At 37.8% G+C, this 271,472-nt stretch overlaps 2 protein-coding genes and 4 pseudogenes across 2 annotated transcripts; 2 read left to right on the forward strand and 4 right to left on the reverse strand.

The window, feature by feature from the left end:
- Window positions 1-66,238: 66,238 nt before the first annotated feature.
- LOC149263000 (uncharacterized) lies at window positions 66,239-91,749 on the reverse strand (annotated as a pseudogene).
- A 93-nt stretch (window positions 91,750-91,842) lies between these two features.
- On the reverse strand, window positions 91,843-177,496 carry LOC149263001 (potassium channel AKT1-like; annotated as a pseudogene).
- Window positions 177,497-185,992: 8,496 nt separating this feature from the next.
- On the reverse strand, window positions 185,993-186,906 carry LOC149263002 (zinc finger A20 and AN1 domain-containing stress-associated protein 6-like; annotated as a pseudogene).
- A 4,860-nt stretch (window positions 186,907-191,766) lies between these two features.
- Window positions 191,767-195,637, forward strand: LOC149263003 (uncharacterized). The gene is made up of 2 exons (XM_089385142.1): window positions 191,767-193,114; window positions 195,450-195,637. Exons 1-2 carry the CDS (start codon window positions 191,767-191,769, stop codon window positions 195,635-195,637), a joined length of 1,536 nt encoding a protein of 511 aa, XP_089241268.1.
- Window positions 195,638-204,533: 8,896 nt separating this feature from the next.
- On the reverse strand, window positions 204,534-209,544 carry LOC149263004 (zinc finger A20 and AN1 domain-containing stress-associated protein 6-like; annotated as a pseudogene).
- A 3,620-nt stretch (window positions 209,545-213,164) lies between these two features.
- LOC149263005 (protein RETICULATA-RELATED 3, chloroplastic-like) lies at window positions 213,165-215,206 on the forward strand. The gene has a single exon (XM_089425578.1). It carries the CDS (start codon window positions 213,424-213,426, stop codon window positions 214,573-214,575), a length of 1,152 nt encoding a protein of 383 aa, XP_089281704.1. The 5' UTR covers window positions 213,165-213,423; the 3' UTR covers window positions 214,576-215,206.
- Window positions 215,207-271,472: the final 56,266 nt, after the last annotated feature.

Genomic DNA, 271,472 nt, shown 5'->3' on the forward strand with positions numbered 1-271,472 from the left:
CAGGATGACCATAGGCTAGGATGAATACTTATATGACTATGAAGAAAGATTCTAGCTCAGTTACAAAAGGGCCATGTGCACACTTGACCCTGAGTCACTAAAGCTGGTCCTGCTTAGAGGAGTAAGGTACGATCTTTTCGTTACCTTACATATGATACTAGGAGGATATGTCTACCAATTACCCTATGAGGATATTAATACTGTCTTTAGAAACCATTCTAGGGCAACCAGGAAAAAGGGTAGGGGTAATCAACCTATGGCTAGTACATCATCCTCCAACTTATACATCAAGGGTGAAATTGGAAATATGCTGGAAGATTTCAAAAGTGATATGCTACAAACCCTTGCCTTGCAATTGGAAACCATGAACATCAAAAGGAAGCAAGAGGAAGCAGAGAGAGCCTTGGCTATCTTTTGTCCTAGATGCACCAGGAGGCATCCTAGGAACGAATGTCCATTGAATTGTATTAATATTTGCTTAGTCTGCGAAGAAAACCACTCCACAGACAAGTGCCCTTCTTTACTTGGACTCAAAGTTGTATATCAAGGGGCTGAAGGGGTCACTGAGTAGCTTTGCTACATCAACCAAAGGAGACCTCCTGTGCCTAGACAATACCAGTAGGGTATGCAAGGGTCAGCCCATGCATATTATAACCCCAACCAAGCCACGGCTATACCTTCATTGGGACCCCCTACTCATCCTTCCTGGTCTACACTCCCTCCTTGGTCTTATGCATCTCAGTATCAATCCCAGCCATCTAGCCAGTCATTTCAACCTTATGTTCAGCCACAACACCAGTGGAATACCCCATTTGAGGGGTGGAGGCCCCAATTCAACAATGTTACAGCCCCATTGCCTCCACCACCTACCCAGTCACAACTCCTGCACTCTACTCCACCTAAGAAACCCCAGAGGCCTACCTAGCCAAATCCGAACCCAAACAATAGGCAGGCTCAATAAGCATACAGTGGAGATACACCATACCCATCTTATGTTGTACAAATCCAAGAGATCAACCTATGATCTAGGAAAATTCTTCTTGATAACCAACCTCCCTCTCCACATAGGGAGGTTGAGGAAGAAAGAGAGGAAAGCCACCTTAAAGTAAATCCACCCTTCCCTGAGAGATTAACCCAACCACTCCAGCCTACCCCAGAAGAAACTGAACTTTTGGGAGAATTGAAAAATCTATGTGTAAAGATCCACCTTCTCCAGGCCATCAAAGATGTTCCCATTTCCAACAAGTTGATTAAGGAGAAGTTCTTCAAGCATCCAGGAAGAATAAAAAGGGATGCCCCTACCATTAATGTCATTGGGCAGTTGTCTGACTTAATGTTGGGGCAGGTAATATGTCCAAAATATTTAGACCCTGGAAGCCCTTTGGTATATGTGCACATCAATGGCACTATTGTCCCGCACAATCTGATTGATCTTTGGGCTGCCATTAATGTGATGACCAAGGACATCATGCTCAAGCTCAACCTCCAAGGGTCATTGAGAAAGACCACAACAGTTTTTCAACTTGTAGACCGTTCCACAATCACCCCTGAGGGAATTGTGGATGATGTGATGATCTCCATTGATTCCTGGGAATACCTTGCAGATTTCCTAGTTCTCCAGCCTAAGGCTAAGCTTACAGGTTACCCTCTCATCCTTGGGAGGCCATGGTTGGCCACAGCTAATGCTTACATTAGCTGCAAAGCTGGGAATATGACCATCAAGAATGGGCATATGTCTAAACAATTAGTCCTATACCCTCCTGCTTAACCTACCCTAGAGCATGATTTACCTTTATGGTTGGAGGAGGAGGAAGACAATGAGGCTTATGCCCAACTTTATGCTTTTGAAACAACCATAGGAGGAGGACAGCAAGATGAGGATGACTTAATTGAACACCTGCTCCAAAGCCCAACTCCTAGTTCACTACCATTAGAAGAAGAAGTAAGGGAAACCTAGAACAATCATCCAATTGACTCATGCTTTTCCAATCCCAACACACTCTGTGTCAAAACCATAGAATTTGGCCCAGAGAAAACTTTGCAAATTAATCCATCTCTTTCTTCTTTAGAAGAGGAAAAGCTATGCAACATGTTGAGAGAGAACCTAGAATCCTTCTCTTGGAGTTATAAGGAAATGAAGGGAGTACACCCCTCAATATGTACTCACCACATATACATCAAAGAAGGTTGCAAGCCAGTCAGGAAACCACAAAGGAGGATGAATCCAGCTCTTAAAGATATAGTCAAAGAAGAACTGCAAAAACTCCTAGATGCAGGATTCATTTACCCTATCTCAGACAGTGAGTGGGTCTCTCCTTTAGTGTTAGTTCCCAGGAAAAATGGTCAGTGGAGGATTTGTGTTGATTATAGGGAATTAAACAAATCCACAAAGAAGGATCATTTTCCCCTACCCTTAATTGACCAAGTGCTAGATGGCCTAGCAGGGAAGAAGTTCTTTTCTTTCCTAGATGGATTCAGTGGGTACAACCAAATCAAAATCTGCCCAGAAGACCAGGATAAGACCACATTCACCTGTCCTTGGGGTACTTTTGCCTATATGGTCCTTCCTTTTGGCCTATGCAATGCTCCTACCACTTTCCAGAGAGTAGTCTTGAGTATTTTTGCTGAATTAGTACATGATGCTATGGAAATCTATATGGGTGAATTTACACCTTATGGCTGTGATTTTCAAGAAGCCCTGACTAACCTAGGCAAAGTATTAAACAAATGCATTGAAATGAATCTGTCTCTCAGTCCAGAAAAAATATGAATTATTAATGGTTGAAGGGACTGTGCTAGGTCATTTAATATCTCAGCAAGGATTGTAGGTTGACCCAAACAAAATAGAAATCATCCAAAGGGTCCCACCCCCACAAAATTAGAGAGATGTCAGGATTTTCTTAGGGTTAGCTGGATACTACCGGAGGTTCATAAAGGACTTCAACAAGTTGGCCTCTCCTTTGTTTGGGTTGTTGGCCAAAGTTTCTGAGTTTATATGGTCAAAAAGCTGTCAAGAGGCCTTAGACATTCTAAAGGGTAGGTTAACAACTACACCAATCCTTAGAGGCCCAAACTGGGCCCTCCCTTTTCATATTCATGCTGATGCCTCACACAAAGCCATAGGAGCAACCTTAGGTCAGGGAGAGGAGAAAATGCCCTATGCCATCTATTTTATCACTCAAAACCTGTCAAAGGCTGAGCTAAACTATATTGTGACTAAAAAGGGACTCCTGGCTATTGTGAATTCATTAAACAAGTTTAGGCATTACATTACAGGCTATCAAACCTTTGTGCATACTAATCATGTTGCAATCAAATATTTAATGAACAAACCAGATGTGAATGCTAGAATTATAAGATGGTTTCTTTTATTACAGCAGTTTGATCTAACTATTGTTAATAAGCCTGGTAAGGAAAATGTTGTTGTTGAATTTCTATCTAGGTTGAATCTGCCTGCAAGTGAAGAAGAAATGGTGGATGACCAATTTCCAGATAAGAATTTGTTTGTTCTTTCAGTTCTCTCCCCATGGTTTGCTGAAATAGCAAACTATTTGGTATCAGCATAGTTCCCACCAAACTTTCCCTCCAATGAAAAGAGAAAGATAGTCAGGAAGAGCGCCCCCTTCACCTGGATTGGGGGTAATCTTTTCAAACTTGGCCCAGATCAAATCTTGAGAAGGAATGTAAGGGAAGAGGAAGCCTTTGACATCCTTCTGGCCTATCATGATGGGCCTTGTGGAGGTCACTTTGCAGCAAAGAGGACAACATTCAAACTATTGCAAGCAAGTTATTATTGGACTACCCTTCATCAGGATGTGAAAAATTACATTAGTCAGTGTGATCTGTGCCAGAGGATGGGAAAGCCTACTCCAAGAGATGAAATTCCCCTACAACCTCAAGTGACTTTCGAGCCATTTGACAAATGGGGCAAGGACTTCATTGGGCCTATCAACCCTCCTTCCAAGCAAAAACAGCACGTTCTTCATGCATTGCCTCCTCATCGCCTGATCCGCAACAAACCTTCACAATCACTGTCTGATTCACTGTTTTCCCCAACTGTTGCCTCGGGTGCAATCCACCACTTACTCTATGAACTTTAAGTCCCCACCATCCATCGACCTCGCCTGATCTGACAGCTATCACGTCACCCGATCACTTTAGGCTCTTTAAACCCCCACCATCGATTTGCCTCGCCTAATCCGACGGTTATCGCTTCACCTAATCGCCAACTAGCTTGGCCGATCTCCACCATTAATCAACCCCGCTTGATCCAACGAATATCGTGCAATCTCACGCGGATTGTTACACAACCTTTATCTGCCTGAGAGCATGCAATAAAAGTGGTTTTCTTATGCTACGTGTCGCATAGTTAGGTTGATCGCGTGAAATTTCAAAATACATCTTACAGCCTGAAGGGCACGCGAGAAAATACTTACCTCCTTAGAAACCCACTCCATCATTTCCGCACGTTTCTTTTCCCCGTGATACAATCTCCACCGTCCATTTCTTGACTTCATCCAGGTGATAAGATCTCAGTCGTTCATCACTCCTATTAACCTCGTCTGTCCATCTCTTGACTTAATCTCCACGATTAGATCTCAGCCATTCATCTCATGTTAACCTCATTCTTCCACAAATTCACTTAATTCCTCGCGATACAATCTCCATCGTTCATCGCTTCATTAACCATGTTCATCCATTTATTCGCTTAAAACCCCGCAATACGATCTTTGTCGTTCATCGCTTCATTAACCTTGTTCATCCATTTATTTGCTTAAGACCCCGTGATACAATCTCCATCATTCATCACTTCATTAACTTGGTTCATCCATTATTTGATTAAGACCCCACGATCAGATCTCCACCGTCCATCTTCTGCTCATTGATCGATCCAACGGTCCCTATGCACTATTGCATCCTCACGTCCTCCTTTCATTGATTTCGTCCTCCGACTGCTCTTCCGCTTGAAAGATGAGCTAGTTTAGTTCTTTGCTTACACCTTAGTCTAGTTTTGATGCTCTTTACTTTTGCAACTTAGATAATTAGCATTATATTAGTGTTAATTTAGTAATTCTGCTTAGCATAGCTGTTTGGATGGTTAGTTAGGTTATGGTATGGTTTAGCATTCCATGTTATTTTCTTCAATACTGCAGTAGAAGTAGCTCTCCCTTAGGATAGATTTGCTCTTGTTCCATCAAAGAGTTAAACTTCTTCTGACCCTATAGAAGTCTAGCTTGGAACCCCTGGGATCTCTTGCCATATAAACAGTGACAACAGGTAGTACCTTCACTTCTACTTATGCATATAGCACTGTCACCTCCAATTTTGTACGAACCCCGGGTTGATAAGTAAAGTTGGTAGCTCTGGGAGTTGTAGAATTATTGTTGGAATACCTAGGCTCATCACTTTTTGGCACCATTGCCGGGGAGGTGTCTAAGTAGAAGTAAAAACTGCTTTCTTCTATTTCTAGTCTCCAAATTTTTTTTCTTCTACTTCTAGTCTTTAATTTTCTTCCATTAGTTTATTTCTGCAAAAGTAATCTAGATTCCTTTCTTTCATTTGTCATTATTTGCTTTCCTTTCCATTCTACAAGTACTTTCTAGCTTTAAAGAAAATATTACAAAACCAACCCAAAAACATTTCCTTTCATGTCTCGTAGGAATAGGGACAATTCAGGGAAATTCTTGTCAAATACCCCCACTGCATCCAACAGTCAACCTTCTCTCTTCTTCGGTGACTGTGAAGTGGAAGAACCTTTAGGTGAGAAACCTTACATATTTGAAGAACCTACAAGGGAATAAGAAGAGGAAGAACCCATTCCTACTGAACCAATGGCTGAAAACCTAAATGACAGAGGAAATAGAGAGAGAATTGAGAGTGCCTTCCCCATCAGGGAGACCAATGGGGACACTAAGATGAAGAATATAAGCCCCTCTGCTCTACCTCATTTCCATGGCCTGACCATAGAGGACCCTGACACTTTCCTATTTGAGTTTGTTGTTATATGCTAAACCTATGACTATACAGATGATGAGAAAAAAGTTAAAATTGTTTCCATCTACCCTTAAGGATGCAGCATTTTATTGGTTCATGGGTTTACCTGGAGATAGCATCACAACTTGGGCTCAGATGCAACAAACTTTCAACGACAAATATAGGGACTACTGTAGGTCAGAGGACACTAAAGAAGATATTTTCAGGATGACCATAGGCCAGTATGAATCCTTAGAAGACTATGAAGAAAGATTCCAACTCAGTTACAAAAGGACCAGGTGCACACTTGACCTTGAGCCACTAAAGTTGGTCCTGCTTAGAGGAGTAAGGGAGGATTTCCTGGATACGTTACATATGATAGAAGGAGGAGATGTCTACCAATTACCCTATGAAGATATTAAGACTGTCTTTAGAAACCATTCTAGGGAAACCAGGAAAAAGGGTAGGGGTAGTCAACCTATGGCCAGTACATCATCCTCCAACTAATCCATCAAGGGTGAAATTGGAAATATGTTGTAAGCAGAGAGAGCCTTGGCCATCTTTTGTCCTAGATGCACTAGGAGGCATCCTAGGAACGAAATTCCATTGAACTGTATTAAGATTTTCTCATTCTGTGAAGAAAACCACTCCACAAACAAGTGCCCTTCTTTACCTAGACTCAAAGTTGTATATCAAGGGGCTAAAGGGGTCACTGAGCTGCTTTGCTACATCAACCAAAGGAGACCTCCTGGGCCTAGATCATACCAACAGGGTATGCAAGGGCCAACCCATGCATACTACAACCCCAACCAAGCCATGGCTATACCTTCTTGGGGACCCCCTGCTCATCCTTCTTGGTCTACACCCCCTCCTTGGTCCTATGCATCTCAGTATCAATCCCAGCTAGCCAACCAATCATTTCAACCTTATGTTCAGCCACAACATTAGTGGAATACACCACACCAAGGGTGGAGGCCCCAATTCAACGACGTTCCAGCCCTATTGCCTCCACCACCTACCCAGTCACAACTCCTGCACTCTACTCCACCTAAGCAACCCCATATGCCTACCCAGCCAAATCTGAACCGAAACAATAGGCAAGCTCAACAAGCATACAGTGGAGAGACATCATACCCAGCTTATGTTGTATAAATCCAGGAGATCAACCTAATATCTGGGAGAATTCTCCTTGATAACCAACCTCCCTCTCCACATAGGGGTGTTGAGGAAGAAAGAGAGGAAATCTACCTTAAAGTAAATCCACCCTTTCCTGAGAGATTAACCCAACCACTCTAGCCTACCCTAGAAGAAATTGAACTTCTGGGAGAATTGAAAAATATATGTGTAAAGATCCCCCTTCTCCGAGCCATCAAATATGTTCCCATTTACAACAAGTTGATTAAGGACAAGTGCTTCAAGCATCCAGGAAGAAGAAAAATGGATGCCCCTACCATTAATTTCATTGGGCAGTTGTCTGACTTAATGTTGGGGCAGGTAATATGTCCAAAATATTTAGACCCTGTAAGCCCTATAGTAGATGTGCACATCAATGGCACTATTGTCCCGCACACTCTGATTGATCTTGGGGCTGCCATTAATGTGATGACCAAGGACATCATGCTCAATCTCAACCTCCAAGGGTCATGGAGAAAGACCACAACAGTTTTGTAACTTGCAGACTGTTCCACAGTCACCCCTGAGGGAATTGTGAAGGATGTGATGATCTCCATTGATTCCTAGGAATACCCTATAGATTTCCTAGTTCTCCAGCCTAAGGCTAAGCTTACTGGTTACCCTCTCTTCCTTAGGAGGTGATGGTTGTCTACAGCTGATGCTTACATTAGCTGTAGAGCTAGGAATATGACCATCAAGAATGGGCATATGTCCAAACAATTAGTCCTATACCCTCCTACTCAACCTAGCCTAGAGCATGATTTACCTTTATGGTTGGAGGAGTAGGAAGATGATGAGGTTTATGCCCAAATTTATGCTTTTGAAACAACCATAGATGGAGGACAGCAAGATGAGGATGACTTAATTGAACACTTGCTCCAAAGCCCAACTCCTAGTTCACTACCATTAGAAGAAGAAGTAAGGGAAACCTAGAAAAATCATCCAATTGACTCATGCTTGGCCAATTCCAATCCACTCCGTGTAAAAACCATAGAATTTGGCCCAAAGAAAACTTTGCAAATTAATCCATCTCTTTCTGCTTTAGAAGAGGAAAACTTATGCAACATGTTGAGAGAGAACCTAGAAGCCTTCGCTTGGAGTTATAAGGAAATGAAGGGAGTACACCCCTCAGTGTGTACGCACCACATATACATCAAAGAAGGTTGCAAGCCAGTCAGGCAACCACAAAGGAGGATGAATCTAGCTCTTAAAGACATAGTCAAAGAAGAACTGCAAAAACTGCTAGATGCAGGATTTATTTACCCTATCTTAGACAGTGAGTGGGTCTCTCCTTTAGTGTTAGTTACCAAGAAAAATTTTAAGTGGAGGATTTGTGTTGATTATATGGAATTAAACAAATCCACAAAGAAGGATCATTTTCCCCTACCCTTCATTGACCAAGTGCTAGATGGCCTGGCAGGGAAGAAGTTCTTTTCTTTCCTAGATGGATTCAGTGGGTACAACCAAATCCAAATCTGCTCACAAGACTAGGATAATACCACATTCACGTGTCCTTAGGGTACTTTTGCCTATATGGTCCTTCATTTTGGCTTATGCAATGCTCCTGCCACTTTCCAGAGAGCAGACTTGAGTATTTTTGTTGAATTAGTACATGATGTTGTGGAAATCTATATGGATGACTTTACACCTTATGGCTGTGATTTTCAAGAAGCCCTGACTAACCTAGGAAAAGTATTACACAAATTCATCGAAATGAATCTATCTCTCAGTCCAGACAAATGTGAATTCTTAATGGCTAAAGAGACTGTGCTAGGTCATTCAATATCTCAGGAAGGACTGCAAGTGGACCCAAACAAAATAGAAATCATCCAAAGGGTCCCACCTCCACAAAAGTAGAGAGATGTCAAGAGTTTCTTAGGGTTAGCTGGATACTACCGGAGTTTCATAAATGACTTCAACAAGTTGGCCTCTCCTTTGTTCGGTTTGTTGGCCAAAGATTCTGAGTTTATATGCTCAAAAAGTTGTCAAGAGGCCTTAGACATTCTAAAGGGTAAGTAACAACTGCACCAATCCTTAGAGGCCCAAACTGGCCCTCCCTTTTCATATCATGCTGATGCCTCACACAAAGCCATAGGAGGAGCCTTAGGTCGGGAAGAGGAGAAATTTCCCTATGCCATCTATTTTATCAGTAAGAACCTGTCAAAGGCTGAGATAAACTATACTGTGACCGAAAATGAACTCCTAGCTATTGTGCATTTATTAAACAAGTTTAGGCATTAAATTACAGGCTATCAAAACTTTGTGCATACTGATCATGTTGCAATCAGATATTTAATGAATAAACCTGATGTGAATGCTAGAATTATAAGATGGTTTCTTTTATTATAGTAGTTTGATCTAACTATTGTTGATAAACCTAGTAAGGAAAATGTTGTTGCTGACTTTCTATCTAGGATTAATCTGCCTATGGGTGAAGAAGAAATGGTGGATGACCAGTTGCTAGATGAGCATTTGTTTTCTATTTCAGTTCTCTCTTCATGGTTTGCTGATATAGCAAACTATTTGGTATCAGCACAGTTCCCACCAAACTTGCCCTCCATAGAAAAGAGCAAGATATTCAGGAAGAGTGCCCCCTTCACCTGGATTCGGGCAATCTGTTCAAACTTGGCCCAAATCGAATCTTAAGAAGGTGTATAAGGGAAGAGGAAGTCTTTGACATCCTTCTGACCTATCATGATGGGCCTTGTGGAGGTCACTTTGCAGCAAAGAGGACAACATTCAAAGTGTTACAAGCAGGCTATTATTGGCCTACCCTTCATCGGGATGTGAAAAAGTACATTAGTCAGTGTGATCGGTGTTAGAGGATGGGAAAGCCTACTCCAAGATATGAAATGCCCCTACAACCTCAAGTGACATTCGAGCCATTTGACAAGTGGGGCATGGACTTCATTGGGCCTATCAACCCTCCTTCCAAGAAAAAACAGCACATCATTCTGTGCACTGATTATTTGACTAAGTGGGATGAAACCAAGTCAATTAAGGCAGCAACAGAAGAGAAGGTGTCTGAGTTCCTAAGAGAGAATGTATTCTACAAATTTGGGTACCCTAGAGAGCTAGTCACAGACCAAGGCAGCCAGTTTACCTCCAGCATGATTGAAGAACTGCTCATCCATCACAGAATCAAGAATAGGACCTCCACTCCCTATCATCCACAAGTTAATGGGCAAGTGGAGGTGACCAATAGGGCACTGGAGAACATCTTAACCAAGGTAGTGAGCAGCAGCAAAAAGGACTGGGCAGAGAGACTAGTTGAGGCCACCTAGGCCTATAATACCACATGGAAGACCACCACTGGATTTACACCCTATGAGCTGGTCTATGGGAAAAAGGCTTTGTTGTCCATTGAGTTTGAATATAACACATTGAGGATGGCAACCCAACTAGATTTGGATCTCAGCCATGCACAGAAAGAAAGATTGTTACATTTGAATGGCTTGGATGAATTCAGAATGCAGGCCCTCCTACATACAGAGATAGTTCAGCTTCAGAGGAAGATCTGGCATGAAAAGCACATCAAGGAGAAGCAATTTCAAGAGGGAGACTGGGCATTGTTATATGATTCCAAGTTTAAAGACTTCAAGGGAAAGCTAAGGACAAGATGGCTCGGACCTTATGTGGTGGAAAGATGCCATGACAATGGTTCAGTGCAAATCAGAACTATTAATGAAGAAGCCATTCCATTGCTAGTTAATGGACATCAATTTAAAATGTACAAGAGGCCTTTGTCAAAACAAGAGTTCATTGACAGTATCAATAAGATAGTGATGATGGTAGAGCAAGTTCCAGCTCCTCCCTCATCAGGTCACTGAAAAAGGAAAAAAGAATAAGGATTCAGGTGAAAACCTCCATGAGGCACCTGAGTCCCATCTTTGGGTTGAAAACCTCATGAGGCAGCCCAAGGATGAGAAAAAAATGAAAAAGAGTAAGAAGATCCCTAGGTAAAAACCTTCCTTGAGGCGCCCAGGGCAGATATCTAGGGTGAAAACCTCTCTGAGGCAGCCTAGGTATTTTTTTTTTTAAATATAATAATAAAAAAAGAAAAAACATAATTGTTATTTGCAGGTGGGTGAAAAAGACAAGCAAGGAGCAAAGAGAAGATCCAAAGGGAACCCTGCCTCACATATATTCATCTCCTACACTCCTTACCATGCATCCCTCCATCAATTCTATTGTTTTTCACTTCATTGCTTCAATTCAGGTGAAGATTGTGTTTTCTAATAGAATCACCTCAACCATTACCATCATCCCTTCATCCACATACACTCCTACTCCGTCTGTCCATTCATTACAGCATCCTCATAGCACCATCCAGCAACATCATCAAGAAATTCTAAGGGAGACACCAAACATTGCCAAGTGGTAATCCAGGAGCTCCACAGCAGCAGCAGCAGCAGATCCAAGAGCTCCATAGCAGCAACAACAACATCAGATCTTCAGTCACAAACACCTATAAAAGCTAATAAACCATCAGCAGACAGCAGAGGAGGAAGAAGAATGACCATTAGCAACACCTTTGATCTTTGACAACTACATTATGGCATCAAGACCATAGGTAAGTATCCCACTCACTCACTCATATGCATCATTTGATCAAAAGTCATAAAGGTTAAGAGGTAGTTGGTTTATAATTGAAAAGGTGGCAAAAAGGAAATTATTTAATAGGTCAAAAGAGAATGCAAGAGTCCATAGATACATTATTGTTATGGCAACCATTTGAGAATGATTGAAGAATTAGGATTTGGGGTAGAAACACCAGTTCACCAAAGACTCAACATACCCTATTTCTTGATGCAATCACTCATAGACTCCAGCAACAAAGTAAAGGAAGGGAATTCCCAACAGTTGGCTCACCATGGTTTAATCAGGATCCTCATTGAGGATGCCCTCCAAAACCTCAGGATCCCTATAAAATGGTTAGTCTTCAGAGACTTACTAGCAGAGGATGACATCAAAACCCTCATCTATGATGTTAGTCCTTCTGTCAGTGAGGAGGAGGCAAAACAAGAAGAAGATACAGAGCTAGATGGGATGAGATGGATGAAGAAGAAACTAATACATAGGAACATGCTAAAACACAAGGAGGAGGATGTTGAAACAAAGGAAGAAACTGATGAAGATGAGAAAGAACAGCAAGAGGAAGAAGGCATTGAAACAGAGGAGAAAGAATAGCAAGAATCCATCCAGTGTAGGATGCCAGCTAAATCCTATGCTCTTTACCTCAGAGAATAATGGCTACAATTTTATATTAAAACACTAGCACAAAGGGGCACCATGCCATTTCAAGACTGCAGACAGTTTATTTATCTTTGTGATCAAAGTGCACTAGAGGATAGGGCCAAAATGGTTGAGTGTTACTTGCACAACATGGCCCTCACAGACATGAATATCTGGGATCCTAATGCAGAGCTAGTAGATCTACAATTAATGGCTTTGGCATCATCGATGAACCATGAGAAGTCAAGGGCTGCAGAGATGAAAAGAATATTGGCCAGAGAGCAAAATAAACCGCTTTTTATCAGAGCTGAACAATCAAATCCCATGGCCCTAATCAGCACCCATAATCTAATTGCAAATGATCCTCAGCTGGCACTTAGATATCTTGCTTCCCAAGAGCAAGCAATTCCACATTTCGAGGATATGTTTAGGTTGCTAAGATGATAATATACATGCCTGCTAAAGGAGATGGAACACATTGCCACACAACTTTAAGATCAGAGAATATCACTCCCCTTAAAGGTTGAGAAAATCACTCAACAGAACACTTATGTATGAGTAATCAATGCAAAGGATGAAGGTCAATTGGATAGGCCTAAAACTCAGTCCACCACCACTCCTAGGGATGCTAGAAGGCAGAAAATAAGAAGAGGAAAATAGGCAATGGGAGGAAGTAGAAAGGAAAGCAGGGTTCTATGAACAAGAAAAAGAGACCACAACAGAAGCATGGGATGTTATAGACGCTACCAGAGCCATGAAGGACATGGACACTGACTAAGTTGCTCAGAGGATGAGCAACACTTTCAGTAGGGGGGTGATGATGAGCCTCATCATTGAGTAATTATATGGGCCTTAATTGGCCTTAATTCACCTCCTAGCTTAGTCAAACCAACTATTCTCACAACTTATTGCATACTTTTGATTATATTTTGTTTATGAAATGAGTTAGAGTTGGATATTTGGCTTTGTGGTCTAATGTGCATGTAATGTAGGAATAAAGGATAAAAGCAAGGAAAAATGCAGGTATAAAGGATAAAACCAAAGAACTATGGCAAATACCTTGGTAAAGACTAGAATGGGACAAGGGAGAGTAACTATAGGAGGTAAATCCTCCTCATTTACTACCCCTCCATTCGAATATTCCACCATTATCTCGGAATGCACGTTTCTATTTCCCATGATACGAACTTCGCCATCCATCTCTTGACTTCACCCGCATGATCAAATCTCAGCCGTTCATCACTCCTGTTAGCCTCATTCGTCCATCCATTCACTTAATCCCTCACGATATGATCTCCATCGTTCATCCTATTCAATAACCCCGTTCATCCATTTATTCACTTAAGCCTTCGCGATAAGATCTCTACCGTTCATCCTGTTAGTTAACCCAGTTCACCCATCTATCTATGTAACCTCCTGGGATCTGATATTCACCGTTCATTCGCCTTTCACCCGATTGATCCAATGGTTCTTATGCATTGTTGCTCCCTCACGTCCTCTCACTGATTTCGTCCTCTGACTACTCTTCTACTTGAAAGCCGAGTTAGTTTAGTTCTTTTCTTACACCTTAGTCTAGTTTTGATGCTCTTTACTTCTACAACTTAGATAATTAGCATTAGGTTAGTGTTGATTTAGAAATTTTGTTTAGGCATAGCTATTTAACTGGTTAGCTAGGGTATGGTGTGATTTAGCATTACATGTTGATTTCTTCATTACTGCAATAGAGTAGCTCTCCCTTAGGATAGATTTGCTCTTCTTCCATCAAAATCAAGCTTCTTCTGACCCTATAGAAGTATGGCTTGGAACCCCTGGGGTCTCTTGCCAGATGAGCAGTGACAACAGGTAGTATCTTCACTTTTACTTGTGCATATAGCACTATCACCTCCAAGTTTGTACGAACCCCGGGTTGATAAGTAAAGTTGGTAGCCCTGGGAGTTGCAGCATTATTGTTGTAATACCTAGGCTCATCAATGGAATAAACTTCATCTTCTTCCTCTTCCTCCAACCATAAAGGTAAGTCATGCTCTAGAGAAGGTTGAGAAGGAGGGTATAGGACTAACTACTTGGACATATGCCCATTCTTGATGGTCATATTCCCAGCTCTGCAGCTAATGTAAGCATCGACAGTGGCCAACCATGGTCTCCCAAGGATGAGAGGGTAACCAGTAAGCTTAGCCTTAGGCTGGAGAACTAGGAAATCTGCAGGGTACTCCCAAGAGTCAATGGAGACCATCACATCCTCCACAATCCCCTCAGGGGTTACTGTGGAATGGTCTACAAGTTGCAGAACTGTTGTGGTCTTCCTCAATGAACCTTGGAGGTTGAGCTTGAGCATGGTGTCCTTAGTCATCACATTAATGGCAGCCCTAAGATCGATCAGAGTGTGTGGGACAATGGTGCCATTGATGTGCACATCTACTACAGGGCTTCGAGGGTCCAAATATTTTGGACAGATTACCTACCCCAGCATTAAGTCAGACAGTTGCCCAATGACATTAATGGTAGGGGCATCCCTTCTTCGCCTCCATGGATGCTTGAAGCACTTCTCCTTAATCAACTTATTGTAAATAGGAACATCTTTTATTGCTTGGAGAAGTGGAATCTTTACACAGATTTTTCAATTCTCCCAGAAGTTCAGTCTCTCCTAGGGTAGGCTAGAGTGGTTGGGCTAATCTCTCAGGAAAGGGTGGATTTACTTTAAGATTGTTTTCCTCTCTTTCTTACTCAACCTCCCTCGGTGAAGGTGGAGGTTGGTTATCCGGGAGAACTCTCCCATATCTTAGGTTAATCTCCTGGATTTCCACAGCATAAGTTAGATATGATGTCTCTCCATTGTATACTTGTTGAGCCTGCCTATTGTTCGGGTTCAGATTTGGCTGGGCAGGCATCTGGGGTTGCTTGGGTGGAGAAGAGATTAGCAGTTGTGGTTGGGCAGGTGGTGGAGGAAATAGAGATAGAGCATTGTTGTACTAGGGCCTCCACCCCTGGGGCGATGCATTCTACTGAGGTTGTGGCGAAGCATAAGGTTTAAATGGCTGGGTGGTTGGGAGTGATACTGAGATGCAAAGGACCAAGGAGTGTAGACCAGGAAGGATGAGCAGGGGGTCCCCAAGAAGGTATGGTTGTGGTTTGGTTGGAGTTGTAATATGCATGGGACAACCCTTGCATGCCCTACCGGTATGGGCTAGGCCCATGAGGTCTCCTTTGGTTAATGTAGCAGAGCTTCTCAGTGACCCCTTTAGCTTCTTGATATACAGCTTTGAGCCCAAGAAAACAAGGGCACTTGTTTGTGGAGTGGTTTTCTTCACATACTGAGAAAATTTCAATAGAGTTCATTGGAAATTCATTCCTAAGATTCCTCCTGGTGCATCTAGGACAAAAAATGGCCAAGTCTCTCTCTGCTTCCTCCTACTTCCTCTTAATGTGTATTGTCTCCATTTGCAATTCAAGGGTTTGCAGCATCTCACTTTTGAAATCTCCCAGCATGTTTCCAATTTCACCCTTGATGGATGAGTTGGAAGACAATGTACTGACCATAGGTTGACTACCCCTACCCTTTTTCCTAGGTGCCATAGAATGGTTTCTAAAGACAGTCTTGATATCCTCATAGGGTAATTGGTAGATATCTCCTCCTACTAAAAAATGTAAGGTATCCAGAATATCTTCCCTTACTCCCCTATGCAAGACCAGCTTTAGTGACTCAGGGTCAAGTGTGCACTTGGCCCTTTTGTAACTAAGCTGGAATCTTTCTTCGTAATCCTCTAGGGATTCATCATTGCCTATGGTCATCCTGAAAATTTCTTCTTTAGTATCCTTTGACCAACAGTAGTCCCGATATTTTTTGTTAAAGTCTTGATACATCTGAGACCAAGTTGTGATTCTATCTCCAAGTAAACCGATGAACCAGCGCAAGTCTGCATCCTTGAGGGTAGATGGAAATAGTTTTAACTTTTTCTCGTCATCTGTATAGTCATAGGTTCGGCATATAATAGCAAACTCAAATAGGAAAGTGTTTGGGTCCTCTATGGTCAGGCCATGGAAATGAGGTAGAGGAGAGGGGCTTATATTTTTCATCTTAGTGTCCCCATTTGTTTCCCTGATGGGAAAGGCACCCTCAACTCTCTCTCTATTCCCTCTGTCATCTTTGTTTCCAACCATTGGTTCAATAGGAATGGGTTCTTCTTCTTCTTCTTTCCTGTAGGTTCTTCAAATATGTCAAGTTACTCACCTAAGGGTTCCTCCAGTTCACAGCCACCGAAGAAGAGGGAAGGTTGGTTGCTTGATGCAATGGGGGTATTTGGCAAAAATTTCCCTAGGTTGTCCCTATTCCTACGAGGCATGAAAGGAAATATTTTTGGTTTTGTTTTGTATTTTTTTCAAACTTGGAAAGTACTTGCAGAATTGAAATTGTTGATTGAATTAAAATTACTGAAGAAATGAAAAAGCTACTTGTTGAATTGAAATCTTTCTTCTAAAATGGAAAGGAAAGCAGAAAATGCAAAATGGAAGAGAGGAAACAACTAGATTATTTTTGCAGAAATAAACTAATGGCAGAATATTGAAGACAAGAAATAGAAGAAAAGAAAGCGGTCATCACATTCTACTCAGACACCTCCCCAGCAATGGCGCAAAAAAGTGATGAGCACCAGTATTTCGGCAAGGATGTTGCAACTCCTGGGCTACCATCTTTACTTTATCAACCCAGGGTTCGTACAAACTTGGAGGTGACAGTGTTGTATACACAAGTAAAAGTGATGGTTCTGCCTATTTTCATTGTTCAGCTGGAAAGATACCACTAGGGTTCCAAGCCAGACTTCTACGGAGTCAGGAGAAGCTTGATTCTTTGATGGAAGAAAGGTAAATCTACTCTAAGAGATAATTACTCTACTGCAATAATGGAGAAGGTCGACATGTAATGCTAAATCACACCATTTCCTGATTAGCCTCTAAGAATTATGCTTGGAAGAAATGGGAAATCAACATGAAACAAATTCTACTATCTTAGTCATAGAAGTAAGAAGCATCAAACATCACTAATGTGCAAGTAAAGAGATTGAACTAAATATGTTTTTTCTTTTTTTGTCTTTTTATGCAAAATCAAGTATGCAAACCAATTGCTTTTGTGGATGTGGAAGGTGAATTAAGGATGTTTGAGGATGGATGGAAGGGCTATGAGATGGTTGGATGGTGTGGAGGACCCCTGGAAGGCTTTTGGTGACTTCCTATAGGTTTTCCATCAATTCGGCCTCAAAACAGGCCATTTCAAGAAAACCTACAAGATGTACTAGAAACCTACAGGATCCCCTGTAAACCTATAGGATACATCCGAGAGAAAAATGTGAGTTCTTGGAGGTGATATAAGGCCTAGGAAAGGTGTGTGATGGGTCGAATGGAGTGGGAGAAGGTCTAGGATCACTCAGAAGTCAATATCCAAGATAGGAGATGGTTGGATTCACTCAATGTGATTGGAAGAATTTCTATGAAAAATGATGAAAAACTAGTGAAGGTGATGATGAAAAAAGGGATGGCTAAGGTGGAAGGTGGTTTCTGGCTATGAAATCTTAGTCTCCTCCTGAAGCACCTGATCTGCATAAAACATGTATATCTTCCAAACAGCTATGCAAACAAGAAACATTTTCATAAACTAGAAAAGAAGAATTAATGAATTAACTGCCTACACTATGCATGAGGAAAGTTTTTGAAAGGAATGAAAGCATGGATGAGATCTACTAAAAAAATAAAGATGAAAAGGATGACAATGGAAATCTACCTTGCAGAACTAACCAAATACTAATTTAAAGACAGCAAACTCCAAAGCTCATAAAAGAACTAGAAATCCTGTGTTTTTGGGGTTGCTTAAGGGTCCCTTCCTCAAGTCAAGATCCCATAGGGAGGAAGTGAGGCCGAGACACCTGCTAAAAACCTTGTGGTGATCCTTTTTATCCCTGCTAACCTCCTACTTGAAGTAAGGCACAAATGGAAGCAAACTAATAAACAACAGATCTAATCTACACTACTTGTAATGGAAATGCATCTAAAAAGAAAATTAACAATGAAGCTATGAAACTACACTAAACATACATATACAAGAAAGAGGACCCTTGGCTACTAGGGTTGGGCCCTAACCCAAGAGCTTCAGCCCTCTGAGTTAACTCAATGCTAGGTCAAAACAAAACTCATTCTTATTACCAAAACAATAAATTACATCAATAGAACTTTCACAAGTATTGCAACTCGAAAATAGCTTAGAGTTTTACAATAAAAGTTTGAATCCTACTGAGGTCCTAGGCCTCCCTACTTATCCAGCTGAAGTCCCCAACGACTTCCTTAAAATTAGGGAGGCTCGGGTCCCAAACTTGATATAAACTGGTGCTTTGTCTCTCACTTGCTTGATTGCCTTCTGATCCTCATGATTTGGTTGTTTGCACTCCGAGCTGATGTGATGAATGGAGGAGTAGTAAATGAGGAGGATTTACCTCCTACAATCCCTTTCCCTTGTCCCATTCGAGTTTTGACCTTAGCATTTGCCAAAATTCCTTTATTTTCTCCTTTAATCCTGCATTCAATGCATATTAGTCCACTAAGCATAATATCCAACTCTAACTCATCTCATAAACAAAATATAATCAAAAACATGTAATAAGTTATGAGAAAAGTTGGTTTGACTAAGCTAGGAGGTGAATTAAGGTCCATATAATTACCCAATGATGAGGCTCATCATTTCCTTGTCATAAAGCACACCTCAACATCAACCCTAATGCATGAATATGGTGACTCCTTTAGGCTCAAAGCAGCAGCATGAGGGCACTATCAATCTCCAAAATCCAACCCAGACCTTATGGGAGGTAGTAAATTTATAGGAGTGTGGTAGTTTATGAATTCTTATCTAATTACCAATCTAGGCTTGAGATCCACTTAAGAGGGGAGGATGAGTGCAAGGGATAAGATATAAGGTCTCCAAGATAGGATCGGATAGGAATTCGAGCTTTCTATTCGTGGTAAATAGTTAAAACTGCCTTGGAAGCTTCTGGAAGAGGAAACTTCAGAAACGTTTTTTTATTTTTCCAAAATTTCTAGAATGAGCGCACTTGTAGAAGGGAGCAACAAGCGCTAACTAATGTTGGCTAACATGTATGCAACATACACTAAACATATGTGGATAAATAGGCAAGGTGCGTTGGGGCTAAAAATAGTATTTTTGAGCTAATTATCTGAGAAACTCAGACTCTTTGGAGAAGTGATGCTTAGGGAATTGTGAAGGGATTATGACAAAGATTTCTAGAATGTTGATTGATCTAGTTTACATGCCTATTGAATAGATATGACAAAATGGCCTGTAACAGATTGCCCCCTAAAGTACAAAGTTAGAAGCAATGACCGAGGATTGAAGTGCTTTTCCTTTTGACAAGTCTAGGTCAAGAACAATTGGTCGAGATCATCATCTGTTACAATACATTTTCATCATGATATCACTGTTGAGGGAGGCATACCCATACTCAACATATAAGCCATATTACATGTAAAATGATAAAAAGTTTCGTCCACTGATGACAAAGTGTGGACCCATGCTTGGATGATCTTCTATATGATCATAACCATCATAATTTTTTATTTTGTATGAAACTTGAAACGTAACCCGAATGGATGAAACTAGATCTGGGGTCTTCTATCTCGTTCACTTGATTACTTGATGTACGAGTGTAACCACATGAATAAATGAGTTGAAGTCGAACATGGTAGACATCATCTATTTACCAACCAATTGTGTAAGTCATTAATAGATGCGAGAGAAACCATAAATGATGTTAATGGCTCTCAAGGTACTATAGTACAATCTATGAGGTGTGAATGAATGAGATGAAGTCAAACACCATGTTATCACTCAGGTTGTTCCCTTTGACTCCCAAGGGAATACGGCCGAGGTAACCACTAACCAATCTTTGGACTACAGGTTCTAGCCCACCTGCAATCAGAGAGGGCTCTCTCTTAATGATTTAGCTTTGTTGATGATGATTTTAGGCTAGTTATTGATTTCAAGGGGTTTTGTTTAAGTTTTGGTGGGAAGGATGATGCTTCCAAGTAGAGAGGTAGGTATAGTATGAAAGTTTCAAACCATTGGGCATGGAGTCAAGGAATAGGACTGCTGGTGCATTTTCTTGGTCACAAGAGGAATATGGAGAAAGATAGCAGCACATGAAACAACATTCAAGCTAAATGGAGATGGATTGAAGGCTAAGGAATGAGAGGCAATTAAGAATCTCTCGTTCAGCTTAACAGAGGGAAGATGAATGAGCTCTATCTAGGAGCAGTGAAGAATCCCTAGATAACTGTCAAACATGGGTGAATTAGGGGAAATATGAGCCAAAGGGAATTCATATTCATTGCCAACTCAGATGAAAACATAAAGAAACAGCAGAAATTGATCATAGAGTGTAGTTAAACATAGTCTAAGGTTTCATTTTTCCTGCTATTTTAGATGGTGACATATGTATGATATGAGCATATATCAATGGAAAATAGAGGTAGGAAACACTTATTGAATCATGTTGCAGCACAAGAATTCCATAGTCACTCTTCAGAACATTAATAACACAGCAAATAGTCAGCTCTGCATTAACTGTGATTTGAGAGCTTCACCGCCTTCTTTGACTTTTCTTGGGGCCTTTAATGTTCACCTGCTTTGGTATTGCTGATCTGATACTCTTTGATTTGATCATGGCTTCCTCCGTTCTCTGATACTCTTTGAAACGGTCTAATCGCCCCTTTCTGAACCTGCGTGAAGAAATTCCTGTCAAATTGTGAATTTCGGGCCTATTGGTAGTTGAGCCATGAGAGGGCTTCCATTTTGGTCAATTTTCCTTAGCGATGCGTGCGCATCGAAAACTTCCTCGGTTTTTCATTCTGAGCATCCCTTGCTGCAGATTTCACGCTTCGCGCCCTTTTTGGTGATGACGTCAGCATGATGTCAGCGGTGGGTCCCAGTACGGTGGTGACGTGGCAGGGTGACGTCAGCAGGGTGACGTGGCAGTACGGCAGGGTGACGTGGTGGTGACACGGTGGCAGGGCATGGATGCGGGCGGATGAAGTGGCAATGACGTGGCATAGTAGCGGGGACGCAGGCTGATGACGTCACAAGGATGTGGTGCTGATGTCAGGGGCGGGGGAGTGGTTTCCGGTTTCCCCGCACCGCTTTTCAGCATAGGCGGTATTGGGGAAGGGGCCTCCGAACACGCCGGGAGGCCGACACGTGGCGGGGGTACGGCAGGGAAACCGCCCATCCCCCGGACGTTAACCTCCGGCAGATCGGGGCGCAGGAATAACCGCCCACCGTTGATCTCGGGTGCTGGCCATCGGACGGCTGGCAGTAAAGGTGAGGTGATAGGGGGTTTAGGGATGGGATCCGCCCGGCATATTTAAATAAAAAAGCGCCGAGGGGGTCAAAAAACTTGGTTAATGCGGAGTGTGGGGGTTTTATGCGCGTGAAAGGTAGGATAGTAGGGTTTTAAGGGTAAAGGGGTGGATATAGGTTATTAGCCTACCAGAGGTTTAGGCCAATCCCAGAGTTATGACACGGATGGGTTCATAATAGTCCCAGGTGGACTATTATATCCCAGAACTGTATGTACATAGCTATAATGCTATAGGGTGGGATATGTAATATTTTTGGGATTTTATATAGTTTTGTAGCAATTAGGGATGGGGAAGTAGCTAGGGAGCTATATAAATAGAATTAGAAGTTAATATGGGATTGATGAAGAAAGTGCTAAGTATGGAAATCTTAGGCTCTAAAGGGGAAATAGGACTTGTAGAAGAAATATGAGATCCATAAGTAAAGCAGATCTTTACTTAGGCAAGTGTTATGAAAAATGATGAATTTAAGAGATATCAAGCAGATCTTGACCTCTTTAGGGGAAGTTAGTGAATGATTTGGGGAAAGTAAGAATGGGAAAGTTAGACATGCCTCGCTTGAGCTGCTCCAGGGAAAATTGCCTCATGCTTGTGATCACAACGGATATAACACTTGAAAACATAAAATGGATCACAATTCCACATTCTGCCACCACAAAACTACCTACCCGGCCTAATTACCTAGCATTTTCTCTTCTTTTTGTTTGGGTGCACTTGAACTAGCAAACCCAGCTTTTCAACTTTTCTTCTGGCTGTCCTCCTATCTAAATCTAGCCTTATATCTTCCAAGGGCCCAGATTAAGCAGTTGGGCTCCTTCATTTCTCTACATACCTAACAATCTGCCAAGATTAAACAGTTTGGACAGACATTTATTCTCTATCTCTAAAACAAGCAATTTAAACCTAGGGAAGCCAAGATTAAGCTGTTTGGCCTTCCCTTAATTGAGAAATCTTTCAAAAATGGAACTTTTGCAGCATGGAAAAGATGAACATTTTTGGCACTTCCACTGTCAATCATGAAATATGAAACCTATTGCAATAGGAGGCTAACACACCACACAGAATCTTCTGGTCGAAGGCCAATGATGAAGACATGTCGTCGAAAGCGAGGAAACTTATCATTGATGTATGCAAGCTCCAAGGTACCAAAGGGAGTTTAATTTAAATTCCTAGAAAATGAGTTGATGTCAATAGGAAGTAACCTGTCACAAGAGGGCCTCGATGTATCCCTCATCAACAACACAAAACGAGTATCAATATTTGAGATGGAATAGTGATGTAAAATTGGTTCATGAATGAGAGACGTAAATGAAGGCTTAGGATCATTGTAGCATACAACAACTGAATGACTTCTCTTGAACATATCAACGACACTTAATGGAATTAGCAGCATTGACCCAAAACCAAATGCGGAGGCTTTTAACATGGTATGATGAACCAAAAGGGCAAGAATATTTCCCAACCCAACAAACACAGAGATGAAGTGGAAGGGTGTCATGTTCAAGAGTGACTCACTGCCATTAATAGGTTAAGTACCTTGTTTGCCCAATTTCCCCAACTATTTTTGGTCAGTACCTCTTTATTTTTTACAAGATTGACGAGGATAACATATGCTTGATCTATAAGTTCATCCTTCGAATGAATCCCTCTAAGTATTTTTAACAAACCCTAAGAAGGAGTGGTTTGGTCCCGTCATGTTTGATGAGTCCAACATTGTTTGATGCTTTAACGAGTCCAATGAAGGTATAACTTAGCTCCTTTTTCATGTTTAAAGAGTTTGAAAAAGAGGCGAAAAAGAAAACTCCAAAGGTTCCTTTTGATAAAATTGTCTCTTGAGTCCGAAAAGGCGGAAAATGATACTCAGGAGAACCTCTTAGCCATGTTCAATTAAGGTATTCCTTTTTTGTAAATAGTTTATCCCAGTCTGGAAAAGGGTTAAACTTATATTGAGTAGATGTCTTTTCATTTACTTTAACGAGTTTGAAAAGAAAATTGCTCGGCAATGTTTTCATTTTTAGGGAGTCTGAAAAGAACTGAAAGAGAAATCCAAGGGGTTCCTTTTTTGTGAGTTTGTAGAGCCCAAAAAAGCAATAAAAGTATGCTGCTTTTTCAAAATGATTTGTTTTCCGCTCAAAAAATGTCATTAAATCCTTCAAACAACTTTAATCCTACTTAGAACATCACAAAAGATTAAAAATACATGATACGTGGTAAAATTAGGTCAAATTTAGTACAAAATAATAAAATAATAATAAAAATGACCATAAATAGGAAAAAAGTAAATTCATTTTTACCATTTTAATTTTACCTCTTTGTTGAGTGATCTCTGAATGTTTTTCCCCCAAACTTCAGCAAAAGATTGTGGCCAATCCGGTGGACCATTTTGAGTGTCGTCAGTTCCAGGTAGGAGATCTTGTCTTTGTCTTTCTTTTCATGGTTTCCATTTTTTATTTCATGTAATCTTTTGGAGTGTTAAGTGTATTTCAGCTTTAATTTTGCGCCCTAGCTCTAGTGCACCCTCTCTATATCGAAAAGTGTGTTGGGCCAAATAAATAAAATCTGGGAAGAACACTTCAATACACCTCCCAAGAAAGGGAATGAATGTTGTAGCACTCCATCCTCTTAAGATGGAGTGTGTTTGGCATGTTTCAAAAAAGGGTTTTATGACTTTCACTTACATTTCTCACAAATTTTTGCATGAGATTTGTTCTAAATATTCTTCTCATTATGCTGTAGATATCTATCAGAGAAAAAATGGCTTTGATTTGGAGAGAAAGAGAACATGAGTCCTATGACATGGATGGTGTCAATGATCCAAAAATAATGCAATCTTTAAGAATTGTGGACTTCTCAAGTTCTTTTGGCTTCATTGAATGACAGCCCAGATGGAATCATTGGAGTATCTTTTCAGAGCATGTGACATTTATGCACAATGTTTAAGGCTTAGTGCACATACCCTTATCATAGAGGTGGAGGATATTTATTTTTTGACAGGTTTGGTTAGGAGAGGAGCTCATATCTCATTATCTGGCCCAAGAAGGGGCGGTGAGACTGATAAATATTACATTGCTACACATTGTAGGTCTCATTCCCAACCAACAAAACATGGGAAAATCGAGATAATGGATGTGGTTTGAATGCCACTCGGTACAACCCTCTTTATCATAGCTAGATTGGCTAGCAGTGCTACTCTACATTTGGCTAGCAGGACCCAAATGCAATATGCATTGGAATGCATAGAACCAACCGTGTTTAATTGGAGTGAGGGTGTTAGCAAACTTGAAGGAACAACTCAATAAAGAAAAGGATGGATGGTTGAAGAATTTTTGATATGGTTCCATATTGATATCATTTTCCTTGGAGAGGATTCCACTACTTCGTCCTTAACATATTGCGCTTGAGCTTCCGGATCCCAGGGTTCCACACATGAGATGATGGGTAGATCTCATGTCTCAACATGTGGGTCCTTCTTCCATGAGTTTCACTCTCGTTTTCTTCTGATTGCTATGGATGTAGTTCACCATGATCGATGAATACCGATATGCTAGGGTGGACTTTCAAGGAGACCCAGAGCTCGCGCTACCTGAAGGCGGGAATGTGGTGACATAGGCAAAACAAAATCATTTTGAATGTTTTTTTTTTTTTTAGTTTTTACAATTTTTTTGTTATTTTTCATGTATCCAAGACTAACTATTAATTTCACATGCAAATGTTGGATTTGTTCGACCAGTCGGATCATCCTATCTCCAGCAACGTGGAGAACCACTACTTGCACAGATTAGAGCACAAGTATGTTGAAAGTGTAACTAGGTTTGGTCTTCATAATGATATGTAATTATGGTTTTATGTAATGAGATGTAAAGAAGAAAAGCAAGTTATTATATTGACTTGCTTTATGGGTTTCATGAGCAATGGTTTTTATATTTGAGTCAAGACTCCCATTGAGAGTCTTTAGGGATGTATTTTTCATCTACCATAAAATGTTAGAGTCATTGTCATGTAATGAAGTCATGTTACACTTTGTAAAATGACAATCTTGTCTATGTAAAGTATCTTCCCAGAACTTGTCGCCTATCCTCTTAAAGTCGGCCTACAACGATGAAGGAACATGCTAGAAGAAATTGGCCTAACCTCCAACAGTCATGTTAGCCTAAAGGATATGTGTGGAGGTGTATAAATAGTCACATTCAACCTCCATTAGAAGTAAGTAACTCGACAAGCTTTCGGTCAAAGAGAAGTGCGAAGAAAGGGTAAAGAAGAAGTGCAAAGAAAGAGCTGCAAAGAGAAGTGCGAAGGAAGGACAAGAAATATTTCTTCTGGGTATAACGAAGGATACATTCTTCTGGGAAATATGAAGGATTTTCTTTTGGGAAGTACAAATGAATTGTTTCTTCTAGAAGTGCGAAGATAAGGCTTCTTCTGGAAGTGCGAAGATAAGGATTCTTCTGGGCAGTGTGAAGATAAGGAAACGAAGGAGTTTCTTTTAGGGCAGTGCGAAGATAAGGAAACGAAGGAGTTTCTTTTAGGGCAGTGCGAAGAAGGGTTTCTTCTGGGGCAACAAAGGGAATGATTCTTCTCAGAGGCCGATATAGAAATCTAGAGACCGAGTTTCTCTATAGGAGACCGTTGAAGACCTAGAGACCGAGATTCTCTCGAGGAAGTCAAGAAAAGGCAGCGTGAAGGATAGAGAGCGAGTTTCTCTAGGAGCCAAGGAGAGCAGTTCAAGATCAATAAGAAAGGCAAGGAAGGGGGAAAGAACATTAAGGTTAGTGACAAGGTTCTTGGGAGGATACTAGAGTCAAGGGTCTGTGTCATGGTTTTGGTACTTATCAATTGAAGATCTAGAAGAAGATTTTTGATTAGGTTTTCCTCTAAAGAGGTGAGTGGTTTTGGCCCTGGCTGAGAAGCCTACATACTGTGTCACTTTTCTTTTATTGTGAATATTGGTAACTGTCTTGATGAAGAGAACACAATAATAACATAATGAATAAAATATTATAAGCTAAGAAGTAAAAGTGTATCACAATCCATTATCAAGCAAAGAAATTGTTAACTTTGAATGCCCTAGATTTCTCAACAAAGTAGCTGCAGAAGCGGAGGAGGATATGCAAGATCTCAACATAACTAAGACCCTTGTAGATTTCAAGCGTCACGTTGAGGGATTGACCCATAGCATACTAGAAACCAAGGTCAATCAGATCCCTATGAGACTGCAATAGTACACCATTGAAGTGTCATACCGCATTAGTCATTTGTTGTGCAAAGTTTCCCGTGCGGTTGTTTGTTACCGTGATCACCACCAGTAATAGTCGACTAGGAGGCCATAGAGCCATATTTTGATTATATTTTGATGTGATATTTTGTGTGGCCATATGTGTCTCGGGCGAAGTTTTTGTAAAACCAACCTTATATAGATATATATATATATATATATCTATATATATATATATATATATATATCAATCGATGTTTCCTATTTACTCTATTCTTATTCAATATGTGATGTGAATTGAAATGTTTACATATGCTCCAAATATCTATCTAAAACATAATTTGTCAATGCATCAGTTAATGTATTTAGACTTCTAGGAATGTGTTGATACTAAATATGATCACAATTTCTTTCTAGAAGGTGAACCCTTAAAAACATGCGAGGCATAGTTGGACTTCAGACTAAGTAAACGTTATTCATATGTTGTACTACGAGTTGTGAATCAACTCTAATGATCAAATGGCGAATTCCACATGAAATAGCGTCAAAAAAAAATTCAATGACTGTGTTATATTCAACGATTTTATTGGTAAAGCGACTGATACAAATCCCTTGTAAGCTCACTAACTCACCATTCAGAGCATAAATAGCTCACCTTGCGGAGGAAAGATTCTGAGTGCTACGACTAGTGCCATCAACATAACTAACATATGGTGAAAGGGACGGAAATATCTACAAATAAAATGTAATCCAAGATTAATAGAGACAACAAGAAAATTCAAAGGAAAACGCATTGCAAACACACTAACACACCTATACACTATGTACATAGTGACTACACAAAGATGATCTAAGCATAATATTTTTTGAGGTGCCATCCATTCCTGGGATGCACTAAGGGGATTCCATCAAAATCAAAGAGCTTGTAAGCCCCTCTTGCAGGAACACGTATAACTATGTACAAGCCTAACCAAATTGGTTCAAACTTCCTAACTCCTAACTTATCGGCTTCTTGATCGTACATAAGTACTAGATCACCTTCCTAGAAGGCACAAGGTATAACACCCTTCTCATATTGTTCTTTGATGAATTTATTATGGGCCTCATTGGCCATTGCGACACCACGTCGGGTTTAATCTAAACGGGCTAAATGCAATAGACTCTCTTCTTACGCGGAAGTTGCGGGGAGGAGTTCAACAACAAGCTTCAAAGATGGAATCTTGCATTCGATAGGAAGGATTACCTCTAGACGATACACCAATTAAAAAAGCGTGAATCTAGTGGCAGTCCGGACAGAGGTTCGATATGCCCACATATCTGCATAAATGATGAGGTGTCAATCCAATTTGTGGATCCCTATCATGCGGTGTAGCATTATTTTCAAAACTTTTTTAATAGCTTCTACTTGCCCATTTTCAAGTGGGTAATAAGGAGTTGATATATCATGTTGAAGGACCAACTTGGCAGTAAGCTCAAACATCATTTGATTTCAAAAATGTTTCCCATGGTTTATAACAATGGCTTGTGGTACACCAAACCTAGTAATGACATGATTAAAAAGAAAAAGGGCAATTGTTTCGTTGATGTTATTATATGTAGGCATCTCTTTGGCCCATTTGGTAAAATAATCTACCACCACAATGATGTAGCCATCCCCCCGACTGGGTGAGGGTTACATGTCATAAATTAAATGCCCCATTTTGCAAAAGGTTCGACGGTAATAACATGATGTAGAGGAGTAAGTGGAGCATGGGTTTTACAATCATAGATCGGGAAAGCATGACACTTTTGGACTGCAATGATGTAATATTGAAACATAGTTGGCCAAAAGTAACCAGCACACAAAATATTTTGGGTGGTGGCATAACCAGAAATATGTCAACCACATGCGTCAACATGGAATTCATTCAGAGCTTGCTCGGCCTCCTCGTAAGTGATGCATCGTCCGAAGATGGTATTGATATCACGACGATAAAGTGTGTCACCAATTATAATGTAATTTTTAGCCTAGTATCAAATACGTTGTTGATAATAGCGAGAGGTATTGGGCCATAAAGTCTGGGTCTAGAGATATATGATAATATCTCCATACCAAATATTAGATGAATCTATTAGAAACAACGAATCATCAAGAATAGAATCGTTAGATGTAGACTCATTTTTGGATGAGGGAAGGTTGTAGATCAGTTCGACAAAGACTAGGGATTTATCAGATTTGGATTTGATGAATACCAAATCAAACTCCTAGAGAATAATAGTCCATTTAGAGTACTTTCCCCCCAAAAATTTTCATGACAGAAAATACGTCATGGGGTTGTAATCAGAAACTGCCATAGTCTTCCGAAGTAGAATTTAGTGGAAAAACCTTTGGACAACTTGAACAACTGCCAAAACTAACTTTTCAACTTGAGTATATTTGATTTTGGTGTCATTCAAATTTCGACTCAAATAATAAATGGGATGTTCATTCCCAGCATCATCTTCTTGAACCAATGCCATAACAATGGTAGTAACAACAACAATGAGTGACAGGAAATAATCACATTGATAATCGAGGGTATATAACAATGATGCTTGAACCAGAACACATTCCAAAACATCAAACACCTTTTGGGCAATATCTTCCCAATGGAAGGGAAACCCTTTCTTCAAGAATCAATTAAATCCTTTGGTCAATTCATCATAGTTGGGAAAACATCTTCATAGAAAGTTAGCCTTCCCTTGGAGGCATTGTAACTGAACAAGCGAGGAAGGAGCAAGCAGATTGATGATCACCTGTACTTTAAGCGGATCAATACGAAATCCTTGTTTTGACACAATGAAGTCGATAAGTCTACCGGATTGGACACAAATCACACATTCGTGTCGAATTAACCTGATGTTATAGTGTAAAAAACCTAATAAAATGGCCCTAAGATGCATCAGATGCTCCTCGTGATGTTTTTAATTGGAAATTAAGTCATTTAAATATGTTTTTACAATGTACTTAATATAATGGAAGACACGATTCATAGCCCTCTAGAAAGTTGCACCAGCATTTTTCAAACCAAAAGGGAGCTTACGATAGGCAAATGTGCCCCATGGATAAATAAATGTAGTTTTATGTTAGTCCTTTGGGAGAATGTTTATTTTGTTGTAGCCAGAAAAACCATCCATAAACGAAAAAACTTCACTCTTGGCACAATTATCTACAATCTGGTCGATAAATGAAGTAGGATAATTATCCTTAGGCCAAGCATTGTTGATATCTTTATAATCGACACAAAAATGAATCGTGCCTTGTTTTTTCATGATAGGAACAATGTTCGAGACCCAATCACTAAGAGGAACTAGGTAAATGAAACCATCACGCGTAAGTTTTTCAACCTCCTCTTTAATAGCAGTTGTTTTCTTAAGATGAACCGGACGCAAGCATTGTTAAATGGGCTTAGCATCTGGATACGTTTTGAGTTCATGTACAATGATATTGGGATCAATACGTGGCATCTCTTCATATGACTAAGAAAAAACATATCGAAATTATTGGAAAAGGGCTTTATAGATATTGACCTCATCGAGAATGTTAGAAATACTGGGGGGGGTGGGGGGGGTATCAGTATTTCTTTTCAATTGTTACTTTTACCAGTTAGATCACTTATATTTAGAACACAAAATGAACGAAAAGAATAAATGCTTTTATTAATTTCTTCTTTACAATAAATCAAGTACAATATATGTAGGGCTTTAACCCTAGATGAAGACACTAATCTTCAATCTCCTAAGCTCCAGCCTATATTTTCCAAGCACCGACTTGGACTTCCAAGGCTCCAACCTTGTCAATTTTGAGGCACCAACCTCAAGGGCTCCAATCCTATATCTAGTTCAAGCTCTGACCTAGTTTCTTGAGGACTTCGATCCTCTAGGGCTCCAACCCTATCCTCTAAGGCACCAGCCTTCTCTTTTTGAGGCTCCAACCTCTTGGGCTCCAACCCTTGCTTTACTTTGTTAAGATATATTTGGTTACACTTCACGGCTCCCAATGTCTTCTTCAACGAGCCCTATCAATCTTCAGTTATGCCTTCCCTTAGTCTCCACATCACATCATCAATAACAACCTTGTTCTTTACATGAACATGTCTCTAATGTTCTTCATGGTACCCAAAATAAGAATCTCCAAGTCACCTCATGATGATATCATGGTCTCCAATGATCTCCACAAATATTTGGTGTGACTTCAATGAGAAACCCTAGTTTTGCACCTTTTCGAAGCCTCTTCAAGGGTTTTTTCAAGATCTTCTCACAAAGGCCTAACAAGGCATTTCTCCACAATATTCAAGATGTCTTCAAGGTACTCCAAAATGTCTTCAAGATCCTTTACTATGTTGCACTAGGTCTGCTCCAGAACCTAATCTTCACGATCTTCAAGGAATGTCTTCAAACCCAAAGCATTGTTCAACTTCTTCTTATGTTCAAACAATGGTTTGTGCTTGACTTCACTTGAGCCACTAGACTTCATTGTTGCTTTGATCAATGAACAATTCAAGCCACTATCCCAATTATTCATCACATTGAGATCTTCACTATCCAATACACTGTTTGAGGTATTGTACCACAGTCATAGTCAAAGGAGACAATAATGTGATGTGACTGCCTTCAAGGGAGATCTAAACTGCAAGGTTTAAGCTAGTGATGATAATACAGTCACATGAAAAACTGCAATCCACTGAAGAAGAGGTTCCAGCATCAATTCTGAGCCACTATCCTAGAATACCGCTTACTGTCCATATTTTCAGATGAAACAAAGGATATGAGCTTCTAAATGAGGTTGTTGTACCAATTTGGATCGCTAGAGAGAGGTTGTTGCACCGACTACAGTCAAGGTATGTCACTATTTGATCAAAGAAGAGAATCCACCATAATCTGAGGAGAAAGGTCTACTACACAAGGACCTGAGCTATATTGTTTCAGCATTGTTTAGAGCAAGTAATATGATGACAAATCAGCAATGCATCTGAACCACTAAAGGATCTTGATGTGTCAACATTTTACAATCCGAGTCACTAAAAAATCATGTTGCACCAAACTGAGCTGCTAAAATAAGGTTGTTGCACCAACCACAGTCAAAGTATGCCACTGTCCACACTGTCCTGTAGATTCAAACCCAAAATAGAGAATCATTGCCCTATTTCCTTCAACTTTCGTGCACCTTCTCCTTTTTTCGCAAGTTCCTATTATTCCTATGATTCTGGCTAAAAAGGATGATTGAGAATGAAGTCAGATCACTGTATTTATAGTGGTTTTTTTTCCAATAAAAGTGAAGGGACACGCCTTCATAAAGTGAGCTAACACGGATGACAAGTGTAGGTCGGCTAGCCTAGAATTTCATATTTTTTACCTTAAAAATTCATTATCTCATCAACCTATGGGAGTTTCAGGGCAAGTAAAGGTTCATTAGAAATAGGAAACAATCCTCTTTAAGATGGTATAAGATCCATTTTTAAAGGATGCCTCCAAGGTGTCCAAAATAATTTTTGTTTGTGACTGTTCTTTAAATTTTTAGTGCAGGAGGTGATTAGGACAACAAGGTCATTAGGGCTTCTTCATTGTTATGACTCCACATTCTTCATCATAGTGTATCATCAATATTATCCATGTTATAATGATAGTGTAACATCCATGTCATGTCATATGTAGCTTCCATCATTTTCATCAAGAGTGCTTAAAGGCAATCTTCCAACCACCATCCATATCATTAAATGAGATTTTCCAACAATGTCATCAAGACCTTCATCAAGTGCCATCACGTATGACATCATCAAGTGTGTTCATTCATGTATAGTCCTTCAATAGTGCAGTATCCATCAACAGTAAGGACATTTATCAATATGTATGTAAGACAAGAATTTTTCCTAATTGGCATGACATCTTCATTAGTGGGATGTTCTCTTATCATTTTTATTAATAACATCCTTAGCATGAGGTATTGACAAGAATATTTGTCATCTCAATCAATACCATATTGACATCAATGACAACCTTGATTAACAATCTCCCCCTTTGTCATTGATGGCAACATTTTTTCCCTTCCAACATTCTCTCCCCCTTTGACATCAATGGAAAATGGGGTGCCCAAGTACTCACCCTAACAAGCTGGTTCTCTTCATCGTATTTTCTTCATCAATAATAGTTCTTCATAGGTATGTTCCTCCCCCTGTCATGGTGCCCTTATTTAATGTTTCTCTTTGCAACTCCCTTTGTCATTGTGCCTCTCTTTAATGGAATTTCTTCCCCTAAGCCTTTGCATGCTTTCACGGAAATGGATGAGTTAGATGATGTTTTCATTTCTTCATATGATCAACCAATTCCCCCTACCTGCATAAACTCCTTTAGCTCTTCTTTTTGCTCAAGACAAGAAATATTTTTTCCTTGTGATCAAGTGGAAAACATATTCAACAATGGTCCATCGAGTGAGTAAAGGATCATGTTCTTCAATGGAGATGATCTTTCAATATTTTCCATGTGTGACTCATCAAAGGTTTCATAGTGCCCTTTCACAGATAGCTTCTGCAAGAATGATCACAAGCTCCCCCTAACTATATGCATGGTCTTCCTTTTGGCAGAGTCTCATCATCAAACACTTGGGATATCACATCCTGATGTCTTCGTCAAATAAACAACATGTGCTGTTGACTAGAGTGTCTAAGAGACTTTCAGATCCAATTTGCTTCTTTCTCCATATTTGTGTAACTTTATTTTCTAGCTTGGTTGTCATGATTCTAGCTTTTCTAGGGACTCAGGTCAAGTTACAATCACGTGCCTATGTCCAATGTTATGGAAATTGAAGCACTCCATCTTGTTTATGAATGAGTAATCATGAATTCTTCTTTCAAAATTGCTTCTAGGAGATTGACAAGGACCATTATATTTGTCTTTGTGATATGCCCTACAATATTTTTCCATGCGCCCAAAATTTGTACAAGAATAACAATAATCAAGAAATTTACTTTGGTACCTGGGATGAAGATTTCCTTGATGTACTTCTGAAGTCTTTTTTCCTTGAGATTATTTGATGATATTCATTTCCTTTTGTATTCTTGACACCATTTACAAGTCTCCTTGGAGTAGGATTTGTTCCATAGTTGTATTGACTCTTCTCCTTGCCTTTGTTGGAACTGTGAGCATCAACATTTCTTCCAAGCTTCCTCACATCCTTGTTGTTTGAAGCATTAGGATTTGCATCATTCTTGCTTGAGGATTTGCTTGCATAGCCAGGACCTGATTTATCAAGGGGAGACCTTTGATGACTTAGGATGTCATCTAGGGTTTGAGAACTTTTCAAGTTCTTATTCAGCAAGTCAACTTCCTTTTTAAGAAAGACAATTTCTTCCTTCATTTTCTTGCATTCTTCATCCTTCTTTGATAGTATGATCTCCATTTCTTCCTTCATCTTGGTTGCTTCACATGATTGGGCCTTAAGAGAAGTGATTTTTTATCTTAACTTGGTGATGTCATCATCCTTTTCTTCTAGTTGGCATGTCATGGTGTTTCTCTCCTTTTCTGCTTCATCAACTTGTCCTTCTATGAATGCCAAAGCTTCCATCACCTTCTCAACTCCTTGTGCTTGTTTCCTTGCTTCTTCTAGTTGAGATCTAAGGGAGGAGACCTCTTCCTTGTATTGACCAATCTCTGCTTCAAGTTTGTTTAAAATCTTGAGTCTTTGTTCAAGGTGGCTTGACAAAGTTTCTTCCCTTTTCTTTGCCTTATCCAATTTATTTGTCATGGATATGACTTCTTCAAGATGATTTCTTTTTTTTTATGAAATTCCTCCTTAAGTTTGGTGAGCTCCTCATCTCTTTCTTGTACTTGAAGCTTGAAAAGGTAAACTTCCTTCCTTTTCTTGTCTTGGTCACCATCTTGCGCTTTCTTCTTAAGTTCCTCATTTTCCTTTTTCAAACTGTTAATCTCTTCCATGGCAGCTATAATTTTAGTCAGGAGATCTTCTTCAAAGTCTTCTTTGCTTTCTTCTTCTTCTAGGTCTTCTTTGGCCTTGATGTCATCATTCTTATTTTCAACTTCCTTGATGGGTTCTAGATTTCCTTCTTGATTTCCATCATCTTCTTAACTAGAAGTCATGATTAATTCTCCTTTTGAGTGAAGTTCATGAAGTTTGTCCCATATATCTTTTACTGATGAACATTTTTCCAAATTGGCCTTTATAGAATTTGGTATCCCATTCAAAATTTTCTTCATTGCTCTTGTATTGTACTCCTGTATTCATCATCCATCATGCTACCAGTAATCACTGATTCCCATACTCCAACGCCTTGAGACATTAAGAAATTTCTCATTCTTACCTTCCATACATCAAAGTTTCCATTGAACAATAGAACCTTCCCAATTTGATTGCCTTCAGTTTTCATGATTGAGGAAGAGACATCTTTAGGAGGATTGGAGGCTTTCTTCCTTGGCTTTTCCATTTGTGTTCTAAGGATCAACCTTCAAGCTATCAGGCTTTGAGTGAAGGTACTGTCTCTAATCCCAATTGTTGGAAATACTAAGGGGGGGTGAATCGGTATTTCTTTTCAATTGTTACTTTTACTAGTTAGATCACTTATATTTAGAACACAAAATGAACAATAAGAATAAATGCTTTTATTAATTTCTTCTTTACAATAAATCAAGTAAAATATATGAAGGGCTCCAACCCTAGATGAAGACAACGATCTTAATTCTCCCAAGCTCCAACCTGTATTTGCCCGGCACCGACTTGGACTTCCAAGGCTCCAACCTTGTCAATTTGGAGGCACCAACCTCAAGGGCTCTGGCCCTATATCTAGTTCAAGCTCTGACCTTGTTTCTCGAGGACTCGAATCCTCTAGGGCTCTAATCCTATCCTCCAAGGCACCAACCTTGTCTTTTTTAGGCTCCAACCTCTTGGGCTCCAACCCTTGCTTTATTTCGTTAAGATATATTTGGTTATACTTCACGACTCCAAATATCTTCTTCAACGAGCCCTGTCAACCTTCATCTATGCCTTCCCTTAGTCTCCCCATCACATCATCAATTACAACCTTGTTCTTCACATGAAGGTGTCTCCGATGTTCTTCATGGTACCAAAAACAAGAATCTCCAAATCACCTCATGATGATATCATGGTCTCCAATGATCTCCACAAATCTTCAATGTGACTTCAATGAGCAACCCTAGTTCTGCACCTGCTCTAAGCCTCTTCAAGGAATTTTTCAATATCTTCTCACAAAGGCCCAACAAGGTATTTCTCCACAATCTTCAAGATGTCTTCAATGTACTCCAAAATGTCTATAAGATCCTTTACTATGTTTCACTAGGTCTACTCCAGAACCTAATCTTCATGATATACAAGGAATGTCTTCAAAGCCAAAGCATTGTTCAACTTCTTCTTATGTTCGAACACTGATTTGTGCTTGACATGTTCTTGACTTCACTTAAGCCACTAAACTTCATTGTTGCTTTGATTAATGAACAATTCAAGCCATTGTCTCGATTATTCATCACACTGAAATCTTCACTATCCAATACACTTTTTAAGGTATTATACCACAGTCACAGTCAAAGGAGACAATATTGTGTTGTGACTGCATTCAAGGGAGATCCGAACTACAAGGTTTAACCTAGTGATGATAACACAATCACATGAAAAACTACAAGCCACTGAAGAAGAGGTTCCAGCATCAATTCTAAGCCACTATCCTATAATACCGCTTACTGTCTAGATTTTCAGATGAAACAAAGGATCTGAGCTTCTAAATGAGGTTGTTGTACCAATCCGGATCACTAGAGAGAGGTTGTTGCACCGATTATAGTCAAGATATGTCAATGTTTGATCAAAGAAGAGAATCCACCACATTCTGAGGAGAAAGGTCTACTAGACAGGGATCTGAGCTATATTGTTTTAGTACTGATGGGAGCAAGTAATCTGATGACACATTAGCAATGCATCTGAACCATTGAAGGAGCTTTCTGTGTCAACATTTTACAATCCAAGTCACTGAAAACGTATGCTGCACCAAACCAAGCTGCTGAAAGAAGGTTGTTGCACCAACCACAATCAAAGTATGCCATTGTCCACGTTGTCCTATAGATTCAGAGCCAAAACAAAGAATCGTTGTCCTATTTCCTTCAACTTTTGTGCTCCTTCTCCTTTTTTCATGAGTTCCTATTATTCCTATGATTCTGGCCGTGAAGGATGATTGAGAATGAAGTTCGATCACTGTATATATAGTGGTTTTTTGGCAATAAAAGTGAAGGGACACGTCTTCATAAAGTGGGCCAACCTGGATGACAAGTGTAGTCGCCTAGCCTGCAATTTCATATTTTTTACCTTAAAAATTCATTATCCCATCAACTACTGGGAGTTTCGGGCAAGGTAAAGGCTCATTAGAAAGAGGAAAAAATCCTCTTTAAGATGGTCTAGGATCCATTTTGAAAGGATGCCTCCAAGGTGTCCAAAATATTTTTTCTTTGTGATTGTTATTGAAATTGTTAGTGCAGGACGTGATTAGGACAGCAAGGTTATTAGGGCTTCTTCATTGTTATGACTCCACATTCTTCATCATAGTGTGTCATCAATATTATCCATGTTATCATGATAGTGTAACATCCATGTCATGTCATATGTAGCTTCCATCCTTTTCATCAAGAGCGCTTCAAGGCAGTCTTCCAACCACCATCCATATCATTAAATGAGATCTTCCAACAATGTCATCATATGCCATCAAGTGATCTCCAAATCCTTCATGTCATGTCTCCAATCATTGTCCATGTCATCAAATGGTCCTCTATGTCATCATATAGTCTCCAACCATGTCATCAAGACCTTCATCAAGTTCCATCACGTATGACATCATCAAGTGTGGCCATTCATGTATAGTCCTTCAATAGTGCAGTATCCATCAAGGGTAAGTACGTCTATCAATAGGTATCTAAGACAAGAATTTTTCCTAAGTGGCATGACATCTTCATTAATGACATGTGCTCTTAGCATTTTATTAATAACATCCTTAGCATGAGGTATTGACAAGAATATTTGTCATCTCTATCAATACCATATTGACATCAATGACAACCTTGATTAACAGACAAAACAAGATGTACCAATATGTACATTCTCGATAATTTCATGTTTAATCGAAATATCAAGAGGAACGTGCTCTTCAATATTTGATAAATTCTTCTCTGAATTGATGTCATACATAGATAGGGAATTCGTAGATATATCAACGATATTGGATGAATAAATATCTCCAAGATTATCCTCATAGGTCTCAGGTAAGGAGGAACGATGATGATTATCATCCCACGGCGCATCATCTGACATCATGATTTCCATGATGCTTTCATTAGTAGAGAATGTACTCGAGAAAGGATCAGAAGATGAACCATAATATCAGGAATGATTGACCCAATCTATCGAGGAGGAGAAAGCAGAATGTGTCGAACAGGCTGAATAGATAGCTTCATATTCGATCTCAACAGGGCTAAGCAGCATGTAGTCACCAAATGTATCAACATTAGAGGCATCTGGTACTATCCAAGGATCGATTGGAATAGTACTAGAAGAAATCACATTGATGAAGGCAACCAGATTAGGAATATCGGGAGGAGCAAGGGAAAAATTTTGCCATTGAAGAAGAATCTTTAAGCAATCCTACTCCGACATGTTGGTAAGGTGGTGGGGATTTTCCCAGAATAGTGATGCTTCCAGTAGTCTGATAATTATTGGAAAAAAAGGTAAGTGTGATAGCCACGATGCCCCTTGGTGAGGGAAATAAATCATTCTAAAGTAGGTCGAAACAATAGCAGTCATGGAATAAATCCATGTGCATCCAAGTAAAAGGTTATAATCCAAAGGTCCGTCTATAACTTCGACTTCTACTGACACTGTTTTGCCATCTAACTCTAGTTGCAACTTATTAAAAATTTCGTAAGTCTTGAAGCATCTTCCATCAATGGCTTTGAGAGTAGTTGGTGACTAATTAAGTGAAGGAGAACCAATAGCCTTCCAATAGGAAAGTGACATGATACAGGTTGAAGCACTTTCGTCCATAATTGTTCGATGGATAGTCTTACTTTGAACAACAACCTGGATCATAAATTCCAGTTTGCTGGAAGTTTGGGTGTATGATTCTCATGATCAAAGACCATAAGATTCAAATCTGAAGGATCAATGCCTCCATTTGCGGAAAGTAAACATCTCTTCAGGGTAGGAAAATTCTACAAAACCTCGAGAGTTGACATAGTAGAAGGGGCTTCAGCTAAGTCTTCGACTATATTATAATTCTGCATAGCTCTTGCATGTGAATTGAATGCAGATTTGTGCTTAACGCCCTTGGAGGGTTGAATAGTTAATTTAGTGGGAACCAAATTTGGAGAAGGATCTGAAGTAGATGAGGCAGAACTGGTAGGTTGATCAAGAGCCTTACTAGCCGAGGGATTCATATTATTGTAGTCTTTATTTCTCGTAGCCACCATGATTTCATTTTTCAGTTTGGTGGAAGATATCATCATAACTGAGGAAGAGGAAGCTAGTTCTGTGAAACCATGTTTGTCTCCTAATTATGGAAGGGATCGGTTAACATAGCAGGCGCGACAGATGACAACTTGAGGAATTGATTAACTTCAGCCTAATGTGGACAATCCCAAGTAAAATGTTCATCATTATAGATTAAGCAAGGATAACGAGGTTTCCATTTATTGTTAGGAGACTGGTTATTCTGTTTATCCTGCAAAGAATTGTATTTCTTCTTCTTTCCTTTTCCTCTTCCTTTACTTCTGGGTTGCTGCAATTTTCCTTTCATAGATTGAATGACATTAATATCATAATTAGTCACAGAAGTAACAAAGGAGGGGTTTTGAGTAGCCGCAACAGGAGATGAACCAGATAGTTTATTCATTATTTGCTCGCTAGCATAACCAATCACACCATCAACGACATCAAATTCTTTAATAGGAGGTGTTGGAACAGTGTGTTGAGGTCTTAGAGCATTGGGTGTTTTATCATAGAGCGTGTCGGTTTGTGTATAAACGAGATCAAGATATTGGGCACGAACAATTACTTGCTCTTTAGTTACGACTCTGCCTTTAGAAACAACTTCAGTTATTGGTGATAACAACAATTTAGTGAACCATTCAACCAATAATTGATTAGGAACATAATTTTTAACCAATCGTTATTGGCGTCTCCACTCATGAATATGATATAATATATGGGTGGAGTTAAATTGTTTGAAAGAGATCAAAATTTTGGTTCTGGTTTGTAACGAATAGGAAATTGAAAGTGAGTTATAAATGTATTTACTAAGGCACTAAAGTTGTTGAAAGAAGATCGTGGCAATTTGATATACCACTTAGCTACCATACTAGTGAGAGTTCTCTCGAAAAGTCTTAACTGTATAGAATCATCAATTAATGAGTTCAATGAACACCATAAATAATATGTCATAACATGGGTACATGGGTCTTCTCCATGATTGCCATTAAATTTGGGAATGTCACTTTGTAACTTCGTAGGAATGACCATCCACCAAGGAGCATGATAAATGAGATCATTTGTAAACCAGGTTAGATCTAGAAGCTCAAGAGTTTCAAAAAATGACAACTTCCTATTAAATTCTTCTTGGGAAGGTTGACCTTGAGGAGGAAGGTTAACCTGTGGTGGAGGATACCTTGGGTATGATGGAATAGGCTGGGCCACAAGTATTTTCATTCCCGGATATGGAGGATTTTGATAACCAGGATATGTATAACCAAGTTGTCCAAGATAAGTATAACCTTGATAAGATTGGAATGGTTGTGTTTGAAGTTGTTGACCTTGATAAGGCATTTGTTGCATAGGATTTTGACCAACAGGCACTTGCGAGATACCTTGGTACGATTGTCCATAAGGATTTTGTAACGTCCCTACAGTAGGTTGACTATTTTATGCCTATGTAATGCCATATATAGGTTTTTGTACCTGCATTTGATGTGTGGACCGACCAAGTGGTGGATTTTGTGAGGTAACCTAAATATGTTAGGTAGCTGGGATTTGAGACATACTAGATACTGGTGGAACAGGTTGCATTTGAGATGCATCCTAGGTAGGTTAACTTACTTGAGATACAACTTGGGGCAGATTGAGGTATAGGTTGACAAGTAGGAACTTGAGGTGTAGTTGGAACAGGTTGAGAAGTCAGTAATTGAGTTAAGGTCAAACTAGGTTGTACAGGAAACGTAGGGTGCCAAGGATCGACAACCATTCCTGGAAAGGGAGGACCAATAGGATGTTGACTTGAATAGGTATGAGAACCAACTTGTTGCATTTGATTTAGAAATGGGTACATTTCATCAACAGATTGCCCCCTTGGTGGGGGATAGTGAGTATATGGAGGTAACTTCCCCCCAGGAGGAGGGTACCCGGTATAAGGTGGAGGAGGTTGTTGTAAATGTCCCATTCCACTAACATGTGGACCATATTGTTGCTCCAAATATGGTTGGGGCACAATGGATGCAACAGGTTGTGAGGCACTCATTACAGGAGCTCCAAATGGTATTCTAGATGAGGATGGAGAAGTAGAAGTTCATGGAGTAGTCATTGTGCCAAATAAGGTTCTAGATAAGGATTGATAACCAAGTGGCATAGATGGACCACCATACAAACGTATTTCTAGTGAAGTCACAAACATGGAGATACATGTAACTTTGATTGACTCACTTATTATAGCAGATATAGGTTGAGAAACCATTGTTGACTCAGTCATGGTTAAAATTCCCAAAGAATTTGACAGAGGGCAACTCAATGGTGGGCTGAAACCAAGGGTATTGGGTGAAGGAGATGGTATTTGAGTATGAGGAGTAGGAAAAGGATGGGCTTGATAAAGATGAGTCCCTCTTAAATGGATAGGAGAGGAGGGTCGAGACTCTTCTTGAGGAATATCCTCAATACTCAAAATACTAGGTGGAAGTTGTTCACCGTCAGGACCGAGATATACAGGTTGTTGTGGTTTGGTTGAAGGCAGAGGAAGAGAAAGAGAAGGCCTTGAAGTAATAGGTTGAGTTAACTGAGGCTCCTCAGGTTGTATAACCTCAGGATGTAATGTTTCTGAATCCAAAAATTCAGGTTCAATGACCTCAGGTAGTAAAGTCTCAAGGTTTTTGGTTTCAACTATGTTGGACCAACCGTTAAAGATGTGATATCGAGCTCAATGCTTATAGGAAGAGAAGATTTTGGTTGATTCACTTTAGATGTAGCACCAGAAGTGGATGCTTCCAAAGCACTAGTTTTGCTAGTTTGGGTTTTTTTGTTCTTTTGACGACATCCGGGTGTTTCCTCGGGAGGTAAAGGAGGCAATCTTTTCATCCCACACAATAAAAGGGTTTGATGGGGTTGTTCTTTCACGATGATTTAGTAAATTTTAGAAATTAACAACAAAAAATAAATCAAAAAGGGGTAACTAGGAAAAAGGGTTTACCAAGCAACTATGAACTGCAATATACCACCTTGGAAAACCAAGGATTTATGTACGGGTAGACAATCTCCCTGAATGTTGTGTTTGGTGTATCACAGTGTACAAAACTCAGTTACCTAAGGTGGGATAGAAACCTAGTGGGGACTTCCAAAATATACCCAGAGGCATGTGGAAGTGCAGTCCGTAGTAGTGTTGTCTAATGCGTAATTTTTCAATGAGAGCATTACCATATACTTATCATGTGTGGAGCACCATTCAATATACCCAAAGGAACGTGGAGAATGATATGACACACTTACGTACGTGGAACGAGATATCACCCTAGGAATGTAACACTGACAAAAAATGACAACTCCTACATTTAAATACGTAGAAACACGTCTCTAACCTAGACCTCTAGATGTTTGTGTTAATGTTTCAAATGCTCCTTAAGATTGATTCAATAAATTTTAAATTTTATCTTGAATTAGATTTCAGTTTCAAGGCTCACCACGAGTTCACCTGAATTCCCTACAATAAAATCTAGCATGATAATATGAACTCTTTACTTTTCGATGAAAAAATAACTATGAGAAGGAAGAGATTCAAACAAAAATGCAGAAAACAACACTTCCTAATCAAAAAATTTCAAATGCAACTGCTCCAATTTTCTAATTTCATTCAAAACCCTAAATGCAATGCAAAATATGAAAAATGATGATATTTTTCTTTTCTTTCCTCTTAGTTCGCAAATGCAATGAAAAAACTAAGATGCGGCAAGACCACTGATGAAATAAATCACACATAATATTACTATAATATCAAATTCTCCAAGCCAATCAATGATCAAGCAAAAAATCCACCAAAGACCTAATTGATAAGAAAAAGAAAAAAACCAAAGAAATTCTTATCAAAGGCTAATAAAACCAAAAACAAACATTGATGGCTTTTCAGAGGTAAAGACAAACTCAAAGACACAAAGAAAACGTTATGAACTCAAGAAGAATGAGGATCAAGGCCAAGGAATGAAATTTTTTCCATCCTACAGGATAAGCGCAGTGCAGAATAGAAACCAATGCATTGCAACGCAGGTACAGAGAAGGAACAGGTACATTGAAGCACTCTCTATCAGAACAGGGAGTGCACTGAGGCAGTTTTGGTCAAAACACAACACAAGAAACCCAACCTAGCTCAAAAAAACATTTTCCTAAGGTCAATCAATGTTTGAGTTAGTCAATCAAGGTCGCTTTAAAAGGTGAAAAATATGTTAGATCAAGGAAACCACTAAGGGAAGAATCAATCCCCAGTATGGTCGCCAAATTGTTATACAAAATTTTCATGGCTCTGGACAAAGGTGAATTCCCTAGATCTAGTGGCCTAATCTAGAACAATAAACGACAAAAAGATTCAAGTTTTCCTTAGAGAAACTAGGAAATGGGAAATAAGCCTACCTGGAATCTAAAGCAAGTCTTCCTTTCCTCCTTGCTTGTAAGCTCCAATTCTAGCTCCAAGTGTTATAATTAGAACCTACACACACGACTAAAACAAGCAAAGAAACCACAATCCACGTAGCATAATCTAAAATCTATATTCAATGAATCAACATGGCATTGAAATATATGAGTGAAAACATAACACAACAAATATAGGAAAATAATATACTTTTTGTATTAACAAATATAGGAGAGAGTTTACAACCATAAATAGAAGTTGACTTTGTAGATGTCTCTTCAAGTTGACTTGTCCTTCCTTGTCACAAAGCACACCTCAACATCAACCCTGATGAACGAATATGGTGACTCCTTTAGGCTCAAAGCAGCAGCATGAGGGCACTATCAATCTCCAAAAGCCAACCCAGACCTTATGGGAGGTAGTAAATTTATAAGAGGAGTGTGGTAGTTTAGGAATTCTTATCCAATTACCAATCTAGGCTTGAGATCCACTTAAGAGGGGAGGATGATCTCAAGGGATAAGAGATAAGGTCTCCAAGATAGGATTAGATAGGAATTTTAGCTCTCTATCCATGGTAAATAGTTAAAACTACCTTGGAAGCTTCTGGAATAGGAAGCTTTGGAAATATTTTTTTATTTTTCCCGAATTTCTAGCATAAGTGTATCTATAGAAGGGAGAAACAAGTGCTAACCAATGCTAGCTAACAAGTATACAACATGCGTTGAACACAGGTGGATTAACAGGAAAGGTACACTAGGGATAAAAAACAATGTTTTTGAGGTAATTATCCTAGAAACTTAGAATATTTTGAGAAGTGATGCTTAGGGCCTTGTGAAGGGATTATAAAAAATTGTTCCATGATGTTGATTGATCCGGTTCGTAAGCCTATTGAAAATATGTGACAAAGTGGCTTGTAACACCTATGTTAAGACTTCCCTACATTCTATGTATTGCTGCTAGTTAATCTACTTTTAGTTTTTTTGTTTTCTTGCCTGTAGCAAAATAGGGCCTACGAGTCAATGGAACATGGCGACACTTAATTACAACAAATATTTCTTGACCCTTCTCCAGGACTGGAGTATGGGATGGTTGGGTGCACTAGTGTTCTTTTATGTCTTCTTCATCCGTGGTTTGCCTAAACTCTGAGACATGGAGCATCTCTATTATAACCTCCTAGACTTATAAGAAAGTCTTCCAAATAGTCCTTTGCACAAACTTTTATCAATCTCTCTTCATGTCTGTTGAATGCTCTTTATTTTCGGTTGCTTCTTAAAACACAAGAAGAGTGATGCATTGAAAGAGTAGTGAATGAACAAAGAAAAAACAAATATACAAGGAAAATAGAGGGAATGTTTACTTAAAAGTACAAATTGTTCATAGTGGAAATTTCTCCAATATTTTTTGTTTCTTGTTACTGCTCCATTAGTCGGCCAACTTGTATACTTTTTATTAGAGTGGCAGGCTGGAAATTGATATGCATGCATTCCAAGGAGTTGCAGTACCCTTTTAACAAAATTGTATGATTTACTACTTTGTATAAAGTAGTGTGCAATTCCCTTAATGATCAAGGTATAATCTTGTGCACATTTTAAGTTTGTTGTGCCTTAATTCAAATCCATCTCTAGTAACTTTTGGAGGGCATACACTGCCACTCAATTGTTTGTATTCATGCCAAGGACCCATTTGCATATGAACTTATTAGGTTTAGTGATGAAAATTAGGATTACTAGTAGTGTGGCTTGTCACTCTAGACAATACACATGGATATATCATTAGGCAAGGAAATCATTAAATTTAAATGTATAAATTTCATTAAAACGTGTGCAAGTCACATTATATGGTGAAATAATGAAACGAACATGCCATTTTAGTGACATCCGAATATATAGTAATAAAAATAAAAATAACAATAATGATAATGGCATCAAATCAAGATAATACACTGATATCCCCACTTAAGCTTGAAGTGAGGGTAAAGAAGAGACATCATTATTACCCCCATTTAATGAGAACGTTATTTATCTTAAGAAGAATATATAATTTGCCAAAATTGTTCTTTATCAACAATATCGTTATCGTTGTTATAGTCGTTTAATATTATTTTTCCTCTATTATTGATATTCAGATTCATTATTGGGTCATCAAACAAACACAGAGATAGTTTATAAGCACATAAAGCAGCGCTAAAAATATCCCTCACATATTTGTAACTTGCAATGATGGTACATGTTAGAAAGCCAAGTTGCAACTTGCAATGATTTTACATGTCAAAAAGCCATATTTCTTATCTCATATGCCTTTTGAAATCTCCACTCTTGTTTCATTAAAACTTTAGTTTGTTAATATACAAAATCCATGGATTAAGATTTTCTTATCTACCTTTCTTAAAACTTTTAATTTATGATCTCATCTTGCAACATTGATGTACAAAATAAGAAAAACTTAGTTTGTAAATTTCTTATTCATATGTAGAAAGAAATAACTTACCAAGTCTTGCAATCAAACATACATGATTTATGTGTTGAGTAGGCACCATCCATAGCCTTGGGTCTAGCAATATTAGATTCTTTCAACTTTAATCTCATTGCTTTTCGTGTTGTCATTTTTTTTTCAGTACTAGAGAATTTTGATTCTATTACTAATCATAGTGACACCCAATAAAGAAGTCGAACTTATTGTAAGAAAATTAAACTCTATTTTTACTTCCTAACTTTTATATCCCTCTTACTTGGCCTTTCAAATCTTCATTATTTCCTAGAACTTATTGTCATGGTAAATATGACTTGCTTATAACTGCATGGTTTATGTGAAGTGAAAATTTGTCTTTTGTTGGTAAAAATTTGAATACAGAAAGTAAAAAAGGGATTAGTTCTTCTTATTTTTATGTGATTATTTACATGCTTATCCAAATGGTATAGGGATAATAAATGCTATTGTATTTATTCAAAACTATATATGTTATTTCTTCTACCTCTTCAAAGTTCTAGGTTTTTTTTCAATCCAATGAAATTTAATACCCTTGGTACTTAACAATGTTCTTGTAGAGTGTGTTTGAAGGTGACTCGTGAAAATCCAAGTGGAAAAAATGCAGTTGTTTTTTTTTCTGTGAATAGTGCAAACATGAATGTGAGTGATCTTCTGTAATCCATCTTTAAATTAAACACAACTTTTTAGGTTATTTATTAATTTAGAATATGTGGAACCCCAAGAATCTGTAGTTTTTTCTAAACAAACATGTTTAAGAAAAATCTAGCAGGTGTTGAATAGTGAATTCAATGCATGTCTTTTGGTTTTCAGATCCCAAAAAGTTTCTTGTTATGAGAGGCATTGAATCAGGAAACTATTTTTCAATGAGCTCTTATTTTTGTGGTCAGGCTTATGAGAAAGTATGCTTGTTTTTAATTTTCAAGTGTAAGTATGTTGTTTCCCATTGTTTCAGACAATACTATGGGACATGTTGGCTATGATTTATTTGAATTTCACCTCTTGATTGTTTCGGGAAATAATAAACTATTAATGAATGTAATATTTTCAATTTTCTTTGTGTAATGATTGTTTCCCCATTTTTTGTGACACAAGTTTCTACAAAGTTGGAGTCCCTCCTTAGGGTTTGAAATGACCTTGAAGGGGGATTTTCATGGAGTCTTCTTAGGCATTTTGATAAAGATCAACAAATGTCGTTGACTCAGGGGTCAAGCATAGCTATAGATGGAAGATTGCAATACAAAGTTGGTTGTTGCTCATATTGTTATGGATGAATGCTTTGTACCTATAGTAGATCCAAGGACAAACATAGGCATGGTCTCACATGTTGTGTTTATCTATTAGTGAGCTCTTTATTAAATTTATCTCTAACATTATGCTTGCTAGTAATTTACAAATTATTAATATCAATGGTTTCAATTCATCATCTTAGGATCACAAACTCAGAACTTATGCTTTCCAATAAGCTACATTCTAGCATTGTAACATTGATACTATAATGCCTAACATTATAATGCCTATTATGTAGCTTTTTGGTATTCATATAATGCCTAACATTAGTCTCACCTCCCACGTTTATTTCACTCGGTTCAGTAAAGGTGCCATGAAAACAAACAAGCCTATTAGACATATTTGTGAGTGGCAATACATTTTTTATGTTACTTGCACTCATAGTTTGCACGAGGATGCAGTAGCATTTCTTGACCACACTGGAATATTTGGACCCAATTTCTTATAAGATGGTCTTGCTTGGCTTAATGTTTTTCTCTGTTTTTCTTTATATAACAAAATTATTTTTTTATGGATCAAATTTCAATTGATTGAACTATAAAGACTTCTACATTGTGGTATTAGAAAAAAAATGAATTTATTTATGTTGCACCGATCAGGTATTCGGGTTGTCTAGAATTTGAAGGTTTAATTCAATCATTTTTTGCTACTAGTTATGTTAAATTATGTGAACAAGATCATATGCTTTGCTTCATGTATACATGCAATAAGAGTTATACTTAGAATAGGCACAATGTTGAATATTTGGTGGTTGACCGTATACACATTTTACAAAATATATGGTAGATGCTTAGCAGAGATGCCTCTTATTGGAAATCGCCATCATTTTCGACACCAAGGAATGTGCCACCCCTTGGTGAATTCAATTGAGCGGGTATACTATAATCATTGCTTAGAGGATATATCTATTATTCTTATGGCTGACACGTTTGATTCAACATTTGAAGTCAATTCTCTGATAACATAGCAGGAAATTTGCATTATCAGAGATTAGGAAAGTTAGCATAACACTTATGCTATAAATGCATATAACCTTATCAATTATATGATTAGGTTATGAGTGTATCAAAGCTCTGAATGTTATGTGAAATTTCTTATTACTTTTTACATTGGCTCTTTTAAACTCAAAAATTAATACAATTGGCTTGCATATGTCATTTGCCACAATTGATCTATTTTCATGTGTAAAATGGTGTGTACTTGTGAACCCTTAATCACAAATGGTTATATTTGGTTAAATTGTTGTAACAATAGAGTGCTCGTTTATTTTTGCCTGCAGGGGATTTGAAAAACTTGGTGGGTGGCCTGTCATACCCCTGTTTTTGTTGTCAAACCAAGATCATGTAATCCAAGAATTCGACTTTTCTCAATGCAAACAATGTATATTTAGCCCATGGATACAATTGATTATTTGGAGAGGTTTCACAAAATAGCTTTGGGGTATTTTTATAGATCAAAATGTCCTATATTTTATGGGATAAATTGCTCTTATTGTATTTAGATGATTATAATATAATGATAATATGCAAATTAAGCCCTCTTACTAGGAATTATTTGCATTATTTGTCAAAATATCTAACATATGTACACACCAAACAACTACAAGAAGTTTAGCCTTATTGTATTTTATTAGAGCTGCAACAATGCTTGCTTGTATTTAAAAAGAAAGCGAGTAGACTTATTCCATTTACTCTAATAAAATCAAATACCTTTCTTTATATTAAAATGAGAAAATACATTATGATAGATGTGAGAGAGGAGAGTCTCATAAGTTGTCATTAGGAACTTGCGCCATCTTCTTTCTTTTCGGTACTTTGACCTTTCTTGCAACAACCTTTGAGGTAAAATCTCATGAGGCATAATTGAAACTTAACAATGTGTAACTTGTCCCTGTTTTGCTCTTTTAGTGATTTCAATTTAGAATTGGCATGCTTGTGTTGGGCCTTTTCTGCATGTTTGCAATTTTTCTCATCCACTATATATGGAATTGAGGAATTCTTGTTAAGTAAATCGTCATGGACTTTTGGGAGAAATCTTATTTTTCTTTGTTCATATGTTTCATTCACCGATCCATCCTTGTGAATGGATCATGGATATCTTGTCAATCCTGTCTTAGTTTTGATGCAATCATGTGGATTATAAAGGACTATTTCTTTCTCAAATTGTATGGATCCTTGGTCCAACCTTTTCCCATGGGTACATGCTTTGGGCCTTGCTTCTTTTGAGTTAATCATCTACTTTGTCTTTAGTAGTTGTATATATTTAGCCCCTTTATGGGGGAGTTTTTCTTACTAGGGTTAAACTTATTCTAACCACTATCTACTTATGCTTTTAGCATCTCATTGCATTATTATCACTGCTTCCCAAACTAATTGCCTATTTCATTCATCAATTTTTTTTATTTTCTTTTCAATTATGTGATGCTACTTTCAACCTTTGATGCAGATACCTTAGAATTTACCTTACTTTTTTTGAATTTACTTATCCATTATGAATTATTTTATACCCATATTATAATTACTTAAATAAGCCTAGGCCATAGTGAAGCAAATCACACTATGGCTGAGTGTGATAACTTTACTAGTTATAATTACTTATTATAATAAGCCTGAGCCATAATGAAGCATATCACACTCATTTGGGGGAAGATGGGTTGGCATGGACGGGGTGATTCTTTGTGTTTTGCATTTTTGGGTGTCAAATGGTCTCTTTAACACTGAGGAACTTACTATGATTCAACGAGAAACTATTTTTTGTTAGTGTAAGGTCTTAGTTTCTGCTTTGGCATTCAATGAATTGTTATGACATATCATTCATACTCCCACACAATAGGTATTGTATTAGGGTCCAGGAAACAATAGATTTATTATGATAAATAAGACTTTGCCTTGATTATATGCTATTACTTTGCCATTATGTAGGTTTTTGTGGTAAGTGATAGGTGGCCTTTATTGGGACCATGATACCATTGTAACATTTTCAGTCATATTGTTTTCATTGAAGAGGTCTTATGACAACGCTCCAAAATGCATCATTACTTTAAAGGATTTTAGAGGTGTTTTCAAGAGTCTTAGAGATAGGATTTGATAATGAATTAAATGTATTTTCATTTTCAGAGTCTTTGCACGTTGAACTTTAGATATTATGAATATTATGAAATTTCTCTTGAAGTGATAAACATGGATATGATTCAATTAACCTTTATCAATACAACAATACTTGTATTATGTTAATATGGATTTCGATAGATAATCAAACAATTGGCCAATTGACAAGCACTATGGGGTTAAAGTGCTCAATGCTCACCTTAGTAGTTATATTTTATGCTTTGTTATGCCTTTACTTGTTTAGCAGGTTTTATTTTTATTTGTATTTTTGTGAAATATAACTCCCATCTAGGTGTCACTTGTAATATGTCATTCGATTTTTCCTTTATTGGTTATGAAATTTCCATTTATCTAAGAGATGATTTTAACTATAAGAGGATCTCCCTTCTTGCAAGAAAACACATATCTTCTCTTCAAGTACCTAGATAATTAATATATTGTGTTGTGTCCATGAGCCAGTTCATGGTGTCTTTCTCATTAACACATTGACATAAGAGCCTTACAATGAGAAGCCATATCTAGCAATTACAACGTTCTAAGTGTCTTCACCATGGTAGTTGTCTCTTAGTCACCTTTTTTGTATCAGATCATGGTTGATTATGTAAAGGTTATAAAAAGTGTAAATTGCAATTTTTGCCTCATCAAAATGATTTGAAGGAATTTTTTTGTTCTACATGATTAGAAATATTGTTCACATACCTATTCTGCATTTTTTTTGTACCCTTCTAATTATTGAAAAGTTGTTTCCTTGTTCTAAAACAGTTATGTTTTGCATCTATTGGATGGTTGTTTATGCCAATTGAGTCAATGAAACCTACAAGAATTTACAAAGTTTTATAATTTAATTAAAGTTTTAGAATTTAGAATTCATAAAGTTTCAAGTTCTAATTCTTTGAATGGTGCTAGCCCAATGGAAGATCACCTACTTTACAAGTAGGTGGTTGGTGGTTTGATTCCATCATGCTCAAATTTTCATAGGGAATGGTGATGATCATTATTTGTCCCTATATATGTATCAATAATGAAGGTCATTAAAGGGTCATCATCAAAAGTCATTTTTTTTGTATATGAAATGGTGACCTGTTATTAAACATCGCCATATATATATATATATATATATATATATATATATATATATATATATATATATATATATATATATATATATATATATATATATATATATATATATATATACACGCATCTGTAAAGTCCAAGAACTGCTTTATCTTGACATCCTTTTTGTCCATATTTACCTCCTTTTTCTATCGCTATCATCCAAATAAATGCAATAAACATAAGGTTTTGATAAGGTAAACATTCATATGTCCTCTTTTTCATATTTTGTCAATATGCCTTATTGTTTTATTAAAGTTTACATGCAGCTACAGAATTGACTTGATTCTGCAGCTAATCCACAGATCTGCAACTACTTCCATTGTTGACAGGGTTTGAGTGTGCCAACTCAGCAAAGGAGTATATGGGTAGATAGGGAATGATCCTCTCATGGATTTCTTCCTATTTACTCGAGCTAATTCACCAGGAGATCCACACCATAACACGGTCAACCATGGTGGTCAACAACAGGACAGTGCGCTAGAACAGAGTCTGAGTTTCAAGAGATTTCATCGATTTGCTTTTTCAATAGAAAATCGACAAATAAGTGATATGATTTAGTTTTGATAAGGATTGTAGAAAAGTCCTGTAGGCTTGAATTTCTCATATTGTTGATCAGAACTCTATAAAAACAATGGCAGCTTTGTGTAACGGGTCCACCACCATATGTAATTTTGAGCATCTTGTAGAACACTTTTTCGCTTAATGCACAGATTTTGTTTCATACATTTTATGTGTTGTTGATTTAAGGCGACTGACTGCCTCGTGGAGGGCCCCTGCACGCAGATCAGGTCTTTGATTCTCTGCAATTATTGGGACCATGATACCATTGTAACTCAGCCATTTCGTTTGCTTAAATGCCTAGCATAACTAAGTAAATTTGTTTCATTCATAGCTTAGTTATTTCATAGCTCAGTAATCTCATTTCTGTTTTGCTTTTGCATTGAAATAAAGTTGCAGTAGATAAGAGTGACAGTCTTTCTCAGCATCTGAATTCAAGCACATTTCATTTTTCAAGTTGATAGAATATGATTTTCGTTATGTCATTTCATGCTTTCATAGTTAGCTTTGTTTAGCTACAGCATAAAAATCCAAAAACAATTGATAAGTTGAAAAGAAGATTAACATAACATATTTATTGAAAAGAGTTAAAATCATTATTCAATCATTCTAAAAGCTCAATTCAATTAGAACTAATTCTAGAAATATCATTTAGAGTAATCAATTAACAAATCTTAGAAATAACATCCTAGTATAGATAATAACATCATCTCAACATTGATTCTAGAGTTTGACATTAATTTAGATAACAATAACATAATCACCTTAACAACATAAATGACTTCTAGCACATACAGTGCACTTGCACTTCATTAGTTTACCTGCCCTGGTCGATAATTTATGCTTACAATTTAAGAACATTAAATTGACTAAACAACATCAATAGTGAAGGTCATGAAAGGTTCATCATCATAAATCATTGTTGTTCATATGAAATGGTGATAGTCATTATCCGTCATTATAATCATTATTCGTGATAGACCTTGAATGTCACCACAACATCTATACTTTTGGTGACGTTCAATTTTGGTGATGGAAGTTATTTTAACCATCAACAATGAGCTTATGGTGACATTTTTCGACCCTCAACAAAATATGAAAAAGTGACGGTCAACGAACTTCACCATATATGTGCACCAATATTGAGAGCCATGAAAGATCCATCACCATAAATCAATGTTGTTCAAAAGAAATGGTGACGGTCATTATCCGTCGTTATAATCATTATTCATGATAGATCTTAAATGTTACCGCAACACCTATATTTTTGGCAACGCCACCTTTGGTGACATTCAATTTTTGGAAACATATCCATTTTGACTATCACCATTGAGCTTCTGGTGACATTTTTCAACCCTCGCCAATTACTCTTTTTGTTGTAGTGTCTCCCTTCAGCTACAATTCAGCTAACCTTCTTTTCTGCGCTTGTTAATCCTTTCTTCCTGAGGAATCACATGTGATTTTTCAAGTTCACTCCTGACAGCGTGACTACTTGACAACACAAAACACAAATCTCAGTGTGACTACCTGTCAGCTTGACAACGCAAAACAAAAATCCTAGCATAACTACCTACCATCTTGACAACGAAAAAAAAAACTTAATTTTTATAAATTATTTGATGCAAACAATATTATATGACAATTCTACCCTACTTATAAATTATTTGGTGAAGAAAAAAAATTATAAATTATTTGATGTAAACAATATCTTAAATTTTTGGTAGAGTATTCTAGCGGGCTTGAGAGAACCATGTTGAAGGAACTATGAAATATGACTACCATAACTTTCAGAGTTGGTAAGATGCAAATAAGATTAGGAGATGGGTGGGTTACCATATGAAAATCTTAAATTCACACCCTAAACAAAGAAAAAAACATCCTTCTAAACTAGATTATGACGAGCCATACTTGTCATTTAGGTATCCACTGCAAAGGAAACATATCTAAAATTACCTAATAGTGGAAGAGGTGGAGATCATCATGAATTGATAGATGAGTAAGAATATACAACACGTTAGAATGCCCTTTTCGATGATCTTTTACTTTTACTAGAACAATATTCACAAGTTATGTCAACTATTCTCACTCACTAACAAATATCAATCCTTTTTTGGGTAAAGAAGTATATTTACAAGTTAATTACCTATTTAGTGTGATAGTAGAAGAATAACATTTAGTTTACTAAAAAAGGTGAGTGGGTTTAATGGATAGATATTGGTTCCAAGTTTAATAGATAACAATAATAAAATTTATAGCATTTTCAATTGCATGGAAAAATGAAACTTAAGTTTACTAAAGAAAGTGAGTGAGCCTAATGGATAGGTATTGCTTTCAAGATAAATAGATAGTAGTAGTAGAGCAACAAGTGCATTCAATTGTGTAATAATGGTTATTGGTTTTTATTAGAAGTTCAATTGTATGAGTTCATAAGGAGCAACAACATCATTGCCCCCTTCAACATTTTTATTGTTGGGGGCATGGGCTTTACAAATTTTAAAAGTAACATTAGGAGTTTAATTTCCACCATTACATGGAAGAAATCATGTAGCAAGGATTCTAAGATTTCTTATAGGATTTTTCAAATCTCAAGGGGAGAGGTTGAGGATGGGAGTCAATTGTGGAGGGAATAAATTGTGCCATGAGCCATAAAAAATCGATCGACTCTCGCACATTCCTGGAAGTAGCATTCCTCTTTTGAGAAGATCATCCTTCTATTCAACATTGAAGTTTTCCCCGGCTTAGGTTCAACATAGCTTGGGGAAAAAAATATCTAAAATTTCAATGTATATAAATCTTGTATTATACCTACTCATAAATATAAATTAAATGTATTTCAATATTTTTTAAATTTTACATATAGCTCAATTCATTTCATTATGATTATATTAATATTATATTTTATTATATATAATATTATGAAAAATAATCTAAATGTTATAGAATATATATTATATTCATTTTTATATTATATACTATTTCTTTTTAGGTTATAAATCAAATCAATTCAATATGTAATATAAAATTAATACATAAAATAATATACTAAATTTATTATATTAAATTATTTGATTTTTATATAGTATCTTAATTACATGTTATTATATAATTTAATTGTATAATTTAAATAATATAAATTTTAATTAGTACTATATTATATAATTAAGAATGGAGTTGTCTATAATGCGACTTTTTGGAGATTCCGGTGACGGAATCCGGCTGAAGAAATTGAGGTTAAATCTTGATTTGTTGCAGTTAAAATGGTTTTTTAACTGCATATTTGGATTCAGCACCCTGAAAAACCCCTGGGACGCTTTGATTGTGCAGAAACTAGCTATCAAACTTGCGATTCCAATAAATTGCTGCCGGATTTTGACTGGAAAAACCCACCGGAAAGGCTTCCAAAAAGTCTCATTATAGACAACTGCATTAAGAATTTATGAATTTATATTTATAATTTATTTTAAGTTATTTAAGCACAAAGGACAAATGCATTAGTTGTTTCAATAATAATGATTTCTCCTTGAAAAGCACAATTAAAAATTTATGAATTTATATTTATAATTTATTTAAGTTACTTAAGTACAAAGGACAAATGCATTAGTTGTTCAATGATAATGATTTTTCCTTGAAAAACACAATTAAAAATTTATGAATTTATATTTATAATTTATTTTAAGTTATTTAAGTACAAAGGACAAATGCATTAGTTGTTCAATAGTGATGATTTTTTCTTGAAAAGCTCATTTTTATTATAACACGTAGTCTAACAAGGCAGAGGAGTTGCCCGTAAAGTTATGGAAATTCCAGCTATATTTAGAGAAAATCCTGCAAGGATTTTTGCAAATCCAAGTTATAGTTTTGAAACTTCAAAATTTTCGCTGTCCTAGACGTTTTTTATGATGCTGAATCCATTTCCACCATCAAAAACATGATTCAAACACTGCCTTTACAAGATTTTCTTAATTTTTTTTGTCCGGATTCCGACCACTTTTGGTCGTCCGGACAATTCCTCCGCCTCGTTAGACGACTCCTTATTATAATGTCTCAAGCATGGTATTGTTTTCACTGTGTATTAGTTTGTCTTTGTCCAAAAATTTATGCCCCTTATCCATAGTTTAACATTGGGAAATATTTTTTTGTTGTTTTTTATTATTATTTAATTCTATTTATTTGTAAGGTGATTGGTTGAGGTCTTACTATGGGTTGTTTAGTAACTTCCTTTCTTTTTTTTTACAGAAACAGGTAGTGGATATATTAGAAACTTGGCCTTAATGCCAAAGAGCGGATTACAAAAGGTGAGTCTAAATCCAAAAATGTTGAACAACCTTGCAAGACCGTGACAATTATGTTTAGCTCACATCTCTTTTTCGCTGCTACTATGCGGTCAATATCAAAGGTTTTCCCAAAATTTTGGATACAAACAAACTGATTTAACAGTAGGCAATAAAACATGACAACTTTCTAAATTAGGGTATTGGTTCCCATATTTCTTGTCCGCCTCTGAGCAGGGCACCAGCCGTAAGAAGCGCTGCTTTGTTAGCTTCAGTGTCCGCCTCCTTATTATTGGCTCTCAACATGTGATAGAAATTCAAATTCTGGAAAGAGTCTCCAAGTTCTGTACTTTTGTGAATCAGCCTTGCTAACCTTAGGTCCATTAGCTTAGAATGAGTCACCACAGTGTTAATGATAACCTAAGAGTCTCTAATAACATTAGCCTCCCTAATGTTCAGCACTTTCAAAATCTTGAGTCCTTGAAAAAGAGCTGAAGCCTCAGCTTGAATGCTAGAAGTGATGCCCAAACCCCAGGTGAAACTGTGGATCCTAAAACCAGCTAGATTCAATATGACTCCTCCAACACCAGCTCTTCCAGGATTTTCGTTTGCAGCCCCATCAAAAAATAGAAAGTGCCTCTGATGGTTTGCAATCCATACCTGGAACTATTTTTCTATAGCCCTTATTTGCCATGCTTTTGGGAGGGAGATACTCTTTGCCATTTTTTAGAACTGAAGATCGTGAGAAGAACCCCAATTTTTATCTTGCTGGCTGAGACTTAAATCATCTTTATGGTCTCTCAGGCACTCTTTTAACTGGCATTTAATTTTAACTACCACTAGCTTGACATCATGTTCGTAGTTTCTGAAAATCCTTTTGTTTCGCTCAAGCCAAATCTGCCATTAGATAATTTTAGGGAGAATAAACCAAGCAGCTCTAATAATTTTGTTTTTTGGAGGAGGACCAGGGTACCTTTTCAACCATTTGACAAAAAAATCAAATATGAAGGAAGGCAACGCGAAGCTAGAACTCAAAGTTTCCAGCAGCTCGGTCCAGATCTGCAATGTGAAGGAACATTCAAGCATTAGATGAGAAATGCTTTCCTGGTTTACCTTAGAAAGTCTGCACCTTGAAGGGTCGTGGAAGCCTCGCTTCTGAAGATTATCGGCTGTCAAGATTTTGGAACGGCATAACAGCCAATTTAAGAAGTCGATTTTTGGGAGAGAGTGATAATGCCATATCCCTTTCCATGGCTCTAGATTCGTGGCCACATGGGGGCGTTCACACAGCTTGGCGTATCCCTGAGCAACGGAATAACCACTAGCCTGCACACCCCAACCTCTTGAATCCCTACTTTGCATCCGTGTTGGAGCCAAACCGTGAAGCTTAGAGAGCAGAACCTTGCGTTCCATAGACAAATCTGGGGGCGTTTCAAGTTTCTAGCCAGCCCAGTGTGAATCCTGCCAGACTGAAATGTCCCGCAGGGAACGCAATCCAACATCGTTCATCCAGCTGTGCAACGCTTGAAGAGAGCGATAGTCTCCCAGTGGCTCATTGTTCATAATTCTGTATGTCCAAAGGTTGATCCTTTTTCCATTGCCGAGAACCCAGTAGGCATGAGTATTTATAATAGGACAGCATTTGATACAGAGCTTCGGAAAGGGCATATTCAGCAGTGGCAGAGGATGATCTAGACAGCGGGAGTGCTTGCCATTAAAGTATTTTTTCCAAAGAGATAATTGTGCCCAGCCAGGGTTAGGAGCAATAATTCTCCAGATGAGCTTAGCTCCCATAGCGATATTTTGATATCCAAGATTTTTGAAGTTCAAGCCTCCTTCCAAGAGCGGTTTGGAGATGGAATCCCAGCTGACTAACAGGATCTTTTTCTCATTTTGCTTACCCCCATTCCAAAAAAAAAATCGAATGATCTCCTCCATTTTTCTGAGAATGCCAGAGGGAGCGAGAAGAACAAAAAACTGAAATAAGGGAAGACTGTTAAGGACTGATTTAATGAGGACAGACTTACCAGCAATGTTGAGCCAGGGAAAGCCCCAGGCAAGCAACTTGTTCTTGAATTAGTAACTTCCATTTTTATTAGTTACTAATTTTTTTTTATTTCTTTTCTTTTTCATTTAAATTTTTTATTTTGATTCTTTTCTTTTTTCTATTATTCCAACTTTTTTTTCTTTCAATTTAAGATGACATATTGTTATATTAAAAACATATTTCAATAAATTTAATTATAAAAAAATTATATACATTAATAAAAATTAAAACACATAAATATATATATAAAGTAAACACACACACACACACATATATATATGTTAAAGTGTATATAAGTTAATATAAACAATATTTAATTATAAAAAAATATATACATTAATAAAAAATAAAACACATAAATATATATATAAAGTAAACACACACACACACACACACATATATATTAAAGTGTATATAATTTAATATAAACAATATTAGTTAATAGCGTTTCTTAATTTTCGGTGATGACATCCCCGAATGCGGGTGTCTCTCCAGTTCGTTAATGCGATGGGACAGGAGTGGCGCGAGAAGGGACGCCACCTGCTCGCCCTGTACAGCAAAGATTATAGCTAGTCGACGGATGAACCTCGACATTTGGGTATTGCAGCGTTTAATGGCTTCATCGCGGGCGACTCTGATACTCCTAGCCTGTCTTCCGATATTTTTTTCACCTCCGCACGCTCTGGACTGCACTGGACCTCGGCTCTCTTGAATGCCATAGTAATGGTGGGTGCAATTCGAGGCAGGACTGAGGGTGATAAATCTAGGCTTAGCCATGGGATCGCTCTGGAGCCTCTATTGTTTTGTTGGCCTGGTTATGGCCTGTATGATGTTGGTTCTAACTGTTTGAAAGGGGTGACTAAGCTGGGTTTTTGCTTTGGTAGTCCTGCGAAGCTGACTCCGTCAGTTCCCTGGGTTCTCTCTAAGGCATCGGGCCCTCGTTTGGATGATCGTTTGAATTGCCCGTGTTCTGCTTCTGTGGTTGCTCAGTCTTGTTCTCACAGCGCCATTGTTGCTTTCGATATGCCCCATCTCCACCATAGAATGAGATGCCGTAGGGGCACCCCTCGGCGGGCGCCCTCTAGCCCGTCCTCCAATTCTACCTCCCTCTCCAGCGATTTCATAACAGGCCATTACCCTCACACTCGTAGTGGGAGAGGGCGTCTTCATCTACCCAGCCATTACCTTGAGCCTCGTCCTCCAGACTCCACGTCCTCTCCCACATTCAGCTCTGTGATTTTCACCTTCAATTGCTCCCTAAATCGTCCTAAGATTATTGCTCATGTTTCGGTGTTCTTTCACGAGGAAGCCGAGGAGGTGGGAGAGTCAAGCTCTCATCAGGAGGGTCCTGGTTCGGTCTATGCGCCGAATCCGCATTCTGTGCAGGCTCCAGAGGTTCCAGCACGCAATGCTATTGACGTGGTGATGGAGCAGGCGGCTCCTGGCCCTTCTAAGAATGAAGCTGCTTGTGCTCGGGACCTGCCTAACTTTGGCTGGTGTAGAATCGTGGAAGAGCCTCCAGATGCTTAGTTCATTCTCTGCTGCCTTTGTTTCAGGTCATGCGGCCCATAATAGAGGGCAAATTTTTGTTACTGCTGATAAGTGGGTTCTTCTCTACAAGCTATGGTTCAAAATGCAAGTTTTTTTTTTTGGAATCTCTGTAAGCTTTGTAATGTCAAGAAGGTCATCACTGGTTCCCCTGCGTGGGATTGGATTACAGGGTCTCGTCTAAGTTCTATGTCTTGGGCAGTTTTTCTGTTTCTATCTGCCTCTCCTTCTGGGCAGTTGTTTTAGACTTCGGTCAAGATGTAATTTTACCCCTTTATTGTGAATAGAGTAGTTTTATTTAGAAAAAAAAAAAAAATTGGTGATGACATTCAACAATAGAGTGTTTATTAGTTTAATAAAGCTATATTTAAGCTAAACGACAGGTACTAGCTACTATGTAGCCCTTGTTATTCTAGTGTCCGACAGTATAACAGAATCAGTATTGCACTCACTTGCAATTAGTTAAGTCAAATATATGTCATTTATTTTAATTTAATAAAGTTGAACTATATAGATTTTTTTATTATTATCTACAATTTTTTTATTAGTATTTATCTCTACTGCGAAAATTTGAACATCTTATTGCACAATACATCCTAAATTGTGATTTTGTAATCATTACTTTTTATTAATGCAATTTACTCATTCTTGTCATATCAATACCTTTTTATAAACTGATAATTATATTAAAATGTATGTGTTTTTATAAACTAATAATTATATTAAAAGAATTTTTTATTGAATATTAATTCAAATATATATATATCATTTTTTGGGGTTAAAATTTAAATTCAAATTTTAATAAAATAAAACATATGCATTTTTATAAACTAAAAAATAAATTAGTATTATTATTAATTTTTTTAAATATAAATTTAAATTTTAAAAATAAAATATATGTATTTTTATAAACTAATAATTATATTTAAAAAAATATTGAATATTTTAGTTCAAATTTTAAGAAATAAAATATATAACTTTTTGACTTCGATAGACAACCTTGATTTGTACAACTACTATAGTTCAAATGTAAATGCAAGTATAACATATTATAGTTTTTTAAAATTGTGTTGGCATAAGCATTTTAATCAAGGCCTTGCTCTTTATTTGCACAAATCAAGATTTTATCAATCAGTAAAACTCAAATTGATGGAATTCTAAACCTTAACACTAATTTGAATTCAATATTTTTACTTTAATTTAGTTATATTTAAACTAAGCGGCAGGACTAGCTACTATGTAGCACTTGTTTATAGTCACATCAATACAATTTTTTTATTAATTTTATTTTTTTACAACTTTTCAATTGAATTTAACCATGGTTACATAGATTGTGGTGCAAAAAGTGAATTACAAATTCATAAATAGTATTTTATTGTTTTAACTATTATTTTATTATTTTCTTAGGAGGTCCATATTATACCTCGAAATTCCCCTAATGATTACATCATTGAACCAAGATTGTGAACTTAGAGATGCAAGCATAAGATATGTAGGATTAAAGCCCTAATCTATCATTCCAACTACTGAGAAATCATTCCAACTTCTAAATTCAATTAACAGTTAAATTACATGCATATAAGAAAGGATTGAATGTCGCTAAACACACACTAGTACTAAAGGAAAGGTGTTAAAGCATAAAGTGATGTAAAGGTATTAAATATAAACTAAGTTAACCTAAACTAAACTATGAAAGTGAAGGGGAAGAACATAAAGCAAATGTTGGAAAGTAAAGGCAAGAACATAAAACATTGTAAAGGCATTAAAGATAAGTAAAGCAATCTAAAAAGGAAATTCTAGACTCAACGAACTAGTACACCTGCAAATTAAACACACTACAATTTAAACTAGTAAGTTGTTGAAGAGATGCACAAAAAATCAGGGACAAACAACATTCGTTGATGGAAAGATTAAAATTATTTCCAAACGTGGTGGCACATAAGCTTGTTTCCTTAATGAATCACTAAAATGATAATTAGCTACCTATCCCCAACACATTACAGAATAAATCATCAACCACCTATCTCGATTCTTTATTCAATGTTTTTATTTATACGAGAGGAGCATTGGGGTGGATCAAAACCAATTCCCCCAAATCTCATATTTTTTTAACTATGAGATAGAAACAAATTAACAAATGATAACACCCAAGATAAATTGGGTCAATTTCTCCTAATAATACAAATATAAGATACAACGAATCATTTCTATAATTTAAGGTGGTTGAGATTCGTTCCTCTTGCTGTCTTGAGAACTGATTTGGTGTTTTCCTCAAATATGGGCATTGATTTTGAATCTCGATGAATTTGAGCATTTTTTGCAAATTGACTTTAAATAAATGAGCATATTTCTCAATCGATATTGAATTTTGGAAAGTGGTTGAATAATTATTCAATTTTCCATACAAGGAATAAAACCCATTTTTCGAATTTTTAGATTCATCCTCATTGCCTCGAAAATATTACCTGATGTTGCCTATTTAGAAACTTTGACCTATAGTGTTTTTGTAACCCTAGAGACTCACACGTGCAACCTACGCTCAATCTAAACAACATAGAATTATTTTGACAACTTAGCTTTTGAAACCCATGTGGTTGAATTTATTCTTATTCTAGAAGGGTGCAAATATACTAAACACAATCAGATACTAGAAGTGAACTGTAGGAACAAGAAATAGGCTAAACCATTCATGATTAGGGAAATCAACTTAAAATATATTTAATTCATTAGATACTTAGGAATTAATAAAAATAAGAAAATTTTACCTTGAAATGTGTGTCAATGGGTTTTGGTTCAAAAGGGTGAAAATGTATGATAAGACAGTGTTGATGGTGTTGGACCCGCCAACATTCGAGGGGTCTCCCTAATATGTGGTCCTAATTAGACCTGACACCATTTGGGATAGGAAACCCATCCAGAATATGGCTTGGTTTACGGTTTCTTAATTTTTTACCTTGGCTCTTACTGTTAGCAAGAGAAAGTAATGCAAATGTGCCTTCGAAAAGCAAGTGAGTGCACCTAGTGAGTGTTCCATTGTAAGTGTAGCAAGGTTCTTCTACTGCTGAGGGAGAAAAGAAAGTGAGCCTCTAAGAGAGAGGTAATAGTACCACCCTAGTAGAGACACATGTAAACAAGAAGGATTTGTCTACCATCTAGTGGAATAGTCCATAAATATGCGACGGTAAATAAAACCAATCAACTAAAGTGATCTGTCTAATATCCAGTGGAATAGTCCACAAGGAGTTGGCAACAGTAGTAACCATTACAACACATTCTCAATATGATAAGTACTAAAATAACTGAATTAGTTCAAATACTTTAGCACAGGTGAAAGCAAACATGAACTACAAACATCCACACAATAGTCTTACAAATATTAATAATCCATGAATGAAGAGTGTGTTGGCCATGAGTCTTCTTATATTAAGTAAATGTTCCAAGACACATGTATATAATGAACACCACTAGCTCCAATAGTGGAGCATTGAATCCACTCCTTACTCCCCAAAAGAACTAGCTTGTATCTCTAATGCCTTATGGGAGGAGCCAAGGTGAAAAGTCCTTTGCTCATACAATGAGGGTGTATATATAACCAATGAGGTGATGTTTCACCTTCCTTGTGACTCTTTGGCTACCCTCATGATTGTTTGAATTCCTATGAATTTTTTATTTTATATAAATCTAAATATTCTGAATGTGTCCTTTGGACTTCCACTTTACAAAACATTTTGAATAGATAATTGTATAATCCACAATGACGATGTGGCATATGAAAACTCATGACATGACATGACACCGTTGACATGGATTGCTTGATGACATGGCAATTTCAAGCCACTTATGTTGTTTCTTGCTACATGTCTTCTCGAGGATGCTCTTCTATCCACCTCCTTATGGCTTAGAGTTAAGGAGTCTTCAATGATATCGAGTCTTCAGTTGTGATCACAAACTGGTGTCCCTCTGCTTTCTCTTGGTTGATCAGCTTGTATAATCAGCTACGAAGATGTCCTTTGGAATGTTTCCCTTCTTCATCTCCTTCATCATCATCTTGTCATGGTATGGTAAGGTACCTGCATCTGCAATTCACTCATGACGAGATGACATCAATTCGATAAACCCCTAGTCTAAGATGATACATGTTGATCCACTAACTAAGCCAGAACCGGGTTGCAGGCTGGGAGAGAGGCTTAGTGACTACACAATTGCACAACTCAGGAGCTCAGGGGTGAAGCTTAAGCCTTGAGACTAAGCAATGTGCAGTTCAGACTGGACTAAGGAAGAAAATTGCACAGTCTGGGAGGTCGATGTGACAGGCTGAGGGGATGGGCATTGGTTTATCCTATTGAGCAGTTCCAGAAGGAAAAGGAGGTTGAGTAACTATGAAATTGCATAACTCAGGAGCTAAAGGGCTAATCTTGAGCTCAGAGACTATGTAATGTACATTTGAGACCAGCGTGGAGGGCTAGAATGCACAATTTTGGGGGACAAGGTCTGGGCTTAAGCACTGGAACTGCGCAGTGCACAGTCCTGGGAGGCAGGAACTACACATTTCACAGTGGCAAGGGACAAGGTTGTAGCTTGAGGGTTGGAATTGTGCAATGCTCAATTGGGGAAGGATGGATGAAGCTAGGTTGCTGGGAAATTTCTGAAAATTGGCTAAGTGTGGGATTAGTGAACTGATGTGATCAGTGACATGACTTGATTATGACCACACACTTAGAACACTTGATGACAAAACAACATAGATCATTTGTGAAACATGAACCACACATTTCCCTCATTGTGACAACTTTGTGATGGCTTACAACAAGTGCAACACCAAATATACACTTTGTGACGACCGTGAGGACACTTGTGCAACAATGCTACAACTTTGGGAATGAGTGCAACGGATGTTTACATGGTTAAATCAACTCATTTTCACAAAGATAATCCCTTGGAACCACAAAAACAAGCTCATACACATTATGTGACAGCTAACATGCGAAAATACGACATTTTTCCTTTCTTGCAAAAGGGACCAAAACACTTAAAGAAAACACATGGAATGGACTTCAATGTTTGCGATGACAATATGCAAGACCAAGGTAGGCTCCGAAATTTCATGCATGCAAAAATTTTGGAGGGTGTTGTAGCAGCGACAATAGTTGGGAAATATGTGTTATAAATGTGGGTTATTAAGGGTAAAAGGTCAAATGAGGCATCAAAAAATGTGACAAAATGTGAGCCGACCATCTCCCCCACATTGACATATTTGCATGTCATTGTGCAAAAGAAATGTCTCCTCAAAAAGCCCACAATACTTGCTAAAATGTTCAATTTGTCATCCTACCTTGTTCATATTATTCTCCTTTTTTTATCTTCTTCGCCTACATCTTCATAACCAGAATTATATATTTCTTTAGAGTCAATAGAGGCATGTAACGCTAATACAACCTAGATTCAATGAAATTAACTTCCTCGTCCACAAGGTAACTACCACCATTCTGGTTTTTAAGGAGATGAGCATCCATGTAGCCCTCTTCCTGAAAAGTCTTATCAAGCTCCTACATTTCCACACATAGAAGATTCATTTCTTCCAAAATAAGCAAAGGACTCCACTTGGTAAAAAAAAAATGTATTTGGATCGATGTGCATGCAAGAATTAGAAATATCCTATTTAGTTTCCTCAATGAAGCATAACAAGTAGCATTTAAAGAATGACATGCACTATCATCATTCACGCTTTGTCCACCACATCATATATCTTAGGCCAAATTGATCAATATATCAGAAAAATAGAGTCATGCAATATTATGAATCCAAATTCAAATTGCAGTGCAGTAGAAATTGAATGATATAACGTTGTCATTTCCCTTAACAAAAGCATATGTTAGTGCAAACACAAAACTTACTTTGAACTATAGGCTCATACAACACTAACATTTATTTTCCATTTTCTTTGACTTTTATTTCTTGGTTTCAAAATTAACATTGTTGGACACTGCTCCACCCTGCAATCCTACTCACTTATTTTTCTTTTTATGAGAATATTTCTTTGGCACCCTATCATAAACACCTTGACTATCCAAAGAGTCATTTCTAGCCTCATAAGATAAGACTTTCTTCCTCTTTGCACTTGGGGTTTTTTTTGCATAAACATTTCTCTTCTTACACGAAATCCTACCTACTAATTTTCATCTAAAGGATCAACATCCTTCACTTTATCTCCCATGGAGTCCAAAAAATAAACTTCACCCATGTCCTCACCGCCAAAGAACTAGTCAGAAAAATATCCCAACATATTATCCATGTATCTAACATCGTGAATTTGTAACTTCATGAAACTTTTATTCTCAACATCTTGATCACACACTTCCTTTGTCATTGTTTTATCCATTTGTGATTATGTTTTTACACCTTCAATTTGGAGGGGCATTGTAGAAATAGATTGGTAAAGTGGAACTTCCTAAGACACCAAGGATTTTAAATACAAATACCTTACGTTCCTCCACATTATTGGAATCATCGATGTGAGACCATCGATCATATCAACAACATTCTCCACAATCTCATTCCTTATTTGAAAAATCCCGACAACTTTAATAAAGCAACAAGTATCATTCCCAACGTAGAGAAAAGTCGAACTACAGGCTGACTCGATCTATCCCCTCCATTGTGTAGAGTCAAATACACAAGGATGGGATGCTTTTTATTATTAAAAAAAATTATTTCCCAAACAATTTAGGGAATAGAGGAATCACATATTTATTGGTCAGGAACAAATCAAAAGAGCCATAATATTTCTCTTAGCTTTCATCCAAATGAAAGAGGGGTTAAGGTATTTGGATTTTATAAGAATTGCTCCTTTCATGGCTTAATCTAGAGGGGAATTGGGCTTCATTGTTTTTGTTCTTTGTACTATCCATGGAAATTAATGCAGAGAAATTTAATTGATGGAAAAATTGAAATCAAAACTTACCATTATTGTATCTTAGATACCTTATAGATGGATGTGAATCTGCCTCTGCCTTCAATCCCTTCAACGTAGCCAAAACAATTATTTGTTTTAAACCTTCACTGATAGCTATGGAAGCACTCAACATTGAACCTTTTGATGTTTCACCCTGCCATTAAGTATATTGAATAAAAATCCAATATTTTTTTCATTTCTTGACCAGATATAGCGTCTACAAATTCAAATCTATGTGATCCCATAGGCATATGTAGAGATTTGTAGTAAGCAAAAACAAAATGTCTCTTAACCACTCGCAACATATCCATCCTTAATATAAAGTCCCACAAAATTCTTCTCATTGGTATAACTAGTAAATGTCAGAGCACAAGCATTATTGGATACACTAGAAGAGTTCTTTTTTTTTGTAAATCCAACTCAAGTGTGTCATATGTAGATGCAAAAACAATTGTGTTGGAAACTATAAACTTCTTATGGACTGTGAATTGCTTCATAAATAGTGGTGTTAATTATAGACCCCCAATATATCCTTGCCAAATGAATTCATTTACATCCTCTTGATTTATAGATTTACTCAATTTAACAAGAAATTTACTAATCAGAGAAACATTTTTCAAGTTCTCCCTTCCTATGCCCATTCAATATGTGCAGACTATAAAAATTTGCTAGCAAAGCACAACTTTTTCATTAATGAGCAGAGAAAATCCAAACAAATGAAACAAACTTCAATATCAAAAGCATCATTCAGAGAATTCATTTTGTTATCCTACATAGCTACTTGTAGAAGTTCCACAGTTTCAACATCCTACTTCATAGAAGAGAAGTCTTTGGCATCCTCCTTAAGACACTATGGTGTGAAATTCAGCCAGCAAAGATCAAGAATCATTTTTTTTTGTTGACATGTTCGCTGCTCATACTATAGTTGTAAGATAGATAAGAAATAGTTAAGATACTAGGCATTGTATAATAGTGGTGAATGAAATTATGTAAGGAGAAGAATAAAATGACAAGCATATGAGACGTTTCATACAATTTCCTTTCTCCTTGATAAATTAAAAGAACTAAAAGTTATTTTAGCTTGAAATTGTTTGGTCACTAATACTCATGAATATGACTGCTAGATTTAAGCATATTGAGGCTATAAGGATCAAATTTGGATTGTATAAAGGAAAAAATATTTGAAACTCAGGCTATGATTAGAGAAGGTTAGAGTTGATGGAGTAAATGTTGATGTTGGCAGAGATTTATTGTTGTTGTATGGAACTAAAGCAAGTGAAGCTTGAGTTGTATACACGCTTAGAAATTCTATAAATGTTGAAACCAAAGGATTGTAAGATAGTGTTGGAGATTGGATACCCTTTTTTATCGCCAAGCTGCTGCAAGCTAATGTTAGAATCATGAAGCAAGTAATCTTTGACATAAAACCACATCTAGCACAATTCTATCTATGTGAATAAATTTTGTTGAAGTTGAACATAGAAAGAAATCATTGGATTACCAACCATTAATGGATGTCGTTAACCAATGTGAGACAAATCACAATTGATGTTAATGAGTGTCAAGATATAAGAGTGTATTCTGAAAGGTACGAGTAAATGTGTTAAATTCAAGTCACCTGCAGGATCTGGAAATCAATAGACATTGAGGTATTCCCCTGTTGTTAGAGAAGAAATTTGTTGTTGATGTATGCAAACTCCAAGGAACTCAAAAGGATCTATGATATTGGTCCCTCTTAAGGTGTTGGAGTCGATGGGACAAGATCTGTTGGAAGGTAGGCCTTAAGGAATCCTGCATCAACCAAATTGAGCATAAAACCAAAAATATTTTAAAGAACCATTAGAACCAACATGAAATCACAAAATTTATTGTGTGTCTTACTTGCTAGGAATCCTTCAAGTAAGAATTGGATTTAATTGTGTCAGTTTCCTAGTTTTCACAACTAGACTTATTTTTATCTTTACTATTTTATTCATTTGTTTACTACACTATCCTACCCTACTTGAAAAAAACCATTCTCCCTCAAGTGCAGGAGTATTTATATAAAGCAACACGATGTTATTTTTTGCACCACTATACACTAGATAGTTATGCAACATGAACTCTAGAGTTTCTAATGATATGTAGAAAGGAGGTACTTTACCTTGGTGTTTAACATGAGGTGTAGAACTCATTTTTTGGTGTGATACAATAGTTGCTTCTACCCTTGTATTGGATAGATCTTCATTTGCAAGAGCTTTGAGAAGGTTTTCTATTTTCTAAGGAAACTTAATCACTTCTTAAACTAGTAGAGATATCTATATTTTATGCAAGTCATCTATGATATTATAAGACATTTTGATTGGACTAACAAGATTATTTGTCTTGATTTGAATTGATCCAAAATTCTCTTGTTGTGTATTTATTTGTAATGATGTTTCTCCTTGATTCCTCATATATGTATGTTGAATTAGGAACTTTGATTTTTCTTTATTCAACTGAGCTGTAGCTTGAAGAATATTCTCTTGTTCCATGAGCTCTTGAATTTCTTCAATAAGTTCTTCCTCCAATCAAGATATTTTAACATCTTTCATCTTCGTGGATTCTAAGGTAGTCAAATTCTCATCTATAAGAATTTGAAGTGAGTCCATGTATTCCTCCTCTTGTATTTCTTCTTCTTCCATCACAAAGGTTCTTGGAATTTGAAATCTGGGAAACCTTTGTCCCCTTGGAGCAAATTTATTAACATTCCGACCTAGATTAGACCTTTCTTTAAAATCATATGTTGGGCCTCCAACATTCTACTGATGTCATGGCCTCTACTCATCTCCTATTCTTAGTTGTATTATTTCATTTTGCATTTGCTTAACCATTCTATTTAGTTGAGAATTCACTAATTGACCTTTGAAGAAGATGATTCTTCCAACGCAAGGATATTTTGTACATTAGGAGGGATTCCATGAAAACTCCCCTTACAACCGTTGTACATGTTCACTTTGCACCGGTTTCTTCATTTATGTTTTCTTCAAATAAGACATGTCTATTTGTACTTTTCCAAGAATAATATCTAAATAAACATTACTTTCTAACATACGTTCTTCCATATCTTGCACTTTTCTCATGGCTTCTTGCAATGTATTGATATGCATAAATTTTATAGCATACTTGATATCTGCAGGCTTCACATTTTTATAGCAACCAAACAAAGTTGGGTCAATAGGTTGAGTTTCTTGATGTATCTATTGTGGGATATTAAATAATATAAGAATAAAATTTCTAATATTTTCATTATTTTCTAAATGGATCTGATGAATTGAGTAAGCAAGGTATGGTATACAACAGGCTAGGTATATCATCCTATGAAAGCTTCTTCAATATCATCAAAGGAAGTAATTGATAGTAGACATGGAAATATAGCATTCATAGGCAAGTCATTTTAGAGTTTGAAGAATACTCTAACCATAACATCTTCATGTACAATTCCTTGGATATCACAAATGGTCAGGAATTGCTCCATATAACTTATTAAGGTTCATGGCACCATCCCCATTAAATACAGGTAGAAATCCCAAGGGTATAGTAGGAAGGGGATGTTGTTCACCTTGTAAAGCAAGAAGACTCACCCTTATTGTCACATACCTGGTGCTTTAATGCTCAAATAAGAATACAAGTTATCAATTTTTTTGTCTCCTTCACAAGCTTAACAATCAGCTCCAATACCACTTTGTCACATACCCCTACTAAATTTATCCTAACCACACTTACAAAAAAAATTATTTTCATCTCTCAAACATTTTGTCAAACCCTTTACATATAAACCTTTCTTCAAATACTTTCTATGCCACCAATTAAGTAATATTTTTCTTCTATACATTTTTTCAAACATTTTGTATAAATAAAATAAGAAACACTGCTTTGATTCCACTTATAACATACGAGCTTAAATATACGACTCAATCATGCAACTTTTGATTTCTGTCTTTGAGGTATTTTATCAAATATTTAACATTTTTCTTCAAATGCTTCACATGAAAATAATCATAGATCAGATGTAGCAATACTATCATACAATAATGCTGACACACAACAATATTATCCCTATCCACAAAACAGCATTTTCGTTGGGGCATTTTATCAAACAGTTTGTATGCAATGAATCATTAAAATTTAGGCATTTCTTCAAACACTTTACATGCAAACTGATATAAAAACTTCCTCAAGGAATATATCCTAAATTACAGTAGTCCAAGTTCTAAAAATTGGATCAGATGATCAGTGGGATTTCTCCTTAATATGCTCCAAGTTTCGCCTCTTGAACTTCCCATATGAAAAGTTATAGTAAAAATTCCAACATGACCTATTTGATGCATGATTTTAGGAGCATCTAGGAAGCTTGACTTCCTTTTATCATATCTCCTAAAATATTGTGACCCAAGATCTAAAAGTTGTATCAAATGATAAACGAGATTTCCCCTCACTATGATCTAAGTTTTAGCTTATGGAACCTCCTAGAGGAAAATTTATAGCAAAATTTCCAACATGATTTGTTTGATGCATGATTGTAGGAGCCTCCAAGAAGCTCAACTTCCTCTAATCATATCTCCTAAAATGTTGTGACCCCAAATCTGAAAGTTTGACCATATTATTAGTGAGATTTCCCCTCACTATGAACCATGTTTTAGCTTCTAGAATCTCCTAGAAGAAAATTTATAGGAGAAATTCCAACATATCCTATTTAAATATGCATATAGGAATCCCAACTTCCTCTGATCATATTTCCTAAAATTTCACAACCCAAGATCTAAAATTTGGATAAAATGATCAGCGGGATTTCCCCTCGTTATATTCCAAGTTTCATCTTTTGAAACCTCCCAAGAGAAAAGTTATAGAATAAATTCTAACATGGCATATTTGAGCATGATTTTAAGAGCATCCAGGAAGCTCAAATTCCTCTCATCATATCTCCTAAAATGTTGTGACCCAAGATTTGAAAGTTGGATCAAATTATCAACATAATTTCCACTCACTATGATCCAAGTTTTAGCTTTTGGAACCTCCAAAAAGAAAAGCTATAGCAGATATGTAGAAATGACCTGTTTGATGGATGATGATTTTAGGAGCATTTAGGAAACTCAATTTCCTCTAATCATATATCCTAAAATATCATGACCTAAGATCTAAAAGTTGGACCATATGATCAACAAGATTTCCCCTCACCATGGTCCAAGTTTCAGCTTCTAGAACCTCTTAGAGGAATATTTATAGCATAATTTCAAAAATGACACGTTTAAATATTCATTTACAAAGACCAACTTCCTCTGATCATATTTCCTAAAATTTTGTGACCTAAGATCTAAAACTTTGACCAGAGGATCAATAGGATTTCCCCTCACTATGGTCCAAGTTTTAGATTTTGTAACCTCCTAAAAGAAAATTTATAACAATAATTCCAATATGGCCTGTTTGAAGGAGAATTTAGGAAGCCTATCTTCCTCAACCAATGTTGTTACAAAATTTAATACATATAAAAAGTTACAACCAAATAGTATAATAGCTACATACATGATAAATTTGTTGAAGGATAAATGCATATACATATAAACTTGTTGAAAAGAGCAATTAATTAATCATATAAGAGATACTTATCTTTGTTCAAGTCTTTTTCAATCTAGAACTAAAGAAGGTTGAGCCACTCTCCACCCAACCATAAGCTCAACTATGTTGCAGTCTTTCTCATAGTTGGCCAACCCTAAGCCAAAACTTGATTCCTTGAGGGAAAAACTAAACTCGAGGATTTAGAACATATTTTTTAGACTATATTTAATACAAAAGTGAAGTCCACTGTCCTCCACACATAAGAAATAATCACAGTGTTCATCATTTCCATTCCTTGACCAAGCCCATAAACATTCACAAATGACAATGCAACTCTACATGGCACAAGGGAGTCCTTCTCTAATCTTTATAGTCCCTTGACCCTCTAATATTTATATTCCCTCGACCCACACTTCTTCAGTGTTCTCTGTGACATACACAAACAAGACAAATCCTAGTCCTCATAGCCATCTAACCCAAGGAAAAAGGACTACAACACATTCAATTCCCATTACACAAGTTGTCACCAATTCTAATGTTAATTCGAATTTTCTAAATGAGAGTGGGAAAAACTAAGTATATGAGGAGAATAATGAATAAAAAATGGAAAAAAGAAAAAGTTGCTCAATGAATTTTCTCTTTCATTTTTATAAACACGCCTTGACCCTTCATCTTCCCAACCATCACATTATGGGAATTATTGATTCAAGGTATGTATTTTCCTCTAAAGGCATAATAATCTATTGGTTGTCCCCCCTTTATTCAATTATAACATATTTTATTAATAAAATAAAACATTATATTTCATAATAAAGTTTGACATCATAACATCAATGTTATTACCCCAACATTATATGTTCTTGATGGGGTAATGAAAGGGGTGTCACTCTTCTTCTCCTCGGATTACCGGCCTCTTGCCTTTGATTTCTTTGATTGTCGGCTTTGTATCTTTGATTTATTTAATTATCAACCTCTCATCTTTCTTTATGGTCGGACATTTTTTTTCTTTTCGGTTGGAAAGAAAAGATAGCTTTCTTCATTCTCAGAGGTACTAGTCTTTTCAGAAACCTTTTTCTTTATACTCCTTTTTAGCGTCCTTTTTGGACTTTGTGAATCCTGCGACTTCATATTTATCTTTCATTGAAGTTTCCTTTTTGGATTTCGTGGTACAGATGATTCCCATTGGGATATAACTTTCCACAATCATTCGAGCTCTACTCATGTTTGTGCAGTGTCCAAGACCAAATTCTATAATTGATGCAATATAATCCTTTGGTATTCTAGTCTAACGAGAAGGTGATGTTGGACTGGAGGAGGATGTTTATCGATTAGGAAAAGAATATTGAAATTATGATCCCCATATGGTCACAAAGAATGTTGATGTTTTTTTCTAGTATGGAAAAAGGTCAACATCATAAGGTTTATTTCCATAATCCATTCACATTTTAAAGAGGTGGTTCTCCTCTATTTAAACACACTCATAAATAAAACTTGAATATAAAATATTAAACATTCAAGTCATGCACCTACGAGTGTACTAGGTGTTATTCAAAAAGAAAAATAAAATAATAAAATAAATTAAACTCTGATAATTTCATTCCACATTTTCATCCATAAACATATTTGAGGAAACATATATGAAGATAAATCAATAGATGGAAATAGATAGCATTGGTCCACACATCCAAAGTACTATAAAATGATGTCATGCATTTGGAATCACGAGATCATAGGCAAGCATCCAAGATATTCCTACTTCTTATTTGGAAATTAAAGTTTCAAAACCATGAATGAAATTATTTCGCAAAATAAGCTCTCTGTAAGAGTAAAAAAATAATATATGAACTTGAAGCTTCAAAATAGAGTTAAGTTTTTAGAGCACAATCACAAAATCCTATTACTTAATCGTTAAAATAAACTACATTCAACTCCTAATGTTATCGGGATTGGGCTCCTATGGACTAATAGAATGATAAAAGGTACATGCAAGAAAAAAAAAAGGAGGAAACACATTCATGGATTGGCTTTAGAAAACATGCAACAGTTAAATAAAATGGGGTTAACCCAAGACTGAGAAAATAGAAGGGAATTGCTTTAGAAGAAAAACAACACTCAAAAAATTGCAGAAGGACCAAATATGGAATGAATAATCCCCTATTGTTGAAGAAGCATCTGGTTTATATGGTTGCAGGAAAGATTGTTATCCCAAATTCTTAGGTAGTTATTAAGGATTAATGATTTTTTGTGATGATTGGTGTAGCCAGTCTTTAGTATATTCTTTCATCGGAGGAACTGTGATGTCTTGATTTACCCACAAATTGACTTTATTCACAAAAGTAGACAATTTATTATTAACAAATTGTTAATCAACCTTGAGATATTTCTTTGGATATTCAACAAATGAACAAATCCTATGGGATAAGTTCCTCATATGTAATGAAATTTCCCATATTTCTTCAATAATTTCTAGCCACTTATTAATATTAGTTGTGACATATGATTTGACATTGTTAAGTAGTTGTGATTCTTTCATAATTGTTTGGGGTTTCTAAAGGGTAATGATTGAAATCCTTTTTGCTTGAATAGCTAATGGGGTCATGACTAGTGGAGTAGGAATTAAAGCTTCTTCAAGTTAATTCATCCTTTTCCTGAGCTTTAAATTTTCTATTCCTTTTTCTGTAATGAAGTGTGCGAGGGCCTCACCTATAGATGTAGCTTTAGGAGACATGTGGTTCAACTCTAGAAACATCAATTCCGAACTTCCATTGGCTAGTAACCTAATTATTTTGAACCTTAACTTTTTCAAACCACAATTTATTAGTTGATTTGTCAACTTGGGTGTTTTGTATAGTCAAGGACTAGTCCTCAAAAGTTATCAGTTCTTCAACAACAAATTATTCTATCATTTTCAAGGTTGCAACCATACATGCCGTAACCCAATCAGGCATTGTAGTGTTGTCAACTTCTATTTCATCGGGTCCTTCTGCAATGCGAGACTTTTTCTTTGTAAAACTCTTTCTCTTGGATGAACTAGTAATATGTGACTTTTCTAAATTCACGCAGGGAGGTGGCTCCTCTCCATCTCCTCCACTAGAGCGCCTATCATAACTCTCTCTCCTATAATATATACAAGATATCTCTTCTTGTGACTAGAAGAGGAAATCAAGCAATCTTGTTTTGTTGAAGTTGGTTGAGCACTCAAAAAAAATTTACCTCTTTTTTTATTTTTTCCCTCCCATGTTGGTGTTGGTTTCCATAATTACTTATGTAGTAGGGGTGGATACTTACTGTTCTTTGGATGGTCCAGTGTGACTTTCTCCACTTTCTTCAAAAATCCTTGTAAATAAATTCCCATATCTGACCACATCCAGATGTTTTGAAAATATACCTTCAGATTCAAATCCCTAGATAAGTTATACTTTGTTCAAATTTAAAATATTTTGTAACTCAAATAAGTATGTTAGATGAGAAAAAAATCTTATAGTAATCTCCCCAGTGGTAAATGGTAAATAAATGAATTGATTTTTCTTTATTCTTTCAAATATAATTAACCATGGGTGGTATCTGTTGGTAGATTTCAACAAGAAAATATCTAATGAGCACAAACTTAGGTAGTAAGAAGGGTTTATATTGAAATTCATTAATTTTTGTGGTCTTCCCTTTCCTTGTGTATTCCCTTCCCCATAAGAAAGTCTATGCTTCGGTAGAAGTCCTCCAAGGCTCTCACTGAGTCAACATATAGTTGGATTCTTTAAAAATTACATATCTAATTTTACAAAAATGACATAGAGCCTAATGCTACCATAGTATAGGATACCATAATTGTATTGGCTCCACATCTAGATTTAAAATACTTTTATGTGGTAGTTCATGAAAAGTATGGCATGAGACAAGATTCATTACTAGATAAACAGTCTGTTAAATCAACAACTAGGGCCAAACTCCATGTGGGTCAGCTTATTTGTGGCAGGTGATATTTTTATTGGATCCCTCTCGTCGAGAGGTATAGGATTGATCTAAAGATCATCCGATTCCGATAAGTATTTATGGAGATATGAATTTATTTTGATTATGAAATTATTATCAAGTCGACCAACAACTTGAGTAGGCTCCTAAGCCCAATAGTTGTGTCTATTCATCATCTATGTTTTTAGTATAAATATGGGGGACTTTAAATCATTTAAGACATATAGATCTTCATGTGTAGTCTCCTCCTCTCCACGTCTGGGTTTCTGGTGAAGGAAAGAGACACCATGAGTGATATGCTGGTCTTCAAGTGATGCCCTAGCTGCTGTACGTTGCCCTAAGCCGCAGTCAACGTGAGAATCTGCTCCAGGAAGAGCCGCAGTCATAACGCTAGTCATGAAGACCTACATGCAGATTATGAACACATCTACACGCTAGTTAGATTATGAAATACGTTGGTCATGAAGACTCACTCGCAAGCAATGACTATGTATACGCAGGCTATATGCAGAAAATGGCAATATATATAGACATTGTAATGGAGATATATACACGTTGTAATAGGACATGGCAGCCATGGGAGATATGTGTCACGGTTCACGCTATCATTGAAGGTCTATGTTCACGCTGTCATCGTAGGTCAATGTTCACGTTGTACATGTTGACGTTATGAACTATATGCACAACGTGGACAGTGTTGTCACCTTATACGCAGCCTTATATGCATACGCAATTATGCATGCATAGTCCCTATACGTTGAAGATATCCATGTAGTTTATCGTTCATAAAAACACTTCTTACGCTGACCATATACATATACGCATAGCATGGAAATGCCGCTGTCATGAAGTCACAGTCAAGACATAGACAACTGCAGTCAAGGTGAGGGTAGTCGCAGTGATAAGGAAGAGCTGCTGGGAGCTGCTGGTGGACACAGTAAGTTAACGAGGCCGCTGGAACAAATTGTTGTAGCCATAATCTATGCATATAAATCTCGGTGGTATCCTTGTGATAGTTTAGATGCAATAAACAACATAACTCAGATTGCACAATGAAAATTACGTTGGGTATCAGCTTAGTCTCACAGATGTATATGTTACTGCCTCGGCATAACTTCAATGATGTTTCAGTACTGATCAAGAGCTTCTCGGAATACCTGTAAAAGAAGACATACAGTGGCAATGGTCATCACAGTATTCAGATCTAGTATTCTTGATATGGACAGGTATCTCAGAGGTGCAGCAAGGATGATAATCCCAACAGCATGATGATAAATGAGACAACATGATGATGGGCATATTAGTAATGGGCAGCATGATGTTGAATGAGATCATGGGCAGCATGATGTTGAATGAGATCATGGGCAGCATGATGTATGAGATCATGGGCAGCATGATAGATGAGATCATGGACAACATGATGTATGGGCAGCACAGTGATCATGAGCAGCATGATGATGCAGGATGCAGCATGATGGTGCTACACGGTAAGGTGCAACAAATGAATGAAATGGATAGAAGCCATCACCTAGGAGAATTAGTTGAAGCAGAATGTCTTCAACTGATCTCATGTATCATCGTTATAGGAGATGATCTATGCTCAGATCTAGATAAGTCAAAGTGTTGACTTCTGATGTAAATATACTCTCTCTCTCTCTCTCTCTTTCTCTGCTAAACTTTGAAGAACATAAAAGAAGAATTGATCAAGGGTTTCCCCACACATTGTGGGGTTTGTCCCTAGCTAGCGCCACATCTTGTGTCCTCTTGTCTTGGCATGTCTTCTGCGATTTATGTTCTATCTGCAGTTTACTTTATGCTAATGTGATTGCTAATATGGAAAAGAAATTAAATAAATTGCTCTAGCATAGAACATACCTAAAATTAACACAGTCATGAAAAATCAGAGTCTTAAATGGATTTTAATAATTGAAAGGAAATCTAATTAGAGATGACCTACACCCACTTGTAGATGACATCTCTCTTGAAGCAATAATACAATATACATAAAACTAACCTAGGAACAATTGATGTTGTTTCTTGTCCCATTAGTCACATGAATAGCCAGGAGAAATCTATGAATGGCTCCACAAATATAAAGATATAAATAAAATAAAGGTTGGGAGGGATTGTTGTTGAATGTGGCAAGAATTCTTGAATGATATTCATCTCGCTTTGCTAAGAATCAAGAAAAGTGTCAGGTTCAGATAACATGAGATGCTTCGTAGGGTCTAGTAATTTAAATATTTTCCTAAAGACCTAGGGAGTCAAAGGAGTTGGATTATTTTTTATTTCAAGATTTATAGTCCCAGTCTTCGAGTCAAAATATCTTTGCACAGAAATAAACCACTTCTCTAAAGTTGAACAATTCATAAACATTTGCAGCATTCACCATCCCCATGGTCCAAATTTTGTTTTTTTTCTCCTTTATTCTAGGGTGAGATTCAAATACCAATTGTATGCAGTGGACTAGTGAAATGTCTTTTCTAGATGGACTATTGAATTAGAAGTATCCCCACAAAACACTTCTTTCTTTTCATCATCATTTATTCAATTTACTTAGATATGTATGAGAGACCAGTGAAGGTTTAATGGAGCTCAGTTGTTAAATCCTCGTTCTTTGGTACAATTAATAGGATGTTATTTTCTTTCATGTCACTTTCATTGGGCCATGTGAAACAATAATGAGAAGTTAATGCTTATGGCCACTCTCTACATGAGGTGATGAGGAGTAATTCACATAATAAAATATCAAGGACCTAAAGAGGAATTCACATAGTACCATATCAAACACTTCCTTTACCTTAAGCATTGGACTTCCTTTAATGGGCTCTTAATTAACCTAAAAATCAGAAAATGGTGGTTTTACTTAAAGGGTTGATGTACACTCTGTGCAGTTACCTCTTAATGTGTCACTTATGGAGAATCAAGCATAGGAATCAGTGTATGTGAAGGAATGGGTGTGTGGAAGGTTGCAATGTGTGAAGGATAAGGATATGTAGAGCTAAGATGTGTGGAAGTCTGATTGTGCAGAGCACATATGCATGAAATCATTTCGTACATTAGAATTTGGCTAAGTATTGAGTGTGGAGAAGATGTGTGCAAAGGAAAACTGGTGCATAGAGATAAATTGTGTGGGTTTTATCCACAGAAACCCATAAGAAAAAAAACCAATTATGTAACTTGGTTATAATGTACAAAATTTGGATCAACAACTATGTTCACCACTTTGAATTAGCATCTAAAAAATCTACCTGAGTAAATATGAGCTATAAAACAAAATTACAATTTAAAGTAGAGCATTCCAAATTTAAACTAAAATAAATATGAAATGTATACCAAAAGAGTTTAAATAAGGCATATAAATATTTACCAATCATAAAATCTATATCGTAAAAACAAAGATGTACATACACAGTAAACTCACAAAAAGCATACAACATGAACTAGCACAACGGGGCCCTCCAATCTTGGCACATGTAATAAGAAGAATCAACAATCTAACTGAAGCTTTATATTGACATTTCAAAGGTTTAGAATCACTACAACAAATCCCTATGATTAGCTCCCTTTTTTTCTTCCAAGGATTGTTTTAGTGTATGTTTCTCCAGATTTTTTAAAAAATTGGTGCTATTTATCGGGATGGCGCAATTTTTGGCTTTGCTTTCATTGGCCAAAACATTTGGGTGCTAATTCTGGAAATAATAGATCTATAAATAATAACGTAAATAGCGCTGAAAATAGTGTCGGAAACTAGCGCCAGAAGTAGCATTGTAAATAGCGCTGGAAATGACGCCATCAATTTTCCCATAAAATAGTGCTAGTGATAGCGCCGATTTAGCTCCTTTTTTCACCTACATTACCTTCTTGGTTAGCTCCCTTTTTAGCCCTAGAATTAGCGTCGGATGTGCCTAAATAGTTAATTAATTGAGGTGTTGGGGGTTAAGTGGATAGGGGCTTTGAGGATTATGGGATTTAGGGATTTACGGTACAGGGATTAAGGGTTAAGGGATTACGGGTTAGGGTTTAAGGGATTAAGGGTCAAGAGCTAAGGGATTTGATGCAGGTTAGGTAGTTTAATGGTTAATGGCTAGGTTGTTTTAGGTTTGGATGGTCTGTTGAAGCTTGTTGTTATAGGATTACATTTTAGTTCCTTTACTGATTTGGATTAATTAAGGTTTTGGGAGTTGTTGTTGTTACACAGACAGTTGCTTAAGCACATGTTTCCTTTCCTAATCAGACCGGATCTAGGAAATCCAATTATTCGTCCAATTAATACATACCTCACCCTGCCATAATATTGCATGATTATACCGTTCTAACACCATTACATTTTACAATTAAACCGATGTAACTGTCGTCATTAGTAACAATACTCCATCATTGTTACTTTTTTTCTTTATTATTTGTGTTATTACATATGTAGATCAGCACAATCATTCGGAAACTCCTTTTGATTTAAAAGTTTTGAATTGGTAATAAGGAGGAGTAACCACCTGTAATTCCAACACCTTGACATTCTCCCCTGAGAAAGCATATGTGTGCACTGAAGCAGCTCTGTAATAGGTTCATAACATTGTTGAGTAGTGTGCTTGTGAGCAACTATGGGTGGAGTAGTGGTCAGACACGAACCTGACTCTGTTAATGTGTTGTTACAACATCCAAAAGCATTGGAATTTTTTCAAAGGGCTAGATGGCTGAGTTATTTTGAAAAAGTATAGGGTTTCAATGAATAGGTCGCTTTAGAATTTGCCCAAGCCTCAGTTGAACAACACTTTGTGGTTGGGGGATTCATAATTGTTGTTATAGAAGAAGTTATCACAAAAGTAATAGGGTTGCCTAGGACAGGAGAATGGTGGTTCTCAAGGAAATTGTCCAGTCCTAAATTTAAGGCCATATTCTTACAAGAGGGAGAAGAATTGATGCCCAAGCACGGGGATTTTGATAGAACATATCTTCCTCACCCTTGGGAAGATGTAGCCCTCTTCATCCAAAAATTAATTATCTATGAGGGTCGTTTTGGGATTATTTTCAATTATCACTTTCAATTCTTGGCACACCTGAGGATAGGGTAGTTGACTAATTTACCATACTACTTATTGAAGTCATTACAACACATGGCATAGGTTGTGAAAGGGGAAAAACATCCATAAACTTGTGTTACTAAGCATGCACTCATTAAATTATTCATCATGTATTCATTACAAAGACAAGGGAGATTGTGGCATGCTTTGATAGTGAGTCTAGCTTGTGCTGGTGCAAATGAAGAGAATGAAGGGAGTGCTAAAGCAACACGAGTGTTGAAGTAGCACCCAGTGTTGAAGCAGCACCTAGTGTTGAAGAAACACCCAGTGCTGAAGCAACACCCAGTGCTGAAGCATCCCCTAGTGCTAAAACAACACCAATCACTGAAGTGGCACCTAGCGATGAAACAACACTTATGTTGAAACTGCTACACCTTCCAAGAGAAAGACAGCCACAGGCTCTAAGTGGAGTAGGGATGATACACCTCCTATGAATGATTGACGGAACACTAAGAGGTGGAGTTCCATTAGAACGACCCCTAGTCCATCCTCACGAGGAAAGGGGTGTGGATAGAAGAACTTGTGGTGGTTTCTAATGACTCATCAGAGGAAGGCTGAGGTGGGTACCTGGTTGCAGAGGAAGTGCATGAGGAAGAAAATACTAGAAAAACAATTGTGCCTGAAACTGGAGTTGAGGAAGTGAAGACTCCTGAAGGGACCAGGCCATGAGTATCAATGAAGGTAATCAAAAGGAAAGTGTAAAAGCCAATTGGTAGAAGAATCCTTGGGAAAAGGGTGCGAGTAGTTGTTACACCAAAAGAGACTCAAAAAGTTATTGCTACAGCTAAGGGGGAATGTGTTGATATAGTTGGACCTAATTGGTTGGAGGAGCAATAGGACAAAGAAAAGCAGGATAAGTTTGTATAGGAGGGCCCCTCTACATCTGAAATCTCGGTTGTTACACCAAAGCCTGAACAAGAACTAGAGAAATAACAGGAGACAGAATGACCATTAACATAAGAGAAGCCAGAAGAACAAGAGGCTATTACCTCACCAGGTAAGACAAAAATTGACCCTCTCATTCAAATTGAAAATCTGAGAAAGGAAAATGAGGAGTTAAAGAAAAAAATTACCTTGGTTAAAGAAAAACTTCATTTTAAGAATGAAATTAGATTATATATGTTAGAAGAGGTTGTAGAAATGGCATCATCTATTGTCTTAGAAAAACTTTGTAAGGGCTACCAACAAATTCTTGAGGAGGATAAAATCATGGAGAATGTTACTGTTTCAGTTAGAGTACAAGTGGGAAATAGGACAAAGAATTTCAACCTGCTATTCCACAAGAAGCTACCAATGATGTTGTTGTTACAAAAGAACTAGTAGTCGAAGTAGAGTAGGAACAAGAAAAACAGTTTGTTAATCCATAAGAACATGTTTATGATGTTTTTGTTACACAAGAACAAGCAGTTGAAACAAAGCAGACTGAAAATAAAAATATTTTTGTACCACAAGAACCTATCTATGATGTTGTTGTTACACAAGAACCAGTAGTCGAAGCAGAGTAGGAAGAAGAAAAATAATCTGCTAATCCATAAGAACATGTTTATGATGCTGTTGTTACACAAGAACCAACAATTGAAATAGAGCAGATTGAAAATAAAAATACTATTGTACCACAAGAACCTATCGATGATGTTGTTGTTACACAAGAACTAGTAGTTGAGATAGAGAAACAAGAGGAGAAAATGGATCAGAAGGAGGATGTTGAAACAACATCTGAAACAACTCACGTTAAATTTGAAGATTTGATGAGGGTACTAGAGTAGTGAGAGAAATTAGTGCTCTTTCCCAAAGATGAAGTCATCTTCCTAAAGCATAACGAGGAAATGGTCAATAAGCTTAAGAAGGAGTGGGTTAAAAAATTAAGAATTGCAGAATTTGTGAAAATTCAGAAGGAGAGAAATCAACCAATGAAACAGATGAAGGAATTGCAAGGAGAGGTTAAGTTGTTTTTTTTTTTAACACGATTGAATGTTGATTATATTGCAAAAAAAAAAGAGAAGCAAACTCCTATTACATTCAATGGGAATTGGATTCAAATAGAAAGATGAAAATGGGAACGCGTTCCCTATTTCTAAACTTGAGTCCAATTTTCCATGAATTCCTTTGACTAGCTTGGCATATTTCTGTACATACTGTCCTAGAAGTAGAATGAACTTGCAATACATATAAAATTAAATGCTTTTTCAATACTGGTTGACTGACTGCTCCTGCTGAGAGTGATGCTTCTTGCTTTGTTGGGTGGAGTTTTCCCCTTGCTGGCTCTAAGTGATTGACTTGATATAGGCTATGGCTTCCTCAAGATTCTTGCATTTGTTTTTGAGCTCTATTATTTCGGCTTTCTACTTATCTATGTCTCTCTATTTATAGATGTTCTCTATTTTCATTTCCGACCTGAGATCCTTGAGAGCTTCATTGAACCTACCTATCATGAACTTATTTGCCCTGCATGTTGGGCAACCGTCATTTTTTGCAACTCTTTCTATAGGATTGCACTCCATTTTGATCCTCTGACTTGCTATATCTTTTGTAATTTTTCTATTCCTCTTGTATGTGCTCTTGTTGATCTTACTGTTGTTTTTGATATACCTTCTGTTGAGATTCTTTTGCTCTGTTGCGTTGTCCTCGAAATGGGGATTTGACCTGTTGCAGCCTGTTACCACACAATAGAGTCTGATACAAAGCAGCGCCCAATCTGGCAAAGAGAAGATGTTCTAAACTTGAATTGGGGAGATACTTTTATGCCTATTTGAAGGGATGTCCACCGAGATTTTTCTGGAAGCTGGATGGATGATGGTGAAAAAACTATGAGAAGGCAGATGGATCTGAAGGATGTGATGAAGATTTCGAGAAGAGGGAGACACACTGCTAAAATGACACAAAGGAATGGAGACACATGGCAGAATGCTATATCGATTCAAGGGCGGGATACACAGGGAATTATTGGGACCGATATGCTTGTTGGGGGAAACGAGAATGCACTTGATATTACAGTGTTTGGAGATGGTTGAGAGACTAACTATGAGCTCACAGAGGGACGATGGATGACACAGGTGGATGAAAATGCCTAATGAAGAGAATGTTGCGCTGATGGCTTGACATAGAGAACTGAAAAACATATAACTCAGAGCTTTTGCTATTCACTAGAGAATTACATAGGCTAGCATTTAAATTATTAAGCCTTTTAATGGACACGGGGATACAAGTCCTGTTGCAATGATTGCATATGGTCGTTCGATTGCGATTTATGAACACATATTTTTCTTGAAACTTGACACTGATATGATAGAAGTCAGCTCGATTCAGGCAGAGAATATTTCTATCTTCCTTGGCCTGTGAACTTTGGATGATATTAGATTTTATTTGAATTTGATGATTATACTCCTGTAGATACCCATTGAGTGCTTTTGCTAACAAATCTACCTTTTGATCTTCTGATGTACTCTCGCTATTGTTTTGATTTTCCTCATGCTTTTTTCCATTTTTTTGCTCTTTCTTCATGAGGAATGTAATGGATTATGGAATGGAACTGCAATATATTTCGTTGTTTTCCTTGATGCTTCCTGCTTCTCTTTCTGTGGCCTTATTGGCGAGGTTATCAACCTCTTTATTATGTTATCTCAGGACATGGTGGAAGCTGAGTCTTCCTACTCCTTTTAGATTCAATCTTATCCTTTTCTATATTCTATTCATTACCGAATTAATGGGATTTTTATTGTTGATCATTGCTTTAGTAACAATTGCAGAGTCTCCTATTATCATAGGATCTCGGATTGCTTTTTTTTTTAATATCCTTGAGCCTAATGGAAGACTATAGGTTTCTGCTTTGTTATTTTTGGTTTCCCCTAAGCCCCATTCATAGGTGGTGATCTCTTTCCCATCTGGGTCACTTATCACCCCTCCTGCTCTGGATTTCCCTGGATTGTTTTTCAATGCTCCATCGAAAAAAAGACTGAATCTATTTTGTTTTTTTCTCCACTCTTCAAGCTCTTTTTCACTCATCATTAGTTTCCAATTTCTTGCTATAGGAGCTTTCTTTGGTCCCATTTTCCAAGTGTTTTCCAATATAGATTTTTCGATCCAATCTCTCTCCTCCTGCTGTAGATTGTTGTGATCCACTGTTGACATCCCTTTAGTGTTTAAAATTTTTGAGACTAAACCCCATGTTTTTGATAATAAAAAATTCTTGTTCTTAGCTTTTGGTCTTTGAAGTTACTTTTATTTCTAGTTAGCCAAATCTGCGAACACAATACTGTTGGGAGGCATTTCCAGAGCCTGATTATTGTAGCTTTGTTTTTTGTAGAGTAAGGGTAATTCTTCTCCCATGCTTTATAAAACTCTGAGAAAGTGTTTGTGAAGTTTAAATTAATTTCCAGGGGGCTTGTAATCTGCTTCCAACATTCTCTGGCTATCATGCATTCCAAGAAGAGATGTTGAATGGACTCTTCCTCTATCAAGCACATGGAGCACCTAGATGGACCTTGGATTCCTTTTTTTTTAATTTTTCAGTAGTTAGTATTTTTCATTTGAGAAGAGTCCATATAAATGCTTTGATTTTAGGGAGACATTCAGTTTTCCAAACCACTTTCCAGAGGCTCCACTCCTAATGGTTTTGTTGTTCTTGAAGTGCTTTTTACCATGTTTTAACCATGTATCCTCCTCCACTAGGATCCCAAACATAATCGTCCCTAGATGCTTATGGGTGTTGCCCCTTTGAGATGATGCTTTAATTTATCCCATTGTCCTTTTAAGTTTAAGGGGATTGTTGTGAATTGCCACTCATGCCAAGTTTGTTGATCCCATGCTGAAATCGAATGAAGAGTGTTCAACCCTCTTTCTGCCATCCATCTTTGTATACCAAGGAAGTCCCGTTGAAGCTTTAGGGGCTCTTTTCCCATTATTTTGTCATCCCATATTGACACCGATTTCCCATTTCTCGGGGTTTTAGATATATGATTCCTGATTGAGGGGATTATTTTCTTTACAAGTTTCCAAACTTACGTGCAAGGCCTCACAAGAATGATGTCTGTCAATAACATTGTTCTGGTTTGGTTCAAGTATTTTGTGGTGAGGACTTTTTTCCACCAACTTTCCCTTCCGGTTATCATTCTCCATATTATTTTCATCCCTAAAGCAGCGTTCATTAAACATGGTAAACGTATGGATAGTCCTCCCTGTTCATATGGTAGTGTGACTTGGTCCCACTTTACTAGGCTGAGCTTTTTGTTCTCTTGCTTTCCTCCCTGCCAGAGAAAGCTTCTTATGATTATTTCCATTTGCTTGTGTGCGCTTGCCGGAGACAAAATAATCGCATACTGATATATTGGGAGAGCTGAAAGTAGTGCCAAGGAGAGGTTAAGTTGTTACAACAAGAAAAGGAGCTCATTTATGAGATCATTAACGGCTTATTGTGTAGTAGGCATCCTTCTCCTTATCCTTTATATTTGCAAGAAAAACATTATCTCTTCCAATTAACAGCCCTGAAGGAAAAGCGACCATATAAGACAAAGGAGATACATGACTTCCTAGATGTTAGGTAAAATTGACTCGGGGTTTGAGTCAAGATTGACCTAGTTAAATAGTAGTGGTTTTAGGCACATGGTATAGTGTACCCATGGTATTATGATCTGTGGTATTGCATGTAATGGAGCCTATAAAAGGTTGGGAATACTTCATTGTAATGTAGGCCTGGAGGTGAGTGGCGAAGGCCCAATTAGCCGGATTGGCGAGGGTTTTGGCCAATGCTAATAAGATCTCATTGGGTTGGGTTTTTCCCCGGATTTGGGGTTTTCCTGGATAAATATTATGTGTATAATATTTATGTGTATTGTTGTTGGTTATTTTATTATTCCTCTCTGTAAATCTCAGTAATAATTTATCTCTCTACAGTAAATTTCTAACAATTGGTATCAAAGCTAAGTTGTCTTCAAAAGGATGTTTTTTGTTTCCAATGGTTTGTATTGGCTTGGTAGATAGAGAGATAATTGAGTTTTGCTTGCAGATCTGGATCAAAAGCCATAGATTGTGAAACAAAGTTGCACACTATTGGGTCATGGGAGATTCAATGGATGAGGAGGATATGTTCACGTGAATTAATTAATTGATGAACCATGTACCTGAAAAGAATGCCTAGATAACTAGCGATTACAGCAGCTAGTGACCCATGTAATTCGATAGATGGGTTCTTTTTATATGGACAGTGATGTCATATGTACAAAGATAACAACAAGGGTAAAAAAAGATAATGGAGTGAAATATTTAATTTGCATGTAAATGGGCATACTGTTGTAAGACCTTGTAAGGCATGCGTACCCCTGGGTAGTTACCGGTAAAGTTTGGGTTAGACCTAGGTAATAGGGGGATGTCGGGTTAACAAATCCCTGGTAAAAACTTTGAAGGGGGTAAGGTCTGGAGTGAGTGGGATTGTCTCACTTAGCAGGTTTTGGCTGGATTTAGTCAAGGAACCCCATGTCAAGTTTAAGAGGGAAATTGTTAGGTAAAATTGACTCGGGGTTTGAGTCAAGGTTGACCTAGTTAAATAGTAATGGTTTTAGGCACATGGTATAGTGTACCCATGGTATTATGGTATGTGGTATTGCATGTAATGGAGCTTATAAAAGGTTGGGAATACTTCATTGTAATGTAGACCTGGAGGTGAGTAGCGAAGGCTCACTTGGTCGGATTGGCCAAGGTTTTGGCCAATTCTAATGAGATCTCATTGGGTTGGGTTTTTCCTGGATAAACATTATGTGTATAATATTTATGTGTATTGTTGTTGGTTATTTTATTATTCCTCTCTGTAAATCTCGATAAATCTCAGTAATAATTTATCTCTCTACGGTAAATTTATAACACTGGAAACATTTCAAAGTGTTAATTTCTCAGAACAACATTTGTTGTGCGAGTTGTAACTGCATGATTTTGCTTTCTTGGGGAAAAATCATTCAATCTGACACCCTATTTGGGAGATCTACAACTCAGGGATTTTGTTTATTTTATGCAAAATCAGATAGGTTGGAGAGCTACCCATGATACTGTAACAACTGAAGAATGGGTAGAACCGTTTATTAGAGAAAAAATTGGTTCAACTAAAATTGTTGCATAGAAATACAATAAAATATGGTAGTTTCCATCCACTAAGACATTGTTAATGGACCACCAAGAATCAAGTCTACAGAGATGCGAGATAAATATAAAAGGAATGAGAAGTGATGCCTTAGAAGGAAACAAGTTGAGATGGGATCTTTCCCGATAAGAATTGAAGAAGGGAGACCCCTATTGTTATCAAAATTTTGAGTAGCAACTTTCCAGAGTTCATCAGTATGTTGACTGCGTTAGGAGGAGTGGTGCAGGCTGGATAGGACTTAGATTGAAGTTCCCTCTTGTTTGGTTACCCAACTATCGGTATCAACATCCATATAGTATTAATGATAAGTTTTGGGAGGTAGAATTGGTTTTTTTTCGAGGATACAGGGTCAAAGGTGAAGACATGGTAGGAAAATACAACCTCACACAACTTCACTCTCAACATGTCAGGCATCAGTGACATGAGTCTGCATGAGGACATGTAGAATCTTAAGCTTGGGGGAGATGTTAGGTCACGGAATTGTCATCTTTTTCCTACTTATTTTCCTATTTATTTTATCCTTTTTTTACCAACAGGACCATATCTTATTATTGTAACAACCCTTATTCACCTAAGTATGTCATTTTTCACTTGTCACTTTCTTAGTCCAATTCTACTTATAATTTGAAATTAGAACTACTTTCTTAGGCTTCTTTTTATCATAAAACTAATATATGTGTTGCTTCAAGTTTGGATGGTTTGTTGAAGCTTTTTGTTACAAGATTACATTTCAATTCCTTTATCGATTTGGATTAATTAAGGTTCTGGGAGATGTTGTTGTTACACAGGCAGTTTCTTAAGCACGTGTTGCCTTTCCTAGTTAGACTGGATCTAGGAGCGCGCCAAAGTCCAAAGAAATAACTCATCATTTGGATATATTTGTGGAGCATCCAAATCATTTGGTTGAGATCTTTTGTAACTCTATTTGTAATTAAATTGTTATAGTTTTATCCCTTCCATGGAAATCGTTGTGTAATTGTTAAGATGTCGTTTTATTTTAATATCACATGAGAATCGAAAGATTCTCATAATGATCTTCTCATTGTAATTAAGATATAAAAAAGAGAAGATTGTTTTCCCATGAGGACTAGAGCGAAGAATTAGATTATAGGATTGGAAAGGGAAAACACCAGAGATCTGTAATCCTGGTACTTTTATTAATGCAAATCTCAAATTTGTAGTTCATTAATTTCTTCTAAGTATTTTGTGTTCTTTTTAGTACAACAACCCTTATTGAGGAGGAAGGGTCATCCTTCTTAGCAAGGATCACTAGTTAGTTAGAGTGGAATACATAATTGCATACATATTTCTCAATTATTTGATTGTTGTTATTATTGTTGTTATAGTTAATTATGTGTGTAAATTAATTAATTGCATTAAGCTTTGGATGGTGTGACAACTTAAGTCCTAGACCCATCCCTCAGTTTAGTGTGGCAATGAATTATTTTCTTTGTTGTTACAATTTGGGTTGCACTTCCTTTTATCTATGCAGATTGAATGAGTGATGGTTTTCAGGAGTGTTGTGAGAGTGTTCGAATGACAGATTGCATAAATATTTCTCAGTTATGTGATTGTTGTTACTGATTTTGTTACAGTTAATTCTGTGTGTAGTTTAATTAATTACAATAAGCTTTGGATTGTGTGACAATTTAAGTCCTGGACCATTCCCTTAGTTTAGTGTGGCAGTGAATTATTTGCTTTGTTGTTACAATTTGGATTACACTTCCTTTAATGTGTGCATATTGAATGAGTGATGGTTTTCAGGAGTGTTATAAGTGGTTGAATGACATATTGCATAAATATTTCTCATTTATGTGATTATTGTTACTGTTGATGTTATAGTTAATTCTATGTGTAATTTAATTAAACATGGTAAGCTTTAGATGGTGTGATAGCTTAAGCCTTGAATCGGTCCCTCAGTTTAGTGTGGCAGTGAATTATTTTGTTGTTACAGTTTGGATTTCACTTCCTTTTATGTGTGCAAATTGAATGAGTGATGGTTTTTAGGATTGTTGTGAGAGTGGTTGAATGACATAGTAGCTTATTCTACAGTATTTCTTCACATTGAATCTGTGTGGAGTGTGTAACATCTTTGTTGATTGCTAAGAGTGTGTGTGAAATGAATTTGGGTTGAGATTATTTTATCTATTCATCATCTGCCTTAGCATAGACTTTGTGCAACAGTCTTCTAAAAAATAAAGCCTACCTGGATCGATAATTAAATGTAAGTGCGAGAAGACCAACATTAAAATGCAAACAATATAAAAATAATGAAGTTAACAAAGTTTCTTATTCAAATCATTGTGAGATACGACCATTAATATTTTATTAAATTTTATGTCTTAATGAACATATGTTGATACAAAATCCTAAGTTTTTCTGCCAACAATTCATACCATATCTTCAACACTTTAATGATATTGCAATAGGTAATTTGTATTGGCACAAATAATACTGAAGCATTTCAAAGTTTAGGCTATAATAATCATCATTTTTTAAACATGGATTACAAATAATTCTGAAAATTTAGAAGTCTTGTTTATTAACATCATTGTCTGCAACAATGTCATCCAATGTGTCATTGTCAATGTCCATATGATCTTTCAAGTAGTTAATATTGTCATCATCCTTGTCTTGAATTGAATCATCTTCATCATCATTGAAATCTAATTGTAGACCATCCATATTGCTACCAAATGTATTTGGATCATCATTTTCTGTAATGTCCATATTGTTATCTTATGTAACATCATGTAACTTTGTATTAATGTTGTCTTCTTATGCCTGAACATAACCATCTTTAGCATCATCATGGATGTCAATTTATTCGATGTTATCTAATCCCTCTCTCCCATTTTGTTGACCATCATTGTTTTTCTCAGTATCCACTAATGCATCATCAAATACATGCTTTAATATTGGATCATGATATATGAAAAATATCCATTTTGGGTCCAGAATATCTGTATAGAAAAATACCTGCACATGAAGGAGTACATACATATATTAGACGTATGTTATAATAATTTTATCGATTAATGAACACATGTATATATTCACAATAGACAATGTATTAATAGATTATTGATCACTAGCACTTCTAATTCATTGAGTTAAAGAAATGGCTGCTCACAATGAATTGGTAGAACATAAGGCTCCTTATCCTCTGGTAGGAACTTTGAGGAATATATAGAAAACAACCCACTATGGATATCACGTCTTCCTGTCCTCTCAAATGCTTCATACCATCTACACTTAAAAATACAACATTTAAAAGAGCGGTAATCCAACTCAATAATTTCTTGTATTTTCCCAACATATTATAGATTCCCTTCAATAATATTCTTATCTTTTGAGCTTGATCGACTAGATTGCTTGAAGTCAGCCATGATGCCACAATCGAAGGATTGTATCTTTACATCTACAAGCTCTACATGATAATGTCAACCATATGCCCACATTTTTGGATATTTCCTTGCCTATGAAAGACCGTTTATTTCAGTTAAACCAAATATAATGACGAATCTTAAAATAGTTAATAGTGTCAAAATTGTAAGGAAACAACATTCTGTAAAATTCCAACTGTACCTTTCTTTCACATCCTCTAGACATGTTGATTTCATCTACTGTTATGTTTGAATCTATACATGCATCTTCTATTTGATTTTGAATTTGTTTAGTAACCCATTCTGGAGTGCAATATTTAGCACATTCCCCTTGCAGATCAATAAGAAATGGGGTATTCCTTGGGTTCAATCTCTTAAATTGTATCCTTGCTTCTAACACTTCTTCTCTCTTTTTATCATAAAAATCAATCCATTTGTTCATAAATTCCATGTGGTACATAATGAACATATCGAGTATAGCACTTTAGTTTGCACCTATTACATGTCAAGATGCTTATTTCAAACTCCAAAGCCCATGTTGTTAATTTGAAAAATAAATTACAAAGTAATTAAAGATCTCAATAAAAACAACCACAATTATCATGAGTTTACTTACTAATTTCTATTTGAACACCATTATATTGTGGTTTTTCTCCATCAATAATATCTAATGCTCATTCTTCATCCCAGAAGCATGACCCATCTTCGAAATCCTTACCAAGGAATTCACATAGGAAGAAAAATGCTTCATTCAATACATACCCTTCAACCATGCAACCCTCTGGATGTGCCTTTTGTCGAACATATATTTTTAGAGTTTTCATATACCTCTCAAAGAAAAACATCCACCTCGTCAATATGACACCCACTAATTCAATGTCATCGACTAGGTGTATAAGTAAATGGATTTGTAGGTCCATGAAACTTGTAGGGAGCTCCTTTCCAAATGCACATATGATTTCTGCAATTTCCTTCTTCCATTTTGGCACTTCACATTCATGGATTTCCTTGGATGTCACCCTCCTAATATAAGAATACTAAATTAGTATGAACCATTAGGAAAAAAATAAAATGCAATACAATGTCCCTATGTCTCTCAAACATGAACATTCCATAACACATACCTTGCAAATGCTGACAATCGACTTATGACATTCATCAAGTCAATGGTATGATATGGATCCCCCTTAATTGCCAATGGCATGATATGTTATCAAACACATTTATCAAATATCATCATTAGTTATTTTTGTCACATAATAAAATATCATAATATATTTAGTACCTAATCAATTTTACCAATAAATGTTAAATGATGATATATAATACCTTCATAAAATTATGAAAATAATGTGTTTTAAATCTTGTGATATGTCCATCAACTATAAAATATTTATTTAATGATGACACATAGACAGTGGGTGTTATTGAATGTATGACATTTTTTTATAACTAAAACGGTTATGCTTTATTTATAGAGAGAATCAGGTTGGGCTACACCAAACAACCAAAATACATTCTTCGGAAAGTTAATTTATCATCCCAATTTGCAACGTACATCCTATATTTGCCAATCTGCCCACTTCCTTGTTTAAACCCCTGAGAATATGGTAAAATTGAATCGAGGGAATTTCTCTCAGAATTCTCTTTAGTCTTGTTAGCAGCTTGTTTAGCACCGGATCCTTTAGCTCTTTCTCACTAATGAGCGCTTTTATCAGCACTTCCAAGTCTCCAAAGACTAAGATTTCTCTTGGATTTTCCTCTCTCGCCATTTGACAATCTTTCAATAAGCCGAGAATTTCTGCTTGGTTGTTGGTTCTCTGACCAAGCCCCCAGCTGAAACTATCTTCTTTGTTCCAATTCAGTGAAAAAATCACCCCGCCCGCTCCTGACTTTCTTGGGTTGCCTTTTGAAGCACCATCGAAGAAGATTGTGCACTTGCCCTGGGATCTCCACCAATGTTGAAAGTTGTCCTCTGATGTATGACATTTTTTAACATATGATTTGGTGGTAGAAAAACCTTGTTGTTTGCATAAATAAATTTATGAAGATATTTATAATATCGCCCTTGAAATTGTTATGCACATCTTGGACATGCAAATATCCCCTTTGTTTGAAGCCTTGTAATTCAATAAGGTTAATAACATCAAAATAATAGTACAAAACTAAGTATGAAACTTGGGATGACAATAAATTATGAGTGTAAATATGTTATGAAACCAACTCACAAAAAGATAGAAAAGATAGATGAACGCCTTAGAAATAAGCCTCTTCGAGGGGCAACCTCCTTTACATTACACAAATGAACAATTCTTGGATGATACAAATGAAAATACCTCCTTTCTATATATAGGAGTCTAAGGGGTCATAATATAATCAGAGCCGACATAACAATAATAAGGTAAGGGCACAATAATAACAATAGTGCGCTTCTATGGGGCACAATAGTAACAATATGGGCACTACATGGGTACAACAAAATAATAATGGGGTTGTACTAATAAAAATAAGGGGTTACACTAGTAGTATAGGGGCCTAACATGCCCCTCTCCTTCAAAAAATGTTGTCCTCAACGCTTGAGTAGTTCTTGATGCTTCTATATAAAATTCTTGTCCTCCCATGTGGAATCTTCAGCGGCTAAGTTCTTCCACTTGATGAGATACTCTGAAATTGATTGATTTCGTAGCTGTTGGGTTCTCATTTCTGTGACTACTCCAGGTTCCAATATGATTTTTCCTTCCTCTTCAATTTCTGGCAATATTGTTTGAATTGGGATCTTTTGAAACTTTTGAATAAGTGGCCATACTTCTTCGTCCTTCTTCCATTCATCCCTTGCTTCGTTTATCCAATTTGGTTGGATAATAGAAATAACACAAAACAATGCTTCCACATCCTCATCCTTTCTTGAGAGTGAATCTGCAACAAAATTTTGCTTCCATTTTCTATAAACGATGTCAAAGTCATAACCCAACATATTTGTGACACATTTTTTTTGTTCTTCTAAAGATAATAGTTGTTCCAAAAAGTATTTAAGACTATCATGATCCATTTTTACCTTGAAGTGTCTTCCCATTCGATAAGGTCGCCATTTTTTAAGTGCATGTAGTATTGCCAACATTTCCTTTTCATAAATAGCTTGCTTGAGATGTAGCAGTAAAAATACCCAATCACCTACATCAAAACATTTTTCACTATGATGTTGATCTACCTGTTGTTTCATTTGATTCTGCACCAAAGTGGCGTTATCCTTGAAAAGTTGGAGAACTTGTTGTTGATGCTCGATGTGATCTTTCACTGCTTGAACCTTTTTCTTCTTGATATGTCCTTCTATCTTGAGAGTTTGAGGAGTGGTAATTTCTTCCAATGTTGTACAAGATATGGTCGGATTCATTTCTTGATGCTCGATGTGATCATTCACTTCTTGAACATTTTTCTTCTTGATATGTCCTTCTATCTTGATAATTTGAGTGGTAATTCTGACCAATGAATTACAAGATATGGTTGGATTCATTTCTTCTTTCTCGATGTGATATTTCACTTCTTGCACCTTTTTCTTCTTGATATGTCCTTCTATCTTGAGAGTTTGAGGAGTGGTAATTCTTGCCAATGCTTTACAAGATATGGTCTGATTCATTTCTTCTTTCTTTGGGGTTAGGTCTTGGCGTATATCCTCTTCTTTTGATGTTTCTTGATCCTTTTCTTCCTCCTCTTCATACTCTATGTAAAATAATTTCTTCTCAGCATACTTATGACCTTTAGTGCATTTGCTATCACAATTGTAACAAAGCCCTTTTTCTCTTTTTTCTTCCAATTGTTGTGGTGTAACCCTTGTAGGTTGTGGAAGGCTAGGAGAAACAACACTTCCATCCTTATAGTTGTGAGGGGTAGACTTCCTTGCTGGCATAATTTTACTTTCCAATATGTAACAAAGCTCTTTTACTCTTTCCAATTGTTTTGGTGTTGCTCTAAAGAAGGTGTTGCTCTTTGTATCCTCATAATGTGCTATCATTTCCTCCGTGAAAATTGACCACGTAACAAGTTGTTTACGAGAACAAAGTCCTTTATACCATAAAAATTGATCCGGTTCTAAATATGAAGATGCAATACATACCTTTTGTAACAGTGGTACACCATGTAGATCAAAATATTGCTCCATCTAAAGTATCCAATTTACCGGATCCTTGCAATCAAACTTCCTCATATCACCTTTTCTTGATTTTAGGAGCTCGATCTTGAAATGAATATAACTCTGTAATTTCGATTCTTCCAGTTCTGAAATTGCGACTTGCAATAGTCCTCTATGTCCTCTTTCCAATGCCACCAGTCTGATCGAATTTAGATTATCCAAGAAAGTGTTATGCACAATCTCCCAAGATAACCTGATTATATACCTTTTCAGAAGAGCGAACTTGTATGAGGTGCCACATGTCACTGTTTTGACCTTCGGGTCTAAAAAACATATACAGGAAACTACAGTCCGTCCTCTTTCTGTAACTTCTTACGAAATTTCAATCTAATGCTCAAAACAAAAGTTATGATGATTTTCCCAAGGTCGCCTATTTGGAATGTAATTCAAGAGTCTGCAAAAAGACCAACTTCCTCTGATCATATCTCCGCAAATATAGCGTGAAAATCTCTTAAATTTGGACCTGAGGTTCAACGCGATTTCGTCTCAAATGGGTTTTTTTTTTTCTTCTGAAATGTCGCAGAAAAAAGTTATAGCGAAAATGCCACGATGACCTATTTGGAGCAGCGAAACCCTAGAATCCAAAGCTCTGATACCAAATGTTATGAAACCAACTCACAAAAAGATAGAAAAGATAGATGAACACCTTAGAAATAAGCCTCTTCTAGGGGGCAACCTCCTTTACATTACACAAATGAACAATTCTTGGATGATACAAATGAAAATACCTCCTTTCTATATATAGGAGTCTAAGGGGTCATAATATAATCAGAGCTGACATAACAATAATAGTGTAAGGGCCCAATAATAACAATAGTGTGCTTCTATGGGGCACAATAGTAACAATATGGGCACTACATGGGTACATCAAAATAATAAGGGGGTTGTACTAATAACAATAAGGGGTTACACTAGTAGTATAGGGGCCTAACAAAATAGGTAAAAAAAAATTATCTTACCAAAACAACAACCAAGTCATGGGAAATCATGAATAGTCCAACATAGCACACCATACAACATGAAGTACATATTTGATGGAGGACGTGATATGTCATACATTCTTATTCCTTTCCGTAGTAGTTGCATCACATCAATAAAAGGCGCAAGATAAACATACATGTTTTTAACTTGATGTTTTCCTAGAAAAATGAGAGTCAACACAAGGTGCTCTTTTCTAACACTCATTCATGGGGGAATACTGTATACTATCAATTTGACTAACCAAACACTATAATGAGCCAATGAAAGAGAATGGGCACACTCTATAAATTGCAAGACCAAACCTTATACTACGGGGTTCATCTTTGAATTTTTTTGGCCATTTTTCCTCTGTGTTTCAATGCTTTGGAGTCGGTCAGAATTCACATGAATCCATATTTACTCATATTCTTTGCATGTCAATCCATCAATTGTGCAAGTGACTTGCAATGAAACATTCATTGAAGTTTAGGTATAATTGACATATGACGTAAAACATTCTTCCAAACTGTAGGACCTTGTACATCTGTACGATATCTCTTCTCTTTGCATACAGGGCATTCTACCTTGTATTGATATTCATCTTTGTATAAAATGCAATCATTTTTACATGAATGAATTTGCTTATATTGAATCCCCAACTCAACCAACAATTGATGTGCCTCTCTTCAAGTTGATGGTAACACATTCTCTTCAAGAAATATTTTAGTTTTTACTACCCTATAATATTGCGAAAGATGAGATCAATTGAATATTTGACTTATGATGAACATGTTTGATATTTCAATATTCTATATTATGACTCTTCATATATAATATAGGGTTTTAAAATCTGCTTGAAGAAATATAAACGAAGCTTATGAATGTTTACGAATTATGTAGACCAATTGAAAATGCATTGTAAGAAATAGATTTAAACTCGCTTCAATTGGGTGGTGAATCCTTTGTCAGACCAACCAAATAGTGACTTAATTTTTAATAATATTAATTTGCATGTCAGTTTTGAGGTTCTACTTGCACCTGATTTTAACACAAGTGTCTTTGTTGCTTGCTTTATGGAGCCTCTCAGCAAGTTATTATCATCAATATTACGTTGGTGGTAATTACCATTGTTGCCATCGTTATTGTCAACCATATGAACATTATTGTCATCATTGTTTGCATTCCTAAAGAAACCTGTAAGCATTTCATTCAATCCTTCTTCATGCATTGCATTTTCACTTTCATGCTCATCACCATTAAGGCGTTAGCTGGTAGCATATTGCAGTCATCAGTGTATGTGAATCTCATCAATTATTCAAATTTCTCAGGTGGTAGAGTTCTCTTTAAATATGATCTTTTTGCCTTGCTATGGTCTAAAGGATGGTTTGGATCATCCCATCCAAATCTTAATAGCCCAGTTGGATCAGCTTGGGTATTAGTAATCATTCTTTCATCATCATATTTTACCTAGTGACAAATGCAACCATTATTTAGTGATTGGAAAGAATTGGATAGAACATAAATGTATCAATTTCAAATAAATATAATCAAATATTGCTTAACAAATCCCATCCCATGTACTATAGTCTTGACCAACCTCTTCTTCAGTGGAATTATTTGTTGTGTCTGAAGTATCCATTGTCATATCCTCTTCCACCCATTGTGTTCTTCATGATTTAACAATCTTAGGTCCACGCCCATGTACATATGTTTTTTTTCTTTTGCTAGTTGAACACTTAAACTGTGCACTTATTCCAATCTCTATCTGAAATATTAACAACGTGCATTAATTTATTTCAAGGTTGGATAATACACTTTAAATTCTAATAATATTGTGAAAAAGGATGAATGTATCATGAAATTCTTACTAAGTTAAGTCAAAATTTGATAATTATCTTATGTCCTGCAACATTTGTTGTGTCCTTGTTTAATATGACACGATCTATTGCCATGGCCTCATCTTTCCCCTATAATACATAACATAGTCAATGATGTTTAGTACACCAATTATATCATTTCAACCAAAATGCTATCCAACACAAAAACTAACTTATATTTGACATATTGATATCTTGTTTTGGATTTGAAAATAACATATTTTATATAACTTTATCTTGTATATGTTGTAGCATTTGTGAATTCATAAACACCATCCTCTTTTGGTTGAGGTTTCTTTGTCTTCTTACCTTTGTTGTATCTGCAAGTTTCCTATCTGATTCTATGGCCACCCACTTTCCTTTCGTTGATATAGTAGGTCTACATCGTCCACGTCCTTTGTCCACGCCCCCTCTAAATCCTGCATGTAATACATAATAATGGCATTAATCACATAACATGTATGCATTTTGTTGTTGCTCCATCTAATTTGCTAAATGCACAATCAATTTAAGCTCAGTTGGTTCTCATTGCACCTTTCTAACTAAAATGCCACTATTTTCAATATATACCCTTTTTGTTAATTTATATCCCAATATGGTGACATCACACAATTCTTATAAATCTTAAATGAGGATTATGAAAACTAATGGACTACTTTCTTTTCATATTTTCATTTAACTTAATCCAAACCCTTTATCCATAATTTTAAACCACTAAATATTTGTATTTTTGTATATTTAAATTTTAAAAATCCCTTGACCTTATATGTTAGAGAATATACTATTTTCATATTTTGATTTTTAAGTCTTCTAAAAGAACTCAATATATAATATAATACTTTGTATAATTTAGCTTCTGGATGAGATATATTTTCAATCCCATCATCCACCCTATAAAGGAGTAAAGAGTGAGTGGCGGGAGCAAAAATGTTTGTGTCACATGTATACATAATCACTAAGCAGCACAACCTTTAAAGGTGAAGACGTGTGTATGTGACTATAACTAGTGGATCATTACATTATGAGTCATTGGTTATTAAAATAAAATTAGAAAGTTTGAAATCACACCAAATTCATTAGTGGGATAGGAAAATATGGCATAAAACACCCTTCATTCCAGGGTCAAAACACCATTTACAAGGCTTTACATCAACCAACATTTCAACTTATCCCATGTGCATGTGCACATTGCACATCCAATATTGGTATTCAACTAGCACAGCCACATTAAAAAATGTGGTTGATAAACACCAATAGGCGTATATTAAGCACATTTTTTAATATTTATATCAACAACATTTATTATTATTATTATAGTTATCCCATGTGTCTATACGCATTGCATATCCAATAATGGTATTCAATTAAACCTCATAAAAAATGACAATAACATGGAAGCCTCCCACATCGACATTGCAAAGTGCAAAGATGAAAATGAATACAAATTAGACCAAATCAAGAAATTTAAAAAAAAAATCCCGCCAATCTATAATTGGCGGGCATAATTGTGTATCATGACTATTCAACCAAAACAATGTAGTACATTCACCATATATCCATTCTAATACTCGCTAATTGCAAATCGAGGGAAATTTTAAGTTCTATGTGGAGTTGGAGAAGACCACAATTGGAGCAATGTGTTGAGGCTATCATAGCAAATAACTAATCGATTTGATCTCGGTTGATGGTGGGCAGAGATATTGACAGACCTCTCCTCCCCGATTGTGGATTTTAATAAAAAAATTGTTTTGCGGGTCTAATTTGGCCTCTAGCAGTCATGAAATCAATTTGTGCATCTCATTCACCCCCTACCAGAGACGAAAATCAAACCCTTATCCATCCATTTTACACTAATGTTGTTTAAAACAATTAGAGGGAAAGGAGAAAAACATAGGGAGCAAAGGGAAGGGATTTTCGATAGTGTGGAGGAAAAAAATTGCTCTAGGACACCAAAAAATGTCAAGCAACAATAAAGCGAAACAAGCAAAGGGATATGATTTTTGCGAGAAGGAGGTATTTCATACTCAATTTATAGATTTGCACATGTTTCCATTGCTGGTTTGAATTTTATTTCTTAGTTTTTAGTTTCTAAATTATAAAAGAAGAAATTAGGGTTTATTTTTTATTTCTAATTTTAAAAATGATAAAAAAATGTATTGTACATATATAGGGACATGACTGTGATAAACTGAAAGAGGTAATGGCTTCTCTATTGAGGGTAGAAACAATGAATAAAGTAAAAGGTATGGACGTTTCTATGCTTACCAAATACTTGGAAGAACATACTAAGGCACTAAAATAGACCAACTAAAGCAACCTTGTCAAAAGGAATCGATTGATTCCCCATCAACTCCTAGATCAAGAAAAAGATCTAGGAAAAAATCAATCACAATAACTTCTAAGAATGTGGAACAAGGAACAGAGATGTTCAATGTCCCACCCACTCCTGGGACACAAATTTCTTCGACCACTAGTACACGTACTTATGCATCTTGCATTGGTAAATATGAAACTGAGGTAGAATATGATGTTGTCTCTGGGAAATCAGAATGATAGATGTCGGGAAAGTGTTCAATCATAGGTTTAAGGAATCATGCCTTCAATGCTTCAAAGAACATCTACATCTTCCATTATTGAAGATACCCATGCACCTTCAAAAGGTAGTCATCCATGACATGCAGACTAAATTTGGGATAGGTTGGTCAGATAAAGAAAGTAAAGAAACAAATGACTCAAAACTGCAAGAGATTTCGTTGCAACCAAACGAAAAATATAAAACAAATTCCTCCCAAGCTAAGGGCCAAAATAAGTCCAATTGATGTAAGTGTGAAAGTATGGAAAGAGCTCGTGAAAGCATATGATAGAGCAGATGCACGAAGGAAGTCCAGCGAGGAGAGCATACAAGTATTTAAATTTGGTCATAATACTATTTCAAATTCATTAAATTATTTTTTATTTTACTTGTGCATAATTACATTGAATTAGTGTATGTTTTGGGACAAGGCCTCAAAGGCCGGGCTTGTCAAATATCATGCCACACGTCACAGTGGCCAAATAGGTTTAGAAGTCTAAATATGCAAATTTATAAGTATATTTAATATCTAAAAATATATTTTTTATTTAATTTTGTAAAAAAAAGAGTAAATGATTGGATATTAATTACTTTAACTTGTCCATCTTCCATGTTTTCACAGGAGTAACAATATGGCCATTATCCATCATAATTGGAATTCGATATGATACAAGACAAAAAGTGGTATGATTTTTTTATTTGGATGGAGAATAAGGTATCAATAGTTGACTTTCAATAACTTACTTGGATATTGTTATGTTAATATTTCAATTTGCATTTCTTGTGTTGAGTTGTTTATTTATTTGTAGCTTGAGTTCTTTTGTGCTCCCATCAGTCATAGCACCCTTATAAATCACCAACCTTTCACTATGATCAAGTCCTTATAAATCAATATCCAATCATGGCTTTATTAAGTCCTTTGCCAAAAATCGTAGGCAAAAGGAGGGATGCAAGATCGTGTAATACATAACCCGTAGACAACAAAACAGATTACATGGGATTGATTATAGATGCTTGGGCTGAGAGCATAGTACATGGGATTGATTATGGACCCATGATACATTTATTAAGGAGCATGGGATGATTGTCTTGGAAAGCAAGAAGCCTTGTGATGAAGAACACTTGACACATGCAACCCATGTTTAGAGAGTGCACCTCCTGAGGATTGGTCTCTTGACGTGTATACCTTGGAGGGAGAGAACTTCACTTGGAGACCTTATCTTGTGCTTTAAATTAAATTGCTTGTGTAATTAGTCCACTTTACCAATGTTGGTCATGGAGAGTTCTTAATGCTTGTGTGAGGAAATAGAGGAAGAACTAGAGTTTGTGATGTAAACCCTAGAGAAGAAATGAAGATGAATGCTAGCACTAGGGATGCTCTTGAGTCTTAGCACTTTCCTTAGAAATTATTTTCCATATGGTAGGATGAAATTGAGGTCTAAAACATTTGTTTTGTAGTGATACATATATTGAATGAATTAAGCATATATGTAGGGACATGGCTATTAGAATAGGAACATTTATGATGTAGGCTTTTGTTGGAGCCTATTTGAAATTTGAAGGCCTAGTTTGAAAGAAAGGACCTGAAACTCTATAGGACACTTCTTTTTCTAGTCCTATGGGGAGTATGGTTAACACTCAACTTGGTGATTTTTCAAAACAAAATTATTCCTACATTCTAGTCTACAACAGAAGTCTGCTCACTATTCCAGCTCTTCCAGACCTTATTAATCCTAAAACAATCAGACAACTGGGGCAAGTGATGATAGACCTATAAATGCAATGTGAACTAGTTTTTGGAGAAATTAATGAATAAATTAAACTAACCTACTTATTTTTTATTACATCCTTTAAAATTGACATTGTAATATGAAGAGAAGAACATAAAGAAATTTGAGGTTTAAAGCATAGGGCTAAACAAAATCCTATGCATTAGATCTATAGCAGAGAGCATGAAATGAAAGAAAATACGATGCAGAGTTTGAGGAGTGCTTCATTAAGTTTTCTCAACCATTCACACAACATTGATAAATTTGTTAATGAAAGAAACCAATAGCTTTATTACACAGGTCTCAAAAGAAGGATAACACAAATGCAAGTTACTAAGAAACACCTCTTTGGTTTCCCACTTTCAAGATTTGACAAGCAAGCTAAAATGGCTTATTGTTACAACATCCATTGTTACAGCATCTGCTATGGCATCTGTTGTTACAAAATTTGTTGCTACAACATCCATTGTTACAACATTTACTTCTCAATCCATTGTTACCTATGCTTGTGCTTCTCAATTTGTTTTCTTGATCCTGCAAGTGCTGGTGTAGTGTTGGGTGGCAGAAACACCTCTTTGGCTACCCATTTTCAAGCTTTGACAAGCAAGACGAAATGGATTTTTACCCCCTCAATTATTACAACATATGTTGTCACAACATATGTTGTTACAACATATGTTGTTACAACATCCGTTGTAACGGTCACTGTTTCAGTAGTTTCAATAGTAGCAAGTCTTATAGCATCAACTTTTATAGCAGTTTCAGAATTTTCAATAGTAATGAGTGTTACAACATCAGTTGTTACAGCATTTCAACATATTTAACAATGACATGTTGTTATGGCATTTTTTGTTATAACATCTGTTGTTACAGCATCCACTGTTACAGCATCTGCTTCTCAATCTGTTGTTACCTATGTTTGTGCTTCTCAATTTGTTTTCTTGATCCCCCATGTTATATCTTAGTATATAGTCAGCGACTAAAGAACTGAACCAAAGCATCAATGAGAGGAATTGAGAGGAATTTAAAGAGGAATTTAAAGGGATAACATTCTCCCTGAACATTTAATCATCTAATAATAGCAGAGACATATAAATGAACCTCTATAATCAACACAAATATATCTAAGTATAGTATAGAAACAACAATCTAAAGATTTATGGGCAATAAATTAAATGGATTGTTCAATTTCTAACTCAGTTGTGAACATAACTTTGCATAGGGACGTTAGGGAGGTTGATTCTCAATATATCCCTTCCCAGAGTCCCATATTATTCTCAAATATGCGTAGAAACATACTATGAAATTACAAGAAGAAATCACAAGTACACGATTGTTGTCATAAATGAAAACCAAAAGCCTTTGATTATATCCAAGTTGAAAGCATTACAACAATATTACAAAAACTTTCTCCATGTATCAACCCTTTCTTATTCAAAATAAGGTATATATAGAGTGATTTACAAAATATCCTATCTCTTAAAAGATTTACATTCAAATTATTCTTTATCCAAAGCTTTGGATAATTTTAAACAGCTTTCAACCAATATTGTGAACACCAACATCGGGATGAATCAACAAGGGTCTAGAAAACCGAAAAATCATAAAAATTGGGAAAATATCGCTAAAAATTGGAAAACATTAGTAAAATTAAGATACCATCAAAATATTGGTAAAAATCGACACACATTGTCTAGGCCAAAAAATCGTGATTTCGAGATAAAATCAGATGTTATCGAGATGTTTGCAACATTTCTTTTAACTAAAATATAAACTGCTCCAGAAATGTTTACAACCGTTCTTGATTTCTACATTTAGGTTCAACGTATTTAAAACTTCTTTGTTCTTGTTGCTCAAAATGCTTAATAGTTGTGATTTGTTGCTAATATGTTGCATTGATAAGTTGAATTTATTGAACAAACTTGACAACTGCTCCCATTCTTCATATTCTGGGTAACTAAGATCCATCATCTATTTGTATGATTCATTTGCATCAGTATACTTCTCATAAGAAGGTTTTACTATGAACAAGTGTTTGATTTCGTTGCAGATGAAAAGGTCATCAGCTAACATTTGTATATTCTGACTATAATCTCTCCCTTGATTCCAGCAAACTTTTTCCTATCCCTTGCCTCTCCCTTCAACAATATTTCATATTGGTCTTCAATTACCATATGGCCATATGAATTCTTAAAAGATGGAAGACCTCTCTCTTGCAGAATATAAAATTTTATGTAGAATTTATTGATTTTCACTAGAAAATTTTCACACTTTTCCTTTGTCTTCAACATCAGAGTTTTCTTCATGAGAACTTTTCTAGTCTGAATAATTGATTTTTTTCTATCTACAATTCCTAGTTCTTCAAGTTCTTCTTTGGACCTTGTCTTTAGAGATTTTATTATCTGACTTGATTGTCCAAGTTTATTTCCCAATTGTATTTTGATGTCATTAATAGCTTCTTTGGCTCTTTCAATCAACTCCTCTTGTTCTACAATAATCTCCATGGACTGCCAAATATCAAACACCGATGACATAATTCCTATCCAATTGTTTTCTTTGGCTTGTGATAAACATTGAATATTGTTAGAATCGCTCAAATATTGTTCTAATTGCTTTTGAAAATCTTCATTTTTCTTTATTTCCTTAACTAAAGCATTGTTAATTCATTTTTGTTCATCTCAACACTATCCATTTTTTCTTTCAATCTGCTAATATCAACATCCTTTAGTTTAAGAGGAGATAATGCTTGTGCTAGAATTTACGTGGGCCCTGTTTTTGTTGTTGGAATTACTACACTGTCAATTTGGGCCTTCTCCTTTAACAAATCTTCCATCCTTTCTTCCATTTTCCGAATCTGCAGGTTCTATTCAATTAGATAGGATAACATAATTTCCTCCTTCTCTAATTTCTCAATTTCTTGTGTTTTGGGATGCTCTATTGTGGACAACTTCAACCGTCTTCTAAGTGCTTTAATATCTTCATTTTTCTTCTTAACAATCTCTTGAGCTACATCCACATTTTTAGGATCCAAACCTAATTTAGTTACAAGGTCTTCCACTGATTTTCTCCTAACATCCTTTGCCAGAGAAGAAGTCTTTTTCATTTTAAGTTACAATAGCATTATTCAAAGAATTTTTCGATTTTGATACATTTGAAGTAGAACTTGTGAGAGAGGATTAGATCATCTCACTAGTTTGTCTATGCAAATAAATCTAATCTATAGGATGTATCTGATTAGTATTGAAAGATAAAACAAAAGTCTTATAATCTCCAACAGCTCTAGGAGCAGAAAATTTAGGTTCAAGAAATGCTAACTTAAATTCACCTTTTTCAGTATCAAGAGTTGAAAGCAACCTATTTTTACTGGAAGAAGTTTTCTTCCAGAACTTGGTATAAGTTACTACCTTCAAAGCCTCATTCTTTTTCTTCATTTCCAAAAACTCAGAAAAGATGTTTTGGTTAGAAGAAGAAGAAGAAGGAGAAGATTGTTTTGTCCCTGGATCCAATTCTTGCATTCTGAAAATAGGCTCACCTGAAACAATAGTTTCTAGTGAAAAAATGTCAGATGAGACTGTTTCTGATACTGCTCCCTCCATATTTTTTGTCTTCTTTCTCTTATATGCTCTGAATTGTTCCATTTATAATTTGGATAAGCTTTTATTTGTCCTCTTAGGTTCTTTTTCTTTCATTGGAGGTGTAACAAAAAAAAATTGTCCTACTGACTACTCCACAATTTGTTCTTTTGTCACTTCTTGCAAATTGTTTTCCTCCCAAGTGTCCTTATTAGCAAAATTCTCTATCTCAAGCTTGGACACATGAAAATAATAAGGTGGGGATTTCTGATGAACTTTGATGGCTGAATTTCTCCCAATGAGGTCATGTGGCCAAGTTGTTGACACCTAATCCTCTGTGATTGGGTGAATTTGGAATGTGAACAGTCATCAAGAAGATGAACTGATCAGTCAAATTCATGTATATAACAATAGCTACCTAATGAAATAAATGAATCAGTTTTTCTGCCAAGTCTGGAGTTACTCCTGGCCTGACATGGTATTAGAGCCAGCTCCTTGTTTTAGCTATTATGCTCCTTGTAACTCCTCTGTCCTGACCTCTGCCTCTGCTTTATTCCCTTTTGTTTTAAAATAATCTGCCTCTACCACTGCACTCTGTCCATAACGCTTGTCTCTGACCTGCATAGGTCTGGCCTGACATCTGAAATTGAATAGTCAAGAGGCGCTCCACATCAAGCCTCGAACACGTCCCGAGCTTGTTTCGATACCATTCATGAAAACCCCAGCACATGCCACCACACTCTTCCTGCAAGGCCAACTGCTCTCGCTCTCTTTAATTCTCTGAATAACATCTCTTATCAACTCAGGGGGCATATTCGCCCACAAACTGCACTGATGTTCACAAACTGCACTGCCGGCCTCGTTGAAACCCTGGTTCTGCACTACAGGCGAATTCGTGTCTCGGAGCCTGTTTCAAATAAATACTGTTGACCGATACTTGTGAATGGTATCGAATGTGGCTAAAGACTGGTATGAACTAACATGGTTGCTCTACAGTTTGAAAGTTGTTTTTGTTATTGCTAGTGGTTTCATGTCTATCAGAAGCTCGAGCTTTGGAGAATGCCAGCTTTGGAACGGTGGTTTGAAGAGTCGTTTGGAAGGAAGCGGTATTCCGGGGTTTCTTTCCAGTACGTGCATACACTTGCACCCCTTGTGGGCTCTTTCCTTTGTGGCTTGGCTCTAAACTAGAGCGCTGGGCTACGGTTGGGTTGAGCGGGATTTGTTATGTTATGCAGATTTGATGCTTAATGCACAAATATGACTCTTCCTCCCTCATAGCTTGGTGCTTCATGTGTTGGCCGTTATCTCTGCTATGATGATTCGGTGATATATGTTACAGTAAGGCAGCGTTTAAATTTTCATGTGATATATATATATATATGCGGTGATATATGCAGCGCTCAATTTTTATGTATGCGGTGATATATGCAGCGCTCAATTTTTATGTATGCGGTGATATATGTTACATTTTCATGTGATATATATATGCGGTGATATATGCAGCGCTCAATTTTTATGTGACATATATATGCTGTGATATATGGTACGGTGATAGCAGTGCTCATATTTTACAGTGGCAGCGTTTAACACAAGCGCTCAAATTGTTCATGCAGTGATATATATGTGGTGATATATGTTACAGTGGTAGCATGTTATCACCATTCATTTCAATAGTCAATAATATATAAATGGCGTAGCAGAATCAGAATCATTCTTTTAGCAGCAAAAGTTTTTTTTCTCCACAAAAGCACATTCTTTTTGCCATTAGAAGTATTATTCTATCAGCAGAAGTTATTTTTTTTTCACAGAATGCATTCAATCATCTCTATGGTAGGAATAGTTCTCACTGGCAAGGAGAACTATCCTGAATGGTCCCGGATGATAAAACACACCCTCATCTTCAATGAGTTTTGGAAAGGAGTCTGTGTCGGAGAAGGAGAAAATGACCCAGTGCAGCCTACATCAGACAAAGAGCTCGTCATTTGGGAAAACAAGAACAGCAAAGCCTATGCATTAATCACAGCATCTGTAAATGAAGAAGTAAGTCGCCATATTTCATCATATTCAACTGCCTTTGAAGCTTTACAAAAGCTGAAAGAACTCTATGACTCACATTCTGCACTTGAAGTTGTTCAGCTCATGATTAAACTCTTCACTCTTGAACTGAAAAATAATGATCCTCTTGCTCTTGCATCTGAAGTAAAGTCTATAACGCATGATATTAAATCCACTAAGGTTGAGCTGGATATCCCTCTTATTGCTTTTCTCAAGGCACTCTATCCTACTTACTCCAATTATCTTGAGTCTCTACAAGCAAATGGAAATCTTAAAGATATAACTTTTGATTCTCTTGTGAAAAAGTTTGCTGAAAGAGAGAAAGATTTGGAAAGAAGACAGTCCCTGAATCTTCTGAAGAGACTGTTTGCTTTGCTCATAAAGAAAAGCATCATGCTCAAGATTCTACAAGAGGAAGAGGTGGACGAAGAGGAAGAGGAAGATACTTCAGAGGCAGGGGGGGCAGACATTCTCAAGCAGAAAAAGCAGATCTGCATTGCATTCGCTGCAAACGAAATGGATCACATGATGCTTCTACATGCAAGCTACCATGGGACAAAATTGAGCAGAAAAGAAACCAGCAGAAAGGTAAAACTGATGATACAGACAAAGGTAAAGCACCTGAATCCGCTCACTATATTGAGGCACAATGTAACATTGGAGTAAATGAAGATTTGTTTAATGCTTCACTTGCTTCTTCGAAAAATGATTGGTTGCTTGATTCAGGAGCAATCTGTCATATGACTCATAGGAAATATTTTTTTTGAAGATTTCACTGACAATGTTGATGGAGCAGTATACTTTGCAGATCAGTCAAAAATCAAGCCATCAGGGCTTGGCACAATCAGGCTTAAACTGCCTGGTCTTCCAGACTTTCTTCTGGATCATGTTCTATATCTCCCACAGCTCAAGAGAAACTTGTTGTCCTTGGTCCACATCCGCCAGCAAGGTCACTCCATTCATATGTTTGATGGCAAGCTTGAGGTAAGAAAAGCATCTGACCACTCACTTGTCATGAGGGGAATAGAAGAAGAAAGGCTTCTCAAACTGCAAGGAACCTCTGCTCATGCACAACATTTCTCATATATTTCTCATCATGAAGAAGGTACACTTCCATCAAGTTTATTATGGCATGCTAGATTTGGACATTTAAACTATGACAGTCTCCGCTTATTGAAGAAAAATGGTGTTGCTGGTTTGCCTACAATTCCTAGGAAACATAAGCAATGTGATGCTTGCATTCTAGGAAAGCATAGCAAACAGTCTTTTCATGATTCACATTCAAGAGCACATAGGAAGCTTGAACTCATTCATTCAGATTTATGTGGTCCAATGCCTGTTCCTTCTGCAAATGGAAATAAAAATATCATGACATTTATTGATGATTACACCAGAATGTGTTGGGTTTATTTATTGAAGAACAAATCTGATGCTTTTCAAACATTCAAGAATTTTCATAAATGGATTGAAAATGATGCACAATCTCATATTGGGTCTATTCGCACTGATAATGGAAAAGAATATACATCAAATGAATTTGAACACTATCTTCGCCAACATGGGATTAAACATCAAACAACTATGCCTTATAATCCCCAACAGAATGGTGTCGCTGAAAGAATGAATAGAACAATCTTGAATATGGTACGATCCATGCTCTTTTTCAAAAATGTAAAGATAATGTTTTGGGCTGATGTTGTTCTATGTGCTGCATATATAAAGAATAGATGTCCATCTAATGCTATATGAAACAAGACTCCTTATGAATTGTGGTATGGACATGTTCCTTCAGTAAAACATCTCAGGATCTTTGGTTCCACCTGTTATGCTTTGATACCAAAGGTACATAGAAACAAACTTGGTGCTAGAAGTCGTAAGTGTATCTTCCTGGGGTATTCAAACACCTCTAAAGCATACCGCCTCTATGATGAAGTAAATAAAAAGTTTGTTGTATCTAGAGATGTCATTTTTCTGGAATCATCCAAATCTGACAATGTTGTTGAGCGGCAACTTGATCGCTTGGATAGATTCGCAAAAACAAAATCATTTCAAGAATTTGATAATCAAATTCCACATCTTGAAGGCAGGATTCCTATACTAGATCAACATGTGGAATCTTCTTCTGAAGAACAATCTCCCCTGCATGAAACTCCAACAACGGATGATGCTTTAAGTGATGTAATTGATAGAATTGGGAGACTCAATCTTGATTCAGTCCCAACTAAATCAACAGAGCAGCCTGGACCATATCAGAAAGGTCCCCCAAAGTGGCTGACAAAGACACTTGAAAGTGTTCATCCTGATGAAATTGGAAAAACAGGAACCAGAAATTCAAACCAACAAAATGGAGGTGATGTAGATGACTCTAATTCACCTGTTGATATGGATGTTACTTATGATTGTGAATTGAACTTGTCTACAGATTTTGAACCAACTTCCTTCAAAGAAGCTGCTTCTCATGATGAATGGAAAGAAGCGATGAAAAAGGAGTATGATGCCCTCATAAAGAATGGCACTTGGAAGCTGGTTGATCCTCCATTTGGAACCAAACCAATTGGCTGCAAGTGGGTCTACAAGAACAAATACAAAGCTGATGGCTCACTTGACAAGCACAAAGCTAGGCTTGTGGCAAAAGGCTTTGCACAAAAGGAAGGGGTCGATTATGAGGAAACTTTTGTCCCCACAGCAAAATAGGCCACCATCCGGACACTCTTTGCACTAGCTGCTCAGAACGGTTGGAAAGTCCATCAAATGGATGTAAAAACTGCATTCTTGAATGGAGATCTAAAAGAGAATGTTTTTATGTCCCAACCTGAAGGATTTGTTGTGAAAGGACATGAACATAAAGTATGCAAACTTGTGAAGTCCTTGTATGGCCTCAAACAAGCACCACGAGCCTGGTATGAAAAACTAACTGAGCATCTTCTGAAACTCAACTTCAATCATTTTGATCTTGAGGATGCAACTTTATTTGTCAAGAAAGTTGGCAAAACAGTTGTATATCTTGTGGTATATGTAGATGATCTTTTAATGGCAGGGAACAATGAAAGCTATATTGCATCCATAAAGAAAGAATTAGGAAAAAGTTTTGAAATGACTGATTTGGGCTATGTCCATTACTATCTTGGCATTGAAGTAACCCAACATTCAAAATCCATATTTCTTTCTCAAAAGAAATACATTGGAGATTTTTTAAACAGATTTTGCATGACAGAGTGCAATCCTATTTCTACTCCAATGGAACAAAACTTAAATCTCACATCTATTGAAGGAAAGGAATTTGAGGATGCAACAAGGTATAGACAGCTTGTAGGAAGTCTCATCTACCTCACTACTACCAGACCAGACATTTCATTTACTATTGGAATCCTCTCCAGGTTCATGCAAAAGCCTTGTGAGGGACATTGGTCTGCTGCAAAAAGAGTTCTAAGGTACTTGAAGGGAACTCAAGACCTTGGAATCAAGTATACACAGGTGGACGACTTCAGCTTGATTGGATACTCTGATTCAGACTTCGATGGAGACAAAGAAACTGGAGTATCTACTTCAGGATATGCTATGAGTCTTGGATCAGGAGCTGTCTCTTGGAGATCACGCAAACAATCAGTTCCAGCAGATTCCACAACAGAAGCAGAATATGTGGCAGCAGCTGAAGCAATGAAAGAAATTGTGTGGCTCAGGAAAATTCTTGAATATTTGCAGGTAAAACAAGTACAATCAACTCCACTCATGATTGACAACACCTCTGCAATAAAGTTGGCCAAGAACCCAAAGTTCCATGATCGTACAAAGCACATCAATAATAAATATCATCTGATCCGACATCATGTTGAGGCCAAAACAATCCATCTCCGTCATTGTTCCACAAATGAGAAAATTGCAGACATCTTCACCAAAGCGCTTGGAAGAGAAAAGCTTGAAAGATTCAGAACGATGCTTGGACTCACCAACATCCCTTCAGATTAAGGGGGGGAATGTTGACACCTAATCCTCTATGATTGGGTGAATTTGGAATGTGAACAGTCATCAAGAAGATGAACTGATCAGTCACATTCATGTATATAACAATAGCTACCTAATGAAATAAATGAATCAATTTTTCTGCCAAGTTTGGAGTTACTCCTGGCCTGACACAAGTAAACCCCAATTTAAACTTCATTTATGCCAATAATTGTTCCACCTCTTTGTTTGTTGACCTATGATTCACTATAAATTTCCTTACCATTGCCTTCAGTTTAAACAAGGTTTGTTTCCTTCTATGTAAAAAATACACTTAATCTACATTGAGGCTTTGTATGATGAATCCAATCGTAAAAATACGCATAGGAAAAAAACTGGCAACTGATAGGGTGGAAGTTCACACCCATACAATCTAATTTTTGTATAATGTTGGTACAAATAACAGTCACCAAGTCTTGTTTGTTCACTAAGTTGCATAATAATTTTGATTTCAAGTGAAATTTTGGGAGGACTATCACTAATCAATAGGTTGTAGCATATGTGAAGAAATTTTTTCACAAAACCAGCGAAGGAAAATTCCTTAGAATTCCTTCTGACCAAGTATGCCCAATGAATCACAAACCATTAATTCCCGTGAAGATCCTGCTTTTGTAATTGTAATGGGAATTTGTTTGGCTGATAATACAAAAACATATAAACAAGGACTAATTGATATTTAAAATCTTTTTCAGCTCAAAATTTTAGAAATTAGTCATGAATGGCCTCAAATAAAAACTGTCTAAAATTGAAACATATTTCTGGTTTTTTATCTGGAAACAAAGTTGACGGAAAATCTAGAACTACTTCATCCACTTTATCAGCACTATGATGCCCTAAAATACAACGTAAAATGGATATGATTTGCCTTCAAAATTATGGAAACATTGATGAAGGGTAAGGCAAACTATGAGTGGGAATACCAGTCCCTTCTGGCCATCTAAGGAGAGAATATGTTCTAGGATTTGCATGGGATGAGTGAAAACTGTCATTTGGATGTTGATTGATCCATTTTCTAGGCCATTTGATTGGATGTGACAAAATGACCTATAACAGGGTGGGTGGTAAAACAATGCCCACTAGCCATTTCATGTGTATAGAATTTAAGTTCCAAATAAATGTCATTGTTTGATGATATATTTCACATGTTGCGTTATGTAATGGTTGGTAATACTTCTAAATTGTTCTTTTTGATGTTTCATTGATGATTTGACTTACATGATGCATTTATAAATATGTAGTGCAACTATTTGATCTAAGCATTCTATGGTCCAATGAGGATGTTTGGCATAATTTAATTTAGTTGTATACCTTTTAAAATCTTAAGTAGAGGTTAAGCATGTTCTTTACTAGCTATTATAAGATTTTAATAGTTGTTGGCCTAAACCTCAATGAGTTGTAGTATGGAATAATAAATAAGTTAGAATTGTTCATTAAACAAAACAAAAATTAAAGGAAGAAGGTATTGTGCCCATTTGTTTTAAGGAGGTTATTGGGTATGCATCGTACCTCCATTATGCTGTGTGATAGTGAGTACCTTTATTGTGATTCTAAAAAAGTACATCTGATGCGCCTCCCAATTAGGTAAAACATAAGGCTCATCTAACATTTACTAGGCACATGAAAGTTGTATTAGACCTTCCGCTTTGCACTTTATAACATTTTTAACTTAAATGAGTTCGTAGGAAGGTTAAAGAGATTTATCATTCTTTACGTGCTTAATGTGGTTATGATACAGGATATTAAAAATTTTGGGATGGATCATGAGGATACCCATTCAGATAAATTTATGCGACCTGTCCCCTACTACAAGATGATCAAACTCAACTGCCTTGGAGCACTAAATACTCCTCCCTGTATCTTTGAGGTCATTTAGGAGCATGATCCTATTTTTTAGGAGTTTTGGAGGGAAATCAAACTTCCTTTCAATAATGTTTCCCCTCACTCATCTTATATAAATAGAGGGGTCAAGTAGCCCATTAGGAAGCTAGCAAATAGTTGAAGTTAGTGGAAGCATTAGCAGTAGAAAGCTTTATGAGTTTCAATTCTGTAACTTTTGATGTACAAGCAATTTACAACTCAATGAAAGACATATTTGGTTCTTAGATTATTTTCCTTTCAGGATCTGAGCTTCCTTGGGTTAGGTCCCACCCCAAGTTCTCAAGACCCCTTCTATATTATTATCTTGTATTCATTTGTCCATTTCTACAAATTATTTCTTAGTATTGTTTTATGCAGGGTTAATTAGTTGGATTGTTTATAGTCTTTTCTTGCATATTATTTTGAACACTAGATGGTAGACTTAGCAGTGATTATCTTGTTTAGTTAGCATCTATTTTCATGCATTTGAAGTTACTTTAGTTGTTGATATTTATTTGTTGTCTATCATTATTGTTTATTGCAACTATAAAGTTCCCTATTTTTGCAAAGCCAAAGGAGATTTTACAACCCCCCATTTGTCGAATAAATCATTCTACCATTGACATATTGACATGGACATGAGTAATTTATCATTCCTTAGCCTTCATTAGTTTCCCTTTCAAACCACATCCTTAGCATGTTTCACTCCTCATTGGATTGTTTTATATAGAAAAACATGGACTCTTGTAGCTTGCATTTTGCTTCCCAAACTCATCCAAATTTCCATCCAACTCATGTTTTACCTTCATTAATATGGTATAACATCCCTAGAACCCTGAATATGGAATTAAGAAGCAAAGAGACCAATTAGATTCTTTGACCTAGTTTGTTGTAGAACTTTTCTTTCACTTGCCGAATTAGGGTTTGTTATTTACCTACTTTATTCAGTTGTGAGTTTTCTTCCATTGCACAGTAGAATAAACATGGTTTATTTCATCATATTTAATATGGTTTACCTTCTTTTCTTGTAGATAACTTAGGTTTGATTATTTCCTTTCATTTCCTATCATTCTAAATTTTTCCTATAGCATAAAGTAATTAGTATGGTCTTTGAGTAACTAGATCTCATCTCACTGTTTTCACCCATATAAATTCAGCAAAGGAAAGGATAAGTGCATATTGCACACGGTGTGCCAACTGCCCTTAAGTTTGTATCAACCTTGGGTTGACAATTAAATTTGGGACCCTTGGGAGTTGCAGCATTGTTGCTGCAATACTAAGGGCCATCATTTTTTGGCGCCATTATCGAGGAGGTGTCAAAGAAGGTACTATCTTCTTCCCTAGTTAACCTAATATTTCTTTCACATCACTTTATGTAAAAACAACAAAATTTGAATTAAGCATTCCTCATTTTAAAAAGACAAAAAAATTGCATTGCATTTTCACTCCATAAATTTTGAAAGACAAAAAAACTATTATTTTATTTCATGTCTCGAAGAGTTAGGGAAACATAGGAAATTTCTTATCAAAAATCCCCACTTCCACAAGCATCCAACCTCTTTTTGTTGATTACGAGCCTCATACCTTATCCACTATGGATACTAATAAATTTTTAGGTGAGAAAGTGAGGATCTCTCAGGAATTCATAGAAGAAGAAATACACACAAGTGATGCAAGCCCAAAATTTGAGCCTGCTTACCCACAGTGCCCAGACTGCTCCTGCAAAAGGCACTTCCTTCAATCCTAGTTTAATCCTCTCTATTGGGATCTAAATTCCCTGTAAAAAAAAAACAAATTTTAGTGATAATTTCCAAAAAGGTTAGTCCCTCTACGTGAGTGGACTATATTATATTTCTAAGTGGGAGGAGTCGGAGGGATAGCAAAATCTACGCGAGTTGGAATTTATATATGTGTGTGTGTGTGTGTGTGTGACTTCACTTCAATGCTTCCCTATGTGGTTTCATTATAATTAACACGTAATCGATGCCACATAAGCCTAGTTCAAATAACCCGACGCAATAGCAACGAATGGTTGTGAGGACCATTGGGGTAAGCCCACTGGACAGGGTCCATAATCAACAGCTAAACCCACTCCCTATAGATCCTAATGCAAACCATCAACGCGCTCGTTAAAAGCTATCGGGGTAAGTCTCCGGGCGAAACCTGCTCTGCCATGTGAGCTCATTCAATTCTACCTAGCACATAGCCTTGGGAACTTTCAATATCATTTTCGGGTTAGGCATCGGTCGGGTGGGCTCCACCCACTCTGATCCAACCCAACATTGTAATTTTATATGCCATATAAATCCTCTAGTTGTTCAATCTTCGTGTGGTCCCCACTTGTCGCATCTACCCAATGTGCAGTCAGTCGGCACTATGTTATATTCTCTTCTTAAACCTTTGGGAAAGACCACAGTCCATGTGAACCTGATCCTTGATGCCCACTCTCTTTCCTTCTCTGATCCTTTATTTTTCTGGCTTAAATTATCCGACTCGACACCTGTCAAGTGATGGAAAACCTTAGCGTTTGTCTCTTGGCGTCATCATCTAACGGACTGTGTCGATGCCTAATACCCGATCCTTTGTAAGTTGTCACTTTAGCCACTGGGAAACCTTATTCCAGCGTGAAACTATCATTTAACATCTCTGACATTGTCAAGTGACAAATTCTTCTCAACTCAATCAATAAAATGATCCAATATCGACCATCCTCTATGCTCAATTCCTCTTTGGCTTGTTTTTGTGGCTTCCTATTATTCATCCTTCCCAATGCTAACTTGGTCCATGTTTCTCGTAAACATGAAACCTCCTATCCCTCCTGAGCTTTACCTTTGAACGAATTCATACAATGAATCCCCCTCTTGATCTTGTCATCATTAAACTTAAAATTGTCAGGGTTACATTCTTGTATTCTACAGACGTTAACATATATATATATATATATATATATATATATATATATATATATATATGTGTGTGTGTGTGTGTGTGTGTGCAGCATTGCAGAAGAACTGGGTTTTTGGGGAAAATCTCACTCGAAGCACTCAAACAGAGTGATCCTTCAAATAAAATAAATAAAAAGGGCCCTCTCGGCCTGATCAACAATAAAGCCCATTTTTTCCTCAATCCAGTTCTTAATATCCAACAAGCCTCTCACTTGCCTCTCCACCCACACACATGAACTCCTCCCATAATTTTACATAATACAATACAAGAGGATATTGAACTAATTCAGTTCATATCCATAAATTTCTCACCTAAACCCCTAATCTAGGACTTCTAGATCCACTATATCCTCAATAAATCTAACTAATTCTCAGCCTCTCTAACTCTTCCACATTCTCTCGAGATCTCCATTTGAGAAGATATTTTATTACATTATTCCTCACTTATCCGATTATATACAATTTATTCTTAAAACATAAGAAAATAATAATATCACACAATTTGGGAACCAACTCCCTTGGTAAACAAACCCCCTAGTCTAGTCAAAAGGAATTTTGACTTGGATGTCGAATGCTCCTACATCAGACTCCCAAGGTCAAAAATAATCATGGTCTCCTGACCATGTTCTTCAATGTACTACTGAAATTCCTCTTGGATCAAAAACTTTAGTTTGTAACCGATCTCTCTCTCGGCTATGTTGATGTTTCTTTGCTATTCTTTCCTCTGGTTCTCCAAGCTTCCAAACCTTGTGCTGTTGTTGTCCACTTTCTCTACTGATGCAAATTTCCTCTGTCAGTTTCCTCTCCTTGTAGTTTACTCTCCTCTGTCTGATTTACCTTCCTCTTCTAGATTGTCCCCTCATCAGTACACACACTTCATCAATGACCTTATCAACCTCTGTCTTTGGTTGATCTCCATTGTTGCTATTCTTGTCCTCAGATTTCTACACATCCTCATCTATTATAAGAGTTACAAAACTCTTACCAAACAACTGCTCATATATTTTCTACGCATACTTGATAAGTGTGTTCCTTTCCAAGTTATCATCCTCTTCTAGCCATTACATAAATTCATTTTCAACTTCCTTCTTTCTTGCTTCATCATGTATGAGGTCTTCTTTGAAACAGTTCTCATTGACTTCCTATGTTGTTGCTATATTCTTTAATTGTTGCATGTCATCCTCTATCATCCTATGTTGTTCACATTTCAGTAATAGTTCTTGATGAAATTCAAATTGAATTTGGATTGCAACCTATTCCTTCAGCAATCCTCATCTTCTAGCCACTTCAAGTGTTCAAAGTTAACTTCATGTATACCTTCCTCCAATAGGTTTTCATTCATTTTCATTGTTGTTGCACTATCCTCTTTCATAAAAGAGACTAAAGGTTGTTTTGATCCATATTTCATTTCTACAACATCTCCATCATCATCTCTACATAAGTGTGCATAAATATCCTCTATTCTATCCATTTCATCAATGAGCTTTAATTCTTCATCCACCTGAATGAACATATCATCATTTTGTTTGTCAAAACTTGCATACACACACCAATTTTCAGTCTTAAAAACATGTGATTCTTCTTCTTTTGGTGCCTTAGCTATCCCAATTCAAGTTTTTGTGAAGGGACTTCATATTCCAACAAAATGTTGATGAACTCCTCCTCTATATGGTTGTCTTCTTCAACATTATGGAACTAATTTTGTTTCAAAATTTTAGCTGTAAATGTGCTCTGGTTTCTCTGCCCATGCTCCACACATGCACTATTCTCTGTATTCACAGGTCCCCTTCTTTCACTTTCCAAGAAGTCTTCTTGATTCTGCCTTCTCATAGCTTCCACTAAGTTATCTCTTTGAACTGGATGCCTTTGTCCATCTTCTTCTCCTTCACCTGCACTCTTCCATCTATGCATTATTACTTTTCCTTTCCTCCAAATATATCTAAATCCTTCAAAAACTAGTAAATATACAAACATCCAAAATAAAAAGTTCCAATCCATCATGCTTCTAATTTTTTCCTTACACCATTGGAATACTTCCTCTTGAATCCTTTCATGTATTCCAATTTCTGTGGTAGTCATTTGAGACTATTCATCCACCTATTGTCTCCTACCAGCATTCCTCAATCTCTTTGGTACTTCCATTAATTATTTTCTTACTCCACCCGTAATATCATCATTAAAATTAAAAACATGAGAATGCTTGGTCTCAAGGAATGCTTCTAGCATCTCTCCATCATCACCAGTATTCTCTTCAAGGATGGGTCCTCTTTATGGTTCACAAATACTTTCTTTGACTTCACACTCAGCGTCTCTGAGTACCTCTTCCTCCTCTACCTTTTGCATTATCTTTTTAGCATACAGTTCTTTGACAAGCCACTTTACCTTTTTCCTCACATAAATTCCTTTCTTCAACTCTTTTATCATTCTTCTCATTCTTTCTCATAACTGCTTCTTTAAGTTGTTGAGTTCTGCCTTTATCTCGACTAGCTATTTTCTCTTTCTTCTGCACTCATTCATTGTATTGTAGCCTTTGTTCTTACAACCTTGTCCTTTATGTTGTGGTTTCCTTCTGAGCTTGCTCTTCAGTTATCTTCCATTGTCTTCATCAGTATTTCCTCTGTGAGCTTCTCCATGCCCACTGTGAGCTGCAACCAACCTCTGCAGTAGCAAGCTTCTCCTCTTCTTGCCACATGATACCTCACCAAGCTTCCTCTCCTTTAAGCTTAGTATTTTGGCACCTTCTGCGGTTCACATCCTTGGAACCACTAGAGCTTTCTTGCTCTTAAGCTACTGCAAATCCCTACTCATTGTCCTCTGCCTCTTCTTCTTTCCTTTGAGACTTCATTGTTTCTTTGTTGTAATCGGCTATCACACTGCTCGGCCACCATCTTCTTTACAAGAGCCATGCTTGTTCTCTTCTCCTTTGTCTCTTTTTTTGTCACTATATAGCTACTTTCTTCCTATCATGCTTCTCTTCCTTTCTATACTGGACCTATACCAATTTATCCTTCGAAATTCATCAACCAATCTGCTATAACTAAATCACCTACAACAATCTAATTTTTTCTCATTCTAAAATACAAACAAACTTTCTTATATATATATATATATATATATATATATATAAATCCTTTACCAAGACCTCTTTTCACATCCACTTCTCTATGCATCTTCAACATCATTTTTATTTTGTCCTCGACATCCTCTACAATATCTCCAGCTTCCCTACATTGTCTTGCGCTATGTCTTTCTAGTTCCACACTTCCTATGCATTTTGCATTCTTCTTAAGCTTCTTGTTTGTTTCCTATGTGGGTTCTTCTTGCTCTTGCATCCTCTTCTTTTGACTTCTATATTTAAATATTTTCGGATCTTTTCTGACTTTGATACCACTTGATGTAAGCCCAAAATTTGAGCCTGCTTACCCACAGTGCCTAGACTGCTCATGTTAAAGGCGTTTCCTTCAATCCCATTTTAATCCTATCTATCGGGATCTAAATTCCCTATAAAAAAAAGACAAATTTTAGTGAGAATTGCCAAAAGGGTTAGTCCCTCTATGCGAGTGGTCTGTATTATATTTATAAGTGGGAGGATCTAGAGGAATATCCTACTCTATGCGAGTTGGCAGTTATATATGTGTGTGTGTTTGTGTGCTAGACCTTTGTGGTCCACCTTAACCCCAAACTCCGCTTCAATGCATCCCTATGTGGTTTCATTATAATTGATGCGTAGTCAATGCCACATAAGCCTGGCTCAAAGAGCTTGGCGCTATAGCAATGAACGCTTGCAAGGACCGTCAGGGTAAGTCCATCAAGCGGGCTCCACTGTCAGTAGTCAAATCCACTCCCAATAGATCCCTACACAAACCATCAACGCGCTCACTGAGAGTTGCAGGGGTAAGCCTCCAGGAGGAACCCACCTTGCCACGTGAGTCCGTTCAATTCTGCCTGACGCATAGCCTTGGGAACTTCCAATATCATTGTCAAGTTAGGCATCGGCCAGGTGGGCTCCACATGCTCTGATCTAACCCAGTATTGCAACTTTATATGCCATACAAATTCTTCGATTGTTCAATCTTCCGGTGATCACCACTTTCCACATCTACCTGACGTGCAGTCAGCTGGAACTTTGTTATATGCTCTTCTTGAACCTCCGGACAGGACCACAGACCATGTGAGCTTGGTCCTAGATGTATTCTCTCTTTCCTTATATGCTCCTCGATCCTTCCGGCTTAAATTCTCCAGCCTGTGAAGTGACGGTAAACCTTAGCTTCTATCTCATGGCACTGTCATTTGATGAACTCTTTCGATGCCAAATACTCAATGCTTTGCAATGCTACCACTATAACCCCTGGTAAACCTTATTATTACCTGACATTGTCATTTAATGTCTCTTGCGCTATCAAGTGACGAATTTTCATCAACTCAATCAATAAAATGATTAAGTATCAATCATTACTATATGCTTGATTCCTCTTCGGTTTGTTTTTGTGGCTTCCTCTGATTCATCCTTCCTAATGCTAACTTGGCTTAGGTTTCTCGTAAACCTGAAATCTCCTATCCCTCCTGAGCTTGACCTTTGAATTGATTCATACAATGAATCCCTCTCTCAATCCTATCATCATTAAACTTGAAATTATCGGGGTTACAGTCTTTTATTGTACATATGTTAACATATATATATTAAAATATGAAAGATTGCAGAAGAATTGGGTTTTTGGGGGAAATATAAAGTGCTCCTATCCCTCCTTAGCTTGACCTTTGAACGGATTCGTACAATGAATCCCCCTCTCGATCCTATCATCATTAAAATTGAAATTGTCGGGGTTACAACCTTGTATTATACATATATTATCACACACACACACACACACACATATATATATATATATATATATATATATATATATATATATATATATATATATATATATATATATATATATATATATATATATATATATATATATATATACTATATATATAGGCAAGATTGCAAAAGAATTGGGTTTTTGGGGAAAATCTCACTCAAAACACTCGAATAGAGTGATCCTTCACATAAAATAAATACAAAAGGCCCTCTTGGCCTGATCAATAATAAAGCCCATTTTGGCCTCAAGCCAGTTCTTGATTTCCAACAAGTCTCTCGCTTGCCTCTCCACCCACGCATACAAACTCCTCCCATAATTTTGAATAATAAAATACAAAAGGATCCTAAACTAATTCAGTTCATATCCATAAATTTCTCACCTAAACCCCTAATAAAGGACTTCTATATCCACTACATCCTCAATAAATCTAACTAATTCTCAAACCTCTCTAAATCTTTCACATTCTCTCAAAATATCCATTGGAGAAGAGATTTGATTACATTAGTGCTCACTTATCCAATTATATACAATTTATTCTTAAAACATAAGAAAATAATAATATCACTCAATCGGAGAACCAACTCCCTTGGTAAACAAACCCTGTAGTCTAGTCAAAAGGAATTTTGACTTGGATGTTGAATGCTCCTACATCAAGAACCCACTAACATCATAGCTGAAAATAGGCAACCTGAAGAATTCATATTTCCCATTAGAGAAACAGATGGAGAAGACAAGATGAAAAACATCAATGCATCTACCCTTCCACACTTCTATGAGTTGACTACTAAGATCCTTACACTTTTATGTTTGAGTTTGTTGTAGTTTGCAGAATTTATGAGTACACAACTAATGAGCAGACGCTCACACTATTCCCTTACACTCTTAAGGATGCAACCCTTAGTTGGTTCATGAGCTTAGAAGGGGATAACATCACTTCATGGACACAAATGTAGCAAGCTTTCAACATTAAGTACGAGGGTTATTTAGAGCAAGAGACACCAAAGACAAGATATTTAGAATGATTCAAGGATTATACGAGTCTCTGGAATATTTTAGAGCAAACAAAGGCTTGATAAATCCCTGTTCCTCCTCTGCAGTTACTCATAATGAGATAGGAGGTATGCTAAAGGACCTAAAAACCAAGATCTTACACACCTCTGTTATGCAAATGGATACACTACAAATCAAGAGGAAACAAGAAGAAGAAAAAAGGGCATTAATTATATTTTTCGCTAGATGCACTAAAAGGCATCCTAGGAATGAGTGTCCTTTAGATGTCACAGAAACATGTTCTATATGTGAATAAAATCACTGTACTTAAAAATTTCCACCTTTTCCAAGTTTGAAAGTTGTATACAAAGGGGCACAAGGGAGTATGGAGCAACTCTGCTTTGTTAATTAAAATAGGCCACAAGTCCCCAGGAAATTTCAACAAGGCATGAACTACCCCTCTCCTTTCAATACAAACTATAATGCACATTTTCAACCTTGGTGTCCTCCTAACACTTCACCCCAGTCTATGCCCACTCCATGGCCTTATCACCCCTAAAATGTTATTCCTCCTGTTCAACTATATCCAAACCAACCTCCTAAATGGGGTAAATCATCTTCAGGATTGAGACCTTGGGCAGCCCAACCACCCGCCTTGATGCCTCCTCTTCCTCAACCACAAGTACCCCAAAATAATCCTCCAAAACAATATCATATTCCTCCCCAATCAAACCCAAATCCTAGCAATAAGCAGGCTCAACCCATCTAAAGTGGAGAAACTGCCTATCCAACTTATGTTGTAGAGATTCAAGAGATCAACCTTAGTTATGATAAGGTCCTTCTGGATGCTCACCCACCTTCTCCAATAGAAAATATAGAAGAAGAGAAGGAATATCCCACACCTTAAGTCACCCAAACTAAGCCTCCCTATCCTAAAAGGTTGACCACTCATAAAGCACACACCTTAGAAGAAGTTGAAATTTTGGGAGAATTGAAAAATTTGTGTCAATATCCCTCTCCTTCAAGCCATCAAGGATGTTCCTATCTACAATAATTTCATCAAAGACGAATATCTTAGAAGGCCAAGGAGGAGAAAAAGATATGCCCCTACTATCAATTTCATAGGGAAACTAGTTGATCTTATGCTTGGGAGAGTCATCATCCCAAAGTACTTAGATCATGGGAGCCCGATAGTAGATGTCCACATTAATTATATTGTATTTCCTAACACTCTCATCAATTTTGGAGTTGCAATAAATGTCATGAATAAGGAGACCATGATCAAACTCAACCTCCAGGTATCTCTAAGGAAGACCATCATAGCGCTACAACTTGTTGATATATCTACAATAGCATCGGGAGGTATCATTGAAGATGTTACAGTCTCCATTGATTCTAGGGAGTATCCCACATAGTTCCTTGTCCTTCAGCCCCAAACCAAGTTTATTGGATACCATCTTATCTTAGGAATACCTTGGTTGGGCATTGTTGATGCCTACATCAGCTAGAGGGTTGGAAATATGACTATCTCTAATGGGCAATAAAAAAACTACTTTTATTATATCCACTTGCTTAACCCCTAATTGAGCATGATTTTCCTATTTGGGTAGAGGAAGAAAAAGACCTTTTAATATCATCACCCTACCCTATATGTACATTAGAAACCACCATTGAGTACACACAATTTGATGAAGCTAATCTGATTGATAAATTTCTACAAAATAAATACTCTGCTACTATGAATGTTGATGGGTTGAAAGATGAATCTATAGGATAGATTAGTTGTTCTCAAGGGAGTTCATGGGCAGATTTGATAATTGCTAGTGTTGAGCAAAATAAAGTGAAAACCATAGAAATCATTCCTTCCAAAAACTTGAAAAATAGCCCCCCTCTTTCAGTGAGAAGAATGCGGTGAGAAATTCTCAATTTGATTTTACCTTGATTAAATTGAGAAAATTCAAATTTCCACATCAACAGGCAACTTGGATGATGTTAACTTGTGTGACATGGCTTGTGTCACCCAGTTTACTCAGTAATTCGAGTTGGAGGAGTTAGAGTTCAGTTAAGCATTTGTGATTGCCAATTTGTAGCAATCAAGGTCAATTATCTAAGGTTGTTTTTAGTTAAACTAGTTCCAACTTTTGGAGGAACTAGTGGAAGGTCATTTATGTAATGGAACTTCAGTCAAACTCAATCATCATCCAATTAAATGATCAATTAGCCCAAAATAGCTAGTGCATGTAGATAATTTGAGTTATCCAGTTGAGGTGGATATTCCAAGGTAATGTAACATCAGTTATAGACTAGTATTGAGTGTACATGTGTTGCATGCATTCAGATGATCTGCATAAAGGAACTGTGCAATTCAATGAAGGGAAATTCCTAACTAATAGGGGGGGAATTCCTCAAGGAACAACGCAAGGAAATAAGAGCTCAAACTGAGGGAAAATTTAACTAAGTCTGGCTCAGAGGCCTTCAGTGAGCAGAGAGATAGTTTGTGCATTTGCAGGGTGAGCTCAACTGAGAAAAGCAATTGTAATACATTTATATTTCATTTGATTAATGCAAGAGGCATTGGGGTTTTTAGTAGATTTCTTTCCTCATATTAAAATACTTGTTGCATGTGTGTTATTCCTTCTTGCATGTCTGAAATTTTTGTTCCAAATTATGAAATAATGTCCACAGAGCAGCGATGTAGATCTGTGTCTTGTGATTTTGATTAAAACTCCATAAGCAGTTGCAAATTTATGGCCTAAATTCTACATGGTATCAAACTTGGATTCACATTAGAGCAGGAAATTCAAAGTTGTATCTCATACGTTTGAATTTGAAGATCAGTGTAGTAGGATTTCTTCAAGGCTGAGAAGATGGCCTTCAATGGACTAAGGCTAGAGGATGCCTTGGAAGGCACCCCTAAGTTTGTTGCATGGAAGGCTCACATGGAGGCAGTATTGGATGACAATGGGTTGCTAGAATACATCAAGACAAATGTTTCAAAACCTCAAGCATGTGATTCCCAGAACCTTGCTTAGTAGAAGAAAGATGTAGCCAAGAGGAGGAGAATGATCTTGGAGGCAGTACGAGATCATATTGTCTCGACTATCCATGGAAAAGAAACTTTATTCACATTGTGGAAAGCACTGGCAGAATTGTTCAAGAATGGTAGTGATCACAGGAAGCTAATGCTCAAGGATAAAATTTGAAGTATCAATATGCAAAAGAATGACACAATTCCGCAATATATGAGAAAGTTTACACAGTGTCGTGATGAACTTGGCAGGGTCAGTGTTAATGTCCCTGAAGAAGACTTGGTAACCTTAGCCCTTATGGGCATTCCCAAGAGCTGGCATAACTATCAATATTTAGTGAATGGGAGGGAGAAACTATCGAGTTGGGAGCACTTATGGTCTGACTTGATACAGGAGGAAATAAGGTGGAACACCAGAGATGGGACTTCATTCAAGAGAAAGGATGAAGAAAAAATTGTACTAGTTAGAAAGTAAAAGGCACGAAAAGAAGAAATCTCGATCCAAACTCGAATCCAGTCAAGGGGGCAAGAAGAAAGATCTGTCAAAAATTAAATGCTTCCATTGTCATGAATTTGGGCACTATACCACGAAGTGTCCACACGAGAAGGCAAGAAAGAAGACCTCGGGAGGAGAAACAGGTGAAGCTTTGGCTTCACAGTTCGAGCTTGACTTTACTCTCATTGCATGCATGGCCAACATAATGATGGGGAGTGTGTGGTACTTGCACTCAGGTGCATCGTTCCACATGATGGGCAATAGAGATTTTTTCAGTGACCTGGAGGAGAAATATTTTCAAATTCACATTGAGATGGGGGATGTCGGAAGGTATAACGTGACTGGGATTGGTACACTCACCTTTCAGAGGGAGTCAGGCTCGCCCCTCAGGCTCAAGGATGTCATGTTCATTCCGGGCCTAAAGAAAAATATCATCTATGTTGTAGTTTTGGAAGACCATGGTTATGGTGTAATCTTCAACAAAGGAAAGGTATTTCTGAGACACATAGCCACGGGAAAAGTGAAGCAGATCGAGGTTCGTGTGAATAAAATGTACAATCTAGATGTGAAGGATTATGTTGCATTGAGCACACAGGCAGAGAAGGTGCAAAGCCATGATGTCGGTGAACTTTGGAATATAAGACTTGGCCATTTGCATCATGGTGCTTTGAATATCATGCGACAGATAACCACAAGCCTCCCAAAAGGAGCACTTGAGCAACATGATGTATGTAAAGGATTTACTTTGGGTAATTACACAAAATCCACATTCCATGATTGGGACAACAAAGCATATGCAGTCCTTGAAAGGATCCACTCTGATGTTCGTGGACCTTTCTCGACAGCCTCCACTACCAAGCACAAATATTTTGTCATTTTTATTGATGACTTCTCACATTAGTGTTGGATCTTATTCATGCGGAGAAGGATAAGACATTCTCCAAGTTCATAGAATTTAAGGCACTGGTTGAGAAAGAAACAAGCAAGAAGGTGAAGGCTCTCATGAGCGATAATGGAGGTGAGTATGTGTCAAATTAAATAAAAAAATTATGTGCAAAAGAAGGCATTTGACGAGAGTTGACAACACTCCAAAACACACAGGAGAATGGGGTGTTTAAGAGGAAGAACTGTAGCATTATGGGAGCAGCGAGGGCAATGTTTCATGATCACGACTTACCTCTGCATTTATGGGCCGAGGCATGCAACATAACAGTCTATTTGGAAAACCGGAGTCCTCATCAGATTTTTTTCATGATTACACTAGAGGAGGCGGATGTGTCGCACTCTAGGATTTTTGGAGCCTCTGTTTACTGCCATGTCTCCGAAGAATCAAGGAAGAAGCTAGAGCTGACAACAAAATTGGTAGTATTTTTAGGTTACACAGAAACTCCCCACAACTACCATGTGTACTTCCATCCCTAATAATGACATTTGTGCGAAGGGATGTAAAATTTGATGAAGACAAAGCCATGTGATGTTCTCTTGAGAGGGAGCTTCATATCCCACCAAAACATGAGATTTTAGCTCCAAAGGAGGAACCCCAAGAAGTTGTGGAGCAGCAACAAGTTGAGGAGCAGAGAGTGGAGACAACGACTCAAGCAAAACCATCCAGAGAAGGCAGGAAAAGCACCAGGGAAGCTGAGAGACTTGTGCAGGATGCGAGGGATGATGTGGGTGCTCCTTCAAATCAGCGCAGGCAAAGAAGGTCACCAGATTAGTACACTGGCTACATGGCTCTAATGACTAATCTTGTGGAGATTAAGCCATCCTATTTTGAGGAAGCAGTAGAGAAACCTATATGGGTTGATGCAATGGTGGAGGAATATGAATCCATTGTAAAAAATAGTGTTTGGGAAGTGGTCCCAAGACCAACAGATAAATCAGTTGTGGGTTCGAGATGGATCTTCAAGGTAAAGCATGCAGTAGATGGAAGCATAGAAAAGTACAAGGCCAAATTTTTGGTCAAGGTAAAGTTGAGGGGATTGAATATGAGGAGACATTTTCTCCTGTAGCAAGGTACTCATCCATCAGATGAATTCTTTCTCTGGCTGCACAAATGGGGTGGAAGATCCACTAGATTGAGGTGAAAACATCATTCCTCAATGGAATTATTGAGGAGGAGGTGTACATCAAGAAACCAGGAGGCTTCGAGACTTTTGATTGGGAGTCTCATGTGTGCAAACTCAAGCGAGTGTTGTACAGTCTCAAGCAAGCACCCCATGCTTAGTACACCAAGATCTATGGTTATCTCACCAGTTTGGGCTTCACCAAAAGTGAAGCAGATGCAAACCTCTATCATATCTTGGTAGGAGGTAAATTGTTGATTATTGTCTTATATGTTGATGACTTGATTTTAACTGGTGATGAGAAACTGATCAAATCTTGCAAGGATGACCTTGCAAGAGAGTTTGAAATGAAGTACATGGGTCTCATGCAATAATTCCTCAGATTGGAAGAATGGTAAGGTGATGGGGAATTATTTGTCTCTCAGGGAAAGTATGGCAATGAGATACTTCAAAGTTTCTGCATGGACAATTGCAAACCGATGGAGACACATCTAGCTACCAACTACAGGAAGGATGATGCCACTTCAGGTAAGGAAGTGGATGCTACTGTTTACCGGTAGTTGGTGGGTTCACTAATGTATCTACTAAACACATGACCGTATATGTGTTGTGTAGTCAACCAACTGAGCCAAGCTATGGTTAGGACTACCAAATTATTTTTTAGGGTAGCTATGCATGTTATGCAATACCTTAGAGGCACTACCCAATTTGGACTATGGTAAAGATGGATAGAGGGAGTGAAGCTATGTGGCTTCACAGATGTAGATTGGGTGGGGAGTCCATTAGAATGAAAGACTACATCAGGTGGAATTTTCAGTGTTGGATCTGTAGTTGTTTCCTATTACAATAGGAAGCAAAGATTTGTGGCACTCAGCTCGGCAGAACCAGAATACATGGTTGTTAGTCAAGCAACATGTGAGGTGATATGGATGAGAAAGATACTTATTGGATTGTTTGGTCAAATTATGGATGCAACTGTGATAAACAAAGTTGCATCAAGCTCTCTAAAAATCATATTTTTCACGTTCGATCCAAGAATATAGATATCTGGTATCACCATTTACGAGACTGTGTGTAGAGGTGGATAATTTTGTTGCAGTACATTCTGACAGAGGAACAAGATGCTGACATTTTGACAAAGGCCTTGTCAAGAGGGAAGTTCGAATTCCACAGGTGCAGGATAGGGGTGGTTGATAATCCCTTTCTTGTTGAGAGGGAGTGTTGAAAAATGCAACAATAAATTCTCAATTTGATTTTGCCTTGATTAAATTGAGAAAAATCGAATTTCCACATCAACAAACAACTTGGATGATGTTAACTTCTGTGACATGGCTTGTGTCACCCAATTTACTTAGTAAATTCGAGTTGGAGGATTTAGATTTCAGTTAAGCATGTGTGATTTCTAATTTGTAGAAATCAAGGTCAGTTATCTAAGGTTATTTTCAGTTAAACTAGTTCCAACTTTTGGAGGAACAAGTGGAAGGTCAATTAAGCAATGGAACTTCAGTCAATCTCAGTGATCATCCTGTTAACTAATAAATCACCCAAAATAGATAGTGCATGCAGAGAATTCGAGTTACCCAGTTGAAGTGGAGATTCCAATGCAATGTAACATCAATTGTAGACTAGTCTTGAGTGTATAAGTGTTGCATGTAGTCAAATGATTAGCCTAAAGGAATTGTGTAATTCAATTGAGGGAGTTTCCTAAATAATAGGGGAAAATTCCTCAAGGAACAGCGCAAGCTAATAGGAGCTCAATCTGAGGGAAATTTTGACTAAGTCTGCGTCAGAGGCCTTCAGTGAGCAGAGAGATAGGTTGTGCACTTGTAGGGTGAGCTCAGTTGAGCAAAGCATTTGTAATACATCTCTATTCCATTTGATTAATGCAAGAGGCATTAGTGTTTTTAGTATATTACTTTCCCCAGATAAAATACTTGTTGCATGTGTGTTATTCCTTCTTTCATGTCTGAAATTCTTTTTTCTAAATTGTGAAATAATATTTGCAGAGTAGTAGTGTAGATCTGTGTCTTATGATTTTGATTAAAAATTCATGAGCAGTTGCAAATCTACCACCTAATTTCTACATTCAACTGATCAAGAGGACCAACTACTCTCTGTCTTGAAACAACATGCTAATGCATTTGCATGGGATTATAAAGGAATGAGGGGAGTTCACCCTTTTGTATGCACTCATCATATATACATTAAATAAGGTCATAAACTTGTTCACCAACCACAGAGGCAAATGAACCCTACATTAAAAGACATTGTAAAAGATGAATTGTGGAAATCGTTGGATGCAGGATTCATCTAACCAAACTCGGATAGTTAATGGGTGTCTCCCTTAATCATTGTCCCTAAAAGGAATGGAAAAATGAAAATCTTTGTTGATTACAGGGAACTTAATAAAGACACTAGAAACGACCATTTTCCTTTGCCTTTTATTGATCAAGTTCTTGATGTTCTTGAAAGGAAAAAGTTATTCTCCTTTCTGGATGGGTTTAGAGGGTACAATTGAATCCAGATTAGTCATGAGGATTAGGATAAGACCATGCATGTCCATGGGGAACCATTGCTTATAGGTCTCTTCATTTGATTTTTGCAATGCCCTTGCTACCTTCCAAAGGATTGTGTTGAGTATTTTCTTTGACCTTGTGCATGATTTAGTGAAAATCTACATGGATTTTTTTACACCCTATGGGGATGATTTCGAGTAGGCTCTTTTTAATCTATGCAAATTTTTGCATAGGTACAAAGAAATGAACATCTCCCTAAGCCATGAAAATCACATATTTTTTTATGAATTAATGGATTATTTTAGGGCACTTTCTCTCTTCAAAAGGAATCCAAGTGGATCCTAACAAAATAGCCATCATAAAAAGGGTTCTTGTTCCTAAAAAATAGAAAGATGTTAGAAGTTTTCTAGGTCTTTCTAGGTATTATCGAATATTCATCAAAGATTTTAGCAAGATCCCTTCCCCTCTATTCTCATTACTAACAAAATATGCAGAGTTTTGCTAGATATATTTATGTTAGAAGGCATTTAAGGAAATTAAAGAAAGACTAATGACTGCACTTATTCTCATAGATGAGTTTTCCCTTCTATATAAATACAGATGCATCAGATAAAGTAGTCAGGGCAAGGTAAAATTCCCTATGCCATTTATTTTATTATCAAGAATTTGTCCAAGATTGAGCATAACTATACAGTTACTGAGAAAGAACTCCTTGTTCTTGTACATTCCTTAAACAAATTTAAGCTTTACATTAGTCGTTATCATGTCTTTGCATATATTGATCATGTAGTAATCAAATACTTAATGGAAAAACCAGATGTCAATGCTCGCATAATCAATTGGTTACTCTTGTTGCAACAATTTGATCTAACTATTGTTGATAAACCTATAAAAGAATATGTTGTTACATAATTTCTTTCAAGACTAACTTTGTCTATAGATGATGAAGGAATGGTGGATTGCCAACTCTCTGACAATCATCTCTTTGCAATATCACTATTATCCTCGTATTTTGTTGACATCACCAAATTTCTAGTTGTTGTCCAATTGCCACCTCACTTATCTTCAAAGGAGAAAAGAAAAATTATTAGGGAAAGTACCTCTTACACTTAGATTGGGGTTAACGTCTTCAAGTTGGGGCCTAATTAGATCTTGAGAAGATGTGTGAGGGAAGATGAAGTTTATGACATTCTCTCAGTTTGTCATGACAGACCCTGTAGGGGCCATTTTTCTACTAGGTGGACAACTTACAAGATCCGGCAAGCAGGATACTATTGGTTGACTGTTCAAAAATATACCCAGAGATACACGATATAATGTGGTGAATGCCAAAGGATGGGGAAACCCACTCAAAAGGATGAAATTTCGTTACAACCTCAAGTGTCTTTTTAGCCATTTGAGAAGTGGGTCATATACTTCATTGGTCCTATTGACCGTCCATCCAGATAAATGAGATATATTATTATGTGCAGTGACTATCTAACTAAATGGGCTGAGGTGAAATCAGGGAAGGCGTCAACCGAGTAGAAAGTAGTTGAGTTTCTAAGATAAAACATCTTCTACAAGTTTAGTTTTCCAAGAGAATTGGTGACCAACCAAATCTCCCAATTCACCTCTAATATTATCAAGGGGATCATGAAGTAACATCACATATGACACTAGAATTTTACTCCATATCACCCTCTAGCTCAAAAAAATATGACCCTGAGCAGCTACATGATCTCCTGTAGATTGGTATAAGATCACCTGTTCAACAATAACGACACTAGATCACTTATAGAACCATCAAAGCAACCTCAAAAAGCACCAAAAGGTGAGGCACTAGGTATGAGAATCTCCTAACCTCACCCTTTTATCTTAACCATGGATTATAAATTTTTATAAGTGCAAAATGTGATTGGCTATATAGCCAGACAAAATATAGAAAGTCTAAGTCAAATATGACAGGAAACTTCACTTTTCCTCCAAGTCATCCACACGTGTGAAGACAAGTAAGACAATATATATATATATATATATATATATATATATATATATATATTTGAAAGTAAGTTGTTACTGATGGCAAGATAAGTGGAGTACAATGACATTGAAGGATGTCAAGAAGTGGGTGGGGTCCAACTCAGCCATGCACGCTCAGTCTCCTCTCATCACCAACTAACAACAACTCCACTTAACTCGAGAGCACTCCAAGCTTTCCACTCCACATTTTGCATGCAATAGTGTCTAAAAAAATCTCAATGAGGCATGCCACCACTACAAGAGTAAATTACATATATCAGGCTTAAAACTACCTGATACACGCACTACTACATGATGCATAAGAATTGCTAATTATAAATAATTTTCACCCAAAATGCCCATAGAAGCCTCATATAAGTTAAGAAACAAGGGTCTCCTCAAAGAAAACGTAAGTATAATTCCCCTGCTCACACTTGGTATAAATTTTGATACTCAAATTGCTTCAATTTATTATTCAACGAAGTTTAAACAAAGGAGCAATAGGATAATTTTGTTTTCTTCAAGAGTTCAAAATGGAAAAATGATTTAAGACATCAAATGATGAGTTTCATGAGGTGATAAGTAGATAAATTGTTTTTAAATTTTTTGAAGATTACACATTTCTCTAAGCTACAGGATCCCCTGTTGCCACAGGAAAACCCTAATTGTTGTAGCAACATAGGAACAAGCATTCCCTTGTAAAAAAATTATTGTCCATATTTGTGAAGAATTGTCCCATACAATGGGAAGGGGATTCAATGGGAGAGAACCCACAAATACAACTTGGATTCATCAGAATCCTAAGGTCAGGGATATCTTTGAAAACTATCAATGGTTAGGGTTCTTTGAGAAATTGACAAGGTATGATGATGAAATTTCCATAGAATTTGCCTTAAACCTACAACACCCCGAGGGCCATGAAGTAGTCTCTGCACTTAAAGGAATGATCATATACATTGATAAGGACTTGATCAATAAAGTCACTACCCTTCCAAAGGTAATTTAATGGAGTAAATAAGAGAGACATGCAACCATCATTGCAAAAAGAGGATTTGTCCTCCATGATGAACAACCATATGAAGATAAAAATGGGATAAGGAAAAACCTACACACCCTTGGGATCAAATAGCATATCATATACTTAAATATATTTCTTGTGAAGGAAGTTTAAGCATATTCTATGCTTATCAGTTTAGGCTCATGTATCAACTAAAATTCCAAGTTCACCTGCTTATCCATGAGAGGCTTAGTATCCCCCATTTTCTCCTCTAATCCATGAAAATGATGAGTACAAAAGTGAAGGAGGTGAAACAATATTATTGTAGAAATTCCTTGTAGATTCAAACTGCTTATGTAATTTTCTAAAATAAAGACTTGAATCTACTCTACTCATTAGCGGAAACATTTAATCGATCGTGAAATCACGAAGCATACAAGAGAAAGAATTCAATCAGCACATTACACAATGATTTCCTAGGGAAAGCCGCAACTAAAAACACCTGTTATCTGTATATTGCATTAGTCAAAAAATATGAGAAGATTACAATGCTTTTCTCAGGCCCGAGCAACCTTTGCACTATCTCTATCTGTCTCACAACTTCCTAGACAAACCTAAGCCAATACTTAACCAATTTTCTGCTTTTCCAAGTCCCTATTTCCATGCGTTGTTTCCTTGGGAACCAGCACCTATTAATTAGGGAAAATCCTCAATTGGAATTGTGCAATCCTCATTGGCCTTCCTCTGACTACATGCACCATCTGTACAATTTGGATGATTATACAACTGATAGTACACTTCCCTTGAACTCCAATCTCAACTAGCTAACTCTCAAATCTGACATGAATGAGTTATTTATGAGTGAATCATCAGTTAACTGGTTGAACATGGGATGCAACACCCCACTGTCTGACCTCCCACTAGTTCCTCCATCAGTTGGAACTAGTTTAACTGACTTTAACTCAGTTAAACTGAATTAATTAATTACAATTCAAAATAAACTCAATCATGGCTTCTATAAAGTAGGATACACTCTACATGACTAAAGTTAGACCCTCAACTCGAATTAACTGAACCAACTAAGTCAAATTAACTTAGTTAACTTGTACAAGTTGTCTTGTGATGTGGAATTACAATTTTATTCCTAATTTAATTCAAGGGAAAATTAAATCAAATTTTTTCTTGATGCATTTTCAACACTCCCTCTCATGAGAAAGGGATTATCATATACCCCAATCCCGCCTTTGTGGAACTCAAATTTGCCTCTTGATAGTTCCTTAGTCAAGATGTCTTCACCATGTTCCTTTGTATGAATGTAATCCAACAACATGATTCTCATCTATACCTAATATCTATGATGGTGATACTAGATGTCAATATGCTTGGACCTATCATGAAAAACTGGATTCTCAGAGATTTTGATATAACTCTGATTGTTACAGTAAATCACTGTAGTATCCATTTGTTGACCAAATAACCCAGTAAGGATCTTCCTCATTAAAATAGCCTCACAAACTTCCTAACTAGTAGCCATGTACTCTGCTTCTACTGAACAAAGTGCAACTGATCTCTGCTTCCCGTTGTACCAAGAAAATGTTGTTGAGCCAATACTGAAGATTCCCCTTGATGTGCTCTTCTTGTCTGATGGAATCCCTATCCAAACTGCATTTGTAAATCCTTGAAGCTTCACTGCCTCTGTCCATTTGTACCAAATACCAAACTAAGTGGTTCCTCTGAGGTATCTCAACACATGTTTAGTTGCCTACCAATAGTGTTTGGTTGGCTTAACCAGTGCTTGACTAAGTTGGTTAATTGCAAAGCACATGTCTTGTCATGTGTTCACAAAATACATAAGTGAACCCACAAGCTTCCTATAAATAGTAGTTGCCACTACTTCACTTGAAGTAGCATATTCCTTTCTCCAATTCCCTGCTAGATATGTCTCCATGGGTTTGTTGCTCTCCATGTGGAGCTTATGCAGTATATCGTTGGCATACTTTCCCTGACAGACAAATAGTTCCCGATCTCCTTTCCATACTTCCATAACAAGAAAATAATGCATGAGCTCCAGGTCCTTCATCTCGAATTCTCTTGCAAGATCCTCTTTGAAAGATTTTACCACCTTCTCATCACCTGTTAGACTTAAATCATCAACATATAATAATATAATCAAACGTTTACCTTCAACCACAGTATGGTAAAGGTTTGCATCTGCTTCACTTTTGGTGAAGCCCAACCTCGTGAAATAGTTATCGATCCTAGTGTACCAAGAACATGGTGCTTGTTTCAATCAATACAACGCTCGCTTGAGTATGCACACATGCAACTCTCTATTGAAGGTCTTGAATCCATCCAACTGCTCAATGTAAACCTATTCCTCAATCACTCCATTAAGGAAGGTTGTCTTCACATCCATCTAATTTATCTTCCATCCCATTTGCACTGAAAGTGATAGAATAGATCTGATTAAAGAGTACATTGCTACTGGGGAAAAGGTCTCCTCGTAATCAATTCTCTCCACCTAAGAGAACCCCTTGGCCACAAATCTGGCAATGTGTTTCTTGACACTCCCATCTGTTGCTTGCTTCACCTTGTGGATCCACATGAAACCTACAACTAACTTGTTCTTTGGCCTTGGGACAACTTACCAAGCACTATTCCTGATAATGGAGTCATACTCCTCTACCATGGCATCCACCCATACTGGTTGTTGCACTGCTTCCTCGAATGAGGATGGCTCAGTCATTACACTCACTCTCATCAAAGCCATGTAGCCAATGTACTGATCTGGTGACCTCCTCTGCATGTGTTGTGATGTAGGTGCTCCCACATTCACCCTAGCATCAAGCATCAATCTGTCAGCCTCTCTGGTGCACTTCCTTCCATCTTTGGATGTCTCTGCATGAGTGGGTGCCTCCAATTTATGCTCCTCTGCATGTGGCTGCTCCACATCATCCTGAGGTTCTTCCTTTGGAGCTAAAATCTCCTCATCTTCATGTAATTGAAGCTCCCTCTCAAAGGAACATCTTGTTGAGCCCTGAAACTACATCTCTTCTACACACTTTCCTAGACTTTTTCCCCTCACCAATGCCTCATAAGCTATCAAAGATCATTACATATTGATTCTGAGAAGTGCATTTAAGTGGTTTTCTAACTATATTTTTGTATTTTCTATTTGACTTAGATTTTTCTCATCAGCTGCAGAATGCAGCCACTTTCCGCAGCTGACTTGAGATTCCGCAGCGATTTTTTTTTATCTCTAGGTTATAGGTGTCGACAAGAAAAACAAGGCACATGGGCAGTTCAAAAATGATCTGGACATGGACCAGGTCCTATTGGTTCAGCTAAATTCGTAGATGAAAGCCTTGGTCAAACAATGGTCAAACGAGGAGTTCTACGGCAAACAAGTCTCTGTTTTCAACACCTAAAGGGTCTGAGACTGTTCCTAGATCCATGGATTCATTTTGACAGTTGTAGACTACCTCCACGACGCAGATTCAATAGCCACCTTTTGGTAGATTGAATGATCATGGCAACCAACACGCTAAGCTCACGGGTGCTGTCTTTTTACGTGTCCTCTACTGAAGGTGTTTCATAGGAAAAACAGTTATGTAATTTCCTTTATAAATAATGTGTTTGCAAACGCATGTAGCTAGTTTTTGATGTAGTCTTGCTGTTAGTTCATGTACTGTGCCATGACATTGGTCCTATTGTTGTAACGAAAGGATCCTTCCTCTGTTTTGAAATATAACAAGACTTTATTTTATATGACTGTGTGAGCGTAATTTCGGACTGACAGCGTGTTAACCAAGGTTGTGCAGAGGGCCCCTGCTGGCTGAGGTTTTGTTTCTTTATTTCTGTAAAGTTTTTATGTGTTGTTATCTTATTTCCATTGTAGATATTTCATAGTTTGTTCACCTTTGTATATTTCATATTTTAGTTATGGTGTTAATGTTTCATTCCTGTAAATGATTTTCCAAGCATTGTATATTTTTGCTAACACTGATCAGTGTGTTTCAGGATAGGCTAGGCTCGGGCATTTTCATAAAATTCTTGCAATAAATAGTGACATGAGATTGGCCTCTCTGCTGACTTTGTTTTTCTTAGCTTTTCAATTTCAGTTATGCTTTGATTTCAATCTTATTCATTTGCTGTTGTTAGTTAGTTTAGATATCAAATTCTTCATGTCATTTAACGTTATCTCCAGAGCCATGGCTTAACCCCGAAAAGCTACTTGGCGAGCTATCAGATTATGAGTGAGGTGATTTGATTTTACTTTCATTTCTGCAATTAGATATCAGGTTCTTCATGACATTTGACGTTATCTCCAGAGCCATGGCTTAACCCCGAAAAGCTACTTGGCGAGCTATCGGATTATGAGTGAAGTGATTTGATTTTACTTTTATTTTTTTAATTAGATATCAGGTTCTTCATGTTATTGACATTATCTCCAGAGCCATGGCTTAACCCCGAAAAGCTACTTGGCGAGCTATCAGACTATAAGTGAAGTGACTTGATTTTATTTTCATTTGCAAGTAGGTAATTTAGATATCAATTCCTCATGTTATTGACGTTATCTCCAGAGCCATGGCTTAACCCCGAAAAGCTACTTGGCGAGCTATCGGACTATAAGTGAAGTGAATTGGTTTTACTTTTATTAGTTTGCAGTTTTTGATTTGTTTAAGTGCAATAGCTTAACTTTTATTTCTGTATTTAGATGAGCAGCAGAGATAGTGATTTCATGATCAGTAGTTCATCATTTGTTTGATTTGAATAGCTGCATATTTACATTCTTGTTCAAGTACTAATTTCATCACTAGTATGTTTTGAGATCCTCTGAAGTGTTAAGTTCTGGAAGTCATCATAAAGGACATAATTGCCTTAAAATCTATATTCATACTTGCCTTCTAAAGTATTCTTAAAACTTAGGAATAGGATTTCCATTCGCATTAGGAGACAAACAAAGATAAAACCCCCAAAAACAAAATAAAATTGAAAACAATAAAAAGTAAGAAAGAGGTTGTCTTGCACATATAGTGCGCCACACTTCATCAGTTTACGACTCCCGGATTGATAATTAATGTAGCAATTTAGGACATACTAAATTGACTAAACATTTTGGTGCCATTTTCGGGGAATTGTAACTAGGTAGCCGATCTCTTACAAAAAAAAAAAAAGGGAAAAATTGATAACTTCTTGAAGTATGCTTTCCTCTTGCACCTAGTGTGATCTGGAGGATCAGAAAAGAGAATTATTAGTTCAATAATTTCTTGATTATGCTCTCTTCTTGCACCTACTGTGACCTGGAAGATCAGAAAGAGAATTATTAGCCCGAAAAAAAAAAAAAATAAATAAATAAATAAATGACATGCATAGAACAAGAGATTCTAGGGGAACGCTTATAGCTAGGGCCAAAAGTTCGATTTTCACAACTCCAGCTACTTCAAGGCATAGAAAAGATACACCTCCATCCCCAACTCATACTCCCAACCTTAGGATTCCTGGAATTCAAGGGGCAGCAGCCGAATTAGGAGATTCTCCCACACTATCTACTAAATCTGATCTAGGAGAAGAACCTTTCTTCACTTCTACAGGGGAACATATTGTAATCAAAGAAGTAGAATCACTTGAAGAAGAAGGGAAGGGAGAAACTCTCTCTCATTGGCCATTAATAGAAGAGCCAGAAGACTCTAAGGAAACTATCATGACAGAGGAAGTAGTAGATGGATTTGGAGGGGGGAAGAGGTAGAGGAAGAGGAAATAATGGAGGCGGTAGAGGTAACAATGGGGGAAATAGGGAAGGAGATAACTCATTTGGATTCCCTATAGCCAATGAGGAAACTCATACAACAATGAAAAACATTTCACCATCTGTCCTCCCAAACTTTTATGGGTTGCGAAGTGAGGATCCTGAAACATTTCTATTTGAGTTTGAAGTCTTGTGCCGAACCTATGACTATATGGAAGACTCTCAAAAACTCAAACTGTTTCCTTCAACATTGAAAGGAGCTGCTTTGAAATGGTTCATGGGATTAGTCACTCAATCTATTAGGACTTGGAATGATATGAAACAAACATTTTTGGATAGATACCTAGATTATTGTATGCCCACCAATCATAAGGATGAGGTATTCAAGATGATGCAAAAAGAAGATGAAAACTTGGAGGATTTACTTGAAAGATTTCAATACAACTTAAAGAGAGAAAAAATGAGTAATTTAGACGAGGAAACCTTGAAAGCCCTTCTATTGAAAGCCATTAGAGATGAATGGATAGATATTTTAAACATGATGGGGAAGGGAGACATTTCTCAACTTCCACTTCGTGACATAGCAGAACTATGTGTCCATCTCTCAAGGGGAAAATCTAAAACTGGAAAAGGGCCGAGAGATCCTTCTCTTATTAGAGCAAACAAATCTGCAACTGGATCAGTAAGTAGGGTAGAGATTGGCAATATGCTTGATGAGTTCAAAACTGATATTCTAGGGAGCCTTAGTGAACAACTAGACACCCTTAAAATACAAAACAAGCAGAAAGCAGAAGCTGATGCCTTGGCCATCTTTTGTCCAAAATGTAGAAAGAAACATGCTCTAAGGGAATGCCCCTTGGATGAAAAAGTTGTAGAAACATGTATGATTTGCTCAGAAATTCATGAGACCAAGGATTGTCCTTCAATTCCTAGGCTCAAAGCTGTCTTTCAGGGAGATCCAAATTCAGTAGAGTCCCTTTGTTTTGTTTCAAGAATACCATGGCAGGGGCAACAAAATTAAAGATTTAACAATCCTATGAACTTTCAGCTCCCGCCAAATTGGAATTCTTGGCAACAACCTTGGCCCCAACCTCAAAATCCATACCAATCATGGGCACAATGGATGCAAAATCCTTATGGGAGATTTGCTCAATTCTATCAATACCCTCCATCTTTTCAAAATCAACAAAATCCACAACTTCCAAATCAAAACCCACAACTTTCATTTCCATTTCCACAACAACAACCTTCTCAACAAAATCCAAATTCTCAACTCTTGCTTCCATTTCAACAAAAGACAAATCAACTACCAGCCCAGCCATTGCCAAATCCCAACAACAAAAATCCTCAGAATCCTTACATGGTAGAAGGACAACAATTTCCTACCTATATGATTGTTCCTCTTAATGATGTTCAACTCAGATTTGGTAGAGTTTTAGAAAAACCTTCTATAGACGTTCAAGAGCAAGGTACCTCTGAGGAGAATTCTCTTAAAGTCAACAAAGGTTCTGAGGAAGCATCTCCTCAAAACCCAATCATTCAAAAAGAAAAAGAAAAAGAGTCAACCCCCACAACTCCTATAGTTGAGCAACCTGCATCTTCATCCACGCCTCCTTTCCTTGAAAGATTACAAATTGACAAAGGGGTGGAAAAACAAATCTTGTTGCCTGACTATGATTTTCTAGATGAATTAAAGAATGTCTGTATCAAGATTCCCTTGCTACAAGCCATTAGATAGATTCCTATTCTAGCCAAAACAATAGAGGAGTTGAGTCTCAAAAAACCAGGAAGGAAACCAAGAGATACAAGAAAAATCCACCTAGTAGGAAAAATTGCAGATATCATGATGGGAAAAATTATCATGCAGAAATTTGTGGATCCAGGTAGTCCAATTGTCAAGACACATATAAATGGGATAGAAATTCCAAACACTTTGATTGACTTAGGGGCTGCTATAAACATTATGAGTAGACAGACTATGGAACAGCTTAAACTTCCTAATCTTCTTTTTACACCCACCTTACTGCAACTTGCAAATAGATCAATAATCAAACCAAGTGGTGTACTGGAAGATATTTCAGTCTCCTTAGATTCTTGGGAATATCCAGTAGATTTCATGATTTTGACTCCCAAGAGTAATTTAGGATGGCATCCACTCATCTTAGGAAGACCTTGGCTAGCCACAGCTGATGCTTACATTAGTTGTAGATCTGAGGATATGTATATTTCTGATGGTAGTTTGACAAAGAAATTCAATTTGTATCCTCCAGAAAAAGCAATTACAGAAGTAGGAGACAATGAATGGGTCGACGATGAAGATATTATACAACCTATCTTTACTATCTCTGAAATTAGTGAAGATAGTCAAATTTTGAACACATTAGAAAATTTTGAAACATCTTCAGAATATGACCACACACGATTTCAGATAGATTCTGATATTGAATATTTATCATCAAGACAAATGTCTCTTTACTCTATGGAAGAGTTTGGTAGTTCTACCATTGAAATTTTTCCAGGAAAAACACTGAATATCAACAAAAATTTGGAAAAATCACAATAGGAAGAGCTAACCAAAATCTTGCAAAAACATTCTGCTACATTTGCATGGGAGTATATTGATATGAAAGGTATTGACCCTAAGACTTGCATCCATCATATCTATATCAAGGAAAATAGTAGACCAATCAGACAACCTCAGAGAAGGATGAATCCAAATCCTAGGGAGACTCCAAAAACTACTCAATGTAAACTTCATTTACCCAATTTCAAATAGCTGATGGGTTTCTCCTTTCGTTATAGTACCCAAAAAGAATGGTAAATGGAGGGTACGCATTGATTACAAGGAATTGAATAAAGCAACTTTGAAGGATCACTTTCCTTTGCCCTTTATCTATCAAGTATTAGATACATTAGCAGGCAAAAAGTACTTTTCATTTCTGGATGGTTTTAGTGGTTATAATCAAATTCAGGTAGCACCTGAAGATCAGGATAAGACCACATTTACCTGTCCATGGGGAACTTTTGCTTATCGAGTGCTTCCTTTTGGATTATGTAATGCACCTGCAACATTCCAAAGAGCAGTACTAGGAATTTTCTCTGATATAATCCATGATTGTGTAGAAGTATATATGGATGATTTTACAGTTTATGGTGATTCGTTTGAAGAGGCATTAGAAAATTTGGAAAAAGTCCTTATAAGATGTAAAGAAACAAACCTTTCATTAAGCCATGAAAAATGCTTTATGATGTTTACTGAAGGTATTGTTTTAGGACATCATATTTCAGGGGATGGGATTAAAGTTGATAGATCAAAAGTTGAAGTCCTCTCCAAGTTACCTATTCCAAATTGTCAAAAATATGTTAGAAGTTTTCTAGGATTTACTGGATATTATAGAAGATTTATAGAAAACTTCACCAAAATAACATCTCCACTCTTCAAACTGCTTACAAAATACTGTGAATTCAAATGGGGTCCTGATTGCCAATCAACATTTGAAACTTTGAAAACAAGAATATCTGAAGCGCATATCTTGAGAGGACCAAATTGGAAACTTCCTTTCCATATTTCTACAGATGCTTCAGATACAGCTCTAGGGGCTGTATTGGGACAAAAAGATTTAGTTCCTTATGCCATTTACTATACCAATAAAAATTTAACTCCCACTTAGTTGAACTATACTGTGACTGAAAAAGAGTTCTTAGCTGTTGTCCATGCAATCAATAAGTTCAGACATTATATAACAGGCTATGAAACTTTTATTCATACTGATCATTTTGCAATTAGATATCTAATGAACAAACCCATTACTAATGGCAGAGTTAGAAGGTGGCTCCTACTTTTACAGGAATTCAATATTACTGTGTTAGATAGACCAGGGAAACAAAACACAGTAGCTGATTTCTTGTCTAGGATTCAGAATACTAAAGAAGATTCTCCTGTAGAGGACAAGTTTCATGATGAATATTTATTTGCAGTAACTACTAAGACTCCTTGGTATGCAGATATAGCTAACTATTTAGTTACACGGAAACTACCTCCACATTTATTTCCTGGTGAAAGAAGAAAGATTATTCAGGAGAGTTCAAAATATTCATGGATTTCTAACGAATTGTTTAAAACAGGGCCAGATCTTGTGATCAGAAGATGTGTTAGGGAAGATGAGATGCCTGATATTCTCAAAGCATGTCATGATGAACCATGCGGTGGACACTTTGCTGACAAAATGACAGCCTATAAAATCCTCTCTTTAGGATATTATTGGCCATCCCTCTTCAAAGATGCAAAACAATATGTCAAAAGATGTGACAGCTGCCAAAGAGTAGGGAAACCTACCCTCTCAAATGAAATGCCATTACAACCACAGGTACTCATCGAACCCTTTGAAAAATGGGCTTTAGACTTCATTGGACCTATTAACCCACCATCTAAACAAAGAAAGTATATATTGGTATGTACTGATTATGTCACTAAATGGGTAGAAGCCAAAGCATTATTTTCTGCTACTGAGCATTCAATTGTTAGTTTTCTTTATGAGGATATTTTTACTCGCTTTGGTGTTCCAAGAGAAATTGTGACAGATCAGGGAGGTCAATTCACATCCAAACTGGTGGAGAAGCTGATGGAAGAGTACAAGGTCAAGCACAGAAAATCTACTCCTTACCATCCGCAAGCAAATAGTCAAGTGGGGTCTACAAACAAAGTTATTGAAGGCATCATTACCAAGACTGTTCATCTAAACAGAAGAGATTGGGAAGAAAGGCTTCCTAAAGCCTTATGGGCCTACAGAACTACATGGAGGAAAACAACAGGACATTCTCCCTATGAACTTTTTTATGGGAAAGAAGTTATGCTCCCCATTGAGTTCCAAGTTAGAACCTTCAAGATGGCAGTTCAGTTGGGAATGGATCTATCAGAAGCCCAAAAGCATAGAATGGAGCAGTTGAATGAACTAGATGAGATCAGATAAGAAGCAATCCTAAGAACTGATCTAGTTCAATATCAAAGAGCTAAGTGGCATGACAAATACATCAAGGAGAAAAAGTTTCAAGAAGGAGATTGGGCATTGCTATTTGATTCCAAGTTCAAAGATTTCAAAGGTAAATTTCAGACTCATTGGCTTGGGCCATATGAGATTGACAAAGTCTTTAGCAATGGAGCGGTAAGAATCAAAACCATTGATGAATATCAAACTCCTCTTATTGTGAATGGTCACAGATTAAAGATCTATCATAAGCCACTCTCAAAGGAGGAATTTGTCAAAATCTTTCAAGATAATTCTGCAATAAGGCTGGTGAAGAAGAATCCTTCTTCTCCACCAGCCTAGTCTTTGTTCTTTTCTGTTTTTTAAAAAATAAAAATAAAATAAATAAATAAATAAAATTGTATAAGCCTGAAAACCAATCACTGATTGGCAGTCTTATACAGAAAATACAGGGCGAAAATCAGAAACTTCTGACGCCCTATATTTTCCAAAAAAAAATCCCTCTCATTTCATTCATAGTTATTTCACTTCATTTCATTTCGCTTCACTTCACTTCATTTCATTCCATTTCATCATCACATTCCACCAATAAAAGTCCTTTCATGACCAGTTTTCATATATCATTCACTCAGTCATCATTCATTTCCATCCATCTCCATTCAGTCATATGTTCACTGTGTCAGTTTCCGCAGCTGAATTCTGTTTTCGCAGCTAAAAATTGATTCCGCAGCTGATTGTTGATTCCGCAGCTAACACTCTGTTATTCAGCACTGACAGTCAGATGTTAGCCAAATAATGATGAGAACCAAATGCAGGTATGACAAAGGAAAATATTTTGAAGATATAAAGCACCTAAAGCACCAACAGGAAGCAGCCAATCAAAGGTCAGTGGACGGAAGTGGTAAGATTCTAAGGTAAGCAAAATTCATTTCAAATAGCATTTTAAAGCACATTCTATATAGTTATGAAACCACCGGCTCCATTATGTGTAATGATTCACATTGATAGCTTTCATAACCTCTCCATGGCCTTTACATAATTCCACCACGAACTTTGCATTAATTTTTAACGGCCTCATGATCCGCCTCCGAATTTAACTCGTGTTTAGTTGTACGTTGGCATTCCACCTGTTGAACCGGGTAATTATGAGGACATAATCTATTTGATCACGGCTCTTTCCTGCTGCACAAATCCGCAGTCATTTTGAGAACATGCTAACGCCTATTCCGCAACCTTCTAGTTCAAAGTTCTGTCAGGCTCACTCTATTTCCGTACTATCCCATTGAATTTTCGTTTGTTATTTCTGGCCTGTTTACATAAGCCTCCACTCCGTGAACTCATTTTCATTACCTGTTCTCTACTCTTCTGTTTACAACTACTGGTTTTTCTCCACAATCCTTCTCCATCTCCCGCTAACACAGCCGTTTCACCTCCGTCAATCCATTACTCACAGTCCATCACTCACAAATGTATTTTAAGGCAGGAGAAAGGAATGGGCCTTCTGGTAAGAATAGAGCCGGACGGGTCTAAATTCATGGAGGGTTATCCACAATTGAAAAGCATATTAAGGAAGGCACGGTGGCTGCAGTTCATCCAGAAATTCAAAGGTCACAATAAAGAAGTCACGAAGACATTGTCAAGGTCTTTTAATGGCATGGAAGTTGAGGTTGGAGATCTTAAATTTTCAGTCACAGAGGCATCTATCGCAGCAGCAACGGAACTCCCACAAGAGGGGGAACGGTGGTTCAAAAACAAAGATTTTGATGAGAGGGCCTGGAGGATTATCTTGCGCAATCCAGGTATGGATATAACCATTTTCAAACGTGGAATCCATGTCTCTGCTCTAGAGGAAAAGTGGACTAGTTTATTATTGATAATCCAGAAGTTTATTACATGTGAAGGACGGTTTGGGTCCATGTACATGTACCACATCCGGTTGCTAATTAATTTTCTAGAAAATCAAACCATCAATTTGCCTTACTTTATGTTGAATAGCCTGAAAAAGATGTCCATAACTATACAAAAGAATCTGGATGACATAAAACCCACATTTACCATCACGACCTTGTAAAAATTTTGATTGAAAAACAGTTGAAGGAAAGAAAGGATACTTGGGAACAGTTTTTGATTGGAAACTTCTTTAAGGATCCACCTGAAACACCTGAGAGTAGCTCAGCAAAGAAAAGTAGGAGAAGGAAACGAGTGTGAACATTCAGGATACTCCTACTAACATAGCTGAAGAAACTAATAAGGAAGAGAAGCTGTCTGAAAGTAGGAAGGAAAGAACTGAGGTTAGAAAGCAAGGAAAACTAAAGGGGAAAATAAATATTGAAGTTGTCTATCAAACCCTAGAACCTTCCTCATAAGAGGATCAAATACTTTTTGAAAGACTAATTTACCTTAAGGAACAAGCAGCTACAGCAAAGAGAAAAGGGAAAGAAAAACATAGTATAGAGAAAGGAGACACCAGCCCACAGAATCTAAGGAGGAGCTCCAGACTTAAAGGAAAACTGAAGAAAGTACAAACTAAAGAGGCCCACTTCGTGGACTTAAGAGAGGAAACACAGGAACATAGCCCACAACATACTCCTATTTCTCAGCCAAATTTTGAGATCAGTCCTTCTCAGCCAGATTTTGGGGTCAGCCCAATAAAGGCTACACCTAAGATAGATCCAACCCAGCAAGAAATGTATGATTTTATTGAGTTGTTGGAGAAGACTGCCACAAATCAAGGCACTATCTACCCAACCTAATACAGCCCAGGAAGCTCTAATCCAATCACTAAAACAGGAAGCTTTTGAACTGGAAGTCCTGAATAGACACATCAAAAGAGAAAATGAAACATTGAAAGAACAGAGCAGGTTGGATAAAATTATTCACGACAACACCATGTTGCATCTTGGGTTGTGGCAGAAGAAAAATAGGAAATTGAAGAAAAAGAGCAAGAGGTTGAGCAGAACTCTTATCAATCTCAAATTCAGGTGCCTAATGAGAAAGCCTAGAATGACAGTGGTACCAAGAAAGAAGAAAAGAAGGTTGGATGTGTTAGCAGAGGTCTTAGAACACATGAACTGAAGGGAGGATGGTCACAGTTTTGGTTGCATGAGGACATGCAACACCTTCACAGTGGGGGTATGTTGAACCCTGAAACTACATCTCTTCTACACACTTTCCTAGACTTTTTCCCCTCACCAGTGACTCATAAACTATCAAAGATCATTATATATTGATTCTGAGAAGTGCATTTAAGTGGTTTTCTAACTATATTTTTGTGTTTGCTATTTGACTTAGATTTTGCTCATCAGCTGCGGAATGCAGCCACTTTCCACAGCTGACTCGAGATTCCGCAGCTATTTTTGTTGATCTCTAGGTTACAGGTGTCGGCAAGCAAAACAAGGCACGTGGGCAGTTCAAAAATGATCTAGACATGGACCAGGTCCTATTGGTTCAACCAAACTCGTAGAGGAAAGCCTTGGTCAAACGAGGAGTTCTACGGCAAACAGGTCTCTGTTTTCAACACGTGAAGGGTCCGAGACCGTTCCTAGATCCATGGATTCATTTTGACAGTTGTAGACTACCTCCACGACGCAGATCCAACAGCCACCTTTTGGTAGATTGAATGATCATGGAAACCAACACGGTAAGCTCACGGGTGTTGTCTTTTTACGTGTCCTCTGCTGAAGGTGTTTCACAAGAAAAACAGTTATGTAATTTCCTTTATAAATAATGCATTTGTAAACGCATGTAGCTAGTTTTTGATGTAGTCTTGCTATTAGTTCATGTACTGTGTTGTGACATTGGTCCTGTTGTTGTAACGAGAGGATCCTTCCTCTATTTTGCAATATAACAAGACTCTGTTTTATATGACTATGTGAGCGTAATTTCGGACTGACAGCGTGTTAACCAAGGCCGTGCAGAGGGCCCGTGCTGGCTGAGGTTTTGTTTCTTTATTTCTGTAAAGTTTTTATGTGTTGTTGCCTTATTTCCATTGTAGATATTTCATAGTTTGTTCACCTGTGTATATTTCATATTTTAGTTATGGTGTTAATGTTTCATTCCTGTACATGATTTTCCAAACATTGTATATTTTTGCTAACACTGATCAGTGTGTTTCAAGATAGGCTAGGCTCGGGCATTTTCATACAATTCTTGCAATAAATAGTGACATGAGATTGGCCTCTCTGCTGACTTTGTTTTTCTTAGCTTTTCAATTTCAGTTATGCTTTGATTTCAATCTTATTCATTTGTTGTTGTTAGTTAGTTTAGATATCAAATTCTTCGTGTCATTTAACGTTATCTCCAGAGCCATGGCTTAACCCCAAAAAGCTACTTAGCGAGCTATCGGATTATGAGTGAGGTGATTTGATTTTACTTTCATTTCTACAATTAGATATCAGGTCCTTCATGACATTTGACGTTATCTCTAGAGCCATGGCTTAACGCCGAAAAGCTACTTGGCGAGCTATCGGATTATGAGTGAAGTGAAGTGATTTGATTTTACTTTTATTTTTTTAATTAGATATCAGGTTCTTCATGTTATTGACGTTATCTCCAGAGCCATGGCTTAACCTCGAAAAGCTACTTGGTGAGCTATCGGACTATAAGTGAAGTGACTTGATTTTATTTTCATTTGCAAGTAGGTAATTTAGATATCAATTCCTCATGTTATTGACGTTATCTCCAGAGCCATGGCTTAACCCCAAAAAGCTACTTGGCGAGCTATCGGACTATAAGTGAAGTGAATTGGTTTTACTTTTATTAGTCTGCAGTTTTTGATTTGTTTGAGTGCAATAGCTTAACTTTTATTTCTGTATTTAGATGAGCAGCAGAAATAGTGATTTCATGATCAGTAGTTCATCATTTGTTTGATTTGAATAGCTACATATTTACATTCTTGTTCAAGTACTAACTTCATCTCTAGTATGTTTTGAGATCCTCTGAAATGTTAAGTTCTAGAAGTCATCATAAAGGACATAATTGCCTTAAAATCTATATCCATACTTGCCTTCTCAAGTATTCTTAAAACTTAGGAATAGGATTTCCATTCACATTAGGAAACAAACAAAGATAAAACCCCCAAAAACAAAATAAAATTGAAAATAATAAAAAGTAAGAAAGAGGTTGTCTTGCACATATAGTGCGCCACACTTCATCAGTTTACGACTCCCGGATTGATAATTAATGTAGCAATTTAAGACATACTAAATTGACTAAACACATCTCATGGCCTTCTCTTCATCGAACTTCACATCTCTAGGAACCACTGTCATCTTGTGAGATGGCAGGTACACCCGATAGTTCTGAGGTGTATCAATGTACCCCACAAATATGCCCAACTCAGTTGTTGACTCTAGCTTTTTCCTTGCATCCTTCGTAACATGACAGTAAACTGATGAACCAAAGAACCTAAAGTGTGACACATCTCATTTTTCCCTAAAAAATCTTCTTCTAGTGTACTCATCCAGAGAATCCGATGAGGACTCCCATTCTGCACATATATTGTTGTGTTGCATATTCCAGCCCACTAGTGCAATGATAGACCTCGACCGTGTAACATTTCCCGTGCAACTCCCACAATAATTTTGTTCTTCCTCTCAGTAACCCCATTTTTTTGCGAGTTATCAAGTGCTATTAACTCCTGTCGAATGCCTTTTGATGCACATAAGTTCTTGAACTCATTCGACACATATTCTCCATCGTTATCACTCCTGAGAACCTTCACTTTCCTGCCAGTGTCTTTCTCAACAAGTGCTTTAAATTCACAAAAATTAGAGAACGTATGATCTTTATTTTGCGTGAATAAAATCCAACACTTATGTGAGAAATAATCTACAAATATTACATAATACATGTGCTTGGTCATGGAGGCTGTCAAGAACGATCCACGCACATCAAAGTGAACTCTTTCAAGGATCACTTGCGCTCGACAGTCCTTATCATGAAAGGCGGCTTTGGTGTACTTCCCCAATGTACACCCTTTGCACGTATCTCACTACTTTAGTGCACTCTTGGGAAGTCCTATAGATATATGTTACATGATCTTCAAGGCTCCATGGTGTAAATGGCCCAATCTTCTATGCCATAGTTCACCGATGTCTTGGCTCTACACCTTCTTTGCTTTTTTTCTCAATGCTACACAATCTTCTACATATAATTTGTAGAGGTTCTTCACTCGAACCCCAATCCGCTTCACTTGTCCTATGGCTATGTGACGAAGGAAAGCCTTTCCTTTACTAAATATCACATCGTAGCCACAGTCCTCCAACATAGAAAATGAAACTAAATTCTTCTTCAGACCTAGAACATACATGACATCTTTTAATGTGAGAGGAGAACCAGACTCCCTCTTAAAAGTAACAATATCGATGCTAGTTGTGTTATACCTTCCATCATCTCCCATCTCGATGTGCATCTGGAGGTCCTTCTCCTCCAAGTCGCTGAAAAATTCTTCATTGTCGGTCATATGGAATGAGGATCCATTATCCAGATACTACACACTACCCATCACCGATGTCACCATGCATGCAATGAGGGTGAAATCCAACTCAAATTATGAAGCAAGAGCTTCACTTTCCACTCCTCTTGGGGGCTTTTTGTCAGCCTTCTTGCGCGGACACTTCGTGGCATAGTGTCCCAGCTCATGACAGTAAAAAAATTTAATCTTTGAAAAGTCCTTCTTCTTACTGCCTTGATAGGAATCCCCTTTGGATTGGGATTTCTTCCCTTTCCATTTCTTTCTCTTTCTATCCAAGGCATGGTTCTCCTCATCATCATGCTTGTATGAGGTTCCATCTCTGGTGATCCACCTTATCTCTTCTTGCACCAAGTCGAACCACAAACGCTCCCATTTTGGTAGATGTTCCCTCCCATTTACAAAATCCTAGTAGTTGTACCAGCTCTTGGGAAGGCCTAGAAATGTTAGGCTAACCAGATCATCTTCAAAAACTATAATACCAATGCTCCCAAGCTCATCCTGACCTTGGTTAAACCTGCTCAAGTATTATGGTATTGTTTCGCCCTTCTTATCTTGATCTTTCGAATCTTGTCCTTCAGTGCCAACTTCCTGTGGTCATTATTGTTTTGAAACAAGTCGATCAAGGCTTGCCACATTGCATATGGTGTATCCTTCTCGTGGAGGTTTGAGACAATATGGTCTCAAACTCCTTCTAGTATGATCCTCCGCACCTTTGCAACACATTTCTTCCACTCTGCCAGATCTTGAGCATCTGTTATTGGAGGCTTAGGAATATCATTGTCTATGAATTCCTTCAACCCGTTGTTTTCCAACACTACCTCCATCCTATCCTTCCAAGCAATCTAATTTAAACTACCCTCGAGGGCATATTTGAGTCTCAATCTGTAGAACGACATCCTGCTGGCTCTGAAGAATGATCCTGCAAATTCGTTTTCACCTCCAAAGACAAACTCGTATTCTTCCCTTCTAGTGTGATTTCAGCTCTGATACCATGTAGAAATTTCTTGCAGATTCAAACTACTTATGTAATTTTCTAAAATAAAAGACTTGAATCCACTCTACTCATCAGCGGAAAAATTTAATCGATCGCAAAATCATGAAGCATACAAGAGAAAGAATTCAATCAACACATTACACAATGATTCCCTGGGGAAAGCCATAACTAAAAACCCCTACTATCTGTATATTGCATTAGTCTAAAAATATGAGAAGATTACATTGCTTTTCTCAAGCCCGAGTAGCCTCTGCAATATCTCTCTCTGTCTCACCAGCTTCCTAGATAATCCTAGGCCAATACTTAACCAATTTTCTGCTTGCCCAAGTCCCTATTTCCTTGCATTGTTTCCTTGGGAATTAGCCCCTATTAATTAGGGAAATTCCTCAATTGGAACTGTGCAAGCCTCATAGGCCTTCCTCATATTGCATGCACCACCTGTACAATTTGGATGATTATATAATTGATAGTACACTGCCCTTGAACTCCAATATCAACTGGGTAACTCTCAGATCTGACATGCATGAGCTATTTATGAGTGAATCATCAGTTAACTAGTTGAACACATGAAGCAACACCCCACTCTCTGACCTCCTACTAGTTCCTCCTTCAGTTGGAACTAGTTTAACTGACTTTAACTCAATTAAATTGAATTAATTAATTATAACTTAAAATAAACTCAACCAGGGCTCCTATAAAGTAGGAGACACTCTACTTGACTCAAATTAGACCCTCAACTCAAATTAATTGAACCAACTAAGTCAAATTAACTTAGTTAACTCGTACAAGTTGTGTTGTGATGTGGAATTACAATTTTATTCCTAATTTAATTCAAGGGAAAATTAAATCAGGCTTTTTCTTGTTGCATTTTCAACAATTATTTGGCTCATCATGGCCTCATCAAGTTTATAGTCATGGATGCCTTACACCTTCAAGACCTTGTTTCCTAGACAACTTTTGTTGACATGGATAGACAAGCCTTCTTAGAGGCCCAAGTTGAATTAGCAGAACTAGAGGTCGATTTGGGTGAGATAGAATTATCAAAGCCACAAACAGAGCTGGTTGAGCCAAATCTAGTTGAGGTAAGACTGGCTAAGTTAAAATTGGTAGAGACAGGGGTCAGGGCTAAATTGGTAACCCCACAGTTATAATTCCATACAGAGATAACAGGGCCTCAAGAGGGGTTAATGGAACCTTATAAAGAAGTTGGAAAACCACAAAGAAGGTCAACTAAAATGAGAAATAAAAGGTAACAAAAATGAACATAATAACTTTTGGAGGAGGAAGAAAAAAGAAACTGATGCTACATTGGCAACACTAAGCACTCCAACAAAACCCAAAGCAACTAGGCACACTCAACCACCTACTTACTACTAAAGAAGAAAAACTACTAGAGTGTGGTATACTAGAAAACTAAAGCCTCCTTCTCACACTCCTATAACCATTGAAGAAACCCCTAGCCTTGAGAAGGAAGAGCCCTAGAAGGTAGAGGAACATAAATAATGTCATCAATGGTACAAACAAGAGTAACACAAAAACCTCTTGAAGAAATGAAGTTGCAATTACAATCAGAAGGACCAAGTGCTCAACAATAGGAACACACAACAAAGCCATAGGAACAAACAACAAAGCTACAGGAAGCTAATAGAAAAAACAAATCAGCCAACCCTATGAGTATTTACTTCCTTTTGTTCTTGGATTGAGCCAGGAAAAATTCTCCTTATGCACTTGACACCATGGTTACTCCTTCAGGTTTATAAATAGAAGGCTAATGCTTCCATATGGAAGCAAATTGCATAATCCAAGGGAGTTGTTGATATTGGAAAAACAAAAGAAGAAATGGAGAAGATGAAGGAGGAGATGGCACTCCTCATATTTGATGAAGAAAATAGAAGGGATCCCCTACAAACATAAAACAAAAATCTAAAGGACCAATTGTATCAAACACAAATATTGTTGTAGGAGAATGAAAACCATATTACAACCCTATAAACAAATTTCAGCACCATGGCACACCTTTATTTGGAAGTAGTGAATTGTAGGAAACCATCTAAAACCTACTCCTTGTTCCTAATGGAGGAGTGGTGCCAATTTTTAAATAAAAATGCTTGCACAATGATCTGTAAACTGTCGTGGATATTCTACTGGATAGGTTGTCACAATAGATTTGATAATATTATATTAAAAAAATATGAAATTCTACACTATTACAGTTTTATTAGATTTCTATATATGTAGATTTATTGTTAATAGTGCATGCATATGAATGAAAACTATCCAAAAAATAGATAACGACAAAATAATGTCTCACACACACATTTGACACAAGATATTATCTGGAAAACACTTTTGGGAGAAAAACCCAGCTGGAAGGTGAGGTTGCTTCGCTCTCTTTCTCTGAATGGAAATATGGCTGCAGGTAGAAAGAAGTATGGCATGTGTCCCATGGGTTGCTACAGTGCACAAATCCTCTCTAAGTTCTCTACCTCTTGTCCCTCTTGGTTATTTTTTCTCAGCTATGGAACAAATGCACTCAAAAGAATGGAATCCCTTTTCCTCCAAGTGGCCTGGTTATAACACAGCCCGATGGCCTATTATTGGTTAGGTTTGACTACCTCAACTCTTAACTAGAGTTTCAATATTGACTCTTATAGAGTCTTCTACATCATAATCACATGGCTAGCTCCCATTCAATGAATATTGGGGGTTGACGTGGCATCCTCTTGAATTGTGGTGGTGAAAACATGAAAGTCAACTTCTGAGTGGCATAATTTTCGCATACAAACTTTGATTCACATCATACTTGTGTCGTTGGAAAGTTCTTTATGTGCAGAATAACATGAAAAGGTCCTATGCTAAAGTGTCAAAGTTTTGCCCCCCAAAAAATGTCATTCGATGCCTCAAAATTCTCCTAAAAGGTTTTAGACCTTGTTTTGCCAAACTGGGTTTCGCAGGTAAAAATGGTCCCGAGAGTCGATTCCTCCACTTTTTCCACTTTGAAAGCATCAAGTTGGTTGAAAAGAAAATATAATGATCCAATCAAGATCATAAGTCCCCATTTTGGGAGTCTTTGGGTCCCCAAAATCTTCTACTGAACGAGGTGAGGAAAATTTTCCTCCATCTTCTCTCTGGTGTACCATTTAGCTTTTCCTAGAAGTTGTCCTTTCAACCCAATCTGCAAAAACTCATGTTTCCCAAGTATTATAGTTTTGGACCTCTTATGCAAAATTGTATCTTTTGTTAAATCTTCCTAAGCATCTGGTTCCAAATCCTCCATAGAAGGTAGGACATGTTCCTCTTCTTGATCTAGCATGGAAGGCTCATAAAGTTTCAAATTGTTTATATTCACAATTGAATAAATGCGCATACATGGTGGTAAGTTGAGTCGATATGCATTATCACCCACCTTTTCCAGTATCTCAAAGGGACCATACCTCAGAGCCTTTATTTTCTTACCAAGCCCCTGTAGCCTCTCCTTGTTCAAATGTACCCATACTCTATCTCCCACCTTGAATGAATTCTCTATTCTATGTAGACCATGCATGGCCTTATATTTCTCTTGTGAATTCTGCAATGCCTCTTGTACCTGTACCGCTCCTCTTCTTTAGTGTGATTTTGTTCAATGTCCTATAATCTATACACACCTGCCAAGTCCCATACTTATTTGGCACAATGATGATGGGTGACCCACATGGTGAGGTACTCGGTCGAATGAAACCCTATTCCAACAGCTTCTGCAACTATTTCTTCACCTCACTTGATTCTATAACAAACTACCTATACAACCCAATGTTTGTTAATGAGGATTCCAACAATAGTTGGATCTCGTGCTCCATTTCCCTCTTAGGTGGTAACCCTTTAGGCTCTTAGAATACATCCCTATATGCATGTAGCAACTCTTCTCCTTGTTGTTTATGTTTCTTAGTACACCCCTCCAGGGATGCCTTGCCTCTTACTGACTCTTCTACAGACTGACTTTCAATTAAAAATAATAAAACATACTTCTTGTTGGAACTAATAAATTTCTTATCTTGGTTGGCACTTACCATCAAAAATTTTAACTTACCTTTGTGTGAATTGGTCATGAATGATTTTCCATCCTTGATGAGTCGATAACGGTTGGCTCTCTACATGGATATTGCATCTCACATGTATGTATAGGGACTCCCAAACATGACTCCACATACATTAAGGGGACCACATCTAGTTCTACTTCATTAATAAAATCGACACTGATAGAAAATCTAAGTTTGCATTGTTTTGTTCGCGTCATCTCTGCATCCTTATTTACCCATCCTAGTGGATATGGGTTTGGATGATCACAAACTTCCAACCCCAACTTCTTGAAAAACTCTATTGCAATGAGATTCACCTGCGATGTTGAGTCAAATAAATCATCAATCTTTGTCTTCTTGACGTGTATCTTTATATGGAAGAGTTTGGTCATTTCTTTCTCTTCTTGTTGCTAAAGGCTACTCAAATTCACCTCCTTCTAGACTAACGTACAAATGATCTTCTCATCCACGTATGAGCTACTTTCAACTTGGTTGCTCAAATAAATGGCCATGAGATTCTTCTTCTTATTTTCCTTCTCCTTGTTGTTTGGATTTAGCTCTAGATGCAACTTCCAACACTTCTCCTTTATATGGTCGTCAATGTTGTAATGGTTGCAGTGGTTGATGCATCTTTGCATTGGTGTGTTGTGGTTGTCATCTTTTATCTTTTCTCCCTTTTTGCTTCTTCTTCCCCTCCTTAGAAGCACCATGTTGCTCCTTTTTCTTCGATCCACTTGATTGCGCTCTATTCAAGCTTATGTTGTCTAGGTATTATGCTTGTACATAAGCCTCATCCATTGATTTGAACCTGAATTGCATCACTTGCTCCCGTAGATGGCAGTCTAGACCCCCCAAATACTTAAGGAGTACATATGGATTCTTTGGGGAGATACCCAACATTATGGCAATCTTTTTTAACTTTGTGGTGTACTCCTACATGCTTTGCCCCGGTTTTTTCCTAAAGTAGTGCCACCAAATCCATTGGTCCTCTACATACCCAATAGGGTAAAATTGTAACTTAATGAGGGTTTTGAAGTCCTCCCACTTAGTCACTGGAGGATGTCCCTCCAACATCAGGGTCTCTGTGTGGGTCTCTCTCTCTAACCTTAGGGTCTCTATGTGGCTCTCCCTCCAACCTCGGGGTCTTTGTGTGGCTCTCCCTCCAACCTTAGGGTCTTTGTGTTCCTCTCCCTCCAACCTTAGGGTCTTTGTGTGGCTCTCCCACCAAGTAAGGGCATGGCCCTCTAATTTCAACAGTGCAAATGAGATATTTTGTTCTTTCTCAATTTGGTGGATGCTGAAAGACACTTCCAGTTGCTACAACTAGTGATTTAGCTTCAAAGCGTTGATCTCACCCTGGTATGGCTTGATATCTACCTTTGACTCCAATCCCCCTTCTCATTTGTCCTCTACATTTGAACCCCCATCTTCTCCAAATATCCAAATCTTATTACTCAGGGCCACCATGAGGATATTTACATTATGATTTATATAAACGACTTGTTGTTCTAGCCACAAAAACCTCTCCCTACAGGATCGCGAGGGTTATTCACAGATTTGTTGGCCATGATTAGGGTTTTATGACTTTTGGCCCAGTATAGATACCCCACAAATCTCTATGATATTCCCAAAGAAAACCTAGCTATGATACTAGTATGATCCATAAATTGTCATGGATATTCCACTGGACAATTCATCACAACTGATTTATTAATATTATATTAAAAAAAAACTAAAATTCTACACTATTATAGTTTTATTAGATTTCTAGAGTTGTAGATTTACTGCTAATAGTGCATGCATGCAATTGAAACTTATGTAAAAAATAGAGAATGGAAAAATAAGGGCTCACACACACATTTAACACAAGATATGCTCTAGGAAACCTTTTTTGGAGAAAAATCCAGCTAGAAGGTGAGGTTGCTCTGCTCTCTTTCTTTGAATGGAAATATGCTTGTAGGTACAAAGAAGTATGTCTTGTGGCCCATGAGCTACTAAAATGCACAAATCCTCTCTATGTGCTCTATCTCTTATCCCTCTTGGCTATTTTTGCTTAGATATGGAGCAAATGCACTCGAAAGAAAGGAATCCCTTTTCCTCCTAGTGGACTGGTTATAACACAAACCTATAGCCTGTTAGTGGTTAGGTTTGATTACCTCAACTCTTAACAAAAGCTACAATATTGACAATTCTAGAGTCTTCTACATCATAATCATGTGGCTAGCCCCTTTTTCCATAAATATTTGGGGCTGACGTGGCATCTTCACGAATTATGGCAGTGAAAACAAGAAGGTCAACTTTTGAGTGGCATAACTTTCACATACAGACTCTGATTGGCGTGATTCTTGCATCGTTGGAAATTTATTTATGTACGACCCCCCCCCCACACACAAGAAAAGTCATTTGATGCCTCAAAATGCTCCCTAAAGGTTTCGTACCTTGTTTTGCCAAATTGGGTCCCTTTGGTAAAAATAGTCCCATGAGTTGATCCCTCCACTTTTTCCACTTTGAAAGCATTGAGATGGATGAAAAAAAATATAATTATCTAATTTGGATCACACAAAGAGGATATATCCCTCTAAATATGCTCAAGCATTCATTGACTTTTGTCTCTAGTGTTATACAAAAGATAAGGCCAAGGTTGATGAGTTTTACATTAACAACCTTGTGCTTTCGCATATTACCATATGGGACCCAAATCCATATTTGGGTGATGCACAACTAATGGCTCTCGCATCTTAGCTAAGGCATGAAAATATTAGGGTTGAAGAAGTAAAAAGGACAATGGAGGTAGAGCTGAAATAACCACTTTGGATTTAGCCCGAACACCCCAATCCATCTATCCATACTTCCACCCATCTACTCCTAGTAGAGGATCTTAAAGTGGTGGAAGTATACAAACAGAGGAAAATGGAGGCCATCCTCCACCTTGTTGGTAACTTCAGATTATTGGGAGAAGATAGCTCACAGGATTTTCTAGAGGAGATGGAAAACACTACCATACAACATGAAGATCAGAGAGTACCACTCCCCTGATAGGTTGCAAGTTGCACTGGGCCAAAACTCCTCAATATAAAAGAGTCATTTAGAGGCTAGAAGTCCAATTGATTAGACTTAGATTCAATCCTACTTTTTTGTTAGGTCTACAAAAAGCTCAGGGTCAAGAATAAGAATCAAGGGAGTGGTAGGACATTGAGACAAATGTAGGTTTCTATCCAACAAGGGCAATCACCTCCAGCACAACATGGGATATTAAATAGGTCATTAGGGAAATGAATTAGGAAAGATAGATAAAAGAGGAATAATAGGTTTCTCATATCATGAGGAATAGTTTTAATAGGGGGATATGATGGGCCTTCTAATTAGATAAAACACAAGGCCCATCTAACTTTTCCTCGACACTTGAAAGTTGTATTAGACCTTCCCTTATGCATTTCATAACTTTTTCTTAGCTTAAATGAGTTCTTATTAAGGTTAAAGAGATTTCTCATGCTTTATGTGCATATTGTGGTTATCATGTAGTATATTAAGAAGTTTTTGCATAGATTGTGAGGATATCTAGTTAGAAAAAATTATGGGACCAATCCCCTTCTACAAGGAGATCAAACTTGGCTAGCTTGAGGCACTACATACTCCTCCTTGTAGCTGTGAGGTCACTTAAGGTGCATGATATTTTTTTTAGGAGTTTTGGAAGGAAAATAGTCCTCCTTCCAAGGATGTTTCCCCTCACTCATCTTGTATGAATTAGAGGGTTAGAGTAGCTTATTAGGCAACTAGTAGACAATTGAAGTTGGTGGAAGTATTAGCAGTAGAAAGCTTTAGGAGCTTTAGTTTTGTAACTTTTGATGTACAAGCAATTTCCAAGTCAATGAAAGACATATTTGGTTCTTAGATTGTTTTCATTTAGGGATATGGGCTTCCTTGGATTAGGGCCCACCCTAGGTGCTCAAGACCCATTTTGTATTATTATATTTTTATGCACTTGTTCATTTCTACAAACTATTTATAAGTACTGTTTTATGCAGGGTTAATTAGTTAGCTTTATAATATTTTATTGTATAATACTTTAAGCTCTAGATGGTAGCTTTAACAATGATTATTTTTTTGGTTAGCATCAATTTTCATGAATTTGAAGTCACTTTAGTTGCTGATATTTATTTGTTGTCCATCATTATTGCTTGCTACAACTATACGATACCCTATTTTTGCAGATCTACAAGAGACTCTACAATCACCCATTTACCAAATAAATCCTTCTAATGTTGACTTGATGAGATGGACATGAGTATTTTATTATTCCTTGTCCTTCATTATCCTCCATGTGCTTTCAAACCGTCTCCTTAACACATTTCGCTACTCACTGGACTGTATCCTGTAGCAAAACAAGGAATCTTACAGTAGTTTGCATTTTGCTTCTAAAACTCATCCAAACTTGCATCCAACTCATGTTTCACCTTCTTTAATATGTTACAACATCCCTAGAACCCTGAAGATGGAATTTAGAAGCAAAGAGACCAAGTAGATTCCTTGACCTAGTTTGTTGTAGAAATTGTCTTTTTCCTATAGAATTAAGGTTTGTTATTTACATGTTTTATTTCAGTTGTGAGTTTGCTTTCATTGCACAATAGAATAAACATGCTTTTATTTCATCATAGTTAAGATGGTTTGCCTCATTTTCTTGCAGTTAGCATAGGTTTGATTATTTCCTGCAATTATGAATTTTGCCTACAACATAATGCAGTTAGTATTGTCTCTCAGTAACTAAATCTCATCTCAGTGTTTTCACCCATATAAAAGCTAGCAAAGTAAAATGATAAGTGCATATTGTACACATAGTATTGGCCCCTCTTAAATTTGTAGGAATCCTAGGTTGACAATCAAAGTTGAGACACTTGGTAGTTGCAACATTATTGCAACAATACCAAGGGCCATCAACATCTATTTATACTCCCTGATAGTCAGTAATTTTATTTATGTTCCTTGATGATAAGTATTTGCACTTACATTCTTGATAAGAAGGTTTTATATAACACTCGACTTTTTAATAGTAAATACATAGTTAAAAAAGAAAAGAAGAAGAAGAAGATATCAAAAAAAAAACAAAAAACAAAACATCCCTAAAATATAAACATGTCATTAAATAAGACAATGTTATGAATACGATATAAACTAGCATTTTCACCAAAGGCTGCAACGGCACATTGATATTGTTTCAAGGTTTTTATACCCTTCGAATATATATACAATAACATTTGAAATAGAGGCAGAAGGATACACGGACTCGATAATGAAAACCAGTGTGCTTGGAGTAGAAGGGCAGGTGGGCCCAACAATAAATTCATTAGTGGTTTGAGAGACCCCCCTCTGGTTTTAAAAATTGCAAGGGGGTCCCTCAATTAATCTATGTTGGTGATTTTTCACAGGTAGTATTGGCACGAACCTAAATGACATACCCTCCCCCTTGATAAACTTCTATGGGGCAGGGGTTTCCTCATCCCATCAGATCTCGCTGGTCCTAGGCATGTATCATTTGAGCTGCTGAACAAGAATGGGAAAGTTCTCTGGTGATCGAGAATGTAATAGTTTGTTTGTGAACTAGAATGGAATGATTTGGAGCAATTTGAGTACCCCCATATCCTATGCTTATTACATAAGGTCTTTTTTAATGAGTGTGAAATAAATAATATTTAAATCATGATAAAATTGATTTTAAATTTGGTTAAAATTGTATTTAAGCACACGTTATACCATGCGAGAAGTTCACATATGTTGAAAATAATACTGAGAGGGGGGGGTGAATCAGTATTATCAAATTCTTTTCAATATGCCTTCCAGATTTATACTTTAATTTATTCTTCAGATATTGATCATTAATTTGTATGTCAGTGCCATATAATAATGAACAAGAGCAAGAAAAATAGATAAGCACACCAAAGAACACCAGATATAAGGTGGAAACCCAATGTGGGTGAAAACCACCTGCTGCAATATGTCTCTATCTTCTTTCAATTAGAAACTTCTTTTACAAGGCTTTTGTACTGGTGCAGTCCTTTACCAGTACACAGGCTACAACCTGCAGAGAGCTACAACTCTCTCTCGTTTTCCAGTCTCTCCTGGAAGGAAGCTACAACCCCCCTTTACTCTTCTACTTCTTTAAGGACCACGATTCATTAATTTTCAGATTGGATCCAAGAAGATCAAATAATCATCAAGTACATGCAAATCACCCAATCTCCTTATACAATCAACCAATGAATCACCCAACTTCTCAGAATGCTGTAAACAGAAGAGTAATACCAGAAATCTAAACCCAGAACTCTACTGCAATAGATAAAAGACAGTCAACAAATGTTTTAAGACAAGTCCGCAACTTCACCGATATAGACTTGCGGATATCCGCAGCCTTTCTGTGCCTGAACTGCGCAGATCCGCACCGTATCCTTCTGTCGCTTTGCGTACCACCGCACTTTCTCCTTCTGCTGAACTGCGTAACTCAACTCAGATACGCATTGTACTCTCTGTCTGACCGCGTACCTCCGCACTATTCCTTCTGTGCCTCTGTGTATCTCTGCACCTTGTTTTCTTTAGCGATGCGTTCCTCGCACTGCGCCTTCTGTTGCGCTGCGTACCCACGCACTGCGTCTTCTCCTGCACTGCGTACCCCCGCAATTACACCGTGGATCGCCTGCAAACCTCTGATTAGGGCCAAATTAACAGCCCTCCAATGTGCCACAGTCAGTCAGATCCACAGATCTGATCATGTGCCCGAGAGATCACGACTTATCAATAGATTCGCCTTAAATTTTCTCCTTGATTTAGATCTAGCTTTTAAAACCAATCACCCAAACATTCAAATATTAAGATATTCAAATTTCACGAGTGTGTAGCCAAGTGATCTCCTTCCCCTTTTTATAGTCAAACCCTTATCCACACCATGGGACAAAACCATCAAAAACCAATACAAGGGATCCAATCCAGGGTTCAATAAATTAGATCCTATACCACGGGCCAAAACCATAGGGTCGTAAAAGACGGGCTAAAAACCAAGGGCCAAACATAGGATACCCCACGTGAGCGCGCTTCTCTGCATTGGAGTGAGTGAACTGGGGGACCGCACCTTATAAACGGTGAACCTGCGGGTATGTCCGCACTCCCTGGACGGCGAACCTGTGGGTTCGCACCTTTTGAACGATGCACCAGCGATCCTCTTATTTTCCATCATTTTGAGAGCCTAAACAAAGTTTTGCCACTTGAGTGAGTTGCCATCAAGTACAACACCTGTACCATAGAGCCAAACCAGAATCATAATGCCAACAATCTCCCCCTTTGGACTTGATGGCAACCTCAAGATCCTCAACGTCATTCTCCCCCTTTGACATCAAGGGCAAAGGGTTATGCTCCCCCTGACAATAAACCAGATCTGCAAAAGAAATTTCTTCAATAAGAACCATAATTGACCATGAAAGAGATAGAGACATATTGCAACACTATTCAGATCAGCATCCATGATCTCCTTCTGTACTTCCTCCAAGATCTTCTACCATAATGCCAACAATGCATTATATGCTCCCCCTGAACCTATGCCATTCGATCTTCGACCAATGTACGCGTATACCCCATATGAAACTTGCGTACAACCAATAATCTTTGAAACATATGAGATTCAACAACAGGATGATGCATCAACAACCCCCAGCTTTTGCCTGAAGTATTCAAAGGTCTCCCTGGGCAATGGTTTGGTGAGTATATCAGCAACTTGTTCCTTAGAAGGAACATACTCCAACTTGACCTTTTGTTCAAGCACTTGTTCCCTGAGAAAGTGATACTTGATCAGTATGTGCTTGGTCTTTGAATACATGACTGGGTTCTTTGAAATGCTGATTGCACTTGTATTATCACATAAGATGGAGATAGGTGGAGTACAAGTGATCTAAAAATCCTGCAAGGTCTACATCATCCAAAGGAGTTGAGTGCAACAAGATGCAGCAGCCACATATTCCGCTTCAGCTGTAGATAAAACAATCGAACTCTGTTTCTTGCTGAACCAAGATACTAATCTGGAACCCATAAAGAATGCACCACCACTTGTGCTCTTCCTGTCATCCACGCTTCCGGCCCAATCTGCATCTGTATAAGCATGAAGTGTGAGATCTGTATCTCTAGGATACCATAAGCCATAGTTTTGAGTTCCTTAAAGGCACTTGAAAATTCTCTTCACTGCCTGAAGATGAGTTTCCTTTGGATTTGCCTGAAATCTTCCAACTATTCCCACTGCATGCATGATGTCCGGTTGAGTACCTATTAAATAAAGTAGACTTCCAATCATAGATCTGTAGGTTGGTTGATGCACTGCTGCTGATTCATCATTTGCACTGAGGCTACAACCTGTGACCATGGGGGTACATACTGGTTTTGCATCTTCCATGCCATATTTCTTCAAAATCTGCTTGAGATACTTGGTTTGAGAAAAGAAGATCCCGCATTCATTTTGTTGGATTTGCAATCCAAGAAAATATGTTATTTCTCCAAGCAAAGACATTTCGAATTCTTTCTGCATCACCAAGGCAAAGCTTTGACTCATAGCTTCTTCATTGCTGCCAAAGATAATATCATCTGCATACACAACAAGTATTAGTAATTTGTCATTTTCAATTTTTATGTAAAGATTGCTATCTGTTGATCCCTTTTGAAAACCTTGTTGATGAAGATATTTGTCCAAATGGTAGTACCAAGCCCTTGGAGCCTGTTTAAGACCATAGAGAGCCTTCTTTAGTCTGCATACAAGATTTGGATCATTTCCAAGGATGAAACAATCTGGTTGCTCAATGTACACTTCTTCTTCTAAGTCCCCATTCAGAAAGGCTGATTTCACGTCCATTTGAAAAACTTTGAACTTCTGAAAGCTTGAGAGAGCAAGGAACATTTGGATGGCCTCAAGTCTAGCAATAGGAGCAAAAGTTTCTTCGAAGTCTATTCCTTCTTGTTGAGCATACCCTTTACACACAAGGCTGGCCTTGTTTCTAATTACTTCTCCATTTTCATTCAACTTATTTTTGAAGATCCATTTGTCCCTATGACATTCTTATCTTTTGGTCTAGGAACCAACTCCCAAGTGTTGTTCTTTTCGATCTGCTCAAGTTCTTCATTCATCGCCTTGACCCAGCATTCATCTTTGCATGCCTCTCTTAGTGGTTCACTGGAGGAGAGCAATGCCAAATAGCTTGAGGCTTCTGCAATTGTTCTTCTTGTTTGTACACCTGCTTCTTTCTGCCCCAAAATCTGAGATTCTGGATGATTCTTTTGAACGTACCTGGATGGAGTCTTCTCTTCTATCCTTATTTGCTCCTCAGGTGCCTCTTGAGGTTCTTCTTCATCATTTGTCTGATTTGGAGAGTAGTCTACATCCTCTTCGATATTTTCTTGCCTAGGGATGTATCCTTTTTCATCAACCACTACATCAATGCTTTCAACAATTCTTCCAAGTCTTTTATTGTAACACTTATATGCTTTGCTGTGGGGATAATAACCAAGGAGAATGCCTTCATCTCCTCTAGGTTCAAGTTTTCCAAGCTGTTCATCAGTGTTCTTGATATAGCATTTGCTCCCAAAAATTTTGAAATGCTTTACCGAAGGAGTCTCACCATACCAGAGCTCATGAGGAGTTTGAGTGTTGTTCACTCGGACATTTGTTTTGTTGAGAATAACAACTGCAGCAAATGCCGCTTTACACCAGAAGGTTGCGGGAGTCCCAGATTCATCAAGCATAGCACGAGCCATTTGTTGGACCGTTCTGTTCATCCTTTCCACCACTCCATTTTGCTGAGGAGTCCTAGCTGTAAAGAATTCCCTTCTTATTCCATGGTCTTCACAGAAATCGAAAAATTCATTTGAGGTAAACTCCCCACCTCTGTCGGACCTGAGGCACTTAATTTTGTGATCTGATTCGTTTTCAACCAAGGCTTTGAAAGATTTGAATTTTTCGAATGCTTTGTCCTTGTGTTTCATAAGTCCCAACCAAACCATCCTGGAGAAGTCGTCAATGAATAATATAAAGTATTCTTCTCCTCGAGGTGACCTTATCCTAAATGGACCACATACATCTGTATGGACTAGTTCAAGAGGCCTACTAGCTGATCCTTCTTTCTCAGGGAAGTTAGTTCTGGTTTGCTTACCAAACTGACATGATTTACATATGGTGTTGTCTGGAATTTTGATATCCGGAAGACCACGAACTGCCTGGTATTTGCATGCTTTCCTTATTTTTGAAAAGCTTAGATGCCCCAACCTTCGGTGCCATAACCAATGTTCATCATCCTTGCTTAAATAGCATTGTTGTTGTCCTTCTTCAAATATGTATAGATTATTTGGAGTTCTTCTGCCTTTGATCATTGTTTTTCCTGTATCAAGATCACGAACACTACACCCATTTGATCGAAAAATTACATTTGTTCCTTGATCACACATCTGACTGACACTTAGTAGATTATGCTTCAAGCCATCAACATACAAAACATTTCTAGCTTTGACCTGTTCTTTCAAATGAGCAGTGCCTTTTCCTTTTATGGCTGCAGGGGTATCATTTCCAAAAGAAACTTTCTTACCCTTTTCTAAAGCAGTATATGATTCAAGTTTTTCTTTATCACCTGTCATATGCTTCGAACTTCCACTGTCGATGTACCATATATTTTCATGTCCTTCTGCATAAAAGGCTATCCCACATCTTTCTGGTTGCGGTTCCTTTATTCTCTATGTTCAGTTGCTTGATGCTTGTTCCTTTGTCTGCCGAAACCTGCTCCTGCATTCAGAATCTTCATGACCGAAGTTATTACAAATAGAACATTCAATTTCATTTTCAAGGGCCGAAAATTTGTTATAGGTCCTTTTCGTAATCCCGGTCATACTTCTTTGTTTTTTAGCTTCTCTAGTCATGATTGTCTTATAGGCAACACATTGAGCTGCTTTGTGACCAAAGTTATGGCAAGAGAAACATTGACCATTGAAGAAACTTCTGCGATTATCAAATCTACCAGCCAAATGATTGTAATTTCTATTGTCATCCATTCTTGAAGCAAATTGAGAAGTTTTTACCTGTGGCTAATTGTAGCTTTTGTTCACCCTTAAGATGGATTGCCGCTGGTTTACCTGGTAGTCTCTGTTTGTTCTTGATGTAATTCATCCCTGCTTTACCTGATGATCTTCATTGGGCTTTTGCTCATTCCTCCTTGTTGCATCAAGATAACTCTTTGAGGTGGATGCTTGAGATGTTTCTCCATTATAACCCAGACCTGTCTTAATTAGTGGAGAACGCTGTACATTGATAATCTCATCCAGAGTTTCAGATCCTTTAACAAACTTAATATTAAGAACCTTTGTTTTCTCAATTTCTTTTCTAAGGCCAACAATTTCACATTCTAACTTCTCAAGAGATTTTTCTTTTTCATCAAGTTGAAATTGCAGAGTATCAATGATCTCATTCTTTTCTTCTAAACATGTCTTGAGTCTAGAAATCTCTTCATAAAAGTCATCCACATCTATAGCATCCATGTAATCATCATCTTCAAAAGCCATTAAAAGTTTATAATCATTACCTCGTTCATCTTCGTCACTATTTGATAGGCCATCACTGTCTTCATGAGTGTAGTAACTTTTCTTAGTTGCATTCTGTTTCTTGTTCCATCTAACAGGTTCCTTCCCTTTGTCAATCTTATCCTTGTGAGGACATTTGGCCGCATAGTGACCGACTCTTCCACAAGCAAAGCATTTGAAAGGTAACTTACCTCAGAACCATCCAGTACCCCGTTGAAGATTTCTAACAAAATTTGATTCTTCTTCTTCTTCTGACACGTGTCCTGACTCGTAGTACTCGCCTTTGCCTGAAGCCTTGAAGGCAGCTTCTCTCTTGTCTGATGGACCTCCTTTCCTCATTTCATAAGCAGTTAGAATTCCGTGCAGCTGTGACATTTTAAGGCTTTGTAGATTCTCCTTTTCTTCTATAGCAGAAACTTTAGATTCAAACCTAGGGGACAAAGATCTTAGAACTTTTTCAACCACAACAGCCTCTTTTATTTCTTCACCCAAATTTTTCATACAATTAACAATCTCATCTACACGAAGAAAATAGTTAGCCACACTTTCATCATTATACATCCTGAGATTTTCATACTGAATCCTGAGGGTTTGAAGTTTTGCTCGTTTTACCTGGTCATCCCCTTCATAGCTCAGAACAATCTTGTCCCATATCTCTTTTGCATATTTAAACTGCAATACCTTGACAAATTCTGATTGAGATAGACATCCTAATAGAGTATTGACTGCCTTTGCATTTGTTTCATATTTCTTCTTCTCAGCTGGATCTGTAGGAGTTGCTGATGGAAAAGCATACCCTGTATCTATGATATCCCAGACTTCTGTACCAAGATATTGAAGATAGGCAATAACTCTTACCTTCCAATAAACGAAGTTTGTCCCATCAAAAATCGGTGGCCTGATTGATGCTTCCCTCTCGTAGTTGCTCATGATGCAAGATCTTTCTTCAAGCGATCAAGCTTCTTCTGAAGAACCTGCTCTGATACCAATTGTTGAAAATAATACTGAGAGGGGGGTGAATCAGTATTATCAAATTCTTTTCAATATGCCTTCCAGATTTATACTTTAATTTATTCTTCAGATATTGATCATTAATTTGTATGTCAGTGCCATATAATAATGAACAAGAGCAAGAAAAATAGATAAGCACACCAAAGAACACCAGATATAAGGTGGAAACCCAATGTGGGTGAAAACCACCTGCTGCAATATGTCTCTATCTTCTTTCAATTAGAAACTTCTTTTACAAGGATTTTGTACTGGTGCAGTCCTTTACCAGTACGCAGGCTACAACCTGCAGAGAGCTACAACTCTCTATCGTTTTCCAGTCTCTCTTGGAAGGGAGCTACAACCCCCCTTTGCTCTTCTACTTCTTTAAGGACCACGTTTCATTAATTTTCAGACTGGATCCAAGAAGATCAAATAATCATCAAGTACATGCAAATCACCCAATCTCCTTATACAATCAACCAATGACTCACCCAACTTCTCAGAATGTTGTAAATAGAAGAGTAATACCAGAAATCTAAACCCAGAACTCTGCAGCAATAGATAAAAGACAGTCAACAAATGTTTTAAGACAGGTCTGCAACTTCACCGATATAAACCTGCGGATATCCGCAGTGTTTCTGTGCCTGAACTGTGCAGATCCGCACCGTATCCTTCTGCCGCTCTGCGTACCACCGCACTTTCTCCTTCTGCTGAACTGCGTACCTCAACTCAGATACGCACTGTACTCTCTGTCTAACCGCATACCTCCGCACTATTCCTTCTGTGCCTCTGCGTATCTCTGCACCTTGTTTTCTTCTGCGATGCGTTCCTCGCACTGCGCCTTCTGTTGTGCTGCGTACCCCCGCACTGCGTCTTCTCCTGCACTGCGTACCCCCGCAATTACAATGTGGATCACCTGCGAACCTCTGATTAGGGCCAAATTAACAGTCCTCCAATGTGCCACAGTCAGTCAGATCCACAGATCTGATCATGCGCCTGAGAGATCACGACTTATCAATAGATTCGCCTTAAATTTTCTCCTTGATTTAGATCTAGCTTTTAAAACCAATCACCCAAACATTCAGATATTAAGATATTCAAATTTCACGAGTGTGTAGCCAAGTGATCTCCTTCCCTTTTTATAGTCAAACCCTTATCCACACCATGGGACAAAACCATCAAAAACCAATACAAGGGATCCAAACCAGGGTTCAATAAATTAGATCCTATACCACGGGCCAAAACCATAGGATCGTAAAAGACGGGCTAAAAACCAAGGGCCAAACATAGGATACCCCACGTGAGCGCGCTTCTCTGCATTGGAGTGAGTGAACTGGGGGACCGCACCTTATGAACGGTGAACCTGCGGGTATGTCCGCACTCCCTGGACGGCGAACCTGCGGGTCCGCACCTTTTGAACGATGCACCAGCGATCCTCTTATTTTCCATCATTTTGAGAGCCTGAACAAAGTTTTGCCACTTGAGTGAGTTGCCATCAAGTACAACACCTGTACCATAGAGCGAAACCAGAATCATAATGCCAACAACATATAAATTCTAATTTCTAAGATTTTGATCAATTTCAAACTAAACCAAATCATGATTTTTTTTTGTAAGAATAAAAACATAATTTATTTGGATCATTAGGAACAATGTACAGACCAAAATGGAACATTTTTTGGATATAAGCTAATAGAAACATGCTTACCAACCTAATTTAGATGTCATTAATGAGAAAAGGCAATAATGGAGGGCACCATAATCGTGTGGCATGATAACCACCACCACAAATCATCATTATGAACGCAATGGAACTTAGATATAATTAATGATCTAGGGGCAGGAAGGCATCAACATAAGTCACTACCACCACAACTCACCATTATAAACACAATCAAACTTAGATATGATTAATGATATAAGGGCAGGATGGCATGAACACAAGTCACCGCCAACACAACTCATCATGATGCGGTATAGTATGTTTTCACTTCTATAAATCCCATCCACTATAAATGTTCCATTTTCCTTGAAATAATTTGTTTATTCCTCATACGAAGAGCAAATTTTAATAACTAAAGTTTACAGAAATTCTGGTATAGAAATACTTCTATACTTGAGCCATAAATAGAACATGAGAACAATTTTACAATGAGAGACCATATATCTCGTTGAGTTACCTTTATTATCTCTGAGAGAATGAAACGATATAAAAACCATAAATTGGATTAAACATTAAGGTTTCTATTAGGTAAGGAAACATGGAATAAGTTCTCTAAGAAAGTACATCACTCGAATCATGTTTGTAAGTCTAACAATTGTCAAGTAAATACTTGTTATTGAAATATTCATTAATTTAATTAATTACAGATATATCATGGTTGAAAGAGTTCATTCCAACCATTCATTTACTGACATTGGCACAATCAAAGACTTTGAGAACACCCGAGCCTTGTGAGAGGACAAAAAACTCACTGATGTGACTTCACTGCTCTCAACCTTCATGAGAATTTAAAATTATAGGAGGAAACTTCATGACTAAGGATAATTGTATATTGAAATATTTGATGGTATCAATTATAAATTAAAGAAACACTGATTTCCAAGAGCTCCTAAATTGAATTTGGTAAGAGTATCAGTTTCTAATGTTGCTTGTTTGATTTCTCATATGTCGGGTGATACATGTGGACTGTCACTCTACAAGGAAAAGAAGGGCTTGTCTGCGAGCATTCAATTGTGATGCAGGAGCATCCGACCACCCTTAATCAAAAGTCAAAGTCAGAGCTATGGAGGAGGAGATGTGGACAATCATGTAAACCGGGAGCAATTTTCTGTTAAAAACGAGCTAATTTGATGGAATTGATAAGTCTCGAGAAGACTTAATTTAATGTAATTATCTGCCATGTATGCGAATAGAGAGATTTAGGCGATTTGTGAGAGGAAATCGTGGATCTGAGATGATCCATGCTTATGTAATTTCCTATATAAAGAGAGTCTGTATTGTGAGATAGATAGAGCATAGACAGAGAGTGAGAATACAATGTAATCGATAGAGAAATTGTGACTAAGGTTGAAATGCCTTAGACTGTAATTGATTCTGTATAATATAAATATATTTTTTATGTGGATTTCGTGTGTCTGGTTACCAATAGTTAGATGTTTGTGTTGAATAAGTGAAATTCCATGTTGCAGGATTGTTGATCGACCATCGATCACTATAAGGATCGATGGCAATCCAGCGTTAATACGATATATGTGTGTGAGTGTTTAAACAGAGTGTGGCAGAGTTAATCTAGGTGGAAATGTGAATTCCGTCATAAGCGAACAAGCATAGAGGGAGTTGTCGGATCGTTTAGATCGACGAATATTAATGGCGGAAGAAGAATAGCGAAGGAATAGATCTGGATCATCACATCAACAGATTTGTTAGATCGATGGTGATCAACCACTGCGGGGGTAGGAGAGTACGGATTTTCTTTATCGTGGCTAAAGTCCCACACTTGCTCCTAGCCGTCGATCTCATATTCAACTTTTTAGGTCACAGTCAACTGCGGGGGTTAGGCCTATTTTTAACCTGTGTGCTAGTTGAAGACCCGCAAGCCATAGGATTTGATGGCCTCTTATATCCAATAGATATTGGGTCATCAAGTGCTCGGACTTTAATTCCAAAATCGGACTCGAACATTTATAGATCAAAAATTTATATTCCTTATCGCCTCCGTAAGGGCGGGTAAACGTCGCGCAAGTGGTCCGTCCGATATCGCTGCTGACCATTGGATCAAGTGTGCCTGATCAAATGGTGGGGAATCACCGATTAGTTTCGCATCACAATATTTCATGAGTGGATGAACCTTGGCCTTAAGAAAATGCGATTTGTGATGTGCGATGCTCGGGTGTATCATCAACCGTCAGATTGAAGGGTGAGATCAATGGTGGAGATTGAAGCCGATAAGGCTTGGGCCTGAGCGGACCCGGGAAGTTTATGGACACGGGTTTAAATCTATTTGGGGTCCGGTCTTGTGTGTTCGGAGTGGGGCCGCTGTTTGTTGGCGGGTTTCATTGTATTTTTCTGTTTGGTGATTGGTCGGGTTTTTGTTAAAACCCACCAATGTAAATGCTTTCGATTTGTATAGGTGGGCCATAACCCACAGGTTCACGCAAGGATTTATGAAAAGAAAGGGAAATTGCCATTCCGTTATTTGGTGATTGGTCGGGTTTTTGTTAAAACCCACCAATGTAAACGCTTTCGATTTGTATAGGTGGGCCATAACCCATAGGTTCACGTAAGGATTTATGAAAAGAAAGGGAAATTGCCTTTAGGCAATTTACCCAACATCAAATTGCGTCAGAACTCATGACACAAACTCTGAGATTACTCTTAGAATGCATTATGACAATACCAAAAAGAGTGTTTTTAAAATGATCCATTCTTCTACTCCTTTTTGTTCCACTAAATTGAGTGGAAATTGCATTTACTAAATGATGAATGTTGTTTTCTTCTACATATCCCAAAGGGTTGGTAATATCCCTATGATTTTCCTAGTATAGGCTCAATGGAACAAATAAATATTCAATAGGTAAATGTAAGTGTGAATCTGTTCACTGAGATATTTCTTGGAATAATTCCATTATTTTGTCATGCCCTTGGTGCTCTTCCAAAGCCAATGGTGTCCAACCATTGCTATATGTTTTATTCATGTCTGCTCCATGGTCCAAAAGATATTTCACTACTTCTACCAATCCATTGTTATTGTTTATGACAACATGTAGGGTTGTGTCCCCATCTCCATTTGTTGCATTTATACCTGCTCCATAACTTAATAAATCATTCAGCGTATCCAGATCCCTCTTTTGCTTATTAATACATAGGAAACTCCCAACACTGCCAGACCCTAGGATTGCACCGTTGCTCCAAATTAAATTGGAAATTGGTTCATGTCGACCCATAATTGCTTCCCAAAGAGGAACCTGTCCATATTCATCAGTTAAATTTATAAAAAAAATATGGACTATTATTGTCAAGTTCATTTTGTTAATGAAATGAAGGATGGTTTCAAATGTGAAAAAAATTAGCAACATTTTTCAAAATAAATATTTATATTTATAAATGCACTCATGGATTGGGAAAACAACACAAGGACACTCAGGATATAATATACCCTTACTATTCACATCTGCTCCATATTCTAGAAGGAGGTTGACGCAATCTTTAAAACTATATTTTGTTGCAATGTGTTAACAACAAAACTAAATATAATAATATTTTTTTCTCATACCTACTCAAAGAAACTTATGTGTGAAAATAAAGTCTAACTTTTGACCATGAAAAAACAATGATTAAAATGAAATTTAATCTTGAAATTAACCAAGGGTGTACGATCGTTGTTGCATGATTCATTAGGATTCATATCCCTTTTCAAGAGTTGCTCCATTAAAAGAGTATATCTCATTGAAGCAACAAAACATAGGCTAACAAGTACATCCCTACTTCCTTTTTCTACCGACTGCTCTATCTCTTCTGACAGTTCTCCAAAAGCTAGGTCTTTCAGTTCCTTCAAATGCTATAATCATATCAACATAAGGTTTAGTATGATTACAATACTAACCAAGACATTAAAATAATACATTTAATTGAGTTTATTCCCAAATAATTTCCCACCAGGTAAGTTCACTCAACATATTTAATGCAATTATTGCTTTCAAACCTTAAGAAGGTTGTTCATGATATTCGTTCCATCTGCAATATCGGATTGCACAATATTCATGAATAAATTGTGGTTTAGTTGCAAAAGTTAAGAAAGCCTCTTTGTACGAATACTATATGGTTGTGGTCTGTAATAGAGCATTCTAATTTCTCCAAAATATCTCCCTGTTGGGATGACCCAATAGTCTAGAATGCCCGAGGAAGAACAAATTGGGTCATAATGGAAAGAGATGTGTCATTTTATGTACTTTAAATTCTACAATGTAACTAAAAATCCCAAATGGAAATAAATTGTTGTTACACATTTAATAAAATGCAACCCTTCTAATTTCATGCATATCATGTAAAAACTTCGTAAAATGACATGTTTTGGGGCGGCTATTTCCTAGCAACAATAGGTCAAAAACATGAGTGATCACTTCTTTTTGAAAAAATTTAGCTTGCCTTCTCTGTTCTATCCTTGTCTACTAGTAAGTCCTACGAAATAAACAAATATACAATGTTAAATATTAGCTAAAAATGAACATTGACAACCATATGTTTGGTTCCCTGTTTGAAGACAGACAATTAGGAAAAGGAATATAGATAACCATTGATATAATTCTGAACTTTAAACATCAAATTTTTTAATACAAACATTTAGGAAAAGGAATATAAAGAACTACCGATATAATTTTGAACTTTAAACTTTAACAATATGAAAGATACCCACCACAACATCTGACTCTAACACATAAAAATATATGGGTGCCTCATTTCTTAAAATGACATCCTCTTTTGGGGGGAAGTACTCTGCTTTCATCTCTAAAACCTTTATAACCATAAGAAAACTATCAGGTCATTTCTTTTTATATGTTTTTGTAATAAAGCCCAAGCAAAAACTCGAGAAAAAGGTATTCTTCCATCATTAGACAATACTTACCAGCTAGAAAGGGAAATCATGTGACACTCCCTCGAAAAAATACACACTTTCAATAATAGAGAAAAAAGAAGAAGTTTGAAATGGATGTATGGATCCCCTTTAGAAGATCATTTAAAGTTTCTTCTTGCTGCCTCCTCTGTTCTGAATTTCAAGCATAAATGTGCTAACATTTTCTCTTGATATTGCAGTCAGAGCTGATTTCTTAATGCAAATATTGAAGCTGCCTGAATTGTGTCCCTCTGCAGTTAAAATGCAAGTCAAATCCTAACATTCCCAAGCAAATTTATATTAAAAAGAGAAAATATATAGATATAAATTTCCTAAACAATAGTCTATTAAGAATATACAACTTACAACTCTCTTGGCCCAACTTGTGCCATGCACAACTAAATTTGTCACGTTTCTATGTTGTGAGGCCCATATTGACTAACATGAAGAAGATATCAAATATTATTTCTCTAGTATTTTGAGCATGCATATCTCCATACCCAACAATGGTCAAAGTGGTAATGGACCAATAGATTTAGGTAACATAGTGAATCGACAATATTTTTGTTACGAAATTTAGAGTTACAACACCAATCCATGTCTTTCTCACTTCATGACATATAACAACATGGAGATAATTAAAGAATCCAACACAGTGAACAACAAAAAATGTTACCTACCCAATTGAGCCAATACAACTTCAAGTTCAATGTGGGTCAACACTATTTGCAACTACAAAGAGTGTTCCAAAAAATTCAAGCAAAATAGGATTTTATTGGCTTACACAAATTAGCTTTGCACAACATGTACAAAAGTAGTTGAATCAAATGTCTTTCTCTAGTATTGTGAACAAATCTATGACTCACCTTAAACACCAGAGGGGCAGCATACTACGAGCATTAAAAGATAAGTGTCCTCAATTTTCCTTTGGACATCTGTCTAATTGACGCAAAAGGCACTATTAAACAGACATCAAATAGGAACCATGTATAAATATACATGTGTAATCCACAAAAGATGATGATATTGTGTTTTCTAACGAGTGAAATTCTATTAATTGTTGGTTTCAAGCTTATTCTATGAAAAAAGACACTCATTATCTTCTTCATGGCTTTGAAAACTGCAAAATCAACTAGCCTTTTAGCAATGCTCTTGTGTCTATCCACTAACAAGTACGTTGTTTTGTCGAGGTAAGCTACAAAGAAGGTCATAATAATGTCAGTTGTAAAGAAAAGGTCTACAATGAGGTATGTAACCAATAAACCTCCCTTTTACTCCTCAATAAACCCAAACTTAAATGGCGAAACCCACACTAAATAAATCACTAGCAAGATCAAGAATGTTTCCCATGCCCTACAAGTATAGAAAGTTCAACGTAAATCACTTTGGGAAACACTCAAAACTGAATGAGCTTACACTCGAACATTTTCATCCAATTGCAAGGGAGGAAAATATAGGGATGAGAAACCAAACTCATGAACTAAATCCATACAATACCTACACTAACATAAAGTTTCTTGTCATTTCTCAACATGGTCACCCATCGTTCAATATTAAAGCGAAAATTGAAGGGCGTATTGGAAGACATAATTTACACTACCATAACAAAGCAGACAAAGAATAATTTGTGAAAAATGGAAAAAAGATTAAAAAAAAAAGAGAGAGAGAGAATAATGGAGACTAAATAGAAAGAATAAAAAAACAAAAATTTGCTTTGTATCCAATCACTTTCCAATTAGAAGATGGCAACCATATAAAGAAGTTTATGTATTCAAACCATATACACACTAATATTGAACAAGGGAGGTTGAAAGCGAGTCTTTTGTGGGTGGGATTATTGAGAGATAAATGCAATAGATGGCATTCACATGTTGCAGTTGATTGTGAAGGTGGGAAATGCCACTCTGTCCATGACCCAGTGCTTTTTACAGTCAAGATTGAGGTTTTAAGCATACCTAGAAAATGACGAATAGAGGGTCGAGGCTTGCATTCCAATCAAATATGTGATTCATGGCATTAACCTGTAGAATAATTTAATTTTGAAGAAAGTGATTCTCCATTGGTGGTTATTCCACAAAGTCCATGATAATATGCAAAGTAATGGATAAAATTATCTCGTGAAAATACCTTAAATTTGTGAGCGGTTGAGCATTTAATTCATCCATCTTTGTCGCAACTCACAAACATTTGATTGATAACAATTTTTTCATCCAAGATTGTTGCCATGTATGCAAGACACTTAACAATCTTAAACCAAATCTAACTAAAACCTCAAGTTCGCGTAATTGAGCATATAATTTGTAAAAACATTTATTTGTTTAAAACACCAGATAGATTCTCACTGCTCCAATTTAGGCACAATTGACTCCACACAATAAAAAATAGGGTGAAATACGAGCCACATGCTCTTCTAATATAGAGATTTTTGAGGAAGAAAAATTTACATCAATTTCTTTAAAATCTAGCTAAAATTTAAGGCTAAACCCACTTAAGTGTTGAAAAAAGTGCAACAAGAAAAATCCTAATTTAATTTTTCCTTGAATTAAATTAGGAATTAAATTGTAATTCTAATTCTCATAGCAACTTGTAATAGTTAACTAAGTTAAGTTGACTTAGTTGACTCAATAAATTCGAGTTGGGTGTCTATCTAGAGTCATGTAGAGTGATCCCTAAATTTTAGGGGGGCGGGTTGAGTTATTATTGAGTTGTAATTATTTAATTCAGTTAAACTAGTTCTAACTGTTGGAGGAACTAGTGAGAGGTCAAGTGAATTAATTTGGATTTAATTCACATGCAGTGATCAATCAGATAACTGATAATTCACTCATAAATAACTCATGCATGTCAATTTTGAGAAGAACCAGTTGAGATTAGAGTTCAGGGACAGTGCATTATCAGTTGTAAAATCATCTAAATTAAACCGATGGTGCATGCAATATGAGAAAGGCCTATGGATGGATTCCAAAGTTATGGATGAGGAATTTCCCAATTAAATATGGGTTAATTCCGAGGAAACTGCGCAAGGAAGTAGGAGCTTGGAAGGCAACAAATTTGGCTAAATATTGGATTGAGCTGGTTTGTGAAGTAGTGAGATAGATCGTAATTGTGGAGGGATTGTTTGGGTTGAACATGCATTGTATTTTCTTCTTAGCTTCTGATTAATGCAATATACAGATAGTAGGGGTTTTTAGCTGTGGCTTTCCCCATAAAATTATTGTGTGATGTGTGATTGAAATTCTTCCTTTTCTGCTTCGTGATTTCATCGATCAATTTTCATTTTCATTGATGAGTAGAGTATATTCAAGTCAATTGTTTTAGCATATTACAATCTACAGCTTGAATCTACAAGAAAATTCTACATGGATTCAGACTTGTAATCACTATAGAAGATAAGAATACGAGTTTGTTTTGCAGGAGAAATCGGATTTGCAATATCATACTTCAGAGCCAACGGGATGTCGTTCTACGATTGATACTTGAGTATGCCCTTGATGGTAGCTCCAATTACATAGCTTGGAAGGAAAGGATGGAGGCAGTGTTGGAAGACAACGGGCTTAAGGAATTCATAGACAATGATATTCCTAAGCCTCCAATAATTGATGCACAGGATCTGGCAGAATGAAGAAAGTGTGTGGCAAAGGTGAGAAGAATTGTCCTAGAAGGAGTTTGAGATCATATTGTCTCGAATCTCCATGTTATGGAAAATCCATTTGCAATGTGGAAGGCCTTGATGGACCTATTTCAAAATAGCAGTGACCATAGGAAGTTGGCACTGAAGGACAAGCTCAAAAAGATCAAGATGGAGAAGGACGATACAATACCGAAGTACTTGACCAAGTTCACCCAATGTTGGGATGAGCTTGGAAGTTTCAGTGTTATTGTTGATGAAGATGATCTAGTAAGCCTAAGACTCCTAGAACTTCCCAAGGGCTAGCATAGCTACCAGGACATCGTTAATGGGAGGGAGAAGCTATCAAAGTGGGAGCGATTGTGGTCCAACTTGGTACAAGAAGAGATTTGGCAGAACACCAAAGATGTACCCTCATCTAAGCATGATGATGAGGAAAAATGTTCCTTAGCTGGAAAGGTGAAGAAAGGGAAGGGGAAGTCATCCCGTTCCAAATCATATTCCAGTCAGGTTGACAAGAAGAAGGATATATAGAAAATAAAATGCTGTCACTGTCACAAGCTGGGACACTATGCCACAAAGTGTCCACATAAGAAGGCCATAAGAAGAACTCATGAGGAGCAGCAGGTGAAGCTCTTGCTTGACAGTTTGAACTGGATTTTACCCTCATCGCTTGCATGGTGACATCGGTGATGGGTAGTGTGTGGTACTTGGATAGTGGAGCCTCATTCCATATGATCAACAACAAAGAGTTCTTCAATGACTTGGAGGAGAAGGACCTCCAGATGCACATTGAGATGGGAGATGATGGGAGGTATAACACGACCGACATCAGTATTTTACCTTTTAGAGGGAATTTGGTTCTCTCCCTCACATTAAAAGATGTCATGTATGTTCTGTGTTTGAAGAAGAACTTGGTTTTTGTTGCCATGTTGGAGGACCGTGGCTACGATGTGATATTTAGTAAGGGAAAGGCTTTCCTTCATCACATAACCTCAGGATAGGTGAAGCGGATCGGGGTTTGTGTGAAGAACCTCTACAAATTAGATGTAGAAGACTGAGTGGCTTTGAGCACAAAAGCAGAGAAGGTGCATAACCGAGACATTAGTGAGTTGTGGCATAGAAGATTGGGTCACTTGCATCATGGAGCTTTGAAGATCATGCAGGAAATTTCTACTGAACTTCACAGGGGTACACTAGAGCAGAGAGACACATGCAAAGGGTGGAAGTACACCAAAGCTTCCTTTCATGACAAAGGCAGTCGAGCGCAAGTGATCCTTGATCGAGTTCACTCAGATGTGTGTGGACCGTTCTCGATAGCATTCACGAGCAAGCGTAGGTATTATGTAATATTTGTTGATGATTTTTATCGTAAGTTCTGGATTTTGTTCATGCATAATAAAGATGATAACTTCTCTAAATTTTGTGAATTTAAAGCATTTTTTCAAGTGTTGGGTTGTGCTATATTCTTTCCATGACTACCCCACACGCAGGGGGGTGGTGGTAGCCCTCCTTGTACGTTGCGTGGGGTGGCTGCCCCCCTGTTGGGGGGTAAGCAGGGGGGTGGTATCCCCCCTGCATGGGGTCCGGGGCAACGCCCCAGGAATTTTTTTTGGACCCTATATTAGGTGGGCAGACCTACCTATGGTTTTGTGCATGGATTTCGCACATGGTTTTGGGCATGATAGTTTACTGTCCATGGTGTTTTGTAGATCCAGTCAAGGGAACTATGATTATGTTCTAATCTAGGGTTAATGGATTAGGGCTTATGGATTCTTCAACATGTATATATATGTATTATAGCATTGAAAGGAACATAATGAAAAATCAATCTAGTAGTCCCGGTTTTGGGATCCAAGGGAAAATTTATGTGTATATATGTTTTATGTTTTATGCTCTCGCCATTGTTTATTTTCTATTTTTAGAATTCATATGTAGGTAATTTGTGTACGGGGTTAAAACCTACATCGAGAAAGATACTAGCATGAAAGTTAAAGCTCTCAGAAGCGATAACGGTGGAGAATATGTGTCGAATGAATTTAAGAACTTATGTGCTTCAGAAGGCATTCGACGGGAGTTAATAGCACCTCATAACCCACAACAGAATGGGGGTGGATGAAAGGAAGAACATATGTATTGTGGGAGTGGCACAACCTATGTTACATGATCAGGACCTACCGTTGCACTTATGGGTTGAAGCATGCAACATAATTGTTTTGTTGCATAACAGAAGCCCTCATCGAATTCTTAGGATGAGTACACCAGAAGAAGCTTTTTCAGGTAAGAAACCAGATGTGGCACACTTTAGGATCTTTGGTTCATCAGTCTACTATCGTGTTACCAAGGATGCACGAAAAAAGCTAGAGTCAATCGCTGAGTTGGGCATATTTGTGGGGTACACTGATACACGTCAAAACTATCAGGTGTACCTTCCATCCAACAGGATGACAGTGGTTCGTAGAGATGTGAAGTTCGATGAAGAGACAACCATGAGATGTTCTCTTGAGAGGGAGCTTCAGTTACATTCAAATGAGGAGATTTTAGCTCCAAAGGAGGAACCTCAGGATGATGTAGAGCAACCACATACAGAGGAGTAGAGAGTGGAAACACCCACTCATGCAGAGACTTCCAAAGATGGAAGAAAGCACACTAGAGAGGTTGAGAGATTGATGCATGATGCAATAAAGAATGTGGGAGCACCCACATCATAGTGCAGGTAGAGGAGGTCACTAGATCGATACACTGGCTACATGGCTCTGATGAGTGAGAGTGTAGAGATTGAGCCATCCATATTCAAGGAAGCAATGAAACAACCAGTATGGGTTGATGCCATGGTTGAGGAGTATGACTCCAATATCAGAAACAATGTTTGGGAGGTGGTCCCAAGACCATAAAACAAGTTAGTGGTGAGTTCCAGATGGATTTACAAAGTAAAGCAAGCAACAAATGGGAATGTGGAGAAACATGAGGCCAGATTTGTGGCCAGAGGGTTCTCTCAGGTGGAGGGAATTGATTATGATGAAACCTTTTCCCCTATAGGAAGGCATTCATCGATAAGATCTATTATAGTGTTGCCGACACATATGGGATGGAAGATACATTAGATGGATGTAAAGATAATTTTCCTCAATGACATGATTGAGGAAGAGGTGTATATTGAGAAACCGAAAGGATTTGAGACCTTTAACAGAGATTCGCATGTGTGCAGACTCAAGCGAGCGCTATATGGACTAAAACAAGTACCCGTGCTTGGTACACCAGGATAGGAATCTATTTCATGGGTTGGGCTTCACCAAAAGTGAAGTAGATGCAAACCTTTAACATATAGTGGTTGAAGGTAAATTTTTGATTATGGTATTATATGTCGATGATTTTATTTTGATAGGTGATGAGAAGCTAATAAAATCTTGCAAAGAGGATCTTGCAAGAGAGTTTGAGATGAAGGACCTGGGCCTCATGCATTAATTTCTTGGTATGGAGGTATGGAAATGATATGAGGAACTATTTGTCTCTCGGGGCAAGTGTGCCAATGAGATACTGGAGAAGTTCCACATGGAGAGAAACAAACCCATGGAGACTCCTCTAGCAGGTAACTGGAGGAAGGAGGATGCTACTTCAGTTGAAGTAGTGGAGGCTACTATTTATAGATAGATTGTGGGTTCACTTATGTATTTGGTGAGCACACGACCGGACATGTGGTTTGCAATTAACTAGCTTAGTCAAACCATGGTTAAGCTAACCAAACTTTATTGGAAGAAAAATAAACATGTGTTGAGATACCTCAAAGGCACCACTCAGTTTGGTCTTTGGTACAGACGGACAAAGGGAGTGAAGCTTCAAGGCTTCACAGATGCAGATTGGGCAGGGAGCCCATCAAACAGAATGAGAACATTAGGGGGAATCTTCAGTATTGGGTCAACAACAGTTTCTTGGTACAACAGGGAGCAAAGATCATTTGCACTCAGTGCAGCAGAAGCATAGTACATGGTTGCTAGTCAAGAATCTTGTGAGGGTATCTGGATGAGGAAGGTCCTTGTTGGGTTGTTTGGTTAGCAGATGGATCCTACAGTGATTTACTATGACAATTACAGTTGTATCAAACTCTCTAAGAATCTATTTTTTCATGGTCGGTGCAACCATATTAACATCCGGTATCACCATCTATGAGATTATGTGCAAAGGAGAATCATGTCGCTAGTGTACATTCCTACAGAAGGGCAGTATGCAGATATTTTGACAAAGGCATTGTCAAGATGCAAATTCAAGTTTCATAGAGGCAAGATCGGGGTAGCAGATAATCCATTTCTCGTTGAGAGGGAGCGTTGAAAAAAATGAAACAAGAAAAATCCTAATTATTTTGTCCTTGAATTAAATTAGGTATTAAATTGTAATTCTAATTCTCATACCAACTTGTAAAAGTTAACTAAGTTAATTTGACTTAGTTGGCTCAATAAATTCGAGTTGGGAGTCTATCTAGAGCCATGTAGAGTGATCCCTAAATTTTAGGGGCCCAGGTTGAGTTATTATTGAGCTATCATTATTTATTTCAATTTAATTGAGTTAAATTAAGTTAAACTAGTTCTAACTAATGGAGGAACTAGTGAGAGCTCAAGTGAATTAATTTGCATTTAATTCACATGTAGTGATCAATCATATAACTGATAATTCACTCATAAATAACTCATGCATGTCAGTTCTGAGAAATATCCAATTGAGATTAGAGTTCGGGGACAATGTACTATCAGTTGTAAAATCATCTAAATTAAACCAATTGTGCATGCAATCAGAGAAAGGCCTATGGATGGATTGCGCAGTTATGGATGAGGAATTTCCCAATTAAATATGGGCTAATTCTCTAGGAAATTACGCAAGGAAGTAGGTGCTCGGCAGGCAACCGATTTGACTAAGTATTGGCTTGAGCTGGTTTGTGAAGTATTGAGATAGATTGTACTTGTGCAGAGATTGTTCTGGTTGAACAAGCATTGTATTTTCTTATTAGATCTTCTAATTAGTGCAATATACATATAACAAGGGTTTTTAGTTGTGGCTTTCCCCATAAAATTATTATGTGATGTGTGATTGAAATTCTTCCTTTTCTTCTTCGTGATTTCATCGATCAATTTTTGTTTCCGCTGATGAGTAGAGTAGATTCAAGCCAATTGTTTTAGCATATTACAATCTGCAGTTTGAATCTACAAGAAAGTTCTACATTAAGAATAATGAATATTTTGAAAACTCACCAATCAAGCCATAAATGATGGAAAACTCTTAGACACATTAGTCCTTTAGGATTATGTTAAGCTGCAACAAAATGTCTTAAAAAGGCCCAGGTAAGTTAGAAAAAGTTAGGGTATATAATATAATATTTTCAATCCAAAAAAGAAAATCACGCACATCCTATTTCCTGAGCATCCCACATGTAGTTGTACATGTATCATTAGCAGCAATGAGTGTTCTTGAGTGGTGGATGTTTTGGAAAACATCAAATACTCTAGGAAGTATCTACTTAGACATGTATTCCAATACATGCACCTTATTATGATGGTGGCAACGAGGCGACCTTTCACATAGGAATATCGATCTAGAAACGTGTGGCTAAGTAGTGGTTTGACTTGAAACACCTGTAAGTGTTTCTTTTGTTGCGTAAGGGTCACACAATGTGAACCACAAAACAAACTCTAAAGATCTAACACATATTTAGGAATATGATGAAACCCCAATATATTCCCCTCCCTGCAATGAAATCATCTTATTCATTCAGTCGAGAATGCTAGTATTTTTTTTCCTAAATGTAAACCCATCATCAAATTTCAAGAACCTCAAAATCTCATCGAACTTCACAAGAGGGTTAGCCTTGGCAACGAACTCCCTCCCAATGGTATTGTAATCGTACGTGCAATTGTGTTTGTCAGGGTATTTCTGGAGAGCGCAAAACATGTTGCCACAACTGCACTTGAGTCTAGTGACCCCCCTGTGTTTTCAATAGGAAAAGCAATGATTCATTTGGTGTGACAGAAGGGGGGGGGGGGGGGGTTTGCTACTGGCGGGGTTCTAGTTGATGAACGATCATGCTACAAGAAGGGTCAACCCCATCAAAAACCACAGATATTTAGATCGAATCTCCTTAACATTGATGTCAAGTATCAGGATAGAAACCTCACCCTAGATTAGTTGTTGTTGCGGCTTGTCGAAGGATGATTTGCAGGAGTTGCGAAACATGAATTTACTCCTGGAGAAGAGGCTCATGGTAACTCTTCAATCTTGACTTCGTTTCTATAAAGGATGACCAACTTTCCTTTATCGCAACGGCACCAGAATCTGGCGAGCCCCATGCATTTTTGGTAGGAAAAGTAGTGATTCATTTGGCACGACGAAAGAGGAGGGGGTTTTGTTGTTGTTGGGGTTCCAGTTGATGAACGGTCGTGCTGCAAGAAGGGTCGATCCAATAGACTACTAGATATTTGGATCAAATCTCCTCAGTACTAACATCAGGTCTTGAGATAGAAACCTCACCTTGCATCGGCTACTTTTGTGGCTTGTCGAAGGATGATTTGGGAGTTGAGCAACACAAATTCACGACGGAAATTGGAGAAGAAACTCATGGTAGCTGGAACTCCAAAGAAGTCACAATTGTTAGCACAATGCATGAGCCCTTTTGGGACTTGACACATGTTCTCCTCCTGGTTCTAGCTCTCCTAACATAAACACAACAAACAAAAATCAGGTAAAAAAGAAAACAATTTAACATCCATTATACATATAACATAGGGTAATAAGCCACAAAGTAAGGAGTTTATCGTCTTTTCCTCAGGCTAAACCACAAATTGACTTCGACAATTCATTGGTTAAACCCTAACCCACAAGCCGAATGGTCGGGCAGACTTTTGAAAAAATTAATACAATGATTCCCCTCATTGTCTTCTCGATGCTCTCACTGTCCATAACTTGGAAAACCCTTTGGCTGCCCCTCATTGAAGTCATTGCGGGAATTCGAACACCCAAAATAAAATGGTGGTGGACGAGGTAGACTACTCTTAGGGTTTGGAGTAACATACATGACCAACATTAGATCAGTTTATGACAACAAATCCCTGCATGATGTCATATGAATCTCTATAGTGGGGAATGATGAATCTCTACAGTGGCTGTAAGAAGAACCTCACAATACGAACACTTATTGACGTAATAAAAATTACAATTATAAATGAAAAATAATTCATCAAAACCATCAACTATGTTACTATCATAATAATTGTTATCAAATCTTCCTCCTACTTGCATTCTGATTTAATTTAATTATGTTACTATCATAGTAAACAATATCAAATATTTTTTTACTTGTATTTTAATTAAACTTTAATCTTTAACTAATTTTTTATATATATTATAACGAGTGTAGCCTAATTGCATCGATAGGTGTGTTTATTTCGGAAGAGGGTTTCCATAATTCAAATTTAATTATTAACAATAGTTAGGTGGTTGGTAAGGATTTAACCTCCACAAAATATTCTAGAATATTCTTAATAATGCTTACAAATAGGTTGATATTTATTTCCAAAATCGTTATGTCCTTTTTGCCCCCCTTTTAGTTAAATTGATCAATTAAATTACAAAAAAATGTCATATGTACAAGTATCATGTGAAATGAGTTATGGTTTTTTTGGCATGTGGTATTTTTAAGCCATGGTATTGGCCCATGGTATTGAAACAAAGCCTAATTGCAGATTTTCTGAGGGAATTTGCCTAGAATTTGTTGGAATCGAAAGTTTGAGTTGTGAACTCTACACAATTCGCATGCTCCATGGTTTCAGGGTGTTGAATTCATATATGGAATTAACAACACGTCTCAAACAACAAAAGATCATGATTTGACAAAAAATTGTTTCATGATATTCTAGCCAAAAACTCCAAAACATATAATAGTTAGACAATTCTAATTACAAATTAAGAATCTGCATAGTAAAGTGGGGGAGATTCTCCATGGTTAATAATCTCGTTACATAATTTTTTAACTTATATACTATTTCTTTTTATAATTAATATAATTTTTCGTAAGTTAATTATATTACCTCAGAAAACATATTACATCACTGATTATCAAAATGGACCGGCCTCACTCTGTCACATAGGAAACCAGAGTTGTCGGCCAGTCTATGAAAACTCAGAGTATCTACTGGAAAAAAAAGAACAACACTAAAAACAAAAGACCAAAAGAAGGCCTCTAAGAGATATCCATAACATGTATCCAATTCAAATGTTCGATGACATCACAGACACATGATCCTTTGCACTCGAACCTTGTGGCACTACAAGTTTAAACTCGCATTGGATATGTTTTTCCATGTGAGCTAAATGAGCTTCCATTCTATCAAGGCAACCTTGCAATTTTCATTGATTTCGCTGAATATCATTCAGAAAAGAAATGGCGTCATTATTGTCCTCATGTTTTTCTCTTAAGGCTCTTCCCAATAGGGCCTTCAGTTGCAAATGTTGCAAATATAGGGTTACAAAATGCATGCACTGGTTCCTTCTTCCCCTGGTGTGCCCAGGTTCAGGAAGCCAATGAGAAACCTCCTCCAATAACCCAGAATTTGAATAAGCATGTCACTCCTGGGTAACATGATTCTCAAGCCTCTGAATATCCTTCCAATTACTCGAAGAAGTAATTGAGAAATATGCAACTATAGCCTCCTGAGGCTATGATTGGGCTCACGAGTGACTTTACTAGCCACAACCACCAACCTCACGATGCCCACACATCTGCTGACGTGGCATGGAGTCAACCTTGAACACTAGGGCAATACAAAGCCAAAAACACCAAATCCCCGAACTTCGACAACTCCAATCGAAGGTTGACCCCTCATAGATGAAAAATAAAGCAAAATAAGGGAGGTAACCTACTTCCTCTTTGGAAACCTCATATCAATGGTCCGCTAAACCCCCGAGCCCCTCATGCAAACTCAAAGCCAAACAATAGGATGTAGGACTATGGAAAGCTAGTCACTAGGAAATAACACTCAATGGCCAAAGTGACTGGATGCCACACTTTGGCAATGAGACACAACCTCCAAAGATGAAGCCAAAAACCAATAATAGTCACCTTCACTAAACTAATTCCATAGCCCCCAATGAGACAAACATGGGCAAACACAAAGAGGAGGAATGTGAGGCCTAGAGAACAAGATTATCAGTTTAACACTGAGGAGAAGAGCCAAAATATGGAGAATCAGGAACCCCAAGCCTAAAATCCATTTGGTGCAATATGACTAGTTGTCTAAGCTCTCGTTGCAGGCTTCATCAACCACCTTGCTCCCCCCACTTGCTATAGTTCCTCCCACCACCTGGAAAACAAAGGGTCTATCAACATAATTCTCCCCTGTTGTAGCAAGAGCTCCAACATACCAATTTAAAATAAGCAAGTTCCCCTCCACATTTTGAATCTTGGACCAACTCTTATAACAACGCAAAGCAACCATACATCTAGAGGGGGAGGAAAATCCCACCCTAATTGGGGAAAAAACAAACATAGGGCATAAAAGCTTGCCTCTCTGCTAAGAAACCATAAATGATTAAACCAAGGTTCAACCAACCATTGCAAATAAAAATTCCTCACATGCTTAATACATGGGGGTGGTAGGCCATGCCACCCCCTCTTAAATGCCTTCATAAGTTGGTGGGGTGAAAAACGTGCCCCCTTCCCTCCCCCCTAACTCTCGCTACTTGTTCAACCACCCCCATCAGGAGCTTTTTTATAATTAATAATAATAATAACAAACTTATAATTTAGTTAATTTTTATGATTTTTTAATTTTTAGCAACATGATATGTATCATGAAGTAGGTCTTTTGATTCTTATCATGGATTGATGCCTATAGCTTTTACAGACCATTTAATTTACATAGTTGTGGTTTTTTTATAGGAAAAAATGAACTTTTTATTAAGCTAATAAAAAGTTACATTTGCAGATGCAAAAACATTACGGTTTATGTGTGTCTTGGAGAGATAGAAACATAAAATTCTATGACAAAGTCCATAGAGAAGAACAGTGGGGGGAAACAAAAACCCGAGCCTCTCAACATAGAGAAAACAACCCACATAAGCAGTCATAACATATACATATATATCGTAAGCGAGGTGAGAGAGCGCGCGCGGAGCTGGAGCGCGGGACTGGGGAATCGCAGCAGCAGCAGCTTCGCCTCGGCCTGGGCCGCGAGGCTTGTTTTGGGGCCTGGCCTCCGCCATGGCCCATTCTGATCCATCTTCTGGGGATGCAGAGAAAGCTTTCTCTGATTTGGTAAAATCTCTGCCCCCCGCCCGTCCGAAACCAGCAACATCAAAATTTGTCAAGAAACTTGATATTCTCCAAGAAGTTCAGCTACCTCCTTCTCTTCCACGAATGGCTGCTTTATCTCTAGCAGAAAAAGGGCTCATAGGGCAGTTCACAGGCTTATGGCCTTCACCAAAGACAGTCCAGAGATGGGTGGAAAGGAACTGGTCTGATAAAACTCAAGGAAAGATTTCGATTCGATTCTGCGGCAAAGGCTATTATACCTTCCATTTTGAGACCAAAGCAGATAAGGATCTGATATTCAGGAACGGGCCCTATTTTATGGACTCTCGAGGGTTATATCTGAACAAATGGACTCTTGACTTCGACCCTGAACTCGATATCCCGAATGCGGTTCCGGTTTGGGTTCGTCTTCCCCATCTCCCCCTGCATTGCTGGGGAGATGACTCGGTAAAAGCAATAGGGAATGCAGTAGGCAAGTACATCGACAGAAGCGAGCCTAAAGATAACATGCAGGCTTGTGCAAGGATTTGCGTAGAAGTGGACCTTGGAAAAGGCCTACCATAAGCCATCAAGCTGAAGGTGGATGACTGGAGCTACATACAGCAGCTGGACTACGAGCAAATTCCCTTTAAATGTAAGGTATGTCACGAATACGGCCACTTTGCCAATAGATGCTCTAAAATTACTAATCTTGATTCTGAGGACCAAGGAGAACAGTGGGAAACTGTGAAAAAAAAGAAAGCAGCACCTCAGTCAAAACAAGATCCACCTTCTGAACAACCGGGATCCTCCTCCCCCCGGCCCTCCTCTCCCTCTTTTAACCCTCCTGGACCTTCCCTTGACTCTTCCTTCCCCTCCTCCTCCAACCCCTTCCTTATTTTATCCTCTGATGATCCTCAGTCTGATCAGCCATCTCCGGATCTGATTGAACCCCCCTTGATTTCTTCGACCCCCTCTCAGCCCCTCATTGATCCTCCCCCCCCAGAACCACCAGAAGCTCTTCAAAAGACATTGGTGCCTCCAGTGATATCCATAAGAAACCGGGACCAGGAAGAAAGTCAGCCAAGCAGCATCGGGAAGAAAGCACGCAAAAGGACATAGCCCTAGGGATCCAAACCCCTATGGAATCCTTCATTACAGGTTCACAAGAAAAAGAAACAGCAGGTAAAGATCATGAGAGGCGAGCACCTCCTCGCTCGAACGCCTCATGATGAAGCTTTTATCTTGGAACAGCAGGGGTATGGGGCACCCCTCTAAATCAGCTGCCCTACGAGATCTTCTTCAAACAGAAAGACCTGAAATTGTTCTGATACAGGAAACCAAGCAAAGTCAGAGCGAAATGCAAATAGTTATAGATGCCCAAAAAAATTTCTCACGGGCCAGCAGCAACTCCAGAGGAGCCTCTGGAGGAATCACAACTATGTGGAATAAGCAGTACTGGGACTGCAAATCCTCTGTCCTCAATCAAAACTGGGTTAGGACCAATCTTATCAACAAGGAAGAGAGCTGTGACTTCATCATTTATAATGTCTATATCCCCAACCATTACCGGGACAAGGAACAATGTTGGAAAGAACTGAAGGAAGAAATAGACAACGAACAGAACTCAAATGTTATTCTCGCTGGAGACTTCAATTTAATCCTTCATGCGAATGAGAAAAGGGGGGGCACCTTCACCTCTGATCCCTTCAGAAGACAGATGGAAGTGATAATGGTTGAACATGAACTGCTGGATATCATCCCAAAAAATAGGAAATATACTTGGAACAACAGAAGGTTGGGGCCAGGCAACATTATGGAACGGTTGGACAGAATTTTGGTCAATGTCTCCCTCCTCTCCTCCTTTGCTGCCGGCCACACCAAAATTCTCAGTGTTACAGCCTCTGATCACTTCCCCATTCTCTTAACGCTGGACTCCCAAGCTCATTTGGGACCAATTCCGTTCAGGTATAATCCTCTGTGGAGAGACAACGCTGAGGCCGAGGCTATCATAGAAGCAACTTGGAAGCATCATGTTGAAGGCTCTCCAAATCACATATGGGAAACAAAACTTCGAAACATAAGGAAAGCACTCAAGGATTGGGCAAAAGTCAGCTATCAAGAGCCAGAAAAAATAAGGAAAAAAATACAGCAGGACTTGGAAGAGACTCATAAACAAATAGAGGACCATGGATTAACTCATCAGCTGAAAAGTAAAGAATGGGATGTTCAGGGGCAGCTAATTCAAATCAAGAGAGCGGAAGAGATTAAGTGGAGAATCAAATCAAGAGAATTATGGTTAAAGGAAGGTGATAAAAATACGGCATACTTTCATAAGCAGGCCACTGCAAAAAAAACAAGGAACAATGTAAACACTATAATTGACAGTCATGGCAGCCAGCATAATGACCAAGAATCCATCAAACGAGCTGCCTTCCTCCATTATAAATGTCTCCTCACGGAAAACCAAGGAGACGCTGACTATTCGGCGCTCCTTAAGCATCTACCGGAAAAAATCTCTCTTGAGGAGAATGACAGCTTAAACAGTGAAATAACAGAGGAGGAAATCAGAAAAGCCATTTGGACTTTACAACCAGACAAGTCTCCAGGTCCAGATGGGTTCCCAATAAATTTTTATAGGGACCATTGGCATTTGATAAAAAAAGACCTTGTTAAAATGATGAATGGAATCCAAAGGAAAAAGAAAATGGGGGGCTTCACAAACTCAACTTTCCTCGCCCTCATTCCTAAAGAAAATCGCCCCACTTCTTTTTCCAGATTTCGACCTATTTCATTGTGTAACACTTCCTACAAGATCTTTGCAAAAATTATAGCAGCTAGGCTCCAGCCCCTTCTCCCTTCCCTCATATCTGAAAATCAAGGAGGCTTCATGTCCAACAGGCAAATTCATGATACCATCACCTTGGTCCAAGAAGCTATTCACTCCAGCACTTCAAGGCAGGAGAAAGGCTTCGTTCTTAAGCTTGACTTAGCCAATGCATTTGATCGAGTAAGACACTCCTTCTTGTTTGTTGTCTTGAGGAAAATGGGATTTAATTCTGCCTTCATCAGCACCATTGCTGCTTGTATCTCTGGCCCCTGGATTTCGCCTCTCATAAATGGCCGCCCTTGCGAAGCATTTCAATCCTCAAGAGGGTTAAGGCAAGGTTGCCCTCTTTCCCCTTATCTTTTCATCTTGATGGCTGAATCTTTTAGCAGCACCCTTGAACACAACAGAAGAGTTGGCCTCATCTCTGGTATCAAGTTTGGAAACGGAGTGAAGAATATCAACCACTCACAATTTGCTGACGACACTCTGCTCATTGGAGGGGCATCTACTATTATAGCAAGGCGCTTCAAAATCCTCCTCGATCAATTCATGGCGTGCTCAGGGGGAGAAGTCAACTTTCAAAAAAGTTGTATTTATGGATGGAATATCTCCAATCAAACAGCTCACAGCATAGCCAACATTTTTGGTGTTGCCTACAAAGCAACCTGGGACCACTTCACCTACCTTGGGATGCCGGTCACCATGGGCTCTCTAAAAGCCACTACCTGGAATGAAATAATAGACAAAGTCAAAAGGAAGGTCCAGCAATGGGGAACTCAATGGCTCAACCCAGCAGGCAGATTAATCTTGCTCAAATCAGGTATTTCCTCCTTACCTCTATACCGATTCACTCTTTACCAAGCTCCTGCCTCTTTTCATTATAAGCTGGAAACTGCCCTCCGCAACTTTTTATGGCAAGGAGGAAAAAAAGAAAAAAATAGATTCAATTTGGTCAATTGGAAAAGCGTAATTCAATCTTCAGATAGAGGTGGGCTGGGAATTAGAGCCCCCAAAATTCTAAACGTCGCTTTTGGGATCAAAATGGCTTGGAGATTAATCAATGAACCAAAAGCTTGGTGGAAACAGGTCATTGAATGCAAATATCTCTCTGACAATAGGCAAAGACTCCTTGATATTGATATTCCCAGTAGAGATTCTACTAAAATCTGGCACCTCTGTAAGAAAGCAATCCCCATTCTCAGACAAAATACCTCAAAGATTCCGGGGGGAGGGAGCAGTATAAATTATGCCACTGATAAGATAATGGGTTTCCAACCTCTAAACACAGTCGAAGAAACCATTCCCTTCATTCTCTATCTTAATAGCAAGGGCATTCAGAGGCTGGATCAAATTTCAAAATGGGATGTTGACACAGGAGCCTGGACTAGCTGGGAAGTTCCAGCTATTCCCCCAAACTTAGAAATAAGCTACCAAGTCCTCCATAAAAACCTTCAGAACAGAGCTCCCATTAAAAAAGGAGAAGCAGATGGATTTAGATGGGACCCCACGGGCTCAAGATACACCATCAAGTCTGGCTACCAATTCATTTGCAACAGCACTTATCAGATTCCTATATGGAATCAATGGAGAACAATATGGAAATCTGAGGCAATCCCCAAGGTCAAATTCTTCATATGGCTGCTGTTAAAAGGCAAAATCCTCACTTCTGAAAATCTAAGAAAGAGAGGGATACATGGACCTTCAATTTGCCCCAATTGCTGCTCAGCAGAGGAAACCATCCACCATCTATTCCTTGATTGTACCTTCGCGAAGAAATGCTGGATCAACTTGTCCAACTTGGGCAATATAACTTGGCAATCTCATCAGAACATTGCAGAGGCAATTCAAGATTGGAGAAGGAACTGCCCTTGGAAAGATAAAAGGAGCAAGATTGTCAAAAGAACTTGGGATATCATACCTCACAACCTACTATGGAAAATCTGGCTCACAAGAAACAAAAAAATCTTCCAAAACAAAGAGAGTAATGTATGGAAGACATGCAACAAAGCTCACCTCTTGGCGTAGGAGACAATTGCAGCAAAACACTCAGGGACAACCAAAGCAGCAGATTATTCAGTTGAGGAGAGGTCAATGATTAGGCATATTCTTGACAGTCCAGGACATCAACAGAGTATACAGAGAACTGACAGACAGCATCAAAATCAGACCAGGGAATGGGAAATCAGACTTCCAACCCAGGACTACAAGAGGTGGATTCAGAGTAACAATTGCCCAATTTTATACTTTGATGGCGCCTCAAAGGCCAACCCAGGACCAGCAGGCGCAGGAGGTGTCATCATAGATGAATTAGGAGAAGAAATTTGCAATTATGAATGGAGTCTTGGAAAAAAAACAAATAATAATGCAGAGGCCCTAGCTCTCTATCAAGGGTTGTTGCAATTAAAAAGCATGGGGATCAGAAAAGCTCTTGTATTTGGAGATTCCTCCATAATCATTGGCTTCATGAACCACAATCGGAGATCACCAAACAGCAACCTTCAGCAACATATCCAACGCATCAATCTCCTTCTCAAACACTTTGAAAAAATCAGATTCTACCATATCCTTCGCACGTTCAATGGGGAAGCTGACAAACATGCGAATAACGCAGTTGGAAATCCGGAAGGTGCGTTGAGGCACAATAACAGAGATACCTTCCAGCCTCTGCCATGACACAGGCCAATCCTGACATTGCCCAGGCTCTCAGATCCAGCAAGCGTGTGACGGGCATGGCTTCAACAGCTTCAGGACACTTGACAGAGAGCATGAAATGCATAAGTAGTCACATTCAAGCATCGACTCAAAGAACAACTTACATCCCAAGAAAAACCAATCAACTCAGCGAAGGACGGAAGATCGAATACACTGCACCAGCAAATCGCCATCGAGATTTAGGAAAAGATCTAATAAATTCAGAGGATCCGTCTCCCGTAATACACTCAGGCTATTGTTGGTTTCGCTCCATAAATACGGGCAGAGGAAAGCAAAGAATTACCATTCATTGCTTTGCGCAAGAGCAGCGACTCTGGTTTGATGAAGGCGCTCTCGTCCAGAGTCGAAGCCGAAATCAGTCTCTGGTATTGCTACTCCCTGCTTTGTTTATCTCTTCACTAATCCTTGTCTTGGTGTTTTTCAGGAATAGTCTCTGTGGGGAGGCTAGTATTACTGTTCCATCCCTTCTTCACTCTCTGTTTTCATTACTTCTCCTCTGCTGGCCGCCTTCCATCTTCCAAACTTGCCCCTACAGCACGCCCCCCTCGGGCCCATTCTCCCTTATCTTCAGTATTCTCCCTTCAAACTTGCGCGCCATCATCCAGCCTCTTTTATATTTCTCTTTTGTTGCTCAGAAAGTGAACTCTGCTAACACGCCCCCCTCTGGTCCATTCTCCCTTATCCTCAATATTCACCCTCCAAGCTTGCGCGCCATCATCCGGCACTACTTATACTTCTCTTTTGTCGCTTAGAAAGTAAGATCTGCTGTCTTTCTTGACCGGGTCTTCCAAATCAGTCTGCAAAACTTTTCTAAAATCTTCAAAATCCTCACCGCCTACTGGACCTTTTCCCCTTTTTGCTTCATCCTCTCCATGGCACGCAGTGAGGACTGTCTGCACTGTGCAGACCTTCAATTTGAGCTGGAAGAAATAAGGACCCAACAATCACTGATAGAGGAAAAACAAGGGCTGCTTGCTGCAAGGCTAGAAGAGCATGACAGGCGTCTCGATGAGCACAGTAGAAGACTTTTTGAACAAGATCGCATCAACACGGAGAAATACAAAGCAGAAATTCAGCTCTTCATGCACAGGGTCTCCTCTCTCCGAGACCAATTCGAGCAACTCTCCAATCGCTGTGGCCATGTTGAGGAATCGCTCGCCATTCTGAAATCCTGGATGGACAAGCACCCCAATGCCACTAGCTCCTCCAGCGCAAACCAGGGAGTCAAAGATGAGAATCCAGAAGAATCAACAGCGAGACACATTCAACACATAATGATCGATTGAATGAAAGTCAAATGCATCTTTTTGTTATCCTCTTTCATGAGAATATATACTAGTACCATCTCTAGCAGTAGTAAGGAAAAAAGTAGACTAAGGACCAAGGGGGCAGCCTCATTTTGTGAACCCCTGGTCTCCTCTCAATCTGCGAACTTTATGTACAAAGAGGGATTTAGACCCTCGTTTTTTTTTTCAGAAGATAATACATAGCAACCGACTTTTTCAAAAAAAAAAAACATATACATATATATCACTGTGCCAACCAAATAGTCTTCGGCCATAAAAACACATAAATCATCTTTAAAAGTAGTATATAGTGCGTTGAAACAGAAAACAAAAAATAGTTCCAGCTGTAGCTAAAACTGGAACGAAGACCGCAACCTATGATGAGAAAACCTGTCAAGTGATGTAAGGTGGGTGATCATATTCCTGTGTCACCCCATCTATGAACTCTCGGATGTGCCATTTGCCCATATCTTGTTGAGAAATTTTATATAGTTGTGTTAGTTATTTAATGTTTTTGCTTTTTTCCTAGCATTTTTTATTCATTTTTATCCAAAATTTAGGAACTATTTTTAGAAGAAAAAAATACTAAATCCATTTATAACAAATAAAAAACATCAATTACACTGCACCTTTGTAATGTTGTGACATCACCCTCAATACTTAGTTAAATAATTACATTGTACCTTTGTAATGTTGTGACATCCCCCTCAATACTTAGTTATCTCATTTAATTTTGATTGTCTTCATTTTTATGATTTTTTTAAGTAAAAATATCTTTTGATATAAGGAGGTCATAATCATGCACTTTCGAAATTAAATTTCATCCAATAGCACTTGCAAAATTAGCTATCACTCTCAATGGGTTTGCCCACATTCACTATTATACTTTTAAAGTCGCTTGGCAGAATCCCTCGACAATGTTGAGTCAAATTACAGTAATCCTAGCTCATCATGATCTATAATGGTTCTCGCTCGGAAATATTTTCTTTCTGGTGGGGCTCGTCTTCATGTTTTCCTGTGGGTTTTCCTTAGAGTTGTAATAATAAGTAGGAGCTCGTACTTGTTTGATCGATAGCAGTACATCTAACAATACAATTGTTCTACTGGTAGTCAATCCCACTTTAGGAGGTATAAGAATACTATTAATCTCCAAACAATTAAACTAGAACCTTAGAGTGGACCTTGGACTAGTAGACTAGATGTCAAGGCATAGCTAGTACCAACTCTACTTATTGGTTTATCAAAACATTGATTTACCTAAAGAAGAGATTAAGTGGAAGTTCCTAATCAATTCAGTTCACTAAGTTGGCCATCTAGTGTAAGAGTCTCTAGTTCCTTGGTGGATGGACTAAGTTGATCTCGAGCATAGAAGTCAAGGTGCAATAATCATAATCATCAGGTTATAATTAGTCTAAATAATGATCCCTCCCCCATAAAACAATTTTCTCGAGTCCCATACACAGATCTCGATTCGAATCTAGCCTCATGTATAAATATTTTATCAAAGATCCAATTCAACCAATGATCACTAGCTTATTTACCTGCGACTTTACTCAAGTTAGAAGTAGCAGCATAAGAGCAAGAAACTACTGGGTTTTGGTGAAATGAAGGGTGAGTTAACAAAGCTTGACATTATCATGGTTATGGCTTCCACAATGGCTACAAAAGGGGCTTGCTTGGTCAACTCTTTCAACTTCTTCCTAGGAGATACACCTCATTTTTAGGTGTCCCCTACTATATGAGATCAGAGGACAATATCATTGCCTATATCGAGACTTGAGGGGCTCCTTCTTTACCTTCTTCAGGCACTAGGACTAGCGATGTGTAACCTTCTTCATCAGGGGGATTTTTAGACACTGATCTCAATTCTTACACACCATGGCCCGCCTTGGGATGACCAGGACAATCACCTCATACTTTGATGTGGATTTGTCATATCAGAAGCATAAACAACGAACAGAAGTTCAGGGTGCACCAAACATTACGAGTGTGATATTTTGGGTCTCTTCTTAGCCTCCCCCTCTAGGGGATCGATGGATACCATTAAGACCAATTATGTGTTTCTAAACAATACATCATTTCACATGTTCTTATAGCACTAAAGGGACCATCTCTAGATAGTTCCATAACAAGGCGTTGTTGACTTGTATGATTATCTCCCATTGCCATAGGAGTGCCCAAAGATCCATTCAAATTTTCTTTCTCGCTTCCTCAGATGTCGAGAGTATTCCTCACTCCACCCCCCCAAGATCATATGGCTGGGCCCACTGCTAGTTCTAAGGGTCTCCAATAAAGAGCCAATTCCCAATTCACCTCCCTTGCCATTGGTCACCAGACTTAGGAGCCCTTGACATCTTTATCTTTATTACCAGATCTTCTTATCTCACTCATTATCTCTTGGCAGAATACTGATTATATTGTGTCATGTCACGGTCTTTTATATGTGTGTCTTGGTAGCATTGTCGCTTGTTTCTTTATTTCTTTACGTTATTTAAAATTTTGAGCATTTTCTAGGAGTTGTGCTTGCACTCCCATGTTGTATTTATAATGTTTGTACTTTTTTTCTAGTCCCATTGACCTATTTTTGTGGTCATTTGTTGGACATTAATAAACTTATCTTATCTTTTCCTTATCTTCTTCAAGGCTTTGCCCATGGTAGTTACTTCAAGTCTACCCATGGAAATTGCTTCAAGGTCTCTAATGAACTTGCTATGATATTATCTTATTTGTAAATGGTGGACCTATGCCTTGTTCCCTTTGTCAACAAAGATCCTTTGTGGGAATAAACAATTACTGCTTTGTAAACTCTATTTTTTAGATGGAGTTTTGAGCCTTGTTTGCTAATTGCGTTGTCAATTGATCTAGTGCACTATGCTTTCATTTAGCTTCAAAACTTCATTGGGTTGTTGCATCGATAAATTGGCAGGAAGGCGATATTCTGCCAATCGATTCTAATCAAAGGAAGTGACCATACTACTTGGAGGGGGTGTCCTGGGAATGAGAGAACTGCCCCCTTGTGTTATGGGAATGGGAGAACTGCTCTCCAGTGTTGTGGTAATGCGAGGATTGCTCTCCAGTTCATTGTAACCTGAAGAAACGAGAAGAACCTTAGCGATATGAATTTCACTCTATATGGGAAAGGTACGATTAACTGAAGGTGGAATCAAGTCAACCATTTTCTCAATGAATGGTTGGTCCGGAAAAAATTCATGGGATTCATGTTCAAAGAGAGTGGGATTGACTGGAGACAGATTTTGATCAATCACTTCATCGACTAGTGGAGGATTGGGAGAAGGCTTTCAATAACAAGCTGGAAGATGAGGTTGAGAAGCTGTAAGGTTTTCCAACATTTTTGAGGCTTCATCCATATAAGGAAAAAGGTGAATATGATGATTCCCTTCACATAACCTATAGGGAAACTTAACTTTACCCTTTTTTCCATGGACCTTACTATCACTAGTTGAGGGTTTATCACCAGTATGATCTCCAGAAGTTGATGACAAAGGTTGATGTGAGCCTGTGGACCACACTTATAATACCTTGGGAATACCAAGACAATCTCTAAGAAAGTGATCACCCTTACAAAGCATGCAAGGGAATTTAACTTTGCGGGGTTGATTGGAAGGTTTCTCCATACTAGTTGCATTCATAGAAATGGTTGCTTGGTTGCCCCCTTGCTTATTTTTCTTCTTCTTAATCTTCCTTTTCTTCTTCTTCTTATCCACCTGGTTACTAACTTTGAGGCTTTCACCAGACAAAGAGGAAGAAGACTGAACATGCGAAGAAGGCAAAGGGTCAATTTTAGGATCATCTTGAGGTTGATATTGTTCAGGTGGAGGAGAACTTGGTTGAGAAGCAGTTTGGACATTCAGAACCAAAGAGGTTGAAAATAACCAAACTGGTAAACCAATGGTAAATTTGGGAAGGGACAACGTTGCCATATAAGGAGCATCAATATTCCCAAAAGAAGAAAAAGGACTAGGATTCCCATCAAAAGTGTTTCCTTGATTGGTAGACTCAAGAACTGTTGCCATTAGTTTCAACCTAATATCTACTAAGGAGTTGTTCCACGGGGAGAATGTTATTCCGCGGTTAATTAATTGATTTTAGAAATTAATAACACAAAATAAAACAAAGGGGTAACTAGCCAAAAGGGTTTACCAAGAAACTGCGGACTGTAATATATACCTTGGCGAACCAAGGACTTAACGTACCTATAAGCAATCTCCCCAAATGTTGTGTTCGGTGTTTCACGGTACACAAGGCGACTCACTCAATTACCTAAGGCAAGGATAACAACCTATGGTGGACTTCCAAAATATACTCGACAATATGTGGAAGTGCAGTCTATATTAGTGTTGTCTAATGCGTAACCGTTTGATGAGAGTGTTCCCATATACTTATCATGTGCGGAGCGCTATCCGATATACCCAAAGGTGCGTGGAGAACGGTTTGACACACTTACGTACGTGGAACGAGATATCACCCCCGGATTGTAACGTTGACAAAAAAGAAGAAGACAACTCCTACGTTTAAAGACGTCGGAACATGTCTCTAGCCTAGACGTCTAGATGTGTGCGTTAATGTTACAAATGCTCCTTAAGCTAATTGAGTGAATTTTAGAGTTGTTCTTGAATTAGATTTCAGTTTCAAGGCTCAAAACTTGATGTCACTTGAACACACCTATGATGCAACTAATATGACAAAAAGAACTCTTTTCATTTTCCTTTTAACAATGAAAGAACTTACTAAGTGGGGGAAGAAGAAATCAATAAACAATGCAACAAACAAGTGATGCAACCATCGATCTCCTCACTATTCCAATTAAAATCAAAGCCCTATATGCGATGCAAAGAGATTTTTCTTTTCCTTTATTTTAATGTTTCAAATGCAAAGAAACATATGAATGCAACTTGGTCACTGATGAAAAGAAACCACACAGACTTTAACTGTAATATAAAAGCCACTTTTCAAATTCAACAATTAATCTATACATACAAACCCAAATTGATAAGAAGAAAGAAAGAACGAAAGAAAATCTTATCAAAAAGGTGATGTCACTTAGAAGTGATTAACACTCATACACAATTTAAACCCCACCCACCCCCCCCCCCCCCACAACACCCTCGACAATTTAGGGGGAATTTTTTTTGCAAAACACACACAATTTTACACTAGGGAATTCCAATTTCACCCTCGATAAAAGAAACTATCCAAAATGATGAATGGAACACCGATTCTTTCAAGAACTCAATGATCAAATAATCAATTTTCTAATGACCTAATGACAAGAACAAAGGAAAATCTAAACAAATTCACATCAAAGGAAATCAAAACCACAAGAAAACTATATGGAGGCTTTTGAGAGAAACGAAGACACTGAGGGACACAAGGAAGAGCAGTTGGAAGAAGGATGGATAGAGAGAAAACAAAAACAAGGAAAAATTTGGCAAGAAACAGGGATCAACGTAGGTGCATAAGGGGCACCAGTGCTCTGCAACGCAAGTACAAATAGGGTTGGGTGCATTGCAACGTAGGTACAAGGAAGGCTAAGGTGCACTTCAATGCATTGTCTCTAGACCAAGGAGTGTGATGATAAAGGAATATCAAGTTTCGACACAAAAATGTAATGGAATCTTAATGACAGGTCTTCCTATGTCTAATTAGGACTGAGTGAAACTATAAATATCAAAATAAGAGGAAAAATAGACACTAAGGGCAAAGAAAACCAGCAAGGGATTGAATTGTTCCCCAGTATGGTCGCCAATTTGTTATACAAAATCTATGACTACGGAAAAAAATGTCTTCCCTAGGCTTGATGGACGGACCTATAACAACAGAAAGCAAAGGGCACAATGTCTTCCTTAAAGTAATTAAATGATGGGATGAGGCCTACCTGGAATCTGTCGTAAGCTTCGCTCCTTCCTCGGCTTGTACGCTCCAATCCTAGCTCTGATTGCTATAATTAGAACCTACACAATCAAACAAGACAAGCCAAATATCTACGACATCTATGTAGCATAATCCAATCACTTCATTCAATAGATCAACATGGTATTGAAATACATGAAATCATAACATCATATATAGGAAAACAATCTACTCTTTGTATTAATAGAAATGGAGAGAGTTACAACCAAAAATAGGAGTTGATCTTGTAAAAGAGCTCCCCAAGTTGACTTGTCATTTTCTTTCCACAAAGTATGCCTCTATGTCACCCTAATGCATGGAATAATGACTCTAAAAGCAACAACATGAGGGTAGAATCAATCTCCAAAAGCCAACCCCTTGCCCATGGATGGCTATAAATATATAGATGAGGGAGGTAGTTCATGAATTCTTACCCATTTAGTAATATAGGCTTGAGATCCACTTGATATGGGAGGATGAGCTCAAGGGATAAGAGGTGAAAACTCCAAGGTAGGATCAGATAGGATTCGAGACTCTTATCAGAGATAAATGGTTGAAATAACCTTAGGAAGCTTCTGGAAGAGGAAGCTTTAGGATTTTTTTTATTTTTCCCAAATTTCTAGAATCAACACACCCCAAACAAGGGACAACCTGCTGGTGATCAACGCAGGTGCAGAGAGGGTCAACTTGTCAATGCTGGTCCCTAAAGGGCTAAGGTGCACTGAGCCTTAAAAGCTTGGAAACTCAACAGTTAAGAGCAGAAACTCATGCATCCAGCAAAGTCATGCTTAGGGCTTTGTGTCGGGATGATGACAATATGTGAAAGGATGTGAATTGGTCCCGTTTGAAGGCCTATTGACTAGATGTGATAATAGTTAGGGTATATAATATACTATTTGCAATCCAAAAAATCAAATCACACAATGTGCTTTTTCCTAAGCATCCCACATGTAGCCATAACCTGTATCATTAGCAACAATGCGTGTTCTTGGGTGGTGGATGTTTTGGAAAACATACAATACTTTGGGAAGCATATAATTAGACATGTATTCGACTGCATGCACCTTATTATGATGGTGGCAAATGGATGACCTTTCACATAGGAATATTGATCTAGAAACCTATGGCTTGGTAGTGGTTTGACTTTGAAACACCTGTAAGTGTTTCTTTTGTTGTGTAAGGGTCACACCATGTGAACCACAAAACACACTCGAAAGATCTAGCACATCTTTAGGAATATAATGAAACCTCAATATATTCCCCTTCCTACAATGAAATCATCTTATTCATTCAGTCGAGAATGTTAGTTTTTTTTCCTAAATGTAGACCCATCATCAAATTCGAGAACCTCAGAATCTCATTGAACTGCACAAAAGTGTTAGCCTTGAAACTCTCCTCCCAATGGTCTTGTAATCGTACATGCAATTGTGTTTGTCAGAGTACCGGTGGAGGGTGCAGAACATGTTGCCACAACTGCACTTGAATCCAGTGACCCCCATGTGTTTTTGGTAGGAAAAGCAACGATTCATTTGGCGTGATGGATGAGAGGGGGGTTTTACTATTATCGGGGTTATAGTTGATGAATGATCATGTTATAATAAGGGTTGGCCGCATCAACAACCATAGATATTTAGATCAAATCTCCTTAACACTGACGTTAGTTCTAGGGATAGAAACCTTGCCTTACATTAATTGTTGTTGCGGCTGGTCGAAGGACAATTTGGAGGAGTTGAGCAACATGAATTCACTCTTGGAGAAGAGGCACATGGTAACTCTTCAACCTTAACTTTGTTTCTATAAAGGATGACCAAATTTCATTTAGTGCAATGACACTAGAATCTGGCGAGCCCCATGCATTTTCGGTAGGAAAAGCAATGATTCGTTTGGCGCGACGAAAGAGGAGGGGGTTTTATTGTTGTTGGGGTTCTAGTTGATGAACGACCATGCTGCAAGAAGGGTCGACCTCATCGATGACTAAATATTTGGATTGGAACTCCTCAGCACCGACGTAAGGTCCCGAGATAGAAACCTCACCTTGCATCGACTGTTATTGCGGCTTGTCGAAGGATGATTTGGGGGAGTTGAGAAATACAAATTCATGGCAACAATTGGAGAAGAAGCTCATGGTAGCCAAAATTTTGAAGGTCACAATTGTTAGCACAGTGCATGGGCCCTTCTGGGACCTGGGACCTGCTCTTCTCCTAGTTCTAGCTTTCCTAACAAAAACACAACAAATAGAAATCAGGTAAAAAAGAAAACAATTTAACATCCATTGTACATAAAACAAAAGGTAATAAGCCACAAAGTAAAAGGAGTTTCCTCTCTTTCCCTTAGACTGAACCACACATCGACTTTGACAACGCATTGGATAAACCCTGGCACATAAACCAAATGGTTCGGCAAACTTTCGAAGAAATTAATACAATGATTCCCCTCATTGTCTTCCCGACGCTCTTACTATCCATAACCTGGAAAACCTGTTGACTGCCCTTCACTGAAGTTGTTGTGGGAGTTCGAACACCCAAAATAAAATGGTGGTGCACGAGTTAGTCTACTCTTAGGGTTTGGAGTAACATACATGACCACCGTTGGATCAATTTATGACAACAAATCCTTGCATGATGTCATCTGAATCTCTTCAATGGCGGACGATGAATCTCTATAGTGTCTGTAAGAAGAACCTCACAATACGAATGCTTATCGACGTAATAAAAATAACAATTATAAATAAAAAATAATTGATCAAAACTATCAACTATGTTACTATCATAATAATTGTTATCACATCTTCCTCCTACTTGCATTCCGATTTAATTTAATTATGTTACTATCATAGTAAACAATATCACATATTTTTTTACTTGTATTTTAATTAAATTTTAATCTTTAATTAGAATTTTAATCTTTAATAATGAGTGTAGCCTAATTGCGTCGATAAGTGTGTTTATTTTGGAGGAGGGTTTCCATAATTAAATTTAATTATTAACAATAATCAGGGGGTTGGTAAGGATTTAACCTCCACAAACTATTCTAGAATATTCTTAATAATGTTTACAAATCGAAGATTGATATTTATTTCCAAGGTTGAGTTATGGTTTTTTTAGCATGTGGTATTGATGAGCCATGGTATTGAAACAAAGCCTAATTGTAGATTTTCTGATGGAATTTGCCTAGAACTTGTTGGAATCACAAGTTTGAGTTGTGAACTCTACACAATTTGCGTGCTCCAGGTTTCAGGGTGTTGAATTCATATATGGAATTAACAACACATCTCAAACAACAAAAGATCACGATTTGACCAAAAATTGTTTCACCAGATTCTAGCCCAAAAATCCAAAATGTATAATAGTTAGTTAATTCTAATTACAAATTAAGAATCTACATAGTAAAGCGGGGGCGAATCTCTATGGTTAATAATCTTGTTACATATTTTTTAAACATATATATATATATATATTAATTAATATATTTTTTTGTAAGATAATTATATTATCTTAGAAAATAGATTACATCACTCGTTATCAAAATGGATTGGCCTCACTCTGTCACATAGAAAACCAAAGTTATCGGTCGGTCTATGAAAACTTAGAGTATCTATTGGAAAAAAGAGAACAACACTAAAAACACAAGACCAAAATAAGGTCTCTAAGAGATAAGCTTGAACATGTATCCAATTCAGGTGTTCGATGACATCGCAGGCACAAGACCCTTTGCACTCGAATAATGTGGCACTGTAGGTTTAAGCTCGCATTGGATATGTCTTTCCATGTGAGCTAAACGAGCTTCCATTCTGTTAAGGCAATCTTGCAATTTCCATTGATTTTGTTGAATATCATTTAGAAAATAAATGACATCGTTCTTGTCCTCATGTTTTTACAGCTCTTCCCAACATGGCCTTGAGTTGCCAATGGAGAGTTACAAAATGCATGTATAGGTTCCTTCTTCCCCTGTTGTGGCCAGGATCAGGAAGCCAATGAGAAGCCTCCTCGAATACCTTCGAATTTGAATAAGTTTGTCGCTCTTGGGTAACATGATTCTGAAGCCTCTGAATATCCCTCCGAGTACTCGGAGAGGTGAAAAATATGCAACCGCAACCTCTTGAGGCTATGATTGGTCTCACGAGCGCCTTTGTTGGCCACAACCACCAACCCCACGATGCCCACACATTCGTTGACGCGACATGAAGTCAACCTTGATCATTGGGGTAATACAAAGCCAAAAACATCAAATCCCCCAACTCCCACTACTCCAATCAAAGGTTGACCGCTCAGAGATGAACAATAAAGCAAAATAAGGGAGGCAACCTACTTCCCCTTTGGACACCTTAGATCAACGGTCCGCTAAACCCCTGAGTCCCTCATGCAAACTCAAAGCCAACCAACATGATGTAGGACTGTGGCAAGCCCGTCACTAAGAAATAACACCCAATGCCCAAAGCGACTGAACACCACACTTTGACAATGAAACAAAACCTCCAAACATGAAGCCAAAAACCAATTATAGTCACATTCGCTAAACTAATTCAATAGCCCACAATGAGCCAAACACATGCAAACATAAAGATAAGAGGAATGTGAGGCCTAAAGAACAAGACTAGCAATTTAATGCTGAGGAGAAGAGCCACAATCTGGACAATTAGGAACCCCGAGTCTGAAATCCATCTGGTGCAATTTGACTAGTCGTATAAGCTCTCTTTGCAAGCTTCATTGAATACCTTACTCTCCCCACCTGCTATAGTTCCTCCCACCACCTAGAAAACCAAGGATCTATCAACATAATTCTCCCCTGTCGTTGCAAGAGCTCCAACATACCAATTTAAAATAACAAGTTCCCCTCCACCTTCTGAATCTTGGACCAATTGTCAGAAGAACACAAAGAAACCATACACCGAGAGGGGGAGGAAAATCCCACCCTCATCAAGGAAAAAATAAACATATGGCGTAAAAACCCGCCTCTCTACTAAGAAACCACAAATGAATAAGCCAAGGTTCGACCAACCATTGCAAACAACAATTCCTCACATGATATGTATGATGAAGTAGGCTTAGTTAATATTTTGCTTTTTTCCTTGCATTTTTTTGTCAATTTTGCTACAGCCATATTTCTCTTCTCTTTTCTGGCATTTTGGGGTAGTTTCAGCCACAGAAAATTAATTTGGGTAAGCCACATTCATTTTGTTAGTTTTTTCTTACTATTTCTTCAATTTTTCTAGGGTTTATGCAGCCAGAAATATGAAAAACGTTTTTTATTTATAGATTTGTTTTTTTAAATTTATTTTTGCAGCAGATTTGGCTAAGCTACAACCACCTTCTGAATCTTGGACCAATTGTCAGAACAACCCAAAGAAACCATACATAGAGAGGGGGAGGAAAATCCCACCCTCATCAAGGAAAAAATAAACATATGGCATAAAAACCCGCCTCTCTACTAAGAAACCACAAATGAATAAGCCAAGGTTCGACCAACCATTGCAAACAACAATTCCTCACATGATATGTATGATGAAGTAGGCCTAGTTAATATTTTGCTTTTTTCCTTGCATTTTTTTGTCAATTTTGCTATAGCCATATTTCTCTTCTCTTTTCTGGCATTTTGGGGTAGTTTCAGCCACAGAAAATTAATTTAGGTAAGCCACATTCATTTTGTTAGTTTTTTCTTACTATTTCTTCAATTTTTCTAGGGTTTATGCAGCCAGAAATATGAAAAACGTTTTTTATTTATAGATTTGTTTTTTAAATTTATTTTTGTCAGAACAACACAAAGAAACCATACATTGAGAGGGGGAGGAAAATCCCACCCTCATCAAGGAAAAAATAAACATATGGCGTAAAAACCCGCCTCTCTACTAAGAAACCACAAATGAATAAGCCAAGGTTCGACCAACCATTTCAAACAACAATTCCTCACATGATATGTATGATGAAGTAGGCTTTTTGATACTTATCATGGATTGATGCCTATAGCTTTTGCCAACCATTTAATTTATATAGTTGTATTAGTTAATATTTTGCCTTTTTCCTTGCATTTTTTTGTCAATTTTGCTACAGCCATATTTCTCTTCTCTTTTTTGGCATTTTGGGTAGTTTCAGCCACAGAAAATTAATTTGGGTAAGCCACATTCATTTTGTTAGTTTTTTCTTACTATTTCTTCAATTTTTCTAGGGTTTATGCAGCCAGAAATATGAAAAACGTTTTTTATTTATAGATTTGTTTTTTAAATTTATTTTTGCAGCAGATTTGGCTCAGCTACAGCCACCTTCTGAATCTTGGACCAATTCTCAGAACAACACAAAGAAACCATACACCGAGAGGGGGAGGAAAATCCCACCCTCATCAATGAAAAAATAAACATATGGCGTAAAAACCCGCCTCTCTACTAAGAAACCACAAATGAATAAGCCAAGGTTCGACCAACCACTGCAAACAACAATTCCTCACATGCTTCATGCATGAGGGTGGTAGGCCACACCACCCACTCTTAATGCCTTCACAAGTTGGTGGGTTGACAAATGCTCCCCCTTCCCTCTCCTTAACACCCACCACTTGTTCAACCACCCCCATCAGGTTTTTTTTAAAATTAATAATAATAATAATAAACAACTTATAATTTAGCTAATTTTTATCATTTTTTAATTTTTAGCAACATGATATGTATGATGAAGTAGGATTTTTGATACTTATCATGGATTGATGCCTATAGCTTTTGCCAACCATTTAATTTATATAGTTGTATTAGTTAATATTTTGCTTTTTTCCTTGCATTTTTTTGTCAATTTTGCTATAGCCATATTTCTCTTCTCTTTTCTGGCATTTTGGGGTAGTTTCAACCACAACAAATTAATTTGGGTAAGCCACATTCATTTTGTTAGTTTTTTCTTACTATTTCTTCAAATTTTCTAGGGTTTATGAAGCCAGAAATATGAAAAACGTTTTTTATTTATAGATTTGTTTTTTAAATTTATTTTTGCAGCAGATTTGGCTCAGCTACAGCCACCTTCTGAGTCTTGGACCAATTGTCAGAACAACACAAAGAAACCATACACCGAGAGGGGGAGGAAAATCCCACCCTCATCAAGGAAAAAATAAACATATGGCGTAAAAACCCGCCTCTCTACTAAGAAACCACAAATGAATAAGCCAAGGTTCGACCAACCATTACAAACAACAATTCCTCACATGATGTGTATGATGAAGTAGGCTTAGTTAATATTTTGCTTTTTTCCTTGCATTTTTTTGTCAATTTTGCTATAGCCATATTTCTCTTCTCTTTTCTGGCATTTTGGGGTAGTTTCAGCCACAGAAAATTAATTTAGGTAAGCCACATTCATTTTGTTAGTTTTTTCTTACCAGAAATATGAAAAACGTTTTTTATTTATAGGTTTGTTTTTTAAATTTATTTTTGTCAGAACAACACTAAGAAACCATACACTGAGAGGGGGAGGAAAATCCCACCCTCATCAAGGAAAAAATAAACATATGGCATAAAACCCGCCTCTCTACTAAGAAACCACAAATGAATAAGCCAAAGTTCGACCAACCATTGCAAACAACAATTCCTCACATGATATGTATGATGAAGTAGGCTTTTTGATACTTATCATGGATTGATGCCTATAGCTTTTGCCAACCATTTAATTTATATAGTTGTATTAGTTAATATTTTGCTTTTTTCCTTGCATTTTTTTGTCAATTTTGCTACAGCCATATTTCTCTTCTCTTTTCTGGCATTTTGGGGTAGTTTCAGCCACAGAAAATTAATTTGGGTAAGCCACATTCATTTTGTTAGTTTTTTCTTACTATTTCTTCAATTTTTCTAGGGTTTATGCAGCCAAAAATATGAAAAGCGTTTTTTATTTATAGATTTATTTTTTAAATTTATTTTTGCAACAGATTTGGCTCAACTACAGCCACCTTCTGAATCTTGGACCAATTCTCAGAACAACACAAAGAAACCATACACCGAGAGGGGGAGGAAAATCCCACCCTCATCAAGGAAAAAATAAACATATGGCGTAAAAACCCGCCTCTCTACTAAGAAACCACAAATGAATAAGCCAAGGTTCGACCAACCACTGCAAACAACAATTCCTCACATGCTTCATGCATGAGGGTGGTAGGCCACACCACCCGCTCTTAATGCCTTCGCAAGTTGGTGGGTTGACAAATGCTCCCCCTTCCCTCTCCCTAACACTCGCCACTTGTTCAGCCACCTCCATCAAGTTTTTTTTATAATTAATAATAATAATAATAAACAACTTATAATTTAGCTAATTTTTATCATTTTTTATTTTTTAGCAACATGATATGTATGATGAAGTAGGATTTTTGATACTTATCATGGATTGATGCCTATAGCTTTTGCCAACCATTTAATTTATATAGTTGTATTAGTTAATATTTTGCTTTTTTCCTTGCATTTTTTTGTCAATTTTGCTACAACCATATTTCTCTTCTCTTTTCTGGCATTTAGGGGTAGTTTCAGCCACAGAAAATTAATTTGGGTAAGCCACATTCATTTTGTTAGTTTTTTCTTAGTATTTCTTCAATTTTTCTAGGGTTTATGCAGCCAGAAATATGAAAAACGTTTTTTATTTATAGATTTGTTTTTTAAATTTATTTTTGTAGCAGATTTGGCTCAGCTACAGCCACCTTCTGAATCTTGGACCAATTCTCTGAACAACACAAAGAAACCATACACCAAGAGGGGGAGGAAAATCCCACCCTCATTAAGGAAAAAATAAACATATGGCGTAAAAACCCGCCTCTCTACTAAGAAACCACAAATGAATAAGCCAAGGTTCGACCAACCATTGCAAACAACAATTCCTCACATGCTTCATGCATGAGGGTGGTAGGCCACACCACCCGCTCTTAATGCCTTCGCAAGTTGGTGGGTTGACAAATGCTCCCCCTTCCCTCTCCCTAACACTCGCCACTTGTTCAGCCACCCCCATCAGGTTTTTTTTATAATTAATAATAGTAATAATAATAAACAACTTATAGTTTAGCTATTTTTTATCATTTTTTAATTTTTAGCAACATGATATGTATGATGAAGTAGGCTTTTTGATACTTATCATGGATTGATGCCTATAGCTTTTGCCAACCATTTAATTTATATAGTTGTATTAGTTAATATTTTGCTTTTTTCCTTGCATTTTTTTGTCAATTTGGCTCAGCTACATCCACCTTCTGAATCTTGGACCAATTGTCAGAACAACACAAAGAAACCATACACCGAGAGGGGGAGGAAAATCCCACCCTCATCAAGGAAACAATAAACATATGGCATAAAAACCCGTCTCTCTACTAAGAAACCACAAATGAATAAGCCAAGGTTCGACCAACCATTGCAAACAACAATTCCTCACATGCTTCATGCATGAGGGTGGTAGGCCACACCACCCGCTCTTAGTGCCTTCGCAAGTTGGTGGGTTGACAAATGCTCCCCCTTCCCTCTCCCTAACACTCGCCACTTGTTCAGCCACCCCCATCAAGGTTTTTTTTATAATTAATAATAATAATAATAAACAACTTATAATTTAGCTAATTTTTATCATTTTTTAATTTTTAGCAACATGATATGTATGATGAAGTAGGCTTTTTGATACTTATCATAGATTGATGCCTATAGCTTTTGCCAACCATTTAATTTATATAGTTGTATTAGTTAATATTTTGCTTTTTTCCTTGCATTTTTTTTTGGTCAATTTTGCTAAATCCATACATAATTACACCGCACCTTTGTAATGTTGTCGCATCACCCTAATACTTAGTTATCTAATTTAATTTTGATTGTCTTCATTTTTCTGATTTTTTTAGGTAAAAATATCTATGTTGATATAAGGAGGTCATAATCATGCACTTTTAAAATTAACTTTGATCATATAGCAATTGCAAAATGAGCTCTCACCCTCAAAGGGTTTGCCCACATTCACTATCATAGTTTTTAAAGTCGCTTGGCAGAATCCCCGACAACGTTGAGTCAAATTCCGGGCAGTTGTAGCGCATCATGCTATTTGACGGTTTTCGCTCGAAAGTTTTTCTCTTTCTGGTGGGGCTCGTCTTCACGTTTTCCCGTGGGTTTTCCTGAGAGTTTAGTCGGATTCGTTGAAGGTTCCGAGCGCTGTAGTTTACGCAGGGTTTTGATTTTGGTGGGCATCCGGTAGATCTCTTTACCATGTCACAGGTGATGTCGATGCGATTCCTTGCTTCGTCAATCTCACCGGCAGTGAACCCAAGAAGAATATATGATAAAGGTTCACATTTGGTTGCACAGGATACAAAGTGCCTGAAAAATGTTTCAAATGTCCTCCCCACTTTTTCTGTCGGAAGTTTCGCATCTAACAAAGATCGGAAGTTTGGTTTGAATGAGTTCCACTGGGGCGATCCATGCATTGCAAGGGATTTCAGAACGTGGGCAGCTCCAACAATCGAGTCTAGTGGAGGCGGAGGCAATGGGTCTAGCATTGGCAACAGCAACAACAGGGGTGGTGGTAGTGGCGGCGGAGGGGAGTCATCAGCCTGGGGAGAATCAGAGAACAATGATGGCGGAAAAAAAAATACAGGTGGGCTTTTGGCTACATTTTTACAGGGGTGGAAATCAAGAGTAGAAGCAGACCCACAATTCCCATTCAAGGTCCTAATGGAGGAGTTAGTTGGGGTAAGTGCATGCGTCCTTGGTGACATGGCATCTAGGCCTAACTTTGGTTTGGATGAGCTGGACTTTGTGTTTTCCACTCTTGTTGTTGGCTCCATCCTCAATTTTTTATTGATGTACTTGTTGGCTCCCTCATCATCAGCCATGTCAGCAGCAGAAGTTCTCCCAGGTATTTTTTCAAGCTGTCCTACAAGCCACATGTTTGAGACAGGAACCTATAACGTCCTAGAGCGATTGGGTACCTTTGTTTACAAGGGTACCGTGTTTGCAGTGGTTGGGTTTGCTGCAGGCCTTGTAGGGACTGCATTGTCCAATACATTGATGAGTATCAGAAAGAAGATGGATCCCAAATTTGAGACCCCAAACAAGCCGCCCCCTACATTGTTGAATGCATCTACATGGGCTCTTCATATGGGCTTAAGCAGCAATTTTAGGTACCAAACTCTGAATGGTATTGAATATCTGCTTGCAAAAGGACTTCCTCCTTTTGTGTTCAAGACTTCTGTGGTTGTGCTTCGGTGTCTGAATAACGTGCTTGGGGGAATGTCTTTTGTAATCTTGGCTAGACTAACTGGTTCCCAAAAAGTCGATCCCCCGCTAACCTTATCACAAGAACAAAAGACCAAGTTGCTGGACCAGGAGAAAAATCCACAGTCCAACCAATCTGCTTGAACTAGTTTGTTGTATTGGGTTCTTGCAAAGGTTTTATATTGCTTAGCTGTAGATGAATATCTGGTCAACGAAGATAAACTGATTGCCTAGTATCAAGAGTCCCTATTTGAAAATGCCAACAAACAATTTGAGGAGCAGATGTTCAAGATTCTTCTTCCATGCTGCTAAAAGTTATATTGTTAGGTAGGGTCCAGAAGGCAGAGTAGACCAGAAGTCCAAAATGAATCGCATGCAATTTGAAACAGGCCGGTAGGTGTGGTTAACTTGTTGTGGGACGCTGTTGTCATGTAAGTTGTCACATCCAGATTTCTCTCTCGTTTTAGTGAATCCAGCCAAGGATGGGCAAATTCCTCAATTACAGAATGGCATAGGATTAGTTTAACCGCATGTCTAAATTAAGATTTGTTTAGAAGGGGTGCCAAGTTATTTGATAGATTCATTTAAAATTTTGAACTTGTGCATAGGCCATCAGCAACTTCGAAGTGAAGTCTATCTTTATTTTACGCGTTTCTATAAATTTGTTATTAGGTTTATACATTTCTCAGTCAGCATATAACATTGAATATGGTGTAAATTTTAGCATAATATGAGATTCAATCTGACCGTAAAGTGGTTGCCATTTGAAACTTAAGTGACATTCCTAGGTATAACATTACAAGAGATGTTAAGAGATGCACTTCAGAGCTGTGTACTTAATCTTCGAGTCTAAACACATAACAATTAAATGGTAAAACTTGGGTGTTGCATGGCCCACTTTCTATGTTTGAATGTACCGACTGAAAAATAGGATTTAGAATTTTGATGCCTGTATGTGCCAAGATTTAGATTTTTACTGATTAGGGGGATACTTAAAGATATGATTTTCTTTATGTCCTAAAGTAGGAAAAACAAACATTTTTTTTCTATTATTCCACAAAGAAGTCATTGTTGATATTTTATAACCGACACTTTCACACATTCTTTGAGAGACTAATTTTTTAGATATAATTACAACAATTCTGGTCTTATGAAACTGAGGCCTTCTTGTTCATTTTGTTCTAAAATATTTGCCAATGGTCTTGTAAGTTTAGCTGAATCACCTCCATTAGGTTATACTTTCTGTTGGAAAGATCAAGATCTGACCTGACATTCTATTTTCCCTTAATTGTATCATATAAGGTTGGGTTAATGCTTTTGTGTGGTGACATTATTTTTGTTCAATGAAATAGCATATTCTTTTTAGGGTTTCTAAGTTTCTTCTTTTTTTCGCCCTTTTGTTGATTACTTAAATAAGGCATGTCGCTAGAAACATGGTCAATTTCATAGAAAACAGATAACTAGAGTTATGTTAGTCATGTGAAAAATGAGAAAGTTGATTGAAACTATTATTTATTCACTATGAGAGAGTTTGAACCAAAAATTGGAGAATGGAAGAAAAAACTGAAAACCCCAGAAATTAGCTTACAAGGTTGTATCAACACAAATAGATTGCACATGGTGAGTGTTGTTGGAAATGTAACTAGTTTCGGTCTTCATAGTTGTTGTTGTACTCATTTCAATATGTATCTTATGTAACAAACAAGAGAAGAAAAGAAAAAGTAATTTTTATAAAACATGGGTTTCATGTTCATTATTGATGGTCTTCTAGGTAAAAGCATGTTCTTCATGCTTCTATGGTTTGTTAGGTCATAGGATTTATTGTCATGAGTCAAAGAATTCAACATCATGTTTATATGACCCTTTCGGGCAAAATGTAATTGGGAAAATAATTATTTTTTGAGGCTAGAAAGTCCTGGAAACTCCAAAAGTACAAGCTGGCCCTAACAGCGTCAAGTCGGCCTAAAGGAGGGAATTCGACCCCTTGGAAAGGCTATATAAAGGAGCAGTTCGACCTCATTTGGTACTCACTCACTAAGAAGTTCGATCTCAAGGAAAAGGTTCGATCTCTAGCTGAGAAGCAAGAAGAGAAGAAGAGTGAAGGTCTAGTAGAAGAAGAAGACTTGTTTTTGGGCTATCTCTCTCTCACACGTGCGAAAGTCCAGGGTTTCTGCAACTACAAAGAGGCTGAAATTGCAGATTCGAGTTGCAGTAGGACGAAGTGTAGTTTCTTGTTGTTGGAAGGAAGAATATTCTGTCTTGGCCTCGTTGACCTTAGGAGAAGAGGTCTTGCTCAAGGAAGGTCTCAAGAGAAAGCTGGATTAGGGTCTCTACAACTACTATAGCGCTGAAGTAGCAGTATTGAAGTTGGCAGGTTGAAGTTACAATTTGAAGCTGGTTGGTGCTAGATCCAAAGGAGGACTTGTTGGAGGGGCTGACTTGGTACTTGGAGGAGGAATTGGTCTAGGGTTTGGGTCTTTGTGGTCTCATTTGAAGCAGATTCTATAAGAAGAGAAGAATTTTCTGGATTTTCCTCTTGGGGGGGTTTTGTCTTGGTTGAGAGCCTAATTTTTGTGCCCTCTGTTGTTACTGTTTCTGTTCTTGATATTTGTTTGATGAGAAGATCTAAATAAATAACACAAAAAGACTAACTAAGTTCACAAGCAAATATTAAGGTTAACGAAAATTGATATAATAAGGTGCCACTTTAAATTTTCCAACATGGTATTAGAGCTAAGGTGAACAAGAAGGCAGTTGGAAGGATCATCTTGTAGACACTTGTCAAGGGGAATCATTTGTGGAAGGATACAAGAAAAGAAGTAGAAGACCTATTGATTTGGAAGGAGGGTTTCTACATTGAAGAAGATCAAGACTACATCAAGCTGTCATCAAAGGAAGGCTTGTGAGGAAGACTACAAGAAAGGTTGTCTCTTTAGAGAAGGAGATCCATTGAAAGGCATCTTTGTAGGGAGCATCAAAGGGATCTTGATATCATTCATCACTCTTGAAAGCTGTTGTTGGAGGAATCTTGGGAAACATCTTTCAAGAACACTGTTGAAGTTTCTTCAAAGGTCTTGAGGGCATCAAGAAAGGTTGGAGACATCATCAAGGAAGAGGAGAATCTTGGTTATCAAGTAAGTAGCATATTATTACTTTGTTTGAATCTACAGGTCATATGGGTTCTTTCTACAAGGAGAGTAATAAGCTCGTTGGAGCATCAAATTACCTAGCATGGAAGAAAAGGATTGATTTGGGACTTATAGAACATGAGGTAATGGAATATGTAACCGGAGAAATCACTAAACCTAGCAAAGACAAGACTCAATATCTAGTGAAGTACAAGAAAGGGGAAGTGAGGGCACAAAGGATCATAGTTGAATCCATTAAATATCCTCTTGTTCCATTTGTTGCAGATTTGAAAACTTCCAAGGCTATGTATGACAAGCTAGTGAATTTGTACTCTATAAGTACATCAGGACAAAAGATGTCTTTGTAGAATAAACTATACAAGATGAAGAAATCAAAGGATGAGGACATGACATCCTTTCTAATGAAGATCTCTCAATTAAGAGATCACTTGCAAGGGCTTGGAGAGACAATTTCTAATTCGGAAATGACCATCTGTGTATTAAATGCATTGCCAACAAAATGGAGCAGATTTGCAACAAGCATCCACTCGAAGAAAGATTTGCAACAAGCATCCACTTGAGTTGTGGGCTCAATTCATTTTGGAAGAATCAAGGATCAATGTAAAAGATGACATTGGATTAGATGAGCAGTCTCAAGCCTTTCTAGCTCGAGTCAAGAAGCTGAAGAAGGGAAAGTTCGAGAAGTCCAAGAAGAAAGATATGTCCAAGGTTCAATGCTTTAAGTGCAAATAATATGGACACTATAAGAGGGACTGTCCAAGCCACCAGAACAACAAGAGAAAGGAAAGAAGCGAGGCTCACATAACTGAGGAAACAGGAGAACCCAAGAAGAAGCTGAAGAAAGATGTGAAAGATCTTTACTTAAGAAGAAGGTGCTTCGGTGGTCAGGTGCTCTAGAAAGATTAATCCTTCCTTTAGGATAATATGCACTGTTTTTTATATACGAGTCTTGATTTTGCATAACATCATAGAGAGAAGCATGTGATAGTTTCATATGTAGAGTCTACTTGGTTAAGTTGCTTTGTAGAGATCATCTAGCCTTTAAAAATAGATAGATAGACCATTTTGCATATTGCTCATCCAGTCATTATCTAACATTATGTTAGAGGTAGTCTTCTTGCTAAGGTGGATCATAATGATCCTATAAGAACCATCATTTGATAGGTTCTTGGGAGAAGCATTATGACAAGGTTAGTAGACATTCCATGTAATATTGGAACAATACTATTAAAGGGATGAAGGAATGTAATGGGTCAGGATGCGGGCTCATTATGAGACATATAGCTAGATGATGAAATAAGAGGCATAAGGGCACACATTGGAAGTGACTCTTGGTTAAGATTCATGTATGAAGAATCTTGTAACATGCTTAGTATGATTGTATGATATTTAAAAGGAAGAATTTGACTTACTTAAGTTAGTACGATTGTATGATATTTAAAAGGAAGAATTTGACTTAAGTATGTATAAAAGATTAAGACTTTCTTTAGAATATGTAAATTAATTATTAACATCTAGTATAATCTTTGGTAGAAAATGTTGTAACTTGGTATATCAAGTTCGATCCTTGGGCACTGTGAGGAATGAAGGAAGATTCAAGTGGAGATGGACCACAAGGATGTTGATATTTGGACGAGAAGGTTATCATGAGGAGGTAAGTCTATTTTTTAATTATTGTTGGTTATCTGGTTAACATATTATTTTGCTATCGGAAGGATGTTGTAGGAATACATGATGACAGTTGAGGCAAGTTCAACTGTATGGATAAAAATGTATGAAGAATGTTGAGAGAAGCTCAACTTTTGGTACCTGGCAACTGTGAAGTCAAGATGTGTCCATCTTGGGATTGAAAGGTAGCAGTGTGAGAAGATAACTTGAAGGCCAAAGGAGATCACTCTCGTGAGGAAGCTATGATCAACTTGAAGTTTGGAAAATCTTAATGCAAATGCCTTCATCTATGATGTAAAAAATGAAAGTGATGATCAAGGAAAATGACTAGGATCCTGTCACAAGATTGAAGAGTGAAGATGGCTCCATGATACCTCAAAAGGAAGCAGGCTTGACATAATGAGATGCAGAAAAAAGAGGGAGCTAGGCAACTATGAAGAACTGGTAGCTGATACTCTTATGAAGACAAGCTAGAAAGCTTGTGGATAATACTTCCCAATTAGAAAGGAAGTTAGGAATCTCCTCTAGATTTGAGAGGGAACAAAGGAGTCTCCTTGAATAGGAGCAAGGATCTATTTCCTGGTCAAAAGGGAATAGGGATATCCTCTCTGGGTGAGAGAGTGATGTTGACATCACATGTGCATTCTCTTCTTCAAGTGATAAAAAGAGAATGGTGGAGGATTGGATAAGCATATGTGGTTTCCTTGAGGATATAAATCCAAGAAAAGCAAGATACTGACACTCTTTGAGGATCGGATAAGTATTTGAGAGAAGAGTGGTCGAAGAGGACCGATATTCTTTGAGGGCTCAGGATTGGAGATCCAAGACAAGAATAGTCCTCAAAGGACATACCTCGTGAACATCCGGATGGGGTATGGACCTTGTAGAGGTAGTGCGATATCACACATAAAGTCTCCCAACATAATGCTCTCAAATAAAGTTGAGCTTGTCAAGTTAGGCCTCAGTTACAGTGTTGGTCATAATGATGATGCTTACACTATGGCTTATCAATCCGACTCTTCTTATGAGAACTCTTCAGTTTGAGAATGATGTTGTACTGGTTGTACAATTATGAATACCTCCCTCGTTAAGAGGGAGTGTTGGAAATGTAACTAGTTTTGGTCTTCATAATTGTTGTTGTACTCATTTCAATATGTATATAATGTAACAAACAAGAGAAGAAAAGAAAAAGATTTTTTTATAAAGCATGGGTTTCATGCTCATTATTGATGGTCTTCTAGGTAAAAGCATGTTCTTCATGCTTCTGGGGTTTGTTAGGTCATAGGATTTATTGTCATGAGTCAAAGAAGTCAACATCATGTTTATAAGACCCTTTCAAGCAAAATGCAGTTGGAAAAAGAACTATTTTTTGAGTCTAGAAAGTCTTGGAAACTCCAAAAGTACAAGTTGGCCCTGGCAACTTCAAGTCGGTCTAAAGGAAGGAATTCAACCCCTTTGAAAGGCTATATAAAGGAGCAGTTCGACCTCAGTTGGTACTCAGTAACCAAGAAGTTCGATCTCAAGGAAAAAGTTTGGTCTCTGGCTGAGAAGCAAGAGGACAAGAAGAACAAATGTCTAGTAGAAGAATACGACTTGTTTTTGGGCTATCTCTCTCTCACGTGTGAAAGTATACGGTTTATGCAGCTACAAAGAGGCCGAAATTGCAAATCTGAGTTGCAGTAGGACGAAGTGTAGTTTCTTGTTGCTGGAAGGAAGAATATTTGGTCTTGACCTCATTGACCTTAGGAGAAGCTGTCTTTCTCAAGGAAGGTCTCAAGAGGAAGCTGGATTAGGGTTTTTGTAGCTACTACAGGGTCGAAGTTGCAGGTCGAAGTAGCAGTATTGAAGTTGGCAGGTTGAAGTTACAGTTTGAAGGTGGTTGATGCTAGATCCAAAGGACTTGCTGGAGGGGCTGACTTGGTACTTGGAGGAGGACTTGGTTTAGAGTTTGGGTCTTTGTGGTCTCATCTGAAACATATTGTATAAGAAGAGAAGAGTTTTCCTGGTTTTCCCCTTGGAGGGGTTTTGCCTGGATGAGAGCCTAATTTCTATGTCTTCTATTGTTACTATATTTGCTCTTGATATTTGTTTGATGAAAATATCTAAATAAAGAACAAGAGAAGATTAACTAAGTTCACAAGCAAATATTAAGGTTAAGGAAAATTGATATAATAAGCTGCCACTTTAAATTTTCCAACAAGTGCTAGGGGTTTAATAGCGTAGATGCTATTGAAGGAGAGTTCACTTGTTATTTGAAGTGGAAATTATTGACACATCATAAATTTTAGGGAGAATAAAGGGTTGTGTCAATGGTAGTTAACAAAGCATCATCAATGTTTATTTGGAATACCTAGCCCAACATTAAAAAGTCCATTGTAGCTTTTGAGGTTGAGGACAAGGAGCTTTGCACGAAGAATTGTGTGGTAAACATGAACAAGCTACATGGAGATGCTTTCAAGTCTTGGAGGAATAAAAGGGCCTAAGGATGGATCTATGGAGGAACTTGTTGACTCAAATTTTTGTAAGATGCTTATGACAAACATGACATCCAAAGGATGATACTTGTGATATGAATACAATACTCACAAGTAACAAAATGTACTTGATAGGAGATTGCTGAAACTATGCGCACTCTATGTTGTATTATTTATTTATAAAAGTACAAAATTGGTGGAAAGCAATCATCTTTGGCCAAGTCTCATATGGTCACACTGATAAAGTACGTATTTAGGTGAGTGATCATCTTTGACTGTGTTAGCTTCAAGTATTTTTCAATTGAGGTGGGTGAACTACAAAACAAATGGTAGAAAAGGAATAAAATGAAATATAATACAAATTTGGATGAAGTCCAGTAGGTATTCTGTGGATGGTACATGCTTTCCAACAAAATACATCATAGTTTGTAGGACTTATGTATTGATTGGATGCTTGTTGGTATATTGGGAGAATATTGTTTGTTGAAATGTGCATATTTGATCTGTAAACAGTGGGCCTATGGTCTGTTTATTTTGTCAAAGTTAACACAGATATTTTGCAAAAATAAACAATTATTTCTTTGTAAACTTTGTTTTTGAGATGGGGGTTTGAGCTTGGTTTGTTAATTATGTTGTCAAAGTCAATGCTCATCAATCAATCTAGTGAACTATGCTTTAATTTGGCTTCAAACTTCATTGGTTTGTTACATTGACAAATGGATGGAACTCTGTTTACTGTAGTTCCAGCCAAGGTTGCGTAGAGCGAGAGTGTCAGGGGTGTCATTTTCCAGAAATCCTCAGAGCAGATCCACGCAGGATTTATTGTTCCTTATTCCGATGAATGGGTGACTGGCTTCTTCTTCCCTCCTGGAAATAAAATCAAAGATCTAGTTCCAATCGGATATCGCCTTGGGGCAGTGGTAAGTTGAGATCTACCTACATGAGAAGGAAAGGAATATTTTGTAATCAACCCAAAAATCGCAATATTGAGTGGAATTGAACAAATCGATTGGATAGATCGTGGTAGTTGCCTGAAACTGGCCCTTCTCTTCTCCACAGCATCGCCACGCCATTCCCACTCTTTTGGCAGTAATGAAGTGATTCGATTCTCAGGATTCAGGAAAGTTAGTGAGATAAAGAATCTTTCTGATAATCACATATATCAAAGTTTGTTTGTTCCCCCTCGCTTTTCAGATCCACCTTTCAATGCACATGATCTTTCTTAAGAATGGAGATTTGATGTAGACCGTTATTGTTTTAGTAGCCTTTTCAGTAGTTTAAGCAGTTGATCTAGTAGTAGAGTACCTAGTGACAGGCACAGTTACAACATAAGATTATGATGATTGAGTTGGAGATCCATATCCAACAACCGTTGATTGAGTAGGTTACTTTGTTAATTCAATAGAGTTTACTAGGTAAAAAGCATGAGCAATTCCAGGAGCAGTAGCATTAGTTATAGGTAAAGACCTAGTGCCAACATCTCACTTAGCACCAACAAAAGTAGATCCTACAGAACCATACCCTTTAGCAACAGTAACAAAGACAATTTTACCATATGCAAGGGCACTTCTAGGTCCTATAGTAAAGCCCTAACTAATTGCACTCAGTTCCAGATGACCAAATGGATAGCCAGTAGAAGAAACACAAGCAATAAAGGTGTAGAGAGCACAGGAAGTAGTGGAAGCAATTGTTTATTCTTTGCTTACTTCACTACTTACTTCCTACTACTTAATAATTGCTCATGTCTCAAACGTTTAAAAATTAATTAATCAAAGCGGTGGTACTTAAACTTCACTTGGCTCTAGTATTGCCCCTGCCTTTCCTACTGCTCTAGCTTCCACCTTTGAATCTACTCCCTCTATCTTTGCTTTTTGCTCCTCCTATTTCTTGTACTCCACTAAGATTCTTTTCATTTTTGAATGTATATATTGTGCAAAGTACTTGTTATGCCTGTGCCTTCAGGGATCTACTGGATCCACTTGGTAGGTTAGATTAGTCAGTCTGGTTCGTTCTTCCCACAATGTTGCCTACAATTTTGTCATGTTGCCTTTATAAGAGTGTTAATGTCTCTGTGCGCATCCTCAATAGTTTCATGTAATCTGGAGCACAGTAATCCATCTTTGTGATCTTTGGCTCTATTAGAAGGCTGTGAGCTGCAAGGGTTTGGTGGGATTAATAGCTGTGTACTGTGCTTCATTCAGTGTGTCAGGCCTAGTGATTGTTCAATGTGGGCGACAGGCCAGACACATCCTATGACTCTATGTTTGATGGTGTCTATTTGGTGGGACTCCTATCCGATGAGTGGTCCTCTCACTTGTGCTTAACTTTGCCAACTTAGATGTTCTCTCTTCCATCCCCTTTGTTGTTGGGCAAATAATTCTTCCTTGTGGTTCTTTTACCCTTGCTGGTTAAAGATCGATTCTGTTGCCTGGTTCTGTGGTGCTTCTTTCTGGACCCAGATGATCAGGCCCTGATCCTGCATCTCTGATAATCAATTTGTTTTGAGCTGTGAGTGGAGGTGTCGCATCTACCTAGGCTGGGAGAAAAAAATGACTAGGTAGTATAGATCAACCCAATGAGTAATTAAGTTGCCCAGCGGTGAGGATATTGGCCCAGGGAATGGATTAACAGAAACTACAGCGCGACATATGACAGATTGTATATCTCAAGTCGGTTGGGTTTACAAACAATTCAAGCACATGCACAAGTAGCATTTCATACCAACGAACAAGCTATCAAGGAATTGATTCAAGTGTTGAGGGTAGTAAGAGTAAATACCCCCATAACAAGTTTTAAGGAAGCAAATAATTCACACACGAAAACCAACAGAATTTTTACCTTGGAAACCCAACATTTAATGCGGATTGTATTAGGCTTAGGAGATAAATACAGGAGCTCTCATTTCTGCTACTGTTCTCCCAAGTTTTCATAACGTCTATCTGTTGATGTCTTCACTACAATGTACATTTCTTTTAATGGATGCTTTTGGACAGCCAACCATCGCAATGGTTTGTTTCCCCTTCCAATTCTGCAAAAGGACAAAATAAAATAAAACAAAAGATTACATGCTCATTACAAATTCACAAATTATTTGAGGCAGGGATCCAAGTTGGATTAGTGTGTGCAATAGATGTGATGCAATTGTAGCTTTGGGGGAAAAAATGTCCTCTGTAAGAAAGAATGACCCGTTTGTGGGATGTTGAGGCACATGTGCAGAAAATGTGACCCCCATATCCTTGGGATGAGGTGCACCATCAACATGTGTGTCTTGAGAGGGATGCAATTCATTATGCTTCGCGGTTGAAATGAGTGCAACAGCAGCCAAAGCAGGAAGAGTATTGGGTCATTGACTCAGTGCTTATTGGGGCAACCCCCTCTTGAAGTGTGAAACTCATATAGTGTGAGGATGTTGCTCCAAAAATCTCTTCCTTAGTACTTGTGCACCAGTTTGTAGTCGCAGATCCATACATAGAGAGGGTGCACTATAGAAGCCTCCTGTTAATTTTAGATAACAATGATATGTTCTATGCTTGCAACAATTACTTCAATGTCTGTTTATTAGCCCAATGATAATTTCCACTTATTTTCCAATAGCAATCACATAAACCATTAATTCACATTGACAGTAACTGTAGATAAAACATAAACAATAAATGCATAAGACAAACCAAGACAAGAGAACACCAATATTTGGCTAATGCTAGGGAAAAACCCTTGATCAATTCTTCTTATTATAAATATCAAATATTCAGTATAGAGAGAGAGTACAAAATACAAAGTCAAAGTCAAAATCTATGTTGCAGGAAACGTGGGGGGGAGGTCCGTTTCCAGCCAGAAACTGGGACGAAACGCAGAAACGCGTTTCCGGCCGTACTGCCACGTTTCTCAAAACGGAAACGTGGCCAGTAAGGCAGGAAACGCGTTTCACGGTCGTACAACCCACGTTTCCCAGCGAACATGTGTTTTTTTTAATTTTTTTTTTTGTTAATTTGTTTTTTTAATTTTTTTTTAGGTTATTTAGTGAGTTCTAAAAGCCTGTCTAAACTTATAAAAGAGAAGTTTGTCTCATTCTCTCATCACACTATTCAGCAAGTCATTTCTCTTGGAGATTGACAGTTGTTTAAGCTAGGGTGTTTTGAGCAGTGAGCAAAGTAGATTTCAGCAGCAGGAGAAAGAGATTTCAGCAGCAAGAGAAAGAGATTTCAGCAGCAGCAGATTTGGCTCAGCTACAACCATGTTTCTCTTCTCTTTTCTGGCATTTTGGGGTAGTTTCAGCCACAGAAAATTAATTTGGGTAAGCCACATTCATTTTGTTAGTTTTTTCTTACTATTTTTTCAATTTTTCTAGGGTTTATGCAGCCAGAAATATAAAAAACGTTTTTTATTTATAGATTTGTTTTTAAATTTATTTTTGCAGCAGATTTGGCTCAGCTACAGCCATATTTCTCCTCTTTTCTGGCATTTTAGGGTAGTTTCAGCCACAGAAAATTAATTTGGGTAAGCCACATTCATTTTGTTAGTTTTTTCTTACTATTTCTTCAATTTTTCTAGGGTTTATGCAGCCAGAAATATGAAAAACGTTTTTTATTTATAGATTTGTTTTTTAAATTTATTTTTGCAGCAATGGCTTCCAGCCAAAGTGCAACTGCAAGTTCAAGCCCTAGGGCCAACCCAAGGGCTGAATATTATCCTCTTTGGAGGCATGTGACGAAGCTTCAAAGATGTGGAGGTGGTGGCTCATGGGAATGGCGATGCAATCTTTGCAATAATACGTACAAGGGCTCCTACCCAAGAGTGAAGGCACATCTATTGCATGGAGGAGGACAGGGGGTTTCAGGTTGCACAAAAACAATAGATCCATTGGCAAGGAGGGCATATCAAAGAGAGCAAGATGAGGTGGATGGTACTAAGAGAAGGCATGATGACCTTACTCAAGCTCCATCTAACATTGAGCCAAGGATTGTAGCTGAAGCAAGAAAGAGGAGAGCTGGTCACACTCAACAACATGAACAACCAGCACCCAAAAATACCAGAGGCCAAGGGGCATCCCCTTCAGTTCAGGATAGCAGAATTGCTAGATTGGTGAATGTGCAAGCAAGAGAAGAAAGTGATTCCAGATTGGCTAGGTGCATTTATGCATGTGGTATCCCATTCAATGTTGTTTGCTCTCCTTACTGGCAAGATATGATAAGGGCAGTTAACAAAGCTCCTCTAGGGTACAAGGGGCCCAACTATGAGAAAGTCAGAACCCAGCTTCTCAAAAATGAGAAGGACCTTGTGGAGGAAATTTTAGCTCCAATTCGTTCTTCCTGGAGTAGCTCTGAGGTTACCATAGTCTCAGATGGTTGGACAGATATAAGGCGTAGACCATTGATAAATATCATTGCCACTTCCCCCAAAGGAGCAATGTTTATCAAGGCAGAAGACTGCTCAGGTGAGGTGAAAGATGCACAGTTCATTGCTGATGTTATTATAAAAGCTATTGAACAAATAGGGCCTAACATGGTGGTGCAAGTTATCACGGATAATGCACCAGTTTGCAAAGCTGCAGGTTTAATTATTGAGGGGAGGTATGACCACATCTTTTGGACACCATGCATTGTCCATAATCTGAATCTGATCTTAGAGGAGATCGACAACAAAGTTTCCTGGATAAAGGAACTCACAGGGGAAGCAAGGGAGATTATCAAATTCATCACCAACCACCACCAGTCTCAGGCCATATTTCGAGAGTACTCCAAATTGGAGTTGTTAAAAGTTGCTGAGACAAGATATGCCTCAAACTTCGTGATGTTGCGCCGCCTTGTTGAAAGCATGCATTAGTTTCTATGGTGGTGAGTCAACTTTGGATTGAGTGGAGACAAGCAGATTCAGAGCGGGGATCTATGGTGCGTAGATTGTGCCTTGATGAGGATTGGTGGAGCAAGGTAGATTTCTTGCTAAAGTTCACAACCCCTGCATTTGAGCTTCTCCGGAGTGCTGACACTGACCAACCTTTCTTGGGAGAGGTATATGATGGCATGGATTCCATGGTTGAGAAAACTATGGAAATCATTTAGCAAGAGTCTCCACAACTTCTGTTTGTTGATGATCATTTTGCTGGTTTGATCAAGAAAATCATTGTTGATAGGTGGAACAATTTCAATACTCCATTGCACACTTTAGCACATGCTTTGAACCCCAAATTTTATGATGAGGAGCTTATTACTCAAAGCAATGGGAAGAGGAAGGCACCCCATAAGGATAGAGAAGTGGCTAATGGGGTGAAAAGAGTCCTTATGAGAATGTTTCCTTCTCATCTACATAGGGAGGTAAAGGAGGAATTTGCCAGTTTTGCTGCAGGAATAGATGATTATGCAGATATATCAGCTTTGGAGGAGAGAAGCACCATGAATCCAGTTAGGTGGTGGATTTGTCATGGAGCAAATGGTGTACATTTGCAAAACCTTGCCATTCGTATTCTTTCACAAGTGGCAAGCTCTTCATCAGCAGAAAGGAATTGGAGCACTTATGGTTTTATTCATTCTGTGAAGCGCAATAGGTTGGGCTCGCAGAAAGCAGAGGATCTTGTTTATGTGCACTCCAACCTTCGCCTTGCATCTCGTAGGGGTCCAGAATACAACAGTGGTCCTTCTAAAGAATGGGATGTGGATGCAGAAAGTCCTGATTTGGAGCTCTCTCTTGCTGCCCTGAATATTGAGGCCGAGTCTGGACGTGGAATTGGTGCATCATCTTCTTCAGCACCACCATCCAATGTTGAGCATTGTGCTGCTTCTATTTTTGATGAGGATTGTTATGATGAGGATTAGTCTTTTGTCTCTATAGTTCTTGCAGCCTTATAGTCTTTATTGTACTTGCAGCCTCATATACTAATATAAATAAAGGCTGATTTTGAGATTTTGCCCTTGGATATATAATAAAGGTTGCTTTTGGATTTTCCTATATTTTTATTTTCATTATGTGATCATTCATGACTCATGAGTATATGTGATGTAAATTTAATCTTAATGTTTAAATGTAATAAATTATAATGTATCATTAATGCTTTATGATTGCACATATATATAATAATTTTTAAATATTTTTAATATATATACATGTATATATATATTTATATATATATATCTATTCGCGTTTCCCCGTTTCCTAAATTTGGGGAGGTCGCGTTTCGTATCGCTTCCCGTTTCGGAAACTCGTTTCCGTTTCCCCGTTTCGTGCAACTTAGGTCAAAATTGATTTGCCAATTTGATGATCCAATATCACTGTCCAAAACAACAGTCAAATCTGCAATTCTGCCCTAACCAAAAAGTCAACGACAGTCAAAGTGTGGTCAAACTCTTCCAAGAGAGCTTTGTCAAAGGAGAGAGGAACTTGGCCTTTCTTGCTGGTCAAAGTCAGCCCAAAACAGTCAACAGATCAGCAGTCAAACTTGGTCAACCTGAAGTCAACCCTGTGGTCAAACAGGCCTGCGGTCAACGCAAGTCAAACAGCCCAGAATTCCTTGGTTCCTGTGCCAGTCAATGTGGCCTGGTTAAACAGATTCAAATTATCCAAAATCGCAGTCAAATCTGGTCAAGAGAGCCTTGGTCAACGCTGGTCAAACTTCAGCTGAAATAGAAAGTCAACGCCCAGTCAAATTGCCTCCTGAAATCTGCACATGTGAGAGAAATAGGCTGCCTGCAACTTGTACAACCCAATCAAATGAGGAGAGAAGATTTGATGAGTTGTGATGATGCCAAATGAGGTTTGAGGTCACTCTTATTTATATGAGTCAATGTGGGTCAAAAGACATGTCTCTTGGGCTTCATGAGCCTACATGATGGTGAGGCAAACCTTGACAAATTGCACGTGTGTGGGCTTCACTTCAAGAACATATTTCTTTTTGTCCAAATTTAGTGATCCTTAGGTTGATTTTGGTCCTCTCGAAAAGAAGAATTCAATCCAATAATCATCTTTATCAAATGAGCTGCCTAAAGTGGAATTTCTCCTTGTCCAAATTCAGTGATCTTTAGGTTGATTTTGGTCCTCTTGAAAAGAGGAATTCAATCCAATAATCATTCTCATCAAATGAGCTGCCCAAAGTGGAATTTCTCCTTGTCCAAATTCAGTGATCCTTATGTTGATTCTGGTCCTCTCGAAAAGAGGAATTCAATCCAAAAATCATCTTCATCAAATGAGCTGCCCAAAGTGGAATTTGGCCCTAGTTGCACATTTTAACACTCCCTCTCAATTAGGGAGAATTCCACCTGCCAATATCCATCCATCATCATGCCATCCAGATCATCATGTACTATCTCTACATCTCGTCTCATCTCTGCTGAAGATTGATATAGATAATAAGAAGGATCAATCGAGAGTGAGTCACAAGACCTTACCACTTTCCACTGACAAAAGTTAGTCCACATAACCAGGGGTAAAACCCTAATCAGACTTGATCCTGAGCGATCAAGTTGTTGAACATCATGCATCCTAGACATAGGGAGTATGACAGTACACGATGCGTCCATCTATAGTGCTATGGTCCCTATCCTCTTTTCCCAACTCATTGGCCAGATGAGAGGTACTTCCCAAGAGTCTCAGACTACAAGGGTAAGATGTATGCTAGGGCATCCACAGGAGAAGGTGAACCACTCATCCTGCTCATATGACATAGGAGAAGGTGAACTACTCATGCTATGCATATATCATCAGCCATAGGGGAAGCTGAACCACTCACCTTATGCTCTCATATATCATCATGGGGTATCATAGGGGAAGGTGAACCACTCACCTTATGGTCACACATAGCTCCAGGAAGTACCCCAGGCTCCTAGGAGCTCCTAGAGCTCAATGTCCAACTCAAGCAGGACCCTCATGGGAGGGTTCTTCCAAGACTCCAAGTTTCTCTCGGAAGGTTAAAATACTTGACCCTCTCCAAGGGCTTCGTGAGGATGTTTGCAACTTGTTCATTCATCTTGATGTGTTGGAGCCTTATTGCTCCCTGTTGTACCATATCTCGGATAAAGTGGTACCTGATATCAATATGCTTGGAACGGTTGTGGAACACGAGATTCTCTGAGAAGCGAATCCTACTCTGATTGTTGCAATAGATAATGGTGGTATCCAACACATGTTCAAATAGCTCACTGAAGAGCTTCCTCAACCAAATAGCCTCACAATAAGCCATACTAGCTGCAATATGTTCAGCCTCAGCGGTGCTTAAAGCAATTGATTTCTGCTTCCTGCTCATCCAAGAAATTGAAGCAGATCCCAAAGAGAAGCAACATCCCAACATGCTCTTTCTAACCACCACACTGCTAGCCCAATCAACATCAGAATATCCATGTAGCCTCAAATTCCTAGCTAGTGTATCTCAGTGCATAGTTGATAGTGCCACAGAGATATCTTAAGAGATTCTTAGCAGCAACGCAATGTATGTGATGAGGCTCAACCATTTATTGACTCAAAATATTTACAACAAAGCATATGTCCGGTCGGGAGTTTCCTAAGAACATTAGGGCCCCCACGAGTTGTCTATATTCTAAAGGGTTTGCCAATTCGTGACCAACAACACTTTCACATAGCTTCTTGAAGTTTAGTTCCATTGGAGTAGTCACAGACTTGCATTCCACCATTCCACATCTTTCTAACAACTTCACAATGTATTTTCCTTGAGAAAGGAAAATCTTGCTTGACTTTTGTCAGACCTCCAAACTTGGGAAGTAATGCATCAGTCCTAGGTCCTTCATCTCAAGTTTGGAAGTCAACTCCCTCTTGCATTGATAAATGAGAGGGTCTGCACCAGTTAGAAAGAAATCAACAACATAAAGGACCAAAATAAGTGGCATGTCCGTTTCAACCTTGAAGTATAGGTTAAGATCAACATGGCTCCTAGTAAATGTCAACTTCACATGATAACTGTCAATCCTTTCGTACCAAGCCCTAGGGGCTTGCTTCAATCCATAGAGGGCATTAAAAGTCATACCCCCTAAAGAACACTCTTTAGAATATAGAAAGAAAGAAAGAAAGAAAGAAAGAAAGTAATAAATTGGGGCATATAGCTCAGTGGTAGAGCCTTAGTGTGGCATGGTTTGATTCCCTTCAGCCGACAGACATGTGTCGTTCTATATTGTACTTCAAACACCTGAGGTTGTTCCAAGTAGACTTCCTCCTTAAGTGAGCTATGCAAGAAAGCAATCTTGACGTCCATTTGATGTAGGCTCCATCCTTGATTTGCAGCGAGAGCAATTATAGATCGGATAGTGGTATATCGAGCAACCGGTGCAAATATTTAGTTGTAGTCCACTCCTTCCTTTTGAGAGAAGCCATGAGCTATGGACCTGGCCTTATATTTTTCAGCACTTCCATCAGTTCCATGTTTGATTTTGTAAAGCCATTTTGAGGTGACCACAAACATGTCCTCAGGTGTAGGCACCACGCCCTAAACATCATTCTTCATGATCAATTCACATTCCTCATTCATCGCATCTTTCCATACTTGGTGCTTTACAACTTCTTCAAAAGTGCAAGGTTCAACTTGAACGATAGTACTCGTGGCAACCAAGTACCTTTTATAGCTGTTAGGCTTTTTTTCGCAAAATGTTCCTCTTGGAGCAGTATGCCTTTTAGCATCTTCGAGAGTATCTTTGAGCCATAGTGGTCTTTTCCTTGAGGTAGAGGGATCACCAGGAGGTGGATCAATAGGATCCATCGGGCCATCAACATCAGGCATAGGCTCATCCATCAAAGGATCTTCTTATGATTTTGTAGTAGCATCATCGTCCTTCTTTGAAATGGGGAGATCTTTGGCTTTCCCGAGGGCAGTGTCTTCATCAAAGGTAGCATCTCAGCTTACTTCCACATCTCTTTGACCAGGTACATAGATTCTATATGCCTTTGAATTTTCATTGTAACCGACGAATATACCCTTCTCTCCAGAAGCTTCCAACTTATTCCTTTTCTCTTTAGGCACATGAAAATATACTCGACAACTAAAAATTCTAAAATGAGAAACATCAAGTTTCTTACCAGTGAAGACTTCCTTAGGTGTCTTAAAATTCAAAGCTTGATACAAGCTCCTATTTTGAACATATGCGACAGTGTTGGAAACTTATCCCCACAAGAATTTCAGTAAACCTTGATCATATATTATGGCACGAATGGCTTCCATGATTGTTCAATTATTCCTTTCAGCAACACCATTCTGCTCAGGGGCGTATGGAACAATTGTCTCCCTCTAAATGCCAACCTTCAATTCTTCCTTTCAGCAACACGATTCTGCTCAGGAGTGCATGGAACAATTGTCTCCCTCTTAATGCCAACCTTTCTGCAAAATTCATTGGATTCATTTGATTCATATTCGGTTCCATTGTCGGTCCTCAACCTCTTGATTTTCTTCCCTGTTTGATTCTCCACCAATGCTTTGAAAGAACGAAACCATTTGAACACTTCATCCTTCCTCTTAAAGAAATAAATCCATGTTTTGCGTGAGAAGTCATCCACAAAGATTGCATAATATATGTATCCTCCCAATGAGGTTACAGGTAGGGCACCAGATAGGTCAGAATGGGCCAATTGAAGAATATCAGTTGTTATACTTTCGCTAGAAGGGAATGGTCCCTTTGTATGTTTCCTAGCTGCACATCCTTGATAAACTCCTTCGTGGTTCATGTGAAAGTCGAGCATCCTTGTGACCATCTTCCTTACCCCAGGTAAGGCTTTGTAATGTAAGTGGGCAAATCTCCAGTGCCATAGCTCACATTGAAGAGAAGTATCACTTGCCAAAGCTCCCAAAGGACTTCCACCAACTTGATAGAGACCATCAACCCTAAATCCAAGAGTAAATGCATCTTTAGGGTTTCTATGCCAAATACATATCTTTCCATCAATGAATGTTGCCTTGAAGCCTTTGTCTTCCATCGCAGAAATAGATACTAAGTTCTTCAAATCAGACACATACAACACTTCTTGTAGATGTATGGTTCGACCATTATTCAAATGCAAAGTGACAGTTCCTATCCCTTTCACGGGGTAGGTGGCATTATCTCCAAGTATAGTCTTTAGATTAGTTTTCTTCTCAACCAAATTTGAGAAGGCCTCCTTGTATCCAGTGAAGTGCCTTCAGGCTCCACTATTAATCAATCAATCATCTAAAGTTTTGGAGGAGAGGCAGTGGATGGAGCAAAAATAAGATAAAACTCATCTTGTTTTTTCTACAACATTACTTTCATCACACCTGATATTTCTTTTTTTTTTTTTACAATGTCGGCTACTCATATATTAGAAAAACTTTCTGAAGTAAGATCTAGTACATGGCGAGGAAAAGAGTAAGAACTGAGGTACAAAACCGGGTACGCAGACCCATAGTCCTCAAAGTTTCTTTTGATTGAACACAAAACGGTAGACAAACGGCAATACTGCCTTACATAAGAACCACCTAACCAGGCAAATTTGTAATGCATAAGATCAAGGATAATGAGCAGTGACCGAGTCTTCCTTTCGAACGCTGGCTCTAGTCGAGTTTTCTGCATGTTGGCTCTCAGTGAGAGTGCGCAGATGATCAATAACCGCCTCCATGTGGATGCAGCGGTCTTTAAGATCTTCAATTTCCCTTTTTCTTTTTTCCAATTTCTTTCTTTTGGAGTTTCTATCAGCATGATAGTCTTCTGTTAGTTCTTTAACCTGAGCTATAAGGTTGTTAATCATCACAGTATGTGCCTTACACATATTACAATCTTTGTTGTTGAAGATGTTCCTCATTGGGTCTTTGGTCTGGGCCTGGTTGGAGGTCTGGCCTTGCTGACCCGCCATTGGAGTAACCTGAGGGAAGAGAAGGGAGAGCGTGCTTTTGAAGAGGGAATCAGAGTCCGCCTTGAAGAGCGCGGGACCGCAGAGGAGCTGCGAATTTGAGAGGAGGCGAAGGGTCCTTTCGGTCTTCTGGCAATCTCTGCTTGGGGAGCAAGAGCGACTGTTAGAAAAAAACGAATTCACATATAACTGAAAGTTTCTTACCACAGGCTCAGGACCGGTGAGGATCCTTGAGGAGAAGTGTGCTACCCAAGTGCACCAGGAACTTGCTGTAGAAGATCGATCGCTGACAGAGGAAATGTTTTGGAGCTGCCCACTGTTTATAGGTGACGGAAGGTTCTGCGCGCTGATGGATCGGATCTGAGAGTGCTCAAAAATAGAGTGAAAACGATCAGTTTCCATGATTACCATTTTGACATACTGATTGCAAGAGGTATGGACTTTGCTGTATACGCCCAGAGAGCCGGCCTTGGAAGGACAAGGAGTCACGCGGGCAGTTCGGACGCTGAGGGGTTTAGATGCCCGAGGTTGAGATGCTCCATCATTGAGCCGGAAAATGCAGAGAGATGCGACAAGGTGGCTCTGATGTCTGAGTTGACTACTCCCTTGGTATGGAACGACGGCTGGCTTGTGCTCACGGGATTTCCTTGGCATAGAATGAATTGTTTTCTCTGACCTGGCCGATCCTCCTTCTGACCGCTTGGTTAGCTTGCTGGTCAGCCTCCTTGTTGAAATTCCTGAGGATATGATTAAAATTGACTTCTCCTAACACTCTGACGTTCTCCATGATTCGATTCTTAATGTTGTTAAGGGCCAATTGTTTGAAGTCTCTACCTGAATTCATGGCAGCTATTATAATAGCTGAATCTCCTAAGATGAGCAGATTCTGAAGGCCTTTGCTCTTTGCAATGAGAGAGCCCAGAAGGAGGCTATAGGCCTCGGCTTTGTTGTTAGACATTTGGCCTAAGCCCCATTCAAAGGAGACCATAGTGTTCCCCTGCTCGTCCTTAATGATCCCACCAGCCCCAGCTTGGCCTGGGTTCTTTTTTGAGGCTCCATCAAAATACAGGGTAGGCCTTTTTTGTTTCCTGATCCAGGTACTAATTTCTTCTTCGGTGCCGCGGAGCTTCCAATTCTGATTGCCATTCCTCTCTCTGTTGCCTACAAAAGGTCTTGGAGTAAGGTTGAATTTTCCCAGCCAGTCCTTGAGCCTTTCATCCTCGACCTCCAGGTCTTTCTCAGAAACCCCTGATGCTTCGAAAGACTCAGCAATGAGGGCAATGGATTTAGCCACGATACCTGTAATGGAAGGCTTTTGGTTGTTGAAGATGCATTTGTTACGTGCAATCCATATTTGCCAACTCAGATTTGCAGGGATGCTGTTCCAGATCCTATGCACTATGTGGTTACCTTTTTTGGGTTGATAGAGTCTTTTGTCCCAGTTTTTGTGGAGGGTCGAGATCTGAGGAGGGAGGGCTTCTGAAGAGATAGCGCCAGAGAGAAGGTACCAACAAGCTTTAGATGTCGGGCACTCAACAAAGAGATGAGTTATGGATTCTTCTGCTGACCTGCAAAGACAACACATAGATGGCCCCTGGATACCTCGCTTCCTGAGGTTCTCAGCAGTTAGAATTTTGCCGTGGAGAAGGGTCCAATTGAATAATTTGACCTTTGGGGGGCATTCAGGGCGCCATGCAGCTTTGTACAGGGGCCAATTGTTTACCACAGAGATGTCTTGGAGAGCTTTGTATCCTTCTTTAACTGAGTAATTGCCCCCATTTGGGTCCCAAACGAACTTGTCTTCATCCCTTCTGCTGGTGGGTGCTGAACCACTGAGGGAGCTTTTGAGCTCATCCCAGAGCTTGACTAAATTTAGAGGGAGATTGGGGAGGAACCAGCCAGCCCAGCTATCATGATCCCATAGAGAGATATCAGAGAGAGAGTTGAAATTCGAATCAGCCATCCATCTTTGAAGGGGGACCATGTGATGGAGGATTTCTCTGGCCTGAGACCCCATTATTCTATCTTTCCAGATGCTTATTTCTTTGCCATTCCCCGGAGCTCTAGAGATGAACGGCTTGCAAAGGGGGATCGTTTTCTTGATAAGGTTCCAAGTTGGAGTGCCTTGCCTTTCTATGATGTTTTCTGTTAGGATGTTGCTGTTTGGGCCATTTAGGTATTTTTTCTTCATTATGGAAGTCCACCAAGCCCCTTTTTCATTTAAAATCCTCCAGATCAACTTGAAGCCCAATGCTAGATTTGCTAACCTAGGAACCCTTATTCCTAGCCCACCCTTTTCCACCGGAAGGATCACCTTATCCCACTTTACCAAACTGAACTTCTTGGTATTCTGCTTACCACCTTGCCACAGAAAACTCCGAATTATCAACTCCATATGATTGTGAATGCTTGCCGGAGCAAGAGCGATAGCGAACTGATATATGGGAAGAGAGGCGAGGACTGACTTGATCAAAATCGATCTGCCTGCTAAATTCAACCAGTGCACTCCCCAACTTTGCAATTTGCCTCTGAGCTTTTCAATAATCTTGACCCAAATCCCTGAATTGATTTTCTCTTTAGCCAGTGGGAGCCCCAGATACATGAAATGGTTCCAATTCAGCTGCGCTGGAATTTCCATGATGAGGGATATGCGCTGTAAGATATGGTTAGGGATGTTCCAGGCATACAACATGCATTTGTTATTGTTGAGTTTGCCTCCTGAGGCAAGAAGAAAGAGGTCCAAGACTTTTTTAAATCTCCTCGCCATTATGCTAGATGCACCTCCTATGAGAAGGGTGTCATCCGCAAACAGAGAATGATTGATACCTTTCGATCCTCTGACAATTTCAATCCCTGTTATTTCTCTTTTCTTCCTCAGATTTTCCAGCTTCGAACTAAGAGCTTCCGCCATAAGAATGTAGAGGAAAGGAGAGAGCGGGCACCCTTGCCTCAGGCCCCTAGAGCTTTTAAAAGCTTTGCTGGGCCTTCCATTTATGAGGGGGGCGGTCCAATTGCCCGAAATGCACTCCCGGACCCTGCTTATAAAGAGCTCTGATATTCCCATCTTTTTAAGGACTGCCTGGAGGAAAGAGTGATTTACTCGGTCAAAAGCATTGGCCATGTCCAACTTCATTATCATACCCTTTTCATTCCTAGTGATGCTACTTTGAATTGCCTCCTGGATGAGAATTACATTGTCAGCAATTTGTCTCTTCGGGACAAAGCCCCCTTGGTTCTCAGAGATAAGGGTAGGAAGGATGGATTTGAGCCTGTTAGCAAGGATCTTAGTTACTATTTTGTAGGAGACGTTGCAGAGGGAGATAGGACGGAAACGATTAAAGGAGAGAGGGTTGGGATCTTTAGGAATTAAGGCAAGGAAGGAGGATTTTATTCCACTGCCCATCTTGCATCTTTGGAAGAAATTTCTAACAACTCTGATGTAATCCTTTTTGATGGTGTCCCAGTGTGTCTTGTAGAAGTCCACAGTGAAACCATCGGGTCCCGGGGCCTTGTCTGAGGCCATATTGCGCATTGTTTGCTCGATCTCTTCCTCAGTAATTTCCTTGTCCAGCTCAGAATTTTGATCTTCAGAGGTTTTACATTCCATCGTGTCAAGAATTTCCATGCCATCACTGCTTTGCTGGCCCGCGGTGAGGAGATCTTGGAAATGAGCAGACGCAGCCTCCATGATTTCCTTTTGCTCTTTTATTTCTACTCCATCAACAGAAATTTTATCTATATTATTACCTGCTCTCCTGATTTTCAAGTTGTTGTGGAAAAAGGAGGTGTTCCTATCTCCCGACTTGAGCCATAGACATCTTGACTTTTGTCTTTGTTCCTCTTCCTCTTTTCTGTTCAGCTTGTACAGTTCCTTTTGGAGTTCCATCTCTTGGATCTGCTCCTCTTCCGTGTCTTGTCTGCTGTCTTTCCCTTGATCCCACTGCATGAGTTTGGCTTGGAGTGCAGATTTGTTTCGATTTTCTTCTATTACCTTGGTTTTGACCCACTGTTTGATGGCCCAACGCAGAATCTTTATTTTGGATTCCCAGACATAGTGCGGGGACCCTCTGATCTCTGTTGACCAATGTTCTTTAATCAGAGTTCGGAAATCTTCCTGATCCTCCCACGCTTTGTTGTATCTGAATGGTAGCGGACCCAGATTTTCTCCTTTATCCAATTTGAGTGCTACAGGCTTATGGTCTGAGAAGCTCCCTTGGATAATGAGACTTTTGATGCATGCAAATTTAACCACTATTCTGTCTTGGACGAGAATTCGGTCCAGTCTTTCCTTAATGTTGTTTCTACCTGCTCTCTTGTTGGACCAGGTGAATCTCCCATTCTGAGGAGGGAAGTCCACTAAATTGTGATTTAGAATGATTTCCTCAATGGCATCCCTAGAGGGATCAGCCAGGAAGTTTCCCCCCATCTTTTCATCAGCATTCCTTATTAAATTTAGGTCTCCCCCTAGAAAAAGGTTCCGTCCTTGAGTTTCTTGGAGGTCTGCTGCAATTGACTTCCAACAGGCATCCTTGTCTCGATAGTGTGGGGGGGCGTAGACATTATAGATAGTATATTCTTCTGTCTCTGTTATGTTTTGAATATCTGAGCGGATCCACCAGCTGCTTTGTTTTTTATTTAACAATTTCCATTTTTGTTTGTTCCAAATGGTCCCTATGCCCCCTGAGGCACCAGCTGCGCTAACTGCTATTCCTTCATAAGTTCTGTTATTCTTTAGGTAGTTTTTGAAGTCCTGTTCATTAATTTTGGTCTCCTGGAGGAGGAGGATGTCTGGGTGTTCTGATTTAAGAAGGTCACGGACTGCGTTGACTTTGAGGGAGGAGCCCATCCCCCTACAATTCCAAGAGACCAGATTCATTACTTAAATAATTTGTTTTGAGGACCTCCTTTCTCTTTCCCTTTCTCGCCATTTCCTTTCATCTTATCCAGATAAGTATCCATTGGCTGTTGAATCCCTGTTGTCATTTCTTTTGCTGCCGCCTCATCCCTTACTTCCTTATTTGTTTTCCTTCCGACTTTCCTTGGTGGTTCTACGGAAGTGTTGCTTTCCTTAGACTTGTTCCGGGTTAATATTCTCTCTATAGTGTGTGGGGGGGAGGAGGGAGGGGGGGAGGAAGGCGGGGGGGAGGCGGGGGTGACAGGGGGGACTCTCGGGGAGGGGGGGGGGGAAGGAGGGTCAGCTTCTGATAAGGTTTCAAATGGGTTGGAGGAGGCGGGCATGTTCGGCCTTGACGGAGAAGGGGGAGAGGGGGGGGGCTAGGGTTGATGAGTTTTCCTTTAGGAGGGTTGGGCCTCTTCTTTTTGACGGTTTCCCAGGCTTCCTCAGTTGTTTCAGGGTTAGAATCAGAAACATTTGCATTTGCTTTACTACATCTATTGGCAAAATGTCCATACTCGTGACATACCTTGCACTTGAAGGGGAGCTGTTCGTAATCGACTTGCTGAAGGTGCGTCCATTGGTCAACTCTGAGCTTGATGGCTTCTGGTAGTCCCTTCCCGAGGTCCACTTCTACACAGATTCTTGCGCATGCGTGCATGTTCTCCTTTGGTTCCGATCTGTCAATATACTTCCCTATTCCGTTTCCAATTGCCTTCACTGATTCATCTCCCCAGCAATGTAGAGGGAGATGCGGGAGCCGGACCCAGACAGGAACTGCATTGGGGACATCCATCTCCGGGTCAAAATCCGGTGTCCATCTGTTCAGGTAAAGGCCTCTAGTATCCATGAAATATGGGCCGTTCCGGAAGATTAGGTTTCTGTCTTCCACTGTTTCGAATAGGAACGTAAAAAACCCTCTTCCGCAGAAGCGGATCGCTATCTTGCCTTGCACGATTGAGTTCCAGTTTCTTTCCACCCATCGCTGAACAGTGCGTGGGGAGGGCCATAAACCTGTGAACTGACCAACCAAACCTCTATCAGCTAGAGCAACTGCCGTTCTCCGGGGAAGGGCAGGGGGGAGCGGAATTTCTGGGATCTCATCCATTTTTTTGACGAAGCGAGAAGTAACTGGTCTGATCCTCTCCGAGGAGTTCTCCTGGGTGAGGGAGGCAAAAGATTTCATAAGATCGACCTGATCCGGTCCAGAAGGGCCCAAGGCCGCCATGGTCGGGGAACAGCCAGAGGCAGGCGACCTAGCAGCAATAGCTGCTAGGCGCAGGAGCAAGGAGAGGCAGGGTCGAGGTCAGGAAAGGCGAGGGGGAGAGAGGAGACACGGGGAAGGGGGAGGGAGGGAGATGGCGGGCTCAGGGGCGGGAGGCCCGATCGCAGACAGACCTCGCAGCCAGGCTGCAAGGCACGGGGAGGCAGGAGGGGCTCAGGGCGCGGCCATGGCGAGGAGCGCGCGATCTTTCCTTTCGAATGATCAAGGAAGATTGTTTTTTTGGTCCAACTTAATCTTCATCACACCTGATATTTCTTGTCCTATTGGGAGGTCGACCATTTCCATATCGAGCAGCTGGAGCATTCCTCTTTCCTTTGTTGTTATACCTATTGTTCCTTTGATTTCCATTGCTTTTGTTGTTGTTGTTATCATCCCTTGGAGGATTCTTCTTGTGAGGGCACTCTCTAGCATAGTGGCCGAACCTGTTACAATTGTAGCATCTTCCTTTGCCTCTTCCTTTGAATCCCTTCTTATATCCTTGACCCCGTTTGCTTGGACCAACATCATTCTTCCTATTTGCATGGGTAGAGAAAGCAATAGGTTCATTTCCATTTTTGGATTTATCTCTCTCTATCATCCTTGTCTCTTCTTGAGTGCATCTAGTTAACAACTCAGGGATCCTGTCATTGTTGAGAATGGTGGCGACAAATACATCCCATGGTCTTGAAAAACCTCCAAGAGCAATGAGAGTGAGCTCCCTGTCAAAAATAACTTCTCCAATAGATAGCAAGTCATTCTTGATTTGAGTTATTCACATGAAGTAGGATGGGATAGACTCCCCTTTATTCATCTCGATATCTTTGAACTTATTTTTGAGAAAGAGGATTTGATTTGCATTGTTCACTTTGAACATCCCAACCAACTTATCATACATTTCTTTAGAAGTTCTCAAATCAGAAATACAGGCACCCAAATGCTTTTGAATGGAGTCAATTATAATTTTTTTGAAGTGACCTCACCTTTTCTATAGTTCGTTCTCGCAGTAGCAGGTGCATTTGAAAGAGGCTACACCACTTCTTCTGCACATAGTCCAATACTTCATGCTCCTCCAAAGTCAGGTCCAAAGTCATCTTCCATGCATGATAGTCAAATTTGTCTTTGAGCTTGTCCTCAATCTTGAAGTAAGATGTAGAGGCCATGGAGACTTGTCAAATATTCTTTGTCGAAAAAATATCTTAGTGATTGCTTTTCTCTCTCTTGCTTGGGCTTGTCCTCACCTGGGCTCTGATTCCATGTTAATTTTAGATAACAATGTTATGCTCTATGCTTGCAACAATTACTTCAATCTTTGTTTATTAGCCCAATGATAATTTCCACTTAATTTCCAATAGTAATCACATAAACCATTAATTCACATTGACAGTAACTGTAGATAAAACATAAAAATAAATATAGAAGACAAGCCAAGACAAGAGAACACCAATATTTGGCTAATGCCATGGAAAAACCCCAAGATGGGGAAAACTCTTGATCAATTCCTCTTATTATAAGTATCAAATGTGCAGCAGAGAGAGAGTGTACACTACTAATACAAAGTCAAAGTCAAAATTGACTTGCCAATTTGATGATCCAATATCACTGTCCAAAACAACCTAGTCGAATATGCAATTTTGCCCTCAGTCAACGACAGTGAAATTTTGTCCTAATTAGAAAGTCAACAACAATGAAATTTTGGTCAAACTCTTCCAAAACAACTCGGTCAAAGGAGAGAGGAACTTGATTGGTTAAAGTCAGCCCAAAATAGTCAACAAATCAGCAGTCAAACTTGGTCAACATGAAGTCAACCCTACTGCCAAACATGTCCGCGGTTAATGCAGGTCAAACAACCCAAAATTACTTGGTTCCTGTGCTAGTCAATGCGACCTATTTAAACAGAGTCAAATCATCAAAAATCGCAATCAAATTGGGTTAAGAGAGCCTCGATCAATGTTAGTCAAACTTTTGTTGAAACATAAAGTCAATGCCCAGTCAAACTGCCTCCTGAAATCTGCACGTGTGAGAGAAATAGGGTGCCTGCAACTTGTACAACCCAATCAGACGACGAGAGAGAAGATTTGATGAGTTGTGATGATGCCAAATGAGGTTTGAGGTCACTCTTATTTATATGAGTCAACGTGCGTCAAAAGACATGTCTCTTGGGCTTCATGAGCCTACATGATGGTGAGGTCGACCTTGACAAATTGCATGTGTGGGATTCACTTCAAAAACATAATTCTCCTTGTCCAAATTCAGTTATCTTTAGATCGATTTTGGTCCTCTCGAAAAGAGGAATTCAATCCAATAATCATCTTCAGCAAATGAGCTGCCCAAAGTGGAATTTGGCCTTAGTTGCACATTTTAACACCTCTAAGAGAGACATAGTTGATTAATATCAGCAATTGGAAATCTATCTTCATCAACTTCTCTAACTATAGCAAGTTTTGTTTTGGTTATGTTTTTTCCATAATTAGAATAGATTCCCTTTTTTTAATTAAGTTAACTGTTTCCCCCTAAGTTGTACTTGCTTGCATAGAAACAATGCTAAGTCATATGTGGAGGATACTCCACCACTACTTTAGACTTTTGAGCCGACTGTTGCATAGGAGGGGGGATACCCTCAGTGAATCATATATCCTCTTAGAATGTACAAGTCAGATTTTAAGAAAGCAATAGTGGTAGGCTCAAATAACTAAAACAAACATCTGATTTTTAGTTTCGGGAGTCATTAAAAAGAAAAATAACATGGAGATTCAATGGATTTGGCCATAGAACAGATATTCTAAACCATAGGCACCATAATCTATTTTTGCAAGACAAATAACTGAGGAAAGAGGATTTGCATCTAAGGGAGTGTTGTTTATGAACTCTTTCTCGTGGCTACAAATTTTGTACAACAAAATTGTTAGGCATTTAGAACAGATCCGATATGTTTAAATTAATATTCATGAGGAAAACTGGCACAATAAACACAAGAGCAATGGTTGGAAGCTTTTATTTCATTAATGTAGTAGAGCTAGAATGTAATGTTTCCTTTGATTAATTGCCCATTGGTGGACGAAATATCCTATCCAACCTTGTAGTTTATAGTCTTTGATAATGGGGGAAACCCATTATCTAATGTTTTGGGGCAACATTGGGTAAATTTTGGGATAGCTAGAGCAAAAAGCCAAAATTGAGGGCTATACTTGTAACCCCTCACATTAGATTAAGGAAGAAAGACCCCCATGAGAAATCTATAAATGAAGGAGAGATAGACTCATTTGATCATCATTGATTTGGATTGGAATATCTTTGTTTTTTTTGAGCTACCGACTCTGAGGGTTTTAAGACCCCTTTTTTTCTTGACTAGTTTCGGTGGAGGTGATCCCACCCCAGCTAGTTTCCTGCTTCCTCTATTATGTTACAACATAATCTCTTGGAGCAACTCGAGCCTGTTTTGGTTAGAAAAGAAGTAATTTCTCTGTGGTTATTCTTTGGGTCAACAAGTTCTATTTAAAAACAACATAGGTCTTTTTGTAGTATGTCTGGTCACTAAAGTTAATTGAAGAGATTTTGTGGCAAATTGTCAAGGTAGCAAAGAGTATCCCACCTTATCCAAGTTAGTGAAGGACAACAGGACACATCTGTGGCCAATTCATTTTCCTAAGGACAATTCAAGGTTGTGGCCTAACAATTAGGGCATTGCTTGTGGGTGGCGTATCCTCCTAACGCTGTTAGGGCAACTAGACTGGTTTGGGTTCCTATTCAAGACTGTAAGGTTCTCTGATGTCCCTGTCTTAGACAACGAGGTAGATAAGAAGGTAGCCATGTCAATTGAAGACCTTTATTCAAGACAACGAGGTTCCCTAAGGTCATTGTCACAGTCAGGGAGGCTTGCTGAAAGCCTTTACTGTGGATCAATTGCAACCACAAACATTGGAGGAAGCACGACTTAATTGGTGAGTTCTGCTTGGCTAGAAAGGAACCTGAGTCCACACAACACAACAAAGATCTCTAATGAATATTAGTGTCTGGCTTGAAGAGTCATGAAGTCACCGTGGAAGGTATCATTAAGAGTAATAGAGCTTGATTGGAGGACTTCATTGTAAGTTGATATTAGGAACAATTGAATTGCTTAGGGTTTTATTTGTGGTTGCAACTGTATTATCAGTATTGAGGGGATTGATATTGTAGGGTGTAACAACCCAAGTAAACGGTTGTTAAAGTGGAACTAGTGTAAGCTATTGAAGTTTTAATATTGCCTATGTATCTTGTTGATATTGCTTATCCGTCCATTGTTGCATTTTAATTGACATTGGGAAAGTTGTGAATAACGCTGTGTTATGAGTGCAATACATTCCATGTTTTGAAACCTTAAGGGAAAAAATCCCCTTGGGACATTAATTTACACAATCTTTTTCCATTCCATTAGGTAATATAGATGAGACCTATGGGTTGGGTTGATTTAGCTGTGTTGGGGTTCTTACCCATTACATGAATAATGTTTCTTGTATGAAAAGATATTGTAGAGGGGGCTTAATTCATTTCTTCCCCACATTGTCATGTAAGTCAATAGGTTTGAAAATGGAATATAGACTTTAACTTGCATATAACAGATCCACACAATAGATTTACACAACATATAACAAAAGGATGAATGGATTAATTGCAGAGAAAATCCTTGAGGTAGGGTAACACCATTAATTATTCCTGAAGGAAGGAAATCACTCCATAAGCAACACTTGATTCAATTACAATAAAATTCACAATACATCTCATTATATTGCTTCTACTTCTTTATGTAGTTCTACTAACATCTAAGAACTTTCTAGTGATGGAACCTTCTAGCATATAGATGCATGGAGGGAGAAATCATGGTGGCATGAGTTACCCACCCCTTTCCTCAGACTGCTTTTTCCACCCTTTTGGTGCACCTTTTACTTTAATGAACCTTCTAGTGACTATAGCGCTTACCCTGAAGTGTTCCCCATTCTATAACTATCATTATCAGAGACACATATGGATTGATGGGTTAACTTGGGACATATCACTCCCCTTTAGGGTTGGAAACGTAGGGTTGTTGACCTAATCATCCCTAATATAAGTGAGATAACTTGTTTATAGGTCTTGATTTAGTTAGACATTTGAAGGTGAGTTTTGTGTGAAGTATTCTTGCGCCCCTAACATTAGATATGATCCACTATGATGCTTTAATGGTTTTTTTCCCTAATGATTAATGATCTCATTTGATCTTGAGAGGTTTTGATTACGTGATGTTATCACAATAGTAGAGACCCCTTAAGGGATGGGCTTGATCCCCTTTCGCAACACCCCAAAGGTTGTTGTACCTCATTCAAAGAGCAATTTTGAACTTCATGATGCAGCGTCTAGAGATGAGTGTTGGGCTATGAGATGATTCCATATGGTACTTGACCCCCAGATGTACCCCCAGATGTTGAAACACTGAGCCAATGAGGTTGGGCATTGGACTACTTGATGATATGCCCAGATGGACTTAGGATGCCCCCAGGCTGCCCTTGACACCGTTTGATGGGCGTTGCTTGTTTTAGAGCCTAGACGATGGTCAGTTATCATTGAGATGACATGGGAGGGCTTGCACATCACCTTTGGAGTCCAACTCTTGCATATGATGATGCCATGTCACTCCTCTTATGCCAAAAATGGTGACACAAGGAATAATGTGGATGACGTTAGGGTTTAAGAGCACTTTATGGAGACATATCCATGCACTTTGAGCATTTCTTGGAGGAGCACCCATGATCCGTTTTGTCACTTGCTTGAGGCATCTTGAGCATTTATGGAGGATGACATCATGGTGGAGATCATTATACATGTGGGCTATTTTTGGAATTTATGCTGTTTTTCAACTATATTGAGGTCAACTGGTGACCTTACTCTTGTTGAACATTTAAGCAAACTTGTTTTAGGGCTTTGCTTGTAAAATTATGGAAATAAAGCATGTTAGACCTCATATAAATAGAGGAGGCCTTATTTCGTTTTAGCATACCATCACACTCTCCTCTCTTTTAGAGTGTGCATTAGTCCTTGTCTCTCTACTTGGCCAAAATGTGATTTTTTATCATACGAATTGCCCTTGGAGATGGTATTTTGCTTGAGGATGGTTTCTTGGGTTGATTGAAGTGATTATGGTGGAAAATTTTGTATGTTTACTGCATATTTTTCTGTATTTTGCATGTTGTATTTGTGTAGTAGGGTTTCTACTTGTGCCATGATATAAATTGCTAAATTATCTTGAAATCTTGCTCCTTTATGATATTTGAAATTATTTTCTTTGAATCCTTTAAGAGAACTCCAATTGTGCATTTCTTAAATTTAAAATCTCCCCTCACAAGGAAGTGGATGCCATAGTCCTTTATATCTAATTGAAGGTCTTAATCCTTTGTTGATTTATCATTATAAGATCTTTTCTTTTGACTGTTATATGACATCACATACCTTATCATTGAAAATATGCAAAACCCGAAGGTCTTAATCCTTTGTTGATTTATCATTATAAGATCTTTTCTTTTGACTGTTATATGACATCACATACCTTATCATTGAAAATATGCAAAACCCTAACTTATAAACTCCTTATAATTAACTTAATTGGTTTTGGGGTAGAGTGCCTGGACTTTGGTAAAGATTATATATGCCATCTAGGCTCTATTAGTACTGTATCCTGATCTTTAGACCTTATCCTTCCCCTTGAGCCATTCTTATTGAATATTCTTTAGGTGACTGTTTTAGGGAATCCTCCCTTGCGGTTGAATACCACTAAATATTTGGAGAAAGGTGGTTGAGGTGATAACGATAGCTCATCTCTCATTGCCCTAAGGTCTAGATCCGCCTAGTGAGGCTTTGCACCAGGCCTGCTAGATTTTGCGGCAACAGGGCCCAAAGGAGATAATGTTAGATAGGTAGCCATACTGTGTGAAAGCAATGATTGTAGGAAGCCTTACTAGAAGGTTCCACTAACTAGAAGGTTCATTCACTAGAAAGTTCATATGAGATTAGATTGTAATGATCTCTTCAAATTAACTGCCGAAGGGAGGATGTAGTAGCCTATTTAACCCCATAGGCTATAATCATTTTTTTTTGTTTCTTGACAAGATCAGTTAAGTTTGTATTTCCAAAAAAAGAGAAAAAGGAGCGTGCTCCTGTTACATTCGTGAGAGATTGGAGTCAAGCTTTAGAAGGAAAATGGGAACGCAGTCCCTGATACAGTGCTTGAGTCCCAAAATTCTATTGGTACCTATAACTATTCTGGCATATTACCTTACATATTGGTCTAATAACAAGATAAATTTACAAAACATATTACTTGATATCTATTGTAGTACTTGGAAATGCTTATTATTGGTTTACTAAGTGCTCCTAATGGGATCTCTGCTTTTTGCCTTGACAAACTGAATTTTCTCCCTCCTTACTCAGGGTGGAGTTTTTGATGAAAGCCACAGCTTCTTCTAGATGCACACATTTATTTTTTAATGCGATTATTTTCGCTTTCTGACTCTCAAAGTTCTTCTTTTGGTAGCTAATTTCCATTTGCATCTCTGATCTGAGATCCTGACTTGGAGCTTGCCTATCATGAATTTGTTGGGATTATAGGTGGGACAACCGTCATTCTTGGCAGCTTTCTCCACCGGATTAAATTCCATCTTTATAGCTTGTTTCTTTGTGATTTTGGAGTGCTTCTTGTATTTCCTGTGAATGTTGTTCCTTAGTCTTTTTTCTCTTCCCTTGCTATGGTGTCTCTTCCTCTGCTTTCTTTTTCCCCTCCCTTTTTGCTGTTGAAGAGCGTTGTAAAACTTCCTTACTGCTGTTGGAGGCACTGTTGGCTTTGCATTGGGTTGCCTTGTAGACTTTAGGATTGAAGGAGAGCTCTTTCTTAATATCTTTCTCACTTAGAGAAACAGAGTGGTCGAAATGAATGGCTGAAAGAGGGCTGATGGGTGAGGTGCTCAGATTTTTATGTGCTGAGGATCCAGTGAGTCGATGGGGCAAACTGGAAGCAAAGGCTACTATGATCTTCTTAACGTTGTTACGATTGAGAGATGGAGGGGAAATCTCGTGCTTTGATAAGGGAGGGCAATGGAGATAACTGATATATGAGCACTTCTTATGATCCTTTGCGCACAGAGAAGTGTATCCAATGTTTACACTTATGGAGGAAGGCTCATAGCGATGAATAGATGGATAAGAATTAAGAGGTGAGGGACTCAAAATATTAATCAGATGAAGAGAGTGCGAGGCGAAGATTTCTTGAGATCGATGAGAGGAATGAAAAGGAATGATTTCAGAATTCTCTTTGACCAGGTTGCAATGAAGGGGTGAAGGGGAATGCTGACGATTTAAGGAGGGGAGTCGACATTAATGATTGTCGTGGAGAAGACAATTCGCATCACCGTTCCAATGAACGAAATGCTTATCCACCTTGGTCTTCGGACTGATATCAAAATTGGATACTCTCAGGATTTTTTGTTGTGATTCACGTGATTTCCTTGTGGATTGAGCTGCTGGAATATCTCTAAACTGATTTGTTGTTGTCCTTTGACTGATCTTTTTGTTAATCTTCTGGCTTTTTTTAAGGAGTGTGATTTTTATCATGATAACTGATTTGATAGAGCTAAGGGATTGAATTATGATAGAACTCCTCATTTTCCCTGATATCTCCTTCCCTTCTATTAGTTGCCTTATTAGCATAATGGTCTGCTGTTTTGTTATGCTCTCTTAAAATATGCTTAAATGTAACCTTGCCTGCGTTGTCTAGGTTGTTCCTTATTCGTTTAAATATCCTATTCATTGCTGCATTTGTAGGATTTTTATTGCTTGCCATTGCTTTTATGATGATCGCTAAGTCTCTCAATATTATTGGGTCTTTGATGACTCTTTTTTTGAGTATCCCTGAGCTCAGTAGCACACTGTAGGCTTCTGCTTTGTTGTTTGTAGTTTCTCCCAGTCCCCATTCATAGGAGACCATAGTTTTCCCCCATGGGTCAATTATAATACCTCCAACACTTGCTTTCCCCGGGTTTTTTTTAGATGCCCCATCAAAGACAAGCAATGTATTTTTTGGTTTTCTTTCCAGGTTGTAAAATCTTCTTCATTTAGTCGGATTTTCTAGTTCTGGGCTGTAGGAGTGTTCATGAGACTTTTATTTCCTTTGTTTTTTATTGTTCCTTTACTGATTTAGTCCCTTTCTTCTTGCTGTAGGAGATTGTAGTCAATTGCTGTGGTGCCTTTCATATTTAGGAATTCAGATGTCAGGCCCCATGTTTTGGATAATATTCTCCCTATTCTTGGTGCCTGATCTTTGAAAATGCTCTTATTCCTTGAGAGCCAAATTTGCCAGCATAGAACTGCTGGGAGACATTCCCAGAACCTATTTATCGTTGCCTTTTTCCCTTCTCGAAAAAAATCCAAAAAAGTTTTGGAAAAATTTAGGTTGATTTCCAGGGGGCTTGATGGTTGTTTCCAACATTCTTTTGTTACCATACAGTCCAGAAAGAGATGCTGAATAGTCTCTTCTTCCTTCAGGCACATCGGACACCTGGATGGACCATAAAAACCTTTTTGTTTGAGGTTTTTGGTGGTGATAATTTTCCCTTTTAACAGGGTCCATATGAAGATTTTGATTTTAGGGAGACTTTCAATCTTCCATACTGACTTCTATAGTGCCCATTCTTGTTGGTTCTGCTGTTCTTGGAGAGCTATGTAGCCGGTCTTAACTGTGTAGCATCCTCCGCTTGGATCCCATGCAAAAGTGTCTTCTTCCTTGATGCTTGTTGGTGCTGCTCCTTTGAGGTGTTGCCTAAAGCTGTCCTATTGACCTTTCAAATTTGGGGGAATTCTTGTGATGTGCCATTCTTGCCAATTTCGATTTTCCCATTTGGAGATTGAGTGTAGAGTTTTCAGGCCTCTATCATGCATCCATTTTTGAATGTCTTCATTGCCCGGGTGGAGGTTTATGGGCTCCTTCCCCATAATTCTATCCTCCCATATTAAGACCGTTTTTCCATTGCCTGGAATTTTAGAAATATGATTGCTGATTAGAGGTGTTATCTTCTTCACAAGCTTCCAAACTTGTGTGCACGGTCTTGTTGGAATATTTTCAGTGAATGAATTTGTTCTTGAGTGGTTCATGTATTTTGTGGCTAGAGTTTTTTTCCACCAGCTCTCCTTACCTGTTATCATTCTCCATATGATTTTCATTCCTAATGCAACATTCATTAGGCCAGGCAGTCTTATAGATAAGCCTCTTTTTTCATACGGTAATATTACTTGCTCCCATTTTACCAAACTAAACGTTTTGTTCTCTTGTTTCCCTCCCTGCCAGAGGAATCCTCTTACTGTTAATTCCATTTGCTTATGTTCACTTGCCGGTGCTAGAATTGTGGCATACTGATAAATTGGGAGCGCCGTGAGTAAGGCTTTAATTAGAATTACCCTGCCTGCCATGTTCAACCACATCATACCCCACTTTTGGATTTTCTCTTTCATTTTTTTAATTTGTTTGATCCATAGCTCTGCTTTCAAATTCTCTTTTGAGATGGGTAGTCCGAGATAAAAGAAGTGAGTCCATCTTTCTTGAATAGGGATCTCAAGGGTCTGTGAGATTCGTTGCATGGTTCTGGGAGAGGTATTCCAGCCATATATTCTGCATTTTGTGTTGTTTAAGAGACCACCAGAGACCTGCAAAAAATTGTTCAGAACGTTTTTAAATCTTCTAGCAATTATGCTTGAAGCCCCTCCCAACAAGAGTGTGTCATCCACAAACAGAGAGTGATTAATGCTTTTGACTCCTTTTGTGATTTGCAGTCCAATATTGGTTCTTTCTCTCCTTTGTTTTTCTAGTGCTCTACTTAGAGTATCTGCCATTATGATATAAAGGAAAGGAGATAGAGGGCACCCCTGTCTCAAACCTCTTGAGCTTTGGAAGAAGTCACTTGGTCGTTCGTTTATAAGTGGTGCTATCCACGGGTCTGTAATGCATGCCTGGATGACCTCTATAATTTCTTTTGAGAACCCGAATTTTTTTAGAACAACCATTAGATATGGTAGACTGACCTTGTCAAAAGCATTAGCCATATCTAGTTTTATGATAATTCTTTTTTCTTTTCTCTGTATGCTTGAGTGAATGGCTTCCTGGACAACAATTACATTATCGATAATCTGCCTGCTTGGAACAAAGCCTCCCTGATTTTCCGATATTATTTCTAGAAGCACTTTCTTGATTCTGTTTGCTATGATCTTTGTTACTATCTTGTAGGAAGAGTTGCATAGGGAGATTGGTCGGAATCTGCTGAAGGTGGGGGGATTGGATTCCTTTGGAATTAATGCCAGATAAGAAGATTTTGTGTTGAGTCCCATTTTTTTTTTGAATACGTTCCTTACCATTCTTAAGAAGTCTTTTTTTTATGGTTTTCTAGTGTTGCCTATAGAAGACTATTGTGAATCCATCTGGGCTTGGTGCCTTATCTGGGTGGACGCTCCATATTGTTGCCATTACTTCTGCGTCTGAGATTTCTTTCATTATTTCTGCATTCTGTGTTTCTCTTATCTTTTTTTGAGTGTGCTATAGGAAATTCTCATAGTCTGCTATTTCTTTCATTTGTCAGGAGGTTTTTAAAGTGATTATGTGCTTGCTTTTTTCAGCACCTCTGCTCCCTTAGTTTCTTGCCCATCCACTTGGATTTTGTCAATCTGATTTCTTGCTCGTCTTATTTGCATGGAATTGTGAAAAAATGTTGTGTTTTTGTCCCTTGCGTTCACCAAAGACTTCTTGACTTCATTCTCATCTCTTCTTCTTCTTTTCTATTTTCTTTGTAAATTTCCCAAAAAAGTTCATTTTCTTGTAGATAGTCTTGTTTATCCTCCTCTTTATTTTCCTTTGCCTCTTGCATGCTGTCCATTTTTTTATTCAGCTCTGCTTTCATTTTTTTATTTTGCATTTCATTTTCCCTTGCCCAAGTTTTCACTTCTATTCTCAAATTTTTTAATTTTGTTTCCCACACAAAGTGAGGCGAACCTGTGACCTTCTGTGCCCAAACTTCTGAAATTAGATTTCTAAAGTCTTCATTGCTGTCGCATATTGCGCTGTACTTGAAAGGTAAAGACCCTTGGTTATCCATTTTTGCCCAAAATGATTGCCACCGGCTTGTGGTCTGATGTCGTGGTGTGAATTTTTTTTGATCTTGTTGAGTTGAAACTTGAGATGATTTTTTCTTGAACTAATATACGGTCCAACCTCTCTTTTATATTGCTTTTTCCCACCCTTTTATTCCATGTGTACTTTCCATTGCTTGGTGGGATATCAATTAATTTGTTTTGTTCCATGATTGTTTCCAGAGCCTCCCTGGATGGATCTGCATGGTAGGACCCTCCAAATTTCTCCTCAATATTTCGAACCAAGTTAAGGTCCCCTCTTAGGATCACTTTTCTATTTTGAGTTTCATTTAGAGTTCCTTGTACTGTGCTCCAGCATTGTTCTTTTCCCTGTAGTGATTTGGGGCATAAATGTTGATGAAGCTGTATTGCTCCTTGGTGTTTATTTCCTTTAGGTTTGTTCTGATCTAATGTTGCTCCTTTTTTTGTTGCATCATTTCCCATTTTCCTTTCTTCCATAGTGTACAGATTTCTCCTGAGGCCCCTATGGCCTGTACTACTGTTCCTTCATAGTTTTTTAAATTTTTTATCATTTTTTCTGATTCTTGGCTGCTTGTTTTGGTCTCCTGGATCATGAATATATATATGGGGTTTCTTTTGCTAATATATCTCTTGCTGCATTCACTTTGAAGGGTGTTCCCAGTCCACGACAATTCCAGGAGACCATGATCATTACTTATTTGTTTGATGGGATGAGGGACCTTTCCCTCTATGCTGATTTTGGTTTTTGTCATTATTCCCAGAACTTTTTCCAAAGAAGGAATCCATTGGTTGCTGCGTGCCTAGTGCCATCTCCTTAGCTGCTGCTTCATCTCTCAACTCCTTGTTAGATTTTCTTCCTTTTTTTTGATGTTCAAAGGTTTGGAGGGACTCCTTGGACTGATTTCTGGTTAATATTCGATCCATTGATGGGGGAGGGGGAGAGCGGAGGTTTATAGGGATTGATGGCATGATAGGGGAGCTGGGTGGGTGTGGGGGGGATTGTGGAGAGGGGGGAGCTGATGGCTCTTCCAAGGGACCAAAGGGATTGGGGTTTATAAGAGACGAGGGGATTTCTGTGTTGCGTGAGGGCAAGTAGGGTTCAGTGGATGCTTGAGGCTGTGATGAGAAAGGGAGGGGCTGTTTGTTGGAAGATTTCTTCCGCTTGACTTGTTCCCATTTGTTTTCCGGTTTTTCTGCATTTTCATTTTCCTTCTTTTTTGGACGTCTATTTGCAAAATGATCGTATTCATGACATACCTTGCACTTGAAGGGGATTTGTTCGTAGTCCAGCTGTTGTATATGCGTCCATTGGTCGACTTTGATCTTTATTGCTTCCAGGAGGCCTTTCCGTAAATCCACTTCTATGCAGATCCTGGTGCATGCATGCATATTCTCTTTTGGTTCACATCTATCGATGTATTTCCCCACTGCATTCCCAATAGCTTTTACTGATTCATCTCCCCAACAGTGAAGAGGAAGATGTGGTAATCTGACCCATACTGGCACAACGTTGGGGATATCCATTTTAGGGTCAAAATCAAGAGTCCATCGGTTTAAATATAGTCCTCTCATGTCCATGAATTATGGGCCATTCTTGAAGATTAAATCACGATCTTCTTTTGTTTCGAAATGGAAGGTATAATACCCTCTTCCACAAAATCGTATGGAGATTTTCCCATTGATTAACGATGTCCAGTTTTTTTCTACCCATTTCTGAACAGACTTGGGTGATGGCCATAAACCTGTGAACTGGCCAACCAAGCCATGTTCTGCAAGGGACAGTGCTGCTCATCGAGGGAGAGTCGGAGGAAGGGAGATCTCAGGAATATCATCCAGTCTCTTAACAAACTTGGTTAATGATGGCATGTTTTTTGGAGGTCCCATGGTAGAGATGAGGGATGCAAACGTGTTTGCAGAGTCTTCATGTTCCTGTTGATGATCTGATGATGGATCTCCATCTTCTGGAGGGTCCATTTGCTCCATTGATTTGGCAGGAGGACGCTAGAAGGCGGTTGTGAGCAGCGGGAGCCCAGGCTAGGTCACGCGATTCGCACAACAACAGAGGAGAGATTTTTCTGGGACTTCCTGATGATGAATCTTGATAGGGTTTCGTCAAATCATTTAATGTTACTCAGGTAACATTAGATAGCAAAAGTTAAATTTGTGGCAAATGGAAGGAAACTTGCAGGTCACTCAAAATTGAATTTAGGAGGGAAAACCCCCCAAAAAAAGCTATAAAAAGAACAGAGAGTCATTATGATCATCATGGATTGTTATTATTTTTAATTTTGGGCTTGTTGTCGCCTGAATTATACAGGCACCGTGACAACCGCTCAGGGCGGGGGCTGTCACTCTGATCCCTGCCCACTCCGTTCTAGCCGTCTCCAAACAACAGGCTATGGGGGGTAGACCCTATGGAAATGAGGTGAAGAAAAACAAGTCGGGAATCAATTTGTTTAGGAGACAGGGATGAGTGGCCTAGCTACTCGGTAGAATTTAGCAAGATTAATGATTAGATTAGATTGTAAGTATGAGACCAATGCCTTATGGAGCACAATTCTTGCTTATTACAAATTTAGACCAAGTATTCGGATGGACACCCGGTGCTTAATATGATAGACTAACCTATATGAGATGCAATTCCTAAGAGTTAGGTGTGATGCAAGGGTGTTGGTTAATTTTAGATTAAAGGCCTAGTCTAAGTTGAACCTCTTCCTTAACTGTTTTGACAAACAATCTTTAGAGTAGGTTGTGAGATGGAAGCCAACGGGAAGTAGGTAGTGGCCTGATTAACGATACCTCCCTCTGTGTTCCAACCTCCTAGTGCCTTCGGCAATGCAGAGACTGTGGCTCTGACGACTGCAAGGTCATTGTGTTAACCACTAAGAAGAGTTGAATCCCTCAAGCTAATTGGAAAAGGGTTGCCCTAGGAATCTATCAACCAAGCTTATGCTTGGAGGTAAGTTATTAATGCAAACTAAGTTCTAGGATGCTTATGCATCGATAATGAGTGAAAACTATCTTGAGTTAAGATTTGTTTATGTTAGTTTAAGTACTTGATATAAATTATCTTAAAGCAAGAGTACTTAACAAAGATGAGATAACACTCTTAAACAAGATAAGTGCTTTAGGATATAAGTCCAAGCTTCAACTAGAGATTAATCCACAAGATGCTTAACCAATTAGAGCAACTTATCCACTTATCAATTAACCACAAAGTTGTAAGATGCCAATCATAGTTACCAAAAATGTTTCCAAACAAGATTATATGTGATCTTATTACTCAATGCCAATTATTAAGAGAAACTCAACCGGATTCACAAGATACCAATATGCCCAAGAGACTTATCACCAAGATGATTTATGATCTAAGTGCTTTGGTGAGTAAGCCAATTTAGATGTGAAATATGAATAAACTCACAAGGAGAATACAATGTTAGCCACTTCCACAATGTAAATGTTAGGAACAAGTAACAACAAAATATAGAACTATGAAAACACTTATACACTTTATGTTCCAATGACCCTTTTATGAGCAATAAGTGACTATTATGATAGAAGTGAGGTAAACACCCTAGATTCAATAGATAACAAGCCAGTAATGTCTAGCAATGATAAAAAAACCTGCCGACCATCCATGTTTAGAAACACAGATAAGTCAGCGAGACAAAAAACCTCCTAGGATGAAACTTTTGCCAAAATAATAGGCTTACTTAGGTTGTTACATACATATAAGGCTGTACTAGCATCCACTAGAGGAATTTTGAGGTCTAAAATGGGTCTCCTAAGAAAAATGTACAACCAAAATAAACTTCCTAAGAACCAATAGGATTCAAGATGATGATGTCAACCATGGGGGATTATTCACCTTTTTTGGAGTAAAAAAGTAAAAAGATTAAAAAATAATAAAATAATAAAACTACTTTCTCAACTCGTATTTTCAACTTATCTCCCTAATGTTTTACTCAAATTTCAAGCGGGAGTACTTGTTGGATGCAAAATTTGATTCCTCATCCAAGGAGTACCCATGTTGCATACTTTCGATGGACCTTGCTACACAAAAAATGAGAAATATATGAAAAAACGTGATTGATGATGTAATCTAATCTTATTTTATTATTTCCACTATTTTTTTATAATTTCCTTAGGAGTCCCATTTTAGACCTCAAAATTCCCCTAATGATTTACATTAAAAATTTGTAAAATGAGTTTATAATAACGTGTAGTGCTAATACTTGATGATTTTCTCATTTGAAGAAAAAAATAGCTACATCTACGTCCTGGGAACCTTGACAAAAAGTGTGCAACATCTGGCTCCATATGTGGACAAGTTGCTTCCACGAAGGAATGTGAGAACCCCAAAATCTTGCATCCAAGAAAACAGAAGTCCATCAAATAGATATCCATTCAATATCCTAATCATCATGTACACATAATAAATTCGTCTGAATAGAATAATATTCTCTAACAAACTGAAATATAAAAGACATAATATAAATGCGTGAAATAAAACTATTTAATGACATGAAATAAAAGGGACTAGGGTTAGAGATACTACAAACGATGCCCCATGGCATTAGATGTTTTCAAGAGAGTGTATATTGAGCATCTGCCGACTCTCCGACAAGTCTGTGAGCTGCTTCTCAGATGTGCCATGCCCGATCCTGCATGTCGAAGGACTCTGTCTTATTCGAATATCAAGTTGCTCCTGGCCATCAGATGCATTGAACCTCTTTCCTGCTCTCTTTCGCTTTTTACATTTGCTCGGCAAGATGCGATGTTTATGTTGATGCGATTTGTGTGCAACTTTCTATCTGATTTGGACAACGCCTATCGGCAAATTTGGAACGTCCAAGACTTTTGTGACTGTTGAGAAATCCAAAGTGAGGTAGTTAAATGATTTCTCTTATTATGACATCATCTTGTGATGTTTTGATTATTATTATTTGATCTTTCAAATTATCTTTTCTTATCATCAAGATGAATGCCAAGCAACAAATAGAAGAGAACACAAGATGTAGGCACACTGCTAGGGAAAAGCCCCACACTAGGGGAAAACCTAGTCAAAATTCTTTCTTCATTAGATTCAAGATGAGACGACCAAGACCCTTACAACTTAGACTCGAGACTACCTCCATCAAGTCATCCTTGTTTGATCTTCCTTTTATTGGGCTTGTATACCAAGATCCATGTCATTGTATTAGCACCGAATTTTTGCCACCGAGATATCATCACTGCAATACCACAAAAACCTTCTCACTGTGATGACATCGAAACTTTCTTATTGTGAGAACACCGAAGCCTTCACTTTGTGATAGCATCGAACCCTTCTCACTGTGTTGGCAACGAACCTTTATCATGTGATTGCACCGAGAGAACACCTATGATTTCCGAACTTATTTCAGAGAGATCCGAGCTTATTCTTCTATGTAATAGCATCGAAAACATTTCATTGTAAGCTGGAATGGTCTTTGAGATCCGACCTTCTGTGATAGCACTAAGATCATCCTTGTACACTATTCAAGCTCCTGTAGTGACATCGAAATATATCCTCTGAAATTCCTGTCCGAAATTGTGTTATGAGCAAAGGTCTTAGGCTTGTATATATAGTTGTCTCCACGTGTAATAAGCCGACAAATTTGTTGAAGGGTTGTGTCTTCATATGTTGAGGCTGACTTGAGTTCTGTTAAATGAAGCTGATTTGATGCTGATCTTATTTGACGCCATCTTGAAGGAGACTTGATGGAGGAGTCTTTGACCAAACAAACTTTGATTTTTTGACTCAAGTAAATAATCCTAAAGCCTACAATGGAGGTTTGACCTATGACAATTGACCCAAGCATGAAACCCATGCTTTAACAAGTCAATTTAACAATAAAATTCTTTTTGCTTTCTTATTACATTTTGACTTAAAGTACAATTATGAAGACCGAACCTAGTTACATTCTTCAATACTCCCTAACTAGGGAGGTGTTCATATTTACATATAACCAAAGAGGTGTTGGAAATAATACTGGGGGGGGGTGAATCAGTATTAGTCAAATCAATAATCTTTTATCTTTTCATACTCAAATTCATATATGCTACTTCAATGAAGGTAACTCGCGTGTACACGCAACTGTGTTTAAGGCAACCAACGTATATCCAACAAACTTATGATTCAGTTAATTCATCATATGTTGATCTTTAATCAGTGCATCAGTACTTCATTAACCATATAAACAGTAAGAAACACACATAAGAAACACACATGAACACCAAGATTTAAGGTGGAAACCCAATGCATGACAAAAACCACCTGCTACTGTCTTTTTTTTAATATAGGAAAAACCTGTTTACAATCTTGTACTGGTGCAGACTCATACTAGTACGCAGGCACCCACCTGCAGAAGGCTACAATTTTCTCTCGTTCTCCAGCTTCTACTGGAAGGGAACTACAACCCCTAGCTCTTGTACTAGTCGATCTGTTTACTAGTACGTAGGCGCCGGCCTACTAAAGGCTCCAACCTTCACTTGTTTTCCAGCTACTACTGGAAGGGAGCTCCAACCCCCTGGCTCTTGTACTGGCCGATATGTTTATCAGTACGTAGGCAACGACCTACTGAAGGCTATGACTTTCTCTTTTCCTCCAGGGACCACATTTCATAAATTTTCAGACTGAATACTCCTGGAACACAACACCATAATACGAAGGCCACATTTCATCCAATTTTCATATTGGACCCATCAACAACATTGAAGCTCAAAGTCAATCACCACTGCAATACAACCATCAAATACATATGCATTAACCAATCATTGATCTCTGGATCACCCACAACTAAATCACTGAAGTCCCATCATCACTGAAGCAAATCATAATCAACCAATCAATCTGAACATTTAGTATACTGTCATTTAAAAAACAGTCACCAGAACAACATAGTAGAACCCAAAATTCTGCAACAACAGCCAGATCCAACTGCAATCTCAAATATCATATCTCATAATGTATACACTACTCTGATGAACCGAACCAGCGTGTATACACGCTTTTACCAAAGCCCACCGGCGTATATATCTGCAAATATTAATTCATAATTTTACAGCTATTCCAGACTTCAGTCATACCCAGATCATAACATTTACAGAACAACACATGCGCCAGTATTCAGATCTAGATTATATATTATCAAACCATATAATGATAATTCATTTCAAGCCTTAAGATCACGATCCATCATTAGATCTTATCCCTCATCAACCGCTAAAGTTCATCCTTGGTTCAGATCAAGCAAAACACCATCAGTTGATAACCTGCATACTAGATCTCACACTTCATCAGATATTTAATACTTACACATTTGGCCTAATGATCTTCTCCTCCTTTTATAGTTTTAGGCCTTTCTCAATACCATGGACCAAAACCACTTAGGACCAATACCTTGATCCAAATACCGAGGGTCAATACCTCGGACCAGATACCTTGGACCAATACCATGGATCAAAATACCTCAGACCAAAAACTTAGTTTTCCAAGGTATACGCGCTTTTCCTTCTGTGAAAGTGCGTGTGTACGTATACGTTACTTGTGGTCAGTGAACCTGCGTGTATACCTCTCTTTCTTTATTCTGTGTAGTCTGATCTGTAGTTCTTTGCTGTTAACCTGCTGTACTGTGATCTTTCATATGAGTGAGTTGCCATCAAGGACAACACCTGTATCATAATGCCAACAGTCTCGCCCTTTGGACTTGATGGCAACAACAACACCAAGTCACTCTCCCCCTTTGACATCAAGGGCAAAGGGCGGACCAAGATATTCTCCCCTTTTGATATACATTATGCTGTCCATGCTCCCCCTGAGTACATGCTGAATTATCTGATTGAGCTCCCCCTTTATACATGCTGAGATGCACTATATCAACATTAGGGAACATCCCACATCATTAACCATGATAATCAACATATGTGAGTATCAACCTATCATTATAAAGTATGAACTCATCATCATTGATTAGGTACCAAAGACTTATAATGCCAACAATGCTTTATTAGAAGCATAGCATGTTCTCCCCCTGAACCTGTTCCACTTGTTCACTGTCAGATCTGATCATTGCATATGTCAGTAAGAAGTATCAAGGCATCATCATCAATTAGATATACATCAAGTTATGAGGATCAAAAGCACTTCTAAATAACATCCATAGACTATAGTCATCTATCATTACGGCATAAAATATAACTGATAATTGTCTGAAACATATCAAATCAGTTTTTCTGAGTTTGTCCCACTGCATTTTTCTTCAAACCACATATACACGACTGTGCAGCTTCTGGCTGTACTTCATTTTTCTTCCATATCTTCGAGCGTGATGATGTTTTCTCCCTTTTGGTATGGTGGCCGAAATTTGCTCATGCATTTCTTTGCTATATGTCCAAACTTGTTACAAGCATAACATCTTACATGTTTCATATTCCTTCTATAATAGTCAATGGCTTTGTGACCGAACATTTTGCAAGGAAAACAATATCCCTTAAAGAACCTGGAACGTGATGATTTTTCTGTGTGACAGTCTTGAACCATTCTACTTCTGCATCTGGCTACAATGTGTCCAAAGTTATGACATATAAAACATTCATCATTATTCATTGGAGGAAATAACCGACTATCACTTTCACAGTTAGGAGTAAAAGATTTTCTTTGAAGACATTCTTTCCTTGGTTGTTGAAGGGGTTGACCTCTCATCTCCTTGTTGAGCATTTCAGATTTTGCATTAGAGTTCCTTGCCTCACTTTGTGAGCTAGATTCACCTTCAACATATTCATGAAAACCAAGACCAATTTTGATGGCAGGAGACCTTTGACTACTAAGAATATTATCCAAAATCTTAGTACTGTCTTGAAATCGTAACAATTTATCCTTTTCTTCTAATTTACCTTTTAAGATATTTACCTCAACTTTATATTGCGCTTCCTTTTCCAGATATTGCTTCTTCAAGATTTCTTCAGCCTTTCTTCCTTCTTCCACTTGTTGCCTTAATTTGAGAATCTCATTTTCTTGTTCTTCATCTGCTTGAGGTAGTTCTCCATTCTGCTTGTTTTCTAGATCTTCTCTTAGAGAGAGGATCTCTACTTCAATATTTATATAGTAACTGGAGCTGTCTTGAAGTCTCTTGATTGTTATACTTTGATCATTTATTTCATTTCTTAATGATGTCACTTCATCCTGCAGCTTTTGGCATTGATCTTCCTTTTCCTTGTACTGCTTCCTGACTTTGTTTCCTTCCTCTAGTTGAGCTTTTAATTTGGTAACTTCTTCTTTGAAGGCACACTCTGTTTTGTTAAATAAATCTTGTTGATCTTTGATTTTATCTGCGAATCTTTTAACTTTTGTCTCTATGTTTCTTTCAAGATCACTTCCAATATCTCCAAATTTGCATGAACAAATAAAAGTATCACTAGAAGACCAAAAATTTGCACCTGATGCTTCATTTGCTTGTCCATCTTCAATGTGAAGTGATCCGGAATTTGAATACTTGCTTCCACCTAACGGCCAATTGTCTCTCCTGCTGTCGCTGTTCCTTTGAGCTGTCTTCTTCTTCTGAGGTGCTTTGTTCTTTAGCTTCTTTCCCATTGTTCTACGGATCTCCTTCAAGCGATCAAGCTTCTACCAAAGGACCTGCTCTGATACCAATTGTTGGAAATAATATTGAGGGGGGGGGTGAATCAGTATTAGTCAAATCAATAATCTTTTTCTTTTCATACTCAAATTCATATACGCTACTTCAGTGAAGGTAACTCGCGTGTACATGCAACTGTGTTTAAGGCAACCAACGTATATCCAACAAACTTATGATTCAGTTAATTCATCATATGTTGATCTTTAATTAGTGCATTAGTACTTCATTAACCATATAAATAGTAACCATGTGCAGTAATATCAGAACAAACCATCACAGATAAGAAACACACATGAACACCAAGATTTAAGGTGGAAACCCAATGCGGGACAAAAACGACCTACTGCTGTCTTCTTTTTAATATAAGAAAAACTTGTTTACAATCTTTTACTGGTGCAGACTCATACCAATATGCAGGCACCCACCTGCAAAAGACTACAAATTTCTCTCGTTCTCCAGCCTCTACTAGAAGGGAGTTACAACCCCCTAGCTCTTGTACTAGTTGATCTGTTTACTAGTACGTACGTGCCGGCCTATTGAAGGCTCCAACCTTCACTCGTTTTCCAGCTACTATTAGAAGGGAGCTCCAACCCCCTGGCTCTTGTACTGGCCGATATGTTTACCAGTGCGTAGGCATCGACCTATTGAATGCTAGGACCTTCTTTCTTCTTCCAGGGACCACGTTTCATAAATTTTCAGACTGGATACTCCTAGAACACAACACCATAAAATGAAGGTCACGTTTCATCCAATTTTCATACTGGACCCATCAACAACATTGAAGCTCAAAGTCAATCACCACTGCAATACAACAATCAAATACTTATGCATTAACCAATCATTGAAACTTAATCATTAATCTCTGAATCACCCACAACTGAATCACTGAAGTCCCATCATCACTGAAGCAAATCACAATCAACCAATCAATCTGAACATTTAGTATACTGTCATTAAAAACACAGTCACCAGAACACAAAGCAGAACCCAGAATTCTGCAACAACAACCAGATCCAACTGCAACCTCAAATATCATATCTCATAATGTATATGCTACTCTGATGAACCGAACCAGCGTGTATACGCGCTTTTACCAAAGCCAACCAGCGTATACATCTGCAAATATTAATTCATAATTTTACAGCTATTCCAGACTTCAGTCTTACCTAGATCATAACATTTACAAAACAACACATGCGTCAGTATTCAGATCTAGATTATACATGATCAAACCATATAATGATAATTCATTTCAAGCCTTAAGATCTCGATCCATCATTAGATCTTATCCCTCATCAACCGCTAAAGTTCATCCTTGGTTCAGATCAAGCAAAGCACCATCAACTAATAACTTGCATACTAGATCTCACACTTCATCAGATATTCAATACTTACACACTTGGCCTAATAATCTTCTCATGCGTTTATAGTTTTAGGCCTTTCTCAATACCATGGACCAAAACCACTTAGGACCAATACCTTGGACCAAAAACCTAGGGTCAATACCTCGGACTAGATACCTTGGACCAATACCATGGATCAAAATACCTCGGACCAAAAACTTAGTTTTCCAAGGTATACACACTTTTCCTTTTGTGAAAGTGCGTGTGTACGTATACACTACTTGTGGTCAGTGAACCTACGTGTATACGCAGCTTGGTCAAGGTGAACCTGCGTATACTTCTCTTTCTTCATTCTGTGTAGTCTGATTTGTAGTTCTTTGTTGTTAACCTGCTGTACTGTGATCTTTCATTTGAGTGAGTTTCTATCAAGGACAACAACTATATCATAATGCCAACAATCTCCCCCTTTGGACTTGATGGCAACAACAACATCAAGTCACTCTCCCCCTTTGACTTCAAGGGCAAAGGGTAGACCAAGATATTCTCCCCTTTTGATATACATTATGTTGTCCATGCTCCCCCTGAGTACATGTTGAATTATCTGATTGAGCTCCCCCTTTATACATGCTGAGATGCACTATATCATCATTAGGGAACATCCCACATCATCAACCATGATAATCAACATATGTGAGTATCAACCTATCATCATAAAGGATGAACTCATCATCATTGATTAGGTACCAAAGACTTCTAAACATAATGCCAACAATGCTTTATTAGAAGCATAGCATGTTCTCCCCCTGAACTTGTTCCACCTGTTCACTGTCAGATCTGATCATTGCATATGTCAGTAAGAAGTATCAAGGCATCATCATCAATCAGATATATATCAAGTTATGAGGATCAAAATCACTTCTAAATAACATCCACAAACTGTAGTCATCTATCATTACGACAGAAAATATAACTGATAATTGTCTGAAACATATCAAATCAGTTTTTCTGAGTCTGTCCCACTGCATTTTTCTTCAAACCACATATACGCGACTGTGCAGCTTCTAACTCGCGTATATACACGACTTGTCTTTACGGAACTTGCGTATGAGAGTTAGAACATTGAGGTTCCACACTTTGAGCTCCCTCTGAGTTTGTTATGTCTGTATACTCTGCTATGCCACATCTTTCTGACTGTACTTCCTTTTTCTTCCATATCTTCGAGTTTGATGATGTTTTCTCCCTTTGGTATGGTGGCTGAAATTTGCTCATGCATTTCTTTGCTATATGTCCAAACTTGTTACAAGCATAACATCTTACATGTTTCATATTCCTTCTATAACAGTCAATGGCTTTGTGACCAAACATATTGCAAGCAAAACAATATCCCTTAATGAACTTGGAATGTGATGATCTTTCTGTGTGACGGTCTTGAACCATTCTACTTCTGCATCTGGCTGCAACATGTCCAAAGTTATGACATATGAAACATTCAACATTATTCATTGGAGTAAAAGATTTTCTTTGAAGACTTTCTTTCCTTGGTTGTTGATGGGGTTGACCTCTCATCTCCTTGTTGAGCATTTCAGATTTTGCATAGAGTTTTTTGCCTCACCTTCAATATATTCATGAAAACCAAGACTAGTTTTGATGGTAGGAGTCCTTTGACTACTAAGAATATTATCCAAAATCTTAGTACTGTTTTGAAATTGTAACAATTTATCTTTTTCTTCTAATTTACCTTTTAAGATATTTACCTCAACTTGATATTGCTCTTCCTTTTCCAAATTTGCTTCTTCAAGATTTCTTCAGCCTTTCTTCTTTCTTCCACTTGTTGCCTTAATTTGAGAATCTCATTTTCTTGTTCTTCATCTGCTTGAGGTAGTTCTTCATTTTGCTTGTTTTCTAGATCTTCTATTAGAGAGAGGATCTCTGCTTCAAGATTTATATAGTAACTGGAGCTGTCTTGAAGTCTCTTGATTGTTATACTTTGATCATTTATTTTATTTCTTAATGATGTCACTTCATCCTGCAACTTTTGGCATTGATCTTCCTTTTCCTTGTACTGCTTCCTTACTTTGTTTCCTTCCTCTAGCTGAGCTTTTAATCTGGTAACTTCTTCTTTGAAGGCACACTCCCTTTTGTTAAATAAATCTTGTTGATCTCTGATTTTATTTGCGAGACTTTTGACTTCTGTCTCTATGTTTCCTTCACGACCACTTCCAATATCTCCAAATTTGTACGAACAAATAAAAGTATCACTAGAAGACCAAAAATTTGTACCTGATGCTTCATTTGCTTGTCCATCTTCAATGTGAGGTGATTCGGAATCTGAATACTTGCTTCCACCTAACGGCCAATTGTCTCTCCTGCTGTTGTTGTTCCTTTAAGCTGTCTTCTTCTTTTGAGGCACTTTCTTCTTTAGCTTCTTTCCCATTGTTCTACGGATCTCCTTCAAGCGACCAAGCTTCTACCAAAGGACCTGCTCTAATACCAATTGTTGGAAATAATACTGAGGGGGGGGTGAATCGGTATTAGTCAAATCAATAATCTTTTATCTTTTCATACTCAAATTCATATACGCTACTTCAGTGAAGGTAACTCGCGTGTACACGCAATTGTGTTTAAGGCAACCAACGTATATCCAACAAACTTATGATTCAATTAATTCATCATATGTTGATCTTTAATCAGTGCATTAGTACTTCATTAACCATATAAACAGTAACCATGTGCAACAATATCAGAACAAACCATCACACATAAGAAACACATATGAACACCAATATTTAAGGTGGAAACCCAATGCGGGACAAAAACCACTTGTTGCTGTCTTCTTTTTAATATAAGAAAAACTTGTTTATAATTTTGTACTGGTGCAGACTCATACCAGTACGCAGGCACCCACCTGCAGAAGGCTACAATCTTCTCTGATTCTCCAGCTTCTACTGGAAGGGAGCTACAACCCCCTAGCTCTTGTACTAGTCGATCTATTTACTAGTACTTAGGCGCCAGCGTACTGAAGGATCCAACCTATTGAAGGCTTCAACCTATTGAAGGCTTCAACCTTCACTCGTTTTCCAGCTACTACTGGAAGGGAGCTCCAACCCCCTGGCTCTTGTACTGGCTGATATGTTTACCAGTACGTAGGCGCCAACCTACTAAAGGCTACGACCTACGACCTTCTCTCTTCCTCCAGGGACCACTTTTCATAAATTTTCAGACTGGATACTCCTGGAACACAACACCATAATATGAAGGCCACGTTTCATCCAATTTTCATACTGGACCCATCAACAAAATTGAAGCTCAAAGTCAATCACCACTGCAATACAACTATCAAATACATATGCATTAACCAATCATTGAAACTCAATCATTAATCTCTGAATCACCCACGACTGAATCACTGAAGTCCCATCATCACTGAAGCAAATCACAATCAACCAATCAATCTGAACATTTAGTATACTGTCATTAAAAACACAGTCACTAGAACACAGAGCAGAACCCAGAATTCTACAACAACAACCAGATCCAACTGCAACCTCAAATATCATATCTCATAATGTATACGCTACTCTGATGAACTGAACCAGCGTGTATACACGTTTTTACCAAAGCCAACCAGCATATACATCTGCAAATATTAATTCATAATTTTACAGCTATTCCATACTTCAGTCATACCTAGATCATAACATTTACAGAACAACACATGCATCAGTATTCAGATCTAGATTATACATGATCAAACCATATAATGATAATTCATTTCAAGCCTTAAGATCCCGATCCATCATTATATCTTATCCCTCATCAACCACTAAAGTTCATCCTTGGTTCAGATCAAGCAAAGCACCATAAGCTGATAACCTGCATACTAGATCTCACACTTCATCAGATATTCAATACTTGCACACTTGGCCTAATGATCTTCTCCTCCTTTTATAGTTTTAGGCCTTTTTCAATACCATGGACCAAAACCATTTAGGACCAATACCTTGGACCAAATACCTAGGGTCAATACCTCAGACTAGATACCTTGGACCAATACGATGGATCAAAATACCTCGGACCAAAAACTTAGTTTTCCAAGGTATACACGCTTTTCCTTTTGTGAAAGTGCGTGTGTACGTATACACTACTTGTGGTCAGTGAACCTGCGTGTATACGTAGCTTGGTCAAGGTGAACCTACGTATACCTCTCTTTCTTCATTCTGTGTAGTCTGATCTGTAGTTCTTTGCTGTTAACCTGCTGTACTGTGATCTTTCATTTGAGTGAGTTGCCATCAAGGACAACACCTGTATTATAATGCCAACAAGAGGTGCATGGAAGATCTCAAAACACATCATCTACGAAGAAGTTTAGGCATCGCAATGCCATGGACTAGATTCCTGACCAAGTTAATCTATCCATTGGTCTCTCAACAATTTAGGCACCGCAATGCCATGGACTAAATTCCTGACTAGGGCAATCTATCTGGGTGGAACTAAGATGGACTCAAGCTTTCAGCCTCTCTAGGTACCATCATTAGGGGTACTTGCTAACCATCAATGCAGGGATCTAGGTGTGTGTCCGAAATCATAGCTCTATGACCAACACCACCTTTACAACTTCGAGACCTAGACATCAACAGAAAGTGTCGGCCAGATGTCCTCCTAGACAATGCTTCACTCACAAATCCTAAATGCTAGATCAAGGACAACAAATCTCTCCTGATCAAATTGATCAATAACCAACATGCTATCAAAACCGTCGAGAGATTTACCTGTACAAACACAATCCCAATCAATAATATACTTTCACATGTACATAATCAAATACAAACCTATGGGGCCTTGATGTTGCTTCTTAACACAGTAGGGCTATCAACTGAATCTTTGACAAAAGATTCCTCAATCATGCAGCAACATATCCTTCAAAATGCATTCTCCAAAACTATGCTATCCCCTTCCTCTCAACCAGGAAGCTTTCCTCTATGTAGGCTCCCTCTTTATCTCAGGGATATCTCTTTTATTCAGGCTCCCTCTTAACCTAGGGAGATCAACTTCTTCTTTTCGACATCAGAGAATCTTTCGTGGCTTCCATCCTTCTCATCAGAGTTATCATTACCATTCACATCATACTTATCACATCAACTTTTCTTTCGATCATCTTCACCATCTTGAAGTTTGTGTACCTGCACAACTTAGATAGCAAGGACGACTAAAACTATAGAAGCATGAAGTTAGCCATATCAGAATAACGAAAGCATTAGACTTTACAAACATAGTCAACAAGAGACTATACTTTAATACTTCAACTTCTTGCCTAGGTTTTGTTACAAACCCTAAATCACATTCACAACTCATCAAGATATCAAACTTATTATATCTAGGATTTCAATATTATTTTAATGACATGACACAATCTTTCATATAAAAAACCCTAAAAACAAATCAGATTAATATAATTTCATATCTTCAACTTCCTACTAGGGTTTCATGTAAACCCTAGATTTTATACATGAGCTCCAACAATCAAAACCAATCACAACTTAATCAACATTATGACTAGCATCTACTAGGGTTTGATGTAAACCCTAGATTTCTTAATTACACAATCTCAACAATTACTATATAGATAGATTCCAGATTGTCATATCACACATACTAGAGAATTTAACTACTACTAGGGTTTAGCTGCAAAACCCTAGATTTACCAAACAACATCATCCTAGAACATCAAACTTTGACTAGGGCTTGTTTCCAAACCCTAGGACTCATGACCATCAATAATTAGATCAACACTCATATCTAGGAATTCATTATCATGCATAAGCACATCATATGTCAGACAACATTAATATATTAGACATATACCAACCTAGACCAAGCTAGGGTTTCAATCAATGGACACATATATAACTAGGGCTTCATTCCTAGGATCTTACTTTAAATACATAACAAAGGTTTTGCTTGTAGACCCAACAAACCCTAAGGATCTAGGGTTTCAATTCATAACATAACAAACCCTACTTTATCAGAACTTCAAAGGTTCGAGATTTTAGACAACATCATTTCAACCTTAACAAGTTAGGGTTTTCATGATCATACCAAAATCCCAAACATGACATCATCAATATATCAAACATAATAGCAATTTCTTTAGACTCCATCAATAACCCTAAGTAGATTAGGGTTTCATTCATTGTCAACATACTCTTAGGTTAGGGTTTTCCAGAGAACCTGTCTAGGGTTCTATAAGAGCAATCAAAGATGTAAGGAGGGTAGATTTATTAGAAGATGAATCACCCTAAACAAGAGTCTTTATGATTCAAGACAGCTAGATATAACAATGTTAGTAATATAACACAAATTTCAAAATAAGATAAAGACAATTTTATAGTCTAAGACATACCTGGAGATGTTTCTTGACAAACCTTGTAGGGATTTCTTGAAGTGTAAGCCATGATCTTCTATACCTGTAATGCATACTTTCAAGCAAAACATGTGATGCCAAGAACATGATTTCATTTCTCAAGTTAGATCCCCTATGTAACATTGGAGGATGGAACCTAATGATATCAAGTTATTCCTTCTTCCAACATTAGGATTTTTGCTTTACTTGTAAACTTTAGAAGATGAGGATTAAGGTTCTTTGTATGTCATCTAGGGATTACATTCTTTTACCCTAGACTAACTGTAAACTAGGACCATCTAAGATTAGATATATTACGAATCTAAAAGCGTACCTTGTATTTACGTACCTCTGATTAGATAGCTCATTAGACTTGTTGTAAGTACATCTTATTGAGTAAGGAATACTTACTTGATTTCCTTAAGTTGGTTCCTTGTTTCGGTCATACTTGATTTTTGTGGCATCCTTACTTAGCTCAGAATTTAATTCAGTAGTGACATCTATGGCATCCTTATTTGTGTCAAGATTTAATCAAAACTTGGCTTCTATTACATCTATGCAGTGACATAACCCGACTTCTATTTCCATAGTGGCATCATGTCTCCACTTCTAATGTACTTTTGCAGTGACAACCCGACTTCAGTTCCGTAGTGATTTCATTTAAGTAGTGACAACCCAAGCATTAGTCCAAGGTTTTGGTTCTGTGGAGGTAGCCCTAAAAAGTTTCATCTTTCACTGATTATACTTCACTGAAACTTTACCGAATTCCTCATACTATTGCAAATCGATTCGAACTTGTCCTATCAAGAAACACCAAAATGTATCACTGTTATATCAAACTGCCTGTTGAGATTTGCACTAAACTTATACTGCTTTTGTTTCTGAGATTACACGAACTTATCACTGCCATTCTCTTCCTTGAGATTGACCGAACTTCTTTACTGTGACATATTGGAACCTATCATCGAGACATCCATACTTTCTCCTTCTTCTTCAGGGTGTCTTGAACTAACTCATTGTAATCTTAGTTCCATTAGCTCAGAAATGTCCATTTTGATTTTGATCTAACTGACATGATCTTCAAACAGAACCTTCCACTGAGAATGTTTCAAGATGTATAAGTGGTCTTTAAATTGCCTTTCCCTTGACATAGCTCTGATACCATGTTGAGAAATCCAAAGTGAGGCAGTGAAATGTTTTCTCTTATTATGACATTATCTTGTGATGTTTTGATTATTATTATTTGATCTTTCG

This window comes from Pinus tabuliformis, chromosome 6 (genome assembly GCF_031772625.1).
Source record: "Pinus tabuliformis cultivar Carrire ecotype Pingquan chromosome 6, CPIR1, whole genome shotgun sequence".
In the NCBI taxonomy this organism is placed as follows: Eukaryota; Viridiplantae; Streptophyta; class Pinopsida; order Pinales; family Pinaceae; genus Pinus; species Pinus tabuliformis.

Coding starts and splice junctions, on each gene's coding strand:
- LOC149263003 (XM_089385142.1), top strand. CDS start 191,767: ATGGGGCACCCCTCTAAATCAGCTGCCCTACGAGATCTTCTTCAAACA. Junction 193,115..195,449: donor ACAACCAGACAAGTCTCCAG/GTCCAGATGGGT, acceptor TATTCTTGACAG/TCCAGGACATCAACAGAGTA.
- LOC149263005 (XM_089425578.1), top strand. CDS start 213,424: ATGTCACAGGTGATGTCGATGCGATTCCTTGCTTCGTCAATCTCACCG.